Source organism: Pecten maximus, chromosome 4, assembly GCF_902652985.1.
Source record: "Pecten maximus chromosome 4, xPecMax1.1, whole genome shotgun sequence".
Lineage (NCBI taxonomy): Eukaryota > Metazoa > Mollusca > Bivalvia > Pectinida > Pectinidae > Pecten > Pecten maximus.
This window is the reverse complement of record NC_047018.1, coordinates 36786370-37074727: the sequence shown is the minus strand read 5'-3', so window position 1 is coordinate 37074727 and position 288358 is coordinate 36786370. Positions and strand designations below refer to the sequence as shown.

General features: G+C 38.2%; 3 protein-coding genes and 3 long non-coding RNA genes across 6 annotated transcripts; 4 read left to right on the top strand and 2 right to left on the bottom strand.

Annotated features, from left to right (window-relative positions):
• Positions 1–10480: 10480 nt before the first annotated feature.
• Positions 10481–19063, top strand: LOC117326525. Its single transcript, XM_033883282.1, has 4 exons — positions 10481–10565; positions 17473–17550; positions 18361–18537; positions 18873–19063. Exons 1-4 carry the CDS (start codon positions 10481–10483, stop codon positions 19061–19063), a joined length of 531 nt encoding a protein of 176 aa, XP_033739173.1.
• Positions 19064–24174: 5111 nt separating this feature from the next.
• On the top strand, positions 24175–25521 carry LOC117324812. The gene is made up of 2 exons (XR_004532067.1): positions 24175–24385; positions 24997–25521. It is a non-coding gene; the product is annotated as an uncharacterized LOC117324812 (long non-coding RNA).
• A 17272-nt stretch (positions 25522–42793) lies between these two features.
• Positions 42794–58655, top strand: LOC117326524 (mucin-2-like). Its single transcript, XM_033883281.1, has 3 exons — positions 42794–42936; positions 56604–57239; positions 57431–58655. Exons 1-3 carry the CDS (start codon positions 42794–42796, stop codon positions 58653–58655), a joined length of 2004 nt encoding a protein of 667 aa, XP_033739172.1.
• Positions 58656–72539: 13884 nt separating this feature from the next.
• On the bottom strand, positions 72540–182527 carry LOC117325990 (caspase activity and apoptosis inhibitor 1-like). Its single transcript, XM_033882541.1, has 7 exons — positions 182378–182527; positions 161974–162141; positions 141824–141908; positions 133656–133727; positions 105581–105662; positions 100559–100724; positions 72540–73756 (listed from the first exon to the last, which is right to left on the bottom strand). The coding sequence occupies exons 1-7, from the start codon at positions 182513–182515 to the stop codon at positions 73322–73324; spliced, it is 1146 nt and encodes a 381-aa protein (XP_033738432.1). The 5' UTR covers positions 182516–182527; the 3' UTR covers positions 72540–73321.
• A 40325-nt stretch (positions 182528–222852) lies between these two features.
• Positions 222853–224547, top strand: LOC117325993. The gene is made up of 4 exons (XR_004532406.1): positions 222853–223135; positions 223405–223524; positions 223674–223793; positions 224499–224547. It is a non-coding gene; the product is annotated as an uncharacterized LOC117325993 (long non-coding RNA).
• A 56620-nt stretch (positions 224548–281167) lies between these two features.
• Positions 281168–282497, bottom strand: LOC117325992. Its single transcript, XR_004532405.1, has 2 exons — positions 282428–282497; positions 281168–281861 (listed from the first exon to the last, which is right to left on the bottom strand). It is a non-coding gene; the product is annotated as an uncharacterized LOC117325992 (long non-coding RNA).
• Between the last annotated feature and the right edge of the window lie 5861 nt (positions 282498–288358).

The window sequence follows — 288358 nt, the reverse complement described above, 5'->3', positions numbered from 1 at the left end:
AGATCACAAACCAAATATAACATCTGGATTTTATATCATGATGCACCAAATCCGATACAGGTATACTACTGCACATGTCCTTCTGGTCAGAGGACGGTAGGCATGTGTGCACACACCGCAAGTGTCCTCTACTACCTCGGAGTTTATAAGCATTCTTCGACCAATCTAAGGAAATCCAGTTTTAAAGAATACATGCTATAGACAGAATTTGATGGGAAACCTTCAATAAACAAAGAACACACAAAACACATAACAGATCAATGAAAAATTCAAAAACAACAAACATTTGTTTCTGCGGATCCAGTACATATATTTGACCATATTGTCGTTATTACTTATGAATATAAATATATATGCACTATGTGTTGTTGATCCAAAGGTCTAGATTTGAATTATCTGTCGTAATTGTACTATGAGAACTGTTTATATATACACAAAGGTGTCTTTATATTCCAAATCATTCGGCTACTTGGCTTTGGAAGAGGAAAAGGGAATACATATCACTACTCAACTCGCCATCTTTGCTACAGTTCAAATCATATGTTTTTCCTTCAAAAATCATAATTCTGAGCACCACCAACATGAAATTTAACCTGTACTGACGTTATCCTTTTATCGTACTGCTTTTTAGTAAAATGGGTATGGTGTTCATGGTGTTTGTAAAGAGAAGAGAGGTATAATGTGGTGTGCAATGTGTACATTGTTTGCATTTGTACTTAAAAGTGAACGGAGATATATCATAGACACCTGATATCTGATGTTAAGAACGCGTACATAATAAAATAATTCATAATTCAACAAAACATCATTCAAGAGGCACTTTATATGCAATAAAAGTAGACATTTTCACTCGAAACTGTAGCATGAGAAAAATCCCGTATTGACTCTAAGTACTTCCAGTACTTTGATATACTCAAAAAAATAGGGGTAATGCATCTTTGAATTGAAAAATGGCTCAATGGCCAGGGGTTTAGCTTTACAAAATTTTGGAATTTGTTTATATGATTGGTAAAGATGTTTTGAAAAGTAAAACGTTGTCTGCACTCAAATACGAACATTGTTGAATAAATGGATTTTAGTATAGGTCTAATTTGCAAAAAGAGCTGTCTTTATATTTTGAATTGTTCCCACATAAAAATGAAATACACTTTTTATATAGTTGTTACGTGTTCGTAAGTGCACAAGATCAGGCTTCAAAAAGAGAGTATAGTTGTCAACATTTTGTCTGAATTTATACATTTTTTTAGCTGTTATTGACGGGTCATGCTGCCATATGGTATATGCTATTGACTGAAGCGCCACCTGTTGGCCAAATGAGAAAATGGTTTCCAAATGTCGAAAAGTTATGAGGAATTGATCATATTTGATGAATCAATCATTTTTAATGAAAAAGCTCTGTGGGCCAAAATCACTATATAGCTGCAACAGGTCCTTTTACAACATTATAAAGAGCATGTACCAGAAAAATAATTTATGTGTTAAAGTAAACAGTCGTATAACGGAACCATTCCACTCTAACACAGGGGTAAGACAAGGTGATGTACTTAGTGCAAACTTATTCACATTGTTTATTAATGACATACCTGATTTATTATCAAATACCCCTGACCATGTAAGTATCAATGACCGACGAATTGACTGTTTAATGTACGCAGATGACATAGTTATTCTATCCAATACCTGTGAAGGACTACAGAAAAGATTATTAAAACTGGAAGAATTTTGCGAACAATGGTGCTTGGATGTTAATGTTAAGACGGGTAAATTTTTCAGGATAATTTTTCATTTAATGGTTCAGTTATTGAATGTGTCAAAAATTATAAATACCTTGGCATCACATTCACACCCAGTGGTCTTTTTTCAGAGGCGCATAATGAGTTGTTCAAAAAAGCTTCGAAGGCCACATACTATTTACCAAAATGCATGTCATCCTCAAGCCCTATAGTATACATGCATTGTTACACCTTTATGACCATACAATCAAGCCGATTCTCTTGTATGGGTGTGAAATCTGGGGGATGTTCAAAACAAATTCTGCTGCGTGTAACAAAGTAAATAACTTTATTGGTGAAAATATATATGGAAAAACCAGAGATATCGCATATAAAATACCTGAAATATATATTGGGAGTGAACAAAACAACAAGTAATATTGCAGTTATGTCAGAAACTGGTCGCTTTCCCCTCTATTTCACTATAGTTTTATCCATGATTAATTATTATAAAAGGCTTGAGGAGCTCACAGAGGGTCTGCTGTATGATGCATTTACCTGTAATAAACAGTTACACTATAACCATATACAAACATGGTATTCCTCTGTTGATTATTTATTAAATCAGCTTAATGTACCAAAAACTACCTTATCGGTCATGAAGCTAAAATGCCATGTCCAAGACAATTTACGAAAAAGTTTTTTACTTGCATGAAATGTCATCCAAAAAAAATAGTATAGAGTCCATAAGTGGCAAACTTGATACCTACTTTAATATTAAAAACTGTTTCAAAATGGAACCTTACCTGAAAATAAAAGACTTCAGACATAGACAGGTATTATGTAAACTAAGGATTTCGGCACATTGCCTAAGGGTTGAAACAGGGCGGCACACAAAACCCTTATTGGAAAGATCAGAGCGAATTTGCATATACTGCTCTTCAAATCTAGTTGAAGATGAAAGTCATTTTCTTACCAACTGTATACTTTATGATGAACTTAGAAATGAACTCATGCAGCCATTGTTCAAAAGTTATCCAAACTTAGTTGCTTTACCAGATAATTCTAAATTTATATGGCTTGTCACAAATGAAGACGAAACTATTTTAACAAATGTTGCCAAGTATATAATCAATGCCTTTGAAAAAAGGAGTAAATTTAAAGAATAAACTTTTAGCCGACCCACCTGGGCACAAATATAAACTATAATTCATAACTTATTGTCCTTTAATGTATGCAAGTACTGTACATCCAGTTTTTACCCTTAGCAAGGCCTTACTCTAGGTTGTCACGTCAACTTGTTTGTATTGCATAATTTCTAATATGTTTGTATTGTATGAATATCCACGTTTCACATCATATTGTCCACTTGCCCCTTCGTGGGCCCACTTTATGGTTTAATAAAAAATTTGAATTTGAATTTGTGCACTGAGATGTTTTGTTGGGAGAATAAAAATGATGATGGAATAGAGAACACGTGTTTCGTCGTCCCTTGCCGTAACCGGTAACAGCTTGCAAAGTTAAAAATTTTAATACTTGTATTTTGCAGATTCTACAAAAAAGAAAAGTAACTGTAATTACAGGATGGACATACACTTAAAGCCACATACTCACGAAGAAACGTATATCAATGTTTACATTTTGAGCTTTTTACAGTTTTCGGACTTGATGAATACCTAACAGATTGATGTGAATCAGAAACTGAAAGAAAATATGTACTTATGAAAGTATATGGGGAATTCCCAAAAATAATAACTGTGGCTGCTGGACCAAGCATCTCTGAAAATTAGCCCCACAATGCAATGGCGGGTTTTACAGTCCATACAAAATGGTGGAACGCCGCAAGCGTGGAACTGCAAAAACGCAGACAGATGCCAAAAAAGACATAAAAGTGTGTGGAATCGGCAAAACCCAAGTATTTTCTTAGGAAAGAAAATGATTCGTTGGAACTTAACGAGAGAAGAAAAAGGAATAGATTCGAATTCCGATTTTTCCGGACGTCTATTTGATTGCTTGTTAACTTTTGAACATTGTCAACTTCACTGATCTAAGATTTTATCAATGTGTTGTATGCCTATTGCTACATTATAGAATAAAGGATTTAAATGTTAAAGTGTACCCTGAACGAAAAAATATATTTAAATATGTTATTGGTATTGATTAATAAACAAGAATGCAGAAAACCGCATCAAAATCGGCCGACCCATTACCGAGTAATTGCGATTTTTCTCGAAAACACACTGAAGACCAAAGCCGAATACCTCGTTTTGGTGACCTCTGACCTGTGACGTCACAGGTTGAACACGATCGGAGCCGCCATATAGGAAATATATAGAAACAAATGTGAACACGTGCCTGTAACTAATGCGAATAAGACAACAAAAATGAAAGTGCTGAATAAACTCTCTGAGTTATATTTATGAATTAGTTAATAACAAGCGCTACCGAAACCAGGGACATATAATTTTCTTTTTAAACGAGCCATATATAACATGTAGCATCTCACTAATTTTCTCTCATAACGAGCCATATACAACATGTAACATGTTACTAATTTTCTATTATAACGGGCCAAATACAACGTGTATCATCTTATTTATTTTCTATTACAACAGGTCGTATATAACATGTATGGCATTTGAATAACGGGCCGTTTATAACGACTTACATCATATAGCCTTTATTATGAGGGCATGACCGGTTTGTTATATACAAATGTACCAGTATTAATAAAGTTTTAAATGCAATTCATACAAGATGTGAAATAAATGCTAATCATTTTGAAATTTTTATTAGCCAAAACAGCAATGATACCGTTATTTGTGATTTTTGGGTAATTGTCCGCAATTGATAAAACGTGTCCATGAAAGATCAGTAACTCCCAGACAAGATTCATAGAGTAAGTTTTCAACATCATGGGTATATATATGGAGATAACTAGGGTTAATTATTCTATAGACAAACCTTTGAGATACGAATTTTTTCGTTTGTAGGGAAAACGAAACTCACTGAATTCCAAAAATAATGTGTTTGATTTCAGCAACTTGAAAATGTACATGTATTCCCTATAGTATAAACGCAATTCTTAATAAAATTCAAACTCAATTTATATACAACCTGTAAAAGCATGTCTTCGGAACTTTTTTGAAGTGCACAGAAACCAAACGCGTGAACTCCCAAGCAATTATCGGCGTGTGCCGATTAGAACACCAGAAATCAGACCTGTGGTGCAGTGACAGGTGTGACGAGCTTGTGAATGGTATGGTACTGATGATGTAAATTTGCACCTGTTACGTTCTTTATCGCCACTCAAGCATTGGACAAGAACTTCAGCGAACATATCTTTAGGCAATATGTGCATATTGACTGAGACGGTTTACAAATCTGTATTAAAATTTTAAGTAAGCACACATTGGGAAAAGGTTCTCAATACGTTGAGAGATTTCTTTTAAATCGAAGGAAAATATTCTTTATGATGATTGTTTTCATTTTGTTAATTTTGTACTATGTTGTGCATATTTATCAACTTAGAACAAATGATTTCATTACTGCTCTTGTAATTTGAATTAAAGCTAAATGCGAAATCAATGTGCGAGATGAAATCAAACATGAGGACATATTTGTCAGGATACTGAATCCAGGGCCTCAACCCTGGCAGCAGTCCAAATGGTTAAATGTTCTGTGACAATAATCTGAGAAGCTCCATTGAAGCCATGAACCTAGCTGGTTGTGGTTGTCTTCAGGTGGCGAAGACTTCATGAAGGAAAATGTTGTATAAAAGTGGAGAATATATTATAAGGACACCTTACTAGCTCAGGTCAAAAAAAAAAAAAAAGCTAAATGCAAATTACATTATACAGCGAATGTTAATTGTACAGACTAACTAGAGCGTCAGCAGTTTACAATACAAATGTAAATGTACCTATAGATTACTTTCCGCAAGAGGAGTTTTATTTGAAATTATTGGTCAAGCTGTTGGCTTTAAGGTCGCGGAGATTTGATTATGCGATATCCTTTTAAAGAAGTAAAGTTATGCGCTCCATATAGACTTTAAAATATTAATATACTGTTATAGTTACTTTGTATGTTTGAACAAGGTTGAGGGGATATAGCTCTAGAGCTACCGACATTCAACGATACCTGTGCATACCTATATCATAATGTAAGTATAAGCGAGACACGTTTCAGTTGAAATGTGTTAAAACGCTTTTGAAGGAAAGCTTTTCGTAGTTCTGACGAAACGGAAAGAAACGTAGACTTTTCATAGATACGCCGATAATTGGTGTGATAGTGTTGATTCATTAGGATTTTTCAATTAGGAATTGAGCGCTCAAGCAAGGTAAGTGAATACTGTAACAATCTTTGCTTTTTTGTTGTTGTTGATTTGGTTTGGTTTGGGTTATTTTGTTTAACGTCCTATCAACAGCCAGGGTAATTTAAGGACGTGCCAGGTTTTGAAGGTGGAGGAAAGCTGGAGTATCCGGAGAAAAACCACCAGCATATAATCAGTACCTCGGTCAGGACACGAGTCTTAAAGTTTTCTTTCGTCCTCGTTTGTATTTTTTCATCTACTGATCTAATTCACCGAAAAAAATGAGAAGCTTATCAGAAATGAAAACAGAAAGATTAATATTTTCGTCCTTTCGTGGAAACTCTCGTGGGGTAATTATTTTTATAATTCAATTTATTTTTTTGATTAAAAAAAAAAATTAAATGCAAAGTTCAAGAAAAGAAGGACACATCAGGGATTTTTGTAGCATTAGATATTGAAATAGAAACCTCACACATTACATTATAAATATATAAGGGACCCAAAGAGGTTTGTCCTGATTTTCCCCCCAACTATTTATAACACAATTGAAGACTTTGGCTATATCCATATGATTATCTGTAGATTTTAACCTTGTTTTAAACCCAAAAATTAATGATAACACACATAATAACATAAACATAAAGCCAGAGAAATAATTGATAGCTTTGGTTTTATATACAGTGGAACTTCGTTAACTCGAACTCGGATAACTCGAATACCCCGCTTAACTCGAAGTACCTCGTCGGTCCCGGCCGAATTCTCTCTTTATCTTAGTAAAGAAAACTCGGAAAACTCGAACTCGGAAAACTCGAAGAACTCGGATAATACGAAGTGAAAATTTGGTCCCAACAATAAAAATCCTATTTGAAATGATCGAATAACTCGAAGTATAATTTTCGTCGATCGGTGGTAAACGCCGACATTTTTTAAGAGCTAAATTCCGTTTGTAATACTGAACATATCGGCACTACTAACCTACATGCTATTATAAGTGTTTCATAAATTCATAAAAGAAATTGTCGGTTGAATCTTATAACAACATGTCTTGGTGGTAAAAAGTACTGCTTTACTTACATCAGGTAATTTCCTAAGGCGGTCGCCGATATTAGTACACAGGATAGTCAACAACTCATCTACCCGTTCTCTCAAGCGGAACTAATCTCTGACACACCGGTAGATCTACCCGGCTGATGTTTTTACAGGTGTAGAAATGAAACAGTCACCGGCGCCTATTAAATCTTTAAACTGCTGAAACTAGTTTTTTCGTGGTCCCGTCGACTTCGAGTTAACGAAGTTCCACTGTATGTCTTTCGAAAAGGTTAGGAGATATACTTGGAGAAAAAAGAACCCAGTCAAACAATACGCTAGATTTTTTTTTTTTTTTATTTCTTCGGACAATTCAGTATCTAGTATTGATCACTCCAGTTTAGGTCAGATCATTCACCTCCAAAGATAACAATAGCATTAGATTAATTCAAAATAGGTAAAGGAACGTGGAAACTGAATAATTCACAGCTACATGATCCAGACTGTTTAAATCTAGTTAATACGAAAGCCGTTGGGACCATTTTCGTGGAAGAAAATGATATTTTTTTCGCGTAATTAACGCGTTATATCGCGAAACTAACGCGTATGATAATATGACCGTGATTGGCCAATTCTTAACGTTTTCACTTTGCTCAAATATCGACCACGAATCTGCGCCACAGGGTGATAAAACCATCCAATAACTCGAGTTCGTACCCAAATATAGTTCTTCCCCGAACACCAACTCTGGTTAGGGCGGGGTGTTTACATAGTGGTTAAAGGGACAATTTAGTCAAGCATGCTTTTTACAATTCAGACAGGCACGATAAAACATATATCCAGACAGAAACATTTGCGGTCAATAACTATCTTTATGTAGCCTACATGTATATATAATTTTTGTCTGTATAAGAAATTTATTTTACTTTTTTTTAAAATTTTAATGGAATAGGAACATGGCAGCTGATCTGAAAGAGAAATTAGTGACAGGACTGACTTCAAGTCCCAAGTACATCCCTACCTGGTACAACTATGACGATGATGGGTCGCAACTCCGTCACAAGTTTACAACCAGAAAGACAGACAGTACCTATTTGACTAGGAGTCAGAAGTATGTTTTTGAAAACCACGTTCAGGTACGTACGTTATCTACTGATGTTCAAATTACAGAGAGATACACTGTATGCTTCTGTTACAGTACAAACTACGGACAGATATATACGCATACACAAAGAAATACATATGTTATTTAATAATTGATCACAACAAATAAACCAATTATGGGTAATGAGAATAGGCATCCCATCGCAACGAACTTTCAGTTACTTGTACATGCAGAATCTATTTTGTAAAATTGTAGTCTTGTCTGCAGACACTAGATGATAACGTATTATAAAAGACAGATTGTAGCACAAAGATATGCAACAATGCACCTCAAAATGTTAAACGAACGACCACAGTAAACGTTATTTTTATGACAATGTATTTTTCGATTAACCTTGAAAATATGGATTGAGAACATTTAGCTTGTACAACATTTTATCATTTCAACGAAAAACTCATTATACAGTGTATAACCGTAAAAAGAAGGGGGGGGGGGGGGGGGGGGGTGTTCCTTGGGAACATCTTGCAATGTACGCTACTAAACAGTTGTGTGTATGTTATAACATTTTTAATGTTTATTTAATTAAAAACACTGGCCATTTTGATATCGCTTTGTTTGATTTTTATATTGATTTCGTCCTATAATAAGGTTATTAACGAATGATGGTGGCAATAACGGGCATCTTTATAGTGTTGTCACACTGAAATGCCCTATTGGACACTGTATTCTCTCATCCCTACCGGTATCATACTAGTCTGTCCAGGTAAATACACCCATGCTTGCTGTGTGTGTATTACCTCGCTTCCGGTGTAGGATAGCCACGCGCGCGCGCAATGATACAAAAGTAGGTCGCCGAACCGAAAGTAGATCTACATGATTTAAACATTTCAACAATACATTGAATTAAGATATGTAATCAGATAATAATTTGTTTTATTTATGATATAAATTATGTAAAAAAAACACACGTTCTTTTATTGTTTTTTATTAATAAAACATGGAACTATATTTTCACGCGAAAGGACACACTAGCTTGGCCGACATCAAGTGATTTGGCTTCGCTTGCAATGGCAGGGCTGCTGAAACAACGTTAGACTGTGGAAATGAATGGTTTCCTTCGTTTTTATTATATGCAGTAGAAAAAAAGTTTGGACTGAGAAAAAATGGCGTCTATCTGAGAAAGCTATCGACAGATAGTGCCTATTTTTGCATATTTTAGGTTGGGGAATGAGAGAAAAATACTCAATCATATGTGGTTCATGTAGGATAGGGATATTTCACCCTCTGGGTCACAAAATGTGGTAAAACCCTCGGCAGAGACAGGTTTTACTACATTTTGTGACCCCTCGGGTGGAATATCCCTATCCTACATGACCACATATGATAGAGTCTTATAGTATCATACCCCACACGATCACATACCGTGAAACAAGTTCTTATCGCCAACATTAAAGATGAACATCAATCAGAGCAGAATCAAATATCAGTTTAATTGCGGCCAGTTGACAGAATCCAAAGCAAGAACTGGGGCCCAAATAAAGATGAAAAGCGAAGCTGTGATAAGGGAGACATTCGGAAAAAAAGATGTTAAGAAGGAATAAAAAAAAATAGCGGATCCCAAAATCAGTCGATTAGTATTTGATAAGAAAGTAAAGACTTTGGTATTTTTTATTTCAAAGGATATCACTCCAACGGTTCCTTACGATCTGACCCTGGTTGACCTCGGAAGCGGAGACTGTTCTACAGCAAGACCTTTTATTGATGAATTGCTGAAACGACAGAAAGCGCTCACGTTTTATCCACTGGATATTTCCGGAGGTATGCTGCTTAGAATAATGCAATTTTCTGCAAGGTAGTTTGACACATTGTTTTTGTTACACTCCTGATTTGTTGCTATTGCTTTTCAGATTTCCTGATGAAAGCTGTAAAACAGTTGTCAGAGGAATACGACAACTCTCTTGTACTGCGACCGATATTGTCAGACTATGAAAAAGGAATAGACCAACTGAGGTAGGTTAACGATAGTCTGGGCATTCCATTACACACAGAGACTAATCTGAAATTTAACCGTAAAACTCTGCTGTACATTTGTGACTGGACTATTGATACTATAACTTGACATTCCGTAATGTATTTGACTTTTTTTAACATACATGTATTTCATGTTGTCCTTTGTTCATATTGCAAATTATAAAAAAGAACTTTTATGAATTTTTTAATCACGATATTCATCGGAATATTTATGCAAAGAATCCTCATTATATTTTGTGGGGATTAAATCGAATGTATCTCCCGTATTTTCACAGAAAGGTTGAAGGACCTAAGATGATTCTGTGGATAAATGGTATCACAAATTTGTCTTATGATGATCAGGTGAACACTTTTAGACTTCTTTCCGCCATGATGTCAGGTAAATATCCACAATTGAGTGACATTCCAAATTAATTATATAGAATAGTGAACTTGGCCGACAGTTTTTTTAAAAACATTTTGGGACCCTGTTTGATTCCTAATCTTTCGTTTATTCACACTTTTGTCCCAAAAATTAATGTCGAGTCATAGAATGCCGAAAACTTTGTGCAAAATATAGTTTAGTATCTAGTTTTCTCTAAAGCTGTTAGTCAATTTTTATTTTTTTTTCTTAATAGTGCTCGAGGTGGTTTATGTTGTGTTGCTTCAAATGTTTAATTTCAAATATTAATAAGTAAATTACAGAACATGTTACTGGAACTCACGAACCAATTTGACCAAACGCCGGATTGTAGCAACCTTTGTGACAGCCCAGAAAGTATGATTAAATGCATCAAAATATCCCAGTGACCTGGGCACGTCAGTTCCTTTGTCTGTCTCTTCCTTTGCTATCATTACGCTATATTCACTTAAAGATTTGGGCGACAGTTCACAGACATTGGAAAATCTCTAGTTTCACTGTTATCTGTCAAAGGTCAAAGTCAATTTTACTGAAAATTCCACCATCACATTCTTTACCATATATCCGGATATCACTCCTTTGCTTGGATTTGGTCTATTCATTCTTTGAATGTGTTTGAATACCGCTATGGTCGGTCTAATGACAATGTCAAGGTATCTGCTAATGGTTCTATTAATTTTGTTACTAATGTTAATATAGAGGAACTATGACAAATAATGTCAAATGCATGCAAGTGTGCAACTTCGAATTGTTAAATAATATGATATCATGTAACATGCATGAAATGTCAATATTCTCCTTTGCTGGCTTACTTCTGTTTCACGTCCCATTTTGCTATAAAGATTTGTTCAAAAATTAAATCAGACCCACAGATAACAATACCCTCGATCATGATAACTTTACTGTTGTTGGAACTGATCATACTACCATTGGACTTGTATAAATCAATTTACCGGTTACCAATTTTGTCGATCTTTTCACTATAGGATATCAACATGATATACTATATAATATCACAAGAATGTTTCGTGATTGAGAAGCTCAAAACTAACATCGGACATACCTGGCTAACTGATGACTAAACGAACACGTTTTCAAATTGACTACGTCTTTGCATTTTTGTAATTATTATCATATTATTAAATTTAGTCATATGAGTCAATATTTTTCTAAAGAAAATTTACCTTACAAAAATTTCACCTTAAGCTAACAAAAACGATATCATTGCGAAACAATAATTCAAACTCAAAATCGATTAGACGAGGTCACATTAGAAACAAAAATTAGATTTCCATTGTAACTTCTGCAAAAATAAGTAAAATAAGACCAGATGCTCAAAAACAGTTAGCGTTCATATAGCATAAGGGAATGGAATATTTCTAAATGAGAACATGATGACTATAAAACATTTCCAACGCATTATTTGATCATTTCCCCGTCAGTTCTGTTTGTTTTCTCGACTGGGTTTTGATGTTCTGTGTCCAACGTCCTTATCGGGATTATTTTGTCGGTCCTCGTGTTTTCACTTTGCCACGTGACCGCTACAAAGGACTACATAAATACTTGGTCGGTACAAATGGCCAGAGCACCCGACTAACGTATTTTGTCGTGATAAACGTGATGCACTTGTCCATCGTACTTAGAAACCGAGGAAAATTGCTGTACATTTTTATCATTTATTCACGTACAGCTATATAAAGACGTTATTAATTTGTATTAATTGACGAAGTGCCGATTAACTTACTACTTTTTAAATAATTTTGACAATGTTTGTTATTTTCGTAAGAATGTCCAGCATTTTTCGTTGTTCTAGAACCAATACTTTCACGCTCTTATCTGTTTCATAAGTATTAATTATGGGTAGTCGGATGCTGTAGGACGATTTATAGAGCAAGTGTTAATGTTCATGCTTCAATATTGGAACTCTTCAGTGTTTTAAGTATCGAAATCAGCATGGAAACTAGCAAACGTTGAGCAATGGATCGTTATTAATTCAATTTATTGTTTACAGATTATCTCCAAAAAATAAGGTACGGTGTAAAAGATTTCGGTTGTATATACAAGTTTGTAGATTCAACACTGGTAAAACCACCGTCCTCGTTGTAGCCATGAAAGCCGATCCAAGCTGCCATTACGGCTGATCTGACAAAGTGAAAGTTGAAGTCTTATGCGCAACATGCCGTTTTTCTCGTAAAACTACATTCACACCTCATACAACACAGAATGAAGCCATCGTGTCAGGCAAAGTAGACACAACGCGGGATCTGTAAACAATGTGACGTCATCGGAATGTAAAAGTTGTAACAATGTACAACAAGAGGCCCAATGGGCCTGTATCGCTCACCTGGCTCTACAGCAACTTAGAAGTTGATTGAGGTCATTTCTACAGATACTATGCTGATTAACATAGTAAGCTAGGTTTATTCATATTAATAAATTTTCTAGTCCTTCATTCAAGCATTTTATTGGCCTAATATCTGGTCTAGGAGGCTCTTGGCTATCGCAAAATTATTGTTTACAGATTTAAGCCGATTTCACCCCTGTGACCTTAAATATAGGTCAAGGGTCATTCATTTGAACAAACGGTGTAGCCCTTCACCCCAGCATGCTACAGGCCCACTATCAAGTCCCTTGGCCTCTTGGTTATTGAGAAGAAGTTGTTTGAAGAGTATAGCCTATTTGACCCAATCGACCTTGAATGAAGGTCAAGGTCATTTATTTGAACACACTTTGTAGCCCTTCACCCCAGCATGCTACAGGTTCAATATCAAGTCCCTGGGCCCCTTGGTTATTGAGAAGAAGTTGTTTGAAGAATATAGCCTATTTGACCCATTTGACCTTCAATAAAGGTCAAGGTCATTTATTTGAACAAAATTTGTAGCCCCTTCACCCAAGCATGCTACAGGCCCAATATCAAGGCCCTGGGCCTCTTGGTTATTGAGAAGAAGTCGTTTGAAGATTATAGCCTATTTGACCAATGTGACCTTGAATGAAGGTCAAGGTAAGTTATTTGAACAAACTTTGTAGCCCTTCACCCCAGCATGCTACAGGCCTAATATCAAGTCCCTGGGCCTCTTGGTTATTGAGAAGAAGTTGTTTGAAGATTATAGCCTATTTGACAAATGTGACCTTGAATGAAGGTCAAGGTCATTTATTTAAACAAAATTTGTAGCCCCTCACCCAGCATGCTACAGGACCAATATCAAGTCGCTGGGCCTCTTGGTTATTGAGAAGAAGTCGTTTGAAAATTATAGCCTATTTCCCCAATGTGACCTTGAATGAAGGTCAAGGTCATTTATTTGAACAAACTTAGTAGCCCTTCACCCCAGCATGCTACAGGCCCAATATCAAGGCCCTGGGCCTCTTGGTTATTGAGAAGAAGTCGTTTGAAGATTATAGCCTATTTGACCAATGTGACCTTGAATGAAGGTCAAGGTAAGTTATTTGAACAAACTTTGTAGCCCTTCACCCCAGCATGCTACAGGCCTAATATCAAGTCCCTGGGCCTCTTGGTTATTGAGAAGAAGTTGTTTGAAGATTATAGCCTATTTGACAAATGTGACCTTGAATGAAGGTCAAGGTCATTTATTTAAACAAAATTTGTAGCCCCTCACCCAGCATGCTACAGGACCAATATCAAGTCGCTGGGCCTCTTGGTTATTGAGAAGAAGTCGTTTGAAAATTATAGCCTATTTCCCCAATGTGACCTTGAATGAAGGTCAAGGTCATTTATTTGAACAAACTTAGTAGCCCTTCACCCCAGCATGCTACAGGACCAATATCAAGTCCCTGGGCCTCTTGGTTATTGAGAAGAAGTCGTTTGAATATTATAGCCTATTTGACAAATGTGACCTTGAATGAAGGTCAAGGTCAATTATTTGAACAAACTTTGTAGCCCTTTACCCCAGCATGCTACAGGCCCAATATCAAGTCCCTGGGCCTCTTGGTTATTGAGAAGAAGTCGTTTGAAGATTATAGCCTATTTGTTTGAACAAACTTTGTAGCCCTTCACCCCAGCATGCTACAGGCCCAATATCAAGTCCCTGGGCCTCTTGGTTATTGAGAAGTTGTTTGAAGAATATAGCCTTTTTGACCCATTTGACCTTCAATAAAGGTCAAGGTCATTTATTTGAACAAACGGTGTAGCTCTTCGCCCAAGCATGCTACAGGCCCAATATCAAGTCCCTGGGTCTCTTGGTTATTGAGAAGAAGTCGTTTGAAGATTATAGCCTATTTGACCCATGTGACCTTGAATGAAGGTCAAGGTCAATTATTTGAACAAACTTGGTAGCCATTTACCCCAGTATGCTACAGGCCCAATATAAAGTTCCTGGGCCTCTTGGTTATTGAGAAGAAGTTGTTTAAATGAAAAAGTTGACGCCGGACGGCCGGACAGACGACGGACGCCGCACCATGGCATAAGCTCACTTGCCCTTCGGGCAGGTGAGCTAACAATGTATATTTTACATTAATACACTAATGAGCAACAGAATGGGACGCAACATTAACCCACATGCGAATGTCCATCAACTGGCATCTCCTAAAACCATGTGCTCTTTTCTCCATCCGTAAATAACACGGAAATAGTGATAATGCGGAGAGGTTATTGAATGGTAAAACTGGGACGTGTAATCGCCGTGGGTAGGGGATGCAGGGATGCTGCTATCTAGAAATAGAAAGTTATCAGTTTGGGAAATGAAGTCATCACTCTTATAATACATAAGTTGAGAACCAGGTAAGCGACTGTTGTCTAGTGCCCTTGATTTCAAGTGCTACAAGGTACAGTGATATAAGATCGACAACGTCAATGACGATTTTGGTTTTTTGATAACAATCATCAATATACAGTATTAGAGGTGAAAATTAAGAACTATGCAAGTTCTCAGTCACATAGTCCGATAAGTTCTCCAATATGATAAGCTTCATATGAAAACAAGTTGGCCAACAGAAGTACACGCTTTGTTCCAATGAGTATGTCAACAGTCTGTTTGAAGATCTGGCCACCAAACTCCACAAAGATCGGAAATTCAATTATTTTTATGTTTTCATCTTCGGTGTATTGTCTATGAGTCCTACTGATGTGTTTTACGAAATATACTTCTATAAAGTTCACAGTTATAAACTTATACCTATAAACTCGAATACAGACTTCGACGAATTTAGGGGTCCTCTCAAACATTTCTATACAAAACAACAACCAAGTCTTATGACATAGTAGCCTCAGAGGTCTAAAATTTATACATTATACATATCTAATATATACATTGTATCTCATTCCAATATGTATATAACAAAAGATTACCAATATGTATATAACAAATGATTTCCAATATGTATAAAAGAAATGATTACAACAGTACAAACACAAAGAACATGAATATTACGGTCACCTGAGATTTGAAATACATTTTGTATTTCAGTTAATTTAATTGACCCTTTTTGGTCCCGCCCATCAGCCTCTAGGGATCAGCCAAGGCCAACATGTGTATACCATTAAGCTGTCATCCAATGCTAATAATGTTAACAAAGTTAGAATGAATTCCAATAGAAATCAAACAAATCATAGTCAAAAATGTGATTTTCCTATATAAACTAAAGTAAAATCAACTCCCTCCCCAGGGGCAAACTTGTGACCCCAGGGTCATGAAATTCATCAATTTAGTAAAGCAACATAAGACCCTTCCACTTATGAAGAGTATTTGATTCTACCTTATTTGGGTCTTCAGAAGAAGATTTTTGAAATTTCAGTCAATTTGACCCTTTTTAGCCCCGCCCATCAGCCCCTGCGGGTCAGTCAAGGCCAACATGTATATACCAACAAATTACCATCCCAAGCTGATAATGTTAACCAAATTAGAATGAATTCCGATAGAAATAAAACAAATCATAGTAAAAAATGTGATTTCCCAATGCAAACTATAGTAAAAGTTACCCCCTCCCCAGGGGAAAAAACGTGAGACCCCTGGGCCATGAAATTTACAATTTTGGTAAAGCACCTTAAGACTCTTCCATCTATGAAGAGTGTTTGATTCCATCATATCTGAGAGTAGAGAAGAAGATTTTTGAAGTTTTAGTCAATTTGACCCTTTTTAGCCCCGCCCCTAAGGCCCCTGGGCGTTGGGGACCATATAATTAACAATTTTGGTTGACCTTTAGCCACAGAAGCTTCCTGCCAAATTTCAATGAATTTGATTTAGGGGTTTTGGAGAAGAAGTCGAAAATGTAAATTGTTTACGGACGCACGACGCACGACGACGGACAAAAGGCGATTAGAATAGGTCACTTGAGACTTTGTCTCAGGTGGCCTGAAAATCCTCAGTCATTTACAAATATTTTCGGTTTTGCATTTTTGAGACGACTCCTTATTTCAATTCATCGAAGTCGGTGTCGGAGTCAGTGTTAGAGATGATGTTAGAAAGGCGGTCCTACCGTTTGGAATGGGAAATGGTAGTGTAAAGAGTAGAAAAATCAAACTTAGCTTTAAATCCCATTTTTTCTGAAATGTTCACCATCACGCAACATTTGTGTCAAAATAGCAATATATCTTTTGCATACATTGGCCAGAAAAAGATTCATAAAGATTTTGGGAAAAAATATCAAAGTGCTTATGAAAAGTGTTTCATTATTATATAAGAATATAGTCCGGTATTTATTATATATTTTTCAAAAAACATATTTTCCTGCAATTTGACCTCTAGATACAAATTCGCCGTTCGCTAATTTTTCTGCAATGTCCACCATCATTACTCAAAATAATAAGCCAAACACAAGCCTCATGGGTTGCTTGTAAGGTTGCTTCAAATAACAACCAGGTTGGTCGTATTGGTTCGTGAGCAAAATATCATTGTTCCTGTAACAGATTCTTTTAATTGTTATCGTTTCCCAGACAAATGTCGACTGGTGTTCAGCGCTGATATCACACACGACAGAGATACTATCCTAAAAGCATACAATGACGATGAAGGTAATTTCACAGAAAGTCTTTCATTCAAGCTTCATCAGGATTCCAATTTCTGAATAATTAATGTGGCCATGACATACACTGAACGAAATTCAAAACGTATTTTTTTTTGCTGTGATAAAGCATCACCAGGTTTGTTCCCTGAAGTAAATAACATTTAGCAAATAATTGAATTACTGAATTACTTTTCTATCATGAAACTGGTTGCTTTCATAACATTATACATGTTAATAATATTTTACCATTATCTGCCCTGAAAAGCATTGCATAAACTACTTGTTGACATTTTGCATTGCTATGTCGATTTCTGTATATTTTCAAGATAACTATTTTGTTTGCGCCAATACATCATCCCACTAAAACCGTTTAACTTTGATAATCACAAACCGAACATTTGGTATCGCTGAAGTAATCACAGTTACAAACATGCTTTTACACACCGCTCATTTATTATCGACAGTGGGCACATCAAAGGTGTTTAGTCCCCTCATTGTAAACTTTCCAAATACATGTATATATTTAATAATAGCATTATCTGCCTTTAGGACAAAAATGACCCACTGTTCCCATGAATGGTTTATCTTTAATTCATTTTGCAAGCGCCCGTGACTTCAAAAAAAGTAGTTTTGTTTAGATTTGTCTTTGGTATTCTTGTGCAATCCTAACCACCATGCGTAAACATCGTTTTAAAAAATAACATACATTGGGCTTGGTTGCCAATGACTTAAACTTATTGTTAAATAGAGAAAACGCTTTGTCCACATGCTGTTAGTGAATTGTTTGATCAGTAATATATGTATCTGTGATTCACAGGCTGTAGCAGAACGTTTATCCAACATGCCATTGTAAGGTTAAACAAAGACGAAGGAAGTCAGATCGCATTGACCAGCTTTAAGTATGCTGTAGATTTTATATCTGACAACAACCCCGATAAGATGAGTTTCGTGAGGGCCTATATACAAGCTACGAGAAACATCAGGTACCCAATTCGTAAGTAGTGATTTGTGAGGTCTTAATTAACCAATTTTATGTATATTTTCAGACATTCATGCATAAGGAATAAATACAATAATGTGATACGGTTAACCAGAAACCACTTACATACCTAAATTATAACGATATAATCATGTTTGTTCATTCACAGCAAATCTTTATAAACAACAGAAGTGAAGAACAAACACTCTAATGTACATAGACGAAAGACAGAATTTCTGAAAAGTTAGTGTAAAGTTAGTTCTGGTTTCGTGTTCAAATATCCGGAAACGACTTCGCCACAAAGTTATAATTCGAATCGTGGCGTACACATATCACATCTTGTTTTGTAGCTGGGCTTGGTATAGACCTTCAAATGAAGAAAGGAGAACGACTATACTTCCACGAAGGCGCTGGATTTAGTTGTAAATATACATTAGAACAGCTACAGTATATGGTCGAGAAAGCTGGGCTCCGTCTGGAGAAAACCTGGACAGATGACAAAAAGCGTGTTGTTTTCTGTCAGTGTACAAAAACTTCATAATTCAATTATTTTAATACAATTTATTGTATGGAATTAAAGATATTTGTCTAAACAACATCTTATTACTGAAATTACATATACTATTTCTTCAATTACAATGTAGGTCTAATTACGGCAATTCTGTACAAAATTTGCTAAGGCTTTTAGCATAAATAGTCTTTTTGCTGCAATGTTATTTTCTAAATGTAAAAGAAAGCCAATTTATGTAATACGATATTTTTAGTGGCTAATATTCCCGCATAATATTTAAGATTGCTTTTGAACATGACTGTATAGATTGCTTTAGCTAAAATCAAATTTTCAATAAACATAACTATATTTTCATTTCTTTAAATATTAGGGTTATATCAAGTATCCATATATATGTACATTTGTAAAAACATCTGCTTGACTAGAAATTTTGGATGGTGGGACAATTTTTCGCTTTGCTCAGTTTCTCAATAGTACCAATGTTATTTCAACCACACCTGGAAAACAGTTGCATTGCAGTTCATGTATGTACATGACCTTCAGGTATGAATTCAAAAGGTTTTTTCCCTTGTATTTTTGTGTTAAAGATAAAGATTTCGATATATTGATTCAAAATCTTTGTTCGTTTCTGAAATTGATTTACAAATTAACATTTATCCAAAGTGCATGATTTCTCATTTTTCAGAAAAACATATTTTTGGAGTGAAAATGACATACACGTATTTAGGGGTATTTTGAGAATTACTGATTTTTGAAAATTTGATATTTGTTAAGCATTCAATATTTATTTATTTATTTATCTATTTATTTATACAGTTTTAAACTTTTAAATCACGTGGGTCAATACGTTTTGATTGGCTTACACTTGAAGGAAATGATAACGCAAACGAAGTAGTTTGCAGTTGTTTTGTCATATTAAAAATAAACATAAATACATGTATATATATACTTATTTATTTGTAATAAATTGTAAATTTTCCACACTTCTCCGAATTGTCAGTTTTGCGTATTAATTAGTTGCATTTCACTTTAAATCATAGCCTTAACTTATCCTCAAAATAGCTTTGGTATTGTGGTAGAAACAGGTCACACAAACTGATGGTTGTTGTATAAGTTATTTCTATCACACTTAGTTATTTTTCCAAAATCATTTTAAAAAATAACTAACTCGAGTGAAGAAAATACCATATACAACGTCTACTCGTCCAGACGGGGTTTGGATACTGTAGTGCAGGAAATTTTCTCTCGGTTATTATGAGATTTTTTTTTTTTTATTCAAATTTTTTCCACATAATCACACACATCTATACATCGCATATGTAATGGAACATATTATTATTCACATTACAACTCAATATCCAATGAAAATTTTAAATAGATTATTTCAGTTATCATTATATTCATAATATGAATATACAGTAAATGTGAGAAAGTTGTCTGTTGCATGTACTTGCCGCAGGTAGGTACTTTTCTCTTGGCCCTGGCTTCCCCCACCATTGAAACTTGCATGTCCTTAAATGACAATGCGTTTTTGTTTGACTACAATAAGAAATAACTATATCTATGACAGGTCATGGTCCGTAGGACAATGGTCAAAATCTTATTTGAAGTTTCCATGTGAGCAGTCTGGGTACTCAGGGGCAGACTGCTGGGAGACTGCCGTTGTCGAATTTACGACAAACATTGACGTTGAAGGAAGGAGGAATGTAACGAAATTTAATTGGGCTGAGCGCTGGCGGCTAGGTAGAGTTCGGCTACCTAAACAGTGCACAATTATGTTTACATACCTCAGAGAAAACAACACGGGAAAATACTGATGACGTCGAAAAACATTAACGACGTCGAGTTTACTTTTCTGGAAAGCTATGCGACATTCAAATGACCACTGTGTCATTACTAATCTAGATTTCAAGGATTTTTGCATCTTTTTATTCTCAACTACCTGTACATCTAGAAAATACAAAAAAAAATCTGGGTTTTTTTAACCGCAAAGGATCCTCACTCAAACTCTAGCATAAAAATATGCTTTTTGATTCTAATTATACACAGGGACTTATACCTACAGTAATAAGCAATTAAAGTGAAAGGTGGGATGTCAGCCATTTTAATTTCCCATAGGGGTCGGTTCAAAGTTTATCTTGTCTATACATTAAACCCAAGATAATCTTGTGCCTCTCTTGCCTACATTAACTAATTACGTAACTTATTTATTAAACTAAGAACGCAGATTGTCAAAACACAGATAAAAATAAATCTTAATTGTTATGAAATATGCTTTTTTGAATCATCAACTAAATACCAAAATACTCAAACACAAAGTATACTGCCGATAGTATTTATTTTTAGGCATTTTGTGAAAAATAAAACTGTTACTTTGAACAATTGACATTTTGTTTGTCCTCCATATTAAGTCTATTCAAAATTGTTCAAAAGCGTATAGAGAGCTTCATCACTTCCCCTAATTCTACCCAAAAAATCAAAACTTTACCATTTGTGCAAAGTGGTTTTTTGACGGCTTTGATATGTGTGTCCAATAACTTGTTGAACGATAGTGGATATAACATACCACCCTGCAACACTCCCAACCTACATGTAAATGCACATAACATACCACCATGTAGCAAGTCAAACCTTAATGTGCACATATACCTTTCATTACACCGTAGTACGCATACAAAATGCTAACACTTGGAGGCCATGTCCTTAAAAGACAATTGCTGTTAATTATAATTAGGACGTTAAATACGATAGATTAGATGACCGATATTAACTAAACAAATCTTGCAACAATATACTAGTATCTAAATCTCACTGTTCTATTGACAGTAAATAGCTTTTATTTCCACTATTTGAAATATTACATCAAAGCGCTTCTATCCTATTTACAAAATACCCAATACACTATCGAACTTCCAATGAGACAGGTGTGTAAGTGCAGTTATGAAGTTGTATTTATGAGAGATATTAAAACCAAGAAATCTGCTAGAAAAGATTTCCCCATCACAATTGGTGGATTGATGTTTTAAAAGCAGATGGCAATAACTTCACTGATGATAAAGAGATTTACGTGTGTGCGCAGTGTTTTAAGAATTATCAGAAACGAAAGCCGCAACCTGAATAACAAAACGTTTCTGTTGATAATGGTAATCCATAGAAGATCTATCTTATGGCCAGTCTTTCCACGCCAAATGGACCATATGAATAGTTTCAATCAAAATTATACCGTTTTGAGCAAAAGCGCGAAACATCAACTCATCTTTCATCACAAACTATGATGTCCTTGTTCCTAACGTATCTTTTCACATTTTCTCATACGGAACTCTGCCCTGCAGGTAGGGCGTAAGGATTGTACCTGCTGCCCCCATTGCATGATCGTAAGAGGCGACTAAATTTGGGATCTTATCTTTTCTCTTCTTTCTTAACAACTTTCTTCTTCCTAATGTCTCCCTTGACAATGCCTCACTTTTGGCCTTTAGCTGAGCGTTCGCCGCTGTGAGGACGGTTTTGGGTTCTGTCCCCTAGCCGAGACATACCAGAGCCTTTAAAAATGGTAGTTGCTACTCCTGCTTAGCGCTCAGCATATTTGGAGTGGGACAACTGGTTGGCCCGTTGTCAGTATAATGTGACCGGGTGGGGTGTGCTGCTGGGTGTCTTCGGCACTATGCCTCAGTGAGATAGCACTTTAAATCGGCAAAAGTTCCGGCCTATCACAAGGAGACTTAACACGAACATACCGCAGCCTCCCAAAACACACATACGCACTCACCACACTCATACATGTCGCACGCACGGGAGGCCGTCCTTAAATGACCTTAGATGTTAATAGGACGTTAAACAAAATAAACCAAACCAAACCAAACTTTTCAGATCGCTACCCTTAGGTTCAGTAATACCAGTACACTAGACTCTAGGTTCAGTAATACTAGTACGATATACCTGTTATTCAGTATTGCTATACTAGTACGATAGACCAAGGGTTCAGTTATACTACTTGTAGTACGCTAGACCTTTGGCCTTTGACATCTTGTATTCAGCTTTAGATACGATTGAAGAGGGGTGCTTCAAGGCTCGATTCTGGGTCCTATCAATATAAATGACATCGCGGACAGTCAAGAATAAGTTTCTCGCCTTTTGATTGATGATACTTATCTTCTAGCTTCCTCTTTTTCTTTCCAAGAAATAAAACATGTACTTAACGGAGATTCTGATAACTGAACAAATGGGCAGAAATTTGGTTAGTGGCATTTAATGCAAACAAGACACTAGAATGATGAAATCGACGAAAACCTTGATGTGCGACCGAGGGAATGCCCCTTCAAATAGGTCAAATAATTTGAGAAAAACATACTTTAGGAATTTCATCATTATATGTCATGAATCGTACATTTTGTTCCGATTAAAATATTATCCAGATACCATTTTCTTAACATTTTAAATTCATTTTAATGCTTCAATAACATTTTAAATAAAAAAGAGGATTTGAATTCGTTTTATGAATATTAATATTTAATATGCTGACTACATTATGTTGCACATGGAGTCATATACATGCAAAGTTTCATTCACTACATCAATTATTCGTGAAGCCTTTAATGTAACCCAGGGTAAATTATTGGACGTTACACATAGTGTGTCAGGTCCCTGTGCGGTATAGATTGATGGCCTGTACTTATTGTACCTGTGAATCGTAGTGTGGTGTTATATCCGTACTTGTTACCTGTCATGTATTGTGGTGTTAACTTTGACCTCGGACACGCACGCTTCATCTGACAGATGAGTGTGGACACGACACTCGACGAGCGGCACGACTTTCTCTCTTACTTTCACTGCGCCTGCGCACTGAGCTTTCCTGCTAAATCTCCTTTCCTTTACCGGTCACTGTATGTACAACTGCTATCCGTGAGGGTCAGTTGTGTCACCCTGAACATCCGTGCCGTATACGGTAATATACATATGTATATTAACCAGCTGAGGGGATCCAAAAGCCTGGTAAGCATAGTGTTGGTGCGAATGGGAGTGAGGGTGTGCTCGATTTGGTGTATACCTGTGTATGGGTACGAAGTCGGATAGTGTGTAAACGCAAGTCTATATTTGAGTAATGTGTTTGTTTTTGTATTATAGGTCTTTGTCTTGTATGTCAATTGTCACGCACGCATATATGTTTACGTTTTATTTATAGTCTTATGTGTGTCATTATGTCACGTGGTGTGTATGTGAGTAAGCAAGAGGGTGAAAGACAGAGCGTTCAGGTGAGAACGGACGTGGAGTTGGTATTGTCCACTTGTATGGTAGTTTTATACCCCTTTTCCACCAGGAATTTATGCATGTGGGAAGCCTAGACAGCAGACTGGGGTAAGTATTCTCTCTATCATCTATAATTTGTTTTGAAATGGTTATTTTAATGCCATACATTTATGTATTGTGTCCCTGTTACCGGTCAAGCCATCTATCTATCGATGCGGTCCAGTCATTCGTAACTATTTGTTGTTATCGAAGACAGATTTTTACATGTATATGCATGTAACGTTTAAATTATAAAGTATAACTAGGAATATATATAGTATATTTATTATCACGCTATGTATATGTACGTTCATTGTTAAAATTATGTCAATTTCACTTATTAACCGTAGTTTTGTTCAGGTAGAAGTTGTATGGAAGCCCTGAGTTGTGTGTATGGGATAGCGTGGATGCGTGCAGGTGGAAAAATCTACGGAAACCCGTAGATAGCGTACGGCGTATGATTGTGTTATAATGTAAATTGTGGTTAAATAGTTATTTATGCAGATTTTTGGACACGCATCTTAGATTATAATATGTTAGCAACATAATTTAGGATGAATTATTGTAAATATCGGTAACTATTTAGGAATAAATTGTTTATGTAGTAGTTAGGAAATCTTAGACATTAATGTTGTGTATGGAAGAATGAGTGTTAATTCAATATTTTTGTACGTTTATAGCTTCACATGATGGGCAGGCAACGAGAACTACTTCTGTAAGCCGGCAAGAAAAGACATGACACCTCATCTTTGTAAAGGCAGCACCAGGACCGACCAAACAGATTATCGAGTCTTCAGGGTCAAGGTCAGCTGTGTAAAGACGGCAGTCTACAGGCAGGCATGAAGAGTATGCCATTTATCATTGGTGAAAGATAGCCTCGGATTGGAGGAACTTTGTATGACGTACCAGACACAGACAGGTATCTGGGTACATACACTTTGCTTAGAAGCAAGGTTACTGTGAAGAGAATTGGAGTAAATTCTCAGGTTCTTGGAACCCTACCTATTTAGCGACAGGTACAGGGATACTGTACACGCTGCATGTTCGGCATTGGACAACACTGAGACGTGGTGTTCCCCAGTTGTGAAGAGACTTTAGTTATCTATAGAACATTATCGTATGAAAGGTAGTGAGAGTGATCGTGAGTGTGAATACAACTAGGTATATATTAAGTTTGTGTGTGTAAATAAATTTGTATATATGTATTTTCTCTTTATTCTGGTTTTTCCTGTGTCTATTTCCTGAATGCTTGACTGAGGCTCGTCCTGCGTTACATCAATAAATCTGTTGAAATGGAAGAACCCGAGTACCTTAAATATTTAAACCCCGTTCGACATAACATGTGATTATGAATATTTCAAATATACCATCACGCATTGAGATACACTTAACAGTTTACTAGAAGCCATGTCTGCTCATTCTACATGTAGACATTCACTTGACATGAAGACAGATTTGTTGTGATGTCCAGGAGTATGAGCTTAGCCAGGTGATCACTTTTCATCTAAATTCAATTCAGAGAGAGGGTTATACTAGAGGTATGAATGAATGGTGAGCAATGAGTATAACTATCACTTTATATACAGGTAAAATAGAATGATTGTAGAATAAATTTGAATGTTTTATAAATGATAAAACACAAAAGTAATATCTTATTATATGAGAAATAACTTAAAAGTATTTGGATTTCTATTACAAATACATAATTATTTTTATGTAATTAAATACAAATGAAGATTAATGTGTTTAGGATGCAACCCGATCGCCACAATATACATATGTACCTCTCTCTTAGTATATCCCGTATGTCTTCGGGAAAGGATAGTTCCCCCGGTCATAGAAAAACTACCTCCGACATCTTCAGTCCATAATCCTTCTGATAGACAGGTACGGTCTCCACAGGTCTCCACAGTCGCAGCTACCAGCTGGAGTATCACTTCCGCGCAGGTGGATCTCAAATCCGCCAAGGTAGTATACATTTGAGTCTTCGCAATTATTAATAAAGAAGGATCGCTGATGAGTTCATGAAGTCCAAGTCGAACATCATGGGTATCGGCCAACTCATTACCCTGCAGAGATGGTACATCTGTTGGCTATCCGTAGTCTGCCACCCGTCTGCTATCAGGTGGTACCGGCGAAAGTGGTCACACAGATTCGGGGAGTTTGCACGAGGTCTCAACATACATTTGGCCATTGTCACCAAGCATGAATACCGTGTGAGCGAGAGATCGTTAGACAATTTCTTTCTCTTACAAAATACCTTAGGAATGTGTTCCTCGATTAGATAGGGCCTTGAAAATGATGTAGTTTTTCTACAGTCCTTGATATAGCAGGACTGAATCCAACGGCCACTCGTCTTATCCAAACTAGGATATTGAGTTACCCGTGCCTCAGGCACCCCTCGTGATGCCCACGATCTCTTCCTGTTAACCTCTTAATGACCCCCTCGTCCTCGAGGGATATCGGGGTTGTGATCACACCTCGGTGGGCCGTAAAGCGAAAGACGACACGCTCATTTCCCTTTCGTTGACTCCGAGGGCTATTGACTCGAGCCTTCTTCCGCCTGCAGTGGGTGTATTTTACGGACCGTCTCCCTGTGTTCCACGATTTCTCCGGATATCTCACCTCTTCCGTGGATGACCCAATGGCTGGAGTAATAGTATATCTCTTGGTTCCAGGCAAACTTTGGGTTCTCCCTTTATTCTTGAAGGCCTCTCAATCTTAAGTTTGTCTAAAGCTCTGCGCAGCCATAGACGGTTGCGTCTCCGTTTAGCAATAGCCACCTGGTCCAAAGCGATACTCTCAAAGATGGCTAATGACAACTTGTCATTCTTGTAGAGGTCCAGGAACAACTGCTCAGCATCCAAAAGCAGCCCCTCAGTGATAGCGTTCCTAACTATCTCTAAAATATACCGATTGGAAGCTAACTGCGTGGGGTTCATGATCCTGTAAAGATATAAGATATAAAGGCGATGATATATCATACTACCATCTAACTACAGACTTGAAACTTAATGCGTCTGTTAACACATGCCCCATGGTACCATTCGTCACAGTAGTCGCACTTGATCATGAACTGCCCACCCCAGAAATATCTACAGGTACAGTACACCCTATCGTCGATGCTGTTGAATATGGGTTTAAAAAATTAGATCTGCTTGAATGTTCAAGTTCATGCCTAACACCATCATGTTTGATGTTTGACCGATACAGTGGTTCACTGTTAATCGAAGAGCCCATGCTAGTTGTGGACTGCATTCATCAAAGTTCGGTTATACATTTCAACCTGACCATTTTAGGACAGTCTATAGGGAGTGGTACGTGATTGTGGATCTTCAGGTTTCATGGAGAGCTGAGCATAGCTTTCAAAATTCCGTCCCTGATCCGAAAATATCTTGAAGGGAACTCCGAATCTCGAGAAAAAGTTGCCAACAACCCGTCGCCTCAGGTGTTTTGTGAAAGCAATTGGACAATTTCCACCCATTTGGTTAATAAGTCCACCATCAAGAGGATGTATTCGTTTCCTAACTTCGTCCTCAGAAGCGGCCCCAGGAAGTATGGACCTCCTCCGTGGAGTTTCCTGCGTGGTATGGTACCAGTGTTTGTCATGCATGTTAGGTTTCTTTTTTGTTTTTGTTTTTAGACGGAGTTCTCTGAAACACATCTGTATCCATGCGTGACGTAACAATATATATTACAAGAGCTGTTGGAGAACAGCATAGCTCGTCTTGCAAATGTTTGTCAACAAATACTTAAAATATATTAATTGGTATGGTTGCACAAATTGCATTAATAATATTTATATCATTTACTTCATCAGATTGTGTATTGTGTATTCATGCAATTTTCAAAACCATACCAATTTATATATATAAAATGTAAATCTTTTATTGACAAACATTGGGGAGACAAGCTATGCTGTTGTAGATTGAATAAATATAGGAAATAATTGCTTTTGGACCAATTTCTACAAAAAAGTTTTATAAAATATTATCCTAATGAGAGTTATCTCCATGGAAAAATTTGGACCGGTATAAATTGTCTAAAGTAAGCATTTTCACATTGTTTTTTTTTTAGTCTTACTCTAGAGATACTCTTTTGCCAATTATCCGCACCCTAGTACAATTATAGTGATGAATTAATAACTTTCAACACTTGCACCAAAAATTTAACGCAAATAATTTTTAAGTCCAAAAAATTTCAAAAATCTGTTTTTTCCCAAAAAATCTTTTAGTTTAAATCCGGCAGGGGATAGTTTAACCCCCACAGGAACCATATTACCATAAATTACTATGCCTTTCAACACTTGCACCAAAAACTTAACATTTGAAAAGCAAACGCCGACGCCGGAGTGACAACATAAGCTCTCACTCTTCTTCAAAGAGACGAGCTAAAAATGCTATAAACGAGTCATCTATGAACAGATTGGTATGCGAAGGAAATGATAATTTATATTGAAAAGAAATCCACTACTTAGGATTGATGAAACTGTTGTTCTGCCTATTTAAGAGTATGCGTGTGAACTTTGGGATCGATGTTCAATAACCGATTCTTTGAAATTATAAATAACATAACGCAGCAGGCAGTCCGCATTATCACAGGTTTACCCGCCATTTGTAAATACTCCAGCTTCATAGTCAGAATCAAGCCTTCTTCTTAATTGTTTACTAATTCCGTCAGAAATGACGATTATATTAGCATCGATATGTTGGAGAAATTTCAGGTGCATGAAAAGGGTTAATTTTAAGTGATTTCTGTAGCGTTCTATTCGGAAAATACGAGACGCTGTCTATATAAGTCGGGATGGTTTGGCTTTGTTTGTTTAATGTTCTATTAACAGCCAGTGTCTGGGATGGAAGCCAACCACGGCAGCGGCTGAACATTCAAAATCTGAATATTGTTTGTCGTATGTCGAGTCGCTGAACATTCAGAATCTGAATGTCGTATGTCGTATGTTGAGCGGCTGAACATTCAAAATCTGAATGTCGTATGTCGTATGTCGAGCCGCTGGACATTCAAAAAGTCCCTCGTTGGCAAGTGAAGATACAAGATATGAATTTTTTTAATGTTGAATGTCGTATGTCGAATGTTGAGCGGCTGAACATTCAAAATTTGAATGTTGAATGTCGTATGTCGAGTCGCTGAACATTCAAAATCAAATCTGAATGCCATATCTCGTATGTTGAGCGGCTGAACATTCAAAATTTGAATGCCGTATGTCCTATGTTGAGCGGCTGGACATTCAAAATCTGAATGTCGTATGTCGTAAGTTGAGCCGCTGAAAATTCTAAATTTGAATGTTGAATGTCGTATGTCGAGTCGCTGAACATTCAAAATCAAAATCTGAATGTCGTATGTCGTATGTTGAGCGGCTGAACATTCAAAATCTGAATGTTGTATGTCGTATGTTGAGCGGCTGAACATTCAAAATCTGAATGTCGTATGTCGAGCCGCTGAACATTCAAAATCTGAATGTCGTATGGCGAGCCACTGAACATTCAAAATCTGAATGTCGTATGTTGAGCCGCTGAACATTCAAAATCTGAATGTCGTATGTCGAGCCGATGAACATTCAAAATCTGAATGTCGTATGTCTAGCCGATGAACATTCAACATCTGAATGTAATATGTCGTATGCCGAGGTGCTGAACATTCAAAATCAAAATCTGAATGTCGTATGTCGTATTTTGAGCGGCTGAACGTTCAAAATCTGAATGTCGTATGTCGTATGTTGAGCGGCTGGACATTCAAAATCTGAATGTCGTATGTCGAGCCGCTGAACATTCAAAAGATCCCTCGTTGGCTAATGAAAACACAAGATATGATTTTTTTGAATGTTGAATGTCGCATGTCGTATGTTGAGCTAACTTCACACAGCCGGCTGAATTACGTTTTAATAAGCATAATATCACATCAAAAATGAAATTATGAATATGCTGCTTAATTTAATCTGAAATTAAACGACAATATGAATTAAACGTATCAAAATGAAAATGTTCAAATAACGATAGTTGTTTTCAAATGTTTTATTATATATCTACAATGTACTTCCATGTGATGAAAACAAAATAACTGGAATTAAACATGTGAAATATATAACTGATTAATCAATACAAAAAAATAAAGTACCAAAATATAAATGAAACTTGGCCTGAACAATTGAACTTAGTTAAAGGTTTGTAAGGTAAATTTGTCTTAACTTAGTAGTTACAGTGTAAATATAACATCAAACTTAACTTCCAAAACCTTTTTAATAACTCTTTTAATATAACTGCTAGATAGCCTTATATAAACAGTATAGGTAAAAATCACAGGTAGCCTTGGGTACTGTCCATTACCTGTATGGGGGTTTTGCTATTCATCACCTCTTAAGGTGTAGTGCACTACTAGTTTACCTGTAGTTTAAATGTAGTGCACTACTAGTTTACCTGTAGTTTAAATGTAGTGCACTACTAGTTTACCTGTAGTTTAAATGTAGTGCACTACTAGTTTAAACGTAGTGCACTATTCACAAGGTGAAAAGGTTAGCTTACACTCAACTGTGTTTCTAATGTTTAAGTGTACATCCGAAATCGGCACAAATAGATCCAATAGAAATCCAAGTTAAAAAGATGCATGGAGTAAATCCTAAAGTCAAAGTTAATGTCTCTCGCTCCCCTTATGTACCATTATCATACTGACCTACTGACAACTGGCTCCTTACTTACTCTGATTTGTCAATATCGGTTAAACGCGAATTATGCAGAAAAAGAACAACAATCAAATGACATTTGGAAATTAGAATATTCAAAATGCAACAAAGAAAGAAGCGTTAAATCATAAGCAAGTATGGACTAGGGCAAATGGAAAAACAAGTAGATACATATACAAAGAAGCAATATCGCGAACAACGAACATCACGTTAGAATAACTATAAATTAGAATGAAATATTAGCGTTATGAATTAGGAATAGCAAGTAAGAAAAAGAAAATAAGCAGTTCGAACTTTGACCCTGTCGGCGTTCCATACTAAACGGGGTGCAAGGGATTTTTGTAATATTTACCAAAATATGGTTAATTTTATTAACAAATACGAATGTGATAAATGTGGCAAAAAATGTAGACATCTATAGATAGAATTTTGATAATATATCAATTTAACAGCAATTTTGAAAATGTATTTCTTTTTCACTTGATGGAAAGCCTAAATTCTACCTTTTCTGACGTTAGATTGATTACTCAAATAACCGGTGTATTATGTACAAGATTAGCAAGTTCATTTTTTCCTGTACGTCTTTGTAAAGTTCAATACAATGAAAGAAATACACAACAATGTGAAGTTATACTTATTTGTTTTTTGTTTTTCTTTTTATATTTCTAGTGTAAGTAAGCACTTTTGATTTTGTCCTCTAAACGGTAAAAAATAACATTATGAGAAAAAAGGAAGCTCACGTCATTCCCGTTTTAATGGCTGTTTTATATTTAGAAGAAGCTTATTTTCTTTTGACCTGCTTATTATTTAATTAAGCATTGATGTCATTTTGTTTAGTTTCATCGGGGTATGAAAAAAACCTGTTTGTAAACTGTATAAATCCACGTACCCCTATGAAACTAAAACATAATTGACATCAACGCTTATTTTTAATTTTTGAAAATAATTTTCTAATTCAAAACTTGTTTTATGTACAATTTTACTGGTTTTATATCGGATTCTTTTTCTCAAATCAATACGCAACGTCAATTGTCGTATTGTGACGTCACATTTTTCGCGCCATTCTCGGATTTTTTTTTTCATAGTGGTATGAAAAAAAATCTCAACCAATCAGAAGGCCGTATTCCGCTACAAACAATGGAAAATTGATTATAAATATCTAATAGTAGGAATTGTTATATGAGGCGTTAAATCAGCACAAAATGGTGAAAACTAGGTATTTTTCATTAAAAAGTAAGTCGTATGGGCAACTTAAATTGTTACTCTGAGTTAAATGAACAAGTTAAAGTAATTATTTAACTTTTATCATATAACAGAAAATACTATGTTTGTCAGGTGTGCAAACGTACATAAATATCTAACAATACATATAGAGGATAGTGTATGACTTTCTTGGATAAAAGGTCAAAACAGCAAAATCCACTTAAAATTACATATTGTGTCTAATTGGTATCGACCGGTCATAGCACAAAAGCGAGCACACGGACATACAATATTTCTTGCATTTTCTGCTATACCTTTGAATTACCTTTCCAAAAATGTACATTGTATATGAGGAAAAAAGTTTAATACAGAATATTTTTGATTCTCGGAGGTGCACAATTTGATAAAGGTTTGTCTAGATCCTGTGTAACACGTGTGTGGGGTAAATCATCTACATTTTGGTACGTAAAGAGTGGTTATACTTAAGAGGACGAAAAAACTGTATGATAAGATTTTATCCATTACTTATTTTGTGTTCTACTAGACTGGATGTTTTGTACAATCTTTTCAAAAAGCAGGCGAACCAGTATTCATTCACTTACCCTTAGTCGCATACCATTGGGGGTGTATAAAGAAGACTTTTTAAATAAAAGTTACTCAAACGTTAATGTTAAGAATATAAACTGATTGAACATTTACACGACGAGGTGTTTCCGAATCGATAGTCAATACTTTAAACATCTTTATAACTGTTGTGAGCGAATACATGGTCACTAAACAACAACATTCTGGTCTCGACAGAATACGCTGTCTAAAGAAGAGATTTGATTCGACAAGTACCTAATTTGATGATTTCATTGATACAACTCGACGTAAATAAGTTCAACATGAGAGAGCATGTTGATCAAGAAAATTATGATTTTGTAATCTGCAATTACTATTTTCTCGATGTTTGTACACAGAAAGCTGTTTTCTGCTTCTACGAATAAGAAAATGTACGTCCCAGACTGGGTTTTCATGATAAAAATCAATTTTACATTTTTAAATATGATGAACTACAGTCTGAATCGGACTTACGTCATTATTTTCTGTCGTCGGTGTCTTTTGTTCATCACTGTGAAGATTCTTGATCGTAAGACGTTATTTAGGGAGTTCCAATATGGTGCTATTTTTACTAAACCCCTATTGTTATCATAGTCTAATAAATTATTCAATACAAAGTTAATACCACCACTAATTACTACCTTCTCATTCCTTAAAGTATCCACTACATCAGTTATTTGAAAAGTCTGGGTTGTCCTGGTATGTCCTGATTTTGGCTGTACAGTGAAATCAAAGTTATCCTTGACCCCATTAGTATCGATGTCTACAACAAGAAAATTATAAAAAAATATTATTTTTTCCTAATGTACTCTTCCTTCAGAAATATTGTTTAAAACATTGCATTACCCCGTATATTGGTTTAAAAAAAATGAAGCAAAAATTGTAACCCCACTCGTTTCTTATTTCATTTTCTGCACGGAAGTAAAATAGTAACCTAAAAGTTTCTCTTTACTTTATCGCTGAACCCTTGACAGTTCGCCGACAGCATAGTAATTTCACTTGTATGCAAGATCAACATTGTAATCAACCATATACGTACCTCTCAGGAAAGGATAGACAAAGTTAGTTGGAAATGAGAGACAAGGGACTGTAAGACCATGGCAGCTCGATAAAAACAAAACAAAATCTATACTTTCGGACACAACAAAAACGAAATTACCACTCAGTACTTGCACTACTCGGTGTTCCAATGGACTGAAACTAATTCTAATATATGAATCATTGTTATTTTCATGATAAGAATCCTATACTTTAACAAACAACTTTCCATCTTACTTGGCAAAGAAAAACATCTGAGGAGCAAACTATGTTTCAATGCAACATGTTGGACATTTTATGGAGTTAGACATCTGCGTGTGTCGCCAACGTCGATTCATTCGTTGGGCTGGACCCTTAAGTACTTCAATTCTGTCTCGGTCCAATATATAAGAGGATTCTAAACAGAAATCGCGATACGAAAAACAAATCCGGACTATCATTTCACCTTGTCCGAAAAGAAAAGGATAAAATGCATTCTAGGAATACCCAGCAAAGAGTTGCCTATATAACATACATTTTTTAGCAAACGTGTTAAGGACGTCAAATGACAAACGATAAAGAGAACTTTATAACATTAATAAAGCAAATTACGTTTTACTGCTAAAATAAACACTCGACTTATAAATACAGGAACATTATATCCACAGAATCACTGAACACATCACACGCATACAAAATGTAACTTGAAGTACTTGCACGAAATATCAACTTAGCCGAAATAGACTAACAATGAACAGTCAACAGCAGATCTGTGGCAGAAACACAGGCTTAATATCCTTGAGTCTCTATTGGAGGAGAAGCGTGAAATCCTCCAAGATAACGAGATGGTACATTGTATCTCTTCAATTTGCGACGAACTTAAATAATTTCCTGCTGCGATAATGCATGAACTTCACTATAACGTTCCTAGGCTGTGTACCATCATATCTTCCTAGCCTATGTGCAATGTCTGCCACTTAAAATCTACATTAAGCGTATCATGTACAAATTCTACTATAGTGTGGACGCATAGGTTTATGGATTCCTTCTCCCCGACCTCTATTGGATATGGAATTTATTACACACGAGTAAGTTATTTTTTTAAAAGTTACAAAAGACACTCGCTAAAGCTCGTGTCTTTTGTAACTTTAAAAAAAAATAACTTACTCATGTGAAATAAATTCCATATCCAATAACCACTCGTTGTGTAATCTCTATATATATCATTTTCCTGTATAAGCCATAGCAAAATCCGTTCCTCCCAAATGTAACACATGAAGGGTAACTGTTCCCAGCATATCTGGATTAGGGGTTTCTGATCATGAGGAGATGTAAAAAAAAATATAGAATGCGTTCGGACGGTCGACGCTTACATCTCGGCGGTCGACGGACAAAGAGTGATTAGAACAGATTGCTTCAATGGAGACTTGAGACTACGTCAGAAAAGCCCAGAATAGGTAATGCATCGTTTTTTTTAAGTATTTCAATCATTCTCAATTTACGGCCGCTTTATTTGAAAGTTTGTAAATAGACTTTAAAAACCTTGAAAAATAAATGCCCTTTATTGAATTGTCTATTGTTGTGCTGTAATGATTACGGCAGCCAGTGTGCATCAGTACGTTATGGAAGAAAACGAACGCAATACGTTCTACGGAGATAAATTGGATAAATAACTTGCTGTGAATTAATGGATTTATGAGCATTCAGGTAACAACGAATCATAAATAGTTTGTGCAAAGATAAAAAAAAAAACTAAACAAAAAGGATAGTACAATAACTGCTGAAAATAGCTATTGACCTAATTTCTACAGTCTTCAATATCCCAAATAAGCCTTTTCCTCATGTGTATTGAAATATATATACCAATTAAGGTTCATATAAGTATCAGTGACATTTTACAATCATATAAACCTTTATTCTGGTGCAAAGGAAGAGAAAATAACTAGACCAATTGTTAATGTGTATCATGGCTATCCATATGTCTTTGTTTTGACATTTAATCAGATAAGTTATCTGTAAATTTCGGCAAAACATGCGTAAAATGCAAATTTCAGAACAAAGTGGATCAGACATATTCCGCAAAATAACCATGTTGCTATGTTCACAAGTGTCTATAGCAGGTACAGTAGTGCGAGCGTTCGTTTGTTTTTGATGCCATACTTTCTCATATCTTGATAAATATTGCCATTCGAGAAACATCGGCGGAAATTATTCGGGGATTTCTTCGCGGACATCTTGTTTTGCCAGTAACAGAATCTTCCTTGAATTCTGCTTATAATCATCTGCCACGGTATTGAAATGGACATAACATTAAAAAGTAAATCATTTGTTCTGACTCTTTCTGTTCCTCAAAGCTTACAGTTACAAGATCCTCTGAACACACTCGTACAAAACCTTTTTTCCGAATATCCCGTATATGAAAAATGCAAAATGACTTTGCATTGGATTCTGAGCCATGTCGGAATTAAAGGCAACGAACTTGTTCATCGGGGAGCAAAACAAATGGTTTAAATCCCCAACAAACAAATATCAGAGTACTATTTACAGGTTTTAAACCTTTTATTTGTACTGTCATTCAAAGTAAATGGCAGTAACGCTGGTCTCCTGAGACGAGCAGCAAAGTTTATAAAGTACAAACGAAACTTAAAACATCCATTCTCCGTCGGGCAGATCGTAGAGAGGAGGTTGTCCTTTCCCGGCTCCGTACCGAGCAAATATATCCTACTCATTCGTACTTTTTTAAAACGAGAAAATCCACCAACATGCCATGTATGTGACACTTCATTTACAGTTGAGCATGTTGTATAAACGGATGTCCTTTTACCATACTCCGTTTAAGTTAAAAGTTATATATATGACATCGTTCACATCATCTGTTTGTTATCTATTTCATTATTTAACCCTTTTTCTTTTAATGATCTAAATATACAATGCGAATGCTTTTGAAAATGAACATTTTTATCTTATTTGTTTAATCTAATTTCGGCAATTCTATACTTAAGTCGGTACAGACTACTGTCGACTTTATCTCGGTAGTCACCAACAGTCTGTAGTGTATCCCATAGTGACGTTTCAGCACTCTTAAAATTTGGTTTGTCTTAACTGTCAGGGCCAGTTTGATTCAGTACGTTATTTTGAGAGTTCTCCAGAGTTGAAACGCAATATATTTATTATGTCCACTACCATTTCATGGACGACAATGCATCGTTCCTTTACGCTGTATCCATATACAATCATTTTGGCACGAAACCTATAGTTGCACGCCCGGGATTATGTTCAAATGCCTTGGCCGTTGGCCACATATATAGCGGCCAATCATAGACAATGGCTCTTGTCATGTCGCGCTAGCCACCGCCTTCGGCCCTCACCAGCCGAAGGGTTCTTTGTTGTTATTTACTACTATCACCAAAATATTACTCTTACTTTATGTTGTTGTATTTTCTAGTACTGTTTATATATCATGTGATTGTACTTGTATTCTCTGGGTCTTGATACAGGGGCAGATTGCCTCGAAAATTTGGCATTGTTCATGTCCACACTGTTAGAATTACTTCTTTGGCCCAAATTATAACTCGGATTCGTATCCATAACTCGGACCATGCCATAGCTTGTAACTCACTCTGTATTCATGATCACTAAAACGCTTTTCATGATACATATATTGGGTAGTAGTAATGTACTGATAATAATGGCATGATTGATGATATACATGTACATGACATCTACTTTTTTTTTTCTTTTTTCTTTTTTAGTTAATGATGAATAATTGCTAAAAGTTAAATTAATTGTCCATGCGAAATGAAGATTTACCCTTTACAGTTCTTTAAAGATGGTTAAAGTGCAAGTTTTTATGGCAGCTGTGTTCTTAGCACAATTGCTAGTCAAATTGATCAAAAAATAAAAAATAAAATTTGGCCGAAAAAAATCTGTCAATTTTGCCTAATTATCAATACAAGGACATAAGTACGTCTGGTGATTCTATCCACTTACAAAGCACAGGAAAGGCTCAATTTTGGATTTGGATCCTTAATAAGAAATCAGCTCATTAAATCAAATGATCAATTGACAAGTGTAATCATGAGATGTGTGGCTATATATGTTGTCCAAAATAAATAAAATGTCAAAAAAAAGATCACACATGTTATGAAAAATGGAGAAATTGTTTTCCCTGGATCCTACCCATACAAACACTGGTGTTTAAAATGTAAGACGTCCCACTCAGTGCTGTCCTGGCAGGGAGACAAGGCATATACTAGTTGCCAAATCCGCTTCCAGAAAAACCGGTAATGCATGGTTTATTCATGACCAGCGTGCGTGGACAGAAATGGAGGTAACATACTTTCCTTGGGCCAATTACATCATGAATATTGGGCCATGGCCAATACCGCATATCAGCACTACTATAACAGATGTCAGCCCTTTCAGGGTAGAGGGAAATGGGGGTTTCGCAGAGGTTCAAGCAGATTTCCATGACCAGGTTTAGAGTCAAGGCTTTTGCTACTCATTACATAAACATGGTAAATGTCCCTCTCACCTAACAAATCAAGTTAGTTAGTTAATTAAAGTGCTTAATGGCCCATCAACACTATAAAGGTAATAAGGGCCAAAAATGTGATTAAAAATACGAGCAAGACGAGACAAAATGACACAGAAAACATGTAAAAATGTAGATATATATTGGTACACTCATGATTGGTTTGAAATAAAAAAAGTTGTTATGGTTACTCAAATTTTGTGATAAAGACAAATTACTTTCAGGTAGTTCAAAATGTTGTATATACTAACAGACTCGAACAGAATCAACTCTCTCTCTTGTAAGTTGTAGATCAATGAAATCCAATAGAAAGTGTAAATGGTACATTGCACACGATACACTGAGGCTGGTCCTCACGCTTCAATAAGTAGGAAGGCGTTATATATGTATGGCCCATCCTTAGACGGGCAAGAACAACATCGTCTGGTCGTTGTCTCTGTAGCAGGGCCATTCGTCGATGTTTCCTTTGATTGAGTGTCGTTTATTGTCTAGATATTGGTTTTATTCATTTTACCACTGTGATAATAAGAATGTAGTAATAAACGGCTTAAAATCGGTAAAATGAAGTTTAAAATCTGTTGGTGGAAGTAATGATGCCGCTTTTGCTGCGCGATCTGCTTTTTATGGCAAAGTATTCCGGTATGACCAGGAACCCAGCAAAATATTATATTTAAGACGAGACTATGCAGTACAACCAGTATTTTTCGAATAAACATGTTATCTATATTTCTGTTATTAAGACTAAGACAGAGAGTCGAAACAATAATTGCTCTCTTTACATTGTAAGTTTTAATGTGTTGGAGAGTAAGGCAGATAGCATGGGCCTCTGCAGAGAATATCGAAGCGTCATTAGGAAGTCGACATCCCAAGGCTGAATTTGTAGTAACCATGGCTGCCGCTACCTTATGATCGTTCTTAGAACCATCAGTGTAGAATGATTTGAAGCAACGAATCAAACCAAAACAAGTAAAAAGTAATTACATCACCACCCCGGTTAAATGTACATGTACACTGTCAATGTTGGAAGGTTTTTTGAAAGGTTATGGCAAAGGTTTATCAGAATATCTGTTGCTTGGTTTTTGAACAGGTTTTCGGTTTAATTTTTAAAGTCCGCGGAAATTTAGAACATGTCAAATCTTAGTTTCAACTTATCAAAAGGGAATCGTGGTTTTTAGCAAATTAAACAAAGAAATTGCTTGAGGCTAAATAACAGGCCCATTTAAAACACCGCCTTTTGCAACATTACAATGTTATCCTATTTGGGTAGTACCAAAACAAGAGCCAGGCGAATTTAGAACGATCAGCCATCTTTCTTATCCGGAGGGCCAATCTAGCAATGATTTCATCCCAGATAGGTGTTGTTCAGTAACCTACAGTACAGTAGATGATGCAGTGGCTCTAATTCTTTTGGCTAAAACAGATATAGCATCAGCCTTTAGGATAGTTCCCATTCACCCTTCTGACCATGATATGTTGGGGATATATTCTCAATGTTTGTACTTACTATGACAGATGTTTGCCTATGGGCAGTTCTATTTCCTGTGCAATCTCCCGAACCATTTAGCACGGCATTACAGTGGAGGAAAAAGAGGAAAAGACAGAATGCCCTAGTTTAGTTTCGACATTTTTGGGTATGGAGCTATATACAATCAAGATGGAAGCTCGTTTGCCAGTCGAAAAGGTTACCAAAGTTAGAAAAATTCTGTTCTCCAATAAGAGTCGTAAAAAACAAACCTCACAAAGAGAAATAAATATAAGCCACATCATCACATACGGTTGAATAAAGCGACTCGGCTAGATATGCAAGCATGGGCAATTTCTATTGACAGTTCCAAAGGCAAATCTATATTTTTAGATAACAAATGGCAGGATTATGATAAGTTAAATCATTTCACTGATGCGTCAGGGTTATTAGGTTATGGTGCAGTTTTTGGGCAATTGTGGTTTTACCGTATGGTGAAGGATTGCGGAATGCAGAAATTTCACATCACTATAAAAGAGCTGTTTCCTATCGTACTAGCTGTAGAGATATGGGGAAAGCATTTGCAAATTCAGTCAATCTGGTTCCATTCAGACAATAGAGCAGTTGTGGATATCATTAACAAAACATTCCTATATCATGAGATGGTGCGTAGACTGGTGTTGATCTGTCTGCGTTACAATATTTTGTTTCAGGCCAAACATATTCCTGATAAAGAACATCATATTACTCAAATAAACGATTGTTTGCAAATTTAAGCTTGGTTCCAACTCATCAATATTTCTAAATCTTTCAGTTGAGCAAAGTGCAACAAACATATAAGAAGTCAGTAGAGTGAGCAACTTATATACAAATAACTGTAACCGAAATACTAATTCACTGATATTTGTTAGACCAGTCTACAATGTCCTGGTCCATATGTCCGTGTCTTTATGTGTATACAGAAATCCATGTTGTTTTTGTTGTTTGCTCATTTTGTCTTTGTTGTTGTTGTTCCCCCTCCCCCCTCCCTCCAAATCTCCACCCTTATTCCAGTCTATTACATTCTTTGCTATTCTATAACGTTTCAATCAAAGATAAAGTCAGTGTACTTTAATAATAAATCCAACTACCTCATTCAGTTAATTTAATACATTTTGTATATCGTAATATATTTTCTATACCACCAGGGAGAATGTTATGTTGATGTAAAGTATTGTATGTAATGCTTCCCCATATGTATATATGTATGTTATTGTATGTCTTGTAAAAAAAATTAAAATGAATAAAAAATAAATAAAAACAAAAACCGTTTAGGTTTTCCTCGATATCCCTGACAAGTCGGACCACATTCCTGACATATTGTCTTAAATTCGAGCTTTTGTAGCAACTATCAACGACCGTAATATCTCTATGTATGCAGTATTAATTCAAGCTCACTTTCCAGTATCGACGTGCACGTGGTTGTATGCAAATGGAGGCTCGACGCGCGGTATACAGTAGATTTATCCATGCGTAATATTTGTTCCGGGTTAAGGATAGATTAATATGTATTTCGTAATTTACTGTCGGAAAGGCTGAGATTTTTATCCATAACTTTAATATTTTAAGTATACATTCTGCTAAAAGCATAATAATGGTGAGCAGTTATTTCATTGTTTGAAAACTCAAAGTTGGCTGATTTTTTTGCATTGTTTACACACAAACACCCTATCATACACACACACACATAATGAAACATTCTGAATTTATGTACAGAGCTCCCTTAGAGCATTGTTTTAATTTATTTTGTGTTCCACCCAAAACCCCCCAGCGACTTAGATCCCTCAATATTATGTACAACATTACCATGTAAGTACGTTCACTAAGCTTATAGATGTAATTTAATGCATACAATGGAATGTACATGTTGTAGCTATTCACATTTTAATGACGGCTTGCTATTTTATTGATTATTATATTATCTGTTTGAAACTAGGCAGACTGAGCGTGTGACGAAGAAAAGCTAAGTAAGCTTTGTTGAATAATAAAATATCAATTTATAATCATCTTTTTTTTGAAAGAAACGTTTTTTTCTGTTTTTTTTTTTTTTTTTTATTTCAGAATATTCCTTGCTCAGATCATACCAAACCTATAAAAGTACGCACACCATGTTGTAAACAAACATATTGATTTAAACCTGAAACATTTCGCGCTTAAGGTATTACTTTGACAATTAGTTACAAAATAATATTCAAGAGACCCACAGGGCCTGTATCGTTCATATGGAAAAGATTTATATTTCTCGTAATATGGTTCGGATAAAAAATAGACCAGATCCTAATTAATTCCTCCAAAAGAAGAAGGATCTTAAGGAATTTCTATATTTTCCTATTTGGCCCAACTTCCAAGGCATTTCGGGCAGGTACACAGTTTGTACAAAAAATGGTTCCACTTCACCCAAAGATGCTTCAGACCAAATATCAAATATGGACCAAATCAATTATGAACTTACTTCTATCTCACCTATTGACTCAACATTTATGCAACATTTGTTCCATTTCCCACAATAATGCTTATAAATTGGGTCAAAATCTGTCAGCTACATGACTAGTTGCGATTTAAAGGATTTACCCCTATTTCCCCTATTGGAGCCCGCCCCTCCGGCCCCTGGGGTTCCGATCATCATTTATGCAAAATTGGTTCTCCCTTCCTCAAGGGATACTTAAAATTAATTGATTCTCTCATGGGAAGTAGCGATTTAAAGACTGACCCCCTATCCCCCCTCTTTGAGGCCCTGCCCCCAATTCATGGGCTAAATATGGTGTATAATCATTTAGTCCATTTATGGTTTAGTTTATAATATCCGGATGTGTTTTGGTTGTCGAAGGGTCCCGATTATATTCAATTACACGTTATTAATGTTGTAGATTCGGTGAAATTTGTGCTAAGATGTGAAAAAGGTCATAATTATATTTTGATATTTAGGTTATGGGAATCAATTCCGTGCTGTCATTACACAGTCACTTACCTCACGATAGTGGTATTCTTCACGACGGCGATGGGGAGAACATGGACTTGAACTTGACAACTAGTCTGGAGGGAACCTGTAACAATGATACTGACAAGGATAGGTAAGTATCTATAGTTAAATACATGTAAAACAAAATGCAAGAGTATAATGTATTGTCATATGTTTGTCAGAGTAGTATAATATAAACTTTATTTATTTTACAACAATTACAAAAACAAGCTATATCAACTGATATTAATTACTCTTGTTGGCCCGGATGGTAGTGCGCGAGGGGTTTTACTTTGGGAGGAGACCGGAATACCCAGGGGAAACCCTCATGGTCGAGTAGTTGACCCATACCTTTTCACGTACGATCGAGGACTCGAACTCTGGTTGCCAAGGTGAAAGGCAAATTCGTTTTGATGCAAATGATTTGTAGAACGACATATCCATTTGAAGAGTAAATAAAGACTCATTCGACCACCCAAAACTCGGGTCAGGTACCACACAACGGAACAAGAGGCCGAGAAGGGTCTCCTTTTTGCACTCAAAGGTATTTCAACAACTTTTGCAAATTATTCAATTCATCAAAATGTTATTACAAAGCCCCAATACATTTGCATGGCCTCATCCAAGGATTAATCAATGTATCATAATCGTATTCTTCTCTTCATGTCCAAAAATAGTTCGAATGGTTATAGAGCGTTGATCAGAATAATTTCCTTGTTCTGTTTCTAAGGGACGGGGACAGACTCTGCTGCTTATCATAGGAATACGTCCATATTGGCGTGACATGACATACTATATGTCAGCCCCTTTGCGTGTTCCAGCAGTTTCGATGTTATGACCCAGAGTGGTCTGGTGGCGGGGGTTTCTTAGTTTATATGTTATGACACAGAGTGGTCTGGTGACGAGGGTTTCTTAGTTTACATGTTATGACCGAGAGTGGTCTGGTTACGATGGTTTCTTAGTTTACATGTTATGACCCAGAGTGGCCTGGTGACGGGGGTTTCTTAGTTTCCATGTTATGACACAGAGTGGTCTGGTGACGAGGGTTTCTTAGTTTACATGTTATGACCGAGAGTGGTCTGGTTACGGGGGTTTCTTAGTTTACATGTTATGACCCAGAGTGGTCTGGTGGCGGGGGTTTCTTAGTTTCCATGTTACGACCCAGAGTGGTCTGGTGACGGGGGTTTCTTAGTGTCCATGTTATGACCCAGAGTGGTCTGGTGACGGGGGTTTCTTAGTTTACATGTTATGACCCAGAGTGGTCTGGTGACGGGGGTTTTTAGTTTCCATGTTATGACGCAGAGTGGTCTGGTGACGGGGGTTTCTTAGTTTACATGTTATTACACAGAGTGGTCTGGTGACGGGGGTTTCTTAGTTTCCATGTTATGGCCCAGAGTGGTCTGGTGGCGGGGGTTTCTTAGTTTCCATGTTATGGCCCAGAGTGGTCTGGTGGCGGGGGTTTCTTAGTTTCCATGTTATGACGCAGAGTGGTCTGGTGACGGGGGTTTGTTAGTTTCCATGTTATTACCCAGACTGGTCTGATGACGGGGGTTTGTTAGTTTCCATATTATTACCCAGACTGGTCTGATGACGGGGGTTTCTTAGTTTCCATGTTATGACCCAGAGTGGTCTGGTGACGGGTGTTTCTTAGTTTCCATGTTATGACCCAGAGTGGTCTGGTGACTGGGGTTTCTTAGTTTACATGTTATGACCCAGACTGGTCTGGTGACGGGGGTTTCTTAGTTTCCATGTTATGACCCAGAGTGGTCTGGTGACGGGGGTTTCTTAGTTTACATGTTATTACACAGAGTGGTCTGGTGACGGGGGTTTCTTAGTTTCCATGTTATGACACAGAGTGGTCTGGTGACGGGGGTTTCTTAGTTTACATGTTATGACCCAGAGTGGTCTGGTGACGGGTGTTTCTTAGTTTACATGTTATGACACAGAGTGGTCTGGTGGCGGGGGTTTCTTAGTTTACATGTTATGACCCAGAGTAGTCTGGTGACGGGGGTTTCTTAGTTTCCATACTATGACCCAGAGTGGTCTGGTGGCGGAGGGTTCTTAGTTTATATGCTATGAGCCAGAGTGGTCTGATGACGGGGGTTTCTTAGTTTCCATACTATGACACAGAGTTGTCTGGTGACGGGGGTTTCTTAGTTTCCATGTTATGACACAGGGTGGTCTAGTGGCGAGGGTTTCTTAGTTTACATGTTATGACACAGAGTGGTCTGGTGACGCGGGTTTTTTAGTTTACATATTATGACCCAGAGTTGTCTGGTGACGGGGGTTTCTTAGTTTACATGTTACGACCCAGGGTGGTCTGGTGGCGGGGGTTTCTTAGTTTACATGTTATTACACAGAGTGGTCTGGTGACGGGGGTTTCTTAGTTTCCATGTTATGGCCCAGAGTGGTCTGGTGGCGGGGGTTTCTTAGTTTCCATGTTATGGCCCAGAGTGGTCTGGTGGCGGGGGTTTCTTAGTTTCCATGTTATGACGCAGAGTGGTCTGGTGACGGGGGTTTGTTAGTTTCCATGTTTTTACCCAGACTGGTCTGATGACGGGGGTTTGTTAGTTTCCATATTATTACCCAGACTGGTCTGATGACGGGGGTTTCTTAGTTTCCATGTTATGACCCAGAGTGGTCTGGTGACGGGTGTTTCTTAGTTTCCATGTTATGACCCAGAGTGGTCTGGTGACTGGGGTTTCTTAGTTTACATGTTATGACCCAGACTGGTCTGGTGACGGGGGTTTCTTAGTTTCCATGTTATGACCCAGAGTGGTCTGGTGACGGGGGTTTCTTAGTTTACATGTTATTACACAGAGTGGTCTGGTGACGGGGGTTTCTTAGTTTCCATGTTATGACACAGAGTGGTCTGGTGACGGGGGTTTCTTAGTTTACATGTTATGACCCAGAGAGGTCTGTGGACGGGTGTTTCTTAGTTTACATGTTATGACACAGAGTGGTCTGGTGGCGGGGGTTTCTTAGTTTACATGTTATGACCCAGAGTGGTCTGGTGACGGGGGTTTCTTAGTTTCCATGTGATGACCCAGAGTGGTCTGGTGGCGGGGTTTCTTAGTTTCCATGTTATGACACAGAGTGGTCTGGAGACTGGGTTTCTTAGTTTACATGGTATGACACAGAGTGGTCTGGTGACGGGGGTTTCTTAGTTTACATGTTATGACACAGAGTGGTCTGGTGACGGGGTTTCTTAGTTTACATGTTACGACCCAGACTGGTCTGGTGGCGGGGGTTTCTTAGTTTACATGTTATGACCCAGAGTGGTCTGGTGGCGGGGGTTTCTTAGTTTCCATGTTATGACCCAGAGTGGTCTGGTGACGGGGGTTTCTTAGTTTCCATGTTATGACCCAGAGTGGTCTGGAGGCGGGGTTTTCTTAGTTTCCATGTTATGACACAGAGTGGTCTGGTAACGGGGGTTTCTTAGTTTCCATGTTATGACACAGAGTGGTCTGGTGACGGGGGTTTCTTAGTTTACATGTTATGACCCAGAGTGGTCTGGTGACGGGGGTTTCTTAGTTTACATGTTATGACCGAGAGTGGTCTGGTGGCGGGGGTTTCTTAGTTTACATGTTATGACCCAGAGTGGTCTGGTGGCGGGGGTTTCTTAGTTTACATGTTATGACCCAGAGTGGTCTGGTGGCGGGGGTTTCTTAGTTTACATGTTATTACACAGAGTGGTCTGGTGACGGGGGTTTCTTAGTTTACATGTTATGACACAGAGTGGTCTGGTGGCGGGGGTTTCTTAGTTTCCATGTTATGACCCAGAGTGGTCTGGTGACGGGGGTTTCTTAGTTTACATGTTATTACACAGAGTGGTCTGGTGGCGGGGGTTTCTTAGTTTACATGTTATGACACAGAGTGGTCTGGAGGCGGGGTTTCTTAGTTTCCATGTTATGACCCAGAGTGGTCTGGTGACGGGGGTTTCTTAGTTTCCATGTTATGACACAGAGTGGTCTGGTGACGGGGGTTTCTTAGTTTCCATGTTATGACGCAGAGTGGTCTGGTGACGGGGGTTTCTTAGTTTCCATGTTATATCCCAGAGTGGTCTGGTTACGGGGGTTTCTTAGTTTCCTTGTTATGACCCAGAGAGGTCTGGTGGCGGTGGTTTCTTAGTTTCCATGTGATGACCCAGAGTGGTCTGGTGACGGGGGTTTCTTAGTTTACATGTTATGACCCAGAGTTGTCTGGTGACGGGGGTTTCTTAGTTTCCATGTTATGACCCAGAGTGGTCTGGTGGCGGGGTTTCTTAGTTTACATGTTATGACCCAGAGTGGTCTGGTGACGGGGGTTTCTTAGTTTCCATGTTATGACCCAGAGTGGTCTGGTGGCGGGGGTTTCTTAGTTTACATGTTATTACACAGAGTGGTCTGGTGGCGGGGGTTTCTTAGTTTACATGTTATTACACAGAGTGGTCTGGTGGCGGGGGTTTCTTAGTTTACATGTTATTACACAGAGTGGTCTGGTGACGGGGGTTTCTTAGTTTCCATGTTATGACCCAGAGTGGTCTGGTGACGGGGGTTTCTTAGTTTACATGTTATTACACAGAGTGGTCTGGTGGCGGGGGTTTCTTAGTTTACATGTTATGACACAGAGTGGTCTGGAGGCGGGGTTTCTTAGTTTCCATGTTATGACCCAGAGTGGTCTGGTGACGGGGGTTTCTTAGTTTCCATGTTATGACACAGAGTGGTCTGGTGACGGGGGTTTCTTAGTTTCCATGTTATGACGCAGAGTGGTCTGGTGACGGGGGTTTCTTAGTTTCCATGTTATATCCCAGAGTGGTCTGGTTACGGGGGTTTCTTAGTTTCCATGTTATGACCCAGAGAGGTCTGGTGGCGGTGGTTTCTTAGTTTCCATGTGATGACCCAGAGTGGTCTGGTGACGGGGGTTTCTTAGTTTACATGTTATGACCCAGAGTTGTCTGGTGACGGGGGTTTCTTAGTTTCCATGTTATGACCCAGAGTGGTCTGGTGGCGGGGTTTCTTAGTTTACATGTTATGACCCAGAGTGGTCTGGTGACGGGGGTTTCTTAGTTTCCATGTTATGACCCAGAGTGGTCTGGTGGCGGGGGTTTCTTAGTTTACATGTTATTACACAGAGTGGTCTGGTGGCGGGGGTTTCTTAGTTTACATGTTATTACACAGAGTGGTCTGGTGGCGGGGGTTTCTTAGTTTACATGTTATTACACAGAGTGGTCTGGTGACGGGGGTTTCTTAGTTAACATGTTATGACCCAGAGTGGTCTGGTGATGGGGGTTTCTTAGTTTACATGTTATGACCCAGAGTGGTCTGGTGACGGGGGTTTCTTAGTTTCCATGTTATGACCCAGAGTGGTCTGGTGGCGGGGGTTTCTTAGTTTACATGTTATGACCCAGAGTGGTCTGGTGACGGGGGTTTCTTAGTTTCCATGTTATGACCCAGAGTGGTCTGGTGACGGGGGTTTCTTAGTTTCCATGTGATGACACAGAGTGGTCTGGTGACGGGGGTTTCTTAGTTTCCATGTTATTACACAGAGTGGTCTGGTGACGGGGGTTTCTTAGTTAACATGTTATGACCCAGAGTGGTCTGGTGATGGGGGTTTCTTAGTTTACATGTTATGACCCAGAGTGGTCTGGTGACGGGGGTTTCTTAGTTTACATGTTATGACCCAGAGTGGTCTGGTGATGGGGGTTTCTTAGTTTACATGTTATGACCGAGAGTGGTCTGGTGGCGGGGGTTTCTTAGTTTCCATGTTATGACCCAGAGTGGTCTGGTGGCGGGGGTTTCTTAGTTTACATGTTATGACCGAGAGTGGTCTGGTGGCGGGGGTTTCTTAGTTTACATGTTATGACCCAGAATGGTCTGGTGGCGGGGGTTTCTTAGTTTACATGTTATGACCGAGAGTGGTCTGGTGACGGGGGTTTCTTAGTTTACATGTTACGACCCAGAGTGGTCTGGTGACGGGGGTTTCTTAGTTTACATGTTATGACCCAGAGTGGTCTGGTGACGGGGGTTTCTTAGTTTACATGTTATGACCCAGAGTGGTCTGGTGACGGGGGTTTCTTAGTTTACATGTTATGACCCAGAGTGGTCTGGTGGCGGGGGTTTCTTAGTTTACATGTTATGACCGAGAGTGGTCTGGTGACGGGGGTTTCTTAGTTTACATGTTATTACACAGAGTGGTCTGGTGACGGGGGTTTCTTAGTTTACCTGTTACGTCCCAGAGTGGCCTGGTGACGGGGGTTTCCCACACGGGCCACCGTTTTAAGTCCTATCCGATGGACTCGGGGTTAGTGGTTAGTGGTTGGAAACATACCTGTGATTGATAGGGATTTAATTTTGTTGTCCTTTTCATGTTATTCCATCCCAACACAATCTGTCACTAGTGACGTCGATAGTGTGAAAATTAGAAGAGTAACTTTTTTTTTAAAAATAAAGGTTAAAATGGAAGTAGGCAGTTAGTAGATATCAATGGTGATATACTATTATGGTGTTTAGAGTAAGATTGTTTCCATTGGTTAAGAGAAGGAAGTAGTTATGATGTTATGACGGTGAAAGTTATGATGAATAATAAAACAGGGATGGTGAAGATGATTAGTTTATGTTATAAGGGTGGGGAGGGTACCTTTGTATATTTTCACGTAGCCGACAATAAATTGTGAACAGTTTTAGCGGACTAGATGGCACATTGGTTACTGGTTTGGTTTGGTTTGGTTTGATTTGTTTTGTTTAACATCCTATTAACAGCCAAAGTCATTTAAGGACGTGCCAGGTTTTGGAGGTGGAGGAAAACCGGAGTACCCGGAGAAAAAACCACCGGCCTGCGGTCAGTACCAGTCAACTGCCCCACGTAGGTTTCGAACTCGCAACCCAGAGGTGGAGGGCTAGTGATAATGTGTCGAGACCCCTTAACCACTTGGCCACCGCGGCCCCGCACATTGGTTACATCGAGTACCTAGGCGGCCAGGGTTCGATTCTCCGATCGGTTGTGAAAAAGTATGGGGGTCACCTTCCTTTGAGCTTCTCCTGGGTGCTCCAGTTTCCCTCCGAAGTAAGAATCCTCACGCACTTCCATCCGGGCCAACAATTGACAAGAATATCAATGGACACAACTTGTTTCTCAATCGTTTTACAGAAAATAAAGTTTACGTTTTACATTTTTATGAGCCAGGAAATAAGTCTCTTGTGGTAATGCATACCCCGGTGCAATCATTGTAGCATAATTGTATATGTTCATGTATCTGAATACAGTTTGTAGATCTGGACCATTCTCAAGTCATTTCACTTTTTATTTTTGTCTCCGTCCGTCTCCGTCACCATATTATTTCGTTTCCCGTTTCTTATATGAAGACTGTCATTAACAGCTGCAGATAAAAGTTGCCAAATTGACCCTTTTTATCGATATCCGTAAGCCAGTCCCCCCCCCCCTTCCCCTGTCCCCTGGGGGTCACCTACGTTTGTATTTTTGAGTACCCACTACACAAAGACATGTTGAAGCCACTGTGGCATAAATACAGACGGAATAGGTACTTACCCGACAATTACACAGGTAAAATAGCGTAGGTCTCTCTTCTGGTTCCAACGTGGTTTCAAGTAGGCATAAACATTTTGACCTCCAGACCGGATCTCAATGAGGTTCAGTCCCATGACTTGAGGATAATCTCCAGTCAGGTGACGAAACACCACTAATTATAAGCCTGTCCTAGTCAGTAGAGCTGAAGAAGCGTGTTGGATTAGCAGACGAAAGCTGAGTTAATCTGTTTAAAAACATTTTGTTTATATTGTCTCTCTTCTTGATTTTTTGTTTACTCAATAATCACCGACCACCTACAAACTGTATCCGAACAGTCACGTGCAAGGCCTAACAGACCGAGACGCCACGTGTAAAATAATACAAGAATAGCTGTTTTGCTTTCCGCTGTGATCGACAGGTTGGCGTTTTACCTGTAAAGAACATCTGATGCTATATGTTTCAAAAACAATATAATATATTACCAACAGATAATACTGCGAGGGAACACTATATTCTCTCCTAATACGGGAATACAACACGAGGACTCGTTAATTGCCATGGTAACATATCCGACCAATTTTATAGAGACCGACTGATTGGTCGGGTCCAAATATAATTCATTAAGACATGTTATTTATTATACTGAGTTAGTACCCTTCTAAAAAAATTAATTGTGAATAGACCATTTTAATGCGATTTTTGTTTCATTCGAGTGTTTTATCAGCTATAAAATTTACGGATTTTAAAAAATTCATATTTTAAAAAAAATTGATAAAATATACATTCACATTTAACATGTCTACTTTAATATAGTGTTTTGCATGGTACATTTCACTACAGAAAATAAGTCTATTTCTTTTTCTTTTCACGCATAATTTGTAACAAGAATGCAAAAGTTTCTGATAGTTTGGAGCTTAGTAGGGGCAGTAACTACTGCACTCCTAGCTGTGATATGTAACAGAGTTATCTCCCTGTACACACTAACGACACATTATGCACGAGGTTATCTACCAAATCAGACGCTGTGCGAAAAAATAAGATGCTACATAGGTTCAATATTTATTTTCTGGGTTCCGTGAAGTCTGTATTTTTCACATCAATGGCCGCTTAAGATGACTTATATGACAAACTTAACGACGACGCGGTAAGAAATGGCCGAATTCCACCCTAAACCCCTTACTCTTATCTGTTTTATCCTTTTGGAATCTGAGGTTTCTTGATATTAAAACCATTTAACATGATTTCTTATAAAAATTCAGGTAAACATTTATGATAATAGCACCATACACGTACATTCAACACGAGACATTATACAGTAACCTTCGGTGGTCCTGCTGCAATTTTAGAGATTGTCAAAACCATGCCAGTCTACACAGTAAGTAACAAACATGTCAATATATTTGATTATAGTTAAAACGAGATTTGCTGTTTTAGTTCAGGATCTCGAATGACGTCCGGTCAAGTGGGATATCTAATTTGAGGAGATTATTTTTTGTGATTAGATATAATAAGACTCTTTCATATGTGTATATGTAGGATAGGGATATTCCACCCGAGGGGTCACAAAATGTGGTGAAACCCGAGGCTTGCCGAGGGTTTTACCACATTTTGTGATCCCGAGGGTGGAATATCCCTATCCTACATACACACATAATGAAAGAGTCTTTTTCTCTCATATCATTACCGAATTTCTGGCGAAAGTGTCCCTCAGCCATCCATTTTCTTCAATTTTTTTAATTTCTTTATTTGACGTTTTTACTAAATATACTTGTGATATTCTGAAAGATCATACCCTATTTTGCCAAACTATGTTTGCGCACAAATTTCATTCATTTTGTGGTTAAGTGATTAACGAATGAACAATTCGCCGATAAAAATAACCGTAACTTGACCGACTTTTACGTGGCCGTGATCAAATTGTCAACATCCGAGAAAAAGAAGTTCTATCAACAATACTGAAAGCCAACGCTGAAATGAGTTTTCCAACTTCACATATAATTTGATTTGCACCTCGACATATTTAATCATTTCACAGAACACACTGTACTTTTAAATGTCAAGTCAATTTTTTTTTATAAAATACTACGTCACTGCATGACGTCACGACTGTCATTGGAATTCCATTTATAGTTCAAGGATATTGAGAGTTATCGCCATGACGCGGCGATGTTTCGTGGCTGGTAATTTTAAATTCACTGTGATTTTGGCAACTTCGTGTGTGAACCAGCGAACAGTGACTCTATACGAATATTCGATCTTTTCTGTGACATAGGATTATATGTGTTTAACCGGTTGTCTTGATGGAATGACGAAGGTAGGTCAGTCGATAGGCTAACGATGATCATATTGAAAGGCTAGGATGGCAGTTAGTTTTCATGGTTACTCTACACAAATATAGACTCTGAGTTACAATTAAAATAAATATTTTTATATGAACATCGAGGGGTGTCATTTTTACCGAATGTTCGTTCATTTAAGAGCCAATTCCCAACTTCCAAATACACAGGTTACTGAGTAGGCCTAACAGTTACTGACAGTACAGTAGAGTAAACAAATTCCAGGGCCCCCTGCTGACGCAAACGGAACCATTTCATAGGTTGTGACGTTTGACATTTTCTTTTTTATATTTTTTATGTATGGCTTTTATTTTACTTCCTGTCATTGCCAGGTGATTGTGTGTGTTTACATGTTTTTAATGACAAATGACAAATCTGTCGGGTAGGCAAGTCTGTATTGTACTGTAAGTGTTACTGTTTGTTACAGTAACGGAGTTATATGTTCGCTCAGATGAAATGTCTAATCGTTTAACCGTGTAGCCCTATTTATTTACTGCTGATATGATATATATTTATCTAAGAATGTATGTATTTTTATAGTTAAGTCCAACGTTTCAAAACCGACACCGACGATAAGGACTGTCGGATGTAAACACAAGCAGACGACGTTGTGAGAGTTGTCCCCCTTGCTAGCAGATTACTCCGCGCGCGTGAAATGCTATGTAAGATAGATTTATCTTACATAGCTATCTTACATGGGCAAACTCTATCCAACATGGCGAGATATGAGAGAAAAAGTTGTATTACGCTATATCACGTTCAGAACTCATCGCTTATTTAAAGTATAAATTAATCATTCATTTTTTCTTGTTGATCCTCTAGTTTAGTTTTTAAACATATTTATTTACTAAAACAGTTCCATGTTGATTGGACACGTGTCGTTATAGCAGAGACATATACATATATATGTATATATGTCACTGGTTATAGCAACATTATCAACGCCCTCTTCCCCAATGAAAATATCAAGTTCAGGGGTGTCCTAAAAGTTGATGATGATAGACCGGAAAATGTCGGGTTTGTTAACACACAGAAAAGGGGATACGTACCACTCTACACTCCAAACAAAGGTGAAATATCAATTTTTCAGGGTAAATATAAGTGGAAAAATATGGCAGCTTGGTGAGAGATAGTGCCTTGTCACCACGCAATTTGTAATAACGACGCAATTTGTAATAAAAAATTCAAAGTCTTTTTTACCGGATAAATTGTCATCACATGGAGAGATAATCTTCACTTCATACATGTTTCGACCTAATTATACTGGAAAAATACTTATATATTACTTATAATGATATTTGAAAAGTTATTACAAATTGCGTCGTGTTGCATGTGCACATCAACGCAATTTGTAATAAAAATTTCAAAGTCTTTTTTAACGGATAAATTGTCATCACATGGAAAGATAATCTTCACTTGATACAAGTTTCGACCTAATTAAACTGGAAAAATACTTAGATATTACTTATAATGACATTTGAAAAGTTATTACAAATTGCGTCGTGTTGCATGTGCACATCAACGCAATTTGTAATAAAAATTTCAAAGTCTTTTTTAACGGATAAATTGTCATCACATGGAAAGATAATCTTCACTTGATACAAGTTTCGACCTAATTAAACTGGAAAAATACTTACATATTACTTATAATGACATTTGAAAAGTTATTACAAATTGCGTCGTGTTGCATGTGCACATCAACGCAATTTGTAATAAAAATTTCAAAGTCTTTTTTAACGGATAAATTGTCATCACATGGAAAGATAATCTTCACTTGATACAAGTTTCGACCTAATTAAACTGGAAAAATACTTACATATTACTTATAATGACATTTGAAAAGTCCCAAGTGAAGATTATCTTTCCATCGGATGACAATTTATCCGGTAAAAAAGACTTTGAAATTTTTATTACAAATTGCGTTGATGTGCACATGCAACACGACGCAATTTGTAATAACTTTTCAAATGTCATTTGAAGTAATAAATAAGTATTTTTTCCAATACAATTAGGTCGAAACATGTCCCAAGTGAAGATTATCTTTCCATCTGATGACAATTTATCCGGTAAAAAAGACTTTGAATTTTTTTATTACAAATTGTGTCGTTATTACAAATTGCGTGGTGACAGTGCCTTGATGTAAAGAACTGCTTCATTTACTGGCGTAGTCGCAGATAATTGTTGAAAAATGTTCACCCTATCCTATGACTACAAAAACAAAAAGGATGTTTTTTGTCAAAAAATACTATAAGGCTCGACATATACCCACGAAAAAAAGATCTCCGGTTTACTTTTGGCATCAGGCTCCGCTTCACTGAACACGTTTACATACCACAATGTGGAGACTGGAGAAAGGCTACCCGACTTTAAAAAATGTCAAAAATGAACACGTTTTTTTGCAATTTACCAATCCCTTGCTAAACATAGTAGATTATGCGGGGTCGGTATCGAACCCTGCCAATAGAAAATGATATATTCAGACCTATGAAACGCTAAATTAACATATATTCAATTAATTGAACCTATCTTTAATTGAATTGTACCTATCTCTAATTGAATTGAACCTAACTCTAATTGAATTGAACCTAACTCTAATTGAAATTAAACCTATCTATAATTGAATTGAACCTTTCTTCAATTATTTGAAGATAGGTTCAATTAATTGAATATATGTTAATTGGGGGTTCCATACAGACCAACCATTGCTCCAATATTGGATTATGGTACGGTATGATCTTGGTCTACAGAATACAGATACCCCGGCCATGTAATAACGGACAGAAGTCTTAACAAAAAATAAAATACTCATTCGCTATTTCGAAAACAAAATCAACTTTTATAAAACCAGATGTGCTGAGAAGGTATTTGCCTGCAATACATGTGGTAGTCTCATTTTGTGGTATTGTTAAAATGCTATTTTTGTCAGAAAATATTTACCGCCAAAGCACAGCTGACGTCTTTCATCGTCTCATGGAATGTTGTGAAAAAATAACTGGTTTGTAAAAATTCAACAGGAGTTCGTCTTAGGAAGTCGCCGAAGCAGAAAGGCAAATAGACCTGACTTACTATTTTGTTATGAATTCTTCACAAGGAACTATGCATTTACATTATCTTCTGGTATGATATACTTTTTTCTGCTCTTTCTAAATATGTTCGTGTGCAATTCATGAGTTTTATAGAATCTGCTGTATTTTGACGCGTTCAGTATCACAAAAGACATACAAGAAAAAACCAATGGTGAAATCTTATATCAAATTGAGATTCATTTTTAGATATAAATGAATAAAACAATGAATGAAACTGCATCACACAGCTGATTTGACCTTCTAGGCCTCAGTTCTGACCCCTCGGTTGTAGAATTTGTGTTCAAATCCTCGGTTCTGACCCTTCGAATCGGTTGTCGAATTTGGGTTCAAATCCTCGGTTCCGACCCCTCGGTTGTATGATTCGGGTACAAATCCTCGGTTCTGACCCCTCGGGTAAAATGTCCGTGTCCTCCTAACTGGTAGACCCCATCAAACTTACAAATCGAACAGCCGGTATTTGATGGGTATGGGGACTTCTATTGTGTTCCTACTGTTAACACGTACAGTTTCACACTAGCACTAACTTCCACGTGTGTGTTTAAGTCTGCTATAGTGTTGCATAGGAAGATGCACTTTTAGGAATGTAATCGATACCAGTTCTGTACCCAATGCTCTAAACTAGAGTTGTCTTTCTTCTTCCATCAACAAGTCAACAAGATGTTTTCGCTCAGCATTTATCGTATCTGTTCTACCTCAATTTAAAATATTATCGCTGATAGTATAACTTGTCTTGAAATGTCATGTTAAAATCTCTATCAATAACGACACTAGTTCAGAATGAACCCTTCCATATTTTGACAGTAGTTTAGGCTACATGTTATTCCGATTTTACTAAACAATGGGACTCCTAGACCAGCCTCAGAAGGACAAACCTTCGTCCCACTCCAAGAAGGACAAACCCTATCCCCACTCCAAGAAGGAAAAACCTTAGCCCCACTCCCAGAAGGACAAACATTAGCCCCACTCCTAGAAGGACAAACCCTAGCCCCACTCCCAGAAGGACAAACCTTAGCCCCACTCCCAGAAGGACAAACCCTAGCCCCACTCCCAGAAGGACAAACCTTAGCCCCACTCCTAGAAGGACAAACCTTAGCCCCACTCCCAGAAGGACAAACCCTAGCCCCACTCCTAGAAGGGCAAACCCTAGCCCCACTCCTAGAAGGACAAACCTTAGCCCCACTCCCAGAAGGACAAACCCTAGCCCCACTCCTAGAAGGACAAACCTTAGCCCCACTCCCAGAAGGACAAACCCTAGCCCCACTCCTAGAAGGGCAAACCCTAGCCCCACTCCTAGAAGGACAAACCTTAGCCCCACTCCTAGAAGGACAAACCTTAGCCCCACTCCTAGAAGGGCAAACCCTAGCCCCACTCCCAGAAGGACAAACCCTAGCCCCACTCCTAGAAGGGCAAACCCTAGCCCCACTCCTAGAAGGACAAACCTTAGCCCCACTCCTAGAAGGACAAACCTTAGCCCCACTCCTAGAAGGGCAAACCCTAGCCCCACTCCCAGAAGGACAAACCCTAGCCCCACTCCCAGAAGGACAAACCCTAGCCCCACTCCTAGAAGGACAAACCCTAGCCCCACTCCTAGAAGGACAAACCTTAGCCCCACTCCCAGAAGGACAAACCCTAGCCCCACTCCCAGAAGGACAAACCCTATCCCTATCCCCACTCCCAGAAGGACAAACCCTAGCCCCACTCCAAGAAGGACAAACCCTAGCCCAACTCCAAGAAGGACAAACCCTAGCCCCACTCCCAGAAGGACAAACCCTAGCCCCACTCCAAGAAGGACAAACCCTAGCCCCACTCCAAGAAGGACAAACCCTAGCCCCACTCCCAGAAGGACAAACCCTAGCCCCACTCCCAGAAGGACAAACCCTAGCCCCACTCCCTTAAGGACAAACCCTAGCCCCACTCCCAGAAGAACAAACCCTAGCCCCACTCCCAGAAGGACAAACCCTAACCCCACTCCCAGAAGGACAAACCCTAGCCCCACTCTCAGAAGGACAAACCTTAGCCCCACTTCCAGAAGAACAAACCCTAGCCCCACTCTCAGAAGGACAAACCCTAGCCCCACTATCAGAAGGACAAACCCTAGCCCCACTCTAAGGACAAACCCTAGCCCCACTCCCAGAAGGACAAACCCTAGCCCCACTCCCAGAAGGACAAACCCTAGCCCCACTCCCTTAAGGACAAACCCTAGCCCCACTCCCAGAAGAACAAACCCTAGCCTCACTCCCAGAAGGACAAACCCCAGCCCCACTCCCAGAAGGACAAACCCTAGCCCCACTATCAGAAGGACAAACCCTAGCCCCACTCTAAGGACAAACCTTAGCCCCACTCCCAGAAGGACAAACCCTATCCCTAGCCCCACTCCCAGAAGGACAAACCCTAGCCCCACTCCTAGAAGGACAAACCCTAGCCCCACTCCCAGAAGAACAAACCCTAGCCCCACTCCCAGAAGGACAAACCCTAGCCCCACTCCCAGAAGGACAAATATTAGCCCCACTCCAAGAAGGACAAACCCTAGCCCCACTCTCAGAAGGACAAACCCTAGCCCCACTCCCAGAAGGACAAACCCTAGCCCCACTCCCAGAAGAACAAACCCTAGCCCCACTCCCAGAAGGACAAATATTAGCCCCACTCCAAGAAGGACAAACCCTAGCCCCACTCCCAGAAGGACAAATCCTAGCCCCACTCCCAGAAGGACAAACCCTAGCCCCACTCCCAGAAGAACAAACCCTAGCCCCACTCCCAGAAGGACAAACCTTAGCCCCAGTCCCAGAAGGACAAACCCTAGCCCCACTCCCAGAAGGACAAACCCTAGCCCCACTCCAAAAAGGAGAGCTATTGTTATATTAAGGTATTTCCACAAAAAACAAAACCAATTTATCAGTTACTGATATATAAATGTAAACCCTGTGTCTTTTGCACAGTCTTATGTATCAAATATATGATTTTATTGATCTTTATCTATACTCATAATCTAATGATATTAATTTTCTGCCACTGCCAATATTTTTATTTATAACAATACTATTGATCTTACGTAACACATGTGTGTCTGTCGTCCATCGCCAATATCTATAATAGTTATATTTACAAATAACACTGTCATTCTCTCCACCATACTCATTACTAGAGATGATTTTATTAATCTATCTAGAAGTACTGTAAGAGTAGAACTATACAGGTTAGTGACCCTGTATAATCGAGTAAAATTCGCTGCAACTTTGTTCATAAGGATGGGGAATTAAATGTACTTTAATAAAGGTGCCTAGAAACATAAATCTTCAGGAACTCAAAATATGTGTCTGTTTGTGGTATTTTTCTCTGCTATTTAATTTGATACGGCATGTTACCGGTTTAACCCTTCCGTGACTATCTAGGTACATCATATTAGGAAGTATATTTTGTTTGTGTTACATTGGTGTAAAATTGTTGTTTTGTCTAATTAAAATGCAAAACACATGTTTTTCGTATCCTGTTTGAAATATCCAATAATAATGAAGAAAATGTAACAAATTGATTAAATGCCCCCTCCTCTACAATTAAACAAACTTACTTATGACCATTTTGACATTTCTAACTTGCCTTCCGAATTCACTCACTTTTGGGTCCTAGATCAGTAGAACGTTGTCGCGGTGTGACACAATTTGTAATCACTATTAGGCACACACACACACACATATATATATATAGTCTGTATTTATTATTGAATTTCGTTTTTAAAGTAAATACCAACGTGTCACCTCTGTAAAACTCAATGAAGTCCATTATCTGTAGGGTATGCATGTCATGTACAAGGTTTGACCCGTTCCCTTAGTTAGTTCATTTTAACTTTTCTTAACTTTTTTTTAACTCTTACATGCCTCCGCCTATGTCTTTGTGTTATCTAGGTTCTAACAAGAACAAGAACGGAATAGGCTACTTGTCAAGATATTTAATCTTACATTAAATCATTTTATTAAGTTTTATCTTTGAGTAATAATATTAAGGAATATTTAAATATTATTTATCCTCCATGATATTAATGAATAGACGCTACTCGATCGTTCAGTTTCATCGGTACATATATATATATATATATAATTTTGTTTGGGCCCGGTTTTGATTTCCCCATGAAGTTTCCATCCTTGATTTCCACACTTTGGCACCTGGCATCATTGATGAACCCTACCACGACTCAGCTTTTTGACCCAGTTTGATCTATATTTCCTATAAATCTATGTGGTTGTTTTTTTATCTTTCTATATATATTCTCATTCTTTACTATTTCGCTAATGTTTTCCATTGTATTGACATTTATTACATAATCACTTTGTTATTCGATGAATTTGCCAACATGATATTTTTGCATATACATTTGTATGTCGCTTAAGTGTAAGTTACATTTAAGCATTGAACGGCTTTCAGTTTTCATTCATAGTCAATATGAATGCCAACTGGACAGAGGCAAATTCCATGAAGCTGCTTATATTTACCATCTGTGATTTTTTATTTGTCGTGCGATTTTTTTTTTGAAATTTTCAAATTCAAATTTCAGTTGGCAGTTCATAAGCTGGTGAACTCGCAACTGAATTGGTAGGGTTATATAGTGGCAGTGCCATACAATGGTAAATATTATCGGGTATTTTTCATTGGTTGTACTAGTCAAAAATCATTGTGACGTCATAATATCGACACTAGCGCGCTTCATGTTGAATTCGCCTTTGTCCAGCTGTCATTCATCAGCCTATAAATTCCAACTGAAACCAGTTCAAAGCTTATATTTACATTTGGCAACGATTTTTAAAGACTATATCCAGGAATTTTGCTCCGACAATGAATGAACAAATTAGTATCGTCAAAGTCGGAACAGCATTTTCAACAGCCATCTTTTGTTATTGCTGAGCTGACAATTTTCTGACATGTGATAAAAAGTGTCTTGTTTTCATTTCTTTTGAGATTTTATAAAACTTATCTTGAAATTACATTTCGTTTTTCTAACCAAGGTTCGCAAAAAAAAAAAAAAAAACTTCTAAGACTCGTTTAAAAAAATCTCATACGAAATGAAAACTCGTCTAATATACTATATATATATATGTATATAAAACTGATAATTGACAAAATTTACTTGCATGTCGTCAACTTAAACATTTTCTATATATACATGTATATATACATTTGTATACTATTTACATGCCCTCTGTCCATTGTTGTTTAGACTAACCTATATAGATGTACCATACTTAACATCATTGTATTTATCATCATCGTATATAGTCTGCGATAACGTTACACCCTATTGAATTTTATATAGAAATGTCTAAGACAATTATTGTATTAATTTATATATATTTAGACTATTGTTGATATAATTATATCCGTCTTAATAACAACCGATGTCTAGGGGCTCTTGTCTCCTATATATCATGGTATCTGCAAGTTATATTTATCTTTGTACAGTATTTGTATATAAATCATTGAATTCTCTTAATAGCCGACGGTAAACGGACTTATTCCTCTAAAAACGAATAAATTTGATTAACCTTCAACCATATTTTGTAGTCTTCATTATTGACATAATCTAAATATCAGCCGCTGATACAAAAACGAAAATTTATTTGCAGGTTTTTATCAATCAAATCTGTATGATTAGCTGGATATTTATCTTGGGTTTTATTAATGTCTACTGGCATAGCCGCTCGGAGGGCAACGACAACGAAGGGAAATATCTTTATTATACTCTAATGCATTAAAATAAAGTAATTATCGCTACGATAAATCATGTTTAAACCTTACACTGTGAATAATACCATAAGATACAGATTATTTTTATGACGTATGATGTATATACATTTTACTTTCATAAAGTGGTCCTCGGAGAAGTGGGGAAGCGTTGAAAAATAAATGAAAAGTAGCTAGTGATGGGCTTTTACATTGTACAAGGGAAATAAGTGTTGAAAAATGAGCTTATGTAAGCAACACATTTTATGTATCATTGTCACAAACTATGTTCTACTGTTTCTATGGCATGCGGGACTTGTCCATTGGAATGACGACCGGGCTGTCATACAGATGGTACCATATTGTATTTACTTGTACGATATGAACGTGTTTGATATTTGTTAAATATGCCAAGTGATCCTGTTGTCACCACACTTGTTTTCATTATGAGAATGTACAGGACCTATCCAGATTTGATACGGATTTGAATGATGGGTGTCGTCGATGAAGCAGAAGACGCTTATTCTCCCGGAACACCTGGTCTGATTGTACTTTTTCAATGGTCTCTATGTCTTTTGTACATATTTTGCCTTCGTATTATATCTTTTGAATTTGAATTACGTTTTCGTTATTATGTCCGTATTCTCTAATGTTTTCGCTACCTACCTTAACCCGCTGTAAGATTGTAAAAAGACACCATTTGTGATCATGGATTAATTTTGTTTTCTAGTATTTCTAGTTTATTAAAGCAATATGTTCTTTTTTGTAAAAGTTCAGAACACGTGGTTTTATTCCCTTGAATGTCATCTGTTTAAACATTTCAATACGAATTCGGAGCTAGGTACACTCCGGCCAAAATTAATCAAACTACACCACAAATCTTTTTCGTCCTTCCAGTCTTCTCGCCAGTGATGTTAAGGGCCTAAGGTGTCCAGGTAGACAACGAAATTAGGTAGAAATCAATGTCAACATTTAGATCGGGTTTCAACAGCCCCATAATTCAATTAATTTCATAATTTTCAATATTGTATTTCAAAAAATCACTAAGTACGTGTCTATTTTCTGAATCGTGTCACCGAGAACCCTGGGGATCAATTACGCCCCCTTTTTATGAATGCTATATTAGAATTATCGTTAACTCGCGATCGAGAGTATTCTCCTACCGTAACAAACTGTACACCTTATACATAGGTATACCATGACGGAATACCATCCTGTTATCTACCTCCCATCTAATTGACATAAACATGTATTTCACTGCTCAAGGAAACGACATTTGTACAAGGTTGATTGTTGTTACCTGATAACATATACACGCTCTATTCATTAAAAAGAGAGTTCTGATAGGTAAATCGGAAGGATAGGAACTACAGGGAACGCACCAAGACCATCAATATAACTCATTCGATCGTTCGTCATAATAAAATCAACTGAATGCACTTTCACTAATCATGCTTATCCAGCAAATTTCGTCGAAGTTTAGCACCATGAGATACATTGTCTCCAATATTCGATATTATCTATAGATTCTAATCGTTCTTTATACTGGTTTCCTTAGACTAAGAATTTATCCTCAACGCCATCCTTATTGTCAATCCTCAATGAAGTTGGTTTATTTTAGATCTATCGCGGTTCGCCTGACTAGTCTTAACCCCTACCAAAAGGTCAATGTAACCCTACGAGTTCATACAACAAATGGCATTATGGGTAATTTCATTTGGAAAAGAAAGGAAATGATAAAAGACAATCATGCTTACCAAACTTTGTTCAAAATATCTAACAGAGAGTAAACATGTTCTTTCATGGATTGTGATTTTATTGATTGTCATTAATATTATTATTGCTTATTTTTGCCCATACCATGCTATAATATACGTAATCTGATACCCACTGAAGCAAATATGTTGTAAAGTCAGTCTAGACGTCTCGACTAATTTTGAGACATAAAACTGTAACATGTGAACGCGGATTTTTTTTTAAGTCGTGGCATTTCAATTGCGTCTATGACATCGAAAACCAATTTAGCCACAACACATCACAATGATAAAATGAGAAACACCATAATTTCAATATAAACCAAACATTCTGGACACATTTATTAACAGAATAACAACATTTACTTTTTAAAATATACACAAACAAATAAAAACGTTAAATTTTCACACAATCTATGCCCATTATTTTAACTTTTAAGTACTGGAAAATGTATTCAAAACAAGAAAGCATTTAAATTCAAAATTAAGATTTCAATAAAATTTTGCTGACACTTGTTTGCTGTTACAAGCCTATTGACACAAATATCCTGCAGTGCTTGGTTTTGGGAAGGGTCAGAACGAGGCTGAGGTCTCCATAGTAACACATACTCCCGGAGTCGTGAGTTTTATTTTATCTTTTCTCTCCGATGAAAGATAGCTAATATTTATTGCATTTTACCAGTGAAATATCGAAAATTATTCATTCAATAAAAAAGTAATATTTTTCACTATCACTTTTTATTTTACTTGACCAATCAAAACACTGCTTACAAACGACAATTGAGAAAATTAAAGCTGCGCACTCGTGAAAAATATCAAAATATTAGCATATAAAATGTATTTGGTATTACTGAAGACACTGTTAGATATCCTCTATTTATTTGGTATTACTGAAGACACTGTTAGATATCCTCTATTTATTTGGTATTACTGAAGACACTGTTAGATATCCTCTATTTATTCAACAAACTTTCGTAATGTTATTCTATTGTTGTTGTTGGTGGTGGAGGTTATTACGTGGACATAATTCATATTTCACAACAGATGTGAAGAAAACTCCATAACAGTCATCGACATGTACTCTGCAATAGAAATTCAGATATCAAACTTTATTTGTATTACATGCTTATCAATGTTTAAATATGATTCAAACATCAAATACTTTTTAACATATCTCACATTTGGTATCATTATTTTTATTATTGTTTCCTTGACATTTCTCGGGTTGTACTGATATCACCAATTGTTCCATTCTTATTGTTCCAAGGGTATATTTCATGTTTATTTATATCACCCATTGTCTTATTGATATTGTTTAATGGATATTTCTCACGCCTATTGAAATCACTAATTATTCTCTTGTTATTGTTTATTGAACATTTCTCACGTGTGTTGATATCCCAAATTATTTTGTTGCTTATTGTTTAATGGGCATTTCTAATGTCTATTGAAATCAAACAAACCAATTATTTTAAAGCTATTGTTTATTGGACATCTCTCACGTGTATTCACATCGCTAAATATTTTATTATAATTGTTTAACGGGTATTTCTGACTTTCATTAAAATCGGTAATTAATTTATTGCTATTGTTTAATGGGCATTTCTCACGTTTTGATTTTCCTTTCCATAGATGACATTTACCGATACCTATTTTTGTTTCATTCATTCTTTTTTCTATACCACATATACCCCGAGGTATTCGTCGTGTTTTTAATGAGTGTAGCTTCATATAGCTACGTTTTATCGCTAATATCAGGTTTCAGTAAAGCCATTTAAATTAGTATATATGTATTCCTTTCGTTTAATAAATGTTTCTTAATCATCAATATTTATTTTCATCAATGTGTAGTTGTTTTTATTGATATTTCTTGTAAAATTGACATTGATATTTTTAATTTTTTTTGTTTTGTTTTTGTTTTTGTTTAATTTTTTTTTCAAACCTTTATCGAATATCTAGCATAAATATAAGAATTGAAAGAATTCTACATGTAGTATACTAGTTTCCTGTCCTGTTGTCTGCACATCGTCAGAGGTTCTTGTCCTGCTGTCTCCACATCGTGAGAGTTACTTGTTCTGTTGTCTGCATATCGCGAAAGTTACTTGTTCTGTTGTCTGCACATCGTGAGAGTTACTTATCCTGTTGTCTCCACATCGTGAGAGTTACCTGTTCTGTTGTCTGCATATCGTGAGTTACTTGTTCTGTTATCTGCACATCGTAAGAGTTACTTGTTCTGTTGTCTCCACATCGTGAGAGTTACTTATCCTGTTGTCTACACATCGTCAGAGTTACTTGTTCTGTTGTCTGCATATCGTGAGAGTTACTTGTTCTGTTGTCTCCACATCGTCAGAGTTACTTGTTCTGTTGTCTGCATATCGTGAGAGTTACTTGTTCTGTTGTCTCCACATCGTGAGAGTTACTTGTTCTGTTGTCTGCATATCGTGAGAGTTACTTGTTCTGTTGTCTGCATATCGTGAGAGTTACTTGTTCTGTTATCTGCACATCGTGAGAGTTACTTATCCTGTCGTCTGCACATCGTGAGAGTTTCTTGTCCTGTTGTCTCCACATCGTGAGAGTCACTTGTTCTGTTGTCTACATATCGTGAGAGTTACTTGTTCTGCTATCTGCACATCGTGAGAGTTACTTATCCTGTCGTCTCCACATCGTGAGAGTTACTTCTTCTGCTATCTGCACATCGTGAGAGTTACTTATGTTGTCTCCACATCGTGAGAGTTTCTTGTCCTGTTGTCTCCACATCGTGAGAGTTACTTGTTCTGTTATCTGCACATCGTGAGAGTTACTTATCCTGTTGTCTGGACATCGTGAGAGTTACTTGTCCTGTTGTCTCCACATCGTGAGAGTTACTTGTCCTGTTGTCTCCACATCGTCAGGTTTCCTGTTCCGTTGTCTCCACATCGTCAGAGTTTCCTGTCCCGTTGTCTCAACATCGTCAGAGTTTCCTGTCCCGTTGTCTCAACATCGTCAGAGTTTCCTGACCTGTTGTCTCAACATCGTCAGAGTTTCCTGTCCCGTTGTCTCCACATCGTCAGAGTTTCCTGTCCCGTTGTCTCAACATCGTCAGAGTTTCCTGACCTGTTGTCTCAACATCGTCAGAGTCTCTTGCCCTGTTGTCTCAACATCGTCAGAGTTTCTTATCCTGTTGTCTACACATCGTCAGAGTTACTTGTTCTGTTGTCTACACAACGTCAGAGTTTCTTGTTCAGTTGTCTCAACATTGCAGAGTTTCCTGTCTTGTTGTCTACACATCGTCAGAGGTTCTTGTCCCGTTGTCTCAACATCGTCAGAGTTTCCTGACCTGTTGTCTCAACATCGTGAGAGTTACTTGTTATGTTGTCAACACATCGTGATAGTTACTTGTTCTGTTGTCTACACATCGTCAGAGTTTCCTGTCCTGTTGTCTCAACATCGTGAGTTACTTGTTCTGTTATCTGTACATCGTGAGAGTTACTTGTTCTGTTATCTGCACATCGTGAGAGTTACTTGTTCTGTTGTCTGCACATCGTGAGAGTTTATTATCCTGTTGTCTACACACCGTCAGAGTTACTTGTTCTGTTGTCTACACACCGTCAGAGTTTCCTGTCCTGTTGTCTCAACATCGTCAGAGTTTATTATCCTGTTGTCTACACACCGTCAGAGTTTCTTGTTCAGTTGTGTGCACGTCGTCAGAGTTACTTGTTCTGTTGTCTACACACCGTCAGAGTTACTTGCCCTGTTGTCTCAACATCGTCAGAGTTTCTTGTCCTGTTGTCTACACACCGTCAGAGTTTCCTGTCCTGTTGTCTACACATCGTCAGAGTTACTTGCCCTGTTGTCTCAACATCGTCAGAGTTTCTTATCCTGTTGTCTACACATCGTCAGAGTTACTTGTTCTGTTGTCTACACAACGTCAGAGTTTCTTGTTCAGTTGTCTCAACATTGCAGAGTTTCCTGTCTTGTTGTCTACACATCGTCAGAGGTTCTTGTCCTGTTGTCTACACACCATCAGAGTTTCTTGTTCAGTTGTCTCAACATCGTCAGAGTTTCTTGTCCTGTTGTCTCAACATCGTCAGAGTTTCTTGTCCTGTTGTCTACACATCGTCAGTTTTTTCTCTTTTTCTTTCCAGAAATATATATATAAGAAATTGGTAGTTTTTCAATGTTTATACATGAAATAAAACTTTGATATGACAATATGCATGGAAGTACATTTAATGACAGTCATTTGGAGAAAAGAGATGTTGTCTACATGAACAATTTTAGGATGAAACATGACCTTGCAGATCTCCTGACAGGCGTTACTCATTGAATTCTCATCCAATATTTATGTATGTCATCAAACTGAATCAATCACCTCACCTTTATTCTAACTTCCAAATCCACCCAGCCATGCTTCCTGCCCTTTTACATTACAAAACTACATGTTTATAACACTAAATCTATTTTATAAAACAATCCTCTGACTTTTGTTGTCCTGGGTTTTAGATCTGGCTCCAGGAATATTGTAATGTTACAGAACCAATATCTACTGGTGAACACCATTCACAAACTTTACACACAGGATTAACAATTAATGAAGGATGTTTCTTCAATGAATGCGATTTGCATTTTAAAACCGATAACATCTATCATTTTATCATCAAGCTATACAGTGATCTTATCCTTCATATGAGGTTTTCATTCTTTTACTTGGACAAACCAATAATTGATAGATGTCAATAACTTAATTAACATTTGAGATAGACTCTGGATATTTATTTACAAAATGGTCTGAATATTATCTACCTGCCACAGTCCTTGGGGCACGTTTTAAATTAATACCCCGTATCAAACTTCACGTCTACATTAAATATACATAACCATAGCTAAACACTTCACAAATTGATTTACAGAAAAAAAAGAAAATAATTTTTTCAATTTTCCAAGAACATTTGTCAGAGTACATAAATTGTGATGGATAATTATTGCCCGGATATGATGTCTGGAATCTCATCAATAATGAACAGCAGTGGAAAACACAGGATAGCTGGTTACAGGTACTAGAGACCTAAGTCTGGAGAGTGAATTATAGTACCCACCTTTATCTAGTACTCTGACCTGGTTATCAGGAAATGTCCATGTGGGATTTCTTTTGTTATTTGGAATTTTCAAATTATTTTGTGGGTCAATCCTTTTTGTTAGTCCATGCAACAATAATATAATAATAATATATACAACAATATTTGTTGTATTTTATGGTTCCATAGCAACCAGGAAAACAATGAAAATTTTATACACAAGGAATATTCGATATGTTTCATAATTTAAAATTTATATGATTTTTTTTGTTATTTTGAGCTTTCAAATTATTCTTGGGTCAAACCTTTTTCTTAGCGCATGTAACAATAATATGATAATAATTCATACAACAATATTTGTCGTACTTATATTTGTGGATCCATAGCAACCAGGAAAACAACGAAAATGTTATACACAGGGAATGTTTCATGTTATACAGTAGTGAAATGTATTTCTCTAGAAGACAGACAGGTCTATCATCACAATAGTGTCATGTATTACAGTACTTATATATTGTGTATTAATATGACTTGAGTGAGTATTGTCATGACAGAACAAAGAGATTAAGAGTGTGGCATTGGGATGAAAATCCAACTATGTAGGGAGAGTGTCGATTGGTTCATATTACTGTGGTTGTGACCTTGGGCAAGACACTTTACCCTCATCGCCCTGGAGGGCATGTGATGGTTCTCCTGTATGTTGCTCAGTGTGGTAGCCACCAGCTACTGAACAGAGTTGAAAAAAAAAAAAAAATATTCCCAAAATAAAAATTTCACCAAAAAGAAAACGCACAACTTAGACTCTAGCCTGATTTGTGTACAAAATTTTGCAGAGATCAGTTGAATGCGGATTTCAAGGTGCAGTGACAAAAAGTTTGCAAACAGTATTTTGTTTTTATATTTATACTTGTTTCGACAGTAATAGTGGAATAAGGAAAATGAAATATCACCAATAACAAAAAGCACATCTAGGGCACAAACCTGATATGTGTGTAAAAAGTTTTGTAGAGGTCAAAACTATGTTTATAAACTGTAGTTCACTTCACCCCCTCCAAAGGTGAAAACTTAAAAGTCCACAATTATGATTAAGCACCTCCATACCCTTCAAAGAATGAAAAGTATTTGTTTCCAATAACCCGTGTTTGGAAAAGAAGATTGTTGAAATTAAAGCCAATTTGACTCCTTATGGCCCCGCATCTCAAATTTTAAACCGTCATCTTGTAATCCTTTCTAATTGAAAATGAACAAAATATACCCCTATGCCCTGGGGCAAACGCAATGCCTAGGGGTAATGAAAATCAAAATTTTGATAAAGCAATTTAAGATCCTTCCATTCATAAGAGTATTTGTTTCCAGCATATCTGAGTTTTACCAGTAAGCAGAAGATTTTTTAAATTTAAGCCAATTTGACCCATTTTTGCCTTATCCCTGAGAGCCCCTCAGAATCCAAATCTGTAGAAATGGTCAGTCATGGAATATGCATGTAAAATTTCACTGAAATTGGTTCAGCTAGCAGTTTCTGAGAAAAAGTTAAAAATGTAAATTGTTTACAAATGCATGGCGCACGACGACACACAAAAGGTGATATGACACCTGAAAATAGAATCTGAATGCGCTGGGATATCCTTTAATCCTGATCTTTAATATTCTTATTGAACATTAAAACAAATTAATTCTTTTCAAGACTTTTATTGAATAAGAACAAGGTTGGCTATGTGATTTACTTTCAAGGTATTGTTCAGCTACCCAAGAGTATGACTCAGCTATTTCAACAGAATACTTTTTGTCAATATTTCCTGAAAATCGTGATACGTGAATGGTATTTTAAGCTGCATTGTCAGGATATGATAAACATCAAACAGGCATGATTAAGTCCCTTTGTGTTTTTTTCCGACTGGAAATCCATTTCAATCATTGTTGTCTTTCTTAAAAATTATTAAATATTCATTTTTATTTCTCCATGCATGAAAAAATTCAGACACAAATGTCAAAGCAATCAAGATCTATATATTTTTTAATTAAACTGTGCTGAATGAACATTAGCGTAACAATACAGTATGGCTCAGAGCCAATTTGTCCAATCATAGAAATGAAATGAAATATTCTATGAACTGTCACCAGGGGATTTAGTTTATCTGTCATCTGTATAAATATTTACACATGTACAAACAAGGATGTCAAATTTTGAAACTCATGAAGCATATTTCCTTTCCAAAAACTGCAGTGTAATTGGAACTTTGTCATGGAAAAAGACAACAGATCTCCTCTCAATTCATGAACAACAAGAGCTGTTGGAGAACAGCATAGCTCGTCTCGCAAATGTTTGTCAATAAATAATTAAAATATATTAATTGGAATGGTTTCGCAAATTGCATTAATATTTATATTGTTTACTTGATCAGATTATGTTTTTTGAATTCAAGCAATTTTAAAAACCATACCAATTTATATACATATATATATAAATTATTTATTTACAAACATTCGGGAGACAAGCTATGCTGTTGTAGATTAAATGAATATATTAAATACATGCTTTTGGACATATTTCTTCATTTTTTTGACAAAATATTATCCTAATGAGACTTAATTGTCTCCCTTGAAAAATGTGGACCAGTATAAATTGTCTATTATGAGCATTTCGACATTGTTTTATTTTCAGTTTCACCCCAAGAAGGGATAGTGTAACTCCATAGGGACTCTTTTACCAAATATCAGCACCCTATTACAATCATAAAGTGACGTGTTAATAGCTTTCAACATTTGCACAAAAATTTTTAAAATGTGTTTTTTCCCCAGTTTAACTCCGGCAAGGGATAGTTTAACCCCCACAGGGAACCTAATACCATGTATTACTATCCCTTTCAACACTCACAATATAAACTAAACACAAAGTCCAAAGATTTAAAAACAAAAACAAAAAAACACAGATTTAAAAAGAAAAAATCAATTTTTTTTTTTAAAGTTTTACTCCAGGAAGGGATTGTCTTACTCCATAGGGACTCTATTGCGAAATATCAGCACCCTAGTACAATTATAAAGTGATGTATTAATACCTTTCAACACTTGCACCAAAAACTTAACGCAGTAATATTCTAAGTCCAAAAATTTGAAAATTCTAGTTTTTTCCCAAAATATCTTTTAGTTTAACTCTGGCAGGGGATAGTTTAACCCCAGAGGGACTCTATTGCCAATAATCAGCACCCTAATTCAATTATGAATTGATGTATTAATACCTTTCAACACTTGCACTAAAAACTTAACGCAGAAATATTGTAAGTCCAAAAATTTGAAAATTCTGGTTTTTTCCAAAAAACATCTTTCAGTTTTACTCTGGCAGGGGATAGTTTAACCACAGAGGGACTCTTTTGCCAATTATCAGCACCCTAGTACAATTATAAAAAGATGTATTAATACCTTTCAACACTTGCACCAAAAACTTAACGCAGAAATATTCTAAGTCCAAAAATTTTCAAAAATCTGTTTTTTTCCCAAAAAATCTTTTAGTTTAACTCCGGCAGGGGATAGTTTAACCCCAGAAGGGACCATATTACCATAAATTACTATGCCTTTCAACACTTGCACCAAAAATTTAACATTTAAAAAACCAATGCGAGTAACATTTGAAAAACCAATGCCGACGCCGACGCCAGAGTGATGACATAAGCTCTCACTCTTCTTCGAAGAGACGAGCTAAAAATGACAGACATCTACTACAATAAGAGGCCCAATAGACCTGGATTGCTCACCTTGCATTAATGATTGTCGTGTCCAGATATACTATAACATACATTGATGACATAATTACATATACAGTAGTACATATATACTGTTAACAAACATATTCTATTGAACACATCCTGGTCTTTTGGTTATTCAGAAGAAGTTGATAAAATTTTAAAACTTTTTTGACCTTGAAAATACATTAAGGTCATTCACTTGCACAACAATATAGGTTGGTGGCCACGTAGCAATTACATCACTTTAAGCCTTTTAAATTTTCTGAAGAAGTTGGTGGCCATGTAGCAATTACATCACTTTAAGCCTTTTAAGTTTTCTGAAGAACTAGTTTATTTGTTTTAAACAAATCTGACCCCTTTGACCCTGGATATAAATCAAGGTCATTCATTGGAAAAGATCAGGTAGCTCTTCATCTGTGCATGTAGTATATCCAACATGATGCCTCATGGATTTCTTGGTTATTGAGAAGAAGTTGGTTGAAGATTTTAGCACATTTGATCCCTGTGATTTTTAAAGTAGGTTAAGGTCATTCATTTGAACAATCTTGGTAGTCCCTTTATCCTAGTATGTTATGGGCCTAATGTCAGGTCTCTGGGTCTCTTTGTTATTGAGGAGTTGTTAAAATATTTTAGCATATTTGATCCCTGTGACCTTGAATGTAGGTCAAGGTCATTCATTTGAACCAACTTGGGGGCCCTTCACCTCAGCATACAACACACCCCATATCAGGTCCCTGGGCCTCTTGGTTACATGTAATGAGAAAGTTGTTTAAAAGAAAATTTGACAATGGACAATCGGATGCCGCACCATGGCATAAGTTCACTTGCCTTCCTTGCAGATGAGCTAAAATCATACAGCAGGTAGTAACATACCACCTTATCTTAACAGTATACAAAGGGTCATTACTGCCACTCAAAATTAATTGCCACTAGAGTGGTTCATCTTTTTGAGGGCCTAAGCTGCCACCTTAGTGGCACACCTTTTAGTATTTTTGTCGACCTTTCTGCCACTAAGAGTATTATAAATGCTGTTTTGGTCATAGCTGCCACCTGAGTGTAACCCAACCCCTATTTTCTTATTCGTTTGCCACTTGAGTGGCACACTTGATTTTTTGTTCCTAGATGCCACCAAAAAAAGGTACACCTATTTATGTGGTCCTTTAATTCTGCCACTTGAGTGGCACACTTGATTTTTCGGTTCTAGATGCCACCAAAAACGTACACCTATTTTTGTGGTCCTTTCTGCCACTTGAGTGGCACATTCCATATATTTGGCCCCATTTATTGTAGAGACATGTAATAGTGTCAGAGATCAGCCATCCTCTAAGCGTTTCTCACGTATCTCGTGAGCCTTGAGCATGGCCTTGATGGCCCGGGCTCTCATCTCCAGCTCAAGTAATTCCATCTGGTTACGTGAGAGGACTGGGGCAACACCTTCATGGTCCCCAGGCCCAACTACTTGATCCTCAGCTGGACCCGCTGGACCCTCCTGGATCACAGGTTCTGAGTCTTCTTTATCCTCATAGGGACTCCTCACCCCCTCCTCAGATTCCTCCAAAAAGTCTTCTTCTCCCTCGGGATCGGTCACACACTCTTGGTCCGAGGGGGCACTATCGTCCACTTCCTCCTGTGATGGTGATCCGCTGTAGATGGAGTTGTCTTCCTTGGGACAGTGCTGACCATCAGGCCCATCAGTGTCTGTGTTGCTATAGTGACCAGCCTCCACGTCACTTGCGGCATTATGTTCCTGTGGATTCAAATGAAAAGGATGAACACAGAAATGTCAATTACCTATTTCACTGTATTATGTTCAACACGAATAATAATCCTATTTTTTCCAAGCTTAATGCTACTATGTCACATCAGGGCCTGAGGGGATTTTTTTCCAAGTCTTTTGTAAGCTTATATTTTTTCTATCATTGCATAGATATTGATTAAGTTAATAATTAGATAAAGGTTATTTGACAGCACCAAAAGCCATATATACTGGCGTTTTAAACACCCTGGTAACAAGGGAGGCAGAGCCCGACGCACGACTTAGTGCGGCCCAAAACAAATTCACTGGCCATAATATAGCAGCCATAAATTTGTGTCTGACACGACGCACAAAGAATTTTTCATTTATCAGGGTCAGTAAAGTAGCAGAATTTCAAACACGCGATATTGATTTTTTGGTCTTTTACTAGATGGATGGCTACTCTCGGGCTATTGATTATATTGTAGTGCATTAAACCCGGAATATCCCCCGTCCTACTTGAACTTAAAGTGGCACAGATGAATTTCTGACATTTATCATCTCCTAAAATATTCAAAGAGATACTGGACTTGATTGATAGAGTGGACGATTCTATCTTCAGATTACGGATCACTTTACCACTACCAATAGTTTACATATACTAAAGTATTTTCCCTGTTGTTTGGCTATCAAAATAGTTGAGTCGAGTACAAGCTTCCAGAAGTCGAGTACCGACCTCACCCGTCCTCGACAGGCAGAGCTCAGAGCTACCTTCAGCTGCTGTAAAGCGATTTAAGGACAAGTTCAGCCTACATCAGAGGTTTAGATATAGAGTGTAAAGGTGGTGTTATTAGGGTGAAGTGAAATCTATGATCAGAAATAAAACACATATTAGACAGGATAAGTTCTCTTTTAACAACTTAATTTGGTATTGGGAGGGTGGGAGATTGTAACCCTGGCATCAGAGAGAGGCAAAATCTAAACACTGACATCAGGGGAATGGGGAAAACAAAATACAAATATATCAGGTGAGGAAAGTAATGTTATACTGATGTCAGGGAGGGGAGTAATGTAATACTGATGTCAGGGAGGGGAGTAATGTAATACTGATGTCAGGGAGGGGAGTGATGTAATACTGATGTCAGGGAGGGGAGTGATGTAATACTGATGTCAGGGAGGGGAGTGATGTAATACTGATGTCAGGGAGGGGAGTGATGTAATACTGATGTCAGGGAGGGGAGTGATGTAATACTGATGTCAGGGAGGGGAGTGATGTAATACTGATGTCAAAAAGGAGAGTGATGTAATATTGATGTCAGGGAGGGGAGTGGTGTAATACTGATGTCAGGGAGGGGAGTAATGTAATACTGATTAGGGAGGGGGAGTAATGTAATACTGATGTCAGGGAGGGGAGTAATGTAATACTGATGTCAGGGAGGGGAGTAATGTAATACTGATGTCAGGAGGGGGAATGATGTAATACTGATGTCAGGGAGGGGGAGTTAAGGAAGGGGATGTAATACTGATGTCAGGGAGGGGAGTGATGTAATACTGATTGTCAGGGGGGAGTATGTAATACTGAGTCAGGGAGGGAGAGTGATGTAATACTGATGTCAGGTGGGGATAAGTTATACTGATGTCAGGGAGGAGAGTATGTAATACTGATGTCAGGGGGGGAGAGTATGTAATACTGATGTCAGGGAGGGGAGTAATGTAATACTGATGTCAGGGAGGGGAGTAAAGTTATACTGATGTCAGGGAGGGGATGTAAAGTTATACTGATGTCAGGGAGGGGAGTAATGTAATACTGATGTCAGGGAGGGGAGTGAATGGGAATACTGATGTTCAGGGAGGGGAGTAATTGTAATACTGATGTCAGGGAGGGGGTAATGTATACCTGATGCAGGGAGGGAGTGATGTTATACTGATGTCAGGGGGGGAGTAATTGTAATACTGATGTCAGGGAGGGGAGTGATGTAATACTGATGTCAGGGAGGGGAAGTGGATGTAATACTGATTGTCAGGGAGGGATGTAATGTAATATTGATGGTCAGGGAGGGGAGGTAATGTAATATTGATGTCAGGGAGGGGAGTGATGTAATCATGATGTCACAGGGAGGGGAGGTGATTGTAATACTGATGTCAGGGAGGGGGGGATTAATGTAATACTGATGTCAGGGAGGGGGAGTAATGTAATACTGATGTCAGGGAGGGGAGTGATGTAATACTGATGTCAGGGAGGGGAGTAAAGTTATACTGATGTCAGGGAGGGGAGTGATGTAATACTGATGTCAGGGAGGGGAGTGATGTAATACTGATGTCAGGGAGGGGAGTGATGTAATACTGATGTCAGGGAGGGAGTAAGTGATGTCAATACTGATGTCAGGGAGGGGAGTATGTAATACTGATGTCAGGGAGGGGAGTAATGTAATACTGATGTCAGGGGGTGGTGAGTATGTAATACTGATGTCAGGGTAGGGGAGTGAATGGTAATACTGATGTCAGGGAGGGGGAGTAATGTAATACTGATGTCAGGGAGGGGGAGTGATGTAATACTGATGTCAGGGAGGGGAGTGATGTAATACTGATGTCAGGGAGGGGAGTGATGTAATACTGATGTCAGGGAGGGGAGTGATGTAATACTGATGTAAGGGAGGGGAGTAATGTAATACTGATGTCAGAGAGGGGAGTGATGTAATACTGATGTAAGGGAGAGGAGTAATGTAATACTGATGTCAGGGAGGGGAGTAATGTAATACTGATGTCAGGGAGGGGAGTAATGTAATACTGATGTCAGGGAGAGGAGTGATGTAATACTGATGTCAGGGAGGGGAGTAATGTAATACTGATGTCAGGGAGGGGAGTGAATGTATACTGATGTCAGGGAGGGGAGTGCTGTTCATAGAATGTAGACGGGAGGGGAGTGATGTAATACTGATGTCAGGGAGGGGAGTAATGTAATACTGATGTCAGGGAGGGGAGTAATGTGTAATATTGATGTCAGGGAGGGGAGCGATGTAATACTGATGTCAGGGAGGGAGTAATGTAATACTGATGTCAGGGAGGGGAGTGATGTAATACTGATGTCAGAGAGGGGAGTGATGTAATACTGATGTCAGGGAGGGGAGTAATGTAATACTGATGTCAGGGAGGGGAGTAATGTAATACTGATGTCAGGGAGGGGGAGTAATGTAATACTGATGTCAGGGAGGGGAGTAATGTAATACTGATGTCAGGAGGGGAGTAAAGTTATACTGATGTCAGGGAGGGGAGTGATGTAACACAGATGTCAGGGAGGGGAGTAATGTAATACTGATGTCAGGGAGGGGAGTAATGTAATACTGATGTCAGGGGGGAGTGATGTAATATTGATGTCAGGGAGGGGAGTAATGTAATACTGATGTCAGGGAGGGGAGTGATGTAATACTGATGTCAGGGAGGGGAGTGATGTAATACTGATGTCAGGGAGGGGAGTGATGTAATACTGATGTCAGGGAGGGGAGTGATGTAATACTGATGTCAGGGAGGGGAGTAATGTAATACTGATGTCAGGGAGGGGAGTAATGTAATACTGATGTCAGGGAGGGGAGTGATGTAATACTGATGTCAGGGAGGGGAGTGATGTAATACTGATGTCAGGGAGGGGAGTAATGTAATACTGATGTCAGGGAGGGGAGTAATGTAATACTGATGTCAGGGAGGGGAGTAATGTAATACTGATGTCAGGGAGGGGAGTAATGTAATACTGATGTCAGAGAGGGGAGTGATGTCATACTGATGTCAGAGAGGGGAGTGATGTAATACTGATGTCAGGGAGAGGAGTGATGTAATACAGATGTCAGGGAGGGGAGTAATGTAATACAGATGTCTGGGAGGGGAGTAATGTAATACTGATGTCAGGGTGGGGAGTGATGTAATACTGATGTCAGGGAGGGGAGTGATGTAATACTGATGTCAGGGAGGGGAGTGATGTAATACTGATGTCAGGGAGGGGAGTAATGTAATACTGATGTCAGGGAGGGGAGTATGTAATACTGATGTCAGGGGAGGGGAGTGATGTAATACAGATGTCAGGGAGGGGAGTAAGTTATACTGATGTCAGGGAGGGGAGTGATGTAATACTGATGTCAGGGAGGGGAGTGATGTAATACTGATGTCAGGGAGGGGAGTAATGTAATACCGATGTCAGGGAGGGGAGTAATGTAATACCGATGTCAGGGAGGGGAGTACTGTAATACTGATGTCAGAGAGGGGAGTGATGTAATACTGATGTCAGGGAGGGGAGTGATGTAATACTGATGTCAGGGAGGGGAGTAATGTAATACCGGTGTCAGGGAGGGGAGTGATGTAATACTGATGTCAGGGAGGGGAGTGATGTAATACTGATGTCAGGGAGGGGAGTGATGTAATACTGATGTCAGGGGAGTGATGTAATACTGATGTCAGGGAGGGGAGTAATGTAATACTGATGTCAGGGTGGTGAGTAATGTAATACTGATGTCAGGGAGGGGAGATGTAAATATGATGTCAGGGAGGGGAGTAGTAAATGATGTCAGGGAGTGATGTAATACTGATGTCAGGGAGGGGAGTACTGTAATACTGATGTCAGGGAGGGGAGTGAAAGTAATACTGAGTAGGGAGGGAGTAATGTAATACTGATGTCAGGGAGGGGAGTATGTAATACTGATGTCAGGGAGGGGAGTATGTAATACTGATGTCAGGAGGGGATGATGTTAATACTGATGTCAGGAGGGGAGTAATGTAATACTGATGTCAGGGAGGGGAGTAGTGTATATGTAATACTGATGTCAGGAGGGGAGTATGTAATACTGATGTCAGAGGGGGAATGATGTAATACTGATGTCAGGAGGGGAGTTTAATGTCATACTGATGTCAGGGAGGGGAGTAATGTAATACTGATGTCAGGGAGGGTTAGAAATGTATACTGATGTCGGGGGGGACGTAAGTATACTGATGTCAGGGAGGGGAGTGGTGTAATACAGATGTCAGGGAGGGGAGTAATGTTATACTGATGTCAGGTGAGGAAAGTAATGTTATACTGATGTCAGGAGGGGAGGAGTAGTTGTAATACTGATGTCAGGTGAGGGGGAGTTGATGTCAAATGTAATACTGATGTCAGGGAGGGTAGATGTATGATTCAGGTGGGTGATGTAATACTGATGTCAGGGAGGGGAGTAATGATATACTGATGTCAGGGTGGGGAGTGGGGGAGTGATGTAATATGATGTCAGGGAGGGGAGTAATATCTGATGTCAGGGGGGATGATGTAATACTGAGGCAGGAGGGGAGAATGTAATACTGATGTCAGGGAGGGAGTGATGTAATACTGATGTCAGGAGGGGATGATGTAATACTGATGTCAAGAGGGGAGTAATGTAATACTGATGTCAGGGTGGTGAGTAATGTAATACTGATGTCAGGGAGGGAGAGTAATGTATACTGATGTCAGGGAGGGGGAGTATGTAATACTGATGTCAGGTAGGGGGAGTGATGTAATACTGATGTCAGGGAGGGGGAGTAATGTAATACTGATGTCAGGGAGGGGAGTGAATGTAATACTGATGTCAGGGAGGGGGAGTGATGTAATACTGATGTCAGGAGGGGGAGTGATGTAATACTGATGTCAGGGAGGGGAGTGATGTAATACTGATGTCAGGGAGGGGGAGTGATGTAATACTGATGTCAGGGTGGGGAGTGATGTAATACTGATGTCAGGGAGGGGAGTAATGTAATACTGATGTCAGGGTGGGGAGTGATGTAATACTGATGTCAGGGACTGGGGAGTGATGTAATACTGATGTCAGGGAGGGGAGAGATGTAATACTGATTGTCAGGGATGGGAGTGATGTAATACCTGATGTCAGGGAGGGGAGTGATGTAATACTGGATGTCAGGGAGGGGAGTAATGTAATACTGATGTCAGGGAGGGGAGTGATGTAATACTGATGTCAGGGAGTGGGAGTGATGTAATACTGATGTCAGGGAGGGGAGTGATGTAATACTGATGTCAGGGAGGGGAGTGATGTAATACTGATGTCAGGGAGGGGGAGTGATGTAATACTGATGTCAGGGAGGGGAGTGATGTAATACTGATGTCAGGGAGGGGGAGTGATGTAATACTGATGTCAGGGAGGGGGAGTAATGTAATACTGATGTCAGGGAGGGGAGGTGATGTAATACTGATGTCAGGGAGGGGAGTGATGTAATACTGATGTCAGGGAGGGGAGTAAGGTAATACTGATGTCAGGGATGGGAGTGATGTAATACTGATGTCAGGGAGGGGAGTGATGTAATACTGATGTCAGGGAGGGGGAGTGATGTAATACTGATGTCAGGGAGGGGAGTGATGTAATACTGATGTCAGGGAGGGGGAGTGATGTAATACTGATGTCAGGGAGGGGAGTGATGTAATACTGATGTCAGGGAGGGGAGTGATGTAATACTGATGTCGGGGGGAGTGATGTAATACTGAGTCAGGGGGAGGGGATGTAATACTGATTCAGGGAGGGGAGTATGTAATACTGATGTCAGGGAGGGAGTATGTAAACTGATAGTCAGGGAGGGGGTATGTAATACTGATGTCAGGGAGGAGTGATGTAATACTGATGTCAGGGAGGGGAGTGATGTAATACTGATGTCAGGGAGGGGAGTGATGTAATACTGATGTCAGGGAGGGGAGTGATGTAATACTGATGTCAGGGAGGGGAGTGATGTAATACTGATGTCAGGGAGGGGGGTGATGTAATACTGATGTCAGGGAGGGGAGTGATGTAATACTGGGGGGAATTCGATTTAGGGGGGAGTGATGTAATACTGATTCAGGAGGGGAGTGATGTAAACTGATGTCAGGGAGGGGAGTGATAAACTGATGTCAGGGGGGGAGTGATGTAATACTGATGTCAAGAGGGGAGTGATGTAAGTACTGATGTCAGGGAGGGTGAGTGAATGTAATACTGATGTCAGGGATGGGGAGTGATGTAATACTGATGTCAGGGAGGGGAGTGATGTAATACTGATGTCAGGGCTGGGGAGTGATGTAATACTGATGTCAGGGAGGGGAGTGAATGTAATACTGATGTCAGGGCGTGGGAGTGAATGTAATACTGATGTCAGGGAGGGGAGTGATGTAATACTGATGTCAGGAGAGGGGGGATGATGTATACTGATGTCAGGGATGGGGAGTGATGTAATACTGATGTCAGGGAGGGGGAGTGATGTAATACTGATGTCAGGGAGGGAGTGAATGTAATACTGATGTCAGGGAGGGGAGTGATGTAGTACTGATGTCAGGGAGGGGAGTGATGTAATACTGATGTCAGGGAGGGGAGTAATGTAATACTGATGTCAGGGAGGGGAGTGGTGTAATACTGATGTCAGGGAGGGGGAGTAATGTAATACTGATGTACATGGAATAAGGGAGGGGAGGGTCTGATTGTCAGGGGAGTGAAGTGAGGTAATACTGATGTCAGGGAGGGGAGTGATGTAATCCTGATGGTCAGGGAGGGGGAGTGATGTAATACTGATGTCATGGACGGGGAGTGATGTAATACTGATGTCAGGGGAGGGGCAGTGATGTAATGACTGATGTCACGGAGGGGAGGATGTTAATACTGATAGTCAGGGAGGGGAGTGATGTAATACTGATGTCAGGGAGGGGGAGTGATGTAATACTGATGTCAGGGAGGGGAGTGATGTAATACTGATGTCAGGGGGGGGGGAGTGATGTAATCTGATGTCAGGGAGGGGAGTAATGTAATACTGATGTCAGGGAGGGGAGTGGAGGTAATACTGATGTCAGGGAGGGGGAGTGATGTAATGACTGATGTCAGGGAGGTGAGTGATGTAATACTGATGTCAGGGAGGGGAGTGATGTAATACTGATGTCAGGGGGGGGAGTGATGTAATACTGATGGTCAGGGAGGGGAGTGATGTAATACTGATGTCAGGGAGGGGAGCTGTAATACTGATGTCAGGGAGGGGATGATGTAATACTGATGTCAGGAGGAGTGAGTAGATAGTCATGAGGGGTAATTATACTGATGTCAGGGAGGGGAGTGATGTTATACTGATGTCAGGGAGGAGAGTGATGTAATACTGATGTCAGGGAGGGAGTAATGTAATACTGATGTCAGGGAGGGGAGTAATGTAATACTGATGTCAGGGAGGGGAGTGATGTAATACTGATGTCAGGGAGGGGAGTAATGTAATACTGATGTCAGGGAGGGGAGTGATGTAATACTGATGTCAGGGAGGGAGTAATGTAATACTGATGTCAGGGAGGGAGTGATGTAATACTGATGTCAGGGAGGGGAGTGATGTAATACAGATGTCAGGGAGGGGAGTTATGTAATACTGATGTCAGGGAGAAGAGTGATGTAATATTGATGTCAGGGAGGGGAGTGATGTAATACTGATGTCAGGGAGGGGAGTAATGTAATACTGATGTCAGGGAGGGGAGTGATGTTATACTGATGTCAGGGAGGGGAATAATGTAATACTGATGTCAGGGAGGGGATAATGTAATACTGATGTCAGGGAGGGGAGTAATGTAATACTGATGTCAGGGAGGGGAGTGATGTAATACTGATGTCAGGAGGGGAGTAATGTAATACTGATGTCAGGGAGGGGAGTGATGTAATACTGATGTCAGGGAGGGGACTAATTGTAATACTGATGTCAGGGAGGGGAGTGATGTAATACTGATGTCAGGGAGGGAGTGATTCTGTAATATTATGTCAGGGAGGGGGAGTAATGTAATATTGATGTCAGGGAGGGGAGTAATGTAATACTGATGTCAGGGAGGGGAGTGATGTAATACTGATGTCAGGGAGGGGAGTAATGTTATACTGATATCAGGCGAGGGGAGTAATGTTATACTGATGTCAGGGAGGGGGAGTAATGTAATACTGATGTCAGGGAGGGAGTGATAGTAAATCTGATGTCAGGGGAGGGAGTGGTATACAGTGTGCAGGGATGGGGAGTTATGTAATACTAGATTTCAGTGGAGGAAGAGTGAATGTTATACTGAATTGTCAGGGAGGGGAGTGATGTAATAACTGATGTCAGGGAGGGGATTAATGTAATACTGATGTCAGGAGGGGAGTGATGGTAATACTGATGTCAAGGAGGGGAGTGAATGTAATACTTATGTCAGGGAGGGGAGTAGTGTAATACTGATGTCATGGGATGGGGAGTGAATAGTAATACTGATGTCAGGGAGGGTAGTGAATGTAATTACCGGCATGTCAGGGAGCGGTGAGTGACTGTAATACTGGATGTCAAAAAGGGGGAGGGAGTGATGTAATACTTGATGTCAGGGAGGGAAGTAATGTTACTACAGATGTCAGGGGAGGGAGTAATGTAATACTGATGTCAGGGAGGGGAAGTGATGTATACTGATGTCAGGGAGGGGGAGTTATGTAATACTGATGTCAGGGAGAGGGAGTGATGTAATACTGATGTCAGGGAGGGGAGTGAATGTAATACTGATGTCAGGGAGGGGAGTAATGTAATACTGATGTCAGGGAGGGGAGTGATGTAATACTGATGTCAGGGAGGGGAGTAATGTCATACTGATGTCAGGGAGGGGAGTGATGTAATACTGATGTCAGGGAGGGGAGTGAATGTAATACTGATGTCAGGGAGGGGAGTAATGTAATACTGATGTCAGGGAGGGGAGTGAATGTAATACTGATGTCAGGGAGGGGAGTAATGTAATACTGATGTCAGGGAGGGGAGTGATGTAATACTGATGTCAGGGAGGGGAGTAATGTAATACTGATGTCAGGGAGGGGAGTAATGTAATACTGATGTCAGGGAGGGGAGTAATGTAATACTGATGTCAGGGAGGGGAGTGATGTAATACTGATGTCAGGGAGGGGAGTGATGTAATACTGATGTCAGGGAGGGGAGTGATGTAATACTGATGTCAGGGAGGGGGAGTAATGTAATACTGATGTCAGGGAGGGGAGTATGTAATACTGATGTCAGGGAGGGGAGTAATGTAATACTGATGTCAGGGAGGGGAGTGATGTAATACTGATGTCAGGAGGGGGAGTAATGTAATACTGATGTCAGGGAGGGGGAGTGAATGTAATACTGATGTCCAGGGAGGGGAGTATGTAATACTGATGTCAGGGAGGGGAGTAATGTAATACTGATGTCAGGGAGGGAGTAGGTGTAATACTGATGTCAGGGAGGGGGAGTAATGTAATACTGATGTCAGGGAGGGAGTGGATGTAATACTGATGGTCAGGGGAGGGAGAGTGAATGTAATACTGATGTCAGGGAGGGGGAGTAATGTAATACTGATGTCAGGGAGGGGTAATGTAATACTGATGTCAGGGAGGGGAGTAATGTAATACTGATGTCAGGGAGGGGAGTGATGTAATCTGATGTCAAGGGAGGGGAGGGGATGTAATACTGATGTCAGGGAGGGGGAGTAATGTAATACTGATGTCAGGGAGGGGAGTAATGTAATACTGATGTCAGGGAGGGGAGTGATGTTAATACGATGTCAGGGAGGGGAGTGATGTAATACTGATGTCAGGGAGGGGAGTAATGTAATACTGATGTCAGGGAGGGGAGTGATGTTATACTGATGTCAGGGAGGGGAGTGATGTAATACTGATGTCAGGGAGGGAGTAATGTATCTGATGTCAGGGGAGGGGAGTAATGTAATACTGATGTCAGGGAGGGGAGTGATGTAATACTGATGTCAGGGAGGGGAGTGATGTAATACTGATGTCAGGGAGGGGAGTAATGTAATACTGATGTCAGGAGGGGAGTGAATGTAATACTGATGTCAGGGAGGGGAGTACTGTAATACTGATGTCAGGGAGGGGAGTATGTAATACTGATGTCAGGGAGGGGAGTAATGTAATACTGATGTCAGGGAGGGGAGTGATGTAATACTGATGTCAGGGAGGGGAGTGATGTAATACTGATGTCAGGGAGGGGAGTAATGTAATACTGATGTCAGGGAGGGGTAATGTAATACTGGTGTCAGGGAGGGGAGTGATGTAATACTGATGTCAGGGAGGGGAGGTAATCGAGTAGGGAGGGGTGATGTAATACTGATGTCAGGGAGGGGAGTAATGTAATACCGATGTCAGGGAGGGGAGTGATGTAATACTGATGTCAGGGAGGGGAGTGATGTAATACATATGTCAGGGGGGAGGAGTATGTATACTGATGTCAGGAGAGGTGATGTAATAGATGTCAGTGGGAGTAATGTAATACCGATGTCAGGGAGGGGAGTGATGTAATACTGATGTCAGGGAGGGGAGTGATGTACTACTGATGTCAGGGAGGGGAGTGATGTAATACTGATGTCAGGGAGGGGTGAGTAATGTAATACTGATGTCAGGGAGGGGAGTGATGTAATACTGATGTCAGGGAGGGGAGTAATGTATACTGATGTCAGGGAGGGGAGTAATGTAATACTGATGTCAGGGAGGGGAGTGATGTAATACTGATGTCAGGGAGGGGGAGTAATGTAATATTGATGTCAGGGAGGGGGAGTAATGTAATATTGATGTCAGGGAGGGGAGTGATGTAATACTGATGTCAGGGAGGGGAGTAATGTAATACTGATGTCAGGGAGGGGAGTGATGTATACTGATGTCAGGGAGGGGAGTAATGTAATACTGATGTCAGGGAGGGGAGTGATGTAATACTGATGTCAGGGAGGGAGTAATGTAATACTGATGTCAGGGAGGGGAGTAATGTAATACTGATGTCAGGGAGGGGAGTAATGTAATACTGATGTCAGGGAGGGGAGTGATGTAATACAGATGTCAGGGAGGGGAGTAATGTAATACTGATGTCAGGGAGGGGGAGTATGTAATACTGATGTCAAGGGAGGGGATTAATGTTAATACTGATGTCAGGGAGGGGAGTGATGTAATACTGATGTCAGGGAGGGGAGTAATGTAATATTGATGTCAGGGAGGGAGTAATGTAATATGATGTCAGGGAGAGGAGTGATGTTAATACTGAGTCAGGGAGGGAGTTGCATATTGTCAGGAGGAGTATTAATACGGATGTCAGGAGAGGAGTGAGTAATACGATGTCAGGGATGTAATACTGATGTCAGGGGGGAGTAAGTAATACTGATGTCAGGGAGGGGAGTATGTTAATACGATGTCAGGGAGGGAGTACATGTAATACTGATGTCAGGAGGGGAGTGATGTAATACTGATGTCAGGGAGGGGAGTAATGTAATACTGATGTCAGGGAGGGGGGTGATGTAATACTGATGTCAGGGAGGGGAGTAATGTAATACAGATGTCAGGGAAGGGAGTGATATACTACTGATGTCAGGGAGGAGAGTGATGTAATATTGATGTCAGGGTGGTGAGTAATGTAATACTGATGTCAGGGAGGGGAGTAATGTAATACTGATGTCAGGGAGGGGAGTAATGTAATACTGATGTCAGGGAGGGGAGTAAAGTAATACTGATGTCAGGGAGTGGGGAGTAATGTACATACTGATGTCAGGGGAAGGGTAGTAGATTGTAATACTGATGGTCAGGGATGGGGAGTGATGTATACATGATGTCAGGGAGGGGAGTGATGTAATACTGATGTCAGGGAGGGGAGTAATGTATCTGATAAGTGGTCAGGGAGGGGAGTAATGTAATACTTATTGTCAGGGAGAGGGAGTAATGCTAATACTGATGTCCGGGAGGGGAGTGATGTAATACTGATGTCAGGGGAGGAGTAGTAATGTATATACTGATGTCCAGGGAGGGGAGGTGATGTAATAATTGATGTCAGGGAAGTGGAGTAATGTAATACTGGAATGTCAGATGAGGGAGTAATGTAAGACTGAGTCAGGGGAGGGGAGTGAATGTAATACTGATGTCAGGGAGGGGTAGTAATGTAAACTGATGTCAGGGAGGGGGAGTGGATGTAATACATGACTGGTCAGGGAGTGGGAGTAATGTAATACTGATGTCAAAGGGAGTATTAAAGGCCTGATTACAAAGGAGATCCTAGAGTAGATCACTACAAGGGACTCCTCAAGGTGAGTAACTTACAAAATATCATCAAAAGAGAGTATTCAAATAGATCACTCATGGAGAGGGCACGTAATGTATATCTGAGTCAGGGAGAGGATGACTAAAATGATGTCAGCAGGATGTATGTTATCTAGACAGTCAAAAGGGAGATTTGTAAAAGATTCACAGGGAGTAGTAATATTCAAAGGGATGTACATAGATTGTCGGAGAGGAGTAATTGTACATATTGATGTCATACAGGGATATAATATGATTTAGGGAGATCAATGTGTATACTGAGTCAAGGTGTGTGTATCTGTTCAAATTGGGAGAAGTAAACAGATTGGGGGGGAGTATGTTATAATGTCAGGGAGGGGAGTGTAATAGATTCAGGGAGGGGAGTAAGTAATAATGATGTCAGGGAGGGAGTATGTAATAGTGATGTATAGGGGTGATGTCAGGGAGTAATGTATAAAAAGGGAGGGAGGGAGTAATTAATAGGAGGTCAGAAGGGAGGATTAATCTGATCATGGAGGGAGTGATGTAAAGGAGTCAGGGAAGGGGAGTGATTAAACTGATTCAGGGAGGGAGTATGTAATATTGAGCAGGGGGGAGTATGAAACAGATGTCAAGAGGGGAGTGTGTACATAGGAGTATCTCAATACAATGTTATGAAGGCTGATAAAAGCATTACAAAGGAAGATCACTAAGATGGGAGACCACTACAAAGGGAGATCACTACAAAGGGAGATCACTACAAAGGGAGACCACTACAAAGAGAGATCACTTCAAAGGGAGATCACTACAAAGGGAGGTCACTTCAAAGGGAGATCACTATAAAGGGAGATCACTACAAAGGGAGACCACTTCAAAGGGAGACCACTAAAAAGGGAGATCACTACAAAGGAAGATCACTATAAAGGAGACCACTACAAAGGGAGATCACTACAAAGGGAGATCACTACAAAGGGAGATCACTTCAAAGGGAGATCTCTACAAAGAGAGACCACTACAAAGGGAGATCTCTACAAAGGGAGATCACTACAAAGGGAGATCCCTACAAAGGGAGATCACTACAAAGGGAGACCACTACAAAAGAAGATCACTATAAAGGCGACCACTACAAAGGGAGACCACTACAAAGGGAGACCACTACAAAGGGAGATCTCTACAAAGGGAGATCACTACAAAGGGAGACCACTACAAAGGGAGACCACTACAAACCATTATCAATAAAAAGAAAGGTCATTACAAATATAGATCACTATTGTTTGACGGTAGGACGACGGTGGTGTTTCTAGGTCACACAGTAAAATTTTTTGACTAAACAATTGTGTTGCAGATGCATTTACTTTAAAAGTTTAATCAAATTATACATATTGGTATAAAATTCAACTATGACCGTATTAATAATTCTTTAACAGTACATCTTGTCTTGCAATAATTTGTACCTTTATTTATTCATACAAGATATAAATATGATTTAACAATTTATTAACCTCTAATTTGTTTCTGTTTTCAATTTACATTGAAGAAGAAATAAAAAAACAGATTTGATTTATTGTATCAACCTTCATGTATAAGTAAGTACAAAATATTATATTCCAAAAAAAATGTCTACCCCTATCACATCAAATTACAACCTACTACAAAACAAACTTAAAGCCGACAGTGTTTTTGGATATTAAACACATAAATACTACATTAAACATTAGTCATCCAAGATGAAGCAGACTGAGTTTTTTTTAAGATCTTCACTTACAAAAAGATGGAAGCAATTTCTCTCCTAACAATATGATGTGGCCTGAAGTTAATTCAGAGTCAGTAATGATTTAGCAGGGATGAGTGTTTACTCACGCCCATAACTCATGAAAAATGTTTTTTATGAAAAAAATGTAAAAGTTGGAACGAACAGATTCCTCCATAAATTCTAGAATTATCTTATCTTATTTAATATGTTTTTTATTAAAAAAAAGGCAATTTTCTTGACCTGAATCAATGTAGTATGTAAATGTGTGCTTAATTTGATAGGTTTTATCTTAAATAGATTTGAGATATTAAATCGGTCAGTCCATCCTTTGAAGTTCTCATCCCTCATCATGGTAGGGGGTGAGGTGGGTTGCTTCTGATTTTAAATTTAATGAGAAAAGGGCATGACCCCTATGACCCCTAGCCTAGATACAGCTCTGCCATAATGGGCGCCATATGGCCAGGTATACAGGGCTCATAACCTCCTTCAAACAGCATTGTTTGAAGTACCAATCTAAACTTCTCAAACACTTAAGTTTGCAAAACCATGAAATTTTTTTGGTGTTTAGAAATTGTAGAATAGAGCTAGTATGTTTGTGTTCTTTATGGGACCGAAGGAGGGCGGAGGATCGAGGATGTTTGTCTTAGCCAGGCTCAATTCCAATATAAACCAGCAGACATTTTACGATAAAATATACAATAATTCTCCATAAACTACGGGCCCTAGTGAGATTTCAAATCCTATTGCTTTCTCTCAGCACATATTTAAGTGCTTGTCTGCAAATCTTATAATGGGGGAACTGATAGACAAGAAATAGAAAATAATCACATCACCATTTGTGTTGGTCAGTTTTTTGACCACACTATAATTGGATTCTATTTTTAGTAATATTTCCCAGACTATACTCAGGTATTCATGGTCATGAAATTCAGTCTGGCTTCTACGTAGCCCTCCATAAAATGGGAAAGTCAAAATTTGAAACATTCCGTTTCTGTTTAGTCCAACAGAAAATCCTGAAACACATTTGTGGTAGCAATAGACCATTTTTTCATTAACAGTGTATTATTGTGTAAACTTTACCGATACTCTGACAAAGAGTAATTACGATCATTTAAATACTAGATTAGACTGCTGCATATTTTATACATGATACCAAAGTTATATACTTATTACAGTATTACCACCTATGACCTTCTCTTTTATCAATCAAATTTAAATTAAATAGATAATTAATTATATATCCGGAAACAATTCCATCTGAATTGCTTTGTCTCTATATTGTATATGTAATTTTAACTTAAGGATGCTGTTTTTTTATTTTTTTTAATTGTTGGCGTTAATTAGACATCCTCTATACTATGGGTGCCAATTAAGCAATTTTTGTAATGAGCAGTGTATAACTATCTCCTGTGAATGTAAGCATCCTTAAATCCCTAAATGACAACTCCTTAAAGGACATATCAACTACAGAATACATACCCAGTTAAATTGATATGGAACATATATATATTAATCAAATTCCAAGTACATACATGTATAATTACCTATTTACGAGAAAGGACAAAATAATCACTGTTCATAATGAAGGAAAAAATCCAAAGACAATTAAAGGGCCAAAGTAACTGAAGGGATCGAGTCATTTATCGCGTGGCCGCGGCCTCATATATGTTCCTTAACTTAAGGGAGCGCCTTAACTAAACATTTCCCATAATGAAGAATTATTAGTTAAACGAAAATATCTCAGTTAAAGAACCTTCCTTTAATTCTTTAATGCTTTTCCAGGAAAAATTTGAAGGTAAGGAAGTTTAGGAATGTTGATAAACCACAATAAAGAGGACATATTTGTCAGTAATACAAAATTCAATTAAACCCTTCACACTAAATTTGAGGTCAAAACTGTATTTAAGAAGTCTTACATTTCCCACAATGTTCTGACAGGGTCTGCCCCAGTATTCCCAGGCGTATCATTCACGTAAAATTCAATACAGTTGACCGAAGGATGCTTTGTTCTAAATTTAGTTTAAATCCCTTCAGCTGTTCTTGATTAAAAGTCTTTTAAAGTAAAAGTTGACAGATGACAGACGAATGAGGAATCTTCGTTCCCCGGATTAGCTCTCTTGACCTTTAAGCCAGATAGACTTATAAAAGTACAAAGGGAAGCACAGACATAATAACCTAAACAGACATTCTAATGCAGTTTTTTTTTCTAATGGATTTGAAAATAAGACAATTCTATGGATTTATCCATGCACTATACTGTCAACTAGTATTTATAGATAAAGCCTAATTCTTGTTCTACCTGATGGAAAAAGTCTTCTAGATCATATCTCAATAGGTACAATAAATGTTAAGACTTAATTAACATTAGCAGTTAAGTATTTCTTATGACAAGTTGAAGATTTTTTTTAAGGTACTTTTTTTTGTTTTGAATTTTTTTAAACACAAAATATGAGCTATATGTGTTAAAACTGTTATATATAAACTATAACTGTTATTGAAATCTTTCCAGTTTCAGCATCGGCTAGTGAAAAATATATCCTTTACTCACAACAGCATTGTGATTAACTTGAGAACATTTAACATCCATTCAAATGTTTCATCCCTTGAAAATCTCTGCGCTAGTTTCCCACAAATCTGAATCTCCCTATAAGAGCCAAGTGATAACACTCACTCACTGTAGAAATTAATATTATAAATTGAGAAATTCAAAAGTGAAACTCTCTCATCTGACAATGACAGATATCAAAACCGTGAGAGATAAATCATTATATCGAAACTGGGAGGGATAAATTAGCTATAGAAATTGAATTCAATCATCTAAAAGAACATATCAGAGGGAGTATATGCTAATTGAAAATCTCAACGGTAGAGTGAAACTTCAGGAGACTCACTGCCTAACTCATATACCAATAGAGCTATTAAATACAGTATAATCCTAAAGGACCTTTGTCACAGAGAGTATTGTGACACAGCCCTGAAGGAGCGACGAGGAGGGACAGGGACGGACATTTTCCCAGAGTAGGTGACAGATGGAAAGTAGGTAAGTGTTAGTTGGCAGAGATCAGAAGAGACAATCATGTCATTCATCCTTCTGAATACCCTCATACAGAAAGTCAACACATAACACATATCCCGATGATTTATGTAGAATTGGAATCGACAAAGAAATCCGGTCTGAAAGCCATCCTCTCCCTGTAGGAACCGTAATCGGCTCCGTACAGAGAAGAGTTAGTGCACCTGCAGCCCGACATCAACGGATTTCGGTAAGAAGTTGTGTCCCTGGAGACAGAAATAGGGGGGTTGTAGGGGAGGTAATCAGGGAGAATCTCGGGTTAAAAAAGGTAGACGGAAGTCTGTAAGTCAATTTACAAATCGGCTGAAGCATTTTCAATTTGTGTCAAAAAGTGTGATCCGGGTTAGTGGCATATCACTGACTACATTAGTTTGTCCATACAGCATTGGTTGGTTTGAGGCATGCTGGTATTGGCCGACAAGGAGTAGACGGAGAAAACAAGGCCATTTACAATGCATGCCCAGATAAATCAAGGAAAAATGAAATAAATCGAAAATAACAATGAGCCGGCCAAACTGAAATAAAACTCCTGCCAAATAGCAACTGACCACAGTCACTAATGTAAACAAAGTGTATTATAGAAACAGACTGGCCTCCAGACAGATCAACAATTGTTCCTGCTATTTTTTACACTAATTCAATTTTGAAATATATCTATATACATAAGTCTTTTTTTTCTATTTTGGAATATTTCCTTGGAGGGGATCATGGGCAATCATGATGTGTCTAAGTTGGATTATCAGTTGAAATTGAAACAAATATCGAAAGGTCAGTGCTGAATTACCTGGTCGATCAATAAGTGCCTCTACTGAAATGCGATATTTTGGAGTTTCTCTGTCCGGTTGGTTCAAATACTGGCCAAAATCAATAAAATGCCCCAGCGACTTAATGAAACAGTGAAATCCCCAATGATCGCCCTAGCTTGGTTTCAGCTTCAGTGCTACAATGAGGTCCATATTTAGATTCCATATGACACATGATTTATACACAGGCATCCTGCAAAAAATCAATCTTACTCCCCAAAGAAGAAAAAAGGGAAATTACCAAAATTTCCAAAAGTTCACAGGCCACACAAGTACAAATGTTAGACAATGACATTTGAGTGGGTCACAAAGATATAAACATCTCATAGTATACTAAAACGCCTAGGCCAATACACATCTATCGTCGAGGATATGAATATCTATACCAAAAGGTTAAAGACGCCATCACGGGCCATTCTGTTTTTGGCAACACACTGAAATTAAATATGGCTGCGGGAATTATTTTTTTCTTCATTTGTTCCTTGTAAAACAATGCAGCATTATCTATCAATTTGACCATTACAGAATAAATTTAAATCATTTCTTGAAGATCACGGCAGTCCAGACTGTTCTGACAAAATTGATCTATTATCAAAGTTAATCCTGGCTAGCATCGCTGAGAGCAGTTCAACCCAGCAACTACAGGGTGATGTATCTTACACTGGTGTGTTGTTTATCACGAAATATTCAACATCTTGATAATAGGTATTTATTGATATAGTCTGGCTGGGAAATAGTCTCCATTCTCCAGTAGATACACAGCTCCTCGGCCCTCCCAGCTATTACCTCTCATATAGACATGCATTGTTTTATTCCTTTGTTAATTGATACGACTTAACTCTCTCCAATTTTACCCTCATATTTCATCCTCAGACCTAATCAAACTTGAGACACAGACTCCCATAATTGCCAATTAAATAAAGTAAATTTCAACAATAGAAGAGATATGGGTATTGTATTTTATCTTGGGGCATTATAGACACAGAGGTTTGACATTGACCGGATGTTCCGCTGTTAATTACAGATGATACGAAAAATCAATAATGAAAACGATCGAGACACAGTAAATGGAGTACTTTAGAAAAATTGGATAATGTTTAGATCAATAAGGATATTGTACGGAGGATTTCAAAGTAATTCTACCGGTATACCCATCCAATAATTACATTTACATACATGTATAAACCATGACCTTTCTCTAATGATATACAATAATATTTTTAAATGTTATTGGTTTTTTTAATTGTTTTAATTATCAGATATGGAAAAATCAATTTCAAAACTTTTTTAAGTGTTCCTGTGACCTTGGCGGCTGACAGGAAGCCACAGATAAACATACAGTGAAATCTATTTTCCAAAACAGTAATAAATAAATTGTCATGACGGAAATCAATATTATTTTAAACTTTAATGATTTTAAGCCAATTAAACTTGATGAAGTGATGATTTTGTGGGTTTTTTTTTCTATTCAATAATCAATAACTTGTCCTGGTATAAATTATTTCTATATAATTAGAAAATCAATCAAGCGTACTGATATTATCTAGAGTACATGAATGAAATTTAACAATCTACATAATTAAAAAAGAATAAAAAAAACAAACATATTGTCCTCGAACCTAGCTTCTCCATGGTATTTTCAGACAGGCTTTATGTCACAATTTATCAACAGGAGAACCCCAAATCTCTGCTGGCTCTATAAATATAAATAAGTAGCCTGTATTATGTTGACAGAAATAACACAGCTACTTTTTGAGAGCTAAACACAAAACTTTAATGTCCAGACTCCAAGCATCCCTGATTTCCAGAGTCACTGGACCATGAATTCTGGATAATATTCCATAAATGGATACCCACTGTACGATCTAACTATATCAACCAAGTTTGGTTGAAATTGGACTTTTTGAGAAACTGAACTATAAACACAAAACTTTAAAAGTCAAGTGTCCCTTATTTCCATAGCCACTGGACCATATATTTTGAAGGACATTCTGTAAATGAAGGCTGTGTTGAGATGTCCACTATATAATCTAACTATATACCAAGTTTGGTTTAAGTTTGACTTTTTGAGAAAAACGTCCAGATCTAAACACAAAACTTTAAAGTGAAATATGTTGACAACAATGCTGCCAAAGTAACACCATAGTCTCGCATTTGTGACAACTCGTCGCGACAATTCGTCATGGACGAGACATATATTAGGGATTACATTGTTCTCCCTGTATATTGTAAAAATAAGTTTGTTTTTTTCTTACTTAGATTTTTCATCCTGAACATTTTAAAGAAACAGAATTTTTTTTATCATATTTACCATGTTCAAACATTTTATTTCTAAAAAAGCAATGTTCCTATCGAGCTTAAATTGATAAAAGTACATTCGAATAATGGTTTTCTATTGTTTATGAGAAACATCATAAATCGACGTGGACCATGTGGATCAAAATAAAATGAGAACAGTAAATTAACAATTTAGACAGAATGAAACTGAACACAAACTTGGTATTCTGCAACATTAACCATTGATAATTACACCCTTTATTGTCAAATCTCATTAGCGTAATTCTTACTTGTCGCCAACCATTCAAACACAGCAACATTTTTTCTTTGTTACGGAAACAAAAGGAACAGTAATTTTAATATCTCCTGTCTTACACTGTTTCGCCGAGTAGAAAAGCAGATTTTTTTTAAAGTGCTTCTTGTTTTTTTTATTTTGCAGAGGTTTCTTTTGAATTTGAGACAAAGAGTTGACCTAGATTCTGGGTTCCACACACAGTGCGGTAATGACGGGACATGACGAGAAGTACCCTGTGCGCCTGTCTTAGAGTACCGAGAGATAAAGTACATCTGGGTAGCACTATTGCAGCATTAATGGCGCTTAGTCACAGAAATTCACATTAAAAATCAAATGATTTGTAATTATCAGACTTATTTTAATGGTTGAATGAAACTCACATGGCCGACAAAATGTCAGATATAATAGATATTGGTAGCTGACTAGTAGAAGGAAAAGTTCCTATGTATATTGAATACTTAATTTTGATTTATTGAGTGTAACATAACTAGCTGATTATAACACCAAAATTCAATAAATGCCATAGAAAATTGTCGGGGAATTATCGCTGGCACTGATGTATAGAACAATATGAATCAGAAAAATCTAAATAAATATCAAACCCGCCTCCCCCCTCCCTCCCCTACCTCTGTCATCACAGGTTTCAGGAATTTATACAGGAAAAATATAAATATTTCAACACAAAGGATCAATAAGAATGTTCTGTTTGAAAATAAATAATAAATTGTTTAGAAAATTTCTGTGATATGGTCTGTTTGTCAGCAAGGATGCTTACTTACCAGAATGATATGTAATTTAATCATCAATAATGATAACCAGGGTCACTAGTTTTCATATTTACTCGGTTGTCTTTTTAGAAATATAAAAATTAATTTACTCACCATGGATTCATGTTATCAAATACTCAGCAAACTTGTTTAGGTATTAATTGATAAAGATCAAGTTACTATAAGAATGACATAAATAGGTTTATTTTGTTAGTGCCCCTATTAACAGCCAGGGTCAATTAAGGACTACCAGGTACATTTACCTATATTATTGTAGGTAAATTCCACACAGTCTACATATACTATCAATACTTTTGACCAATAATCTGATTCTAAATGTACTGGTGTAGCTTTACGTTAATTTCCAACATTTAAAAAATAAATGAATAAATAAATGATTTTAAAAAAATCTGTCTTATTAAGAAAGCCAAATTTTTAAATTTATATGTCTAGATAGGTACACAGAAAAAAAATCAACTTAAACTCTGAAACAAAACCTGAATGGAACAGCTTGAATATTTAGCTACAAAGGAAGAATTTAAAATATAGAAAGGACTATAACACCAATGAAAATTTTCATAGAAATAACATCAAGAGTTATAATGGAAGAATTTGAAATATAGAAAGGACTATAACACCAATGAAAATTTTCACAGAAATAACATTAACAGTTATAACAGAAGAATTCAAAATATAGAAAGGACTACAACACCAATGAAAATTTTCACAGAAATAACATTAACAGTTATAAGGGAAGAATTCAAAATATAGAAAGGACTATATAACACCAAAAATTTTCATAGAAATAACATTAACAGTTATAATGGAAGAATTCAAAATATAGAAAGGACTATATAACACCAAAAATTTTCATAGAAATAACATTAACAGTTATAATGGAAGAATTTGAAATATAGAAAGGACTATAACACCAAACATTTTCATAGAAATAACATTATCACTGTAATACATATGCAGCTAACATGGAGACATCCCACATTCATAGAACTTGATAATTGTCAAGAAACATTAACTCATACAGTTTAGCTCATGCACAAACAATTCTGGTTTAATAGAGTTAATATGAAGTCCATACTCCCTAAAATGAATGCTAAATAGCCTGAAAATATCATCAAAACAGTATTGCAAAAATTTGGAAATCAATATGTTTCATAATGAAAAAAAAAAAAAAAATCTAATCATTTTTATTATCTCAATCTCACAAGATCAGTTTTCTATTTTCAAGGGATTATGCAATTTTAAACATTATTCCTGGTCGTTCGAGATTTAAAAAAGAAAATGATTTCTGCTTTTCTTCAGTAAAAGACAACAATCCTCATCATAATTAAGTTCAGAATGTAGAATTTCACTAATTGTTTTTATCCAAACGATTTGATCAAATCGGCTGCTGTGAATTGCCCAACCTTTTCACCAGATACAAACTAAAACTGTTAATATGGGAATTGCAAAAAAAAAAAAAAAAAGCAAAATGTAGCTAATTTTCAATTAAATCAAATCTATGGCAGATGAGTGGGCAATCTACAACTGCGTACTGACTCTATTACAGGGTTTCCTCGGGGAATTCGGCACCGAACACTCGATCCTTTTAACGGCATTTTCTACACTACGATGCCCCATTACACACTTCAATGCACCTTCAATACAAAACTTAATTAATTTCCATTTTTTTCCCCAGTCAGATTCTTGGACGATAAAATAAAACAGCAAATTCCTATTCTTGTGGCCTTTGGACATATGATATTAAATTTAATTAATTCTGATATCTTTCCTCAAGTCAAATTCTCTTAAGATGAAATAAACAGGTTGCTATTGATGTTGGTCTAATTAGAAACATATCTATAGCAGAACCTTGACAAGCCCATGTCTCACCATGGCCAGGAACCCTCATTGTCCTATCCTCAAAGTCACTGGTTCTATCGGCATTATGACACATGTTGACAACCATTTTCCTCCCTAGAATAATTCTAAGCATTCATGTCCATCAATTTGGAATTCTCAAACTAAACCAGACCACATCAGGATTCCTCTATATATAGATTTGATAGTATTTTTGTATGTTTTGTGATAAAAACATTTGAGAATCAGCAGAAACCCATGTGGTCATCAACATGATAATGCTTCAATACAGGGGCAACAACAGTGTTAAGGTGAGTAATGATGTAGGTATGATGGGTAACAACCCTAGTGATGTAGGTATGATGGGTAACGACCCTAGTGATGTAGGTATGATGGGTAACGACCCTAGTGATGTTGGAATGATTGGTAACAACCCTAGTGATGTAGGTATGATGGGTAACGACCCTAGTGATGTAGGTATGATGGGTAACGACCCTAGTGATGTTGGAATGATTGGTAACAACCCTAGTGATGTAGGTATGATGGGTAACGACCCTAGTGATGTAGGTATGATGGGTAACGACCCTAGTGATGTAGGTATGATGGGTAACAACCCTAGTGATGTAGGTATGATGTAACAACCCTAGTGATGTAGGTATGATGGGTAACAACCCTAGTGATGTAGGTATGATGTAACAACCCTAGTGATGTAGGTATGATGGGTAACAACCCTAGTGATGTAGGTATGATGGGTAATGACCCTAGTGATGTAGGTATGATGGGTAACAACCCCAGTGATATAGGTATGATGGGTAATGACCCTAGTGATGTAGGTATGATGGGTAACAACCCCAGTGATGTAGGTATGATGGGTAACAACCCCAGTGATGTAGGTATGATGGGTAACGACCCTAGTGATGTAGGTATGATGGGTAACAACCCCAGTGATGTAGGTATGATGGGTAATGACCCTAGTGATGTAGGTATGATGGGTAACGACCCTAGTGATGTAGGTATGATGTAACAACCCTAGTGATGTAGGTATGATGTAACAACCCTAGTGATGTAGGTATGATGGGTAACAACCCTAGTGATGTAGGTATGATGGGTAACAACCCCAGTGATGTAGGTATGATGGGTAACAACCCTAGTGATGTAGGTATGATGTAACAACCCTAGTGATGTAGGTATGATGGGTAACGACCCTAGTGATGTAGGTATGATGTAACAACCCTAGTGATGTAGGTATGATGTAACAACCCTAGTGATGTAGGTATGATGGGTAACAACCCTAGTGATGTAGGTATGATGTAACAACCCTAGTGATGTAGGTATGATGGGTAACAACCCTAGTGATGTAGGTATGATGGGTAACAACCCTAGTGATGTAGGTATGATGGGTTACATTCCTAGTGATGTAGGTATGATGGGTAACAACCCTAGTGATGTAGGTATGATGTAACAACCCTAGTGATGTAGGTATGGTGAGTAACAACCCTAGTGATGTAGGTATGATGGGTTACATTCCTAGTGATGTAGGTATGATGGGTAACAACCCTAGTGATGTAGGTATGATGGGTAACGACCCTAGTGATGTAGGTATGATGGGTAACGACCCTAGTGATGTAGGTATGATGGGTAACAACCCTAGTGATGTAGGTATGATGGGTAACGACCCTAGTGATGTAGGTATGATTGGTAACGACCCTAGTGATGTAGGTATGATGGGTAACAACCCTAGTGATGTAGATATGATGGGTAACAACCCTAGTGATGTAGGTATGATGGGTAACAACCCTAGTGATGTAGGTATGATGGGTAACAACCCTAGTGATGTAGGTATGATGGGTAACAACCCTAGTGATGTAGGTATGATGGGTAATGACCCTAGTGATGTAGGTATGATGGGTAATGACCCTAGTGATGTAGGTATGATGGGTAACAACCCTAGTAATGTAGGTATGATGTAACAACCCTAGTGATGTAGGTATGATGGATAATGACCCTAGTGATGTAGGTATGATGGGTAACAACCCTAGTAATGTAGGTATGATGTAACAACCCTAGTGATGTAGGTATGATGGGTAATGACCCTAGTGATGTAGGTATGATGGGTTACATTCCTAGTGATGTAGGTATGATGGGTAACGACCCTAGTGATGTAGGTATGATGGGTAACAACCCCAGTTATGTAGGTATGATGGGTAACGACCCTAGTGATGTAGGTATGACGGGTAACAACCCTAGTGATGTAGGTATGATGGGTAACAACCCTAGTGATGTAGGTATGATGGATAACGACCCTAGTGATGTAGGTATGATGGGTTACATTCCTAGTGATGTAGGTATGATGGGTAACGACCCTAGTGATGTAGGTATGATGGGTAACAACCCTAGTGATGTAGGTATGATGGGTAACAACCCTAGTGATGTAGGTATGATGGGTTACATTCCTAGTGATGTAGGTATGATGGATAACGACCCTAGGGATGTAGGTATGATGGGTAACAACCCCAGTGATGTAGGTATGATGGGTAACAACCCTAGTGATGTAGGTATGATTGGTTACATTCCTAGTGATGTAGGTATGATGGGTAACGACCCTAGTGATGTACACTGTAGGTATGATGTAACAACCCTAGTGATGTAGGTATGATGGGTAACAACCCTAGTGATGTAGGTATGATAGGTAACGATCCTAGTGATGTAGGTATGATGGGTAACGACCCTAGTGATGTAGGTATGATGGGTAACGACCCTAGTGATGTAGGTATGATGGGTAACGACCCTAGTGATGTAGGTATGATGTAACAACCCTAGTGATGTAGGTATGATGGGTAATGACCCTAGTGATGTAGGCATGATGGGTAACAACCCTAGTGATGTAGGTATGATGGGTGACGACCCTAGTGATGTAGGTATGATGGGTCACAACCCTAGTGATGTAGGTACACTATATTTGTTTACCTTTGATGTGTCGCCAGAATCATCAGTCATTTCCCCTTCTTCAACATCCTCCTCCTCATTCTCCTCATCCTCCTCCTCTAATGTATCTTCTCCCGCCTGTATATTATCTTTATCTCCCTCCTCTGCATCAGCCTCTCCATCTTCCTCTTCCTCATCGTCCCCCGTGCTGTTAAGAAGACAGGCTCTGATGACATCATTGTCATTATACATTTTGTGTCAGTTTCACATACATATTTTGTAGGTACATAACGTGTCCTTGACTACCTCTTCCCTAATTATAACGGTATTCATTTTCTGGCAAATATGATATAATATTTACATGTAAATTATTCCCAATCAATATGTTGTACAATTTACAAGATAAATGTTTGATAATTTTGTTGATCTTTAAAAAATTTGAAACAACAAACAGGTTATTTAAAGATACTTTATGGGATTCAGCAAATACAATCATAAAATATATCATTATTTTCTGTGATGTAGAATTTTGGAGTGAAATAAAATACTCAATTACCGTGTGACATCTAGCATGCCAAATGCTTTTATATGTGGAAATTACATTATTTTTGGAAGACAGAGATATGCTACCCATTAACGTATCAAATTATACATGTATTGTCCGCTGCTGTTACGTAGTTTACTGTAATCTCACATGCAAGGACAGCTGCACAGGTAGACGTCTATCTATCGGCTTTATATTCACATGAGGAACTTGTTTATTGATATAATGGAAAACAAAATTTAAGCATTGTGACTTACAAACAAAAGTATTTAACAGGATTTTGCTATGAATCAACATAAGTTAATGAAATAAACATTTTTTTGAAATAAATTTTGTAATGAATTTTTTATTTTGTATGAAAATTTAAAATATTTTCATTAACTTGAAAATGAAAATGTCATAAAAATCTTGTTTTTTATTTCAGCTATGCATTAATATTCCTCTTACTTCCACTGCTTATGTTTTTTTTTATTTTAGCTGTGTATTCATGTCCCCCTACCTCCACTGCTTATGTTTTTTATTCAGAAAATAATCAGAGACAAAGTGGTTGGTAAGAGGTGGCCAGGTTGTCACGGAAACACAGACTGGACAGTATTCAATCTGACTTGTAATTCCGTGCTGCCCAGACAATTGTATGTGTTATTCTGACTGCTGACACAGTTAACACCAGGGATTCCTTCACACTCATCTACATGGCTAACATTTACATTTTTATGAATCATTTTATGTCTTCCTCAAAAATAATCTTCAGATGTTCAAACCACAATTTCTCATAAATTTCTTTGATGACTTTAGTGTTGTATTTTTCTGAGAGACTAATTAGGAATACAGAGCTCTCTTTCTGAAACAGGAATAATTATAAACAGAAACGTTGATATAAAGAGAAAGATCATAATTATTAACAGGAACATCTTATTAACAGGAACATCATATTAACATGAACACCATATTAACAGGAACATCATATTAACAGAAATGTGATATTAACCGGAACATCATATTAACATAAACATGATATAAACAGAAACATCATATTACTAGGAACATGATATTAACAGGAACATGATATTAACAGGAACATCATATTAACAGAAACATATATAAACAGAAATATCACAGAAACATTGCACATGCATAATATTTTCTCAAAATAAAAAGTTCATATCTTTTTTTAAAATCAATATGTAATGATAACAAAATATCAATATCCTTTAGTAACACTTATAACTCTATCAAAAATGATTTATAAGATTTCCAATCAGTTTTTTGGAGATAAAGGAAAATATAGAATTCATAATATCTCATTTTTTGTTATGATTTTTGTGGGTGTTTTTTTGTATAAAGGTATGCGTGGTGAACACATGTCCATGTTTGCATGTAGAAAATTCCATTAATAGTTAGCTGTAAAAATAGCGTCATCCCTCCAGATAACCCATGGCTCTTCCTCACGCAGTCTACAGTTGTGTGTAGACTGGGCAATATTGATTTAAACTTGTAGATTCTTAGTCCTCTTGGCACAACTTCCCATTTATAATTAAAAAACAATGCCAAAAACATTGCAGGATTCTGACAATCAGCTGTGTCCTGACACCTATATCTGTTATTGAAATATCAGCGTAGATAGGAATAAGATTTCTCTTCACCTCTCCGATCATCCATACAAATTATAAAAATTTCAATGCATTCAGACAAATTATTGATAGCGCTATCTCTTTCATGACCATTTCATACTTAATAAACCAACGTTAAATAGCCTAGACTGATGCGGTTTGATGTCCGTGTTTACTCTACATAAACAATAGGAAGACTACTGATGAGATGGTTCTTAAAGTCACACGCATGTTCAACAATCACCATTATAACGAAAAAAAGAAGAAAAAAAAAAAAGAATAAATAAAATAAATAAAAATAAATAAATCATAATACCAAATTTTACTTTGTATCCTTGACATAAAATCATTTTAAGAGTCAGGCAGGGTAAACATTTTCATCAGCTCAAAAAACCATTGCAACCAGGTGAGAATTACACATAAAAATGGACGCTGAACTTGATTTAATTCTAGCCACATGGTTTGTAATCCCGATGATGGTCCTTGGTGTTTTGATGGCCTACAGCTTGTAACATATTTTATATAAGATACAGGTATTAGAGACGGTTCACCCCTAGACCAACACCCGCTGATTCCGATACCATACTGATAATGAAGAAATAATTACAGGTTTTTAGTTCCCTTTACTATAGCATTATGGTTACAAAATTGATAAACCTTGGGAAGATGTAAGTGTTTATCTGAAGAAAACTATTTTTTTTATCTCCGGGGATTCAGAGGAAGGTATGTTCTTGAATTTATGACATTTTAAAGCTTGATTATAATGTAGTGTTATGAGTATCAATTTTAGACTTCCATATGAAATTTAAATTGGTAATTTTTATGTGGAAGCTAGAAGAGATTTTTTTTCTCTCATAAAAACAACACACTAATTGGCCTTTCAGCTGAAAAAGCTGTAAAAAGACACAAAAAAATCATATAAATATTTGATCATCTCTAAAAATGACCTTAAAAGCCATTATAAAGATTTGAAGAAGCCAAATTTTGATGAGATACAAGATATTCGTAAAAAGTTTCCAAAGCATAAAATTGTAAGGTTAAACCTACGCAGTCCCTGAACCCTAATCTCAGTACCATTGACCCTCTTTACGAGTCAGCCTCAGAACCACATATACAGCCTAATATGGGCGCTGGACTTTGGTCCATCAATATTTTTGTATTCCCCAAATGTATTCATATTGTATAATCATGTTCCACTGCATTTGAGACAAATGGATATTGAACTTAATCTGCATGAGGAAACATTAGCATGTGTTGTTTCTTGTGTAACAATTAAGAGATTCTTGTAACTGATATTATGTATAAATGATGTTTCTATGAATCATACATACGCATTATTTAACTATATTTATATTCAGTTCACAAGAGGGGAGGGGAGGGGAGGTTAGGGGAGGGGAGGGGAAGGGAGGGGAGGAGAGGGTAGGGGAGGGGAGGAGAGTGATACAGTTGTGAGAATTATATATACATTTATTGTATTTTTGCCAGTGAAATATAGAAACTTATCAAACTGATAAAACTGATATTTTCACTGTAGCAGTGTGTATTGGGAGAGGGAAGCCAGTGTCTTGTGGGAGAGGACAGCAAGTATGTATTGGGAGAGGGAAGCCAGTGTCTATTGGGAGAGGACAGCAAGTATGTATTGGGAGAGGGAAGCAAGTGTGTATAGGAATGGAAGCCAGTGTGTATTGGGAGAGGGAAGCCAGTGTGTATTGGGATATGGAAGCCAGTGTGTATTGGGAGAGGGAAGCCAGTGGGTGTGGGGAGAGGGAAACCAGTGTGTATTGGGAGAGGGAAGCCAGTGTGTATTGGGAGTGGGATACCAGTGTGTATTGGGAGAGGGAAGCCAGTGTCTATTGGGAGAGGACAGCAAGTTTGTATTGGGAGAGGGAAGCAAGTGCGTATAGGAAGGTGGAAGCCAGTGTGTATTGGGAGAGGACAGCAAGTGTGTATAGGAAGGTGGAAGCCAGTGTGTATTGGGAGAGGGAAGCAAGTGTGTATTGGGAGAGGGAAGCCAGTGGGTGTGGGGAGAGGAAAACCAGTGTGTATTGGGAGAGGAAAGCAAGTGTGTGTGGGGAGACAGAAGCCAGTGTGTATTGGGAGAGGGAAGCCAGTGTGTATTGGGAGAGGACAGCCAGTGTGTATTGGGAGAGGGACGCCAGTGTGTGTTGGGAGAGGGAAGCCAGTGTGTATTGGGAGAAGGAAGCCAGTGTGTATTGGGATATGGAAGCCAGTGTGTATTGGGAGAGGGAAGCCAGTATGTATTGGGAGAGGGAAGCCAGTGTCTATTGGGAGAGGGAAGCCAGTATGTATTGGGAGAGGGAAGCCAGTATGTATTGGGAGAGGGAAGCCAGTGTGTATTGGGAGAGGGAAGCCAGTGTCTATTGGGAGAGGACAGCCAGTGTGTATTGGGAGAGGGAAGCCAGTGTCTATTGGGAGAGGACAGCCAGTGTGTATTGGGAGAGGAAGCCAGTATGTATTGGGAGAGGGAAGCCAGTATGTATTGGGAGACAGAAGCCAGTGTGTATTGGGAGAGGGACGCCAGTGGGTGTGGGGAGAGGGAAGCCAGTATGTATTGGGAGAGGGAAGCCAGTGTCTATTGGGAGAGGACAGCCAGTGTGTATTGGGAGAGGGAAGCCAGTATGTATTGGGAGAGGGAAGCCAGTATGTATTGGGAGACAGAAGCCAGTGTGTATTGGGAGAGGGACGCCAGTGTGTGTTGGGAGAGGGAAGCCAGTGTGTATTGGGATATGGAAGCCAGTGTGTATTGGGAGAGGGAAGCCAGTATGTATTGGGAGAGGGAAGCCAGTGCGTATTGGAAGAGGATAGCCAAATGTGTATAGGGAGAGGGAAGCCAGTGTGTATGGGGTAGCCAGTCTTGTAAGGTTGGGTGTGAGATGTAGGTTGTATTACCTGCCCTGGTCCTCCTCCTGTTCTTCCCCTGGTTGAGAGGTTGAGTCTGCCATTTGTTCATGATCCTCTCTAGCCTCTTCACCTGTAAGTACAAGGAAAACCTGTCTATACAAGTATACTCAAAACAATGCTTCGCTTTTCTTTGAGTGTTCCAATATGTTTTTGTAACAAAAGATCAAAGTTCACAGTTCAAGGTATCCTTAGAGGTAAGCCCAATACAAAGGTCAAAGTTCAAGGGGTCAAGGTCATAAATTGCAAATGTTCATTAATCAGCAGGTTTCTAAATAAATCCATAGGACATGGGCCTTGGCACAGGTCAGTATACATAGCCAGATGGTTTTGTTATATTCACTTTTTCATCATGAAGGTCAAGAAGGACATTGATGTGCCCTCTATACAGCTATATTTATTAATATCCCATGGGTATGTCGGGATCCTCCACATAAACATGCATTACATGTGCTGTGTTAGGGCCAAAATTGTGGGGCTGCAGTATGCGAGACAATGAGACATTAAAACTATTGTATTCATTTGTTTGTCTGTCTCGTATATAGCCCCCACACAAGTTTAACGATTTTCCCTGCCATATCTCAAATTAATGAATTGGCAAAAAAATTTAATCAAAGTGACAAATGTGTTGAAAATTGGAAAATTATCGCAGTCTAGCAGTCTTTAACTAAGTGCATGGCACTATAATGTAAAGTTTTATCAGCCATTTTAATCGATCGTAAATTTCAATGAAAAAATCCAAACCAATTTGCAGCGGTGTTCCAACGCTTGTCTATTGCTTAAGTCAACTGGCTGTGTTATCAGGCAGGATATGCAGCAGGCCTGATGTGATTACTGATAATCATCCACCTAAATTACAGTACAGGTGCTGTACACATCAACACTTCATAACACTGTCTTTAATGTGTCAGTCTCTACCACTATATGATGTCCCTGACAACACCTTCCACTGATGAACCTGACCCTGACAACACCTTCCACTGATGTACCTGACCCTGACAACACCTTCCACTGATGAACCTGTCCATGACAACAACTCTTACGGATGTACCTGACCCTGACAACACCTCCCACTGATGAACCTGTCCATGACAACAACTCTTACGGATGTACCTGACCCTGACAACACCTCCCACTGATGTACCTGTCCATGACAACAACTCTTACGGATGTACCTGACCCTGACAACACCTCCCACTGATGTACCTGTCCATGACAACAACTCTTACGGATGTACCTGTCCCTGAAAACACCTCCCCCTGATGTACCTGTCCCTGACAAACCCTCCCACTGATGTACCTGTCCCTGACAACAACTCCCCCTGATGTACCTGTCCCTGACAACCCCTCCTCCTGATGTAACTGTCCCTGACAACCCCTCCCCCTGATGTACCTGTCCCTGACAACCCCTTCCCCTGATGTACCTGATCCTGACAACCCCTCCCACTGATGTACCTGACCCTGACAACCCCTCCCACTGATGTACCTGTCCCTGACAACCCCTCCCCCTGATGTACCTGATCCTGACAACCCCTCCCCCTGATGTACCTGTCCCTGACAACCCCTCCCCTGATGTACCTGTCCCTGACAACCCCTCCCCTGATGTACCTGTCCCTGACAACCCCTCCCCCTGATGTACCTGTCCCTGACAACCCCTCCCCCTGATGTACCTGTCCCTGACAACCCCTCCCACTGATGTACCTGATCCTGACAACAACTCCCCCTGATGTACCTGTCCCTGACAACCCCTCCCACTGATGTACCTGTCCCTGACAACCCCTCCCCCTGATGTACCTGTCCCTGACAACCCCTCCCCTGATGTACCTGTCCCTGACAACAACTCCCCCTGATGTACCTGTCCCTGACAACCCCTCCCCTGATGTACCTGTCCCTGACAACCCCTCCCACTGATGTACCTGATCCTGACAACCCCTCCCCTGATGTACCTGTCCCTGACAACCCCTCCCACTGATGTACCTGATCCTGACAACCCCTCCCCTGATGTGCCTGACCCTGACAACCCCTCCCCTGATGTACCTGTCCCTGACAACCCCTCCCCCTGATGTACCTGACCCTGACAACCCCTCCCCCTGATGTACCTGACCCTGACAACCCCTCCCCCTGATGTACCTGTCCCTGACAACCCCTCCCCCTGATGTACCTGACCCTGACAACCCCTCCCACTGATGTACCTGTCCCCGACAACCCCTCCCCTGATGTACCTGTCCCTGACAACCCCTCCCACTGATGTACCTGTCCCTGACAACCCCTCCCACTGATGTACCTGTCCCTGACAACCCCTCCCACTGATGTACCTGTCCCTGACAACCCCTCCCACTGATGTACCTGACCCTGACAACCCCTCCCACTGATGTACCTGTCCCTGACAACCCCTCCCCCTGATGTACCTGTCCCTGATAACACCTCCCCCTGATGTACCTGACCCTGACAATACCTCTACCTTATGAATACTTTAATATCTCTTAATTGCAGATTTTATCTTTCTCTCCAGTTCAGCATTATATTTTAAATGAGTTTGAGTACTGTTTTCCATTAAGTCCTCTGAATCAATGGAATCATTAAAACTTAATGTTGATATTAGAGAAAAAAAAATTTCAATTTTCATTTCAGAAGATATAGATCAGAGTTGTGATAGTTTGGAATTCCAACTCGTTAGTGGATTGCATGACAGCGTCAGTATAATGGAAATTATCACTTATTTTCTACTTAGTCAGGCAACAAACAGAATAATGGTAATACAATTCTCGATCGTTAATGATGTACTGAGGGTTGACCTAACTAAGGCCTGTGGTACTTAATCTAGAAATATGTTTTAATGAATGTTAATAGAAGAATTAAAGAGAAACTTTTATGTTTGTGTTCCACACGAGTAGATAGAGTTAATTGTTGATGATTATTATAATCCTGGCGACCGATTAGAGTCAGCGTGACCAAACCCCCCAAATTAAACCTATTTTACTACTGTTCTGAGCTCTGCGGCCATACAACAAAGCAACTTCTACCATATACAGAAGTTTGTCTGGAATTTTATTTTTCCAAGTTATGGTCCCGTGGGTCCTGGTTTCAATGGCAATAAAAGGCAAGGACGCGTGAATTGAATCCGATCACTAGATCCACTAGGCGTAACAAATTCATAGAAAGCTTTTTGAAATCAATTTCAATATCCAAATAGTATGCCTCACTTGTCTTGATGGTATAGAGGGATAATACTCGGGCCGATCGCCAGTCAAACAGTGGGCATCTCAAATCTTTGCCACTCTAGCGGAATCAATAGCCATGCACTTGTTTTTAGCATGCAACATTTAATTCTCTCCCTTCAATATTAAAATTTTTACACAAGATTTTTTTATTCTATACTGAAGATCAAAGTCGTCGAGCATTTCTCTTTAATGATAGCATTAAAGGTTCCATGGTTAATAATCCAATTTCAAAAACTATAGTTCGCTGAAACACGGCTCTATTTTAATTCCCAGTGCTTAATTTGCACGCCACTATTTCCTACATCTGACTGAACTCCCAGCCACGTCGACTTCCCCATTTGGAGTTTTAATGCTTGAAATTTGTTTTATCTATAGCAAATAAAGGAAAAAAGGAAATAATTTTGTTTTATTTACATTTACCAATTAACCACCAGAAATATTGCGGCAGACATACAAAAAGTTATTTGACAGAAAATCCTGAGAGACTGTTTCAGAGGAGGAAAATATTGATTGGAGTATTAGAATTGTTTAGCTTTGGCCAGTACCTACTGCCCATCGGACGACGGCTATCTCATTACAATATACATGGCCATATACACCAATTTTAATACATTTTAATTAGATTTTAATCCCTAATACACATTCCGGTCCATGCATTTATGGGCATACACATTGGATGGGACACTAGTGATAAAAAGCTGAGAGTTTGTAATAATGGAGTACAGTGCTAGGGTATGATGTAAATCTGTTTCGGCTGTATGAATTATCTCCCCTGAGCCTGTAACGGTCTGCTAGGCCAGCCGACCAATGCCACACTGTACTTTAGTGGTGGTAAGTGATAAAGTATTGGTGTACTAAGGATCAGGTCTGGACCCCTCACTCTATCATTCTCCCACCGACATGTAAATGATGTTTTACCAAACACATATATATCTATTACTTTTGAAAATGATCACATATCTATATATTCACTTTATTCAGAATGATTTGAGGTGAAATTTAAATTAAATTCAAATTTGTGAAGGATAATGGCAGAAAATGATTATTTCTTTAAAAGTAATGGAGTTAAGATAAGCTGTTTTAAAGTAGCAAACATTTACGAGTATAATAATCTGTAAACTACATAGAAACAACCATTACATGGATAGTTATAGGTACTTCACTCAACACGAATTCGCTGTGAGCACGAATTGCCAGCTGATACTGTTTTGAAATAAAAAAGTAAGGAAGGAAAAGTTAACATTGTGAAGTTTTTAAAGTTTACTTCAAAGGATTGTAAAATGACATACAAGATATTAACACCTTTCAGAACAAATTGTAAGTTAGATGCAAGAGCTAAAAATGAATTAAACTGCATCATATATATACGTACAGCTGTTTCATCCTTCTACGACTCGTCAATGATATGCTAATTCAGGGCCTGCAGTGTTGATACAGAGGAAGCAACAAAAATCGGTCAAAAGAAATATTAAAATCTAGATGGGGATCAAGGCGCAATATCGTCATTATTCAATAAATTTCAATATTGGATTTCAAAACGTCAAGTTTATGTGAATAATTAGAACTGTGTCACAATGCCAATGAGTTGACCCCGCTTTTTCAAGATCATATTCATTTGCACAGTGATTTTAAATTTTGTGTGTTAGTTATGATATACAGAACTGACCTCTCAAATTATTTCTTTCACAGAACATAAATACCAGGTAGTCATGAGCTTGATAAATGGCTTTTTAAAAATCGTAAGAAGTGATGATTTTTGTTAGTTGTATGATAGAACTGTAATCGTTCCTGAAAGTACAATAAATGAAGAGTTTAAAAAAAATAATTAAGGTCAGAAAAAGTAACGTGGAGATGAAAAATATACAGAAATTACCGCATTTATCCGCAAATATACTCCTGCCCAAAATAAACCCTCTTCTTCAATTTTGCAGAATTATCAAATTGAAAATTGCAAGCTAATAAAAGTTATTCACATATAAGCCCTCCCAAAACTTATATGAATTTTTTTTTTACACTTGGGAAGGGGGCTTATTTGGGATAAATAAGGTAAGGTCCATGATTTATCTTTAATGTCTACATAAATGACACTTTGAAATTAAAATTAAAAAAAAAATTGAAATCAATACCTTACCTTATTCCTTTTCAATAATGTTGGATGAAAACTAACACATATTAAACATTTTTATAAAAATACTGTTCAGAGTAGGCGTCATTCTAATATTAAAAACAACTAGTCTCAGGTGAGCTAACACCTAGTCGTGAGCTAAAAATAGGGCTAGTGTCCTAAATATCAATGTAAATGAAGTATTCCGGTGTAATGCTCAAATCCTGTAAAGTAACTGGGCAATGGAATCATGGGTATCATACACAGGTGTAACAATGGGTATATCATACACAGGTGTAACAATGGGTATCATACACAGGTGTAACAATGGGTATATCATACACAGGTGTAACAATGGGTATCATACACAGGTGTAACAATGGGTATATCATACACAGGTGTAACAATGGGTATATCATACACAGGTGTAACAATGGGTATCATACACAGGTGTAACAATGGATATCATATACAGGTGTATTCTAAATGGGAATATTGTTAAAAAAAATGTGAATACCAGGATTTGAAACAAACGTATAACAAGCAAGGGTCTGTCAACGGTAACTATCGTAATCAAAATGCCAAACTCGGTGCATCTATTTGCTATGTGTGTATGATAAATTGACAGAACAATCTAACTCTCAAATCTGATGTAGTTTTACTGCTGAAAATATGAATTGAAAATTATACAGCTGAGACAGCCCATAAAAAAACAATAAATCACGGGGTTTATCATCTCAGTCTCACTTAATTGAGTCATAATAAGGCTAAGGAAATACCGAGTAGACAGTGACAAACACAATATGCAAATTACACGCCTGGCCCATCATTGTAATCATTATTTATAAGCTTGAAGGTTTAGAAATAAACTTAAAAAAAAAGAAATTACAACAATTTTTGTTTTCTACGAAATGTATTGTAATTCTAATTGCAGTAATATAAAAAAACATCTCTGTTAAGGAAAAATTTCACATCAAGGTAAAATTTTAAAAAGAATATAATTTGGTTAGGTGTCCCATGCAGCCTGTCGGATGTTAGACTGGCCCTAGGCATGGGTACCTCGGGGGCCTACATCCTTATTTCTCGTTGCACAGGGATACGACTATAACACTATATAAGTCAAATCCTCTCCAACAAACAAAATGCTAAAGGTGACATCTCTTCAATAATGTCCAAAAGTCAGGTTTAAGTGGCAAAGATTTAACGGACTATAGGGAACAACAGGTCTCCGAAACCTCTATTGAGGCTTACAAGTCAGGGTCATTTGTACCCAAGGCCCCTCATTACCTCCGTGACAAATTGCCATCATAGCAGGTGTGCTTTTTTATTTTATGAACTTTATCTCAAAAAATATGTGTAAGTTGATTTCCAGCATTTATGATTTGTTATTAGTATTAGAGTTTTCTTGGAGGATAAGAATATCATCACCCTGGTTACATAGCCTATTCTCTTGTCCTTGATCATTACTCAAGCTTTACTATAAAACTGAAACTCATCTCCACAACACAAAAGCAAATCTGGTTAAAAACTGTTTTATGTTTCTATAGAGAATGTTAAGTACCTCATGGGTAAAGACATTGACAAAGTTATATTTAAAATAGTTTTTACAATCTAATACTGGTAAGATTTCATGTAGTACAGGGTTCTGTTGCTTTGGAAAGGCACCGACATATCAGTAGTACTTAACCTTTGAGGAAAATCCAGCTTTGACACACTAAATGTGCTATAGAAAAATGAGGAAAAAAGACTTTCCTTTAAAACTACATGTGGTGTCCATTATCAAATGCGATTACAGCGTTAGCATTTACAAGTTATTGGCAACATCCGCCGTCCCTCGGGTAATGGTCATCTTGATGTGTCGGCCAACATTTGTCCATCTCGCAGACAACTCTGATAAAACTCATGATGTTCTGCCCAGACTAATGCCTTCTGCCATATAGCAAAAATACAGACATTTTTCAAATTTGCTTCTGGAAATATCAGATTTACTTATACATATCACGACAAAAATTTATGCATTGTTCCTGTAGATTCTATATAAAATCTTCAATTTTCACTGAAATGATAAAACCATCCGGTTTTAGTATGTTTGAAGCCTGTCTAAGCCTATTGTAATGTAAATTTCTCTGTAATTACTATTTACTAGACAACCATTCTCCCTGTTCAGATATCAAACCATTGTCTTCAGTTTATTCGATAGACAGAATACATTGTCTCTTTAATACAGGTATCAGATTGTTGTCCCCCGCTACTTCAACAATGTAGAAATTACTTGTTTCGGATTGCGAGACAACGCTTCACCACTTTGGTCTTTTTTTTATTTGTATCTAATTCTGACAGGCTTTCTTACTTCTGGTTCAGTGGCAATAAGACAAAAAAAATACAGACTGCCTTTTCAGGATATTCAAGTCCAAGTAAGCAAAAATAACTTCTATCTAAACAATCATATCTTTCAAGTGTATATTTAGATATTGACCAGGATATTATGAATAAAATCGAAGGAAGGGTCTTTAGATACCCGAAAGCACACTTTGGGGAATAATCTGACTTAATAGTTCCGTTCTATCATATATTCCATGAGATTACAGATATAGTACATGTATGTGTCAATGATTAAAATCTAAACATCTCTAGTAAAAAAAATCTTGAAATTTAAACATCTATAGTAAGAAAATTTTGAAATTTAAACATTTATACTAAATTAAGAAAATATGGAATTTTTAATGTTTAAAGTACTGAAACATGGAAATATAATTATTTAGTAAGAAAATATAGAAATTTTAAACATCTTTACTATGGAAATATTGAAATAAAAACTTCAATGGTAAGAAAATTTTGACAAAGAAAATTTCCCATGGAAATTGAAAACAAGAGGCCCAGTGGGCCTCAATCACTCACTCGCCCACTTACAGTAGAACTAATGGTAAAATGTCCAATGTTTACGTTAATGGTTATATGTTTGTGATGTTTTAGGAAATAGTATACAATATTTCTTACTGAAGTGATATGATTCTGTGATGAATTGGTGAATCATAATGTGGGTTTTATATAGGTGTATTGTCAAAGTCAGTTAATGGTAATGAAATACCAAAACTGTCTTCATTGGTATTGTTGAATCAAATATACGTAACCATTATTAAACCCATTACAATGTACTTTTAAGCTGAACCTTCATATCACTCAATCATTGTGACCTGCTTACAAAATATTAGGCATCTATGGGTCTTCAAGTTTTTTACATAATTGACTGCTGTGACCTTAGAAATAGGTCAAGGTCATTTATAAGAGAAAATAAATTTTATTGCACTCCATAGCTTAACCTACCAACCAAAGATGAGAACCTTGGTTTTTTAGAATGTAAAAGGAAAGGGCTGGTGTGGCTTGTACAAAATATAGTCAAATATAGTCTCTGTCACTTGGCTGACAGAGCCTTGGCTCATCAAACCATTCAGAGACCCTTTCAATTTCCCTGTTTTTTCACAAGATCTTGAGAATAAGTCATGCAAATAATTTTTTTGCTATTTGGCCCCAGCGACCTTGAAAATAGGTCAGGGTCATTTATATGAGGAAAATATACCACTATGTCCAAGGTACCTGCTGAAAACAAATTATATAGGCCTTAAATGGGTCTTCTGGAACTGAGACAGAACTTCAGAAGATTTTTCAACATACCTGGTATTTGACCCATATATGTGAATTTTTAAAACAGGTCAAGATCATTGTTGTGAGTTCAAGGCACTTCATAGCAGACAGCTATTGGCCAAATACGAGTGTCCTGTGTCTTTTAGATCTTGAGAAAGAGTTTTTAACTATTTGGCCCCTGTGACCTTCAAAATAGGTCAAGGTCATTTATTTGAAGAAACTAATGCATACTCTGCCTCATGTACCTCCCTGCCAAATATCAATTCTCAGATGCTTATAGTTTTCTGGAAGAAGTTAAAATTAACAGAAGGACAATAAACACTCACTCCTGCACCATACCATAATCTCACCGGCACTTTGTGCCATGGGAGATAAAATCATATTTACAGATACCTATAGACATATTTTAACTTTATAACAGGACCTTCAATGTTTATTTGTGAGTAGGATGGGTAACTGTATAATAACCTTTTCCCCATCGACCCTTAAACTCTTGAAATAACTTGTTAATTATGTATGGAAGCAGAGAGTATGGAGATAGCATTTATCAAACATAAGTTGTTTAAACAAATAAACTCTACATAAAATCTGACAAAATTCAGAATCATGTGAGGGAGCAGAATTATACCTGGTAATTGTATTGTACACAAAGAAACAAACCGAGAAATAGCCGAATGCAAAGCTGGATCAGGAGAAACAGCTTTCAATAAGGGGGCATAACTCCTAAACAACTCTAGATAAAAATAAAGATACTGAAGCAAAGAAAGTGAAACAACTTTTAAAATAAGAGATCCCAGAGGGATTTTGGCCCCTAGCCACCATTGAATGATCTTTATTGATCCTATGTCAGACTGATCTTTGCTCTATTTTTCCATTTTTTCTTATTTTCTCATAATAATCTGATGGCCAACTCTTGGACATTTTGTTTTCCTGATGGGGAACCTACACATGAAGTTTTGGGAAAATTCCTCCAATCCTTTTCAAGAAATGTCGATAACAAGGATTGTTTACTGACGGACGGACGACAGATGGACCACTGACGGACCGACGACTGATGGACCACTGACATACGGACAACAGATGGACCACTGACATAGGCAATTTGAATAGCCCACCATCTGATTATTCAGGTGGGCTAAAAAAGTCGAATCAAAGTGCCTCTCAAGAAAAGACATCTTTGAAACATGATTCTAAAGCATACCAAGTGTAAAAGAGATCAGTAAAAGAACTTATAAATCTCTTTACAATGATAAATTACCAAAATAAACAAAGGGGATTAACTCAATTTTCAAAAATTGTCACATCAAGATGCTCACAAAAACATAATTACATATCATGATAGAAACTTAGTCAGAAACTTGGTCAGAAACTTGGTCAGAAACTCGGTCAGAAACTTGGTCAGAGCCAGAAACTTGGTCAGAAACTCGGTCAGAAACTAAGAGAAGATAAGAAATCTCCAGACAAGATTAAGATACTAAAATAAGTGAAGGGCAATAACTCTTTCAAAAATAATTCAATCAAAATGCTGCTTAGAAAAACACAACCATATACTATGGTTTTAAAGCCTATAGGGAGGAGATCTCTGGACAAACAAAAGTTGATACAGGTGGTAGTGCATCAGAAAGACACTTTACCCTTCTTGCTCTTGATGGTGTGCGACAAGAATCTTGTATGTTTTTCAGTGAAGTAGCCACCAGCTACTACAAAGTGAGTCTACCTTAAAATGACCTTAGCTGTTCACAAGTACATGTATCCAGGTGTATCACTTTAGCCCCACAAAGTCCTGCATAATTAGTCGATACAAGTTTGTGTGTCAGAAAAAAAAACCATGATTTATGAGATGTTTGAGGTAAAATCGCACAGTACTTATCCTATAATTAGCATTTAAGTTTGGAGAGGTCTTCTTTGTAAACCAATTCCCAGCTTACCATTTTAAAATTGATGATTCTGTAAAAATGAAGAAGGGGATATTTGTGGGCTTTGGCCTATTTGTGGATAGACACAGTAGTATATTAAACATGTCTTTATTATATATCTGATGTTAAGATTTTTGAATTCCAAAGATGTTTACTTATTTTCAAATCTGTTTCATTTTCAAACCAAGTTTGAATCAGAAATTACAAGTTTTTTATACATCAAACATAAAATCTAAAATAAATCTTTATCAAATTTTAAAAGTCGTTTTTTTAAGGAATATCTCAGAGAGGTTGTATTTTTTTCATAAAACATAAAAGAGTGGTTCGCTCTTCAGTAGTGTGTTCCAAAGTAAAAAGACAAGACCAACTGTATCTAATGTATTTTCCCGTAGGATTGCTTTTAATCATATCAAATATTATTTTTGATCAAGTCAATGTTTAATTCAATTTGTACAGGATTCAGTGAAAGTGCCAGGAATTGATATCAAGTGAGGAAGGAATTTATTTCATGTTAGCGTCAGGATTTCAATTCATATTGGTGGGCTGTGTGGAAGTGTAACCATTTTATTTCCAATGTAATTGTTGATAACTTGATGTGATAGATGCTCCACAAATTGAAGTTTCGAGTGTAATTAAAACGATCAGAAGTGAACGTGTTGGACATCGATGTGTCAAGGTGGCCACATGGAGACTGGATGACTGTAAAAATGACAGGATTCTCACCAATATCTGCAGCCAATTAAAGAGATAAGGGTTTATTTGTCTCTAGACAGGTATCATTACCCTCCCCAATGTAAGCCTTGCCTTCACAGTCAATTCTGAGGCCTGGAATCAGCCCCCTATCATTGGCATACAGACAAAACCCTCACTTCTGATTACATGGCAAAGTGACAGTATAGATCTAACAAAAAGGGCAACTTGTTAAAAATGAATTAGTTGGTGGAAAGGGCAGCTTGTTAAAAATGAATTAGTTGGTGGAGACGGCAGCTTGTTAAAAATGAGTTAGTTGGTGGGGAGGGCAGCTTGTTAAAAATGAGTAAGTTGGTGAGGAGGACAGCTTGTTAAAAATGAGTTAGTTGGTGAGGAGGGCAGCTTGTTAAAAATGAATTAGTTGGTGGGGAGGGAAGCTTGTTAAAAATGAGTTAGTTGGTGAGGAGGGCAGCTTGTTAAAAATGAATTAGTTAGTGGGGAGGGCAGCTTGTTAAAAATGAATTAGTTAGTGGGGAGGGCAGCTGGTTAAAAATGAGTTAGTTGGTGAGGAGGGCAACTTGTTAAAATGAGTTAGTTGGTGAGGAGGGCAGCTTGTTAAAAATGAATTAGTTAGTGGGGAGGGCAGCTTGTTATAAATGAATTAGTTAGTGGGGAGGGCAGCTTGTTATAAATGAATTAGTTGGTGGAAAGGGCAGCTTGTTATTAATGAGTTAGTTGGTGAGGAGGGCAGCTTGTTAAAAATGAATTAGTTAGTGAGGAGGGCAGCTTGTTAAAAATGAGTTAGTTGGTGGGGAGGGCAGCTTGTTAAAAATGAGTTAGTTGGTGAGGAGGGCAGCTTGTTAAAAATGAATTAGTTGGTGGGGAGGGCAGTTTGTTTAAGAGGAGTTAGTTGGTGGGGAAGAGAGCTTGTTTAAGAGGTTTTTAGTTGGTGGTTAAGAAATCTTGTTTACGAGCAGCTAGTTTGTGGGTAAGAGAGCTTGTTTAAGAGGAGTTAGTTGGTGTAAAGAGGAGCTTGTTACAGAGGAGTTAGTTGGTGCTTAAGAGAGCTTGTTTAAGAGGTTTTTAGTTGGTGGAGAGGGGAGCTGGTTTAAGAGGAGTTAGTTGGTGGGTAAGAGAGCTTGTTTAAGAGGAGTTAGTTGGTGGAAAGGGGAGCCTGTTTAAGAGGAGTTAGTTGGTGGTTAAAAGAGCTTGTCTAAGAGGAGTAAGTTGGTGGTTAAGACAGCTTGTTTAAGAGGAGTTAATTGGTTGGTAAGATAGCGTGTTTAAGAGGTTTTTAGTTGGTGCGTAAGAGAGCTTGTTTAAGAGGAGTTAGTTGGTGGGTAAGAGAGCTTGTTTAAGAGGAGTTAGTTGGTGGGAAAGAGAGCTTGTTTAAGAAGAGTTAGTTGGCGGGTAAGAGAGCTTGTTTAAGAGGAGTTAGTTTGCGGGTAGGAGAGCTTGTTTAAGAGGAGTTCGTTTTTGGGTAAGAGAGCTTGTTTAAGAGGATTTAGTTGGTGGGTAAGAAATTTTGTTTAAGAGCAGCTAGTTGGTGGGTAAGGGAGCTTGTTTAAGAGGAGTTAGTTGGTGTAAAGGGGAGCTTGTTACAGAGGAGTTAGTTGGTGGTTAAGAGAGCTTGTTTAAGAGGTTTTTAGTTGGTGGATAGGGGAGCTTGTTTAAGAGGAGTTAGTTGGTGGGTAAGAGAGCTTGTTTAAGAAATTTTTAGTTTGTGGGTAAGACAGCTTGTTTAAGAAGAATTAGTTGGTGGGTAAGAGGGCTTGTTTAAGAGGAGTTAGTTGGTGGGTAAGAGAGCTTGTTTAAGAGGTTTTTAGTTGGTGGAGAGGGGAGCTGGTTTAAGAGGAGTTAGTTGGTGGGTAAGAGAGCTAGTTTAAGAGGAGTTAGTTGGTGAGTAAGAGAGCTTGTTTAAGAGGAGTTAGTTGGTGGTTAAAAGAGCTTGTTTAAAAGGAGTAAGTTGGTGGTTAAGAGAGCTTGTTTAAGAGGAGTTAATTGGTTGGTAAGATAGGGTGTTTAAGAGGAGTTAGATGGTTGGTAAGAGAGCTTGTTTAAGAGGAGTTAATTGGTGGAAAGGGAGCCTGTTTAAGAGGTGTTAAATGGTTGGTAAGAGAGCTTGTTTAGAGGAGTTAGTTGGTTGGTAAGAGAGCTTGTTTAAGAGGAGTTAGTTGGTGGGTAAGAGAGCTTGTTTAAGAGGAGTTAGTTGGTGGAAAGGGGAGCTTATTTAAGAGGAGTTAAATGGTTGGTAAGATAGCTTGTTTAAGAGGAGTTAGTTGGTGGAAGGGGGACCTTGTTTAAGAGGAGTAAGTTGGTGGAAAGGGGAGCTTGTTTAAGAGGAGTTAGTTGGTGGGTAAGAGAGCTTGTTTAAGAGGAGTTAGTTGGTGAGTAAGAGAGCTTGTTTAAGAGGAGTTAGTTGGTGGTAAAAAGAGCTTGTTTAAGAGGAGTAAGTTGGTGGTTAAGAGAGCTTGTTTAAGAGGAGTTAATTGGTTGGTAAGATAGGGTGTCTAAGAGGTTTTTAGTTGGTGGGTAAGAGAGCTTGTTTAAGAGGAGTTAGTTGGTGGGTAAGAGAGCTTGTTGAAGAGGAGTTAGATGGTTGGTAAGAGAGCTTGTTTAAGAGGAGTTAGTTGGTGTAAAGGGGAGCTTGTTACAGAGGAGTTAGTTGGTGGTTAAGAGAGCTTGTTTAAGAGGTTTTTAGTTGGTGGAGAGGGGAGCTGGTTTAAGAGGAGTTAGTTGGTGGGTAAGAGAGCTAGTTTAAGAGGAGTTAGTTGGTGAGTAAGAGAGCTTGTTTAAGAGGAGTTAGTTGGTGGTTAAAAGAGCTTGTTTAAGAGGAGTAAGTTGGTGGTTAAGAGAGCTTGTTTAAGAGGAGTTAATTGGTGGTAAGATAGGGTGTTTAAGAGGAGTTAGATGGTTGGAAAGAGAGCTTGTTTAAGAGGAGTTAATTTGGTGGAAAGGGAGCCTGTTTAAGAGGTGTTAAATGGTTGGTAAGAGAGCTTGTTTAGAGGAGTTAGTTGGTGGGTAAGAGAGCTTGTTTAAGAGGAGTTAGTTGGTGGAAAGGGGAGCTTATTTAAGAGGAGTTAAATGGTTGGTAAGATAGCTTGTTAAGAGGAGTTAGTTGGTGGGTAAGAGAGCTTGTTTAAGAGGAGTTAGTTGGTGGGTAAGAGAGCTTGTTGAAGAGGAGTTAGATGGTTGGTAAGAGAGCTTGTTTAAGAGGAGTTAGTTGGTGTAAAGGGGAGCTTGTTACAGAGGAGTTAGTTGGTGGTTAAGAGAGCTTGTTTAAGAGGTATTAAATGGTTGGTAAGAGAGCTTGTTTAAGAGGAGTTAGTTGGTGGGTAAGAGAGCTTGTTTAAGAGGAGTTAGTTGGTGGATAAGAGAGCTTGTATCAGACGAGTTCGTTGGTGGAAAGGGAGCTTTTTTAAGAGGTGTTAAATGGTGGGTAAGAGAGCGTGTTTAAGAGGAGTTAGTTGGTGGAAAGGGGAGCTTGTTTAAGAGGTGTTAAATGGTTGGTAAGAGAGCTTGTTTAAGAGGAGTTAGTTCGTGGAAAGGGGAGCCTGTTTAGAGGTGTTAAATGGTTGGTAAGAGAGCTTGTTTAAGAGGAGTAAGTTGGTGGAAAGTGGAGCTTGTTTAAGAGGAGTTAGTTGGTGGGTAAGAGAGCTTGTTTAAGAGGTGTTAAATGGTTGGTAAGGGAGCCTGTTAAAGAGGTGTTAGATGGTTGGTAAGAGAGCTTGTTTACGAGGAGTTAGTTGGTGGGTAAGAGAGCGTGTTTAAGAGGTATTAAATAGTTGGTAAGAGAGCTTGTTAAAGTGGTGTTAAATGGTTGGTAAGAGAGCTTGTTTAAGAGGAGTTAGTTGGTGGGTAAGAGAGCTTGTTTAAGAGGAGTTAGTTTGTGGGTAAGAGAGCTTGTTTAAGAGGTGTTAGATGGTTGGTAAGAGAGCTTGTTTAAAAGGAGTTAGTTGGTGGGGAGGGGAGTTTGTTTTTAAAGAGAGGTTAGTGTATATGGAAGGGAGCTCAATTACAGAGGAATTAATTGGTGGGGAGAGAACTTTGGTTTGAAAAGGAGTAAGTTGGTTGAGAGGGGTTCTTGTTTGAAGTAGAGTTAGTTGGAATGGAGGGAGCTTGTTGGAAGAAAAGTCAGTTGGTTGGGATGGGAGCATGTTTGAAGAGGAGTTAGTTAGTTGGTTGGGAATGGAGCTTATTTAATAGAAGATAGTCGATGAGTAAGGGACCTTTCTTAAAGAAAATTTAGTTGATGATTAAGGGACCTTTCTTAAAGAGAATTTAGTTGATGATTAAGGGACCTTTCTTAAAGAGAATTTAGTTGATGATTAAGGGACCTTTCTTAAAGAGAATTTAGTTGATGAGTAAGGGAGCTTGTTTAAAGAGGAGTTAGTTGGTAGGGAGTGGAAATTGTTTGTAAAGATGGAAGTCATTGCTGACCAGCATGTCTATGTTTAGAGGGCATGCTTAAAATGAGGTTCTTTGGATAGTGTCTGGTGATTTGACAAACTGTGCTTAGAGGAAAAAGGCACCGGGAGATTGATGTTGAAGTGCAGTGCTGTTGTGGCTGATTTATTTCTAGTTCCCAACACTGTTGATATCATAGTCAAACAATTACCACAGATATGTATGTATCTGTCATTATTTTGACAATTGATTTTACTCGTGATCAGATTTTCACTTATACAGCTCTGACGGAACAGTAGACTTAATTCGGAAACTTTACAACGATAACATCACAGACATATTTCTTTTGTGTTTTCAATTTTTTCTGTAATTGATAATAAAAGTCCCACAAATCTTCCAACTGACATGATTGAATTGGGTCCCAATTTTTTCTAGATTGCATGTGCTGCATATAAAAAATGTCTAGTTGGGTCAATGTCATATAAAAATGAAAGAAAAGCATAACAAAGGATAATATAATCGTGAATTTGTTGGTACAATAATGAGAGAGAATGGTTTTTCTGCCCGTGTATCATATGCTTAGCAACGAATCATTTCACCATCAACATCAAGTCTATAACAAAGAATTACACCTGATCAGTACCATCTCACACCTTTGATGAACACAAAAGATGTGTGTCATCTCAATCTCTGTGATAAAGTTGCATTCTTTAGGGTACCTCATTTAACCAAATGATCAATTGATGATGGTATATATAACATTTATACAATTTCATATAATTAACAGAAATGCTACAGATATCTTCATACATCACCATAGTAACGCACTGTTTTTTTCAGTTAGTGAGAAAAGTCTGTGAATATAGACCTTTGTAAACATTCCTGTACCATTTGAAAGCTATATTGGTCTGGCCCTCATCCAGTCAGTAATACACCAAACACTAGACCCAGGGTAATCTTTACAATGATTTAACATCACCATTCCATTATAAAGCTTCTTAAAAAACATCATCTTTATGTTTCTGAAATTAATTAAATGAAATATTTTCATCCTGATGCTTCACTATTACCGTTACATCTTCAGCTTACAATTGTATTTAAGCCCGACATTCTAGAATAAGAAAATTTCTTTGTAAAAAAAAATAATAAAAAACGAAGTAATTTCTACATATGTTGCTATTAAACTGTAGATGTTGTTATGGTAACTAGCACTTCTCAGAGGTCAAATGGCAACACCATATCTATAAAACATTCGAAAGTTGATCTTCAATTTCAGTTTCTATCCAAAAATATTTACCGATGTGCCTTCATTATTTTTGTGTTAGAACTAACATTTTGAAAGTTAATGAACAGACGGCCAGCTCATTTGAGGAGTGCGTTATACATATATAGTGGATATGTATGCAATTAGCAGATGTTCCTCCTCCGAGTGGAATCATCCCGAAATCACCATCTAATCTCTCCCTCACACAGATCCTTACCGTCAGAACTGTTTAAGTTTCTGAAGTTCACCGTCGTTTTGTTTGATGTACTTTACTAAGCGGTGTTTCTAGTTTAAATTTTGACATTTGAGATGGATACACTCATTGCTGAAGTGATGAGGAAGAAACCAACGTAATTAAAATTACATCATCAAAATGGCTGTTGGTGTTGGCTTATGGGATTGCTGATGATCTGTACATTAGAGGGACTGTCCAAGGTGTCCAAATACATTTCACTGCCACCCTTGTAATTAAGTTTTAAAATGAAAATAATTTTTTTCCTAACCAAAACAGTCACTAACTCAGGTAACTTGTCTAAAACTGGAAATAATTGCACATTTGTAAATTTCTAGCATGGTAAGTATAATTGTAATTAAGGTTTGGTGGAGATGAGGAGCAGAGACTGACAGTCTGCCTTACAGAATTCCTGGTTCCGTCATCACCTGTCTAAACCCATTATCTGTCATTTTATACCCTAATTAGGAATAAATCCTAACCCAGAATTTCTCAAAAGTACAAATACCGTCTAGGCACCACAAGTCAATGTTCTATCATAAGTCAACATAACAATGATAAAGTGTAAATTTCTAAAATTAAAAATATACAGATTGTATGATATCTATCATTTCAACTATGGACAATTGATGTTTCCTCCTATTAAAATAAACTTTTGTTTTACATTACGACTACAATAAATTACAGATGAGGAAATGATAGATTACGGGCCTGTTAGGTGTATGGTATGATAACCAATATCCAGGTAACTGGTCTGTCTTAATGACCAATCAGGCCCTATCTAGAAATCTCACCGCTGTAAGCTCTGGTGACATCACCATAACAATCCAACTAAAATACGACAATTTTTTTTCTACAGTCCGATCTTTATTATCATAAGCCATTAAATGGCAATATCTGAGTTTAAATTCCAATATTTCTGTGTAGAATAAAAAGCAGACTGAATTGAAATAATGGTTACAATGGTAAAACAAAGCTATTACATCTGTTTACAGCCATGCAATTTTGAATTTATGACCCAACGAAATACAATACAGACAGAATACAGAACTATGCCTGGAAGCAGCAGCAGCCGCAGCAACAGCAGCAGAGTGCCTGTTGTCCTTAGACATCCATCACATGACCAATCGTCGTGGTTACGACAGATTTTAAACTCTTCAATTTAATGTTTTGTATCAAAAACCTTGTCTGTCGATGCTAAATGAACTAGACTTTTTTGCCATTTAACATATGGTGATACGGTTTCCAATGAATATATCAAATATTTGTTCGAAGTATTGAGAGCTTCCTAATTTCTAGATTTTTTTTTTGTTGAGATTAATGTTGTTTCTGAATTTCATCATCATAAAGTTAGAGGAACATTTATGCTAACATTAAAAGTCCTGTGAAATACCATCCGGCACACATCATTTCATTAAAACTTGACAATAAAATCTCCCAATAGATAATATTACCGCTTTACAGATCCAGGTTTTTTTCCAACATCTTTCATCCGTAAATGCAGGAATATGAAATCTATTTCGATGCTTAGCATTTGAGCAATAAAGTGAATCTTTCATTATTTTGAGCTACTTGAATCTGTCCATTTCTCATTTGGAGTGGAAACCTTTGGGAATGTATGCCTGAACAATTACAGACTCTCCGATCCATCAGTTCTCCAGCGAGGCAAGGGTGCTAAATCAAAAACTTCATTTAAAAATTATAACAAAAATCTATCTGGCCATCAAAGGTGTGCGATCGCTTTACAAACATATGATACCAATACTATTAAATCTTAGAAAATCATTTTTTCAAAGATGATATTTCTATTTTAAATCTGATCATAAATATCTCTCTAAGTACTGGTACTTCACATAAGTCGTAAATTCATCTCAAACGAGATGCAAATGGCAATAATAAAATTTTCATGTGGTTCCTCCAAGACTTCACTGCACTTGTATTTTTTTTCCACAAAAACAAGCGATAAAATGAGATTTTCTGAAGTTTAATATTTACAGTTTTACTATGAAATAAAAGTAACTGTGGCCTATAAAACAAGATACATGTACATGTAATAAAATTTTAGGTTTAATGGCGGTTGAAATTTATAGAAATTTAAACCAACATCTACGTTTATTACTGGAAACCAACACCGAGGATGTGAAATGGTTCCTATGCATTATTAACTTACAGCGGAGAGCTGGAGACGATTATTATGCATGATATAAAAAATGAATATCTGGAACCAGTCCAATTCAGTCCGGTGCTCAAAAATAGATTAGGCAGTAAACATTTCTACAAATAAAAGACTTTTTTACCATTTCCTGAAAGGTACACAGTAAATCATAAGGTCCAATGACAAGACATAATTTTGCGATCTTTTAGGATGGTTAAGACAATGATTCGTCAACATTAAATGGAAGGTCGTGTGAAGGTCAAACTTATGTGATGTCCTTGATCAGCCAAAACTTTATGGATCTACAGTAGTCTTAACTGTCACACAGTAAAACAAACATGTTCCTCGAATGGCCTGCTAAACAGGCATAAAAATGTCAAACAACACTGCAACAAACCCTCGAGTTTTTAATGAGCATAATCCATTTCCTTACTTATACGTGTATACGACTATAATGTTGGTCGACACAGGCGTCATTGGTCAGTTGCTGATAGATGTCCAGTATGACAGTTATGACAAAAAATTCAAATGACCAGTCGTAGAAGAAACAGGAGAAAACAATCTCAATGATCGGCCCGTTATTACTTTATTAGCCTTACACGAAAACACTCCAATCTGTCATAGGTATTGCTGTGTATAGAACCAGGCCAAAGTGCACCCCTGTCACCTTTACATACTGGTTCTTGTTCTGTCAAAAGCCAGCACCATAACTTCTAACATGATATTCCCATATTGTGACAATACACATCAAGGACATACAGTAAATTGTTATTATAGGTCTCTAAAATCCTTATGAAGCAAAATGGTATAGAGCTTAAATTGATTTCAAAAACCACAGAAATATGATTTCTTATAAAAAATTTCAATAAACCCCTCTTTCTATATTTTTAACATTCATATAGACTAATTTTCATTTTTTAAATTTCCACTTACATTCTTGCCCACTTTCCTGATTTAGCCAGGAGTTTCCCGATTTCAGACCCCATGCCCTGTCTTCCAATCAAATTGATCAATTGTAGCCTCCCAATTTGGGGAGCCCTGTCCTGATAACTCTGCATGGAGCCCCTGTTCAAGTGACTTGGACTTTTACACTTTTGGCCTAAAACATCGCAGATGACACCAAGAAGTACAATATAGCTTTAAGATAAGTTTAATTCACATCTTGGTATGTACTAAGTCACATTTAATGTTGCTATTCGTTTTTGTTTTGTTTTGTACAATCTTATATATATAAACTGCCCATACAGTCAATAGCACTAATGATAGAGTTGAAAATCATCCAAATAATTAGCAAGTCAACTGTAAATCACAATAATGTTAGGGAGATATACAGTGTAGTCAAATGTATAGCCCAGCAATTAGAAATATTGAATTAGATCAACCACAGACTCAGTAAAGTAAGTCACCTATAAAATGTATGATGTATAAGTAGGTCACTCATTGATTAAGTAGGTCACCTATGGAAAGTAGGTCACCTATATACTAAGTAAAGTATGTCAGCTATAGGTCACTTACACACAAAGTTAAGTAGCACATTTAGGTCAGCTATATACTATGTAAAGTAGGTCAGCTATAGACTAAGTAAAATAAGTCACCAAATGACATAGTAAAATAGGTCACCTACAGACTAAATAAAGTAGGTAACTTTTAGATAAATATCATGTAGAATCAATGTTGATTTATTCTATATTTATCAACATCATTGTCAATGGAGTAATGAGTAAGTTACCCATTACTATGTCATCAATACTCCATTAACAACTCACAAGAACCACAAACAGCAATTAAGTCAATAAAGTCATTAATTTCAAAGCAGGCAATTAGAAAAGTCCATTTAACAGGTCACGTGTAGAATCTTTGTATTCTACAGAATATTTAAATAGAAGCCAACCTTATCAATATCTGAATTTTTTTTTTTTTTTTTTTTTTATTTTATTTAATTTTTTTCTCATAAAACTTCATTTAAGAATGATATGTAACTACATATATGATTTAATCAGAAAAACCAAATAGTAAATTAAGACTGAAGGAAATGTAAACGAAGTAAACAGAATGACAGACAAATGTATAAATCTAAATAATCCCCTTTGATCAGGATGTTTCAAATAAAACAATGCTTCTTAAAACATTTTATTGAACTCTGTAAAATCATCAAAAGGGCATTTAAAGTAAGAAGTAAAGTTAAAGGAGTGTACAACAGTGGAGATTGTCTCATACTTAGGCCTGTCAGTCAGGAGACACAATTGACAGTTATATAGACACTAATCATCCATTCTCCTACAAGTCATTTGTCATATTGTAAATCTGTGCTAATTAACCAAGCACCTGTTCTGTCAGGGGAAGTAACTTAGTTAGTTTTCACCTGGCTAGAGGACCACTGTAAATTATACACAGTTTTCTCTGGATATATCTGGTTTTCTTCATTCAATACCAACAAGTGTGTGTTTATATGAATATTAGCTATCAGAACTTGTTGCCAAATTCATGTAATATAAATAAAATCAACGTAAATACAAAAATGTAATTATAATGAATATTACCACAATAAAATAGATATTAAGAGTATACCATAGTAACACTGTACATCAGTCATATGACAATGGGACATCGGAGAAGACCACGCATAAAATATGTACAGTAACAGTGACCTTTCTATGCAGACTTTGGTACGGCAGAGTAAAAATGAATTAAAAGAATATTTTCTAGAGTTTACTTTCCTGCAATGTGAAGAAACATCTTGTTTGATACTATGATCAGCTACTGTCATAATGTTAGTCAGGGGAAGTAATTCATCTAAAAGTTATTCAGTGGGGGTTACTAAGTCAGGGGAGGTAATTTATCTAACAGTCCGTCAGGAGAGGTAACTTCTGTAACAGTTAGTAAGGGGAGATAACTTAGTCAGGGGAGGTAATTTATTTATCAGTTAGTCAGGGGAGGTAATTTATTTAACAGTTAGTCAGGGAAGGTCATTTATTTAACAGTTAGTCAGGAGAGGTAATTTATTTAACAGTTAGTCAGGGAAGGTAACTTATGTAACAGTCCGTCAGGAGAGGTAACTTCTGTAACAGTTAGTAAGGGGAGTTAACTTATTCAGGGAGGTAATTTATTTAACAGTTAGTCAGGGGAGGTCATTTATTTAACAGTCAGTCAGGAGAGGTAACTTCTGTAACAGTTAGTAAGGGGAGATAACTTATTCAGGGGAAGTAATCTATTTAACAGTCAGTCAGGGTAGGTAACTTCTGTAACAGTAAGTAAGGGGAGATAACTTATTCAGGGGAAGTAATCTATTTAACAGTCAGTCAGGGTAGGTAACTTCTGTAACAGTTAGTAAGGGGAGATAACTTAGTCAGGGGAGGTAATTTATTTATCAGTTAGTCAGGGGAGGCAATTTATTTATCAGTTAGTCAGGGGAGGTAATTTATCTAACAGGTAGTCAGGGGATATAACTTGTGTAACATTTAGTAAGGGGAGATAACTTCTGAAACAGTTAGAGGGGATATTGGCATTAAGGCATATCACAAGTAAGTGACTGCAACACAGCTCGGGGAAATAATCTGTCAAAGTCACAGTGAAATTAAACTTACAAATTAGTTTTTGAACACAAGGGAGATAACCGTAAGTCACAGTAAATTGGAACCAACTGCCCTCTAGTGTTGACTAACAGGGGAGATAAGCAGTGACAGAATATTATATCTGAAATCTATTGATACAAGACAATGCCACCTTACACAGCCGAAGTGTTTTGTGACCAGACAGAGTGACCTATGGGCATGTCTAACATGTTTGTGGTCGGCTCACAGCAAGAGTTCCAATTAATCATTAGGATATTCTGCCATATACATACATATATACTTATATATATATATCGATATGTCTGGTATGACTAATTTCTAAATTTAATGGTTCCATGGCAAAAACATAATACATCTCCACAGTTTTATCACACTGTTCTTATTCTGGAAGATGAAAAAGTGCCCTCAAACGATGTAATAGTGGGTATTGCTAAAGCCAACAACAAGCCTCCCCCCCCCCCCCCCCCCCCCCCCCATCCCTCTTGATCACAATAAAAGTGACCTTGATCTTGAATCAAAATCCCCGAAACTTGTAACTATCTGAGATATTATGTTCCTTTATCAATGTGAGAAGCTTGATCATAATCACTCAAGGAATGAAGTCACTAGATCACTGACAATATTTGGCTATGTACATACAAGACAGACATAGAGGTAGCCATTACAGCCCCTCGGGGTCACTGCTAGGGGACTAATAATACAGCTGATAAGCTAAACAATTGAATTTCAAACAGTGTTTCACTTATGAAGCTCAAAGGTCAAAATATAGGTCACAGTGACAATTCTGGTACAAGACCAACTATCTTCCGAAGATGTAAGTACCAACACACAGAAGATTTTATGTGTAATAGTATAACCAAGGAAACTGTTTTGTCTTATAGAGGTCAAATGTCCAAAGATAGTTCAGAGTGACCTGCATCAATACAGAGAGTCCAAACATCAGTTGAACATTGGTCTCTGGTGCAGCCCTGCCAACTTAGTCAGCTGAGAGACTCGTAACTGTCTGAGTACACATGTACTCGTAGTAATACTGACTAGTAGGACAGATCGAGTCATTACATGGACAACTTTAATCACCTTTTATAATACCATTTAACAGCAGACAGAAGCTGACACTGACTTAACAGCCATATATATATATAAAGTTTAACCTAGCTCCATAAAGATTATATCAAAATAACTGAAAAGAAGTGAATTATTTCTATAGCAGTGTCTACCAATTCTGTCTGTATCAATTTCCATTAGATGGCATCTTCTTCATGGAATTGCAAAACAAGAAGAAAATATGTGGAGTGGGGATGGATTTAAGAGGAGACTGATCTGTAACAACTAAGGGTTTTAAAAATGGAATCCAGGGTGGGGTTAATGAAAAGGGATATGGAGAGGAATTTATGGAGGGGTCAATGATAGGGATATCATAGAAAAGTTTATTAGGGAAAGGGATTTTGAGAGGGAATATCGATCAGGATAAAGGGAGAAAATGATGAGAAAGCCTATTGAAGGCCAATGGAGAGGGATCTCCAGGGGGAGGCCTCAGTGAGAAGGCCAATAGGAAAGGTATTTAGGGGAGGGGTCAATGAGAAGGTCAATAGGACAGGTATTTAGGGGAGGCCTCAGTGAGAAGGCCAATAGGAGAGGTATTTAGGGGAGGCCTCAGTGAGAAGGCCAATAGGAGAGGTATTTAGGGGAGGCCTCAGTGAGAAGGTCAATAGGAGAGGTATTTAGGGGAGGGGGTCAATGAGAAGGTCAATAGGACAGGTGTTTAGGGGAGGGGGTCAATGAGAAGGTCAATAGGACAGGTGTTTAGGGGAGGGTCAATGAGAAGGCCAATAGGAGAGGGATTTGGGGGAGGGGTCAATGAGAAGGTCAATAGGACAGGTGTTTAGGGGAGGGGTCAATGAGAAGGCCAATAGGAGAGGTATTTAGGGGAGGGGGTCAATGAGAAGGTCAATAGGACAGGTGTTTAGGGGAGGGGTCAATGAGAAGGCCAATAGGAGAGGTATTTAGGGGAGGGGGTCAATGAGAAGGTCAATAGGAGAGGGATTTAGGGGAGGGGGTCAATGAGAAGGCCAATAGGACAGGTGTTTAGGGGAGGGGTCAATGAGAAGGCCTATAGGAGAGGGATTTAGGGGAGTGGTCAATGAGAAGGCCTAATAGGGAGGGAGGGATTTAGGGGGAGGGGGTCAATGAGAAGACCAATAGGAGAGGGATTTAGGGGAGGGGTCAATGAGAAGGCCTATAGGAGAGGGATTTAGGGGAGGGGTCAATGAGAAGGCCTATAGGAGAGGGATTTAGGGGAGTGGTCAATGAGAAGGCCTATAGGGGAGGGATTTAGGGGAGGGGTCAATAAGAAGGCCACTAGGAGAGGGATTTAGGGGAGGGGTCAATGAGAAGGCTTATAGGAGAGGGATTTAGGAGAGGGGGGTCAATGAGAAGGCCTATAGGGGAGGGATTTAGGGGAGGGGTTAATGAGAAGACCAATAGGAGAGGGATTCAGGGGAAGGGGTCAATGAGAAGGCTTATAGGAGAGGAATTTAGGGGAGGGGGGTCAATGAGAAGGCCAATAGGAGAGGGATTTAGGGGAGGGGTCAATGAGAAGGCTTATAGGAGAGGGATTTAGGGGAGGGGTCAACGAGAAGGCCAATAGGACAGGGATTTAGGGGAGGGGACAATGAGAAGGCTTATAGGAGAGGGATTTAGGGGAGGGGTCAACGAGAAGGCCAATTGGAAAGGTATTTAGGGGAGGGGTCAATGACAAGGCCACTAGGAGAGGGATTTAGGGGAGGGGTCAATGAGAAGGCTTATAGGAGAGGGATTTAGGGGAGGGGGGTCAATGAGAAGGCCTATAGGGGAGGGATTTAGGGGAGGGGTTAATGAGAAGACCAATAGGAGAGGGATTCAGGGGAAGGGGTCAATGAGAAGGCTTATAGGAGAGGAATTTAGGGGAGGGGGTCAATGAGAAGGTCAATAGGAGAGGGATTTAGGGGAGGGGTCAATGAGAAGGCTTATAGGAGAGGGATTTAGGGGAGGGGGGTCAATAAGAAGGACAATAGGAGAGGGATTTAGGGGAGGGGGTCAATGAGAAGGCCAATAGGACAGGGATTTAGGGGAGGGGACAATGAGAAGGCTTATAGGAGAGGGATTTAGGGGAGGGGTCAACGAGAAGGCCAATTGGAAAGGTATTTAGGGGAGGGGTCAATGAGAAGGCCAATAGGACAGGGATTTAGGGGAGGGGTCAATGAGAAGGCCTATAGGGGAGGGATTTAGGGGAGGGATCAATGAGAAGGCCAATAGGAGAGGGATTTAGGGGAGGGGTCAATGATAAGGCCTATAGGGGAGGGATTTAGGGGAGGGATCAATGAGAAGGCCAATAGGAGAGGGATTTAGGGGAGGGGTCATTGAGTAGGCCTATGGAGAGAGATTTAGGGGAGGGGTCAATGAGAAGGCCTATAGGGGAGGGATTTAGGGGAGGGGTCAATGAGAAGGCCTATAAGGGAGGGATTTAGGGGAGGGGTCAATGAGAAGGCCTATAGGGGAGGGATTTAGGGACTGAGGACTCTCTTTAAGTGCAATGTGCTCTCCATTATAAACCCCTAGCTACCCTGATAAAAGTGACAGTATTTAAAAAAGCATTCTCATTTTATCCCGGTATCATTACTCAAACTACAAAATGTCTTGTCAAACACAATAACATTATAGTGAATTTAATCTAATTCTAATTTAAAAGCAAATTTCCACAATTGGTTTTTATTTTTTCAAATTTTATTTTGTTCTAATGATAAATTTACATGTTTTTAAATTCGAATTGAAATATCAAATTGACTTTTGTTAAATTAAATTCTGTTCGATCCATGACATGGAGATCTGATGTAATTAAATCCAAACATCTAAAGAAACGCCACACTACATCTCTTTGTGTCGCTTTATTATGTCCAAATTTCAAAAGCCATTTTTTTTATGTTATCATATATCCTACTTAATGTCGTGACATGAAAAGAAAAGAGAAAATTTTGAATGTAATAAAGGAATGAGAATTTGATGACAAGAGCATGCTTGTGCTGGCTATGTTGGTGACAGGTTTGACAACACCAATGAAGGGATTCCTCTTTAATGTAGGGTGAGTCACTATAGCACTACGGACATTTAACAGATCACCTGACATGTTTTACCTGTGAATTTAAGGTTAATGTGCTAGCTAAAACAACAGGTTTAAAACTAGCCATGGGAACATTCTGTCCCCGTGGTCAGCAATGTTGTTAGCCTGGACACCAGTCTCCAGCCATGTGTCTGTCACTTTAGACTTGGGCTCTTCTAGTCAAACTCAAACCATCTATATGTATTTCTAAATCTTTGTAAAGGTTAAAAGTTATCAAACATGATAAAAAAATTTGGAAGCTTTCAGGTTAATATTGCAAAAGTTGTTAATATTCAATAAATTACATGATTCATAAACTGGAGGGAGCCTCAAAAGCGACAGTCAACATTTTTTTTTAAACTTGTTCATTGAACAAGTCATACTGTCCCCCTGCAAGTTGTTACTCTGTAATCATGCCCTTTGGGAATCAGATAGAATTTAAAGTTCAAAGGGCTACAACTCCCTCAAAAGGTGTGATAATGAACTAAGACTTGTGTTTGATATTCAATTTTTATTACCACGCCACTTTGATACAGAATGCATTATCTGTAAGGAGAAAATCTATCAGGTCCAGGGACAGACAGATGGAGGGCTGGCATCCTTAACTCCAACCAAGGTCAAACATATGTACAACACAGATTATACACATGATGGTGTGAGTTTATTACACCAAGATCAAACTTGCAAATGACACAGATTTTTTTTCCAAATCTTGTGAGAGTTACTTACCTTTGTGGACCTCTTCATCCTCTGAGCTCTCATCGTCTGTTCCAGAGGAGGAAATATTGGCTGGATCATCACCTGACAGAAAACATGTAATTAAATGTCAATCCAAATCGAAAAAAAGGTAAAAAAAACAACACCATTCTTCATGTTCAATAACATCAATGAAATGATTCAATGGGATTTTCTGTTTTTCTTTTTTTTTTTAATTATTTTTTTTTTTAACCATTTTTCTGTGAATAGGAATACACTAGAATTGTTTATTAGTTATATGTATTAGAAGGCAGTTTACCCCTATATAAATGTCTATATCACACGATGACTTAGACTGGCCCCTAAGTTTTTTGTTAGAACTGCTCCACTAAATTTTAATACTAGATTATCTCCCCCTAGTTTGAAACTTAGTGTCTTTAATCAGAACCAGACATATCCTAGAGACCAAAATCATAAAAGTCAATTTTATTTATAATTTTAATATTCTAGAGACAGGGAGCCAGTCTAACGATGACTATGTAAATTACTGCAATTTGTTTGAGCAAACATGCAGAATTGTAAATACCTGCAGATTTACATTTCTATGAGACTTGACCATGCACTAAAACACATTACTTTAACGATGTTTGACCAAGGACAAAGTGTTTCTTTTAAGGTGTTTGTCCAAATAGAAAGAGTTTCTTTAATGACATTTCACCAATGAGAAAGATTTCACTTTATGACATTTGACCAATTATAAAGAGTCACATTTAGGACATTTGACCAATCAGAAAGAGTTAACTTTATGACCTTTGACCAATTATAAAGAGTCATATTTAGGACATTTGACCAATCAGAAAGAGTTAACTTTATTACCTTTGACCAATTATAAAGAGTCATATTTAGGACATTTGACCAATCAGAAAGAGTTAACTTGATTACATTTCACAAATGAGAAAGAGTCCCTGTAACATATTTGACCAATGATTAGCTAGGTTTATTTATGTTTGCACCAGAGAAATGGGCTACTTTAACGCTCTTGACCAATGCTAATGAATTATCTTTGACATTCAATCAGTGAATAGTGGTCATTTTATGGCATTTGACAAATGTAATTTAATGTATATACAGTGTAATAATGATCCCTTAATTAACCCACATCAGAATATACTACCTATTTAATTTCGCTAAGACCATTCAATCCCAACTTTATAAAACCTTGACCTTGTACAGGTCTGACCTTTGATATTGCAGAGTGCTATACTTCATAAATGAGCATCAATTTAATCATCAGAAAACAAAAGTGAAGAAATCCTTCTGAGCAAGTGATGGATTTTGTAGTGTTTGAGGTAAATGTACTATGGTGTATTGCGGTTTACTGATTTAAAATTTAATGTACTCTCTCAGATCACCGCAGGGTGTGTAGAACCGTATCTATAATTCCATCATTTGAATCAAGCTTGTAGTCATTATAGATTTTTTTTACAAAATTTTTTCTTCTTGAATGAACATTACTAATCACCACCTGTTTCATCACTAATGTATAAAGTCCCTGATCTACAACGCTGAAAAAACACGAGTTCTTCAACTCTACCGGGACGGAGTTGCCGGGGTTCTCAGAACTGTACACCTGACAAAGTCTACAGAGAAATACATTGGAATTCTGTCCTATACTGGTGAGCTTTTAAAACAGAAACGAGGAATCCAGTTTTTATGATATATCTTGTTCAGCTTAACCAATATGGCTGATGGCTGCCATGTTTTTTTAGTCTGTTTTATGGATAGACAGTGTTGCAGCATTATAAGAAAAAGAAATGACCTTTGAAGTTGTAGATAAGACACACATGTTTAATTGTCTCGTAGCTGGAATCAACATGTTTAAACCTGCTACGATAAAATGCTAACTTTGTCATTTAGTTCTCGAGGTACACATACTCACGACATTTCTAATACACCGATCCTGTTTAAAACAGCAGCATCTTACATAATATCAGCCACTTAAAACTTGGTGAATATCTGTGAGAAATTACTGGGATGTATTACCTCCCTTCACTTGACAGCTTGAGTGTTATGTAACAACTAAAAGAACACTAAAGTAGTCAGCCTGAAACATCTGCATTCTCATACCATTTATTATTTAAATTTCAGCTACAGCAAACAGTTAATCTTGATTTAATATGAAATTCAAATAAAAGTTAAAAATTATTTTTCAAGCATTTCAAATTCTAATTGAATTAATTTAAAACTTAAAAGTAAGAAATTGTTATTTAGAAATTTGAAACAAATTCAAATATTGACCTTTCTTTCTTAATGAAGCATTATATTTAAATTGAGTTGGTGTAACACTTCTTCTTTCTTAAACTATAGGCCCAATGGCCCTGTATCACTCATCTGTTACTAATGGAACCTTAAGGTCATTTATACTGATGACCACCATATTCAAATTCAGAGTTGGCAAAGTTTGTTCATTGATTTTTCCATTGGTTAGGTCCTATTGACAGTCAAAATCAAGACTCTAAGCCTTTAAATTTGGTTATTGAGAAGAAGTTGCTTAGATGTTTTAGCGCATTTTTCCACAGTGACCTTGAAGGTAGGTCAAGGACATTCATTTGAATAAACTTTGTAGCCCTTCATACCAATATGCTACTGGGCCAATATCAGGTCTTTGGGCCTTTGTAATTGGATTATTGAGAAAAAGTCCCTCAAAGATTTTAGCACATATGACCCCAAAGTAGGTCAAGGTCATTCATTTTAACAAGCTTGGTAGTCATGCATCTCAGTATCCAATGTCCTATCTTACTTTTAGAGTTGGGTTGTGTTTTGTATTGTTTAACGTCCTATCTTACTTTCGAGTTTGGTTTTGTTTTGTATTGTTTAACATCCTATTAACAGCTATGGTAATGAAAGCTGATCTCAACTGTGTTTTACATGCATGCTTGTCTTTTTGAGAAACAGAGCCATACATCACAAATTTGACAAGAACACTGACAACCTCACCTACCTGTAAAAACATGCCTAACAATTAGTGTATGGGGTTGACCATTGCCATGTCACGAAACAAGGATTTAGCTCCCAAGAGATCTGGGGCTATATACAGTTATAGTGCAGGGATTTCAATGTTATGAACCAAAGACCTCTTTGACCTTAAGCAGGTGAAGGTCACCTGTAAGAGTTAGAAATAAAGACCTCTGCCCAGAGAGCCTTTTGGACAAGTATCATGACACTTGACCTTATGGAACTAAAAAGAAAATTCTTAAAACGTGTTTTACAAGTTATAGCCAAATCTAGTCTTTGATCCTGACCAGCTCTCAGAATTGACCTTCATGACCTTACCGCCAATACACTGATGGTCTACATGAAAGTGTGTGTATATATATACGATAGAAGCACAGTAATAGCATGTTTCTTGACCTAGCTGGTACTTCAAACAGATAATTTTTGAGGATGAAATTGATAAGATTTCATTAAAACATTTATAAAGGGTACACATTCATTTGTAAAATGTCAATCTGTGTACAATAATTTGACAATGTACAGCTAATAGAAAGAGAGACGAAACCATCCATGAGTATACCAATAGCTCTTGTTTGAAGATGTTTACTAGATTTCAAACATACTACAAATCATTTACCAAAAGATAAAACATTTTTTTCTTGTAGGTCAGCAGATATGACATGGCCGTCACTGGTGTCCTCAGTAAATAAATGACTTCTCCCTAGCAAGGTCTGCATGACCTTGACCCAATGCAGGAGCCAGCATCATCCCCAAGTGCTTTATAAGATTAACGACTTAAACATGGTCAAAGATAGACTTAGACACAACAAATTCTATTGAATAACTAATGAACTATTACAACATATATAAATTTTCCTTTGGTTTTCATGTCTGAAGACAAAAACAATTTTGGCCCTCTGATATGTGTCATCCTCGCTGGTTCTACCCGGAATGTTATTAAGACGGATGGTAGGCGGGGATGTAAGTGGATTTTCTTCCTGTTTTGTGGTCGCCATTTTATTTGTTCACCGGTGGAGTCTGGTTTTGCACACAAAATCTGCTATTACAGATTCCGGTGTCCAACCATTTATCAAATTTTGGCTGCAGATGGCAGGGCCTAGTCACAGCAAACACTGGGAAATCTCGCATCTAATGACAAGGCGAGCTGATAATGCAGTTTCTAAATTGAATATACAACCATTCCACAATATCAATTATACCCTAGTTGCAAGCCTCTTGGTCACAGGCTCAGACAGACCAAAGACAAAACAGACTCAGACTAGCCAATTTGAAGTGAAATTGAAATTAAGACAACGGTTGTATAAAGTCAATACAGATATATGCCGAATGGACAATATATACATTATGGAAATGACACATTTCAAAATGAAAAGGAAAAAAAATATGAATAGCAATTAAGATAAGAGACAAACTGCCACTTGGGTATATGCAATGTGGAGGTCGGAAAGTCATTAATTCTCATTCTTAGACCATTGATCTCTACTGAAAGGAAAAGCATTAAAATAAAACGCTATGAGGACAGTTGATAAAATTCATCTCTATGTGACAATGGGGCTGTACTTATACCAGAGTCACAGCTTGGAATTATATAACATTATGAGGATCAAACAGAAAGCTATTGATTTCCGGTCCAACAGTTCTAGAGGAGGGGTTTTTCATTTCAGTAACATTCTTGCCAAATTTCACATATAGGTATTTTGGAAAGAAAATCTTGTAAATAAAGATTAGACATAAGCTATAATTAAATCCTTTTATTTATTTACGATTCAAAAATGAAATTGATTTAAGAGAGAAGAGCAGATTGATATGTAGGTTTAAGGTATTAACTCTGTCAGAAGGAGGTCTATAAATGTATTATTGTAGGAGGTTTAAAATAGATCTCATGGAAATAACGGGCAGATGGCAGCTTAGTGTGCAGTTACAATGAGTATAAAGGGGCAGAAAACCCTTACTAACCTCAGATGATTGACAGCTAACTGCATGTATCTCAAATATTTAGGATTGGCAGAACATATTTTTCATTTTACATAAAAAAATGTTTTGTCTGGACATGAAAAAAATTCGACTTTGATTAAAAAATTGTATTTGTCAACACAAAATTTTTGTTGGCTCTAACATGCTTAATCTTTAATGCATACAAACGAAATTGATCATTAAAATTGAACTGATAAATACAGGTCTGCTAAAATTAATACTGTAAGATACGTTAGATAGGTACCAACCTACTAAGATATGTTAGATAGGTACAGACCTACTAAGATATGTTAGATAGGTACCGACCTACTAAGATACATAAGATAGGTACTGACCTACTAGGATACGTTAGATAGGTACTGACCTACTAAGATACGTTAGATAGGTACTGACCTACTAAGATACGTTAGATAGGTACTGACCTACTAAGATACGTTTGATAGGTACCGACCTACTAAGATACGTTAGATAGGTACCGACCTACTAATTTAAGATACGTTTGATAGGTACCGACCTACTAAGATATGTTTGATAGGTACTGACCTACTAAGAAATGTTTGATTGGTACCGACCTACTAAGATACGTTCGATATGTACCGACCTACTAAGATATGTTAGATAGGTACCGACCTACTAAGATACGTTAGATAGGTACCGACCTACAAAGATATGTTAGATAGGTATCGACCTACTAAGATATCTTACATAGGTACCGACCTACTAAGATACGTTTGATATGTACCGACCTACTAAGATACATTTGATAGGTACCGACCTACTAAGATATGTTAGATAGGTACCGACCTACTAAGATACGTTAGATAGGTACTGACCTACTAAGATACCTTAGATAGGTACCGACCTACTAAGATACATTTGATAGGTACCGACCTACTAAGATACGTTAGATAGGTACTGACCTACTAAGATACGTTTGATGGGTACCGACCTACTAAGATATGTTAGATGGGTACCGACCTACTAAGATACGTTTGATAGGTACCGACCTACTAAGATACATTTGATGGGTACCGACCTACTAAGATACATTTGATAGGTACAGACCTACTAAGATACGTTAGATAGGTACCGACCTACTAAGATATGTTAGATAGGTACAGACCTACTAAGATACGCTAGATAGGTACTGATCTACTAAGATACGTTTGATAGGTACTGACCTACTAAGATACATTAGATAGGTACTGACCTACTAAGATATGTTAGATAGGTACCGACCTACTAAGATATGTTAGATAGGTACTGACCTACTAAGATATGTTAGATAGGTACCGACCTACTAAGATACGTTAGATAGGTACTGACCTACTAAGATATGTTAGATAGGTATACCGACCTACTAAGATATGTTAGATAGGTACTGACCTACTAAGATACGTTAGAAAGGTACTGACCTACTAAGATACGTTAGATAGGTACTGACCTACTAAGATACGTTAGATAGGTACTGACCTACTAAGATATGTTTGATAGGTACCGACCTACTAAGATACGTTAGATAGGTACCGACCTACTAAGATACATTAGATACGTACTGACCTACTAAGATACGTTAGATAGGTACTGACCTACTAAGATACGTTAGATAGGTACTGACCTACTAAGATATGTTTGATAGGTACCGACCTACTAAGATACGTTAGATAGGTACCGACCTACTAAGATACATTTGATGGGTACCGACCTACTAAGATACATTTGATAGGTACCGACCTACTAAGATATGTTAGATAGGTACAGACCTACTAAGATACGTTAGATAGGTACTGATCTACTAAGATACGTTTGATAGGTACTGACCTACTAAGATACATTAGATAGGTACTAACCTACTAAGATACGTTAGATAGGTACTGACCTACTAAGATATGTTAGATAGGTACTGACCTACTAAGATACGTTAGATAGGTTCCGACCTACTAAGATATGTTAGATAGGTACCGACCTACTAAGATACGTTTGATAGGTACTGACATACTAAGATATGTTAGATAGGTACCGACCTACTAAGATACATTAGATACGTACTGACCTACTAAGATACGTTAGATAGGTACCGACCTACTAAGATACATTAGATACGTACTGACCTACTAAGATACGTTAGATAGGTACTGATCTACTAAGATACATTAGATAGGTACTGATCTACTAAGATACGTTTGATGGGTACCGACCTACTAAGATACGTTAGATAGGTACTGACCTACTAAGATACGTTAGATAGGTACTGACCTACTAAGATACCTTAGATAGGTACCGACCTACTAAGATACATTTGATAGGTACCGACCTACTAAGATACATTAGATAGGTACTGATCTACTAAGATACGTTAGATAGGTACTGACCTACTAAGATACGTTTGATGGGTACCGACCTACTAAGATACGTTAGATAGGTACTGACCTACTAAGATACGTTAGATAGGTACCGACCTACTAAGATACGTTAGATAGGTACTGACCTACTAAGATACGTTAGATAGGTACCGACCTACTAAGATACGTTAGATAGGTACTGACCTACTAAGATACGTTAGATAGGTACTGACCTACTAAGATACGTTAGATAGGTACTGACCTACTAAGATACATTAGATAGGTACTGACCTACTAAGATACGTTTGATGGGTACCGACCTACTAAGATACGTTAGATAGGTACTGACCTACTAAGATACGTTAGATAGGTACCGACCTACTAAGATACGTTAGATAGGTACCGACCTACTAAGATACGTTAGATAGGTACTGACCTACTAAGATACGTTATATAGGTACCGACCTACTAAGATACGCTAGATAGGTACCGACCTACTAAGGTACGTTAGATAGGTACCGACCTACTAAGATATGTTTGATAGGTACCGACCTACTAAGATACGTTAGATAGGTACTGACCTACTAAGATACGTTAGATAGGTACTGACCTACTAAGATATGTTAGATAGGTACCGACCTACTAAGATATGTTTGATAGGTACCGACCTACTAAGATACTTTTGATAGGTACCGACCTAAGATAAGTTAGATAGGTACCAACCTACTAAGATACGTTAGATATGTACCGACCTACTAAGATACATTAGATAGGTACCGACCTACTAAGATATGCTTGATAGGTACTGACCTACTAAGATATACGCTAGATTGGTACCGACCTACTAAGATACGTTAAATAGGTACTGACCTGCTAAGATACGTTTGATACGTTTTTTAGACATGATCTCCAGCTGGTTTTGACATCGCTGCTTCAGGTCCTCCAATGGTAGTTCCTGGTTATATAGAAACACATGAAATGGTCAACATAATGTTCCTATAAAGGTCATAGAACTGTTAACATAATATTCCATACAAAGTCATACAAACGTCAATATACTATCCATTCCAAGGTCATACAAATGTCCACATTATATTCGTTAAAAGGTCATACAAATGTCCACATTATATTCGTTACAAGATCATACAAATGTCCACATAATATCCCATACAAAGTCATACAAATGTCCACATAATATCCCATACAAGGTCATACAAATGTCCACATTATTTTTGTTACAAGGTCATACAAATGTCCACATAATATCCCATACAAGGTCATACAAATGTCCACATAATATCCCATACAAACATCAATGTAATATTCTATACAAGGTCATACAAATGTCCACATTATATCCCATACAAGGTCATACAAATGTCCACATTATATCCCATACAAGGTCATACAAACTTCAATGTAATATTCTATACAAGGTCATACAAATGTCCACATTATATCCCATACAAGGTCATACAAATGTCCACATAATATCCGTTACAAGGTCATACAAATGTCTACATAATATTCCATACAAAGTCATACTAATGTCAACATTATATTCCATACAAGGTCATGCAAAGGTCAAGAGCTGGTTTTCTGTGATCAGACCAAACAAATCAACTCCTTTTGTGCCATACAGTTATAATTACTTAAACTGGATGTTTAGCCACCAGAGGAAGCCAAAGCGTACTGATGGATGCTCTTCGGAGCCCGTCAACAAACTAAGTTGTGGGCTCCATCATGATAACAGGCCCACCACGTGATGGTCTTATAGTTTGTTGATGGTCTCCAAAGGGCATCACTCGGGCAAAAATATGTGTGACACGATACAACATAGAAACGAAAAATTGCCAGGAAACCCTACGGCCTCTCAAATCCAAGGCAAAGTCCCTGGTGGAAAAAAAGGTTGTACAGTATCTGGTGGGTATGTGACATAAGCTTACACAGTGTAGCACTATACCCAACAGTAGTACAGTATCCACTCGTCACAATACACTTCGCTGCGTGACTTGGCCCTACAGTGGGTATAGAACGGAACACAAATATGCAAAAGACACTGCTATGATACATTGGCTTTGCATCGTTACTATGGATATTAAAATCGGATGGGGCTTTGTTTATTTCATATCACAAAGAGATAAAATTGTCATACTAATATAGCCATTTCTCTAAGGACTGTTAAAAGGCTTCCAATTAGGATTAAACATACAGCAGTTCATTTGAAATTCTATAGAACTACACAATCGCGTAAAGTAAAGAGAATTTTACGGCACTAGAATTACACTGTAACACTGGAAATTAAATTTACCTCTGCCATTGAAAACACATCTAGTGAAAACCAACACATAATTGTGTCACAGGTTCCATCTGTTGAAATATTATCAAAACATTGGCATTCAAATAAAGAGGAATTCTAACCTTTTCCAATATATTTCTGTATCCAAATTTCAAAAACATTGGCATTAAATGCCAAGCTCGAGTGTTCAGGAAATGGTAAAAATATGAATGTGTTTAAGTATGTTTTAATGTCATACTATGGATCAATCTATCATTTTATTACCAACTTGAAAAAGGTAATTTCCTGTAATTTGTGCTTAACTGGTATAAATTAATCCCGGGGAATACAAAACAAGCAGGTAGATGGCGCCACGGGAGATTCCTTCTCTGGTGTCTCCATATAGATGCCACCTACATTAACAGCTTCAAAGCCTAAACTTATCAATTTTAAATTTCTTACCAGCCAAGCCCTACCTTTATCTTCGTTAATTTAAATAGGTAAACTATCTACCTGTGTTACCTGTTAGGAGAACTGATTAACCTGTGGCCAGGTGCAATCCTTGTAACCTGCGGGCACATAGCCTATGCACTCTAACACAAAATCAACCAATCACTCAACACTACACTCTCTAATTCAAAGAAAAAACGGCACCATTAAATGGAATTCTTTATTTCTTGTACAAATATTTTCAAGAGATAAAAATCTGTGGCGTACTTGTAGAAGAAAGACGATCACTGTGACCAGTCCTGGACCAATGTCAGACAGAGAACACGTTTTATCATATAAATTGATGTTGTTGGGGGTTTCCTTTGTTTTTTTCAACCAAATGGGTTTAAATAAGGTCATAATTTTCAGAAAATGAACATTCTTAATACCACTTTATTTTCTTTTTATTACAAGTTTTTTTAACGTCAGTTGGTATTTAAACCCAGACCATAAATTGCATGGATTTTACGACCCATATCTTCATCAAAGATTGCAAGAACTATGGACAATAAAACTTGAATGATGGGTTCGGGGAGGTCACCAAGCCGCAAGGAAATGCATACCAATTAAAACCCCAACCTATACATAGTAATACTAATTCTGATCAAACGCCATTGATATGATTTCGTTGCTTGATAATCGGCTATGTAATACAAGAGGTGGCAAGGCATGTGTAATTCTCCTTTGTAGAATGGTACCAATACGGAGGGGTACACATTTTTAAGGAGAAATGGGTCTCGATTAAAAGGGTTAATCAGTATTTTAACAATAACAATATATTCTCTCATTAAATCCTTACATATACCCTCTATGACCTTTACATGACCTATACTGTCAAATTATACAAAGACATTTAAAGAATTATGAACATCAAATAAAACAGTAGATAATATAGGATACAGAATATAAGTATAGGATACAGTAGATAAGTATAGGATACAGTAGATAAGTATAGGATACAGTAGATAAGTAATAGGATATAGTAGATAAGTATAGGATACAGTATATTAGTATAGGATACAGTAGATAAGTATAGGATACAGTAGATAAGTATAGGATACAGTAGATAAGTATAGGATACAGTAGATAAGTATAGGATACAGTATATAAGTATGGAATACAGTAGATAAGTATTAGATACTGTAGATAAGTATAGGATACAGTATATAAGTATAGGATACAGTATATAAGTATAGGATACAGTAGATAAGTATAGGATACAGTAGATAAGTATAGGATACAGTAGATAAGTATAGGATACAGTAGATAAGTATAGGATACAGTAGATAAGTATAGGATACAGTATATAAGTATAGGATACAGTATATAAGTATAGGATACAGTAGATAAGTATAGGATACAGTAGATAAGTAAGGATACAGTAGATAAGTATAGGATACAGTAGATAAGTATAGGATACAGTATATAAGTATAGGATACAGTATATAAGTATAAGATACAGTAGATAAGTATGGGATACAGTAGATTAGTATAGGATACAGTATATAAGTATAGGATACAGTAGATAGGTATAGGATACAGTATATAAGTATGGGATACAGTAGATAAGTATAGGATACAATAGATAAGTATAGGATACAGTATATAAGTATAGGATACAGTAGATAAGTATAGGATACAGTAGATAAGTATAGGATACAGTAGATAGGTATAGGATACAGTATATAAGTATGGGATACAGTAGATAAGTATAGGATACAGTAGATAAGTATAGGATACAGTATATAAGTATAGGATACAGTATATAAGTATAGGATACAGTATATAAGTATAGGATACAGTAGATAAGTATAGGATACAGTAGATAAGTATGGGATACAGTATATAAGTATAGGATACAGTAGATAGTATAGGATACAGTAGATAAGTATAGGATACAGTAGATAAGTATGGATACAGTAGATAAGTATGGGATACAGTATATAGTATAGGATACAGTAGATAAGTATAGGATACAGTATATAGTATAGGATACAGTAGATAAGTATAGGATACAGTAGATAAGTATGGGATACAGTAGATAAGTATAGGATACAGTATATAGTAGGATACAGTAGATAAGTATAGGATACAGTAGATAAGTATAGGATACAGTAGATAAGTATGGGATACAGTAGATAAGTATAGGATACAGTAGATAAGTATAGGATACAGTAGATAAGTATAGGATACAGTAGATAAGTATAGGATACAGTAGATAAGTATACGACAAAGTAGATAAGTATAGGATACAGTAAATAAGAACAGGATACAGCAGATAAGTATAGGATACAGTAGATAAGTATAGGATACAGTATATAAGTATGGGATACAGTATATAAGTATAGGATACAGTATATAAGTATAGGATACAGAAGATAAGTATAGGATACAGTAGATAAGTATAGGATACAGTATATAAGTATAGGATACAGAAGATAAGTATAGGATACAGTATATAAGTATAGGATACAGTATATAGTATAGGATACAGTAGATAAGTATAGGATACAGTATATAAGTATAGGATACAGTAGATAAGTATAGGATACAGTAGATAAGTATAGGATACAGTATATAAGTATAGGATACAGTAGATAAGTATAGGATACAGTATATAAGTATAGGATACAGTAGATAAGTATAGGATACAGTAGATAAGTATAGGATACAGTATATAAGTATAGGATACAGTAGATAAGTATAGGAATACAGTAGATAAGTACAGGATACAGTAGATAAGTATAGTATACAGTAGATAAGTATAGGATACAGTATATAAGTATAGGATACAGAAGATAAGTATACGATACAGTATATAAGTATAGGATACAGTAGATAAGTATAGAATACAGTATATAAGTATAGGATACAGTAGATAAGTATAGGATACAGTAGATAAGTATAGGATACAGTATATAAGTATAGGATACAGTAGATAAGTATAGGATACAGTAGATAAGTATAGGATACAGTAGATAAGTATGGGATACAGTAGATAAGTATAGGATACAGTAGATAAGTATGGGATACAGTATATAAGTATAGGATACAGTATATAAGTATAGGATACAGTAGATAAGTATAGGATACAGTAGATAAGTATAGGATACAGTATATAAGTATAGGATACAGTAGATAAGTATAGGATACAGTAGATAAGTATAGGATACAGTATATAAGTATAGGATACAGTATATAAGTATAGGATACAGTATATAAGTATAGGATACAGTAGATAAGTATAGGATACAGTATATAAGTATAGGATACAGTAGATAAGTATAGGATACAGTAGATAAGTATAGGATACAGTAGATAAGTATGGGATACAGTAGATAAGTATAGGATACAGTAGATAAGTATGGGATACAGTATATAAGTATAGGATACAGTATATAAGTATAGGATACAGTAGATAAGTATAGGATACAGTAGATAAGTATAGGATACAGTATATAAGTATAGGATACAGTAGATAAGTATAGGATACAGTATATAAGTATAGGATACAGTAGATAAGTATAGGATACAGTATATAAGTATAGGATACAGTAGATAAGTATAGGATACAGTAGATAAGTATAGAATACAGTAGATAAGTATAGGATACAGTAGATAAGTATAGGATACAGTAGATAAGTATAGGATACAGTAGATAAGTATAGGATACAGTATATTATACAATTATAGCCTTTTGATGAGGTCGATGCATGGTTTTATTGACCGAAGAAAAATTATCGACCGAGGACGAAGTCCGAGGTTGATAATTTTTCTTCGGTCAATAAAACCATGCATCGACCGAAATCTAAAGGCTATAACTGTTTTATTATTTTTCTTGGTTTTGTGTTCATCAAATAAACAATAAAACATTTCTTCAAATTTGAACATTTATTTCTGTCACAACAAAAGAATTTTCATTTCTGAAAAATGTTATAATTGATGGTTATGTTTTGACAACTGATGTTAACCTCACGTGTCAATTCCAAGTGTCTTTGTATTCTGTGTCTGTATGATAAGAGAGTAGATTTTTTGTACAGTTCTCCGTTTTTGTTCCTCATTTCAAGATAAAAGTTAGCCAGGGCCTCATCTAGCTCGGAGATTTCATACGTTTCAAACTCCGCAGAAAGACTTTTACTTGTAAGGTATTCTCTAAATACTCGCACTGCCGTCGTGGTAACTCTTTTCGTGTTTGCCGCATCTGCATTGTTAAAGATTCTGTCTTTTTCATCCACTGACAGAGAAGCAAACCTGTCAGCCATTTCGACTCGTCTCGTCTGCGATTGTTTACAATCAAGATCACGCTAGACGCTTGACTGTTTATTTCAGTGCCCTTCTGAATCAAACGCTCAAATGACTAACATGCTCTGATGCTCTGCCGCGGTTTTTTCCCGATCTATTTATAGATGGATCGGTCAATCAACTTTTTCAATCAACTTTTATCGGTCGATCACTGTTTTAAGGATGGTCACGTGGGGTCTCAACGTCCAATGATATTGGCGCAAAAACTAACTAAAATAATAAAAGTATAGGATACAGTAGATAAGTATAGGATACAGTATATAAGTATAGGATACAGTAGATAAGTATAGGATACAGTAGATAAGTATACGATACAGTAGATAAGTATAGGATACAGTAGATAAGTATAGAATACAGTATATAAGTATAGGATACAGTAGATAAGTATAGGAATACAGTATATAAGTATAGGATACAGTAGATAAGTATAGGATACAGTAGATAAGTATAGGATACAGTATATAAGTATAGGATACAGTAGATAAGTATAGGATACAGTATATAAGTATAGGATACAGTAGATAAGTATAGGATACAGTAGATAAGTATAGGATACAGTAGATAAGTATATGATACAGTAGATAAGTATAGGATACAGTAGATAAGTATAGGATACAGTATATAAGTATAGGATACAGTATATAAGTATAGGATACAGTATATAAGTATAGGATACAGTAGATAAGTATAGGATACAGTAGATAAGTATAGGATACAGTATATAAGTATAGGATACAGTAGATAAGTATAGGATACAGTAGATAAGTATAGGATACAGTATATAAGTATAGGATACAGTAGATAAATATAGGATACAGTAGATAAGTATAGATAAGTATAGGATACAGTAGATTAGTATAGGATACAGTATATAAGTATAGGATACAGTAGATAAGTATAGGATACAGTAGATAAGTATAGGATACAGTATATAAGTATAGGATACAGTATATAAGTATAGGATACAGTAGATAAGTATAGGATACACTAGATAAGTATAGGATACAGTAGATAAGTATAGGATACAGTAGATAAGTATAGGATACAGTATATAAGTATAGGATACAGTAGATAAGTATAGGATACAGTATATAAGTATAGGATACAGTATATAAGTATAGGATACAGTAGATAAGTATAGGATACAGTAGATAAGTATAGGATACAGTATATAAGTATAGGATACAGTAGATAAGTATAGGATACAGTATATAAGTATAGGATACAGTAGATAAGTATAGGATACAGTAGATAAGTATAGGATACAGTAGATAAGTATAGATAAGTACAGGATACAGTAGATAAGTATAGGATACAGTAGATAGGTATAGGATACAGTAGATAAGTATAGATACAGTAGATGAGTATAGGATACAGTATATAAGTATAGGATACAGTAGATAAGTATAAGATACAAGTATATAAGTATAGGATACAGTAGATAAGTATAGGATACAGTAGATAAGTATGGGATACAGTAGATAAGTATAGGATACAGTAGATAAGTATAGGATACAGTATATAAGTATGGGATACAGTAGATAAGTATAGGATACAGTATATAAGTATAGGATACAGTATATAAGTATAGGATACAGTAGATAAGTATGGGATACAGTAGATAAGTATAGGATACAGTAGATTAGTATAGGATACAGTAGATAAGTATAGGATACAGTAGATAAGTATAGGATACAGTAGATAAGTATGGGATACAGTAGATAAGTATAAGATACAGTAGATAAGTATAGGATACAGTAGATAAGTACAGGATACAGTAGATAAGTATAGGTTACAGTAGATAAGTATAGGATACAGTAGATAAGTACAGGATACAGTAGATAAGTATAGGTTACAGTAGATAAGTATAGGTTACAGTAGATAAGTATGGGATACAGTAGATAAGTATAAGATACAGTAGATAAGTATAGGATACAGTAGATAAGTATAGGATACAGTTGATAAGTATAGGATACAGTTGATAAGTATAGGATACAGTAGGTAAGTATGGGATACAGTATATAGTATAGGATACAGTAGATAAGTATAGGATACAGTAAATAAGTACAGGATACAGTAGATAAGTATAGGATACAGTATATAAGTATAGGATACAGTAGATAAGTATAGGATACAGTAGATAAGTATAGGATACAGTAGATAAGTATAGGATACAGTAGATAAGTATAGGATACAGTAGATAAGTATAGGATACAGTAGATAAGTATAGGATACAGTAGATAAGTATAGGATACAGTATATAAGTATAGGATACAGTAGATAAGTATAGGATACAGTAGATAAGTATGGGATACAGTAGATAAGTATAGGATACAGTAGATAAGTATAGGATACAGTAGATAAGTATAAGATACAATATATTAGTTTAAACATCACAGAGATACTTGATGTCAGAACAATATATACTCTAAGAATTACAGACGGAAAATATCTTAAAGTAAACTGCTTATAACTTTTTTGTTTTAACTAAATGAATTTTTTTCTCTTTGCTATTTTTACATTACCTAAGAAATGTGTTTGGAATAACCCGAATAAAACAACAGATGCGAGGACTGAGATAGGGCACTTCTACCCTCGTGGAGGTCAACGTCCCAGAGACTCAAACAAATTCCAATAATCCTACAACTTATCACAGGATTCAGATGTTAAGTTATCGTCAGCAAATGTGTTTAACAAATCTACATCCCTCTTTAAAATATTTAAGATCTCTGGACTTTTGGACTCCAGAGTATTTTGGCATCTCTCTGTTGGGGGGATAGAAGGTGAATGGAGGGCGAGGGAGGGAGCGATAAGTCTGTTTTGAAACAACATCAAACAGGTTATTTATTGACAGAAAATAAAATGTAATTCGAAAATTTCTCATCTGTCAATCAATTCCATTTTCAGTTTTCTAGTTTAGTTTGGTGGGATATATCAATGGTGTTTTATTTGAACAGCTGTACAGCTTTACAAGAATCTTTTGCTTGGACAAGATGAAAAAACGGAGGAACATGCATCATTGGATTTGCTTCACATCAAAGCAGCTAAGATCTTTCAACCTCACACTCCCGGTTAGTTTATCTATAGACAAAGTTTATTACTTCAATCTCCTTTATCAAAACAGAAGCTTCTAAAATGGAGTAAACTACATACCAGGCTGCCTCCCCCCTCCCCTCCCTCTCCACGGCCACCCTTCAGGTCAGCGAGGTTTACCTCGCCAGAAACCTCCACTTCAACCCCATGTTGATCATATTTTTAACAAAAATTTCGTCTAAAGCTGAAGTATATCATATTGACTATTTTGTATTAATATTTACACCATTACTATTCCAAATCAGAATTTCATACATAAACAAGCTGCCCAGAAATTCCCAACTTCCGCTGTAAATTTCAAAATAAATCGGTTTGTATATACACATATTTTTGACCCTTTAATGTTTTATAACATATGGTCTCGGGGTAAACCTCCATCAATCTCATGCTGGGCTTCAATTCACTCCAAGCTTTTCCAAATATTTACATAATTTCTTTTTTCATGAAACGATTTAAACTTCTCATTAGAGTCTATTGCGTTTACATATAATATTTCTATCATAAAATCTATCCAAGACTCTAATTACAAAATCTTGGGAAGTTTTTACACAAAAATGCTTTTGAATAACAAATGATTTTTACATTAAAATTTAATTTGGGAGAACATCTGGTTTCCTAGCAATGGTTCCAGTCTCAGGTTGTATTAGCGCTGACGGTTCTAACTGAATTATCAGGACAGCCCTGCAACAAATTTTGGCAGTATCTAAAAATAAACTTAAATACCCATAAAATTTAGGAATGTCTAAAATGACTGGAAAGAAAATTCAATTTGTATAGGAAATTGTCTTTTAAATTAAATTCAAAATTTGCTTGAAAAGATGTGGCTCAGAAAAACAGAAGATGACAAAAACATGTGTGCCACTTTCAGATTTAATGATCATAAAAAAAAAATCATGAAAACCTTAATTTTCAAGACAAGAGCTCTGGGGAAAATGGAGGTGAGTTGAGGAATAGATGGGAAAAGTTGAGTGTCAGTAGTCAGAGTCTAAGTGGGTAAATTTACTGTGTCTGACCATGTTGCGTACATTGTGACAAATCAAATTGCGGTGTTCTGAAGGGACAGGTTCCAGTCGGCGTCTAGCTACGACGTCATAAAGCCAGGCCTCCGTGGAATTACCGCCGATAAATGACAATTTTATTTTTTCTTCATACAGGGAATTGTCAAGTTCTCAGCTGTAGAGTGTCTCTTACAAATAAATAATCCCACGACCTAAACACCAGGGACCCCAACCAAATCACTAAACACCACATCGAATCAAAATCTTTTATACTCACAATCTGATTTTTCCTACAAAAATTCTCCTAATATCTTACTTTATGTGTCGCTAAGGGACACATAGTAGCCTTAAGCTCCAAAGACAGCACAAATGTTGATATTTTGAATTAGGAAAGAATAGTCAAAGTATAACACCTACTTAGCATATCTATTTGTTTTTCATTAATATAAAATATTTATTTTCATAAAGACATGCTTTTGATGATTTTAGGATTGTTTTTACTTACCTGGGATAGCTAAAAGCTGTTATTATCTACAATAATTGGTGTCATTGCCAGATTCAAAGACAATTTATCCATGGTTAATTTGCCAATTTTGAAAGTTTACCTTTAGAAATTGTACTTTATGTAGAATATTTACACATAAGTTTTTTTAAAGTTTTAAAATAAATCAGTTTGTTAAAATTATTGTACATGTATAGGGCATATATGATTATACGTGTCATATCATATCAATACTGTAAGATTAATTATCTCCCTTTCTCTAGTTCCATTGTTCATGTGTCCAGACAAAGATTTAGCCAAAAGGTCAGGTTAAAGGTGTCCCAATATTCTTGGTTGCGTTTAATATGTCCAGACAAAGATAAGTAGTAAAAGGTCAGGATCAAGTTGTCTCCCTTATCCTAGTCCTATTTCAAAGGTGCCCAGACAAAATTAAAGGACAAAATATTTGTCGAATTTACAAGTTAATCAACAGAAGAATGTAGCACATACCATACCTTTTTATAACAATTCAAACTGGAAAATCAAATTCAAGAAATATTTCATGAAATTTGAACATTCACTAAAAAATATTTAAATTGTTTCTGTTTAATCAACAAAATATGCATGAGTAAGCTAGCTGTGTGTATGTGTAAACTAGCTGTGTGTAAGTGGTATCATCGTGTGTAAGTGAGATCACTGTGTGTAAGTGAGATCACTGTGTGTAAGTGAGATCACTGTGTGTAAGCGAGACCACTGTGTGTAAGTGAGACCACTGTGTGTAAGTGAGATCACTGTGTGTAAGTGAGACCACTGTGTGTAAGTGAGACCACTGTGTGTAAGTGAGATCACTGTGTGTAAGTGAAATCACCGTGTGTAAGTGAGATCACCGTGTGTAAGTGAGATCACTGTGTGTAAGTGAGACCACTGTGTGCAAGTGAGACCACTGTGTGTAAGCGAGACCACTGTGTGTAAGTGAGACCATCGTGTGTAAGTGAGATCACCGTGTGTAAGTGAGATCACTGTGTGTAAGTGAGACCACTGTGTGTAAGTGAGATCACTGTGTGTGAGTGAGATCACCGTGTGTAAGTGAGACCACTGTGTGTAAGTGGGATTACTGTGTGTAAGTGAGATCACTGTGTGTAAGTGGGATTACTGTGTGTAAGTGAGATCACCGTGTCTAAGTGAGATCACTGTGTGAGTGAGATCACTGTGTGTAAGTGAGATCACTGTGTGTAAGTGAGACCACCGTGTGTAAGTGTAAGTGAGATGACTGTGTGTAAGTGAGATAACTGTGTGTGAGTGAGATCACTATGTGTAAGTGAGATTACTGTGTGTAAGTGAGATGACTGTGTGTAAGTGAGATCACCTTGTGTAAGTGAGATGACTGTGTGTAAGTGAGATCACCGTGTGTAAGTGAGATCACTATGTGTAAGTGAGATTACTGTGTGTAAGTGAGACCATCGTGTGTAAGTGAGACCACTGTGTCTAAGTGAGATCACCGTGTGTAAGTGAGATCACCGTGTGTAATAGAGATCACTGTGTGTAAGTGAGACCACTGTGTGTAAGTGAGATCACTGTGTGTAAGTGAGATCACTGTGTGTAAGTGAGATCACTGTGTGTAAGTGAGATCACTGTGTGTAAGTAAGACCACTGTGTGTAAATGAGATCACTGTATGTAAGTGAGATATATGTGTGTAAGTGAGATCACTGTGTGTAAGTAAGACCACTGTGTGTAAGTGAGATCACTGTATGTAAGTGAGATCACTGTGTGTAAGTGAGACCACCATGTGTAAGTGAGATCACTGTGTGTAAGTGAGACCACTGTGTGTAAGTGAGATCACTGTGTGTAAGTGAGACCACTGTGTGTAAGTGTGAGATTACTGTGTGTGAGTGAGACCACTGTGTGAGTGAGATGACTGTGTGTAAGTGAGACCACTGTGTGTAAGTAAGATCACTGTGTGTAAGTGAAATCACTGTGTGTAAGTGAGATCATTGTGTGTAAGTGAGACCACCATGTGTAAGTGAGACCACTGTGTGTAAGTGAGATCACTGTGTAAGTGAGATCACTGTGTGTAAGTGAGATCACTATGTGTAAGTGAGATTACTGTGTGTTAGTGAGATCACTGTGTGTAAGTGAGACCACTGTGTGTAAGTGAGACCACCTGTGTAAGTGAAACCACCGTGTGTAAGTGAGACCACTGTGTGTAAGTGAGATCACTGTGTGTAAGTGAGATCACTGTGTGTAAGTGAGATCAGTGTGTAAGTGAGATCACTGTGTGTAAGTGAGACAACTGTGTGTAAGTGAAATCACTGTGTAAGTGAGACCACTGTGTGTAAGTGAGATCAGTGTGTAAGTGGGATCACAGTGTGTAAGTGGGATCACTGTGTGTAAGTGAGATCACTGTGTGTAAGTGAGACCACTGTGTGTAAGTGAGACCACTGTGTGTAAGTGAGACCACTGTGTGTAAGTGAGATCACTGTGTGTGAGTGGGATCAGTGTGTAAGTGAGACCACTGTGTGTAAGTGAGACCACTGTGTGTAAGTGAGATCACTGTGTGTGAGTGAGATCACTGTGTGTAAGTGAGACCACTGTGTGTAAGTGAGATCACTGTGTGTAAGTGAGACCACTGTGTGTAAGTGAGATCACTGTGTGTAAGTGAGACCACTGTGTGTAAGTGTGAGATTACTGTGTGTGAGTGAGACCACTGTGTGTGAGTGAGATGACTGTGTGTAAGTGAGACCACTGTGTGTAAGTAAGATCACTGTGTGTAAGTGAAATCACTGTGTGTAAGTGAGATCATTGTGTGTAAGTGAGACCACCATGTGTAAGTGAGACCACTGTGTGTAAGTGAGACCACTTTGTGTAAGTGAGATCACCATGTGTGAGATCACTGTGTGTGAGTGAGACCACTGTGTGTAAGTGAGATCACTGTGTGTAAGTGAGATCACTGTGTGTAGTGGGATCACTATGTGTAAATGAGATCACCATGGGTGAGATCACCGTGTGTAAGTGAGATCACTGTGTGTGAGTGAGATCACTGTGTGTGAGTGAGATCACCGTGTGTAAGTGAGATCGCTGTGTGTAAGTGAGATCACTATGTGTAAATAAGATATCACTTTGAGTCTGCGTAATTGTTTACTTATGCCATTCATTCCTTGTTGATTAGCAGTAATGTAACGTTTATCTTCGACTGATAATTCTATTTGACCTCCCTAATCTCCCTCGTCCCTAATTAGTGACCCTAGGTGCCATAACACAGGATTAGACAACTTGTAAGCATGTGAGGGAGGCTGAACTTGTCCAGTTAACAACATAATCAAGGCCTTGCCACTATCACATGTGCATCATTTATAAGGTTCCACTGTTTTGATGCCCTGGGCTACACTGGAAATATTTGCCTATAGTTAAAGATATTTGATGGACAGATACGTATTGAGACAGTTTAAGGCTGGTGACACATTGGCATAAATGTGACAGGTAACAATGCTGACCATTGGTCAGATCATTATAACGACTATAAAAACATCATAAAGACTCCCATTGTTTTTTGTGTATTACTTCATCCAGTGCACCTTCACAAAACCTATCAAGGATTGTAAACCCTGATCTGACCCCAATATGTCTGATGGTAAATCTGTACTATCATTAGTCATTCTTATACTATTCAGCTGGTAGTTTGAACACATTAAGGCCATTTTGTGCTTTTTGTCATTTTTTCTTCTATTTTTTTTAAGAAAATGCCATCCTTTTGATATAAATAGCAGAAATATGAAAACTCATCTCCACCAAAATTTGTAATTATTCGCTGGACAATAGCCAATGCTGACGGAACGAGGCATTGATCTATGATACCCTTGGGTCACCTCAAATTGCTTTTGTAGCATTAAAACAAAAGGTTATAAAATTCCTTGACAAGCCGCAAAGCCGCTGGACTGTCCAATCCTACTCCTCACATCCATCGGTTTCTATTGATAATGTAATCCGGCCAGCTTGAAATGATTATAAAATTCTTATGAGGCTGTCAGATAGCCTTCTTAAATCAATGTAGACAAAGACATGACCAATCTACATACAAATGAAAATTTGGGACCGCTAGCCTTGGAAATGATTTCAATTGTCTGCTAATGCTACCCTTTATAGGTTGAACTTTTCAAACCTGTAATTTTACCGGGGAATTCATTTGGAGAGCAAATATATAAATAACATGATTACCGCATGGCGGGCATCACGGTAGCCCATAGGTGTCTGATCGACTGGACCTGGCTTTTCACAAGTAATAAACAATAGACTGGAGAGGATAATTGTTCCCGAACTTCTCCACCATCACCACCAGATCTAGGCATCGGTTCTTCTCTCACTATAGTGGCCAGGCGGCCATGCTAGCCACCTCTCCATCAATATTTCACACAGCCAAGAAATATGACTTCAAAAAATATTGGCACATAAAAAATTTTGGCAGAAAATATGACAACTGCCTAGAACTAAATTGAACGTGGTAAGGAGTACAGGTGATACAGGCTGTAGAACTGTCTACAGTAATTTAACAAGGGTGGAACCCCCCCCCCAAGGAAGTAGCAAGCCATTCAAATATTTGTTTTCACAGCATTTATGCTGAGAAGGAGTTAATATAAGAATGTTTAGTCTATAAATGGCCTTACATAATGTACAGGCTGCCCCCTGGGTCTCAGTGCAATTCCACAGAGGCAGAAGTCAGTTACTCCTTGTAGACAAGGCCTCACCTCAAAATCCACCTCAAATATAATCAGTAATCACTACAGTTATGATGATTATGGTCCTGATGGAGTAATGGCAGCTTAGTGGATATTGTGCAGTGTGATGGAGGCTAAAGTGCTTGGGGACATGCACTTCCCAGACTTACATTAGCATGAGGCACAAACTATTGACTAGACAGACTTTATTTCATTTCATAATATAATTTTTTTCTCAAACAGCTGTCGTATCTTTATCTATGAATGTGCACTAATGGATTTTTGAATATGCACACAAATGTCTTGGAGACATGAGACTGTGACAAAATCTTAGGCTCTGTGGTAGAATCAAAACAGGAAAGAATCTCACTTCTTATATTTCCAACTTGTGTGAATGTAAAATTGAAGTTACAGATCATCAAGCTACAGTAAAATATTGCAGACTTCCATATGTAAATACTTCCCAGCAGATGCAGCTACTGTTTTATACAGCTAGGTATATTGCATCACTGTTTCCTTAGAGACAAAAGCTAAATGTGTGGAATATGTGTAACACTTTTTCAATTTCTCTTTTACAACATGGCCATACTTGCCATACTTCCCTATTCCTTTTTCTAATTACATATAAGAATAAAATCATTAGTAAAACTTTGGTATTCATGATTTCTAAAATACAATTATTCCATCATGAAAGCGAAGCTTAATATTAGTTGTTGAACAGAGGTGCATATACATATTTTTTTTTATATATATTTTTAATTGTTGAAAAACTCTCTCAAATGAAAATTCCAGGAAAAGTTGATAAGAAAAAAAATACAATAATAGAACAAAGGGCATTGATTACCTATATACATGTAAGTATTAACAGTTAAGAACATCAGGATAATCCATTATAATTATTTTTTGTTGTTTAGAGGATTGGATGAGGAACAGAAATGAGAAGCGTTAAACAGATTCAATGTGTGTTCAGGTTGTCCCCCTTGACAATTCAATCATCTTCATCCGCTCATAGATGCAGAGTTGCTCTTTTTGATATTTAAAAAAAAAATGTCAATAAAAGCAGTAAAGTTACCATAGCAACGGTAGATACACAAGATTCAGAGAAACCTGACACTATTAGAGATTTCTTTGTAGAAGATCTAATATGTATTTCTGTAGCATATGTACATGATAATCAGAAGCCATTGTACCGACTGAACAGTGAAAATGTCACCGTTATCAATATTTACAATATTTTTGTACGTACAAATATGGCTGGGAACGGATACAGACAGAGATCATGTTTGATTTTATTAACCGTACATCAATAATTCAGGGCCATCCGTCTTCTCAAGATGATGTAATTGTCCCAACAACACAGGGTAGAAGCCGACAGTCCAGTGGGTACAATGCCATACATAACACTTAATGGACACAAGTTCACAAGAAATAACACTAATTTAATTTCAACATGCCTGCCCAGGGTATTATGCTTTCTTTTCACCTGATGGAGTTTGGGTTCAGGAAGGGCACTAGACCTCATAAAAGCTTTATCTTTAAAAGAATGATTAAATCCAGGAAAATCAATTGCACATACATAGCCAATGAATTTTTAATGACTAAAATCCACAGTTAAAAGTCCACAAAAAGCAATAATTTAACCTGTACGGAACACTGCCACATTGGGGCCTGGGACTGCACCAGGTGACCTCTCCTTCTCTTTAACAATAAGATTTTAATTTGCTATTTCTTAATAATTAATTACCTGAATCATTATATCAACATTTGAACATTGTAATACCCTGATCCCATATCTAATGAGACATTCCGAGATAATATATGTCCCTGGGTCAGGCACGGCTGTGGTATGGTGGGGGGAGGGGTAGATTCCCCACCGGCAAGGGGATCAGGCAGGAACAAGGTTGAGATCTCAGCCCCTGGAGAGAGGACCAAAGGAGGTTGGACACCATCTCTGGGAATCAAAGAAGTTATGGCTAGGCATAGCATGCAACAGTTATGGATTACATGTAGATAGTCCTTACAGGCGCTGAATAGGGCCTATATGTAAAGCACGAAGATTGATATTCCCTATGGGTTATATATGCTGAATTGAAATTTATTTTATATTGATATTTAAAACAGTCACTGAGACAGCCATTAGCTAAAAGTCATGGAGGAAAATGGGAAAAAAACCAATAGATTTTCCACAGATATCATATGTCGTTACATTTTAGCAGATTAGATCCAATATCTGGAATATCTCCATTATATTGTATCTATTGAAAATAGAAATTTAACAATTTAAATTCAATTAAGCTCAAACTACAAACAAGATATCAGAAATATGTGCAATTTTGTATTATTTCTAAAAATCAATTACGACCAATCAATTGCTGTAACATGTAACCCTTGCATTTAGTAAAAATAAAATTGTAGTCATGGATACCCCTAGCTCTTAACCAATAAAATTGTAGTCATGGATACCCCTAGCTCTTAGCCAATAAAATTGTAGTCATGGATACCCCTAGCTCTTAGCCAATAAAATGGTAGTCATGGATACCCCTAGCTCTTAACCAATAAAATTGTAGTCATGGATACCCCTAGCTCTTAGCCAATAAAATTGTAGTCATGGATACCCCTAGCTCTTAGCCAATAAAATGGTAGTCATGGATACCCCTAGCTCTTAACCAATAAAATTGTAGTCATGGATACCCCTAGCTCTTAGCCAATAAAATGGTAGTCATGGATACCCCTAGCTCTTAGCCAATAAAATGGTAGTCATGGATACCCCTAGCTCTTAGCCAATAAAATTGTAGTCTAGCTTTTAGTCAACAAGAGGCCCATGGGGCTTAACAGTCTTCTTAGTTCTGATGTGTACACTGATAGATGATGTTTGACTTTTAAACCAATAATTAACACATCTCAGCCCTTTGACCTTGAAAGATGGCCAGGATCATTCATTATGAACAAAATTAGAAGCCCTGCATTACAGCATGCTACTGGCCCAATATCATGATCCCGGTCCTCTTGGTTATTGAGAAAAAATTCTTTGAAAGATTTTAAGACATTTGACCCCTGTGGCCTTCAAAGACGACCAGGGTCATTTATTTGAACAAAATTAGTGGCCATGCAATCCAGCATGCTTCTGGCTCAATATCTTAATCCTGGGCCTCCTGGTTGAGAAGAAGTTGTTCAGATTTTAAAACATTTGACTGCTGTGACCTTGAAAGAAGGTGAAGTTCGTTTATGTGAACAAATCTGGCTGCTATTTATCCCAACATGCTACTGTCCAAACATCTTGAATCCAGGTACTTTGGCTATTGAGAAGAAGTTGTTAAAGATTTGAACACATTTGACCCTTAAATTAAGTCGAGGTCATTCATTTGAACAAATTGGGTAGCCCTTCATCCTGGCATGCTACTAGCCCAATATGATTATACCTCTTGATTATAAAGAAGTTGTTTCAATGGAAATGTTGCCGCTGGACGGAGAGACAAGGATGTCCAGATAGGATACCCCTATCACTTACCCAATGAATTTGTAGCCATGGATATCTCCATCATCTAGCAAACAAAATTGTTATCATGGATACCCCTATCACTTAGCCAATGAATTTGTAGCCATGGATACCCCTATCACTTAGCCAATGAATTTGTAGTCCTGGATACCCCTATCACAGCCAATGGATTTGTAGCCATAGATTCCCTTTATCACTGAGGAAATAGAATGGTTTCCTCTGAAGGATGTATATATTGTAATGTTTATCTGGGTCTAAGGTTCAAAGTTCACAAGTCATTATTAAGAGGATTGGTCAAGGGAGATAATTCATGTAATTTGTTCAAAGGAACAAAGTAAAAACCACGGAAGCAATAAAAAAGATCAAAGCTGTTTAACTATCACCTTTTATAATGCTGATAATTAATCAATCTTACTAGTAACATCCCTAACAATATTTATCCTTTTAACAAATTTAAGAATGTATCTGATAGATAAACATTTTTGTATATACGTGTACATTAAGTAATGCTTTAAAATTATTTTAGAAGTAAGATTTTGTTGATAGATTTTGTAAAATATACCTTTAGCATCTACCAAGTAAGTAATACACCATGTACCATATAATCATGTGACAGTATTTATCCAGCAGCATTGTTTTATTATATTTATCCAGCAGCATTGCTTTATTGTATTTATCCAGCAGCATTGCTTTATTGTATTTATCCAGCAGCATTGCTTTATTGTATTTATCCAGCAGCATTGCTTTATTGTATTTATCCAGCAGCATTGCTTTATTGTATTTATCCAGCAGCATTGCTTTATTATTGAAGTTTTGCTGTTGTAAAGGTGGCTTTATCATTTTCCAGGGGTTTTATATTTTGCTATTTTCAAGGAAAATAAAAAAGAATGAAATTAATGTCAGTTTCCATAATTTCCATGAAAAGGAAATCCCCTTTTGCTGCAAACATTTTGTAAAACTTTGAAAAATTTGAGCTATCCAAAAAAATCAACGTTAACTGTATATTGGTTGTTGCTCAATTAAGTTTTAACGTCTGACAGTTATTTGCTGCTTTAGACACGCCAAATTTAAACTGATAGCATTCAAATGTTGTTTATTGGCCTGTAACACCATCTTTAGCAGGTTTTCTATTCTTTCTTTTGATTTTTGTTCTTTGTTTTCAGTTTTCTTCACCTTGAGAATATCAGGAAGGTTCCTCTGTAAGCTGCCTCCCTTCAGACATCGGAACATTTGCTCTAACATCTTTCGTCTATCTTTTATATAGTCACCAATTGGTTTCAGCTCCTTTTCCAGGTCAAGGTCACTGTCAAGGTCATTCTCTGAGCTACTCCTCTTTGTAGACTGAAGAAGAAAATGGAAAAAATAATAAATAATAATCTAAAATTTCATATTTTCTGTGAAAATAATTACGATGAGCTGACCAGATCAGGAGATGGATTACAACCATTTAATTTATATGAGATAGTATTATATAATTGTGGCAGGCAGTCAGAAACACCAGATACCACAGTTAATATCCCTCTCAAGCATGTCTGAGACTAAGATCCAGCAATTAATCCAAGTCTTATAGCTCTGCTGTGTCAAAAACAATTCATTCACTTTCAAAAAAAAAGTCTGGAGACCATGCGAACGGTGATACACGTGTTGAGGTAGGCTGGAGGAGAAGGGGCACCCCTGATTGGATGTGACATGTCTGAATTGATTCTATGATTTATACAGGCGAAAAAACAACTTATAAAACACATTCCGTGGCTATAGATTGGTTGATGCACTACCACGATAAATAATGGGACAGTTGTAACACTACTTATGAAATGCTTTATCAAATGGACAATTTGGTATATTTCTTGTCTATATACAGTCCTACTAAAAACTTATGATCTTATAGATACTGGACATTGTTTTGTGGAGATTTCTAATCACTGTCGCATCCATGCTTGAACCCACTAATGTATAGAAGTACATCACATTTAGCTGTCTGGTAACACGGACAATTAGCCTGGGTTTTAACACAGATTTACACTTATCACATTTATATAGACTTTTAATGCATCATTCTCCGTCAATTTCCGTTTTTACCGAGTCTAATATAATTTTAACAAAAAGCGGGTGTCATGTTAGTTCAAATTTTATAATCTAAAGATTTGACGAATAGATATGGGCTGTGAGATTTACATCCCCAAGGTACCATCAGGAAGTCCAAGGCAATTTGGTGTCCTTAACCAAACCATTATAGTGTGGTATGTCAGTATAACCTCATTATAGAAATTGTACTTATAGACAGAGACTTTAATCCTTTGCTACAGCAGTGCACAGTTAGACATACAAGCCTTGTGTTCGGGGTTTCGTTTTTATAAATTAGAAGTTAAGTTTTTAACAGCCTGCAGAGATATCACACATCTATAAATGAGACAATATTTTTTATTTTTTTTTACATATTGGACATATCCGGTATATCTTTAGGAAATCTCAACATATGGATGATTCATGCAAACACTGTTTACTGAAACCCTCTCAGCTTTATCCCATTATCTACTGTGGTAATATTATTAAATTATTTCACATAAAAAAAAATTCAATTTTAGATGATCATATAATCCACTATCCCTTTTTGCCCTTACTACACCTAACAATATTTTGTTAACAGGTTTTTATCTGAATTCCTCATTTTTTGCAAAGGTCAAGTATATATTGTGTTAAATATGACTAACCACACATACATATTTATTTCTGTTCTGTTCACAAAACCTTACAAATATCAGAATGTATCCAATCACCCTCTTGTAAAAAAAAAAAAAAAAACATTTCTCAAAGATAACTGCAGCTAACATGTGTTGTTCCGTAAAAGACAGAATTAATTGGACCTGATTTCACTAATTGCTGGCAATGATTAAAAAGAATCGAAGGAATCATTTGATGTCAGAGGGCCTCATGTCATCATCCTATTTCATTTTGGAACCAAATCAGCGACTCCATATAATTATGTTTTTGTTCAATAAGTAAGAAGAAATCTGTGCATGCCCCTCCTATAACTTGTAAACTTCAATCACGGCTGAGCATATCTTCGCTGCTGTCTTTTTACCGTTAAAGGGTCGATACCCTATGAAATCTTAAGCATCACAGTGTTAAATAGCAAGTACTGCTCTACAGCACATGGTACGCAGATGTTACGCAATAGAAATGTGCGACTTCAGTGCATTTTTTGAGTGTGCCTTACACCATGCTGTGCTGGTAATACACCGCATCGTTTGTTACGACTAACCCTGACATCGTCACTTTATTGGTGAAGTTTGCCGTCATGGCGACAGTGTCATGGTGCCCTTATGACAGCTCCTTAATGCATACTAATAATCACCGACAACTATAATCACTAATATTCCGTAAACTCACTCTTGATGCTCAGCAAAAGAATGAGAATTACTCTCCTCCACCCTTCAACATCAAAAGGATCAGGCTAAAGCAAAGTTATAAGAAATCTAAATTCTTCCAATATCTTCATATTGAGCAAATAATTTCCCCCTAAGCCATGCAAGTTTATATACTGCATATGCTATGGAATCAAACTACTCATCAAAAAACATCATTTCAAAAGATTTCTACCATCCTTTATGAATCAACTTATTTTCAGAATTACATATAACAATTTATAGAAGCGTTGATGAGAAAAACACAACTACCAAATAAAAATCCTGTGAAGCTCGTGAGTATCTAGACTTTGTGTTGATGAGTTGGTAGTGTGTGTGTACGCAGTGCAATCTCGAACTAATTAATCTCCCAAATTGACTTTATTTTTGACTTTTCTTATTTTCACTGATTTCAACTAGTTTTTTCTTTCTTTGTTACCAAAATCTTGGCACTGACAGAGCTGGGAAATAATTACAATATCTTCTGCCTACAGTGATGTGTTATACAGTTTTCATCTCCAGGCAAAACAAACATACATTTGAGTGTAGGATGAAATGGTCTGGAATAAACGAGAAATGAATATTTCAGATATTTTCAAAGACATGGAATAGATTTAACTGTAAATACAAGCATATGAATACGCAAAACACCTTAGCCGGTACTCACTGTGATTTATTTACCATACTGTATTGTAGATTATATAATTAGTCAATTTTCTATATCTTTACCTAGCTTTGAAACAACTTCACATGGGATATAGTTTTTAAATCATTAAGATCCCGTGGAAGAACACTTTGATAATGTAATTGTAGAAAAAACATGCAATGCTTCAAAAGAATCAGTCAGCATCCAACACCCAATTAGATATCTGACAATAAATGAATCCAAAAAGAAAAAGTGTCTTTGTTACAGGCTGAGCACTTCAAAAAGGAAAACCAAACAGAGAGTACGGAGAACTTACATAGATTTAGATAATCTTGTGGTACCTAGTCTAAAGATGTTAAAATTGATATTTGATTGAGGTAAAATTACCTGAGGATTTGTGTGGTGACAAGTTTACCTGAGGACTCGAGTGATGACAAGTTTACCTGAGGACTTGAGTGGTGACAATTTACCAGAGGATTTGTGTGGTGACAAGTTACCTGAGGACTTGTGTGGTGACAAGTTACGTGAGGACTTGTGTGGTGACAAGTTACCTGAGGATTTGAATGATGAACACATTATTATCTAGTACCATTTACCTGAGTTCTTGAGTGGTGAGAAGTTACATGAGGACTTGTGTGGTGACAAGTTACCTGAGGGTTTGAGTGGTGACAAGTTACCTGAGGACTTGAATGGTGACAAGTTACCTGAGGACTTGAATGGTGACAAGTTTACCTGGGGACTTGAATGGTGACAAGTTTACCTGAGGACTTGAATGGTGACAAGTTTACCTGCGGACTTGAATGGTGACAAGTTTACCTGGGGACTTGAGTGGTGACAGGTTTACCTGAGGACTTGAAAGATGAACACATTATTATCTAGTCCCATTTACCTGAGTTCTTGAGTGGTGAGAAGTTACATGGGGACTTGAATGGTGAGAAGTTACCTGAGGACTTGAATGGTGAGAAGTTACCTGAGGACTTGAATGGTGAGAAGTTACCTGTGGACTTGAATGGTGAGAAGTTACCTGAGGACTTGAATGGTGAGAAGTTACCCGAGGACTTGTGTGGTGAGAAGTTACCTGAGGACTTGAGTGTTGACAAGTTTCCTGATGACTTGAGTGGTGAGAAATTACCTGAGGACTTGGTGAGAAGTTACCTGATGACTTGAGTGGTGAGAAGTTACCTGAGGACTTGAGTGGTGAGAAGTTACCTGATGACTTGAGTGGTGAGAAGTTACCTGAGGACTTGGTGAGAAGTTACCTGAGGATTTGATTGGTGAGAAGTTACCTGATGACTTGGTGAGAATTTACCTGATGACTTGAGTGGTGAGAAGTTACATGGGGACTTGAATGGTGAGAATTTACCTGAGGACTTGAGTGTTGACAAGTTTACCTGAGGACTTGAGTGGTGAGAAGTTATGTTAGGACTTGAGTGGTGAGAAGTTACCTGAGGATTTGGTGAGAAGTTACCTGAGGATTTGAGTGGTGAGAAGTTACCTGAGAACTTGAGTGGTGAGAAGTTACCTGAGGACTTGAGTGGTGAGAAGTTACCTGAGGACTTGAGTGGTGAGAAGTTACCTGAGGACTTGAGTGGTGACAAGTTTACCAGAGGACTTGAGTGGTGACAAGTTACCTGAGGATTCGAGTGGTGAGAAGTTACCTGATGACTTGGTGAGAATTTACCTGAGGACTTGAGTGGTGATAAGTTACCTGAGGATTTGAGTGGTGAGAAGTTACCTGATGACTTGAGTGGTGACAAGTTTACCTGAGGACTTGAGTGGTGACAAGTTTACCAGAGGACTTGAGTGGTGACAAGTTACCTGAGGATTTGAGTGGTGACAAGTTACCTGAGGACTTGAGTGGTGACAAGTTTACCAGAGGACTTGAGAGGTGAGAAGTTTACCTGAGGACTTGAGTGGTGACAAGTTTATCTGAGGACTTGAGTGGTGACAAGTTACCTGAGGACTTGAGTGGTGACAAGTTACCTGAGGATTTGAGGTGACAAGTTTACCAGAGGACTTGAGTGGTGACAAGTTACTCGAGGATTTGAGTGGTGACAAGTTTATCTGAGGACTTGAGTGGTGACAAGTTACCTGAGGACTTGAGTGGTGACAAGTTACCTGAGGACTTGAGTGGTGACAAGTTACCTGAGGACAATGGTGACTAAAACCTTATCTGAGACATGAGCAGTAACAAATTTTCCAAACTCACATATACATGTTGTAGAGGCACAGCTACCCGACATATACAGTAACACAATCAGATTATACAGTACAGTTTGAGGGTTCCAGCACACCTGCTGACGATATCTCATTGCCTCTATTGAATGCTGAAGATGCACAACCACAAATTGTATAGTGCCCTGGCAACTACCCTTCAATGTATCATGTATTAATGTATTTCAAATAGCACTTTCATAAAGATTAAACAGACGAAGATTGAATCTTCTCCTTTCCTAACCGATTTATTTAAATTTCCCCATGTGCACTTTGCAAGGCTGTAGCTGCCGATTTAACCATGATAAAATGTTATAGTGTGAAAAACGGTTCAAGGGAATTGTCCTAGTAATTTGCTGCACACTTCTGCATTTAGAATCTGCAAAGACTTAGCACCCTGCATGGAAAATTACCTCTCCTGTCTGTTAATAACAACAGCAAATTAACCAGCTGACAATTTTTCGCAACCGTTATTGAATATATCGTAAGTTCTAGAAAAAATTGAGCACTTACACCTTGTAATATTTAGACAGGGTATCACGTTGAAATGACGAACGACCCTGAGAATTTACATAAACTGGACAAAGGATGACCAGCAATGTGTCATATCAGACTGACGTATTGGCGGCCTGTGGTCAGGAGATGATTTATCCTCCAACATGTGATCTCTGTCGCGAACTGTCAGTTTCTGATCACTTACACAAATCACCTTGCTTTAACATGAAAAAATAATCTTTGCACTTTTGCTTTTTTTTCAATAAGGCTTATAGGATTGGCTGTGTACAAAAATCACGGAGTAAAAATATTATCTTTATGATTGTACATCAATGGATATAGAATATTTGGTCAAATCTGATTTCTTAACATATAAAAAATTGCAGACAAATTACCTTTTCTCTTTCTATTCCTGTCTAGGGTAATTACAGTCTTGTTGTTGGCCTTCAGTTGGAGGACTTAGTCGCTAACATAGCTCCAGTCTTTAGTTCAGTCGCTAACATAGTTCCAGTCTTTTGTTCAAGAAATATCAGATCTAGCAAAAAAGACATTAAATCAGCCACATTCCTCACTGCCAATAATCTATCAATTTTAACATTATGTGTTAATAAACTCCTGATCACTTTAATCTGATATTTGTGTGGTGACCACTTTCTATATACTGCACACACACTTGAGAACAGAGAAATTAGTCACAGCTTTTTATGCATTAAAATGCTGATCGGAAGTGGTGAGTGACATGAGTATTATAAGGATAGCAAAGACAAAACTGTGTATAAAGACCACTCAAACCTGTCTAGAAAGACCACACAAACCTGTCTATAAAGGTCACTCAAATCTGTGTATAAAGCCCATTCAAACCTGTGTATAAAGACCACTCAAACCTGTGTATAAAGCCGAATCAAACCTGTGTATAAAGCCCAATCAAACCTGTGTATAAAGACCACTCAAACCTGTGTATAAATACCACTCAAACCTGTGTATCAAGCCCACTCAAACATGTGTATAAAGGTCACTCAAACCTGTCTAGAAAGACCACTTAAACCTGTATATAAAGTCCCTAAAACCTGTCTATGAAGGCCATTCAAACCTGTCTATAAAGTCCACTCAAACATGTGTATCAATGCCACTCAAACTGTGTCTATAAAGGTCACTCAAACCTGTATATAAAGGCCACTCAAACCTGTCTAGAAAGATAACATAAACCTGTCTATAAAGGCCACTCAAACCTGTCTAGAAAGATAACTTAAACCTGTCTATAAATGCCACTCAAACCTGAATATGAAGGCCAATCAAACCTGTCTATAAAGTTCACTCAAACCTGTCTATAAAAGTTACTCAAACCTGTCTATAAAGGTCACTTAAACCTGTGTATCAAGGCTGCTCAAATATGTGTATAAAGGTCACTTAAACTATCTTACAAAGGCCACTCAAACCTGTCTATGAAGGCCACTTAAACCTGTCTATAAAGTCCATCCAAGCCAGCAGAGAAAAGTGGACTTTATAGGCAGGTAACCTTTATGTAGAAGTTTTGATCAGAAAAACAATTTGACCAATTACAGCCCCCCTTCGAATATGATAACATGCCAAGAATGCACAGATGATGAATTCGTGGATCGAAGATAGAAAAATAGGTCAGTGACCGACTTTTTATATATGACACACCATCTTACCAAGGTGAATCCATGTCCCAATTATTAAGTTCCAGTGACAGGTAGTTTATTCAATAATAAACATCAAGTTTGGGAGATAAGAGCCTGGACAAACTTTCTCTTTGGAAAGGTCAAAAGTAGGTCAGGGTGACCTATTTTTGATATATTATACACTGGTTTACCAAAGTTAACCAATACCTCAAATATGAATTGTCAGTGTCAAATAGTGAAGGAGATAAAGCGCGGACAAAATAACATAAGGGCGGACGGACAAAGACAGGTGAGCTTATAAAAAATAATTTGTAGTTTCAAATCAATCCCCAGATATTGACAAAACAATATAATTAAAAGCTATCAACTATAAGCATTTGCTGTTTAGATGATTGCACTACAGGTTCTTGAGGACTGTGGTCTGATGAGGAATGACAAGTTTTAAAAAGAATGCTTTGATGACAGTAAGAAAAGCATTTTGCATTTAAGTGCTTTTTTCCAATGACATTCCTTCAGCCATCGTTAACACATTTAAAAGTCTGTTGCAGGCGTTATGGCATCGAAAAGCTGAAATCCATTAACTATACATATAAAGTTTGAGTGGTAGGGAGGATGTGTGTGAGGTACCACTGTACTACTGTGGAAATTAGGTAGACATGCCATAACACAGCGGTGAATCTCTACGAGGTGGACAGACCACAGTGCAAATCACTGCACAATTACATCCCCCACAGAAAGTGTCCCTACACTTCAACACCACCCATTACACATTCTCCCACCTGTACAGGGTCATATCAAACTAAAAATAAAAAGTTAAAGTGTTAAAAGTCAAAACTTTAAAATACAGGCCCTTTCCAGGCCCCTTACATGTATATATAGACATTGGACAGGGATGTTCTAGGCTCCTTACATGTATATATAGACATTGGACTGGGATGTTGTAGGCTCCTTACATGTATATATAGACATTGGACAGGGATGTTACATTGGACTGGGATGTTCTAGGCTCCTTACATGTATATATAGACATTGGACTGGGATGTTCTAGGCTCCTAACATGTATATATAGACATTGGACTGGGATGTTGTAGGCTCCTTACATGTATATATAGACATTGGACTGGGATGTTGTAGGCTCCTTACATGTATATATAGACATTGGACTGGGATGTTGTAGGCTCCTTACATGTATATATAGACATTGGACTGGGATGTTCTAGGCTCCTTACATGTATATATAGACATTAGACTGGGATGTTCTAGGCTCCTTACATGTATATATAGACATTGGACTGGGATGTTCTAGGCTCCTTACATGTATATATAGACATTGGACTGGGATGTTCTAGTCTCCTTACATGTATATATAGACATTGGACTGGGATGTTGTAGGCTCCTTACATGTATATATAGACATTGGCTGGGATGTTCTAGGCTCCTTACATGTACATATAGACATTAGAAAGGGATGTTCTAGGCTCCTTACATGTATATATAGACATTGGACTGGGATGTTGTAGGCTCCTTACATGTATATATAGACATTGGACTGGGATGTTCTAGGCTCCTTACATGTATATATAGACATTGGACTGGGATGTTGTAGGCTCCTTACATGTATACATAGACATTGGACTGGGATGTTTTGGCTCCTTACATGTATATATAGACATTGGACTGGGATGTTCTAGACTCCTTACATGTATATATAGACATTGGACTGGGATGTTCTAGGCTCCTTACATGTATATATAGACATTGGACTGGGATGTTCTAGGCTCCTTACATGTATATATAGACATTGGACTGGGATGTTCTAGACTCCTTACATGTATATATAGACATTGGACTGGGATGTTGTAGGCTCCTTACATGTATATATAGACACTGGACTGGGATGTTGTAGGCTCCTTACATGTATATATAGACATTGGACTGGGATGTTGTAGGCTCCTTACATGTATATATAGACATTGGACTGGGATGTTGTAGGCTCCTTACATGCATATATAGACATTGGACTGGGATGTTCTAGACTCCTTACATGTATATATAGACATTGGACTGGGATGTTCTAGACTCCTTACATGTATATATAGACATTGGACTGGGATGTTCTAGGCTCCTTACATGTATATATAGACATTGGACTGGGATGTTCTAGGCTCCTTACATGTATATATAGACATTGGACTGGGATGTTCTAGACTCCTTACATGTATATAGACATTGGACTGGGATGTTCTAGGCTCCTTACATGTATATATAGACATTGGACTGGGATGTTCTAGGCTCCTTACATGTATATATAGACATTGGACAGGGATGTTCTAGGCTCCTTACATGTATATATAGACATTGGACTGGGATGTTCTAGGCTCGTTACATGTATATATAGACATTGGACTGGGATGTTCTAGGCTCCTTACATGTATATATAGACATTGGACTGGGATGTTCTAGGCTCCTTACATGTATATATAGACATTGGACTGGGATGTTGTAGGCTCCTTACATGTATATATAGACATTGGACTGGGATGTTCTAGGCTCCTTACATGTATATATAGACATTGGACTGGGATGTTCTAGACTCCTTACATGTATATATAGACATTGGACTGGGATGTTCTAGGCTCCTTACATGTATATATAGACATTGGACTGGGATGTTGTAGGCTCCTTACATGTATATATAGACATTGGACTGGGATGTTCTAGGCTCCTTACATGTATATATAGACATTGGACAGGGATGTTCTAGGCTCCTTACATGTATATATAGACATTGGACTGGGATGATGTAGGCTCCTTACATGTATATATAGACATTGGACTGGGATGTTCTAGGCTCCTTACATGTATATATAGACATTGGACTGGGATGTTGTAGGCTCCCTATGTGTATATATAGACATTGGACTGGGTTGTTACCAGATCCTTTCATGTATATAAATAATAATTGTTTTTAAAAAACATACTCTTAAAACAATTCCCTGAATTGATTTACCACCGTAAAAGATGTTTTAGATAATAAACTTTATTTTTTTCTTAAAACAGAAAGCAGACACTTCAAAGGAATTAATTTCCTTTACTTTTTTTAAGTATTAAAAACTCAATCAGAAACAATTTAGAATGATTTGCTGCTATGTCAATTTTTTCTTCATATTTCCAGAATGTCTGTGAACACGGAACACCATCTCAAAGATGACAATAGATTTTTTTTTAAATATTTGACATTCTTCTGTAGTTTTCATTCCACTGGTAATAAATCAAAATTAGTCTGCAGTGTGGCATAAACATGTCCAAGACTGCCATCTTCAGACAAGATGAGGGTTGACAACAGGAGGGGGGACAATTCTATCCTAGAACTTTTTCTTCTCACATCAATGTGACAAGGTGTTTGATACATCACCAAGCGACAGACCCAATTAAAACATTCAGATGATATCCACCATTTTTTTTAAAGAAATTATTGTTCCATCTCATAAAACTAAAGAAAGAAATGTAAAAGACTATGTGTCATTGTACAGCCTAAGTCAATACACCTTTAAAGTTGTTTAAAAAAGAAGTTAGTTTGGAGGCGGTCCAAGCGTGTAGTTTGTAGAAGCTTGGCGGTGTGTTTATCACCAAGCTGGTTAAATAGAGGGGCGTGGCCACCACTTATAGGCTGGCAGACTCGCATGTAATAGGAAACATAGTCAAAAACATCTTCGCCAAACTTAACACACAAATTCATTTGTTAAGTCTCCAGTGTTCTGTGGCCACCATTATACAAGTTGTGTGTGTAATAAAACGAAAACCCAATTCTTGTGTAGGTTTTCTGGTGCTATCAGGGTCCGTTAGTGCACTCCCAATAATTATTAATATAATAATGTTCTAAATAAAAACTCTGACAGAGTAAACGCTACCACAAACATCGGCACCAATGGTATAACTCCCCTCCTCAACAGTTAAAGGACAACAGTCTGTACTTAAACATGTAATAGATAGCTACAATATCAGTTATGGTGTAATTCTAATATTGACAATTACATTCCTGCAGGTCACTTATACACAAATTAGAAAAGCCAATATTTCTAAGCAGGCTCAAATTACACAAAGACATTCCTGGGGGCAGACGATGATCAATTTAAAAAAAAAAAAAAAAATTGATAAAAATACTAAGAACAATCCCCCACAATGATGCATGTACAGTCCCATGGATGAATTAAAGCGTCCCATTCCTGAAACACTGAAACAGCTGTTTTTTCCAGAATTTAACATGTATATGGGGGTAAATATTTCCAAAACAATTAATTAATTTTATTACTGAAAATGGTCACCCATGTCCTCCGAGGTAAGGGGATGGGAGATATAATGAATCTAATCACTACAATCCTTCTTATATAATTGCCACCAAGTACTGTAAGTAACATATTCACATTTAAAGGTTAAAAATCAAACCAATTAATTCAAGGAACTTGATTATCTGCTGATTTTAACCTTTTAAGGAGACTGGTTTGATATTTTTGAATGTCTCATATAATTAAGACACTCATTAAGATAGGATGAGAGAATAGACAGGATTACCTGCCTTAGTACCCTTTCTCTCCACTAGGCTGCGCTCATGAAATTTAAGAGTGGTCAATTCACTGCCCTGATGTTGAAAATAATGAAAACCTCATGTGTCTCCTTGAAACATTCAATTCACAACCCACGGCATATGTAGAATTGTTTTTAATATAGATATACATACAAGCAACCATTTTGACAACTGACCATTTTATTCTAGACTAGATTGTAAGAAAGAGATTAATGTATTTTTTTAGCGAAAAATACCAGAAGCAATTTTGAACAGGAATATCCCCTGGCCTATATAAATATTAGCCAATCAAAATAGCAGAATCAATAAACCTGACCTGTCGTTGTATTTTGAAGTCACAACAATTAAGCTATATCAACTTATATCAATCTCTCTAATTGCCTCGGATTAAAGAGTAAGGGGTCGTAGTATCGGAGGAAACCAAAGTGTCCAGAGAAAACCCATGTGGCCAGGTAGGTCCAGAGAAAACCCATGTGGCCAGGTAGGTCCAGAGAAAACCCATGTGGCTAGGTAGGTCCAGAGAAAACCCATGTGGCCAGGTAGGTCCAGAGAAAACCCATGTGGCCAGGTAGGTCCAGAGAAAACCCATGTGGCCAGGCAGGTCCAAAGAAAACCCATGTGGCCAGGCAGGTCCAGAGAAAACCCATGTGGCCAGGCAGGTCCAGAGAAAACCCATGTGGCCAGGCAGGTCCAGAGAAAACCTATGTGGCCAGGCAGGTCCAGAGAAAACCTATGTGGCCAGGCAGGTCAAGAGAAAACCCATGTGGCCAGGCAGGTCCAGAGAAAACCCATGTGGCCAGGTAGGTCACCCATCCCTCTTCACGTCTGATCAGGGAATCAAACCCAAGCCACTCAGGCGAAAGGCTAGAGTGTTACCTATACTGGCACCCAGAGTCAATAGATACCTCAAGTGATAGTATCAGGAATGCTACACTTAGAACTAGGATAGGCATTGGTCAGTGTCTAGGTTATCTGGACAGTAATAGGATATATAGGCATTGGTCAGTTTTGAAGTTATCTGGACAGAAATAGGATAAGCATTGGTCATTTTCAAGGTTATCTGGACAGAAATTAGGATAGGCACAGGTCAGTTTTGAGGTTATCTGGACAGAAATAGGATAGGCATTGGTCATTTTCGAGGTTATCTGGACAGAAATAGGATAGGCATTGGTCATTTTCGAGGTTATCTGGACAGAAATTAGGATAAGCATTGGTCAGTTTTAAGGTTATATGGACAAATAGAATGATAGGCATTGGTCAGTTTTAAGGTTATCTGGACAGTAATAGGATAGGCACAGGTCAGTTTCGAGGTTATCTGGACAGAAATAGGATAGGCATTGGTCAGTTTTGAGGTTATCTGGACAGTTATAGGATAGGCATCGGTCAGTTTTGAGGTTATCAAGACAGAAATAGGATAAGCATTGGTCAGTTTTGAGGTTTTGGTCAGTTTTGAGGTTATCTGGACAGATATAGGATAGCATTGGTCAGTTTTCAGGTAATCTGGACAGAAATAGGATAGGCATTGGTCAGTTTTGAGGTTATCTGGACAGAGATAGGATAAGCATTGGTCAGTTTTGAGGTTTTGGTCAGTTTTGAGGTTATATGGACAAAAAAGAATAATAGGCATTGGTCAGTTTTGAGGTTATCTGGACAGTAATAGGATAGACACAGGTCAGTTTTGAGGTTATCTGGACAGATATGGGATAGGCATTGGTCAGTTTTGAGGTTATCTGGACAGATATGGGATAGGCATTGGTCAGTTTTGAGGTTATCTGGACAGATATGGGATATGCATTGGTCAGTTTTGAGGTTATCTTGACAGAAATATGACCGACATTTGTCAATTATTGGGTCGTATGGCAGAACAAGTAGATACAGTGGTCAACATCAGGCAGTATAGACAGACCTTGTTACTATGATGTTCAGGCCAACAGTTTACAGGACAGAACAAAAACAATGTCCACCTTATCAAGTCATCAAGCAAGAACTTGGTAAACATTTTGCATTGTATAGTTGAAGTGCCTGGAGCAGTGGCTATAACAGATGTCCTATTTTGGTAAGGTGTCACAGATATCTGCCTCTATATGTCCATCATTGCAACCTTGAACCTAACACAACTGCTCTTATTTCCCCAGGTAGACCTTTGATTATTCCGTTACGGAAGTTCCATGGTATGATAACTGGCACTCGTGGCAAAGATCGGCTCAGAAGCCGTCAAATTAATTCAATTTTACACATAAAATATTAGTCATATATCAATGAACATGCAATCAGCTGTTAAAGTTTAATCTGATTTAATTTTAGGTCTTATCAATTTTGTCTGGAGATATCATTTATTCTCTGTGAAGTGGAAGCCAGTACCATTAGTGTGGAACTACCGTGAAATTAACATAGGTTTTTATTTTTCTAATCAAGTATGTATAACCATGCTTTTTTCAACTTACAACATGCATTCCTAAAAATAATGAATTATCAAACATACTATCAGCAAAGATGGACGTCGCCTATAAATATCAACTTCAGTACACAATGTATAATACACTACAGTATCAGTATAATATACTACAGTATCAGTATAATATACTACAGTATCAGTATAATACACTACAGTATCAGTATAATACGCTACAGTATCAGTATAATACACTACAGTATCAGTACAATATACTACAGTATCAGTATAATACACTACAGTATCAGTATAATACACTACAGTATTATACACTACAGTATCAGTATAATACACTACATTATCAGTATAATACACTACAGTATCAGTATAATACACTACAGTATCAGTACAATATACTACAGTATCAGTATAATACACTACAGTATCAGTATAATACACTACAGTATTATACACTACAGTATCAGTATAATACACTACATTTTCAGTATAATACACTACAGTATCAGTATAATACACTACAGTATCAGTATAATACACTACAGTATCAGTATAATACACTACAGTATAATACACTACAGTATAATACACTACAGTTTAATACACTACAGTATCAGTATAATACACTACAGTATCAGTATAATACACTACAGTATAATACACTACACTATCAGTATAATACACTACAGTATCAGTATAATACACTACAGTAACAGTATAATACACTACAGTATCAGTATAATACACTACAGTATAATACACTACAGTATCAGTATAATACACTACAGTATAATACACTACAGTATCAGTATAATACACTACAGTATAATATACTACAGTATCAGTATAATACACTACAGTATAATACACTACAGTATAATACACTACAGTATAATACACTCCAGTATAATACACTACAGTATAATACACTACAGTATAATACACTACAGTATCAGTATAATACACTACAGTATCAGTATAATACACTACAGTATCAGTATAATACACTACAGTATCAGTATAATACACTCCAGTATAATACACTACAGTTTAATACACTACAGTATCAGTATAATACACTACAGTATCAGTATAATACACTACAGTATAATACACTACACTATCAGTATAATACACTACAGTATCAGTATAATACACTACAGTATCAGTATAATACACTCCAGTATAATACACTACAGTATAATACACTACAGTATAATACACTACAGTATATTACACTACAGTATAATACACTACAGTATAATACACTACAGTATAATACACTACAGTATCAGTATAATACACTACAGTATAATACACTACAGTATAATACACTACAGTATAATACACTACAGTATAATACACTACAGTATAATACACTACAGTATCAGTATAATACACTACAGTATAATACACTACAGTATAATACACTCCAGTATAATACACTACAGTATAATACACTACAGTATAATACACTACAGTATTATACACTACAGTATAATTCACTACAGTATAATACACTACAGTATCAGTATAATACAATACAGTATAATACACTACAGTATCAGTATAATACACTACAGTATCAGTATAATACAATACAGTATAATACACTACAGTATCAGTATAATACACTACAGTATTATACACCACATTATCAGTATCAGTATAATACAATACAGTATAATACACTACAGTATCAGTATAATACAATACAGTATAATACACTACAGTATCAGTATAATACACTACAGTATCAGTATAATACACTACAGTATTATACACCACATTATCAGTATCAGTAGATAATTAGTGTGATAGTAACTAGATGATGACATTATGTTATCAATGTTCGTATTTGTAGTTTTGTGTGTTATATAACAATCCATCCAATCAGATTGTGGTAATAGAATATATTGCCTTGGAGACGACTCCTTGTATTGTGGTCCCCACCCTGCCATCCACAAAGGACTATAATTAGGGTGCTAGTAGGGTTACCAAGTTACTAATTATAGCCTACCACACAGGGGTGGCCAATTTGAATATTTTAATTAAACAAAATGACTGCTTACCTGGTCAAACAGGTAGGGTAATTTGAAATATTTGCAATATTTATCACCAGTAGATATTATAGAGCATCTGTCCACTGCCAGCAGCATAATTCAGACCAATATAATCTTCCTCCACCGTAATTATAGAGGGCTGTTCTGTTACATGTACTGCCACCATCGTCCATTGTTACTAGTTATTGAATTAGATTTTGTAGAAAAAATATCCCTCCATTGAAGCTCGTTTCTTTGCTTTGAGAAAATTATCCCCAATTTTTTAATCGTCAATATAAATCCAACTCATTAAAAACAAATTGAGAATTCTATTAAAATGTTGAATGTTTGAAACCTAATACTGATTTTATTGCCTAGCTTGGCTACCTTGCAGGTGGTCCTTCGTCCACAACATAACAGTAATTGACACATTAAAATCTTAAAGCCATTCTTTCAATTTTTTTTTGCAACTAAAATTGATTCCTGAAATTGCCATCAATAATGCATACCAATTTCAACCCAAGTTGCCATTATCAAAAATTGATGTCTTTGTGTTTGGCAATGAAGCACATTAAAAAAAAGCATTGATTTTTGTGGTTGTTGGGCTCTCTCACTGGACACAAAGACCATTTTACATTTGCTGCAAATTATCTCAGGAGGCATTTTAAAAATTAAATTGCTGTAACCGGCCAGAGGTTTAGATGATTAGGAAGCCTTGTAACTCGACAGCTGGCAAAATAAATGGCGGCCGCTGAGAAACAAAGATGACTCGAAAGCACCAACTTAAATTAGATCAAACCGATGGCTTTATTTAAATTTCACAATCAATTCAAAGGAAGTGAAGATGTCAAATTCTTTACAGAAACAATGAGTCATTCCAGCTATGACACACGTATCAAAATTACAAAAAAGGGAAATGAAATTTCAAATAAAACCACTAATTCGCCATAATTAGAATCTAAATTGAAGTTTTGCATTCTCTCAAAATTCTAATGCTGGCACTCAGGATGTCTTGAAATATGGCAATTACAACTAGAATTAATCTAATCTCTGTGAAGAATTTGTGTGTGTGTAATCTGTCATATTTCGTGATTCACAGGGAATCTTGTTACAAGAAACACAATCGTGATTTAAGTGCCGACTTGTAAGTCATTTTTCCTCGTTGTTCCTCTTTTGGTGCATTATATAACCAGAGCACATGTCCTCGCTCTTTCATGGCTGATATGCTGCTCGCAGGAGTCAAAAGTCATGTTCAAACCCCACAGGACTGAAAAACCAGCAGTTCAGAAATGCTTAAATGATGGTGGTCCTTCTAGGTGTCATGAAACGAAGTCAAATCAATTTCAAATTTAAGTGCCAGGTGTCAATTAGACGTGGCAGACAAAACCTTGTTTGGCATAAAATTTCATACACAATTTCCCCACACTTCACTCAATTTTAAACATAATCCATTTTGACAGTAGCTGCCAAAGTGTGAGATGTGAGTACGGTGAGCCTCATGCAACTAGTACTGCAATCCAGCATCCGCAGCCCTGCACCCCACGAAAGAGCCAATTCAACCTGGTGCTGATAGCTTGTGTCGAGTTGTCTGTCAATTCCTAAAGAGTTAAAACTTTAAGGGAAGAGAATTTATTGAGTTTTATAGCCTAGTCCCATACTGGATGATGGCGCTCCGGCTCAGCTTGTCACCGAGCTATGTAAGTGGGTCTGACACCCGCCTCGAGGCTCAGCTCCAACATTCCATTTACTTTATTCTATTTCCAATTTCATGTAAGAAACTTAATCTAACAAATTTTCGATTATTTTTTTATTCCATTGAAAAAATTGAGGATGAAAAAAACTACAAAATGGTGAGTGATTGAGATTTATCGTTGCTGGTTAAGGTGGGGATAGAAAACAATGGTTAGATGTTCAGTGACAACGCATGTAAGGGGCGAGTGACAGAGCCACCATCAGCCTGTCTAGCCAGGCGCGCGGCAATGCACCGGCAGCCTGCTGGAGTGCACTTTAAATTGTTAGCAAGCTAAATTCACGTAATCAAAGAGAGCGCTTCAACATTGGTTTTAAGGCATCGTTCAAAGGTATTGGAAGAGAGCAGGTTTTAAAGTGACTGAAATTTCAGTTGTAATCTTCACAGAACTGAAGTGCATGATAGCTCTCCAGGTCGGAGTTCCAATGCGATATTTGGTGATCTAAGTTAGAATTATTTTGTAATAACGTCCTCACAGAACTATACAATTGCATGCATTCAGAGAGAGTATCAAAGAATGGAGACACTGTACATGGTACATGTCAAGCCTTCCATGACTCACAGAAGCAAATGACAATCACCGGTATAAACTTGTAGATTCCAGACTAAAAACAGGATTTGAGCACTTTAATGTGAGGGAGCATTAAGACCAGGCTATAATTTTCAAACCCCATCTCTCTGTGGCAGGCAAGAAAGGTCTTTCCTTCATTTTGTACCTTATTACATAAGTAGCAAGGAATTGAAATGGAGAATAGCGACCAGTTAGATGGGCTGGCCAAATCGGACTACTCGACCGATGCCGTACTCCAGACATGCTCAAACACTTGGTGTGTTAATATCCCTGAAAAAAGGGAAATGGACAAAATTAATGAAATTTGTGGATTTTTCTGGAATAAAGCCCCATTACCCCAGGAGTAATTGAGGCGGTGTTTGAATTGTTGAAATCCCTGCTTCTTGGTATAATTTCATTTGTCTGACTTAAGGAAAAAATGTCTACCACCAAATACTCAATAACACATTGGAACAATGTCAAAAGTTACATGTTTGCCAAATACATCTTGCCAAATCTTAAACCGAAAACTATTTTTCATTATAAAAGAATACAAATTTGAAAGTAAATTCCAACGGAAAAAAAATGGAAGATAAACAAATGTATGACAAAGACAAATTTCCAAAAATTCTTGGATGTACATTTTAGACAATTTTTATGAATTTGATTTGTTCTAACAGTATTCTCCAACATTTCGGTGATATCACTATTACAATCTATGGCAATACCTTGTGAGTGTATCATTCTCACAAAGGATGGTACAATCAAGGAAACTCCTCGCCGCTGGCTGACTTTGGAGTAATATTTTTCCAGACAGAATATGCATTGAGATGTTTTTTCTATACCTGTTTATTACAGGTCCATGGCAGTGTAAAACAATAAGACAACAGTTAAAGCTATGACAATTTATTTGTTTTTTATTTTCCTTATTGTGATGGAAAGAACATCAGCAAAAATCTTCTAACTGTCTGTTGGGCAAGAGTTTCTTGTTTGGAAACTTTTTTTTTTTTTACCACGCAAAATTCCTATTGTCCATTTTTTCCTATTGTCTGTGTATTTGTCCCATTTTCAAGCTTTTTCCAACTCATGATATAATAAGAAAATATGTCTTTCCTTCTTGACAAAAAACACCCAGTTAATATCTTTTTTAAATCTTTTAATACTTGTTATGGGTATGTAATCTTGAGAGTAAGTTAAAATATTGCATTATGTTGATTTTTTTTTTTGCAGGTTTTAGGGTGTGATTGTACACTTATTTCAAGAGAAATCTTGTTAAACATGCAATGTTTCATCAGCTGTCTACAATGAATTCTGTAAATTGGAGATGTATCTCATTAATACATACATATCAGATAGAAAATGCTTGCTCAATTCAGAGGTGGACATAACCCTTCTACAGTAGATTTATTTACGTAGGATTGACGTGAAGGGGTAGTGAGTGAGGTTGAATCATGTGTTCGGGTTCACACACACAACAGTACATACATTTACTCTATAAACGTAATACATCACACGTTAACAAGCCTTTATCAGTAGTCAGCTCAACCAATCCTCCGTTTTATTTTCTAATTGGAGTGATCTCCCCTGAAAATTGTAATATCTCAACTGTGATTTCATTTATTTTCTGACACAATTATTTTTAGCATCAAACAAACATCTGACAGCAGATCTGTTTGTTTTAAGTACACTGTGTTTGGCATGTTTTGAAAACATTGCTACAAGAACTCTTTTGTTTATTCATGCACCGAACACGAGAATATCAAATCAAAGCTGATAACAACCTTATTGATGTCTAAAATTTACTTTGATTTGAAATTCTAAGTTTTTGTCCGTCCTACCTTTTTCTTTGTTTCTTTCTTCTGTTTCTTTGCTTTCCTTTTTTCATGAGACTTTCTCCTCTTGGTCTCCACCCCCGGGGCAGTGTCTGTCAGGGGATCTCCCTGGGTGGAGTCGGCCAACATCTTAGCGGCACTCATCTTTGGATATCTTTGAAAATAAAATAATTCATGTCTGGTTATATTGTGGAAATAAACCTTTATATAAAATATAAAAACGTGCCTGAATACATTGTAGTTTGTATTTATAATAGTGATAGTCAGTGTTTGTTTATTTAGTTAGAAGCACTCTACGAAGAAGTCGAGTATCATCATTATAACTTGTATTCTTTACACATATGTGACATTTGATATATATTATAAAATATCAACAAAGGGTTGCACCTGCCTGACTGAAGAGTGGAGAAAGGGGAAGTAACTGCATGAACAAACACGTGCAATCAATGATTGCTAAGCTGAGTAAGATCACCAGTGACAATTATCACAAATTTCTTACACTAAAATTTTAGAAACTTATTAAGATATGAAATGCCTAATTAATGAACCCAGTAACCATTTATGCAAAATCTGCTCCTCTTTCCCCAAGGGTGTTTCTGGCCAAATTTGGTCAAATTTCATTCAGTCGTTCATGACTAGAAGCGATTTAAACGAAATGTTGATGGATGACAGACGGACAGACAGACGAGAGATGCTGCGCCATGGCATGAGCTAATAAAATTGTACACATGCCCACTGTAATAGACATATTAGCAGAGCACCCACACAAAACAGCACCCAACAGTAAACTGAACTTAATAAAAAAAAACTTCAACAAAATTAGACACCGACGGGGACAGGGGGAAAATTTCATCTCCACTCTTACATTGAAATTCAAATGTTAAGCTGGACCCACTCAATCCCACCAAAGTGTTTCCACAGCAACCTGAAACGTTTTTATCAAGTCTTTGAAACGAAAATATGGCTATAAAATGTCAAGGTAGAGATATGGTAATGTACCGGTTATTTATGGGTATGTATAGAAATAAAGCTCTCATAACATCTCAAACTTAAATACACTGATGTTAAACAAAAGTTTTAAATTTCTTTCAGCACAAGAAATAGTATTAGATTTCTTTTTTATTCTAACATTTTAGTTTTTATCATATGACAGAAAATACAACACAATGGTAATGATGTAGACAATGGTAAAATGTCGAGTTACAGACTGCCTGGGATAGACTCATTTAGTGGTCATCCATCAGGTGTCAAGGCCAACAGTCTAGCCCTGTAAATTTGATATGCTTTTATTTATACTTATTTCTTGGTCTGCATGCATCTGAAACATGGTTTATATCCAAATGTCTTTTGCTATCACATGTTTCCCTAAATTACCAGCTCATATATCTAATATAGACCTTCAAAGGCCTTACCAGACTGTTTTATCTAATATAGACCCCCCAAAGGCCTAACCAGGCTGTTTTATCTAATATAGACCCTGCAAAGGCCTTACCAGACTGTTATATCTAATATAGACCCCCAAAGGCCTTACTAGGCTGTTTTATCTAATATAGACCCCCAAAGGCCTAACCAGGCTGTTGTATCTAATAAAGACCCCCAAAGGCCTTACCAGGCTGTTTTATCTAATATAGACCCTGCAAAGGCCTTACCAGACTGTTATATCTAATATAGACCCCCAAAGGCCTTACTAGGCTGTTTTATCTAATATAGACCCCCAAAGGCCTAACCAGGCTGTTGTATCTAATAAAGACACCCAAAAGGCCTTACCACAATGTTTTATTTAATATAGACCCTCCAAAGGCCTTACCAGACGGTTATATCTAATATAGACCTTCAAAGGCCTTACCAGGCTGTTTTATCTAATATAGACCCCCCAAAGGCCTTACCAGGCTGTTTTATCTAATATAGACCCTGCAAAGGCCTTACCAGACTGTTATATCTAATATAGACCCCCAAAGGCCTTACCAGGCTGTTTTATCTAATATAGACCCTGCAAAGGTCTTACCAGGCTGTTATATCTAATAAAGACCCTCCAAAGGTCTTACCAGGCTGTTATATTTAATATAGACCCTCCAAAGGCCTTACCAGACAGTTATATCTAATATAGACCTCCAAAGGCCTAACCAGACTGTTATATCTAATATAGACCTCCAAAGGCCTTACCAGACTGTTATATCTAATATAGACTCTCCAAAGACCTAACCAGGCTGTTATATCTAATATAGACCCCCAAAGGTCTTACCAGGCTGTTTTATCTAATATAGACCCTCCAAAGGCCTTACCAGACTGTTATATCTAATATAGACCCCCAAAGGTCTCACCAGACTGTTATATCTAATATAGACCCTCCAAAGGCCTTACCAGACTATTATATCTAATTTAGACCTCCAAAGGCCTTACCAGACTGTTATATCTAATATAGACCCGCAAAGGCCTTACCAGACTGTTGTATCTAATATAGACCCTCCAAAGGCCAAACCAGGCTGTTATATCTAATATAGACCCTCCAAAGGTCTTACCAGGATGTGATATCTAATATAGACCCCCAAAGGTCTTACCAGGATGTGATATCTAATATAGACCCTCCAAAGGTCTTACCAGGATGTGATATCTAATATAGACCCCCAAAGGTCTTACCAGGATGTGATATCTAATATAGACCCTCCAAAGGTCTTACCAGGATGTGATATCTAATATAGACCCTCCAAAGGTCTTACCAGGCTGTTATATCTAATATAGACCCTCCAAAGGTCTTACCAGGCTGTTATATCTAATATAGACCCCCAAAGGCCTTACCAGGCTGTTTTATCTAATATAGACCCTCCAAAGGTCTTACCAGGCTGTTGTACCTAATAAAGACCCCCAAAAGGCTTTACCAGACTGTTTTATCTAATATAGACCCCCAAAGGCCTTACCAGACTGTTTTATCTAATAAAGACCCCCCAATGGCCTAACCAGACTGTTATATCTAATATAGACCCCTAAAGGCCTAACCAGACTGTAATATATAATAAAGACCGCAAAAAGCCTTACCAGACTGTGATATCTAATATAGACCCCCCAATGGCCTAACCAGACTGTTATATCTAATATAGACCTCCAAAGGCCTTACCACACGGTTATATCTAATACAGACCCCCAAAGGCCTTACCAGACTGTTATATCTAATATAGACCTCAAAAGGCCTTACCAGACTGTTATATCTAATTTAGACCCTCAAAAGGCCTTACCAGACTGTTATATCTAATACAGACCCTCAAAGGCCTTACCAGGCTGTTATATCTAATATAGACCCTCCAAAGACCTTACCAGGCTGTTTTATCTAATATAGACCCTCCAAAGGCCTTACCAGGCTGTTATATCTAATATAGACCTCCAAAGGCCTAACCAGGCTGTTATATCTAATATAGACCCTCAATAGATCTTACAAGACTGTTATATCTAATATAGACCCTCCAAAGGTCTAACCAGGCTGTTATATCTAATATAGACCCTCCAAAGGCCTAACTAGGCTGTTATATCTAATATAGACCATCAAAAGGCCTTACCAGGCTGTTTTATCTAATACAGACCCTCAATAGATCTTACAAGACTGTAATATCTAATATAGACCCTCCAAAGGTCTAACCAGGCTGTTATATCTAATATAGATCCTCCAAAGGCCTAACCAGACTGTTATATCTAATATAGACCTCCAAAGGCCTTACCAGGCAGTGTTTTATCTAATATAGACCCTCCAAAGGCCTTACCAGGATGTTATTTCTAATATAGACCCTCCAAAGGCTTAACTAGGCTGTTATATCTAATATAGACCCCCAAAAACCTAACCAGGCTGTTATATCTAATATAGACCCTCCAAAGGTCTTACCAGACTATTATATCTCATATAGACCTCCAAAGGTCTTACCAGACTGTTATATCTAATATAGACCCCCAAAGGCCTTACCAATCTGTTATATCTAATATAGACCCTTTAAAGGCCTAACCAGACTGTTATATCTAATATAGACCCTCCAAAGGCCTTACCAGACTGTTATATCTAATATAGACCCTCCTAAGGCCTAACCAGGCTGTTATATCTAATATAGACCTCCAAAGGCCTTACCAGGCTGTTATATCTAATATAGACCCTCCAAAGACCTTACAAATCTGTTATATCTAATATAGACCCTTTAAAGGCCTAACCAGACTGTTATATCTAATATAGACCCTCCAAAGTTCTGACCAGACTGTTATATTTAATATAGACCCTCCAAAGGCCTTACCAGACTGTTATATCTAATATAGACCCCCAAAGGCCTAACCAGACTGTTATATCTAATATAGACCGAAAAAAGCCTTACCAGACTGTTATATCTAATTTAGACCCCCAAAGGCCTAACCAGGCTGTTATATCTAATATAGACCTCCAAAGGCCTAACCAGGCTGTTATATCTAATATAGACCCTCCAAAGGCCTTACCAGACGGTTATATCTAATACAGACCCCCAAAGGCCTTACCAGGCTGTTATATCTAATATAGACCCTCCAAAGGTCTGACCAGAATGTTATATCTAATATAGACACCCCAAAGGCCTTACCAGACTGTTATATCTAATACAGACCCCCAAAGGCCTTACCAGGCTTTTATATCTAATAAAGACCCTTCAAAGGCCTAACCAGGCTGTTATATCTAATAAAGACCCTCCAAAGGTCTAACCAGGTTGTTATATCTAATATAGACCCTCCTAATGCCTAACCAGGCTGTTATATCTAATATAGACCCTCCAAAGGTCTGACCAGGCTGTTATATCTAATATAGACCCCCAAAGGTCTTACCAGACTGTTATATCTTATATAGACCGTCCATAGATCTTATCAGACTCTTATATCTAATTTAGACCCTCCAAAGGTCTAACCAGGCTGTTATTTCTCTAATATAGACCCTCCAAAGGCCTAACCAGGCTGTCATATAAACATATATATGAAAAGCCCCTTATGTATATAGTACAGCCTTACCTGTACTGCCCCTTGTACTATAAGTAATTTTTTGTTTGCTGAATTATCTCCCCCTTAAATCTAAGAAACCTAATCCCTAGTCTTTCAAGCTCCTATACTTCTTTACTAGCCCCTACTTTATCTCATTACTAGCCCCTACTTTATCTCAAGCTCCTATACCATGTACTTCCTTACTAGTCCCAACTTTATCTAATTACTAGCCCCTACTTTATCTCATTACTAGCCCCTACTTTATCTAATTACTAGCCCCTACTTTATCTCATTACTACCCCCTACTTTATCTCAAGCTCCTATACCATGTACTTCCTTACTAGCCCCAACTTTATCTCATTACTTGCCCCTACTTTATCTCATTACTAGCCCCTATTTTGTCTCATTACTAGCCCCTACTTTATCTCATTACTAGCCCCTACTTTATCTAATTACTAGCCCCTACTTTATCTAATTACTAGCCCCTACTTTATCTCAAGCTCCTATACAATGTACTTCCTTACTAGCCCCAACTTTATCTCATTACTTGCCCCTACTTTATCTCATTACTAGCCCCTATTTTGTCTCATTACTAGCCCCTACTTTATCTCATTACTAGCCCCTACTTTATCTAATTACTAGCCCCTACTTTATCTAATTACTAGCCCCTACTTTATCTCATTACTAGCCCCTACTTTATCTCATTACTAGCCCCTACTTTATCTCATTACTAGCCCCTACTTTATCTCATGACTAGCCCCTACTTTATCTCATTACTAGCCCCTAATTTGTCTCATTACTAGCCCCAACTTCATCTCATTACTAGTCCCTACTTTGTCTCATTACTAGCCCCTACTTTATCTCATTACTAGCCCCTACTTTATCTAATTACTAGCCCCTACTTTATCTCATTACTAGCCCCTACTTTATCTCATTACTAGCCCCTACTTTATCTCATTACTAGTCCCTACTTTATCTCATTACTAGCCCCTACTTTATCTTATTACTAGCCCCTACTTTATCTCATTACTGACCCCTTCTAGACATGTCAAGCTCCCTCTTCTCCCTCCTACGATCTCCTTTTAATTATAACCGCACAAAATAACTAAGGCACACCTCCGTAGCCTACCAGCTCCAGGCACCTCAACATGTAGTGTACGATTTAATTTAATGACGTTTGTAAAGGTGTATTCACAAAAGTAACGACTTTCTAAATGTGTCCTTTTCACATTCAGCTTGTGTTGATTACGTTTTTACATCTACTAAGGTTAAGTCTTGTTATTCCATTTAAGTGTTCCTAATTAAGACCCCTATTATTGATATGCATTCTGGCATCTGAATGGGCAAGTTATTTCTGCCAGCTTTGATCATTGGGGCTTGACCTTCACAACTCATTTCAATAAACTGAAGTACCATATAATGACCTTGAAGAACTCCATGTCCATACACACAGCAATCAAATACTTGTGTAATGTGTTCATTCAAAATTCAAGTTATAAATGAAAAGGCCCATGGGACATGTATTATGTTTAATTATGATAACATCAATATTAACGACAATGTAGCTACAGAGCATTCTTTCATTTTTCTGTATAGCTTTAATGAGAAATGTAACGATGCCACACAAGTGTTAACATGACAATATTATCCTCTTTGGGCCATAATAAAAGTTGGATACATTATCATGGAGAAAAAGATTTACTAAACATCGTTTTAATGCTTGTAAAATTGGACAATAGCCTACCAAATAAAGTTTCATGATGATTGTGGGTGATCATTTCAATATCATAAGTTCTCAACTCCAAATGACATAGTGACCTACATTTGAAATAGTAGTATAATATTCCTCAAGATGATTATGATGCAAACCTGGGACTCAATCTCCAGGATGTGAGGGTATACCCTGGGGCCAATATCAGTAGCATGATTTTGCTAAAACTTTTAATTCTCAGAAATTGTATATTTGGTTATGAGGAGGCAGACTGGCCCCCTGTCTCTAGAATATTAAAATCAAAAATAGAATTGAGCTGTATGATTTTGATCTCTGGGATATGTCAGATTCTAGAGACCGTAAGTTTCAAACCAGGGGGAGATAATCCAGTATTAGATATTAGCTGATGAGCAATTCTTGGGCAAAAAAACCGTGAGGTGGAAATGCTTACCATTTCTTTATGGTTAGTCCCAGGGACTATTTACCCAGGAAAAGTCTGAAGTGGCACACCCATGTGAACTAGTTTTTTGTTCATTTATTTATTTCACAAAAAACATACACCAATATGTGAACATGTATTAATCACTTTTGTTGACCAGGATAGCTTAATGATAATGAATAGTGTAAAACAATTAAAACACCCCTAACAAGGTTATATATAGAACAGGAAAGGTCAAAGGTCACCTTTTCAACAAAATAACAAATGCATGGACAGAAATCCATCCTTAATTAACTTTCATCTCTGACAAAAGTTTGAAGGTCATACCCAGGTATTTCACCTGTAGACAGATTATCAGGACAGGTGTAAAACTTGAGTTACACCTACGGAGGCAGTGTGACAATTAAAATGCCAAATTAGCTGATTACAGATATACCCCTCAAGCTCTGTTTGTTGTTAATGAAGTGTGATTGATCAATTCTTTATCTCCCAAACATCGCTCATTATCGCATGTTACCTCACAAACAGTTCCTAACTCATAATACAAAGTTAGAGTTTTAAAAATATGGTTAACTTAACGTGATGGTTTGTATTCTCTTTCAGTTAGAGAATAGAAAAACATACATGTAGGAGTCTGTAGTATCAATCAGCGACTCCCAGAAATAGCTGGATCGGAAAACTTTCTACCTACCACTAAATACTTCTACTTGAATCGGCTTTGTTTTGCCAACATTGTGAAATCTTCTGTAAAGTCTGTTTGTCAGAAGTTGGTTTGGAATTTCTCAGTGAAAAGGGATTCCCCAACATACATCATCTAATTATTTTCTGTGACAAAGACATCATATCAGTTCTCCAATCTCTGCCAAAACATTTCTGTTTTGATGAAAGGAAAAAAAATAACATACCAATGTAAGTCAGGATAAACAGTCCATGACACATCTTATAAAATCACTTTTTAAAACCACCCAAAACTATCTATCTGTTGCCTGCTGTCCGATATCTATTCTGGTCAAATAACTTTCCTTGTATCCAATACCCTACATAAACTACAGTATCCAATACCCCAACCTCAACTACAGTATCCAATACCCTACCCCAACTACAGTATCCAATACCCTACCCCAACTACAGTATCCAATACCCTACCCCAACTACAGTATCCAATACCCTACCACAACTACAGTATCCAATACCCTACCCTAACTGCAGTATCCAATACCCTACCCCAACTACAGTATCCAATACCCTACCCCAACTACAGTATCTAATACCCTACCCCAACTACAGTATCTAATACCCTACCCCAACTACAGTATCCAATACCCTACCCCAACTACAGTATCCAATACCCTACCCCAACTACAGTATCCAATACCCTACCCCAACTACAGTATCCAATACCCTACCCCAACTATAGTATCCAATACCCTACCCCAACTATAGTATCTAATACCCTACCCCAACTACAGTATCCAATACCCTACCCCAACTACAGTATCCAATACCCTACCCCAACTACAGTATCCAATACCCTACCCCAACTACAGTATCCAATACCCTACCCCAACTACAGTATCCAATACCCTACCCCAACTACAGTATCCAATACCCTACCCCTACTACAGTATCCAATACCCTACCCCTACTACAGTATCCAATACCCTACCCCAACTATAGTATCCAATACCCAACCCCAACTACAGTATCTAATACCCTACCCCAACTACAGTATCCAATACCCAACCCCAACTACAGTATCTAATACCCTACCCCAACTACAGTATCCAATACCCAACCCCAACTACAGTATCTAATACCCTACCCCAACTATAGTATCCAATACCCAACCCCAACTACAGTATCTAATACCCTACCCCAACTACAGTATCCAATACCCAACCCCAACTACAGTATCTAATACCCTACCCCAACTACAGTATCCAATACCCAACCCCAACTACAGTATCTAATACCCTACCCCAACTACAGTATCCAATACCCTACCCCAACTACAGTATCCAAGACCCTACCACAACTACAGTATACAATACCCTATCCCAACTACAGTATCCAATACCCCACCCCAACTACAGTATCCAATACCCTACCCCAACTACAGTATCCAATACCCTACCCCAACTACAGTATCCAATACCCCACCCTAACTACAGTATCCAATACTCCACCCCAACTACAGTATGCAATACCCCACCCCTACTACAGTATCCAATACCCTACTTCAACTACAGTATCTAATACCCTACCCCAACTACAGTATCCAATACCCTACCCCAACTACAGTATCCAATACCCTACCCCAACTACAGTATCCAATACCCCACCCCAACTACAGTATCCAATACCCTACCCCAAACTACAGTATCCAATACCCCACCCTAACTACAGTATCCAAAACCCCACCCCAACTACAGTATCAAATACCCCACCCAACTTACAGTATCCAATACCCTACCCCAACTACAGTATCCAATACCCTACCCCAACTACAGTATCCAATACCCTACCCCAACTACAGTATCTAATACCCTACCCTAACTACAGTATCCAATACCCCACCCCAACTACAGTATCCAATACCCTACCCCAACTACAGTATCCAATATCCTACCCCAACTACAGTATCCAATACCCCAACCCAACTACAGTATCCAATACCCTATCCCAACTACAGTATCCAATACCCTACCCCAACTACAGTATCCAATACCCTACCCCAACTACAGTATCCAATATCCTACCCCAACTACAGTATCCAATACCCCAACCCAACTACAGTATCCAATACCCCAACCCAACTACAGTATCCAATACCCTACCCCAACTACAGTATCCAATACCCAACCCCAACTACAGTATCCAATACCCAACCCCAACTACAGTATCCAATACCCTACCCCAACTACAGTATCCAATACCCTACCACAACTACAGTATTCAATACCCTACCCCAACTACAGTATCCAATACCCCACCCCAACTACAGTATCTAATACCCTACCCCAACTACAGTATCCAATACCCTACCCCAACTACAGTATCCAATACCCCACCCCAACTACAGTATCTAATACCCTACCCCAACTACAGTATCCAATACCCTACCCAAACTACAGTATCCAATAACCTACCCCAACTACAGTATCCAATACCCTACCCAAACTACAGTATCCAATACCCCACCCTAACTACAGTATCCAATACCTACCCCAACTACAGTATCCAATACCCTACCCCAACTACAGTATCAAATACCCTACCCCGACTACAGTATCCAATACCCTACCACAACTACAGTATCCATAAACCTACCCCAACTACAGTATCCAATACCCCACCCTGACTACAGTATCCAATACCCTACCCCAACTACAGTATCCAATACCCCACCCTGACTACAGTATCCAATACCCTACCACAACTACAGTATCCATAAACCTACCCCAACTACAGTATCCAATACCCTACCCCAACTACAGTATCCAATACCCTACCCCAACTACAGTATCCAATACCCTACCCCAACTACAGTATCCAATACCCCACCCCAACTACAGTATCCAATACCTCACCCCAACTACAGTATCCAATACCCTACCCCAACTACAGTATCCAATACCCTACCCCAACTACAGTATCCAATACCCTACCCCAACTACAGTATCCAATACCCTACCCCAACTACAGTATCCAATACCCTACCCCAACTACAGTATCCAATACCCCACCCCAACTACAGTATCCAATAACCTACCCCAACTACAGTATCCAATACCCTACCCTAACTACAGTATCCAATACTCCACCCCAACTACAGTATCAAATACCCTACCCCAACTACAGTATCCAATACCTTACCACAACTACAGTATCCAATACCCCACCCCAACTACAGTATCCAATACCCTACCCCAACTACAGTATCCAATACACTACCCCAACTACAGTATCCAATACCCCAACCCAACTACAGTATCCAATACCCCACCCCAACTACAGTATCCAATACCCTACCCTAACTACAGTATCCAATACCCCACCCCAACTACAGTATCAAATACCTTACCCCAACTACAGTATCCAATACCCTACCACAACTACAGTATCCAATACCCCACCCTAACTACAGTATCCAATACCCCACCCCAACTACAGTATCAAATACCCTACCCCAACTACAGTATCCAATACCCTACCCTAACTACAGTATCCAATACCCCACCCCAACTACAGTATCAAATACCCTACCCCAACTACAGTATCCAATACCCTACCACAACTACAGTATCTAATACCCCACCCTAACTACAGTATCCAATACCCCACCCCAACTACAGTATCTAATACCCTACCCCAACTACAGTATCCAATACCCTATATAAACTACAGTATCAAATACCCTACCCCAACTACAGTATCAAATACCCCACCCTAACTACAGTATCCAATACCCCACCCAAACTACAGTATTTAATACCCTACCCCAACTACAGTATCCAATACCCTATATAAACTACAGTATCCAATACCCCACCCCAACTACAGTATCAAATACCCCACCCTAACTACAGTATCCAATACCCTACCACAACTACAGTATCCAATACCCCACCCCAACTACAGTATCCAATACCCTACCACAACTACAGTATCCAATACCCCTACCACAACTACAGGTATCAAATACCCACCCTAACTACAGTATCCAATACCCTACCACCACACCTACAGTATCCAATACCCTACCCCCAACTACAGTATCCAATACCCCACCCAACTACAGTATCCAATACCCTACCACAACTACAGTATCTAATACCTACCCCAACTACAGTACCCAATACCCTACCCCAACTACAGTATCCAATACCCTACCCCAACTACAGTATCCAATACCCTACCACAACTACAGTATCCAATACCCTACCACAACTACAGTATCCAATACCCCTACCCTAACTACAGTATCCAATACCCCACCCCAACTACAGTATCCAATACCCTACCCAACTACAGTATCTAATCCCCACCCACTACAGTACAATACCCACCCCCAAATACCCTACCCCACCCATACAGTATCCAATACCCCAACCCCAACTACAGTATCCAATACCTACCCCAACTACAGTATTCAATACCCTACCCCAACTACAGTATCCAATACCCTACCCCAACTACAGTATCCAATATCCTACCCCAACTATAGTATCTAATACCCTACCCAACTACAGTATTCAATACCCTACCCCAACTACAGTATCCAATATCCTACCCCAACTACAGTATCCAATACCCTACCCCAACTACAGTATCCAATCCCCACCCCAACCACAGTATCCAATACCCTACCCCAACTACAGTATCCAATACCTACCCCAACTACAGTATCCAATACCCTACCCCAACTACAGTATCCAATACCCTACCCCAACTACAGTATCCAATACCCTACCCCAACTACAGTATCCAATACCCTACCCCAACTACAGTATTCAATACCTACCCCCTACAGTATCCATCCCACCAAATATATCCAATACCTACCCCAACTACAGTATCCAATACCCCACCCCAACTACAGTATCCAATACCCTACCCCAACTACAGTATCCAAAACCTACCCCAATACTATATACCACCCCAACTACTATCCATACCCCCCCAACTACAGTATCCTATACCCACCCAAATACATATCCAATACCCACCCAACTACAGTATCCAAAACCACCCCACTCAGTCCATACCCAAACCCAACTAAATATCCAAAACCCTACCCCACTACAGTATCCAAAACCCACCCAACACATATCCCCAAAGACCACCCAAACGTACATACCCAACCCCCCAACTCAGTATCCATACCCTACCCCAACTACAGTACCAATAAACCCCCCCCAACTACAGTATCCAATACCCCACCCCAACTACAGTATCCAATACCCTACCCAACTAAGTTTATCCAATACCTACCCCAACTACAGTATCCAATACCCCACCCCAACTACAGTATCCAACCCACCCCCAACTACAGTATCCAATACCCACCCCAACTACCGTATCCAATAAACCCTACCCAAATACAGTATCCAAAACCCTACCCCAACTACAGTATCCAATACCCTACCCCAAATACAGTATCCAATACCCACCCAACTACATAACTAATATCCCCACCCCAACTACAGTAACCAATACCCCACCCCCAACTACAGTACCATACCCCCACCCAACTACAGTACCCATACCCAACTACAGTATCCAATACCTACCCCAACTACAGTATCCAATACCCTACCCCAACCACAGTATCCAATACCCACCCCAACTACAGTATCCAATACCCCACCCCAACTACAGTATCCAATACCCCACCCCAACTACAGTATCCAATACCCCACCCCAACTACAGTATCCAATACCCTACCCCAACTACAGTATCCAATACCCTACCCCAACTACAGTATCCAATACCCCACCCCAACTACAGTATCCAATACCCCCCCAACTACAGTATCCAATACCCTACCCCAACTAAAAGTATCCCAAAACCCAAACCCCAACTACAGTATCTAATACCCTACCCAAACTACAGTATCTAATACCCTACCCAACTACAGTATCCAATACCCCACCCCAACTACAGTATCAAATACCCTACCCCAACTACAGTATCTAATACCCACCCCAACTACAGTATCCAATACCCCACCCCAACTACAGTATCCAAAACCCACCCAACTACTATCCAACCCCCCCAACACAGTATCCAATACCCTACCCCAACTACAGTATCTAATACCCTACCCCAACTACAGTATCCAATACCCTACCCCAACTACAGTATCCAATACCCCTACCCCAACTACATACCAAAACCACCCAACCCTTCCAACCCACCCCAACTACAGTATCCAATACCCTACCCCAACTCCGTATCCAACCCTACCTCAACTACAGTATCCAATCCCCACCCAACACGTATCCAATACCTACCCCAACTACGATCCATACCCTACCCAAACTACAGTATCCAATACCCTACCCCACTACAGTATCCAATACCCTACCCCCAACTACAGTATCCAATACCCTCCCAACTACAGTATCCAATACCCTACCCCAACTACAGTATCCAATACCCTACCCCAACTACAGTATCCAATACCCTACCCAACTACAGTATCCAATACCCTACCCCAACTACAGTATCCAATACCCTACCCCAACTACAGTATCCAATACCCTACCCCAACTACAGTATCCAATACCCTACCCCAACTACAGTATCCAATACCCTACCCCAACTACAGTATCCAATACCCCACCCCAACTACAGTATCCAATACCTACCCCAACTACAGTATCCAATACCCTACCCAACTACAGTATCCAATACCCTACCCCAACTACAGTATCCAATACCCTACCCCAACTACAGTATCCAATACCCTACCCCAACTACAGTATCCAATACCCCTACCCCAACTACAGTATCCAATACCCCACCCCCAACTACAGTATCAAATACCCACCCCAACTACAGTATCCAATACCCTACCCCTAACTACAGTATCCAATACCCTACCCAACTACAGTATCCAATACCCTACCCCAACTACAGTATCCAATACCCTACCCAACTACAGTATCCAATACCCTACCCCAACTACAGTATCCAATACCCCACCCCAACTACAGTATCCAATACCCTACCCCAACTACAGTATCCAATACCCCACCCCAACTACAGTATCCAATACCCTACCCCCAACTACAGTATCCAATACCCTACCCCAACTACAGTATCCAATACCCCTACCCCAACTACAGTATCCAATACCCTACCCCAACTACAGTATCCAATACCCTACCCCAACTACAGTATCCAATACCCCACCCCAACTACAGTATCCAATACCCTACCCCAACTACAGTATCCAATACCCTACCCTACTACAGTATCCAATACTCCACCCCAACTACAGTATCCAATACCCTACCCCAACTACAGTATCCAATACCCTACCCCAACTACAGTATCCAATACCCACCCCCAACTACAGTATCCAATCCCTACCCCCAACTCCTATCCCCTACCAACTACATAATCCAATACCCAACCAACACATACCCTACCCCACCCCCAACTACTATCCCAATACCCTACCCAACTACAGTATCCAATCCCCCACCCCAACTACAGTATCAAATACCTACCCCAACTACAGTATCCAATACCCTACCCCAACTACAGTATCCAATACCCCACCCAACTACAGTATCCAATACCCCACCCCAACTACAGTATCCAATACCCTACCCAACTACAGTATCCAATACCCTACCCTAACTACAGTATCCAATACCCACCCCAACTACAGTATCAAATACCCTACCCCAACTACAGTATCCAATACCACCAAACAGTATTAATACCCACCCTAAATACAGTATCCAAAATACCCCACCCAAACTACAGTATCAATACCCACACCCCAATACGTACACAAACCCTTAAACTACGTATCAATACCCTACCCCAACTACAGTATCAAATACCCCACCCTAACTACAGTATCCAATACCCCACCCAACTACAGTATTTAATACCCTACCCCAACTACAGTATCCAATACCCTATATAAACTACAGTATCCAATACCCCACCCCAACTACAGTATCAAATACCCCACCCTAACTACAGTATCCAATACCCTACCACAACTACAGTATCAAATACCCCACCCTAACTACAGTATCCAATACCCTACCACAACTACAGTATCCAATACCCCACCCCAACTACAGTATCCAATACCCTACCACAACTACAGTATCCAATACCCTACCACAACTACAGTATCAAATACCCCACCCTAACTACAGTATCCAATACCCTACCACAACTACAGTATCCAATACCCTACCCCAACTACAGTATCCAATACCCCACCCCAACTACAGTATCCAATACCCTACCACAACTACAGTATCTAATACCTACCCCAACTACAGTATCCAATACCCTACCCCAACTACAGTATCCAATACCCCACCCCAACTACAGTATCCAATACCCTACCCAAACTACAGTATCAAATACCCTACCCCAATACAGTACCATACCCACCCCAACTACAGTATCCAATACCCACCCCCAACTACAGTATCCAATACCCCACCCCAACTACAGTATCCAATACCCTACCCAATACGTATCCAATACCACCCAAATCATTCCAAACCTACCCAACTACAGTACCATCCCTTTCCCCAACTACAGTATTCCCAAAACCCTACCCCAACTACAGTATCCCAATACCCTACCCCAACTACAGTATCCAATACTACCCAATAGTATCTAATACCTACCCAAACTACAGTACAATACCCTACCCCAAATTTCAGTATCCAATACCTACCCAACTAAAATATCCATACCCCACCCAACACAGTACCAATCCCTACCCAACCAACCCGTTCCAATACCCTACCCCAACCCACAGTATCCAATACCCTACCCCAACTACAGTATTCAATACCCTACCCCAACTACAGTATCCAATACCTTACCCAACTACAGTATTCAATACCCTACCCCAACTACAGTATCCAATACCCTACCCCAACTACAGTATCCAATATCCTACCCCAACTACAGTATCCAATACCCTACCCAACTAAGTTTATCCAATACCTACCCCAACTACAGTATCCAATACCCCACCCCAACTACAGTATCAAATACCCTACCCCAACTACAGTATCCAATACCTACCCCAACTACAGTATCCAATACCCTACCCCAACTACAGTATCCAATACCCCTCCCCAACTACAGTATCCTATACCCTACCCCAACTACAGTATCCAATACCCTACCTCAACTACAGTATCCAATACCCTACCCCAACTACAGTATCCAATACCCTACTCCAACTACAGTATCCAATACCCTACCCCAACTACAGTATCCAATACCCTACTCCAACTACAGTATCCAATATGCTACCCCAACTACGGTATCTAATACCCCACCCCAACTGCAGTATCCAATACCCTACCCCAACTACAGTATCCAATACCCCACCCCAACTACAGTATCCAATACCCCACCCCAACTACAGTATCCAATACCCTACCCCAACTTCAGTATCCAATACCCAACCCCAACTACAGTATCCAATACCCTACCCCAACTACAGTATACAATACCCCACCCCAACAACAGTATCCAATACCCCACCCCAACTACAGTATCCAATACCCTACCCTAACTACAGTATCCAATACCCTACCCCAACTACAGTATCCAATACCCCACCCCAACTACAGTATCCAATACCCTACCCCAACTACAGTATCTAATACCCTACCCCAACTACAGTATCCAATACCCCACCCCAACTACAGTATCCAATACCCCACCACAACTACAGTATCCAATACCCTACCCCAACTACAGTATCCAATACGCTACCCCAACTACAGTATCTAATACCCTACCCCAACTACAGTATCCAATACCCTACCCCAACTACAGTATCCAATACCCTACCCCAACTACAGTATCCAATACCCCACCCCAACTACAGTATCTAATACCCCACCCCAACTACAGTATCGAATACCCTACCCAACTACAGTATTCAATACCCTACCGCAACTACAGTATCCAATGCCCTACCAAACTACAGTATCCAATACCCTACCCCAACTACAGTATCCAATACCCTCCCCAACTACAGTATCCAATACCCTACTCCAACTACAGTATCCAATACCCAACCCCAACTACAGTATCTAATACCCTACCCCAACTACAGTATCTAATACCCTACTCCAACTACAGTATCCAATACCCCACCCCAACTACAGTATCCAATACCCTACCCCAACTACAGTATCTAATACCCCACCCCAACTACAGTATCCAATACCCAACCCCAACTACAGTATCCAATACCCCACCCCAACTACAGTATCCAATACCCAACCCCAACTACAGTATCCAATACCCAACCCCAACTACAGTATCTAATACCCTACCCCAACTACAGTATCTAATACCTACCCCAACTACAGTATCCAATACCCTACCCCAACTACAGTATCCAATACCCCACCCCAACTACAGTATCCAATACCCTACCCCAACTACAGTATCCAATACCCTACCTCAACTACAGTATCCAATACCCCACCCCAACTACAGTATCCAATACCCTACCCCAACTACAGTATCCAATACCCTACCACAACTACAGTATCCAATACCCTACCACAACTACAGTATCCAATACCCTACCCCAACTACAGTACCCAATACCCTACCACAACTACAGTATCCAATACCCTACCCCAACTACAGTATCCAATACCCTACCCCAACTACAGTATCCAATACCCTATCCCAACTACAGTATCCAATACCCTACCCCTACTACAGTATCCAATACCCCACCCCAACTACAGTATCCAATACCCCACCCCAACTACAGTATCCAATACCCCACCCCAACTACAGTATCCAATACCCAACCCCAAGTACAGTATCCAATACCCAACCCCAACTACAGTATCCAATACCCCACCCCAACTACAGTATCTAATACCCCACCCCAACTACAGTATCCAATACCCCACCCCAACTACAGTATCCAATACCCCACCCCAACTACAGTATCCAATACCCAACCCCAACTACAGTATCCAATACCCAACCCCAACTACAGTATCCAATACCCTACCCCAACTACAGTATCCAATACCCCACCCCAACTACAGTATCTAATACCCTACCCCAACTACAGTATCCAATACCCCACCCCAACTACAGTATCCAATACCCAACCCCAACTACAGTATCCAATACCCAACCCCAACTACAGTATCCAATACCCCACCCCAACTACAGTATCTAATACCCCACCCCAACTACAGTATCTAATACCCCACCCCAACTACAGTATCGAATACCCTACCCAACTACAGTATTCAATACCCCACCCCTACTACAGTATCCAATACCCTCCCCAACTACAGTATCTAATACCCTACCCCAACTACAGTATCCAATACCCTACTCCAACTACAGTATCCAATACCCTCCCCAACTACAGTATCTAATACCCTACCCCAACTACAGTATCCAATACCCTACTCCAACTACAGTATCCAATACCCTCCCCAACTACAGTATCAAATACCCTACCCCAACTACAGTATCTAATACCCCACCCCAACTACAGTATCCAATACCCCACCCCAACTACAGTATCCAAAACCCTACCCCAACTACAGTATCCAATACCCCACCCCAACTACAGTATCTAATACCCCACCCCAACTACAGTATCCAATACCCTACCCCTACTACAGTATCTAATACCCTACCCCAACTACAGTATCCAATACCCCACCCCAACTACAGTATCTAATACCCTACTCCATACCTATACCATTCCTCAATTCTGTTATTGTCAACATCTCTCCTCTAAAGACCAATCCTCCATTCTGTAATTGTCTACATCTCTCCTCTAAAGACCAGTCCTCCATTCTATAATTGTCAACATCTCTCCTCTAAAGACCAGTCCTCCATTCTATAATTGTCAACATCTCTCCTCTAAAGACCAATCCTCCATTCTATAATTGTCAACATCTCTCCTCTAAAGACCAATCCTCCATTCTATAATTGTCAACATCTCTCCTCTAAAGACCATTCCTTCATTCTATAATTGTCAACATCTCTCCTCTAAAGACCAATCCTCCATTCTATAATTGTCAACATCTCTCCTCTAAAGACCAGTCCTCCATTCTATAATTGTCAACATCTCTCCTCTAAAGACCAATCCTCCATTCTATAATTGTCAACATCTCTCCTCTAAAGACCAATCCTCCATTCTATAATTGTCAACATCTCTCCTCTAAAGACCAGTCCTCCATTCTATAATTGTCAACATCTCTCCTCTAAAGACCAATCCTCTATTCTATAATTATCAACATCTGTCCTCTAAAGACCAATCCTCCATTCTATAATTGTCAACATCTCTCCTCTAAAGACCAATCCTCCATTCTATAATTGTCAACATCTCTCCTCTAAAGACCAGTCCTACATTCTATAATTGTCAACATCTCTCCTCTAAAGACCAATCCTTCATTCTATAATTATCAACATCTCTCCTCTAAAGACCAGTCCTCCATTCTATAATTGTCAACATCTCTCCTCTAAAGACCAATCCTCCATTCTATAATTGTCAACATCTCTCCTCTAAAGACCAGTCCTCCATTCTATAATTGTCAACATCTCTTCTGTAAAGACCAGTCATCCATTCTATAATTGGCAACATCTCTCCTCTAAAGACCAGTCCTCCATTCTATAATTGTCAACATCTCTCCTCTAAAGACTAGTCCTCCATTCTATAATTGTCTACATCGCTCCTCTAAAGACCTGTCCTCCATTCTATAATTGTCAACATCTCTCCTCTAAAGACCAATCCTTCATTCTATAATTATCAACATCTCTCCTCTAAAGACCAGTCCTCCATTCTATAATTGTCAACATCTCTCCTCTAAAGACCAATCCTCCATTCTATAATTGTCAACATCTCTCCTCTAAAGACCAGTCCTCCATTCTATAATTGTCAACATCTCTTCTGTAAAGACCAGTCATCCATTCTATAATTGGCAACATCTGTCCTCTAAAGACCATTCCTCCATTCTATAATTGTCTACATCTCTCCTCTAAAGACAAGTCACCCAGTCTTTCATTGTCTACATCTCTCCTCTAAAGACCAATCCTCCATTCTATAATTGTCAACATCTCTCCTCTAAAGACCAGTCCTCCATTCTATAATTGTCAACATCTCTCCTCTAAAGACCAGTCCTCCATTCTATAATTGTCAACATCTCTCCTCTAAAGACCAATCCTCCATTCTATAATTGTCAGCATCCCTCCTCTAAAGACCAATCCTCCATTCTATAATTGTCAACATCTCTCCTCTAAAGACCAGTCCTCCATTCTATAATTGTCAACATCTCTCCTCTAAAGACCAGTCCTCCATTCTATAATTGTCTACATCTCTCCTCTAAAGACCAGTCCTCCATTCTATAATTGTCAACATCTCTCCTCTAAAGACCAATCCTCCATTCTATAATTGTCAGCATCCCTCCTCTAAAGACCAATCCTCCATTCTATAATTGTCAGCATCCCTCCTCTAAAGACCAATCCTCCATTCTATAATTGTCTACATCTCTCCTCTAAAGACCAGTCCTACATTCTATAATTGTCTACATCTCTCCTCTAAAGACCAATCCTCCATTCTATAATTGTCTACATCTCTCCTCTAAAGACCAATCCTCCATTCTATAATTGTCAACATCTCTCCTCTAAAGACCAATCCTCCATTCTATAATTGTCAACATCTCTCCTCTAAAGACCAATCCTCCATTCTATAATTGTCAACATCTCTCCTCTAAAGACCAGTCCTCCATTCTATAATTGTCTACATCTCTCCTCTAAAGACCAATCCTTCATTCTATAATTGTCAACATCTCTCCTCTAAAGACCAATCCTCCATTCTATAATTGTCAACATCTCTCCTCTAAAGACCAGTCCTCCATTCTATAATTGTCTACATCTCTCCTCTAAAAACCAACCCTCCATTCTATAATTGTCTACTTCTCTCCTCTAAAGACCAGTCCTCCATTCTATAATTGTCAACATCTCTCCTCTTAAGACCAATCCTCCATTCTATAATTGTCAACATCTCTCCTCTAAAGACCAATCCTCCATTCTATAATTGTCTACATCTCTCCTCTAAAGACCAATCCTCCATTCTATAATTGTCAACATCTCTCCTCTAAAGACCAATCCTCCATTCTATAATTGTCAACATCTCTCCTCTAAAGACCAATTCTCCATTCTATAATTGTCAACATCTCTCCTGTAAAGACAAGTCACCCAGTCTTTCATTGTCAACATCTCTCCTCTAAAGACCAATTCTCCATTCTATAATTGTCAACATCTCTCCTCCAAAGACCAATCCTCCATTCTATAATTGTCTACATCTCTCCTCTAAAGACCAGTCCTCCATTCTATAATTGTCAACATCTCTCCTCTAAAGACTTGTTATTCTATCAGTTCCATTCCTCACCACTATCTCAAACATTGCCTTAGTCCCATTGCCTGCTCCATGTATTGCCATGTATTGATGTGTAAAATACTTTAAAACACTCAGTTAAAATCCATTCATTTGATGCGCTTGTTGTCTGTAGAGCAGGAGACAGCAGGGGCCTGATTCCCTTGTCACCTTGTTTATGTAATCAAATCTCTAACTTGTTAACACCAATAGCTAATGTTTCCCTTACAGGAGCAACTAGTGACAGACAACAGCCATACAAGCAGCAGCTATTAATTACCATTTCCTCCTCCATTTACAGAGAAGCAATGGCAGACAATCTACCCCTTCACTTCAGATTAACAGTACCCCACCCCGAACCTTCAAATCAATAGTACTCCCGCTCTCAATCATTGAGTCATTCATTTATACCCCTGCCCCCTTTTCCCATAGATCACCAGATATATGTCTTTACACATACCCCCACTATCCCCTTCCCCAGAGCTCATCAGATGTATGTCTTTACCCATGACCCCTACTCCCATAGATCACCAGATATACGTCTTTACACATACCCCCACTGCCCCCTAAAGGAAGGGTAGCTTCAGCCCCCTGCCCCAGAGATCACTAGATATACATGTATACCCTGCCCTACTGCCCCCATCCTAGATATCACTAGATATACATCTTAACCCCCATCCTTCAGCCCCCTGCCCCAGAGATCACTAGATATACATGTATACCCTGCCCTACTGCCCCCATCCTAGATATCACTAGATATACATCTTAACCCCTACCCTTCAGCCCCCTGCCCCAGAGATCACTAGATATACATGTATACCCTGCCCTACTGCCCCCATCCTAGATATCACTAGATATACATCTTAACCCCCATCCTTCAGCCCCCTGCCCCAGAGATCATCAGAAATATATTTATACCCCTACCCTTCAGCCCCCTGCCCCAGAGATCATCAGAAATATATCTATAGCCCTACCCTTCAGCTCCCTGCCCCAGAGATCATCAGAAATATATTTATACCCCTACCCTTCAGCCCCCTGCCCCAGAGATCATCAGAAATATATCTATAGCCCTACCCTTCAGCTCCCTGCCCCAGAGATCATCAGAAATATATTTATACCCCTACCCTTCAGCCCCCTGCCCCAGAGATCATCAGAAATATATCTATACCCCTACCCTTCAGCCCCCTGCCCCAGAGATCATCAGAAATATATTTATACCCCTACCCTTCAGCTCCCTGCCCCAGAGATCATCAGAAATATATCTATACCCCTACCCTTCAGCCCCCTGCCCCAGAGATCATCAGAAATATATCTATACCCCTACCCTTCAGCCCCCTGCCCCAGAGATCATCAGAAATATATTTATAGCCCTACCCTTCAGCCCCCTGCCCCAGAGATCATCAGAAATATATTTATACCCCTACCCTTCAGCCCCCTGCCCCAGAGATCATCAGAAATATATCTATAGCCCTACCCTTCAGCCCCCTGCCCCAGAGATCATCAGAAATATATTTATACCCCTGCCCTACTACCCCCTTCCCCAGAGATTACAAGATATACATTGATGCCCTCATCCCTGCCCCCTACGTCAGAGAATAACGTCCATACCCCAGAGATCACCAACGCCATCACCCTGTTCCTATGTATCAACACTCACTTCTCTTTTACTTTCAATTGACACAAATATAACATTACAAGCCTGATTACATGAGTGTTGCAGACTCTGACCCCAGGGAGGCTGCTAGCTAAACTTCATCTCTTGCTGGGATTAAAGAGAATTAACATCAGTATTCCATTGTAAAACTTGGAAATTGTGAAGTTTAATAGGCAAAAATAACAGCATCAGGCAGTTTAAAAGCTTTTACAAATGGCGTTTATTGACGAGTGTATTGCGGTGAAGAAATCCTCGGAGGAGAAGCTAACGTTTCTGATCGGCTGATGACATTCTCAGTAACAATGCCCCGGCACTGTCAGTGTGTTTACTCTTGGGTTGATAATGAGAAATCTCAAATTAGTAGAGAATAAAAAATCATCCATCGGTACAGTGCCACAGGGACCCCGAGACGGTGTCCAAACATACTACACCAACCCAAATGGGGATTTAAAATGGACACAACATTGTTTGAATGGCTTTTCTTTGTGTTTACAACATCACCAAAATGTAAATAAATTTGAAGCAATAAAATAATTGTATGGATTTGCAAGTCAAATTTTCATCGTTTGGAAATCAATGAATTGATTGAAGTTTAAAGGGAAATCCTACACTATGCAAACTTTCAACCAATTCATCAAAGCTAACATCAAAATTAATGTCAATATTATCTTCTTGGTTCTGAAAATTATATCAACAATCTAAATATGTCACAAGACAATAGGATATTCCCAGACCTGCAGTCAAACCACGCGCCAATAAATCACTTTGAATTTCAACACTACAAAAAAAAGTAATGATATATTTTTCAACGTAACCGTTACTAAGTGTTTTCACAATGTCATTACTGAAATCTCTACAGAAAGGTTAATAAAATTCTGTTAAGTCCTTGAAAAATACGCTTTTCTTTCATGTACTTGCTCATATTGAATGATGGTAGATATCAAAGATATGAGGGCTTTGTTATATTTAACACATTATGTTTTCAAACAAAGAAAGTCTACTGTTTCCCTAAGTCATTAGTCGTTTATATTACTGGAGTCTGCCAAACCTAATTAGATTACACTCTTTTGATTCCAAGTTCACCAGAAGTCACAAGTCCCTATAATATCTACTACAGAATATGTGGAACATCAAAGTCTTTAAATATGGAGTTGGAACCTTTTTTATTTCAAATTATTTACTGAAAGTCTTTTGTCCTCTGGTACCAGTATGAGATACGAGTGGAGCCCTAAGTATTATCGGTATACCAGTATATCAAGATTCGATTTGAAAAAGATACATACAGCGCTATACTCGGGGTCACTCGGCAATCTTTGTATTTTTCCTTAAATTTTTTTTAGTTTATAGTAGAAATTTTAAAATTATTCGATCAACTGCTTTCGATTTTTGTTTTCTAAGTGTAAATATTGAAAAATATAACAATTCAGCTGCATATTCATTATTTTTGAGACGATAAATACATAAAACATTTATGCATTCCCCACCAAGAGCATATCAAGCGTCTGGTTCACCCAGATTGCTCGAGTGCATATTTATGTTTTCAAAATTACGACATCATATAGGCACAGGTGGAGTGGATGGGGAACATATAATTCACAATTTTTTGTTCAACGTTTGGCCACAAAAGCTTCACTGAATTTGGTTCAGCAGTTTTTGAGAAGTCAAAAATGTAAATTGTTACGATCAAGACGATGCACACCAAACAACGCACACAGCATGATTGACAACGGACGACGATGGACAAAAGGCGATTAGAATAGGTCACTTAGTCTCATGTGACCTAAAAATGTTAATAATAAATATGCTCACAAAAATATCCACTGATATTGGTAAACATACGGATATAGAATACATTCTTTAACCACTCATTGTCTATACTGGGGACTATGACCACTCCTGTCTATACTGGGGACTATGACCACTCCTGTCTATACTGGGGACTATGACCACTCCTGTCTATACTAGGGACTATGACCACTCCTGGTCTATACTGGGGACTATGACCACTCCTGGCCTATACTAGGGACTATGACCACTCCTGTCTATACTAGGGACTATGACCACTCCTGTCTATACTGGGGACTATGACCACTCCTGTCTATACTGGGGACTATGGCCACTCCTGGCCTATACTGGGGACTATGACCACTCCTGGCCTATACTGGGGACTATGACCCTCCTGGCCTATACTGGGGACTATGACCCTCCTGGCCTATACTTGGGACTATGTCCCTCCGGGCCTATACTGGGGACTATGACCACTCCTGTCTATACCGGGGACTATGACCACTCCTGTCTATACTGGGGACTATGACCACTCCTGTCTATACTGGGGACTATGACCACTCCTGTCTATACTGGGGACTATGACCACTCCTGTCTATACTGGGGACTATAACCACTCCTGTCTATACTGGGGACTATGACCACTCCTGTCTATACTGGGGACTATGACCACTCCTGTCTATACTGGGGACTATGACCACTCCTGGTCTATACTGGGGACTATGACCACTCCTGGTCTATACTGGGGACTATGACCACTCCTGTCTATACTAGGGACTATGACCACTCCTGTCTATACTGGGGACTATGACCACTCCTGTCTATACTGGGGACTATGACCACTCCTGTCTATACTGGGGACTATGACCACTCCTGTCTATACTGGGGACTATGACCACCCCTGTCTATACTGGGGACTATGACCACTCCTGTCTATACTGGGGACTATGACCACTCCTGGCCTATACTAGGGACTATGACCACTCCTGTCTATACTAGGGACTATGACCACTCCTGTCTATACTGGGGACTATGACCACTCCTGTCTATACTGGGGACTATGACCACTCCTGTCTATACTGGGGACTATGACCACTCCTGTCTATACTGGGGACTATGACCACTCCTGTCTATACTGGGGACTATGACCACTCCTGTCTATACTGGGGACTATGACCACTCCTGTCTATACTGGGGCTACTGCACCTCTCTGTCTATACTGGGGACCTATGACCACTTCCTGTCTATACTGGGGACTATGACCACTCCTGTCTATACTGGGGACTAGGACCACTCCTGGCTATACTGGGACTATGACCACTCCTGTCTATACTGGGGACTATGACCACTCCTGTCTATACTGGGGACTATGACCACTCCTGTCCTATACTGGGGACTATGACCACTCCTGTCTATACTGGGGACTATGACCACTCCTGCTATACTGGGACTATGGACCACTCCTGTCTATACTGGGGACTATGACCTACTCCTGTCTATACTGGGGACTATGACCACTCCTGTCTATACTGGGGACTATGACCACTCCTGTCTATACTGGGGACTATGACCACTCCTGTCTATACTGGGGACTATGACCACTCCTGTCTATACTGGGGACTATGACCACTCCTGGTCTATACTGGGGACTATGACCACTCCTGGTCTATACTGGGGACTATGACCACTCCTGTCTATACTGGGGACTATGACCACTCCTGGTCTATACTGGGGACTATGGCCACTCCTGGTCTATACTGGGGACTATGACCACTCCTGTCTATACTGGGGACTATGACCACTCCTGTCTATACTGGGGGACTATGACCACTCCTGTCTATACTTGGGACTATGACCACCCTGGTCCTATAATGGGGACTATGACCACTCCTGGTCTATACTGGGGACTATGACCACTCCTGTCTATACTGGGGACTGACCACTCCTGTCTATACTGGGACTATGACCACTCCTGGTCTATACTGGGGACTATGACCACTCCTGTCTATACTGGGGACTATGACCACTCCTGTCTATACTGGGGACTATGACCACTCATTGTCTATACTGGGGACTATGACCACTCCTGTCTATACTGGGGACTATGACCACTCCTGGTCTATACTGGGGACTATGACCACTCCTGTCTATACTGGGGACTATGACCACTCCTGTCTATACTGGGGACTATGACCACTCCTGTCTATACTGGGGACTATGACCACTCCTGTCTATACTGGGGACTATGACCACTCCTGGTCTATACTGGGGGACTATGACCACTCCTGTCTATACTGGGGACTATGACCACTCCTGTCTATACTGGGGACTATGACCACTCCTGTCTATACTGGGGACTATGACCACTCCTGTCTATACTGGGGACTATGACCCTCCTGACCTATACTGGGGACTATGACCACTCCTGTCTATACTGGGGACTATGACCACTCCTGTCTATACTGGGGACTATGACCACTCCTGTCTATACTGGGGACTATGACCACTCCTGTCTATACTGGGGACTATGACCACTCCTGTCTATACTGGGGACTATGACCACTCCTGTCTATACTGGGGACTATGACCACTCCTGGTCTATACTGGGGACTATGACCACTCCTGTCTATACTGGGGACTATGACCACTCCTGTCTATACTGGGGACTATGACCACTCCTGGTCTATACTGGGGACTATGGCCACTCCTGTCTATACTGGGGACTATGACCACTCCTGTCTATACTGGGGACTATGACCACTCCTGTCTATACTGGGGACTATGACCACTCCTGTCTATACTGGGGACTATGACCACTCCTGGCCTATACTGGGGACTATGACCACTCCTGTCTATACTGGGGACTATGACCACTCCTGGCCTATACTGGGGACTATGGCCACTCCTGTCTATACTGGGGACTATGACCACTCCTGTCTATACTGGGGACTATGACCACTCCTGTCTATACTGGGGACTATGACCACTCCTGTCTATACTGGGGACTATGACCACTCCTGTCTATACTGGGGACTATGACCACTCCTGTCTATACTGGGGACTATGACCACTCCTGTCTATACTGGGGACTATGACCACTCCTGTCTATACTGGGGACTATGACCACTCCTGTCTATACTGGGGACTATGGCCACTCCTGGCCTATACTGGGGACTATGACCACTCCTGTCTATACTGGGGACTATGACCACTCCTGTCTATACTGGGGACTATGACCACTCCTGTCTATACTGGGGACTATGACCACTCCTGTCTATACTGGGGACTATGACCACTCCTGTCTATACTAGGGGACTATGACCACTCCTGGTCTATACTGGGGACTATGACCACTCCTGTCTATACTGGGGACTATGACCACTCCTGTCTATACTGGGGACTATGACCACTCCTGTCTATACTGGGGACTATGACCACTCCTGGCCTATACTGGGGACTATGACCACTCCTGTCTATACTGGGGACTATGACCACTCCTGTCTATACTGGGGACTATGACCACTCCTGGTCTATACTGGGGACTATGACCACTCCTGTCTATACTGGGGACTATGACCACTCCTGTCTATACTGGGGACTATGACCACTCCTGTCTATACTGGGGACTATGACCACTCCTGGTCTATACTGGGGACTATGACCACTCCTGTCTATACTGGGACTATGACCACTCCTGTCTATACTGGGGACTATGACCACTCCTGTCTATACTGGGGACTATGACCACTCCTGGTCTATACTGGGACTATGACCACTCCTGTCTATACTGGGGACTATGACCACTCCTGTCTATACTGGGGACTATGACCACTCCTGTCTATACTGGGGACTATGACCACTCCTGGTCTATACTGGGGACTATGACCACTCCTGTCTATACTGGGGACTATGACCACTCCTGTCTATACTGGGGACTATGACCACTCCTGTCTATACTGGGGACTATGACCACTCCTGTCTATACTGGGGACTATGACCACTCCTGTCTATACTGGGGACTATGACCACTCCTGTCTATACTGGGGACTATGACCACTCCTGTCTATACTGGGGACTATGACCACTCCTGTCTATACTGGGGACTATGACCACTCCTGGCCTATACTGGGGACTATGACCACTCCTGTCTATACTGGGGACTATGACCACTCCTGTCTATACTGGGACTATGACCACTCCTGTCTATACTGGGGACTATGACCACTCCTGTCTATACTGGGGACTATGACCACTCCTGTCTATACTGGGGACTATGACCACTCCTGTCTATACTGGGGACTATGACCCTCCTGGCCTATACTGGGGACTATGACCACTCCTGGCCTATACTGGGGACTATGACCACTCCTGTCTATACTGGGGACTATGACCACTCCTGTCTATACTGGGGACTATGACCACTCCTGTCTATACTAGGGGACTATGACCATTCTTGCCTTTAATTAGAGTAGTAGCTATTTCCAGATTTCTATAAGGTTCCTAGTTGATATCCACATAACAGTTGCATTACAATTTATTTGACCTGCTTTTTAGATGTCAATGTAAAATCTTCAAAACCAGTATATCATAATAGGATCTTCGTTTTACATGAACAGTTAATTATACCTACTAAAGGGAAGCGGTGATGTCGGTGATTCCAGGCAGATACATGATCATACATTCACAAATTTGAATACCAGAGCCGATATTTCCATCCAGAACCATTTATCTGGACTAATACAAAATAATGGCTGGCATTGTCATTGCAGTTTTCACTGATCCCCTGTCAGTTTCACAAAACATTCCAAAGACGTAATTTTATTTCCTGCCATGGAGTCCACTGGTCCAGCAGATTTAGGTCTCTGGGCGGAATATTGTTCCGATGACCTTTGTGACCTTAACTGAACATTATGTTATCTCCATGGTTAAGTGGGCATCATGACTCTTACAGGGAGAGCCACTAATTTACATGACCTATTTCAAGAATGAAGAACTACTATCTAAAGAATTCTGTGTATGTATATGTCCTACATTATAGAACCAATATGTTTTATTTCATGAAAGATTTCAAACAAGAAATTCAAAGTCACAATATCATCAAATTGTGCACTTCCCTATCAAAGTAAAGTAGATCACCCTTATATATATACCTCCCTACAGAGGTCATAATGACTTATATACCTTCCTACAGAGGTCACCCTTACTTATATACCTCCCTACAGAGGTCACAATGACTTATATACCTCCCTACAGAGGTCACAATGACTTGTATACCTCCCTACAGAGGTTACCCTGACTTATATACCTCCCTACAGAGGTCACCCTTACTTATATACCTCCTTACAGAGGTCACCCTTACTTATATACCTCCCTACAGAGGTTACCCTTACTTATATACCTCCCTACAGAGGTCACCCTTACTTATATACCTCCTTACAGAGGTCACCCTTACTTATATACCTCCCTACAGAGGTTACCCTGACTTATATACCTCCCTACAGAGGTCACCATGATTAATATACCTCCCAACAGAGGTCACCCTGACTTACATCACTCTCTACAGAGGTCACTCTGACTTATATAACGTCGTACAGGGGTCACCCTGACTTATATACCTCCCTACAGGTCACTCTGACTCATATACCTCCCTACAGAGGTCACCCTTACTTATATACCTCTCTACAGAGGTCACCCTTACTTATATACCTCCTTACAAAGGTCACCCTGACTTATTTACCTCCCTACAGAGGTCACCCTGACATATATCACTCTCTACACATGTCACCCTGACTTATATAACTGAGGTCATCCTGACTTATATAACTCCCTTCATAGGTCACCATGATTAATATACCTCCCATCAGAGGTCACCCTGACTTACATCACTCTCTACAGAGGTCACTCTGACTTATATAACTTCGTACAGGGGTCACCCTGACTTATATTACTCTCTACAGAGGTCACCCTGACTTATATCATTTCCTACAGAGGTAACATGACTTATAAACCTCCCTACAGAGGTCACTGTGAACTATATACCTCCCTACAGAGGTTACCCTGACTTATATACCTCCCTACAGAGGTCACCCTGACTTATTTACCTCCCTACAGAGGTCACTGTGAACTGTATACCTCCCTACACATGTCACCCTGACTTATATACCTCCCTACAGAGGTCACCCTGACTTATTTACCTCCCTACAGAGGTCACCCTGACATATATCACTCTCTACACATGTCACCCTGACTTATATAACTGAGGTCATCCTGACTTATATAACTCCCTTCAGAGGTCACCATGATTAATATACCTCCCATCAGAGGTCACCCTGACTTACATCACTCTCTACAGAGGTCACTCGGACTTAAATAACTTCGTACAGGGGTCACCCTGACTTATATAACTCTCTACAGAGGTCACCCTGACTTATATCATTTCCTACAGAGGTAACGTTACTTATAAACCTCCCTACAGAGGTCACTGTGACCTATATACCTCCCTACAGAGGTCACCCTGACTTATATACCTCCCTACAGAGGTCATCCTGACTTATATACCTCCCTAGAGGTCATCCTGACTTATATACCTCCCTAAAAAGGCCAATCAATCACCACTCAAACATTATTTGTATTAATGATTAGATCTATGAACAAAACACTCGACATAAACAATACATATGTCTAAGCCTATTTCAATCAAAGCATTTGTCTGTAAAAGAGGAGAGTTGTATTTCAAAGAGAAGCAAACCTCCATTTGTATGGAAGGGTCTTGTTCTCTATAGATGAAGTTTGATAGATTAAATTGAATTAAATTTAACCTGAGTAGGATCTGATGTCTAGTCGGTATGATTGAGTGTGGTGTAGTGTTGTTCAACTATGTGTGGACAGACAGTAAAGACAACTCTATTTTAAGCCTTCAGGAATGCAGCAAGTTCTATGATTGATATCTGGCCTTGAAATAGAGTCTTCCCAAAAACATCTGTCATAAAACAAAGAATAAAACCGGACCAATTTATGCCCTACCATCCACGTCTTAGAACCATACTGCCAGCTGATGGCAGTGGATGGTGCAGACACTCTCCAAACTGATACATTCAAGACAAGTTTGACCCAAAACTGCATAATCTAGTATCTTTCTGGACAAAGATCAGCTCCAACCAACAAACAATAAGAAAATAAACCCTGTTTTGGAAAAAAAAACATAATAAATATACTAGGCCTTTATATTATACTTGGTGCTAAGAGGGGGTTTTGTTCAATGTAAATATTTTTTTTTTTTTACGAAAAAAAATAAATTTAAAAGTAATGCAAACTTCGCTACCAATATAGCTGGACCAAAATTGTCTCTATAACAATACCAACCAGACCACAATTGTCTCTATAACAATACCAACCAGACCACAATTGTCTCTATAACAATACCAACCAGACCACAATTGTCTGTATAACAATTCAAACCAGACCACAATTGTCTATAACAGTACCAACCAGACCACAATTGTCTCTATAACAATACCAACCAGACCACAATTGTCTCTATAACAATACCAACCAGACCACAATTGTCTCTATAACAATACAAACCAGATCACAATTGTCTCTATAACAATACCAACCAGACCACAATTGTCTCTATAACAATACCAACCAGACCACAATTGTCTGTATAACAATTCAAACCAGACCACAATTGTCTATAACAGTACCAACCAGACCACAATTGTCTCTATAACAATACCAACCAGACCACAATTGTCTCTATAACAATACCAACCAGACCACAATTGTCTTTTTAACAATACCAACCAGACCACAATTGTCTCTATAACAATACCAACCAGACCACAATTGTCTATAACAGTACCAACCAGACCACAATTGTCTCTATAACAATACCAACCAGACCACAATTGTCTCTATAACAATACAAACCAGATCACAATTGTCTCTATAACAATACCAACCAGACCACAATTGTCTCTATAACAATACCAACCAGACCACAATTGCCTATAACAATACCAACCAGACCACAATTGCCTATAGCAATACCAACCAGACCACAATTGTCTCTATAACAATACCAACCAGACCACAATTGTCTTTTTAACAATACCAACCAGACCACAATTGTCTCTATAACAATACCAACCAGACCACAATTGTCTATAACAATACCAACCAGACCACAATTGTCTCTATAACAATACCAACCAGACCACAATTGTCTCTATAACAATACCAACCAGACCACAATTGTCTATAACAGTACCAACCAGACCACAATTGTCTCTATAACAATACCAACCAGACCACAATTGTCTCTATAACAATACCAACCAGACCACAATTGCCTATAACAATACCAACCAGACCACAATTGCCTATAGCAATACCAACCAGACCACAATTGTCTCTATAACAATACCAACCAGACCACAATTGTCTTTTTAACAATACCAACCAGACCACAATTGTCTCTATAACAATACCAACCAGACCACAATTGTCTCTATAACAATACAAACCAGATCACAATTGTCTCTATAACAATACAAACCAGATCACAATTGTCTCTATAACAATACCAACCAGACCACAATTGTCTCTATAACAATACCAACCAGACCACAATTGTCTCTATAATAATACAAACCAGATCACAATTGTCTCTATAACAATACCAACCAGACCACAATTGTCTCTATAACAATACCAACCAGACCACAACTGTCTCTATAACAATACCAACCAGATCACAATTGCCTCTATAACAATACAAACCAGATCACAATTGTCTCTATAACAATACCAACCAGACCACAATTGTCTCTATAACAATACCAACCAGACCACAATTGTCTCTATAACAATACCAACCAGACCACAACTGTCTCTATAACAATACCAACCAGACCACAATTGTCTCTATAACAATACCAACCAGACCACAATTGTCTCTATAACAATACCAACCAGACCACAATTGTCTCTATAACAATACCAACCAGACCACAATTGTCTCTATAACAATACCAACCAGATCACAATTGTCTCTATAACAATACCAACCAGACCACAATTGTCTCTATAACAATACCAACCAGATCACAATTGTCTCTATAACAATACCAACCAGACCACAATTGTCTCTATAACAATACCAACCAGACCACAATTGTCTCTATAACAATACCAACCAGACCACAATTGCCTATAACAATACCAACCAGACCACAATTGCCTATAGCAATACCAACCAGACCACAAGTGTCTCTATAACAATACCAACCAGACCACAATTGCCTATAGCAATACCAACCAGACCACAATTGTCTCTATAACAATACCAACCAGACCACAATTGTCTCTATAACAATACAAACCAGATCACAATTGTCTCTATAACAATACAAACCAGATCACAATTGTCTCTATAACAATACCAACCAGACCACAATTGTCTCTATAACAATACAAACCAGATCACAATTGTCTCTATAACAATACCAACCAGACCACAACTGTCTCTATAACAATACCAACCAGACCACAATTGTCTCTATAACAATACCAACCAGACCACAATTGTCTCTATAACAATACCAACCAGACCACAATTGTCTCTATAACAATACCAACCAGACCACAATTGTCTCTATAACAATACAAACCAGATCACAATTGTCTCTATAACAATACAAACCAGATCACAATTGTCTCTATAACAATACAAACCAGATCACAATTGTCTCTATAACAATACCAACCAGACCACAATTGTCTCTATAACAATACCAACCAGACTACAATTGTCTCTATAACAATACCAACCAGACCACAATTGTCTCTATAACAATACAAACCAGATCACAATTGTCTCTATAACAATACCAACCAGACCACAATTGTCTCTATAACAATACCAACCAGACCACAATTGTCTCTATAACAATACCAACCAGACCACAATTGCCTATAACAATACCAACCAGACCACAATTGTCTCTATAACAATACCAACCAGACCACAATTGTCTATAACAATACCAACCAGACCACAATTGCCTCTATAACAATACCAACCAGACCACAATTGTCTATAACAATATGAACTAATTGTCTCTATTAGATTATTTTCAGTATATCTCTTGTTCCTCATATTATTCCCCATACTGAAAAACAGAAATTCTTGACCAGAAATTCTTTTACATAGTGTAGTTCAATCTCCAAATGAGTCACAGAATCCTGAAATGGCTTGAATTGATTTTTGTATTTGAGGAGTGTTAACTTAAGGAGACTGACCTTTCCATTTGACCTTTGGACTTAAAAACTAAGAAGACTATAAATTTTGAGTACCATTGAGAACTATAGCTACAGGTATTGTATTGAGGTCAATCTTATTTTTATGGTACGTGTGACCTTTACAAGAATCTGACCTTCGAACTTGAAAACATTAATTCAAAGATGTAATCTTTAATAAAGAAATGCCAGTTTAAGTTTAATTGATCAACAGAATTTAAAAAGAGTTATTGGTATGGAAACCAATTTTCTATTTATAGCAATATATGTGTCCTTGAACTTCAATCTGACATATTCATAAGCAGTTGAAACCATCACTTAAAGTAGCATTGTCTAAGTAGTGGTCATAGTCTTAATTAGATTGGTTGGTGTTTAATAAAGTTGTTATTAAGAAACCAATTTAACATTTACAGGTACAATGACCTTGACCTTTGACCTTTAAACTTGAGAAGTAATCTCAATAAAGTAGGGGTGTAACAATACCACTGCATTATTGCACATAAGTGTAAATGGAGCTACATGTAATGACACCGGTATTGAATTGTGATTAAATGTATCAGTTTTAGACAAAATATCAGTCATTAACTGCTATCAAAAGCCATCTACAAAATCGACAAATCATTGGAACGAAGCAATGAATCTTTTCTTAAAATCTGTAATGTGGTTTTGCAGAAAATCCTAGGGTATGGATAGCTAAGTTAAACCCTGGAAATCGTTATTGGCAAAAGACAATACGTTCTAGTTTGGAGAAAGGTCAATACTGATGGCAGATGATAAAGATTTTCAAAAAAACAAAACAAATCTAAAAGTTATCTACAGAAGTAGTCAAAGAGATTAAAAAATCAATGCTGGAAGGTGATCAGAAATAGTGGAGCCCAGGTTACATTAAAGTACACACATTTTGTGATGTAGACTGGGGGCTGACAGCGATTAGATTTGTTCTATATTTTATTACAATTGGTCTCCTTTCCATTAAATTTGGTGCCGTGTAACAACATTGGGGTGTTGGTAGATGGCCGTCCTATCTCTCCGAATCTCCCCACTGTCCGTGAGGAGGATGACACACCCATTAACAGGTCCGGCATGAAATATGAGAGTCATGCCCCGACTTCTAATCCAATCTGTTTGTACTCTACCTCTTATACTGTCTTAATGTGCAGTGTGAAACGTCTTCTTAATAAGTGAAATTGAACATTTTGACAAGATCAGTTCAAGAAATGGCTACATAATACCTGTTAATGTTTTTTTTTTTCTGTTAGGGGTGTCTGCAAGCTGGTGTGCTATGTTTTATTTCCTCTGGGAAATCACATTTCAGTCAACATCAAGTGCAACCCAACCTCAACCTTTTGAAAAGGGTTTTAAAAATGATTGATTATAAATCATAATTATTTACATCAGTTGTTGTAATTTCCTTTGTTTTTGACAAGATTTTTTTTACCACATTTATATTTCAAACTACATGTTTATTGTTGAAGGTTCCGGTAGCTTCCTGTTCGGGGTCCGTAGACACATATACTATAATGTTCTCTAGGATTGTAAATGGTTTTCAGTTTCCTTTACATCCTGTCCTTTAGGCGGAATTGATCTGTCTCAAACAAAAAAGTATAGAAAAAATACATAAATCGTAAAGTTCAATTTTGAGTAGCATATGAATCAATGCTAGATTGTAGAAACAGCCAAGTTAGTTGTTTCTGTGATAAGAGATCTGAATTCAAATTGGTGTTATGATGTGGTTTGTGTTACAATACAACTGCCACTACCCCAGTAATTTCCTCTGTTAAAACTACCTCTGGCAAATTTCAACTGCGATTTCCACTTTAAATAAATTTTCTTGAAAGCTTCAAACACCAGCTGTAATTTAGCAATACACAGTAATAACAGCCTTTATGCATTTTATGGCTGAAATCGTAACATCCTTTACAACATTGCAATTTCAAATTTTATATGAAAAGAAATCAAAGCCGATTGGTAGTGATTTGTATTCATTTGATGTTATCATTGTGGCTTATTTCACTTTTATACACTGTGCCTTCTAGGCTGCGATGGACTTCTCCCAGTCATACCAATGCATACTTAACAGTCCTGAATCCATAAAGGCAGATTGAGATCAAATATCCAATTTTCTTAGAAATTAAAGATCCTGCAATTTTAGCAATTTAGACGCAAGTTTATGAGAAAGTTGCTGAGAAGAGAATGGTCACAATTTATCTGTAGAAATCAATGCAAGGGGATATGGAATAGATGAGGAGGGGGGAGAGAGCCCCAGACAGTCAGCCAGAACTTCAACCCACATTGACTCCCTTCCTGTCAAATCTTCAGAAATTGAAATTCACTATCTGGAATATCAAATTGAAATGACACAGGTTTGAGTGAATGCACTGTTAGAGACCATGGCTGTTCTTGTAGCGGCCAGAGTCTTGTCAATAGATACATAGCTATCATTATAATTGGTCTGAATCCCATCTGTGATGCAAGTGATACCAATACTATTCCAATCCTTATCAAATGCATGTCTCCTATTTGGCCAAGAAAATATTTCCTTAATTTACAAACTGAGAGAGTGGATTTACTTGGAAGTCAGAATCAATTAAAATGCTCTCCATATCTCTGCTGTTATTTCGTCCCTTTAAGGGTACGATTACAGCTCGACCTTTACTGTGAAATTGAAAAAGTAAATTGACTTCGAAAATACCAGAGAGAAGATAAAGAATTTTAAATAAATAAGATCTGCACAAAAAAAAGCTTTGTCAAACTGATACTGACTAAACACCAAGGAGACCAAGATTATTCTCATATGTACATATAGGTCAATATGTCTCACAAAGAAATAAGAATAAAAACACGAGCAAATAACTGTTGCACAAAGTAACAGATCACTTCAATTACGCCCGACTGGCATTTCTGCTCAGTTAAATGAAATTTTTTGTCTTAAAAAAATACCTTTGAACTCTTGTTTGAAAACAAAAATGACTAATCAGGGACGCCCTCTGTAGAACAATTTTCACAGAACTTTGAAAGGTCAAGAAAATATGCCAATGTAGTAGAACGTAAGCAGCTTTGAATTTTAACACTCCCTTGTATTCACTTTTGAAGATAAGCAGCAAATCAGCTGTTAACCTCTTGTTGAAACATTTGATTAAATATTTGTTGACAGGAAAGTTTGTGGCGGTGGGCACCAGATGTGAATGTCACTGACACAGACTTATAAAACTGCATGACAGCATTTGTGATTTCACAACTCAGCATTTCCGTCAGCAGTACAGTTTGAAAAGTTATGATAAATGTATTTTTTCATCCATAAAAATTTTAATAAATCAATAATATCCCTAACAATGTCAAATTTTTACCCTTTAAAAAAATCCATTCCTTTATAGCATAATGATACAGTTCCAGCAATAATCATGACCAGCTTTGACAAATGGCCTTGAAAATATTACATTTTTGAAAAAGTACTGTGAAAGTACCAAAAAAATAACACAATTAATCATTAACAATTCTAGAAACTCTTTGATATAGATTAAACCATCTGGGCATCTAAGAGACTCGTCCCCATATCACACGGAGGGAAGTACCCCATACTGTGGATACAAAAGTCCCCATAACGTAAGAGTATGACAGTTTTTATTCTATATGCATGTTGTATAACCCTCAAAACTCATATCATAAGACAATATTGTGTAGCTCATCATCCTAAAGAGTTGATGAGGCCTGCATAATACCCGCACCACTCAAAGATTTGACATCATTTGAAGTACAGAAATAATTCAGGACACAATAAAAATACAGTTCCAACATCTAAGCTCCATGTTATTAACCAGCATGTAGAAACAGGACTTTGGAAATCAAAACCAATTTGGCCGAGTCAATTTGAATGTTTCTAAACATTTCCTAATCAGAGTGAGGACTTAACTAAATAGACAGCAGTCAACTGATGGCGACATGTGTCTGGCTCCCAACAGGCACACTCAGGGGACACAACTCTAGTACAAAGTTTCCTTGTCAGGAAAAAGGTTAATAAAGAAATTATTTCAAACAATTCCTCCACCCCCCCCCCCTCAAAAAAAAAAAAAAAAAAACCAGAAAGGAATGTCTCACAGTAAAAATTAAACGTAACATTGAATAAAACCACTTGAGGTAAGATTGTGTTAATGTCGATACGTTAGATTTTTTGAGAACTAAAGTGAGGAGGAAGGTCCTGTGAGGGTGTGTGATGGATGTGGTCCTTTGAGTCAGGGGTGTGGTCAGGTGTGATGGATGAGTCAGGGGTGTGGTCAGGTGTGATGGATGTGGTCCTGTGAGTCAGGGGTGTGGTCAGGTGTGATGGATGTGGTCCTTTGAGTCAGGGGTGTGGTCAGGTGTGATGGATGAGTCAGGGGTGTGGTCAGTGTGATGGATATGGTCCTTTGAGTCAGGGGTGTGGTCAGTGTGATGGATGTGGTCCTGTGAGTCAGGGGTGTGGTCAGGTGTGATGGATGTGGTCCTGTGAGTCAGGGGTGTGGTCAGTGTGATGGATGTGGTCCTTTGAGTCAGGGGTGTGGTCAGGTGTGATGGATGTGGTCCTTTGAGTCAGGGGTGTGGTCAGGTGTGATGGATATGGTCCAGTGAGTCAGGGGTGTGGTCAGTGTGATGGATGTGGTCCTTTGAGTCAGGGGTGTGGTCAGGTGTGATGGATGTGGTCCTTTGAGTCAGGGGTGTGGTCAGGTGTGATGGATGTTGTCCTTTGAGTCAGGGGTGTGGTCAGGTGTGATGGATGAATCAGGGGTGTGGTCAGGTGTGATGGATGTGGTCCTGTGAGTCAGGGGTGTGGTCAGGTGTGATGGATGTGGTCCTTTGAGTCAGGGGTGTGGTCAGGTGTGATGGATATGGTCCGTTGAGTCAGGGGTGTGGTCAGGTGTGATGAATGTTGTCCTGTGAGTCAGGGGTGTGGTCAGTGTGATGGATGTTGTCCTGTGAGTCAGGGGTGTGGTCAGGTGTGATGGATGTGGTCCTTTGAGTCAGGGGTGTGGTCAGGTGTGATGGATGTTGTCCTGTGAGTCAGGGGTGTGGTCAGGTGTGATGGATGTGGTCCTTTGAGTCAGGGGTGTGGTCAGGTGTGATGGATGTGGTCCTTTAAGTCAGGGGTGTGGTCAGGTGTGATGGATGAGTCAGGGGTGTGGTCAGTGTGATGGATGTTGTCCTTTGAGTCAGGAGTGTGGTCAGGTGTAATGTATGTTGTCCTGTGAGTCAGGGGTGTGGTCAGGTGTGATGGATGTGGTCCTTTGAGTCAGGGGTGTGGTCAGGTGTGATGGATGTTGTCCTGTGAGTCAGGGGTGTGGTCAGGTGTGATGGATGTGGTCCTTTGAGTCAGGGGTGTGGTCAGGTGTGATGGATGTGGTCCTTTAAGTCAGGGGTGTGGTCAGGTGTGATGGATGAGTCAGGGGTGTGGTCAGTGTGATGGATGTGGTCCTTTGAGTCAGGAGTGTGGTCAGGTGTAATGTATGTTGTCCTGTGAGTCAGGGGTGTGGTCAGGTGTAATGTATGTTGTCCTTTGAGTCAGGGGTGTGGTCAGTGTGACGTATGTTGTCCTTTAAGTCAGGGCTGTGGTCAGGTGTGATGGATGTTGTCCTTTGAGTCAGGGGTGTGGTCAGTGTGATGGATGTTGTCCTTTGAGTCAGGGGTGTGGTCAGTGTGATGGATGTGGTCCTTTGAGTCAGGGCTGTGGTCAGGTGTGATGGATGTTGTCCTTTGAGTCAGGGGTGTGGTCAGGTGTGATGGATGTGGTCCTTTGAGTCAGGGGTGTGGTCAGGTGTGATGGATGTGGTCCTTTGAGTCAGGGGTGTGGTCAGGTGTGATGGATGTGGTCCTTTAAGTCAGGGGTGTGGTCAGTGTGATGGATGTTGTCCTATGAGTCAGGGGTGTGGTCAGGTGTGATGGATGTGGTCCTGTGAGTCAGGGGTGTGGTCAGGTGTGATGGATGTGGTCCTGTGAGTCAGGGGTGTGGTCAGGTGTGATGGATGTGGTCTTGTGAGTCAGGGGTGTGGTCAGGTGTGATGGATGTGGTCCTATGAGTCAGGGGTGTGGTCAGGTGTGATGGATGTGGTCCTATGAGTCAGGGGTGTGGTCAGGTGTGATGGATGTTGTCCTGTGAGTCAGGGGTGTGGTCAGGTGTGATGGATGTTGTCCTGTGAGTCAGGGGTGTGGTCAGTGTGATGGATGTTGTCCTGTGAGTCAGGGGTGTGGTCAGGTGTGATGGATACGGTCCTATGAGTCAGGGGTGTGGTCAGGTGTGATGGATGTGGTCCTGTGAGTCAGGGGTGTGGTCAGGTGTGATGGATGAGTCAGGGGTGTGGTCAGGTGTGACGGATGTGGTCCTATGAGTCAGGGATGTGTTTTTATTATGATTATGCTTTTGGTGTCCTCCTGGTATGAAGGCTGCATTTATTTAAGAAATTTATTGGGTGCTTTTTGTATGAAGGGTCTTTCTTGTTCTGTGTAAAATGGTATTGTTTCTTATATGACAGATGTTGATTCTTGAGAAAAAAGTGTGGCTAATTAGTTAATTATCTGTTGTTGTTTTTGTCGATGTTTAAGGATCATGTCTACCAGTCCAAGTGTGTATAATCTTACTCAGCCAATATCTAGAAATAGAGCAAAGAAAAGTAGGTGAGGAGGATTCTCACTCACCAAACTTTTGTCTGTCTCCATTCCAGCCTGTCATAATACACAACACATGCGGTATGTGCCAACTTTGAACACTAAAACTCCACAGACCTCTACCCTAAAATTATCCAAGCAGACAATGTTGACACCAAGCATTTCCCATCTACTTGGTTTCTTTATAGCCTGTGAGCACAGCACCACAATTCAAGCTGACAAAGGATGTATCACAGGAATGCTCACCACAATCTCCAGACACTCAGCAATATTTTATTTAAAACAAATGTGAAGAGAGACAATTTGGACCAGCAGAGGTCACTATAGGTCAGCAAGCATTTACTTTCAAAACCAGTCCACAATTCTTTATACTGCAGGACCTGGTGTATTGGCCTTCTGGTAGAAATGCTTGTGTTGGGCTAGTGAGTGGGGCTTACTGCCAAGTCCTCCCAACACAGGGGCTTACATCTCATGCACACCAATGTTTGGATTGTCTCCCTTGACCAAGAAAATTACAATCTATTACCACCAGAGGGCAGCTCTGACACAGATCTCAATTAATCATCTGATGTCAGACTTAACTACATCACATAAATACCGTCTACTTTACCACTTTGTCAATTTCATAGCTTTTTAAAATGTTTTAGCTTAAGAATTTGTCTCTTTTTCATTTAGAAGACTTCAGTTTCAAAAGTGTCAAAAATGATTAATTATTCAACATTGCAAAAGAGACTTGAAATTAAATAATATATATGCTATGTTAAACATTAACGAAGGAATTTTAGTATTATTACGCACATAAATGTCCAGAGCCACAGTTTTTTTCTGCTGATGGTTATAAAATTGGTCAATCTTCCAAGACCACTACACCAGTATCGCCATACATGGATATTTGGTCTTAAAGTGAGCAACCAATTAAATCTAAATATAATATCATATAAAAACAAACCACCAATTAATTATTTTTTTAAAATGTTCCATGAAGACTAAGATACACACAATATCGCTAAAATTTCAACTGTCAGCGTGTCAAGACAATTCGTCTATTTTATTAGTCATCCCTACATAAAAATAAATTTAAATTTAGAATTTTTGTTAGCTGTCATCCAAGCACTAGCAAACCTATTTTCTGTATATACTTGTAACAGCCATCTTGCCAGCTATACAATTTTTTCTATCAATCTTGTACCTCTGTCATTGCCTACACAATGTGGCAATAAATTTTCATATAAATTATGAGCCTGTTAGTGGCGATTTATTGGTACGACAATCCTTGCACATAATGTGCTTCATAAAAACTCTCAGCGGCTCCCTACAGCTTCATTGGTTTGTGTCAGCAAAAATTAATTTTTAAGTAAACTGGCAAACTTAATTGATGCCTTTCCTCCTCCGTCAGGCACACACCAGCCCGACTGATGTTTTCTCTGTCCTTTGGGTGCCTGCTGGAAAGTGTAAGTCAAAATATGAAATCTCAAACTAATATTACTGGGATTTTATTTAGATCCCTCCATTCATCAATAAAATATTGATATCCGTGTTGGTTTAGCTGTTTTGTTTTTGATTTTTATTCGGCCTGTCACTTTCCTCCTAATCCCTGTCATACCCTTGTAGAAGAAGGCGGAGATTGAGAGGGTTAGTAGGGGGAGGTTTGGAGAGGGGGGTAGGGGGGAGGGGGTTGCTGACTAGGCCAAGAGAGGTTGAACCAAGGAGATGACCACTGGCTATTCCAAACCCTAACCAGCCATCAATCACAGGGTCTTATAGGCACTAATCACTAAGCCCAGGCTGCTAATGCCTTTTGATTTATCGTCCTACCAAAAGCATGAGGAATCATTTTTTCTTTTTTATTTCATTCAAAGTCACATGTGTAAGAAGAATTCAATACTCCATTATAAGTGGATGATATATTAAACTGACTTCATCTCCAGAACAAAACCAAGGTAGCAGATATCCCATTGATCCGAGAACTTTATTGATTAAAGCAGGAAAATTCCTCAGCCAATTAAAGCAATTAGGTCCAACAATCGCCACACCTAATGTACAAAATTCAACAGCTATGTAAAACCCTGGCAGGGGTTAAGAACCAAGATATCAACTCTTGCCTGGCAATTTACTGTGGTAGTGGAAATGTTAGGGAACACTATTCCACAGACTCTCCATAGATATATATTTTTTATTTTGTTAATAGTCGTGCTTTAAATTGATGTGTTTTTGCTATGTGTCTACCCAGGGAGATAGACAGTACGCAAACCTAATTACTTGTCCTCGGCTACAATATGGCTAGCCATTAGGTCAAAAACAAATTTAATTTTATGTCTTTTTTTTCTGTTATATTTTCCCCTAGTTGTAACAGCCTGCTCAAAAAAATAAATATTTCATGCTTTTTATGAATACTAAAAATTATTAGTGATATCTTGTAACACAGTGAAATGGCTATCACCACCAAACATGACTGCCCCCATGGACGTAGCCAAAGGGTTCAAGCTTTCTTGACCAGAAGGTAAAAAAATGGATGATTCACAAGTTTGTTCGTGCCAATAATTTACCTCTCCAGCTTGTGTCGGAGTAATATGCCACCGGCAAATTATAAATTTAACAGTCGGTTGCTAGGTAACAGTGATACCATATATTTTCGTTTGATGTGCGGTTTGAACTGGCTGGGATCAATTTGAATATTGACCAACATAAATTTAATAACTATCTCTCCAGCCAGCGCTTCAGTAGAAGGCAGCAGCTAGCTAGGAGGCAACACAAGAGACCCTGGTCACACAAGTCCAGCTCCAGATATGGCCACACCGATGTAGCAGCAGTTCAAACTACAATCAATACCATTCAGACCACAGAGAAAAAAAATCATGTTAAATTTTGGACACAATCCATTGTGCGTTCCCATATGTTCAATATCTTTCAAAACATGTAGATATCAATTTGTGTTGGGGGTCCACACAGGCTATTTACAAGGCACTGATAACGCGCATTTCTGTGTTAGGGGCTGTGTAGAATACAGATAAGCCAGTTTAATACAACAGCCTATACTTAATTGCAGATTTATCAGGCATTTGTTATTCTATCCATGTATATTTCATTAAATATAAAAAAATGAAATCATCTAATTCCCTTATCAGGTAGATATTGTGTATATCCTTCAAACAACGGAGCAGGATTCATTACTGAATGGTTTTCAAACATAATTTGATATCCTGCGTACAGACAATCATATTTTAATTAAATTGCTAACATTTTAAAAGATTAGACATTACAGTGTACCAGGCACTTTCTCAAATTCATTACTGGCTGGTTTAATGGGTCCCAGCTCTTAAAATCCTGTTTTGAGTTGGAACCTGTATATTATGAATAACTGTCCAATCTGAACATTTTCTTCCTATTTTGGAGAGGTTTTTGTAAGCCATACATTATCAAACTTTTGATCAACACAATCACTTTTCGGAAGACATATTTTACATCTTGTTTACTCTAATTGCATTAAAATCCTGTGGTAATGAACTTTTAGCAAAATTGGTGAAAAGAAATCAACAGATATGGTCTATCCTATACAAAGACCCCTATGTGTTTACATTCTACACGGTGGACATAACAGGCCACATATTAACAACTCTTGATAGGGACCAGTTGATGTGATGTTAGAAAGGAGAGGTCATAGACAACCCGTCTATAGGGACCAGTTGATGTGATGTTACATAGATCAGGCCACAGACAACCTGTCTATAGGGACCAGTTGATGTGATGTTACAGAGATCAGGTCACAGAAAACCTGTCTATAGGGACCAGTTGATGTGATGTTACAGAGATCAGGCCACATACAACCTGTCTATAGGGACCAGTTGATGTGATGTTACAGAGATCAGGTCACAGAAAACCTGTCTATAGGGACCAGTTGATGTGATGTTACAGAGATCAGGTCACAGAAAACCTGTCTATAGGGACCAGTTGATGTGATGTTACAGAGATCAGGCCACATACAACCTGTCTATAGGGACCAGTTGATGTGATGTTACAGAGATCAGGTCACAGAAAACCTGTCTATAGGGACCAGTTGATGTGATATTACAGAGATCAGGTCACAGAAAACCTGTCTATAGGGACTAGTTGATGTGATGTTACAGAGATCAGGTCACAGAAAACCTGTCTATAGGGACCAGTTGATGTGATGTTACAGAGATCAGGCCACAGACACCCTGTCTATAGGGACCAGTTGATGTGATGTTACAGAGATCAGGTCACAGAAAACCTGTCTATAGGGACCAGTTGATGTGATGTTACATAGATCAGGCCAGACACCCTGTCTATAGGGACCAGTTGACATGATGTTACAGAGATCAGGTCACAGACACCCTGTCTATAGGGACCAGTTGATGTGATGTTACAGAGATCAAGTTACAAACAACCTGTCTATAGGGACCAGTTGATGTGATGTTACAGAGATCAGACCACAGACAACCTGTCTATAGGGACCAGTTGATGTAATGTTACATAGATCAGGCCACAGACAACCTGTCTATAGGGACCAGTTGATGTGATGTTACATAGATCCGGCCACAGAAAACCTGCCTATAGGGACCAGTTGATGTGATGTTACAGAGATCAAGCCACAGACACCCTGTCTATAGGGACCAGTTGATGTGATGTTACAGAGATCAGGCCAGACACCCTGTCTATAGGGACCAGTTGATGTGATGTCAGAGAGATCAGGCCACAGACACCCTGTCTATAGGGACCAGTTGATGTGATGTCAGAGAGATCAGGCCACAGACAGCCTGTCTATAGGGACCAGTTGATATTACAGAGATCAGAGAAAATCTAGTTGTGTTTCCCTGAGCAGCATTTTGATCGGACTATTTTTGCAAAAGTGATTGCCCTTTGTTTTCTCTTCAGTATTCAACTTCTTTCAAAGTATGTGGACTTTACTATGAAATGAAATTAATACATCCATAGTGCCATTCTGATTAGACAATTAATCTTACATATCCATATGTATTAATTCTGATACAAAACTGCATTTTATTTTGTTATGGGACGGGCTTATATTTTTTAGCCCCATGGTACTCTTGTTTTTAAAAGATGTGTTTAAATACTGGAGATGATATCTCCGTATTAAACCTTCCTGTGCCCTTGCTCTGTTTATAATGCATGTAGGGACATCTGTTGTAGGGTTTATAGCTTAGCTCAAAGCTCAACACAAATACTATTGATTTGTTTTAAATTGAAACTCCAACAAATCTATTTGTACATGGATGTTAAGTTATTATTTTTCTATAAATTTAAGTACATGTACGTCAGTTCTACGTAAAACATACACCACCTGTTGTTGAATCCGTTTTACCTTTAAATAATTGTACAGTGATATATGATAGCACTACATCATGTAGATTTTCATTTGCAAAACATTGGGCTCTTTTTTTCTCTTATGAGTTTATTTTAGATTAACTATTCAAAAGCTTTATAATCAAATCAACAGAGATTCCTTTTAATTTTTAAATCTTAAAAAAAATCAGGCAAAAATTAGTTTTAATGAACAGCAAACATTTTCTTTAAAATAAGACACTTAGTTTATTTTTGTATGTTTCCAATTTATCAAAATGATGAAACAATTTAACAAATCAAAGGTAAGCCTTTGTAGATAATTTGTGTTTAATCTCATTATAGAATTACTGGGTAGATATAATTACCATGGGATTACTGAGTACATGTAGTGGAGGTTACATTTGAAACACATGACTGACAGGTAGTCTATACCAGAAGAAACTACACAAACAAAACTCCTTTCATTTTTCCTTTTGAAAGTAATTTGATAAACTCCATCTATTGAAACATTCTTCTTCCATAAACTATTTTATTTCAAAATCATGTTCCATTCTTTCATGTAGAAAACTTAACGGTGAAATCAAACTCATAGATGCCTAACTGTACCGCAATCAAACTGACGCAAAATTACCGGATACTTAAGACCATTTTTAATAATCCACAGAGATTCAAATAAAGGTAAGCTTTAATGTGATCTAAGAACAGTTTTTTTAAACAGAAATGTCTGTAATGAATTTACACACGGAGGTAACTCTGTTTGAACTTAAAAATCAAAGCAAACGATGCTTATGGATGTAATTATTTAAAATCTAATTTTTGAACGAAATCTTGTTTGAATAGAAAATCAAAGTAATTCTTATGCTATGCTAGTGTTTTATTTAAAATCTAATTTTAAAGCCTAAGTTATCTTTCTGTTACATCTTGAATAAGGAGCTTCATCGTTTATCAGGCAAACATCAACAGCCTATGGAGGAAGGGCGAGAGGAGGGCGAGAGGAGGGCCAGGACGGGCCCAGTCTCCGTTTTATCTCCGACATCCTCAGTACACTCACTCAAAACTATACTCACGTATACAAATTCTTCAATTTAATTCCTATAAAAACCTTTATTTCTAATAGTACATAATTCTCAGAGGTAAATGTAGAGAAACCATGAACATCTGAAGAGCATTCTTAGAGAGGTACAAGAGGAACCATCCAGAGAGCTGAGTTTGTTCCCCTGTTTCTATTAGTGACCGAGTTATACAGATTTAATATTGTCAATGTTTTGATGTAAGGTATAACCTTATAGATACAAAATAACTGGTCCCATTTTCACCAACATTCCTTAACTTCAGGAAATCCCTGAGCATCAACTTTCCACTGGAAAGCACTACAGAATTCAAGGGAAGAAACTTAGTTCCTTAAATTCTGTAACACTTTCCAAAAGAAATATTTAAGTTCAGGATTATTGATGAAAATGGTCCATGGTTTTCTGCCAAAATGAAGTTTGATTCCAAAATTTACCAAAGTAGTGAATGCCACAAAATAAAGAGTCCCATCAAATAAAATCATCATATCACACAAAACAGTCGCATCAACCAAAATATTAAGTGGAAATCTTATATGGGTTTGTCATATGGACAGGGATACTGTAGGTACACAGACAGATAGAGAGGAAAACTATAGTCCCCCCTCCCACACATATAAACAGTATACTGGGTAGGTACACAGACAGATAGAGAGGAAAACTATAGTCCCCCCTCCCACACATATAAACAGTATACTGGGTAGGTACACAGACAGATAGAGAGGAAAACTATAGTCCCCCCTCCCACACATATAAACAGTATACTGGGTAGGTACACAGACAGATAGAGAGGAAAACTATAGTCCCCCCTCCCACACATATAAACAGTATACTGGGTAGGTACACAGACAGATAGAGAGGAAAACTATAGTCCCCCCTCCCACACATATAAACAGTATACTGGGTAGGTACACAGACAGATAGAGAGGAAAACTATAGTCCCCCCTCCCACACATATAAACAGTATACTGGGTAGGTACACAGACAGATAGAGAGGAAAACTATAGTCCCCCCTCCCACACATATAAACAGTATACTGGGTAGGTACACAGACAGATAGAGAGGAAAACTATAGTCCCCCCTCCCACACATATAAACAGTATACTGGGTAGGTACACAGACAGACGGAGAGGAAAACTATAGTCCCCCCTCCCACACATATAAACAGTATACCGGGTAGGTACACAGACAGATAGAGAGGAAAACTATAGTCCCCCCTCCCACACATATAAACAGTATACTGGGTAGGTACACAGACAGATAGAGAGGAAAACTATAGTCCCCCCTCCCACACATATAAACAGTATACTGGGTAGGTACACAGACAGATAGAGAGGAAAACTATAGTCCCCCCTCCCACACATATAAACAGTATACTGGGTAGGTACACAGACAGATAGAGAGGAAAACTATAGTCCCCCCTCCCACACATATAAACAGTATACTGGGTAGGTACACAGACAGATAGAGAGGAAAACTATAGTCCCCCCTCCCACACATATAAACAGTATACTGGGTAGGTACACAGACAGATAGAGAGGAAAACTATAGTCCCCCCTCCCACACATATAAACAGTATACTGGGTAGGTACACAGACAGATAGAGAGGAAAACTATAGTCCCCCCTCCCACACATATAAACAGTATACTGGGTAGGTACACAGACAGACGGAGAGGAAAACTATAGTCCCCCCTCCCACACATATAAACAGTATACTGGGTAGGTACACAGACAGATAGGAGAGGAAAACTATAGTCCCCCCTCCCACACATATAAACAGTATACTGGGTAGGTACACAGACAGACAGAGAGGAAAACTATAGTCCCCCCTCCCACACATATAAACAGTATACTGGGTAGGTACACAGACAGACAGAGAGGAAAACTATAGTCCCCCCTCCCACACATATAAACAGTATACCAGGTAGGTACACAGACAGACAGAGAGGAAAACTATAGTCCCCCCTCCCACACATATAAACAGTATACTGGGTAGGTACACAGACAGACGGAGAGGAAAACTATAGTCCCCCCTCCCACACATATAAACAGTATACTGGGTAGGTACACAGACAGATAGAGAGGAAAACTATAGTCCCCCCTCCCACACATATAAACAGTATACTGGGTAGGTACACAGACAGACGGAGAGGAAAACTATAGTCCCCCCTCCCACACATATAAACAGTATACAGGGTAGGTACACAGACAGACAGAGAGGAAAACTATAGTCCCCCCTCCCACACATATAAACAGTATACTGGGTAGGTACACAGACAGATAGAGAGGTAAACTATAGTCCCCCCTCCCACACATATAAACAGTATACTGGGTAGGTACACAGACAGATAGAGAGGAAAACTATAGTCCCCCCTCCCACACATATAAACAGTATACTGGGTAGGTACACAGACAGACGGAGAGGAAAACTATAGTCCCCCCTCCCACACATATAAACAGTATACTGGGTAGGTACACAGACAGATAGAGAGGAAAACTATAGTCCCCCCTCCCACACATATAAACAGTATATACTGGGTAGGTACACAGACAGATAGAGAGGAAAACTATAGTCCCCCCTCCCACACATATAAACAGTATACTGGGTAGGTACACAGACAGATAGAGAGGAAAACTATAGTCCCCCCTCCCACACATATAAACAGTATACTGGGTAGGTACACAGACAGATAGAGAGGAAAACTATAGTCCCCCTCCCACACATATAAACAGTATACTGGGTAGGTACACAGACAGATGGAGGAAAACTATAGTCCCCCTCCCACACATATAAACAGTATACTGGGTAGGTACACAGACAGATGGAGGAAAACTATAGTCCCCCCTCCCACACATATAAACAGTATACTGGGTAGGTACACAGACAGAGAGGAAAACTATAGTCCCCCCTCCCACACATATAAACAGTATACTGGGTAGGTACACAGACAGACAGAGAGGAAAACTATAGTCCCCCCTCCCACACATATAAACAGTATACTGGGTAGGTACACAGACAGACGGAGAGGAAAACTATAGTCCCCCCTCCCACACATATAAACAGTATACTGGGTAGGTACACAGACAGATAGAGAGGAAAACTATAGTCCCCCCTCCCACACATATAAACAGTATACTGGGTAGGTACACAGACAGACGGAGAGGAAAACTATAGTCCCCCCTCCCACACATATAAACAGTATACTGGGTAGGTACACAGACAGATAGAGAGGAAAACTATAGTCCCCCCTCCCACACATATAAACAGTATACTGGGTAGGTACACAGACAGACGGAGAGGAAAACTATAGTCCCCCCTCCCACACATATAAACAGTATACTGGGTAGGTACACAGACAGACAGAGAGGAAAACTATAGTCCCCCCTCCCACACATATAAACAGTATACTGGGTAGGTACACAGACAGATAGAGAGGAAAACTATAGTCCCCCCTCCCACACATATAAACAGTATACTGGGTAGGTACACAGACAGATAGAGAGGAAAACTATAGTCCCCCCTCCCACACATATAAACAGTACACTGGTATACCTTTTATAACAAATTTGACCTGTGTGGCCTTGAATATCTCTCAAGGTCATTCTTTTCACCATCTTTGTTGGTTTTCAATCATGAATTTTTTTACCAGCCAAATACTTTGATTCTAGGCCTGTCAGTAAATCAGAAGAAGTCATTGGATTTTTTTAAAACATATTTTACCTCTGTGACCTTGAAAATAGGTCAAGGTCATTTTTTTATGCTTGCAAAGTATGGGTGCAATCAACCCAGGAATCTACCAGCCAAATGTCATGATTCTATATCTTCTGGTTGTTGAAAATTAGGTTTATTTAGTTTAAAGTCCTATTAACAGCCAGGGTCATTTAAGGATGTGCAGGTTTTGGAGGTGGAGGAAAGCCGGAGTATCTGGAGAAAAACCACTGGCCTACAGTCAGTACCAGGCAACTGCCCCAAATGGGTTTCGAACTTGTAGCCAGCAGTGGAGTGTCAGGACACCTTAACCAATCGGCCTCCATGGCCCCGGTTGTTGAGAAGAAGTTGTTTAAAGGTAAAAGTTGATGACAGATGACAATTAGAGACGGACACCGCATCAGGACAAAACCTTATGAGGCCCTTTGGACAGGTAAAATAAAAACTTTTAAAAAAAGATAAAAAACATTTGAATAGAAGCTCCAAACAAACCAATATTCTTATCTGTACAACAAATAGTTTGTTCCTCGAAATAAAGATTTTCTCCTGACAATAGATCAATCCTGGTGAAAACTAGTTGGTTTAATGTTTAACTATAGAACTCTCCATTGGAGGTTATTTTATAGGGAGCAGACGGCTGATCAGGTATTGGTTATTCCCTCGAGAATTGTAATTGTTAAATCCTATCAAGACAATATCAAATGGAAGGAATCTACTTAAAACTTGTAAGCTAAATCTGAACTACGTAAAACATTTTTATATAATTTCAAAGGTGTCTTAGAGAGAGATTAAAATGGTTAAGTATTCTTAGCTGACAGCAATTCACAAAGATAAAATTTTGTAAGTATTCTTAGCTGAGAGAATTTCATAAAGAGAATAGACTGACAGTTTTTTCTGATTAGTTTCAAATCGCATCAGAAGCTATAACCTTGTCTGAGTTAACACAGGAATGGTGAAACTCCAGCTCCTTATGGTTCTGTGGTGACAGACAGGGATCACATATAGATCCATAACCATACTGATCCCTATCTAAAAGGGGCCAGCTCACCATGTGAATATATAAAAGGATCATTTTCAAGTCTCTAAAAATATAGGGTATCTATGTGTAAATAAAGGGGCATGTACAACTCCCTATCAGTATAGGGTCCAGCTCCCTGGGTACAGATCTCTGTCAGTATAGGGTCCAGTTCCCTGTGTACAGCTCCCTATCAGTATAGGGTCCAGCTCCCTGTGTACAGGTCCCTATCAGTATAGGGTCCAGTTCCCTGGTACAGCTCCCTATCAGTATATGGTCCAGTTTCCTGGGCACAGGTCCCTATCAGTATAGGGTCAAGTTACCTGGGTACAGCTCCCTATCAGTATAAGGTCCAGTTCCCTGTATACAGGTCCCTATCAGTAGAGGGTCCAGTTCCCTTGGTACAGCTCCCTATCAGTATAGAGTCCAGTTCCCTGTGTACAGCTCCCTATCAGTATAGGGTCCAGTTCCCTGTGTTAAGCTGCCTATCAGTATAGGGTCCAGTTCCCTGTGTACAGGTCCCTATCAGTATAGGTTACAGTTCCCTGTGTACAGCTCCCTATCAGTATAGGGTCCAGTTCCCTGTGTTAAGCTGCCTATCAGTATAGGGTCCAGTTCCCTGGGTACAGGTCCCTATCAGTATAGGGTCCAGTTCCCTGTGTACAGCTCCCTATCAGTATAAGGTCCAGTTCCCTGTATACAGGTCCCTATCAGTATAGGGTCCAGTTCCCTTGGTACAGCTCCCTATCAGTATAGAGTCCAGTTCCCTGTGTACAGCTCCCTATCAGTATAAGGTCCAGTTCCCTGTGTACAGCTCCCTATCAGTATAGGGTCCAGTTCCCTGTGTACAGTTCCCTATCAGTATAGGGTCCAGTTCCCTGGGTACAGCTCCCTATCAGTATAGGGTCCAGTTCCCTGTGTACAGCTCCCTATCAGTGTAGGGTCCAGGTCCCTGGGTACAGCTCCCTATCAGTATAGGGTCCAGTTCCCTGTGTACAGCTCCCTATCAGTATAGGGTCCAGTTCCCTGTGTACAGCTCCCTATCAGTATAAGGTCCAGTTCCCTTGGTACAGCTCCCTATCAGTATAGAGTCCAGTTCCCTGTGTACAGCTCCCTATCAGTATAAGGTCCAGTTCCCTTGGTACAGCTCCCTATCAGTATAGAGTCCAGTTCCCTGTGTTAAGCTGCCTATCAGTATAGGGTCCAGTTCCCTGTGTTAAGCTGCCTATCAGTATAGAGTCCAGTTCCCTGTGTACAGCCCCCTCTCTTTGTAGGGTCTAGTTCCCTCTGTACAGCTCCCTATCAGTATAGGGTCCAGTTCCCTGGGTACAGCTCCCTATCAGTATAGGGTCCAGTTCCCTGGGCACAGGTCCCTATCAGTATAGGGTCCAGTTCCTTGTGTACAGCCCCCTCTCTTTGTAGGGTCTAGTTCCCTCTGTACAGCTCCCTATCAGTATAGGGTCCAGTTCCCTGGGTACAGCTCCCTATCAGTATAGGGTCCAGTTCCCTGGGCACAGGTCCCTATCAGTATAGGGTCAAGTTACCTGGGTACAGCTCCCTATCAGTATAGGGTCCAGTTCCCTGTGTACAGCTCCCTATCAGTATAAGGTCCAGTTCCCTGTATACAGGTCCCTATCAGTATAAGGTCCAGTTCCCTGTATACAGGTCCCTATCAGTAGAGGGTCCAGTTCCCTGTGTACAGGTCTCTGTCAGTATAGGGTCCAGTTCCCTGTGTACAGGTCTCTTTCAATATAGGGGCCAGTTCCCTGTGTACGGGTCTCTGTCAGTATAGGGTCCAGTTCCCTGTGTACAGGTCCCTATCAGTATAGGGTACAGCTCCCTGGGTATAGCTCCCTATCAGTATAGGGTCTAGTTCCCTGTGTACATGTCCCTATCAGTATAGGGTCCAGTTCCCTGTGTAAAGCTCCATATCAGTATAGAGTCTAGTTCCCTGGGTACAGCCCCCTCTCTTTGTAGGGTACAGTTCCCTGTGTGTAGCTCCCTATCAGTATAGGCTCCCTGGGCACAGCACCCTCCCTTTATAGGGTCCAGTTCTCTGCGTGTAGCTCCCTACCAGTATAGGGTATAGCTCCTATCAGTATAGGGTCCAGCTCCCTTGATACAGATCTCTGTCAGTATAGGGTACAGCTCCCTGGGTACAGCTCCCTATCAGTATAGGGTCCAGTTCCCTGGGTACATCTCCCTTACTGTATAGAGTCCAGTTCCCTGTATACAGTTCCCTATGATTACAGTTGTACAGACACATAGGTACTGCTCCCTAGAAATGGAAGGACCAGATACAGCCCTTCATTGATAAAAGCTCCAAGCTATGAGAGGAGGCCAGGTAGCAGTATGCCAGTAGCATGTGTCAATCAAAGAGGGAGCCACTTGAGTGAGGTTTATGGCCTGTGGAGCATGCCCTGATTACATAATGACCTTGATGGGCTTATCCTATCACTGGGTCATGCACTGCTGTTATCACGTTAAATTTGTTCAACTTACACAATAATTCAGTTAAATTACCTACATTTGTCAAGAATAGACAGGATAGCATCGCCTGCTCACCCTCTACTGTATGGTGTGCTGTAAAGATGGCAGAGATATGTGTGCAGGGAGCAGAGGCAACACCCCCTGTCAACAGGGACACAACGGGTTATGCACTTAATTTGTTTTTCTTTCTCCAGTAACACCCTGCAGCAGGAGACATCAGTGGGAGAGCAATAATTACATGGCTTCTCTCACTCCTGTATAGTAGTCAATCAACCCACCGTCACACATCTACCCAAATGATCAATGTTTTTTTGTCTAAGCACTGTAAGTATGGGCTTTAAATTTCATGTCGAGATAAAAGCGAGCAACCTTCATAAGCACGGATCACAGGTACTGGTGCTATGAGAGAGGCTGCATCGTGGCCTAACATGAAGTCATTTTAAAACAGATGGTAAGTGACACAAAATGATGGCTGAGCAACTAAATCTGCAGCCAAGAGCGGGATCTGTTGGTTGATCTTTCCCACTTGAGGGGTGAAGAGTGGTAGGAGAGAAGGTGTGAATATGCATGGTTTTTCACACACTCCAGGGGGCCTTACATCACCTAGCATCCTAACACTACTCCCCTGCCTTCCTAATCGCTGCACAATTCAATCACAAGTCACCATTTAACTCAAATCTATTACTGTTTACACTTGAAACTTTCTCGACACTTCTCAAATGAAATGATACTGATTTACAACCATCAAGGCAGCACAAGCTTCAAAGGACATGAGGTTTCTGTGAACATTTGTACCACTCTTATACACTCAAAGACAAAACTCAAAACACAATTACAAGTATAGGCTTTTGATTCAAAGTTATCCCAACTGAATGCAGCTGTGTGCCAGCTTTGATACCCCTCCCAACATTCTCGATGTCTCTGTACTCAAAACTGAAGACAATTACATTCCTTCTTTGGGACAATTACTCAACTAAATGTAAGGGACATATTGCCAGGATCACAGTGGCAGCCCACTCTACCACTATGCAGAGTCCTTCCATGTCAAGAGGAGGGGTGCCTGGTGGCTCTCACAGGGTCACAGTTCAGAGGTTAACAACTGTCAGGGGTCATAATCCTAAAGGTTCATTACCAGGGGTCATAGTCATATGGGTCAGTGTCTGGGGTCACAGTCCCAAGGTCCGTTGTCAGGGTCATAGTCCTAAGGTCAACTGCCTGTTGACACAGTCCTATGGTCCTCTGTCTGGGGCAACAGTCCCAAGGTCCACTGTCTGGGGCCACAGTCCCAAGGTCTTCTATCTGGGGCCACAGTCCCAAGGTCCACTGTCAGGTGTCACAGTCCTAAGGTCTTCTGTCTGGGGCCACAGTCCCAAGGTCCACTGTCAGGTGTCACAGTCCTAAGGTCTTCTGTCTGGGGCCACAGTCCCAAGGTCCACTGTCAGGTGTCACAGTCCTAAGGTCTTCTGTCTGGGGCCACAGTCCCAAGGTCTTCTGTCTTGGGCCACAGTCCCAACATCAACTACCAGGGGTCACAGAGTCACTGTCAGGGGTCATAATCACAAAGGTCACTGTCAGGGGTCACTGTCACAAAGGTCACTGTTAGGGTTCACAGTCAGGAAGGCCTTGTCAGTGGTCATATTGACAAGGGTCAGCGTTGAGGGTCCCATTCACAGGGGACACTGGCAAGGGTCACTGTCTACATCCTCTCAAGTATTCTGTTAATTGGTCAAGGTCACAAGGGAAACTATCTTTTGGTCAATGTCACATGGTCAGTTTTACAGAGTCAGTTCCATAGTCCAACATTACGAAAGCATACTAACCGGAATCTTCACACATAGGTTAAGGGTCAGTTGAAGTGATAAGGCTCCATACAGACAAAGAATTACACTTAAGACCAAGGTCTCTCCACAGACACAATGGTCTATAAAAGTTATGATAGTGTTACAATTATACTGTATGATATTGTAACAAACTTGAGGTGTTCTATCTACATGATATACTGATCAGCAAGGGGAGATAACTGGAGATAGAAAGGCAGGCAGACAAGCCGCAGGATATTGACTGATATTAAAGCATGAATGACAAATATAACATTTTATCTGAAACATTATAATCCAATGATCTGATCTAAAATTATACATTAACTGTGTATCAATTATTTTGAGATCATAAAAAGTAAGGATTATTTCTACCACAACAATAAGATGTTCATTTACACCAATAAAACAGTAGTTTAGTGATGGAAGTGAAATCAACACTAGATTTTATATCATTTTATCATAAAAATGTTACACCATTGATAATATAACAAGAGTAAACTAAGAGATTTCTTCAATGTAATTGTACCCATGTAACATAAAATCTGACAATTGTACTTCAGTCCCCTGGCAACATAAAATATGACAATTGTACTTCAGTCCCCTAGCAACACAAAATATGACAATTGTACATCTGTCCCCTAGCAACACAAAATATGACAATTGTACATCTGTCCCCTAGCAACACAAAATATGACAATTGTACATCTGTCCCCTAGCAACACAAAATATGACAATTGTACTTAGTCCCCTAGCAACACAAAATATGACAATTGTACTTCAGTCCCCAGCAACACAAAATTTGACAATTGTACTCAAGTCCCCTAGCAACATAAATGTGACAACAGTATTTCAATGCCAAAGCAACAAAAATCTGTAAATTGTACTTCAGTCCGGTAGCAACATTAATTTGATAACCATAACTTAATTACATAAAATGTGTTAATTGGACATTATATAAGCAGCCACAGCAGCAGCAACATCAGACAAAGTTTACTTACAACACTAATACTCTAGGGTTGTAATCTATTTACATCTGCAAATCTGACAGTCAGCCTAATGGCTATTCTATAACATGTCCTGACAACCGTTACTCTCGAGGCAATCAAAAACACTTTATTTCACAAACTTTTTTTTCTGTTTCGAGTTATTTGATTTGATTTCAGAAGAAAAACCCATTATTAAACTTTAAAGGACTGAGATGCAATAATAATTTGTCAACAGGAATCAATGAATTTCTCCTTTAACAGTAAAGAGATTCTAAAGCCATTCTGAATTCAATAGCCATCAATACCATCAAACTCTAATAGTATTCAAATCTCCGTTTCCCAGTATACTCTGGTTGCTATGGTATAGGGTCCAATGCTATCGATGCTCCAGTCACAGAACACGTGTTTGTTCAATGGATTTCTCCCCCTGGTAGCCCCTCCACAAAATTTGGCATTTCTACAATTTCTACAGAACAATAACACTGAAATAGTGAAATCCATGCATTACTTTCCCTCAGCCATGCTTTGCTCGCACACGCACCGCGCACACGTACATACATACATGTTATGCATGTACATACCTATGTATCAAATGTGTGTGTATGTGGCTTGTATGAAACACTAATTAAACTCCCCATCCCCAATGTCAAATAAATAGTATAGACTCTGAAGGGGTGTGTTCTCTGATGTGCCTGTACACTTACTAAAATTTCATTAGTTTATGTATACATGCTGCTACAAAGTCTCTGGTCAGTCGACCTAAATTTGGTCACTCTATAATTCCATTCCAGCCCTTGAGGTACCAGACCCCCACTTATCACTAAAAGATGAAACATAATTCAGGGTATTTATAATCCATCAGTAAATTTGAGTGGCCCTGGAGGAGTCTTTGCATGAAGATCCACAAATTGTTTGTTTGTAGTGTTGAGGCCCTGAAGCCCACTGTTGCCACTCGGAGTAAGCCCGATATGCTGAAGCATGAATAATGAAACACAAATAATGAATGAATTACTGAACATGTTGCCTTTGAAAACTTCAAAACCTATAGCTTATGTGAATATTACCAAAGAACTTGGTTTTTCTTTAATGATTTCCCTTGGGCCGTCAGTGGAAAGTACAACTATCCCAACATCAAAGACCGGCCACAGATGGCACACACATTAAAAGTCAAAACATTTAAGTTCAATTTCCTACGTACCAAATCACCTTGACAACCAAGAATGGCTATTTATATTTTTGAAGCTTCAAAATAATCTAAACCAGTTCCATGCCTGCCCTTGCCCGGAGGGGTCTTTGACTGTCCTGCAGGGCTTCGCCTCATACTTGTCAGCCTCTGGACCATATCTCTCTGCTATGATAAACCCTGTCTCCTAACCTACATCTCCTTCTCTACTCCTCCTCACCACCACGCATGACCTCGGTGAAAACCGAAACCCAGCAGTCAACTTCAATCAAGTCCAAACTAATCTCATCAGATTGAAATTTCATTTAGATTAAATAAAAGTTGATTGAATTCATTTCAATATGTCAAATTTTCATTTTACTTAAAATGACAGTGATTACTTTTTCATTGATTTTCATAAAATTGCTTGGATGAAATTTAATTTCGGACCAAATTTATTGGATTCATCATGTTAAACTGCGATCGTGTCCGTCTGCATGCCCGAGTTAATGACCAAATTTTCCGCCTTTGATAAAATATTTAAATGTTTTTGATAACCAAAATACCAGCCTTTGATGGGAATTAAAAACAGCGTATCAAACAATACTACACTGCTACATATTACAATGTGCCAACTTCACCCAATGTGGCTTAAATTATGAAACTGAAATTGCCGACAGATTTCTGAGAGTTTGACCCAGAAGGCCAGGTGCGGTATTCTCTTAATACTATAATTTTAAGTGAAAACATGGAAAAGTTAACAACAATTTGCCCACTGACCTTTTGAGGGCAACTGTTGTCATGGAAACCATTATATTCCCTTGATGGTGCAATTTCCATCTGAGGTTTAATTCCATTTTTTTATATGGACTGGTCCATCGTGGCCATCCATTGATGTCCTCGTTTGGACATCACAGAAACATTTATCATTTATGGAAAAAATTGCATTGGTACAACCGCTGATATAAACTATGTGTGTGTCGTCAATATACTGACAACTAACTTGATATAAAAGTAATATTGGTGTAATATATTACATTATGTGTCAATAAATTAGTAATATTGGTGTAAAATGTTACATTGTGTGTAAATATGTTTGTAGTACTGGTGTAATATATTACATTGTATGTTAATATTTTTGTAATATTGGTGTAATATATTACATTGTATGTCAATATGTTTGTAATTTTGGTGTAATATATTACATTGTGTGTCAATATGTTTGTAATTTTGGTGTAATATACTACATTGTGTGTCAATATGTTTGTAATTTTGGTGTAATATATTACATTGTGTGTCAATATGTTTGTAATATTGGTGTAATATATTATACTGTGTGTCAATATGTTTGTAATATAGGTGTAATATATTACACTGTATGTCAATATTTTTGTAATATTGGTGTAATATATTATACTGTGTGTCAATATGTTTTTAATATTAGTGTAATATATTATACTGTGTGTCAATATGTTTGTAATACTGGTGTAATATATTACATTGAGAGTCAATATGTTTGCAGTACTGGTGTAATATATTACATTGAGTGTCAATATGTTTGTAATTTTGGTGTAATATATTACACTGTATGTCAATATGTTTGTAATACTGGTGTAATATATTACATTGAGAGTCAATATGTTTGCAGTACTGGTGTAATAGATTACATTAAGGGTCAATAAGTTTGTAATACTGGTGTAATATATTACATTGAGTGTCAATATGTTTGCAGTACTGGTGTAATAGATTACATTAAGGGTCAATAAGTTTGTAATACTGGTGTAATATATTACATTGAGTGTCAATATGTTTGTAATTTTGGTGTAATATATTACACTGTATGTCAATATGTTTGTAATACGGGTGTAATATATTACATTGAGTGTCAATATGTTTGTAATACTGGTGTAATAGATTACATTGAGTGTCAATATGTTTGTAATACTGGTGTAATATATTACATTGAATGTCAATATTTTCCTAATGATATTGCTATACTTTAGATACAGTATCAATATACTGACAATGGTGAGGAGAGACTTGGTTCACCCCTGTCACTCCAGTCTCAGAATTATTACTGATACATATCCCAAGGAGTGGTGCCAAGGATCAAACACATTTGTCACTCTTGTAAATAGAACTGTCACTGTTACATGTCCTATTGAGTGTCATGGTACATCAGTAAATGATTAGGAAGTATTGAAAAAGTGACAGTGAAACTTTTACACTGTCTGAAGTATATTGCAGTGGAAATCTCCAAGTATGGCCCTGGGGAGGGATTACATAATCCTCGGGGGGAGGGGGGGGGGGGGATTAGGTAATAACCAGGGCCATATGCACCCTTGTAGCTGTGCATGTTAAAGATACAGAGACAGATACTTATTACTGGTATGTATAACAAATCTCAACCCCTGCTTTCCACTAATTCTACTTAGTGTTCTATAATTAGAGTAGCTCACAGTACAGGGTTGTCAAATCTACCAAATATTAGTACACTATCACTTATACAAGTCACCAAACTGCTACATTATCCAGTATTTCATACACCTCCTGAGCAGTACAAAATAATTTGGCAGGCATGTTCTGATTCTCATCAAAGATTGTAACCTATGTATACACAATGCTTAAGTCCAACTGTGTATAGATAATTCTCAATCGTAATTAGAGTAACCAGGATCTCTACAAAGTTTGTAACCAATACATAGACAATTCTAAAGTCCAGCAATATCATAAACTGTATAGAGATTTCTCATTTGTAATTACAGAAACCTGGATCTCTACAAAGTTTGTAACCAATGCATAGACAATTCTAAAGTCCAGCAATATCATAAACTGTGGAGAATTCTCAATCCTAATTAGAGGAACCAGTGGTTTGGAAGCAATAACTTGGAATGAGAATCAGAGTATCGGCCCTGGCATTCCTTTCCAGCTAGGGCTGACACTGGACTTTGAAGCATAGTCTTTACTGGGCCTAATTAGCATTAATTCTGGGGTTTGACTCTTGTTAATCTCGTAATTTCCAATGAAATTTGATACACTGTGATGTAATCAGTATAAAACCCAGCTTTATCATTTCATTCCCATGTGGCAAGTCAAGTGTAGCTTTATTGAATCAAATTAAGAAAAATAAAATCGAACTTAATGGAACTTGTCATAAACAAACATGGACTTGTGTTTAAAACACAATAAAAGTTTCCACTGTCATCACCATGGTAACCAACCTATCTCTGGAACACAGGTCTAATGAAGAGACAAATATTTTATTCAGCCGACATGTAAGAACATGAAATCAAATTAGATAAGTACTAATTATGACATCACAGGATGTCCCAGCCAACGTACAGCTAATAATGGCAGGAGCCCCCTTAATACCAAACAATGAAAATTGCTTTGAATCTCCTCTGTGAAATTATTGCTGATGTGAAGCTGCTTTGTTAGAAGGCCGTGCTATGTTACATTGGCCACTGGGGGGTAGTTGACTTTTAAATAGGGCTATCTAAATTTCTATCTTTTTTTTTTTGTCCGGTAAAAGTTTTATCTTTTGTAGTATGTTATAAAGTGTACATATATACACATTATAGAAATAATCTACATCCAGGAACCGGTTTAAATTTTCATGAAGCGACATCAATTACTTTAATGAAATTTAGCGCCATTTGGTAAGAATACTTAATACACATGGGAATTTTAGTAATTTGAGTCAGGAACCAACACAAAAGAATATACTGTTTTGAATGTGTTTTCAAAAATATCATATCATAACCTTTTTTGTTCATACATACAATTGTATCTCTTGAAAAATATCAGAGACAAATGAGAAAATGAATTTTTGATGTGAAAGTATGTTAACAGGAGCGTGTAGAGCACAGTATTGTGATATAGCAGCATCAACTGTAGATTGGGTTTCTATAGAAATTCATTGTTGATAAATAACACATGTAATAGAATCACGATAATGGCCATCTCGGCAGACTTACCAGGATATATATATTCTAACTATGCTTGTAATTTTAAATGATTTTCTGTGATTAAGTAGTATAAATCGTTCCCAGATATTAACTCAGAATGACATACAAAATCCATTTAAAAAACACGCCACTTTTCTGTTCCATATTCTCCAAGACTATGTGAATAATTTTAATCAAGTTTTTACACTGCAATCACACAAGATGCCATGTGCAAAGTGTAACAGATGCATTGCAGTGTCTCGGGTTTGATCCGTGACAACCAACATTTGATGTAAACGACTTCGCTCTTAGGTAAATGTGCCTTAAATAAATAAATATATATATACACCAGGAGAGAAATTTTCTCTGAGGTCCACATGTGTGACTCATATTAGCCACAAAATTTCCCAACAAATGACAAATGTTGAAGAAAATATTGAGTTAATTTTGAAGTATTTTGTCAAACATCACACAAGTAAATTGGTGTCGTAAAGCCAAGTGGCAGACAGATGCAGCCTTGAGTTGTCAGCAAGCAAAGGGGACCAAACTGTACTTAATTACAAATATATTTGTGTATATCAGATTGCCAAATTCCAGTGCCCTCATCTTCAGTGCTGGTGGTACTATGAAACAGTCTTTCCCCACTTACTATACACTAGGTACTTCAAATTCACTCCAGTTGCTATGGTGACCGAGCCAGCTGTCCATCAGCATGAATTACAATGCATATTTAGCTATTGTTTTGTGTGTTACATCTGAAACTTAGTATGTTGATCTTCAAGTCAGCTAGAGTCAGCATCAACTGTTGAGGGACAGTGGGGGTCTGATGAACAATTACTCTGGTCAAATTCTACACCCTTATCATCTTCTATATCTTTCCTAGCCTGGAGTCTGTCTGATCAGGTCTGATAGATAAGTACTTACCACAAATGTTATTTTACACAAAATATGATTAACATTGTGTCAGGACATAGGGGAGTATTTGCCCCCCACCCCTACCCCTACCCCCTGTGTGTGGGGGAAAGTGCCCCCTTATTGGACCCCTCAGGGGGCTGTCATATAGTTCATGCACCACACATACTATCTAATCTTCGCCATTAGACACACATCTCTCTGAAATGTGTTTTGAATTTTAACCCTGGCTCTTGTACACCATTGTTAGGCCCCAGAATTCCCTGCCCGGATTTCATTAAAATTCATGGTCAGTTTCTGAGCTTGCTGAGCTTGTAGCCACAGTAGCTAACCCTGGCCTGGGTTTTGTCTGAACTTATTAAATGCCAATTTATAGACAAATTAGATTGCGGCCAGTTTCACCATGCTCAAAGCCATTTATGGACAGAGCTTTACCCCGGTCCAGCCTCCATCCACTGGCCTGCTGGAACCAATACTAGTCATGTTTGCATGATCTGCTGTTGATAGTTTGGTTTCCAAGTCTACCAATATTTTAATGCCATCACTAGCCAGGGGTCAGTGGGGAGGGATATTACTTATTCCAGATGGTCTCAATACTGGGTGCTCTATGCCAGTGGAGAAGTAGTGCTAAATTTTACAACAAATTATCTAAGACTACAATTAAGAAATTTATAGTATCAATTTACACTAATGGGCTATGTACTCCACAGTTCTACAAAAAACTTTAACAGCAGGGCCGATCTGTAATTTAAACCAGCTGTAAACAAACATATGTTCAACAATATACATAACATCATAAATATTAAAAGTAAAAAATCCTTTCAAAATTAAAACAGAAAAACAACGAGAACTTTAGACAACTTTATAACGGAAACTAGTAATTAGTTGCCCCATTTACATAAGTGAAAAAAGTATTCACAAATCTAGCCATTAAAATGTTTCACTTCCCTAAGGTTAGGCCATCTTGTATAAATCACGGCTTTCACGGGAGAAAACATTACATTTTAATTCTATAGGAACACTGGCATCATCTAACCTCATCCTATACCTTGTATAATTTACATTATTTAGTATTCAAATACCGGGTGTCAGGGATGAAGTTTAGTCATTTGTTTTAAGGCTATATGTTGACTTGTGACACTGGAATGTGACGCTGGTGTCAGCAGGGCTCCGAGGCTACAAAACTGCCCATGCTCTCTCCCCCTCTACTTACACTAATTAGCAAACCTCTTAATTAATAGAAAGTTCACAGCAGTCAGAATGTAGATTTGGCCACATATACTTCATAGTGATGTCCAGTTGCCATCCAAAAAAAGTCTAGTCTGCTTGACCACATGTGGATAAATGTCTACTATGACCCAGGTAACATCCATCTGTCCTTAATTTATAATCAGTAAATAAATGTTTACTTATCTCTGCCTGCCATGTGTTTAATAGAGAAAGTCTAGGGTTTAAAATACCAGGACTTTGTCAGTTTTAATCTGTGTGAAAGGGAATCTAATCTAGCCTGTTGTATTTAGTGGTCAGTTTACACCCCCTCCCTACTCCCTCCACTGGGGAGGAGGGTCTTCCCTGTTGTGATGCATATAGATATAGATACACATACAATGTAACCCCCCTCCCCCTCCCCCTCCCCCATAGTACACTGATGGACAAAATTAACTCAATTCATCTGAGAGAAGACCTTCAGAAGTTTGAAATAGGACACCCAGCAGCTCGCTCCACCCCTACTGAGGTACTGACATAATTAAAACAGCAAGGTAGGGTGATTAAAATGGCCGTGCTGGACAGCGGCCATCAGTGGTCAGGGATAGAGGCTGACAGGCCAGACCTGAGGATGAGTTGAAACAAGCCTTCCTAGTACCAGGACCCATTGAACTGTCATCATGTGTTCAATACTCTGTCTTACCTACCAGGGGCCTGTGTAATTAAACACAGACACATCACCTACCCATCCTAGTCAACCCCCAAAATGCCAACTTCAGTATTTCGGGGTGCAGATGATGGGAGCCTGCCTTGGTTGAACCTGACAGAATCTCCTCCATGAAAAATAATTCACATCAAATCTACTAATATCATACAGTACCTCCTCTTCACAACATTCCTCAACTGAAAATAAGACACACAGAAAAATCTGGACACAATGGCTGGCCTATACCTCCCTTACTGTCCGATATTCCTGAGTTCCTATTTCTAACAATTCCTTGGTGTCTCCTTGAAATGTTTATAATGCCAACATTTTTTTTGATAATTAATCCCAGTATAAACTTGTTTGTGAGGATTTCCCCCAATTGTTTTTGCCCTCATGACACACTTTTTTTCTTTCATCTATGTTTTGCCTTTACAATTTTTGCCCTAACACATATTTTGCCCTAATACAAATTTTGCCTTGACACATATTTTGCCCTGACACAAATTTTGCCCTAATACAAATTTTGCCTTGACACAAATTTTGCCCTGACACATATTTTGCCCTAACACATATTTTGCCCTGACACTTATTTTGCCCTTACACATATTTTGCCCAAACACATTATCTTACCCTGATACATATTTTGCCTGACACCATTTTGCCCTGACACATATTTAGCCCTGACACATATTTTGCCATATATATATAAGTCATATTTTGCCCCGACACATATTTTGCACAGACACATAGTTTGCCCTATCACATATTTTGCTCTGCCTGATACAGCTTTTTCTTTACACATTTTAACCCTTACACATCTTTTTCCATTTGTGCCAGTACCCACAGGGGGCCACTTTATGCCCTTTATCCTACTCCTTTAGTTACCTCACACATTAATATATGTTCATCTTGGTCTGAATTTTACTTCCAGGTACAGAATCTTCATGTTATTATCAATTCACATTTCATTTATAAAAAGGTTATTTTGAATTTACCGGGAATATTGGAATGGAGACTGGCGTCAAATCGTCCATATTTAGTGTTAAAGCAAAGACTCTCTATCATTCAACAAATTCATAGGACCATGTGCACGGATCTATCCATGGGTCACGACTAGGGACAGAAAACAAAGCCATTTTAAAATTTCGTTCTTTATCTGACCAACCTCAAACCCTCATTTTCTCCATCACCAACTTTTTCCGGTTGTACACATTAAAAAATCATGGCTGGGTTTTCCCATCTGATGCAAACATTACTACCAGATCTGTCATGTGAAGGTTTCTAGTCCTTCCTCATCGTTTATCCATTTTTCACATCATGGAAGATTACTACAGTCAAGTAATTGTAAGTGAGATCTTTATTCCCAGGTCAGTGACATTAATTTCATCCAGGATAAAAATTATCTTGATAAAAAAATGCATTCAAGTGAAGAAAGTTGGCATGAAGATTAAAAAAAAATGTAAAAAAAAAAAAAAAAAAGAGAGTGTCTGTTTTGTATTTCTAAATGAGTTAGATGTGAAACTGATCAATATTACATCCTATGTAAATCTCTTGAATAGGAAATTATCATGGCTGTTTATTTCCAATGACAATACAGTATTTCCATATACGGCCTAGTGGTTAGCTAGTATCAAACGACCCAATAGCACTTCAAAACTCAGTCACTCATGGAGTCAACCCATATAGCTGACAAATTCTTCATTTCCCTGCCGAACACATCCTGCTTAACCAGGAAGGCTGTTAAAATAAATGTTTACTCTACCCGACTTGTTAACTAGTTTTTGGACCCAGAAAAGGAAAGTCGTATCTTCATCTTTGTCACATATTTAATTCAAAATCCAAAAGCTGTCTTTAAATGACTTTTATGCAGAGCCATTTAAAGTTAATGGATTGTATGAAATAGTTTAAAGATTTATACTCTGTTTCTGATGAAAGAGCTCAGCACTAAATCTTCTTTAAACAAATTCAGTAAATATACAACGAATCGACAAAAGAAATGGAGTGATAATGAAGGACCGATTCAGCAATGTATATCATAACGGACTAGATACCGATGACATTATTGGGAAAGAGATCACACGAAAATGACTGGAGATTGATAGAGACTGTAGCCATTTCAATACCTAGTACAAATCACACCCAACCCTTCAGGACCAATATCTGACCATATGCTGATACATGTTAATTCTCTGGTACTGTGACACTGACAAGGGAGGGAGTAAAATCAACGCATATTTCCTCAAAATTAACACAAGGAAACAATGTACACTGTTACTAGTGATGGTCAAATCTTTTCTCTCTTTTTTTTTTTTTTTTCCGCAAAGATGAGGCCTGTTGAGGGAGGCGAAACTTTCCATGAATTAGGAGTGGGGATGATCAGGATTAGGGATACAGTTGCCATGGAAATTGAAGCTCCCGTTGTTGTTGCTTATTACTACATTTATTACCATTCTCAAAACTAATCACAAAATTCTAACAAATTTGTGTGGTATGAATATGAAATGAAAAATGTCCAGAACTGATTCTAATTTCGCCTCTGGACATTCCAGCAGGCACTGACCCCAACGGTCAATCTGGGCCCAGGGTAAGTGAATTGAGACTGGACAACGGAGCCACAATGGCCGGCAGTGGAAGCTCACTACCAAATTAATGCACAGTTTGTAGCGAAAAAAATTGGCAATAAAGATGGAGATTTTTTGTGCTGGATGTTATATGTGGAGTCCTATATCTGAAGTGACCATGCTTAAACAGATTTGTATGTCCAGTCGCTGGTGATCGGAGTTCCATGGCCGCAGGCACACGCAGCATACGCAGCATTGTACTTTATCATCAATTCTTGCAGCATTTTGAGAAAGAGATTTAAATTCAATGAAAATGTATACTACAAAGTACTTACTGTACTCCCCTCTTATTGTTCTTCTTTCGAAATTCGGGAAATTTATGAAATATGGGAAAGTTGAAACTCTCCCATATTTCATAAAAGACTAAAAGCAATAAAAACAATCTAAATATTAAAACATCAACAGTTTCAGCAAACACAAAATACATGAGTGTTTTTGTCATTACTTCAACAATCTAAAATTTTGTCTACAAAAATTCCACAAGAAACACGATGTTAAACTTATATCCAAATCTCTCTGTCAAACTAGTTTACATTCTTACATAATTTTCCTCAACAAAAATCTTAAAACTGCTGATTTTTTATTGTTTAAAGTATGGGAGTCCCCTGAAAACAACAAGCATGTCTGTGGTATGATGCAGTGTTAGTCATCCGTAGTGTGTACAGTTTTAACAGGTGACAGTTAGTACTACCAAGCACTGGCATTTTGTTAACTTGCTACCAATCAGAAACTTTATCTTAACATTCCTCTTTTAATCCTCCTAGTCTGGAACCAATCATGAAAAAGTTAATTATTTAACCAATTAATATTCTATGGACATTGTGGGTCTATATTTACTGGTCTTTCATTCTTATAAAATTTAAATCCTGTTGTGAATTCACTTTAATATATGATTTTACAGTTGTTTCATGCCTCATCAGTCAACAGTCAAAACTGTTTCCACTCAGTGTTGGTACTGACCAGGTGAACTGTTTGCCTCGGCCGTCTGGGAAACAGTTCACCTGGTCAGTACCAACACCTCGTGGAAACTGTTTTGACTGTTGACTGATGAGGCATGAAACAACTGTTTTGTTATCTGACCATTGAGGTGAATAAATTACAACAAAAAAACAGTCTGAAATTCAAAATTTAATAACTCACAGAACCCTTGATGATATTCCTGGTATTAGCTGAGTCTCTGTTCTCTATGAGATTTAAAAGCTCGTCATCGTTCATGTCTTCTAACCTAGAAGTCATGTTTACAGTCGACCGATATTTACAAACCTGTCCACGACAAATAGTGTAGTCACTGTCATCTGTACGCTTATAATTAGGTGCGTTCGATTGGGCAGCGCGTGATCGGGCAACAGTTCATGGGTAGTATTCACGGTAAATCATGTGACAGGGAAAACAGTTCATGGGTAGCATTCACGGTAAATCATGTGACCGGGCAACAGTTCATGGGTAGCATTCACGGTAAATCATGTGACCGGGTAACAGTTCATGGGTAGCATTCACGGTAAATCATGTGACCGGGCAACAGTTCATGGGTAGCATTCACGGTAAATCATGTGACCGGGTAACAGTTCATGGGTAGCATTCACGGTAAATCATGTGACCGGGTAACAGTTCATGGGTAGCATTCACGGTAAATCATGTGACCGGGTAACAGTTCATGGGTAGCATTCACGGTAAATCATATGACCGGGCAACAGGTCATGGGTAGCATTATAGGAAAACAGTCAAATTTGGTTAATATCCATTTATAAAGTGAGTCAGATAACAAAACTGACTGTCATATACTGTTTAATAACCAATTAAAAGATACATATTGGCCATCTATGGACTAACCACACCTATTGGTGGTCTATGGACTATCCAACTACTGGGAAGGTAACTATTGGTGGTCTATGGTCTAACCCACTACTGGGAAGGTAACTATTGGTGGTCTATGGACTAACTCACTACTGGGAAGGTAACTATTGGTGGTCTATGGACTAACTCACTACTGGTAAGGTAACTATTGGTGGTCTATGGTCTAACCCACTACTGGGAAGGTAACTATTGGTGGTCTATGGACTAACTCACTTCTGGGAAGGTAACTATTGGTGGTCTATGGACTAACTCACTACTGGTAAGGTAACTATTGGTGGTCTATGGACTAACTCACTACTGGGAAGGTAACCATTGGTGGTCTATGGACTAACTCACTACTGGGAAGGTAACTATTGGTGGTCTATGGATTAACTCACTACTGGGAAGGTAACTATTGGTGGTCTATGGATTAACTCACTACTGGGAAGGTAACTATTGGTGGTCTATGGACTAACTCACTACTGGGAAGGTAACTGTTGGTGGTCTATGGACTAACTCACTACTGGGAAGGTAACTATTGGTGGTCTATGGACTAACTCACTACTGGGAAGGTAACTGTTGGTGGTCTATGGACTAACTCACTACTGGGAAGGTAACTGTTGGTGGTCTATGGACTAACTCACTACTGGGAAGGTAACTATTGGTGGTCTATGGACTAACTCACTACTGGGAAGGTAACTATTGGTGGTCTATGGACTAACTCACTACTGGGAAGGTAACTGTTGGTGGTCTATGGACTAACTCACTACTGGGAAGGTAACTATTGGTGGTCTATGGATTAACTCACTACTGGGAAGGTAACTATTGGTGGTCTATGGACTAACTCACTACTGGGAAGGTAACTGTTGGTGGTCTATGGACTAACTCACTACTGGGAAGGTAACTATTGGTGGTCTATGGATTAACTCACTACTGGGAAGGTAACTATTGATGGTCTTTGGACTAACTCACTACTGGGAAGGTAACTATTGGTGGTCTATGGTCTAATCCACTACTGGGAAGGTAACTATTGGTGGTCTATGGATTAACTCACTACTGGGAAGGTAACTATTGGTGGTCTATGGACTAACTCACTACTGGGAAGGTAACTATTGGTGGTCTATGGACTAACTCACTACTGGGAAGGTAACTATTGGTGGTCTATTGACTAACTCACTACTGGGAAGGTAACTATTGGTGGTCTATGGACTAACTCACTACTGGGAAGGGTAACTATTGGTGGTCTATGGACTAACTCACTACTGGGAAGGTAACTATTGGTGGTCTATGGACTAACTCACTACTGGGAAGGTAACTATTGGTGGTCTATTGACTAACTCACTACTGGGAAGGTAACTATTGGTGGTCTATGGACTAACTCACTACTGGGAAGGGTAACTATTGGTGGTCTATGGACTAACTCACTACTGGGAAGGTAACTATTGGTGGTCTATGGACTAACTCACTACTGGGAAGGTAACTATTGGTGGTCTATGGACTAACTCACTACTGGGAAGGTAACTATTGGTGGTCTATGGACTAACTCACTACTGGGAAGGTAACTATTGGTGGTCTATGGACTAACTCACTACTGGGAAGGTAACTATTGGTGGTCTATGGACTAACTCACTACTGGGAAGGTAACTATTGGTGGTCTATGGACTAACTCACTACTGGGAAGGTAACTATTGGTGGTCTATGACTAACTCACTACTGGGAAGGTAACTATTGGTGGTCTATGGACTAACTCACTACTGGGAAGGTAACTATTGGTGGTCTATGGACTAACCCACTACTGGGAAGGTAACTATTGGTGGTCTATGGACTAACTCACTACTGGGAAGGTAACTATTGGTGGTCTATGACTAACTCACTACTGGGAAGGTAACTATTGGTGGTCTATGGACTAACTCACTACTGGGAAGGTAACTATTGGTGGTCTATGGACTAACTCACTACTGGGAAGGTAACTATTGGTGGTCTATGGACTAACTCACTACTGGGAAGGTAACTATTGGTGGTCTATGGACTAACTCACTACTGGGAAGGTAACTATTGGTGGTCTATGGACTAACTCACTACTGGGAAGGTAACTATTGGTGGTCTATGGACTAACTCACTACTGGGACGGTAACTATTGGTGGTCTATGGACTAACTCACTACTGGGAAGGTAACTATTGGTGGTCTATGGACTAACTCACTACTGGGAAGGTAACTATTGGTGGTCTATGGACTAACTCACTACTGGGAAGGTAACTATTGGTGGTCTATGGACTAACTCACTACTGGGAAGGTAACTATTGGTGGTCTATGGACTAACTCACTACTGGGAAGGTAACTATTGGTGGTCTATGGACTAACTCACTACTGGGAAGGTAACTATTGGTGGTCTATGGACTAACTCACTACTGGGAAGGTAACTATTGGTGGTCTATGGACTAACTCACTACTGGGAAGGTAACTATTGGTGGTCTATGGACTAACTCACTACTGGGAAGGTAACTATTGGTGGTCTATGGACTAACTCACTACTGGGAAGGTAACTATTGGTGGTCTATGGACTAACTCACTACTGGGAAGGTAACTATTGGTGGTCTATGGACTAACTCACTACTGGGAAGGTAACTATTGGTGGTCTATGGACTAACTCACTACTGGGAAGGTAACTATTGGTGGTCTATGGACTAACTCACTACTGGGAAGGTAACTATTGGTGGTCTATGGACTAACTCACTACTGGGAAGGTAACTATTGGTGGTCTATGGACTAACTCACTACTGGGAAGGTAACTATTGGTGGTCTATGGACTAACTCACTACTGGGAAGGTAACTATTGGTGGTCTATGGACTAACTCACTACTGGGAAGGTAACTATTGGTGGTCTATGGACTAACTCACTACTGGGAAGGTAACTATTGGTGGTCTATGGACTAACTCACTACTGGGAAGGTAACTATTGGTGGTCTATGGACTAACTCACTACTGGGAAGGTAACTATTGGTGGTCTATGGACTAACTCACTACTGGGAAGGTAACTATTGGTGGTCTATGGACTAACTCACTACTGGGAAGGTAACTATTGGTGGTCTATGGACTAACTCACTACTGGGAAGGTAACTATTGGTGGTCTATGGACTAACCCACTACTGGGAAGGTAACTATTGGTGGTCTATGGACTAACTCACTACTGGGAAGGTAACTATTGGTGGTCTATGGACTAACTCACTACTGGGAAGGTAACTATTGGTGGTCTATGGACTAACTCACTACTGGGAAGGTAACTATTGGTGGTCTATGGACTAACTCACTACTGGGAAGGTAACTATTGGTGGTCTATGGACTAACTCACTACTGGGAAGGTAACTATTGGTGGTCTATGGACTAACTCACTACTGGGAAGGTAACTATTGGTGGTCTATGGACTAACTCACTACTGGGAAGGTAACTATTGGTGGTCTATGGACTAACTCACTACTGGGAAGGTAACTATTGGTGGTCTATGGACTAACTCACTACTGGGAAGGTAACTATTGGTGGTCTATGGACTAACTCACTACTGGGAAGGTAACTATTGGTGGTCTATGGACTAACTCACTACTGGGAAGGTAACTATTGGTGGTCTATGGACTAACTCACTACTGGGAAGGTAACTATTGGTGGTCTATGGACTAACTCACTACTGGGAAGGTAACTATTGGTGGTCTATGGACTAACTCACTACTGGGAAGGTAACTATTGGTGGTCTATGGACTAACTCACTACTGGGAAGGTAACTATTGGTGGTCTATGGACTAACTCACTACTGGGAAGGTAACTATTGGTGGTCTATGGACCAACCCACTACTGGGAAGGTAACTATTGGTGGTCTATGGACTAACTCACTACTGGGAAGGTAACTATTGGTGGTCTATGGACTAACTCACTACTGGGAAGGTAACTATTGGTGGTCTATGGACTAACTCACTACTGGGAAGGTAACTATTGGTGGTCTATGGACTAACTCACTACTGGGAAGGTAACTATTGGTGGTCTATGGACTAACTCACTACTGGGAAGGTAACTATTGGTGGTCTATGGACTAACTCACTACTGGGAAGGTAACTATTGGTGGTCTATGGACTAACTCACTACTGGGAAGGTAACTATTGGTGGTCTATGGACTAACTCACTACTGGGAAGGTAACTATTGGTGGTCTATGGACTAACTCACTACTGGGAAGGTAACTATTGGTGGTCTATGGACTAACTCACTACTGGGAAGGTAACTATTGGTGGTCTATGGACTAACTCACTACTGGGAAGGTAACTATTGTGTCTATGATACACTACTGAAGGTAATATGGTGTCTATGACTAACTCACTACTGGGAAGGTAATCATTGGTGTCATGACTAACTCACTACTGGAAGGTAACTGATGGTGGTCTATGGATAACTCACTACTGGAAGGTAACTATTGTGGTCTATGACTAACTCACTACTGGAAGGGAACTATTGTGGTCTATGACTACTCACTACTGGAAGTAACATTTGGTGGTCTATGACTAAATCACTACTGGGAAGTACACTTTGGTCTATGACTAACTCACTAATGGGAAGTAACTTTGTGTCTATGACTAACTCACTACTGGAAGTAATATGTGGTCTATGACTAATCACTATGGAAGTAATATGAGTGGTCATATGACTAACTCACTACTGGGAAGTAACATAGTGCTATGATAACTCACTATGGAAGGTACTTTGTGTCATGACATAACTCACTACTGGAAGTAACTTGGTCTATGACTATCCTACTGGAATAACTATTGGTCTATGACTAACTAACTATGGGGTAACTATTGTGGTCTATGGATTACTGCATAAATGAAGGTACATTTGTGGTCTATGACTAACTCACTACTGGAAGTAACTATTGATGTCTATGACTAACCAACTATGGAAGTAACTATTGTGGTCTATGACTACACTCTGGAATAACTATGGTGTTATGCATAACTACTACTGGAAGTAACTATTGTGGTCTTATGACTAATACTTTAATCTGAATAACTATTTGCTATGACTACTACTACTAACTTTAAATCTGAATAACTAGGACACTTTCTGTCATACAAATACTCCTGAAGTAACTATGAATTTCTGCCATACTTACTGTCCGAACTAACTAGATATTATTACTTGTCACTAACATAACTATATGACACTTTCTGTCATAAATAACTTTAAATCTGAATAAATATGACACTTTCTGTCATAAATAACTTTAAATCTGAATAACTATGACATTTGCTGTCATAAATAACTTTAAATCTGAATAAATATGACACTTTCTGTCATAAATAACTTTAAATCTGAATTACTATGACATTTGCTGTCATAAATAACTTTAAATCTGAATAAATATGACACATTCTGTCATAAATAACTTTAAATCTGAATAAATATGACACATTCTGTCATACATAACTCCTGAATAAGTATGACATTTTCTGTCATGCATAACTCCTGAATAACTATGATATTTTCTGTCATACATAACTTTAAATCTGAATAACTTTGACATTTGCTGTTATACATAACTTTAAATCTGAATAACTATGACATTTGCTGTCATACATAACTTTAAATCTGAATAACTATGACATTTGCTGTTATACATAACTTTAAATCTGAATAACTATGACATTTGCTGTTATACATAACTTTAAATCTGAATAACTATTACATTTTCTGTCATAAATAACCTCTGAGTAACTATGACATTCTTTGGCACATAAAATTTTAAATCTGAATAACAATGACATTTTCTGTCATAAATAACTCCTGAAAAAATATGACTTTTTCTGTCATACATAGCTTTAAATCTAAGAAACTGACATTTTTTGTCACATATAACTTTAAATCTCTAGAATATCTCAGACATTTTTTGTCAAATATAACTTTAAACAAAGAAAACTATGACATTTTCGCCATACATCACGCCTGAACAGCTATGACATTTTCTGTGATAAATAACTTTATCACCAGAGAGACAACTTAGTAATGCTGCTTTAAACTCAATAATGCAGTTTGTCTGTAGATGGCTAAGATAGGCATACGATTCTAAAAACACATTAACATCACAATCAAACCGTTGCTATAGATACCATACCGATGACATTTACGATTTTACGAACAATTATATAAATTTTACACCTGCGATTTCTCCCCTGGAAATAAATCTGTTTCAAGAACCTTGGACAACATTAATTAAAGTATGTGACGTTTCATTTGCACATGAATGACATACATTATTAATAAGTAATGTTAAAACAAATTAATATTATGTTTTTGGATGTTAATAACAATTTAACATGAAACCATGACAGGACCAGTTCCATGAGAAAGTTGTAGCTGAGTATTTCACAAGTCTGAAACATCGGCGATGAGAGTCTGTGTTGGGTGAAACCTTGTATCCCCTCTGGGACGGCGTGCCAGGTAAATTGGAGAAAGTAAGAAATGAAAACATTATGGTAATTAGCTTTGAGATATTGGAAAAGAAAAAGGGAATCAATCAATGGCTGTGATGTGTGGGACTTGTTTAGGGACCAATTGAGATTACAATGGCTGACACCGCTGGCTTTACACAAACATGCAATGATAATTCCCTCACCGTCTTTACACAGGATCAGGTTCTCGTATTTATGACTCAATTGATTTTAAATCCTCAAGTCTGTTAAAAATTTATTTAGACCCATAAAATCAATTTGTGAGATGGCTATATATGTATGTGATAATTGCGTTGCACATGTATTGTTGTAGTGCTGGTTGTTTGTCTGTCAGGCTCCCGTCCATTATGGCCAGTGGTCAGTACCCTAGGGTTTTCTTCCCTCTATTCTAACACCTAGGTAACATTTAACAATGTACTCCCATGGTGACACTACCACTTCTAACCGTTTTGTACAAAATATCAAATGACCATACATATAATTTAATAGTTCCATCATGGTGAACAATAAACATGGTCGGTTGTGAACATGTGCTTTCAACACAATACAGTACAATTATGAAGTATAGCATCGCCAACAAAATCTTGAATGTTGTTGTTGGTGACAGCTATTCTTCATAATTGTACTGTTTTTAGCCTTTCTCCAACCCAACCTCCCTGAAAAAACATCTACAATGGATCTACCAAGTGAACAAAATTCCCTAAAGCAATTAGGAAGACAAATAAATTGCAGTCCAACCCCATTATCTAGGAGTCAATAGGGTCATAAAAACTTTGAGATATCCCAAGCATTCAAGGCAATCATGTATATTTTATAAAAAATTGTGTTATTGTCCTACCTGAATTTTTAATTCAAGTAAAGTATTCAAGTTATCAGAGTTTGAAATAATGAAGTTTGACAGAACATCCAAATCTATTCAATAAAACAATATAAATGTATTCCAAAATAACTAAACTGCGTAAAAAACAATATTTATCACTTGTTTTAAATGACAAAATAAATGATGGCCTACCTGTATCGGAGGTGAAGAAATCACCTGTTGATTCAGTCATAATTGACAAAAATCATTGAAATAAACCGAAACAAAATTATGGCAATCAATGAACAATTAAATCACATGTAATAACAATGGGGCAACTGAATTATTACGAACCTTAAATTAACCATAAGGAAAATCAACTTAACATCATTAAACATCCAATTAGACAATTACCGCCATAATTACTCTAACAAAACATTTAAAAATTCTCCATTTAACTAAGTTATCATACCTTATAAATGGTTATCTCAGAAACACCTGGGTAAATGGGCATTTAATAAACACACAAATCAGGAAATTAAAAACAAAAAATCCAAGTCTGAAGTCTAGTATTCTGGGTCAATGGCCTAGGCCCTCAGAAGAAATAGTCTTATTTAGCTGTCAAAATCAATCGGACAAGTTGTCTGCCAAGGAGAAGAATTGTATGAGGCAAATTCTATCTCAGTTTAATCTGACTGTTTGTTTTGGTCTTATAACTTTATTCTTAGAAATATGTGAGGACCAGAACAAACACAAAGTCTGTGTCTTAATGACGGCTTACCACCAAGTAGGTTTTATCAGGTTTGATTCGCTTTCATCTATCATTCTAGGTCCGTCTTAGAGCTACAGGACGAGGTCCAGTCTCCGGCCATTACTACCGATGAGTCTGCGGCCAGGTAAACGTGTCAGAACTGATGACACCTTTGTAACTTTAATTTCTCTATTTTATAAGTTTCTACAGGTAGGTGATGTCACTCTGACAAATGAGGTGGGGCCAAATATCTTAACAAGGTCAAACATCTTCCTCCCTGGAAGGTTAGCCCATTTTACCTTGGACTCTTAGGATCAACAATCGTACCTGTAGACCACCACTAACAACAGATTATATTTCTGACAAACTAAGATTAAAATTTAAAACATTTCATTCATTAACACGGACAACAAAACCAAAATATATAGTTGTTCTACTACTGAAAATTGCTGCATAGACATCTTAAGATATATACCATCTGTTAAAATTTAATTATAGAAATTTAAACAGTACTGATCTGGAACCTTCTTATTTAAACTGATATTGAAACTGGTGAAGTATGGGAGGGGGGGGGGGGGGGGATTGTTTTCCGTTCTTCTAGCTAGCCTCCCCCTCCTGTTACAGATTCATTGACCCTGTGTTAAACATCTGAAAATATCTAAAAATAAAGGGTTTTTTTCTTCTTTAGGAAGATACCGGTAATTTGATGACAGTTTTCCACCCACAGAAACAGGAAGTAAATTTCTCACGACAGTCATCACCAAACCTTGGGAAGGTTAACACTTTATTTTAAATGAGTTTCGTTGTGTACATGCACTTAATACAATTAACAATTCAGCATTTCTGGAATTGAACAATTTACTTATTCAGTCTATCAGCAACATCAAAGGAATTGCAGATCAAATATTTATGTTTTTTTGAAAAATAAAATACATAAAAAGCCTTGCAAGAATAACATGATATTTTTGTAGCATCATGTGCCCAGAAACCAAGTCTGGCATACATTGCGTCCTTGGAGTGGGAACATTTTCAAGGGACAGCAGAATCGCTATATATAATAGCATTTCTAAAAGCAATTCATTTCTCCACTTGGAGAGTTTTACTGTCGCACTAATGAAATCAAGTAGATGGCTAAATTTTCCAGTTCTGGGGGGAAAATTCTCGGCAAATTCAATACTAGAGAAAGCAAATATGTCTATATAAGTAAAACACTTCATTTAGGGATGATGTAGCTTAGGAGTGCCACAGATGTGACAGGCAAATAGCCCTTAGTTTGAAATAACTTGAAAAATATTAACTATAGTGCTGGCCATTCATGCCAAATATTCCTTTATACGAAAGTTTAGAATTAATACAGATTTAATCAACAAGCTAGCTGTTCTACTGAAGATTTAATAAAAAGAAAGAATTCATCTGGGTTTAATTTTCTGTGTTGTACATTTTCGTCCAAATAGAGAGAAACTCAATTTCAGGGTGTCTAGCCGGCTTCATTTTTCTGTGTAATCAAGTGCCTAGCCATTAAAGTAGACCAGCTACTTTGTAATTAGGTTTATATCTCATTATAAGATATTTCACTGGGACTGTTTCCCTCTCTCACCAATGTGGCCGGTCTCAAGCCAAACGTTTTTTTCATGTCAGTCCATTTTATCCCTCTGTCGAGTTAGTATAATGGATGATAAGTGCATTTCCTTGCGGATACTATACTTATATACCATACTTGTCACAGCCGCCTAGACTACCAATAAACGTCCGGCCTCTCATCAAATTTAATTTTATTTCATTCGGTTATTAAATGTTACAAAACTATAGCATCCACTTACGGGCATGTATATTTAAGGGGAGCATTCTTGTCACACTTAGTCAATTGCCTAACCAAACACACGCAATGAATAGCTACACACTATATGGCCGCTCTCCTTAAAAGCCTTCTGATTACATATACATGTCTGTAATAGACCACCCTACTAATTGGGGAATTAGTTAGTACAGACTCCATAGGAGCTGACAGTAATCCAACACTACCTACAACCCATGCATTAATTGTTAACCAAACCTAAACTCATTACCACAAGATACAGTATACCTTAAGCAGGCTCATTCTCAGACATGCTTGCTTTTATTAAAAGGGAATGGATAAATGCATTTTCTTATAAATTACATATTTCTGACTTACAAAAGTAAAGTTAGACAAGGCTTTTATGTGATTCGTACACTTAATTACAAATGTATGTATGTTTGGTTAACAGGTTTCCAACTTGTAACTTACACAAACGTCACAAATGACTGTCCGTTTTTTTGGCTCAATTTGAAAACACTCTTATGCTTTTATAATTTTAACACTCAAGATCTCTTATTACGTTTTCATATTACAAATTCCATTTAGCAAGGGACACCTCATGCCAAATTTGGTTAAAAATCCACTCAGTAATTCTTAGGGAGTAGCTATAGGCTCTAGACTGATGTAGGAAGAATGAGGACTTAAAGAGCATCAAACTTGTTTAATCTTCAGTCAAGTGAGTTAATGATATTCATTTGTAAGATCCGAGACGGTAATTTATTGAAATGTTTTGATGGAAATAGTCTTGGACGAGATGACAAAACCTGTATTCTCTTGTAAACCATGTCTGCAGTAAATATGTTGCTGTAACAGACTTGTGTGAATACTGGCTGTAAATAATCTGCTGTAAAATTTGTTTTTGCTGTAAATCTGTGTTCACTGTTGAGATATGTTATGACTGTAAACACCATGTTTTTGCTTTAAAATTCAGATTTTTCCTTTAAAATCTGTGTTTTTACTGAAAATCTGTAAAATCCATGCTTTGGCAGTAAAATCTTGTTTTCCACTGTAAAATCTTGTTTTCCACTGTAAATCATTGTTTTCCACAATAAAATTGCTGTTTTCCACTGTAAAATCTTGTTTTTCCACTGTAAAATTGTTGTTTTCCACTGTAAAATCGCTGGTTTCCACTGTAAAATCTTGTTTTCCCCCGTAAAATTGTTGTTTGCCACTGTAAAATTCTTGTTTTCCACTGTAAAATCTTGTTTTCCACTTTAAAATTGTTGTTTTCCACTGTAAAATTGTTGTTTTCCACTGTAAAATTGTTGTTTTCCACTGTAAAATCGCTGGTTTCCACTGTAAAATTGTTGTTTTCCACTGTAAAATCGCTGTTTGCCACTGTAAAATTGTTGTTTTCCACTGTAAAATTGTTGTTTTCCACTGTAAAATCTTGTTTGCCACTGTTAATCGTTGTTTTCCTCTGTAAAATTCTTATTTTTGGTGATTCCCATCTCTGTTACCCAGTCCAATTGGAGATGGTTTGTATGTACTTGTTGGAGCAGTGACAGTTGGTCCCTGGGAGACACTTGGAGCTAACACGATTCCGAGAATGGTCACAGAGGACCTCTTGTCTCTTTACATGTACAATGTATATACTGAGAGACGCTTTAATGCAGGATTTCATTACAAACCTCACAAAAGTCTCGTACATCTGGGGCAATGACAGCAACAAAGGTCTTGAAAAACATCATTTATACGGTTTCAGCACATCTTACACTAAACGCATTAAAACTGTACTCTACAATTTGTATGCAAAGAGATTTGATCACCTCACCAATCAAATTAGCAATAATGTTTGAATTTTGAAATGACACTTCAGGATGAGAATAGGGTTATCAACTATATTGGTAGTGTAATTTGATAGAGGAAAGTTAGGTGTGGGGGATATGTTATGGTACAGTACCGGAGATCCATCAAATATCACATCCCCATACACGTAGCTCTGTCATTTCACCCCATTGAAGTTCTGAGGTTGGAGATTTGATTAGCCTAATCGTGTAATGAGTGAAACGTTGGATTTTAACTGCCCAGAAAATCACTTGAGTCAGGATAATAGAATCATATTTCATTTTTGACATGGAACAATCAGGCTATATCTACAGATGGTAAGACCAAGCGATATGACCAGATGCTGTGTTTGATCAATTTAGGTTAAATTTCAACACTGGACTGTCAGTCTTATCCTGTCCCAGTCTTCTCTCCCCATTATGGCCGTCTGATAAAACTGAAAGATGCATCGGGGCAAGCCTTCTGTGTTAGAGAAACACCATCCCCTGTTTCAATATTATTACCATCCAACAAACATTTAGATATCAAGAATCTACGGGTTTAGGTCAACTTTTCTGACCTACAAAAGAGCAGAATCGTGTGTGATAGAAAACAGGATACAATATTTTACATTCCAGACCTTAATGAGTGAAAAACTCTGTAATCAACATCTGAGAGCTGGCTCGAATGCTAATTATACTCATCTCACTAAATTGGATTACATTCTAATTGAAATTTCACAAGTGAACCTACTTGCATGGTATACCTAAATCACACCATACCACCTACTTAGCTCCCTTACCAATGTATAGGATTGTTATTTTTGTCCTTATCATTCAGCTATCCTTGTGTTGCTAAGACAACTGCATTGCAGTGGTTGTGTCGTTGCCCTGGTAACTAGCCCCACCTTGTTCTTCTGACCATACTCTAATAAAGCCATTTGGACAAAGTCCACTTTTAACACATTCGCAGTATATTTTTTTTTACTTCACTTAGCTAAGAATCACTTATCCCTGGTAAAAATTAGGCTAATGCAAACATTTGCTGTTCGTGGCGTCCAAAACATTTCATGTCCACGGCAGACTTTTTTTCCAACAACGAGTAAGGGATATAAAAACCCTCAGCGCCCTGCATGTACGACTGATGGGAAATGATTGGACGAATCACGTCACTGGGACTAGCCAGACTTTTACCAAATACTCACAAATATTGATAAACCACCAATGAATAAATCATTTTTCAACAAAACTTGTGAACATACATGAAAGGCAACTGCATGTATTCATAAGCATGAAATGTGCCCTGCACGGGGATAAACTCCACTTAAACATTCAACTTGGTGAGATAAAATCTACTGATATAAAAATAGTTGTGTTCTTATAGTGTAAACCAATAAATAGTTACAGTATGTAGGTCTAATCTGATTCAGCAATTGGATGACCAAAGGCTTTGGCTCCCATAGACATGTTTGTGAATTGGTCCAGTGCTATTGATATATACAAGACAAACACTTTGTCAGCTAGAGAAAGTCTTGTCTGCCCAAACTTGACCATTTAAATTTGGTGTGGTAACCAAGGTTACCCTGGTCTGGGCTTGGACAGCCAGACACATTTCCAAGACAATTGGCATGTGTTATAATCTTACCGAGCCTCATCCATCCTTCCGAACATAGTCCACAACCAACAACCAACCTACATTCACACTTCTTAATGAAATAAACAAAATCTCAGAAAATCCCCTGGTGATCTCCCCTTTTTTGACACATTTCGAGAAGCCAGAAACCTACCATGCTATAATAGGTTATAGGGAGATTTTTGATTGCGGCGGCTGCCCATGTCCAATACTGGCCTGTAAACCATCGTCCAAGGCGACAGATAGGTCTGACCTTTCACCTCCAATGTCTAGACACCAGTAATGCTTTACCTCATCGAAGAGCTCGAAAAGCTCGCACAAGGCCAAGCAATCAAAGGTAAATATTACATTTTACTCTGCTGAAGTCATATTTTTGAAATTCAAAAAATAAAAATCAATAAAATAACACTGCTTTATAAAAATAAAGCTTTGTCAATGTCTGTATACAAAGCAGAAATCTGAACCATCAAAGTAGTACAAAATTCTGAAACACGATGAAAACAGAAAGATCTGAATCATATCATTTTAGTGATACGTAGGAAAACTCGTATAAATAACGTCATATTGAGGATAGGGTGGGAGTTTGTATAAACACTCACCGATATTGCTGATAAAACTATAAAAGTGAAGCTGACCAAATGTTGAAACACCGAGACATAAGTAGGGAAGGGCTGGACAACACATGTCACTCCATGATGGAGGGTCAGTTCCACCACCAGATGGAGCTGCTACACCTCTGTTGATCATAGAAGACATCTCCAAGCTCATGGCTTCCTTCCTTCCCCAATAAATCAGGCGGTAGCAGGGAAAGTTCAATTCAAAAATTAATCTTTGGACGAAATTATAAGACTTCACTCGACTGTTGATCAGTTATAAATATTGATTTTTCTGTGAAAAAAATATAGAATCGAGGAAAGATTGGGGGATGAAGGAAGCAGCTGGCATGAAAATGAAAAGTCTGACCTAAATGTCATAAAATAATCTTTTTCTAGAATGTAACCATAGGACTTAAACTATTGAGAGAAACGGAGATCCAGGAACAGGAGAGCTCGAAACTTGTTTAACTTCTTCTTAGGCCATAAAACTGCTCTTAACCAGAGCCTCTCATTCTATATGCTGATGATACGAAATATAATTATTGATTTCCATGAGGAACAGAGATATGGGGCAATGTTTCACACCAAAGCAGCCTTATTAACCCTAGCTCATCCTCTCATGTAGAAAAAGCATGACGTCCCGGTCCCAACGAGAGGAGGTTTGGGCCGGCCAAATTTAACAGGGACGCCCGACAGGTCAATAAAAAGGAAAATATAGCAGGCAGTTCGCTGCTATCATCATTAATAAATTTGCCCTTTTCAAACTTTTTGTGGAACTCCAGGGATTAATTACCCATGGATTACTTGACATGAAAATACTTCAAAACCTATCTTTTCATGATATAAACCCATAAATATTTCATGTTTCAGATGAGAATGGATTTTGAGCGATATACCTACAGAGCGATGGTACTTCCTGTCTAAGTTAAAACAAAAATTCCCGTTTCACTATGACTGCCGACTGGGCATTAAATATTTATGAAATAGAGAAAACATTATGGTTTTATTATTTTTGCAAGATTTGGGGTTATTGCCTGGTTGTAAGATGTTTCAAACCCTAGAAAAAATCAATACTTGTCAGGATTGTGAGTGGCGAACCATTGGTCATTGGAGTTTTATAGCTTTCTTCATGCTAAGTACTGGTCTGGGCTGGGGATAGCTGGCTAATACCGAGGTCAACATACTTCATAGCAGAGAGGTGTCCATTATCTACAGGTCAACATATAACAAAGGGGTGTCCATTATCTACAGGTCAAAATATAACACAGGTGTCCATTAACTACAGGTCAACATATAACACAGGGGTGTCCATTATCTACAGGTCAAAATATAACACAGGTGTCCATTATCTACAGGTCAAAATATAACAAAGGGGTGTTCATTATCTACATGTCATAATATAACAAAGGGGTGTTCATTATCTACAGGTCAACATATAACACAGGTGTCCATTATCTACAGGTCAAAATATAACAAAGGGGTGTTCATTATCTACAGGTCAAAATATAACAAAGGGGTGTCCATTATCTACAGTTCAACATATAACACAGGTGTCCATTATCTACAGGTCAAAATATAACACAGGTGTCCATTATCTACAGGTCAACATATAACACAGGTGTCCATTATCTACAGGTCAAAATATAATGCAGGTGTCCATTATCTACAGGTCAACATATAACAAAGGGGTGTCCATTATCTACAGTTCAACATATAACACAGGTGTCCATTATCTACAGGTCAACATATAACACAGGTGTCCATTATCTACAGGTCAAAATATAACACAGGTGTCCATTATCTACAGTTCAACATATAACACAGGTGTCCATTATCTACAGGTCAACATATAACACAGGTGTCCATTATCTACAGGTCAACATATAACACAGGTGTCCATTATCTACAGGTCAAAATATAACACAGATGTCCATTATCTACAGGTCAACATATAACACAGGTGTCCATTATGTACAGGTCAAAATATAACACAGATGTCCATTATCTTCAGGTCAACATATAACACAGGTGTCCATTATCTACAGGTCAAAATATAACACAGGTGTCCATTATCTACAGGTCAACATATAACACACGTTTCCATTATCTACAAGTCAACATATAACACAGGTGCCCACCATTATCTAACAAGAGGCCCATGGGGCCTGTATCGCTCACCTGGTTGGATTTGACCAAATGTCAAAATAATGTTCATGTTCAATTCCTTTTGTTTGTTAACCTCAATCAATGCTATATATGGTTATAGCGTGGGGATCCCAACTGCTTTAAAGAAATAATGAAGTCCAGACTCTCTGAGTTTACAACATGCATTTATAACTTCATGACTAGTAGTGATTTAAAGGAATTACTTTTATTTCCCATATGGGGCCCCACTCCTTTTGCCCTTCGGGGGTCAGAGTCACCATTTATGCAAAATCTGTTCCCCTTCCCCCAAGAATGTTTCTTACCAAATTGGGTTCAAATCCATTCATAACTTTATGACTAGTAGCAATTTTAAGGAATTACCTCTATTTCCCCATTAGGCCCCGCCCCTTTGGCCACTTGGGGGTCAGAGTCATCATTTATGCAAAATCTGTTCCCCTTCCCCAAAGGATGTTTCTTATTAAATTGGGTTCAAATCCATTCATAACTTTATGACTAGTAGCGATTTAAAGGAATTACCTCTATTTCCCATATGGGGCCCCGCCCCTTTGGCCCCTCGGGGATCAGAGTCACCATTTTGCGCAAAATCTGTTCCCCTTCACATAAGAATGTTTCTGACCAATTTGGGTTTAAATCCATTCATAACTTTATGACTAGTAGTGATTTGAAGGAATTACCTCAATTTCCCCATTAGGCCCCGCCCCTTTGGCCCCTTGGGGGTCAGAGTCACCATTTATGCAAAATCTGTTCCCCTTCCCCAAAGGATGTTTCTAATTAAATTGGGTTCAAATCCATTCATAACTTTATGACTAGTAGCGATTTAAAGGAATTACCTCCATTTCCCCATTAGGCCCCGCCCCATTGGCCCCTTTGGGGTCAGAGTCACCATTTATGCAAAATCTGTTCCCCTTCACATAAGAATGTTTCTGACCAAATTGGGTTCAAATCCATTCATAACTTTATGACTAGTAGCGATTTGAAGGAATTACCTCTATTTCCCCATTAGGCCACGCCCTTTTGGCCCCTTGGGGGTCAGAGTCACCATTGATGCAAAATCTGTTCCCCTTCCCCAAAGGATGTTTCTGACCAAATTGGGTTCAAATCCATTCATAACTTTATGACTAGTAGTGATTTAAAGGAATTGCCTCAATTTCCCCTATTGGGCCCCGCCCCTCAGGCCCCTTGGGGGTCAGAGTCACCATTTATGCAAAATCTTATCCCCTTCTGCCAAGGATGTTTCTGACCAAATTTGGTCAAAATCCAATAAGAACTTTTTGACTAGTAGCGATTTGAAGCAAATGTTGACGGACGGACGACGGACGACGGACGACGGACGGACGACGGACGCCGCACCATGGCATAAGCTCACCGGACCTTCGGTCCAGGTGAGCTAAAAATCAAAAAATAAAGAGTGTCCATTATATATACGTCAACACATAATACAGAGGTGTCCATTATCTACAGGTCAACTACCTCATTTATGGTCAGTACTAACACAATTATGGTATGGTCAGTATGATCCAGGTTAGGGTATGGTCAGTACTAATTAGGTAATGGTATGGTCAGTACTATCTAGGTAATGGTATGGTCAGTACTAACCAGGTAATGGTATGGTCAGTACAAACAAGGTAATGGTATGGTCAGTATGATCCAGGTCAGGGTATGGTCAGTACTAACTAGGTAATGGTATGGTCAGTTCTAACCAGGTTATGGTATGGTCAGTACTAAATAGGTAATGGTATGGTCAGTACTAACAAGGTAATGGTATGGTCAGTACTAACTAGGTAATGGTATGGTCAGTGCTAACTAGGTAATGGTATGGTCAGTACTAACTAGGTAATGGTATGGTCAGTACTAACTAGACAATGGTATGGTCAGTACAAACTAGGTAATGGTATGGTCAGTACTAACCAGTTAATGTGTAAGAATGGATGGTCAGTGAACACCATGAGAATGTATGGTCAGTCAACACAATGAGAATGTATGGTCAGTAAACACCATGAGAATGTATGGTCAGTCAACACCATGAGAATGTATGGTCAGTTAACACCATGAGAATGTATGGTCAGTAAACACCATGAGAATGCATGGTCAGTAAACACCATGAGAATGTATGGTCAGTAAACACCATGAGAATGTATGGTCAGTAAACACCATGAGAATGCATGGTCAGTCAACACCATGAGAATGTATGGTCAGTCAACACCATGAGAATGCATGGTCAGTCAACACCATAAGAATGTATGGTCAGTTAACACCATGAGAATGTATGGTCAGTCAACACCACGAGAATGTATGGTCAGTAAACACCATGAGAATGTATGGTCAGTCAACACCATGAGAATGTATGGTCAGTCAACACCATAAGAATGTATGGTCAGTCATCAACAGGATAGATGGTCAGTCAACACCATGAGAATATATGGTCAGTCAACACCATAAGTATGTATGGTCAGTCAACACCATGAGAATGTATGGTCAGTCAACAAAAGGATGGATGGTCAGTCAACACCATAAGAATGTATGGTCAGTTAACACCATGAGAATGTATGGTCAGTCAACACAATGAGAATGTATGGTCAGTCAACACCATGAGAATGTATGGTCAGTCAACACCATTAGAATGTATGGTCAGTCAACACCATAAGAATGTATGGTCAGTCAACACCATAAAAATGTATGGTCAGTCAACACCATTAGAATGTATGGTCAGTCAACAACAGGATGGATGTATTCCTTCGGAAAGGTCACCTGTACCTATCGATAAAATCTTCCTACGTGTAAGATGTACTTTACCAAGAATCCCTTAAGTACTGGAAGGAGTCCGGTTAAATCTAACGTTACTTCAAATATCAATTATCTTTTTAACAAAATCAAACTTCAAAAGCAGTTTAATTCTAGTGTACATGAAACAGTATTCACCCGACATGAATATTAAATAGCATTGTACTCAGGTAACTCCTGCAAGCTCCCTAATCTACGATCAATTTCTGCTTTTGTTTATAGACATTTACTTTTAGAACAAAAAAAAAAGGTTGATTGATGAGGAGCAAGGCTGTTCTACTGTATGATTATCTAATATAGAATTCATAAATTTCATTGAACAGTAACACGTATGTGCCTCTCCGTAGAGAACAAGATCAGGGCTCTAAAAATTACATTATAGATGGAAAAAAATTTAATATCATTTTTATCACACACCTATGAATTAAAACAACCATGGAAGAGAACAATATACCTGTTTTATGTAAATGATGTAATTTTCAGCTGACCTTGAAGATCGGGGACCTTGTTTGAATTGTGAGGCTGTACCACGGTATTCCTAGATAATATATCCCAGTTTTGTATCAAAATAAGCAAAAAGCTACATGCATGTGGGATCTCATTATTTTCTGGGTTTTGTTCATCTTTCTTTGTGTGTAGACATTTATCACAAGCTTGGGAACCATGTTTTGAAAATGGCTACTGCTATCTCTGGTACAATTCCAAACATCTAACAGGTAAGTCAGCGAGGGTCAGGATAAAGTACAGATAGACGTCACCAGATAAAACACATTTCTAGGTTTTCTCTTGAACACATTTTAATTGTACAAGTATTTATGAATGGAAATGGTCTTCTGATAATGAAGTTTACTGAGAATGAAGAAACACATGTATGTCAGGCCAACATACTGGGAGGCAGACTTCATATGTCATTTGGTTTATGGACCTGGCCCAGCTATATATAATATCTCATTGAAGAGAAATTCATATAGACCACATTTAAATGGTGACCAAATGGTAGCCCAGTTGATACTGGTACTCAGACTTAGAGGTCCCAGGTTCCTCAGGTCTGTAGAGGAACTGGACTGGGCTGAATGCTGGTGCCAGGTAGCTCAAATTGTCAGATTGTCCGTCGAGAGTTCAGAGGTCACGGGTTGGAGTCCTGGTCTGGTCAATGAATTTGTCCTTTTCTGTAACTTATGGGTCCCAACTTAACACCCACAGAAGGTGGTATAGGGTCTCGTGTGTGTCTTCAGGGTTCAAAGACTTTGTTGAAGGGTGAAATGTAGTGAAACTGGACTGGACTAACCCCCGATGGCCAGGTAGCTAAAACGGTTAGAGTGTCTGTCTAGAGTTCAGGGGTTCTGTGTTCGAGTCCCGGTCTGGTTACAGGCAATGTTATACCCAAAACCTGGATAGTGGGGTCTTACTAGGTGGACATTATAAAAAAGAAGACTGGCTACAGCAGACCAAGTGAAAACCATCACCAACCTCAATTAATTATCAAGAGTATCCATCTGAGTAATTAAGGAGAGGAGGACATAAAATAATATAAATGATGAAAGAATTAAAATGGTCAAAAGACAGAAAAGTATAGGCTGATGCCAGGGAGACCAGGGAGACATATTTCTGAGCCTAAATTTAAGTTGATTTTTTTTCTAGTTTCATTTGTCCCTTCACCCGTTTACAGTGGAACTTGAGTATTGTGTTCGTGCTTGTCAATGGAAGATCAAATCATGGCTTCATCAGCAAATTCGAAACACAAACCAGGTGTCCTGTTGGACTGGACAGCTTGACTTACAATGACCTGGGGTTAGCTTGAGTGTCTCAGGCTATATATTGCAGGTCCTTGGTTTGAATTCCCTTAACGTATCCTGTACCATTATTTATATTTTTGACACTCATATTGGATTCAACTGTTATATATATATATATATGTTAAATTGACAGAGTAGAAGTCTGTACAGAAGTTAATTTTGCTCACATAATATGTGTTTGTTGTTTATTGTAAACTGTTTATTTTTGGTAGATGTTGTCCAGAGGGTAGGTACATTACATGGAGAGAATCAAATCAAGAAACTCTGGATATCTCTTCTTTCACGGAGGTCTAATTTCAAGTTGTCTATTAAAATCAGTTTAAACATGAAAACAATGCTGCAATCTACCAAAAGTTTTCCTCTTCAAAGGTACGGAGATCTGTACAGACGAACACAGACCTAAAACTTTGTGTTAAAGATATGTATCTGGTAAAACATGAAAACAATGCCAAACGCAATACAACTTTTAAGTCCTCAAACATGTGAACTTTAGTACAAGCAATGTGAATATGTACAAATGCTATTTGAAATGATGTTTGGTAGAAAATTAAACGATCAATCTGCTAATTGAAATGGACAGGAACAATTCCGACCCTCTGATAACATCTGCTGGAGAAGAATCGCCTCGTGGATTAAATTTCCTGGCAAAGCTGTGTCGTTGGTATATACCTACTCTTTATACTGTCGGGCTAGAAAATGTGAAACACTCATTAAAATACATAGGGACATGCTGAATCAACTCTTGGGAATTCGAGTGCAGTGCACATGGGCAAAATCTGTCAAAAAATACTGCAGATTCATCTCTTACAGAGATATCCAATATCTTACAGTAGAAGCTGACAAAATTTCTCGATCCTAACTAGAAACAGACATGGATGCAGGTCTTTTTTTTTTCTTTTTTTTTCCAGCGTTGTGAACAATAGCAAAGACTGTTGAAACAGATTTTGAACATAAAAATATTTTGCAAATAAAACTGTAAAGACAAGTTTAGAATGTTGATTTATTTTACAATGAAGTGACAAAAACATATGACACGACAATGATTGAGTGCAGTTTTGACAATACATTACACTTGACGAATAAAAGTTTGAAGTTTTTTGTTTCTGGGGAATTCTAAAAGTATGTTAGCTGACATGTGTTGTCCTTGGCCCTCGTCCACATGGTACGACTATATTTCAGTTTTCTGCCAACTTCTCCACAAATTCATCAAAACTCTTGAGTTATACTTCACTCACCCGAAGCGATGGCACTAAAGACTTCACAGCTTGATTAACACACAACAATTGTCACCCTTAGAAACAAATTTCTATTAGGACAGGAAAATCAGCTTATGTGAATTACATTGTTTACAGATAGATTACAAAATGTTTGTAATACTACGGGGAAATTTCTTTGCCGTGCCTGTTTTCTGAGATACAGATATATATATATATATATATATAGTATTTCCCCATCCCTCCAATCACCTAGCCCTTCAAACCTCCGTCCTTTCCAGTGCCATTTGTTTTATCCAATACTGACTATATATCTCCTATACTGACCATATATCTCCTATACTGACTATATATCTCCTATACTGACTATATATCTCTATACTGACTATATATCTCCTATAGTGACTATATATCTCCTATACTGACATTATATCTCCTATACTGACTATATATCTCCTATACTGACTATATATCTCCTATACTGACTATATATCTCCTTTACTGACTATATATCTCCTATACTGACTATATATCTCCTATACTGACTATATATCCCCCATACTGACTATATATCTCCCATACTGACTATATATCTCCTATACTTACTATATTTGTCCTATGCTGACTATATATCTCCTATACTGACTATATATCTCTATACTGACTACATATCTCCTATACTGACTATATATCTCCTATACTGACTATATATCTCTATACTGACTATATATCTCCTATACTGACTATATATCTCCTATACTGACTATATATCCCCCATACTGAATATATATCTCCCATACTGACTATGTATCTCCTATACTTACTATATTTGTCCTATACTGACTATATATCTCCTATACTGACTATATATCTCCTATACTGACTATATATCTCCTATACTGACTATATATCTCCTATACTGACTATATATCTCTATACTGACTATATATCTCCTTTACTGACTATATATCTCCTATACTGACTATATATCTCCTATACTGACTATATATCTCCTTTACTGACTATATATCTCCTATACTGACAATATATCTCCTATACTGACTATATATCTCCTATACTGACTATATATCTCCTTTACTGACTATATATCTCCTATACTGACTATATATCTCCTATACTGACTATATATCTCCTACACTGACTATATATCTCTATACTGACTATATATCTCCTTTACTGACTATATATCTCCTTTACTGACTATATATCTCCTATACTGACTATATATCTCCTTTACTGACTATATATCTCCTATACTGACTATATATATCATATACTGACTATATATCTCTATACTGACTATATATCTCCTATACTGACTATATATCTCCTATACTGACTATATATCTCTATACTGACTATATATATCCTTTACTGACTAAATATATCTCTATACTGACTATATATCTCTATACTGACTATATATCTCCCATACTGACTACATATCTCCTATATTGACTATATATCTCCTATACTGACTATATATCTCCTATACTGACTATATATCTACTATACTGACTATATATCTCATATACTGACTATATATCTCTATACTGACTATATATCTCCTATACTGACTATATATCTACTATACTGACTATATATCTCCTTTACTGACTAAATATCTCCTATACTGACTATATATCTCCTATACTGACTATATATCTCCTATACTGACTATATATCTCCTATACTGACTATATATCTCCTATACTGACTATATATCTCCTATACTGACTATGTATCTACTATACTGACTATATATCTCCTATACTGACTATATATCTCTTATACTGACTATATATCTCCTTTACTGACTATATATATCTCTATACTGACTATATATCTCCTATACTGACTATATATCTCCTATACTGACTATATATCTCTATACTGACTATATATCTCCTTTACTGACTATATATCTCCTATACTGACTATATATCTCATATACTGACTATATATCTCCTATACTGACTATATATCTCTATACTGACTATATATCTCCTATACTGACTATATATCTCGTTTACTGACTATATATCTCCTATACTGACTATATATCTCCTATACTGACTATATATCTACTATACTGACTATATATCTCCTATGCTGACTATATATCTACTATACTGACTATATATCTCTATACTGACTATATATCTCCTTTACTGACTATATATCTCTATACTGACTATATATCTCCTGTACTGACTATATATCTCCTGTACTGACTATATATCTCCTCGATGACTATATATCTCCTATACTGACTATATATCCCCCATACTGACTATATATCTCCCATACTGACTATATATCTCCTATACTTACTATATTTGTCCTATGCTGACTATATATCTCCTATACTGACTATATATCTCCTATACTGACTATATATCTACTATACTGACTATATATCTCTATACTGACTATATATCTCCTATACTGACTATATATCTCTATACTGACTATATATCTCCTATACTGACTATATATCTCCTATACTGACTATATATCTCCTATACTGACTATATATCTCCTATACTGACTATATATCTCTATACTGACTATATATCTCCTATACTGACTATATATCTCCTATACTGACTATATATCTCCTATACTGACTATATATCTCCTATACTGACTATATATCTCTATACTGACTATATATCTCCTATACTGACTATATATCTCCTATACTGACTATATATCTCCTATACTGACTATATATCTCTATACTGACTATATATCTCCTATACTGACTATATATCTCCTATACTGACTATATATCTCTATACTGACTATATATCTCCTATACTGACTATATATCTACTATACTGACTATATATCTCTATACTGACTATATATCTCCTATACTGACTATATATCTCTATACTGACTATATATCTCTATACTGACTATATATCTCCTATACTGACTATATATCTACTATACTGACTATATATCTCTATACTGACTATATATCTCCTATACTGACTATATATCTCCTATACTGACTATATATCTCCTATACTGACTATATATCTACTATACTGACTATATATCTCTATACTGACTATATATCTCCTATACTGACTATATATCTCTATACTGACTATATATCTCCTATACTGACTATATATCTACTATACTGACTATATATCTCTATACTGACTATATATCTCCTATACTGACTATATATCTCTATACTGACTATATATCTCCTATACTGACTATATATCTCCTATACTGACTATATATCTCCTATACTGACTATATATCTCTATACTGACTATATATCTCCTATACTGACTATATATCTCTATACTGACTATATATCTCCTATACTGACTATATATCTCCTATACTGACTATATATCTACTATACTGACTATATATCTCTATACTGACTATATATCTCCTATACTGACTATATATCTCTATACTGACTATATATCTCCTTTACTGACTATATATCTCCTATACTGACTATATATCTCTATACTGACTATATATCTCCTATACTGACTATATATCTACTATACTGACTATATATCTCTATACTGACTATATATCTCCTATACTGACTATATATCTCTATACTGACTATATATCTCCTGTACTGACTATATATCTCTATACTGACTATATATCTCCTATACTGACTATATATCTCTATACTGACAATATATCTCCTTTACTGACTATATATCTCTATACTGACTATATATCTCCTATACTGACTATATATCTCCTGTACTGACTATATATCTCTATACTGACTATATATCTCCTGTACTGACTATATATCTCTATACTGACAATATATCTCCTTTACTGACTAAATATATCACATACTGACTATATATATCCTATACTGATCCTTTGCCTTCTGGAACTTTCAAAGAAGTACATGTATGTGCTTTTTGATATTATAGTGTTGACCTTTGACCCCACTCAGAACTTTAAGATTGGTTCATTGGATACACTTCATTACAAATCTACATAACAAACTTTCATAATGTTGTTTAAAATGTCCAATTAATTGTAACATTTGTAACCTTGAAAGTATATTGATAAAGGTCATTGATGAAACATCACTATCTGAATGACCAACTGACCACACACACTTATAAGGACCTAGGTTATTTTCAGTTTTAAAGAAGTTCTTCAAGGAAAAAAGTTACTGAACAATGGATTCTGCACCATACCATGCACTTAATCTGGCTAATAATTATTGTCTCACAAGGCAGTTCAGGATCAAGATGAATACTTTTTTATCAATTATACATATCCAGCCCTAGTTAAAAATGACATAGGATCATTCACAACTGGCTACCAACAACAGATGAAAAACATTCAGACAGCGAGAATGATAAGATACTAAAAACAGGATGTGAAACTTCCATATTATTTCCATTTTTTTCATAAATTAATTCCCCAGGGAATGTTTTATTTCATTTGGCTTACACAGAGGTCATGAATCTCAGACAATATTGAAGGTCAACTCAAGGTCCATTACTCCCAAAATCCCCAAACATAAATTGGTTCCAAAGTCTTCAAACTAAGAAAAATCAACCATCTGCTTCTGAAATAATAAATCACTTGGCTGAGAGTATTAATTCGATCAGAAAATCCAATAATGTTGCTCCTATCCACACAGGTTAGGAACTTATCATCCCTTATGAATTTGCAGCATGATCACAGCATAGATGCAGTATGAATGCAGCATGGAATTGCAGCATGAATGAAGCATGACTGCAGCATGGTGCCTAATTTACCTCACTATATATTCTTACTAGTTAAAGCATGATTGCAGCATGTTTCAATTATGCAAATTATGCTGGGATCATGCTGCATTTATGCTTTAAGGAAGCATGGCCGCAGCATGATCCCAGCATGGTCTGTGAAGCATGATCCCAGCATGGTCTGCAGCATGATCCCAGCATGGTTTGCAGCATGATCCCAGCATGGTCTGCAGCATGATCCCAGCATGGTCTGCAGCATGATCCCAGCATGGTCTGCAGCATGATCCCAGCATGTTTCAATTATGCAAATTATGCTGGGATCATGCTTCAATCATGCTTCATGGCAGCATGGTTTACAAAATCAATGAAAATCATGCAATAAAAACTTGAAGAATACTTTTGTATTACATTTTATTTGGTAATTAACATGGTATAAAACTTTTCATACAGGCTTTTTTTTTCTAGTTCAAACATTTAAAACTTATCAATGAAATGAGAATGTGACAAAACAAATTTTAATTCTAATTTACCCATGGTACTTATTTTATTTGCCTCTTATATTCTTTTTCTCAAAACTTCCATCACATACACAACACAGCTATCTTTTTCTAGTACAATTTTCAAATACAACTAATATCAATTCATCCTAGCTAGAAGTGGTATGTTTCAACAAAAATAGTCAGCAAGATATACAAGTTCAATGTCAGTACATACTACAGTATGTATTTATAATTCTGTTTTTTTTTTCTAAAATAGTAGGAAAATAGTACAAAATAATATTTTCCAGCAGAGTTATAGTAGGATATGTATACATTTTGTCACCGACGCACAAGACTGATTTCAGACAGTATATGTAGTTTCCTCGAAGTAGCCCAGATGTACTGGAAACTGTTTTCATGTGTGTCCGTGAACTTAAAATAAACAAAAACAAGCAACAGTCGAAGACTTCTTCTATCAAATTTAACATTATTTCTAATAAACTGTGAAAAGATTATCATAATTTTGGAATCAATTCTAAATACTGACTAAATGAAATGTTGATTGACAATTTGAACAATGGTGTGTTGTTTGATGTAGCACGTACTGTAGTGATATATCTCTGTCACTGTCCCCGGGGATTTCAATACAACCAAGCTTGAGACGACTATATTATATTTTTTGCTAGTACAACAAATAACTAACAAGGATTTTCAGATTATATACATGATTTTTTTTTGTATATATATATATTAATGTTTACACTTTTATTATGAAAGGAAATGTTGTATACCTCGACAGATAACATATCTCGAATAATCTTAATTAATGTGAAACATAAACTTCTTAATTTCTCTTCATTCCTTTCTTCTTTGTGTTAAGTCAATGCCATCAATTTGGACCACAATGCATGCGGTGTTCCTCATTCCAGAATGTACTGCATGAAGACTCAGTCTCTGTTGGAAGAAAGAAAGACTTTTAGAATATTCTTTTATTTCAAAATTAGAATAATTGTCAAGTTTTTGAAGATAATGTATGTATTTAACTTATGTACTTTCATGATCACTTTGCTATCATTTTCATTATGTTTGCTTTGGAAGCCTTTTTATCAAGAAAATTTAAGCCAGCCACACAAAGCTACAAAATAAAACTTGCCAGGATGACTTAATTATTAATTAAATCAAGCTACTCCCGAATTCTCCATCAGTTCATATCAATGTGAAACTGCAATATACTATACATAAAACAATGTTACTTACTTATAATTCATCTTAATTCACCTATTTCATTTAATCGTTTCAATTTGATGCAATAATCTGCAAACATCGATCCTCAAAAGAATGTGGAGGTAAAGATCTTTCACGAAAGGTTTCATTATCCAAAACACAAATTTTCCTCACCATTGTTTGTGAATACGTATGTACGTCATAATCATAACAAGGGTTGTGTGAGTGGGGGGGAAAATGCAATTTACGTCGGGCCGAAGATCGTTAATAATAAATAAATAAAATTGAAAACTTACGATTGTAACACATGGATCGGTACTGCGTTTCCTTCGGCCGTGTAATCTGTGATAAATTAATCATCAAAAGCCTGAAAAATAAATAATTAGGTATTATTGATATGAAAAGATCTATATCAAATTCATCGTCGTATAATGTGAAACGATGTCAGAACGTGAAGAAGATTATATAATTAAAACTTACCCTGTCTCGTAACGATGTTTGTCGGTAAAAATATGCATCGGTCGTCAAAAACAACGAGAAAGCTGATATTCATTCGTCGGTAACTTGAAGTAAGTCGATCTTCTTCAGTAAGACGGGGAACAAACTTCGTTTTTAGGCTATCGTCGTGTTTGTTTATACTTTTCTTCTGGAAATAAACATCCGGTGAATTCAAACATGGCTATCAGACTTCCCGCTAAACTCGTGTGTGTTGCATCATGGGATAAATATTTTACTGCCAGAGATTAACACGATTCATTTTTACTTGTGCGTGTTTTTTATTCTAAATCATAAACTTCTATTGTGTCATACTTTTAAGATAAATATTACAGTATTTAATACTTGCATCGTGCACATTTAGATCGCACGAGCTCGAGGAGCACTCTCGTCACATCTCGGGAGCAAGGTAAACAAACGAGGTCATAGGTGAACCGAACGATAAACATGTAATCTGACCAGAGGTTTTGGCCTCGTCTGTCATACGCCTATTGTTTGATATGGATGTATTTTCAGACGAGGAACCGACCAATGCACGTTTTCTTTTTATGATCACGATTTCAAATAATTCAGATTAAAGTACGGGAATATCGTCTGTTGTTAGTAAACTCATGTCGAGGTCGAGATCATCACAGCGCTTAACTTCAATATACGTTTTACAAGGAAGCGTCCGAGTGACAACATAAGTTCGACACATGTTTATTGGAGTTTATTGTGTCAAACACGACGTGATTTCGTATGCTATTATCAGATGTAATCTTAACACCGCATATATCCAGAAAGTATGCGATACAAAGACAAAGAGCAGGTGATTTTAATCTTATTTGATTGAATTAAAAGCGATATTCCAAGCACATGTGTAACTGTTGTTAGAGTGACCCCGATTTTGTTTTGGCGAACATGTTACATGTATGGCTACCTGGTAGTAAGCTGGTGCATGGTAAATGGCAACGTCTTGGTTTATGTCAGTGTTTGGATAAAGTGACTGATTCTATCTCCGATAAAAAGTGTATAATCGAAGCAAAAGTCAATATACTGGTTCTTCAAAAAACGATCTAAACTCTGAAAATTTGAATGAAATTTTTATAGGGATGAGTTTTAAGTCGTCACACGAATGTACTAACTTGCAACATTCATCAATGTTTAAGTTAATTCCTTCTGAGATAGAACTACAAGTGAAAGCTGACAAAATACCACATTTAAAAGCTGTGAACCGTTATACTAACAAAGAACATACTTATAAACGAAATACTTAATTAAAATAATTGTTATTGAATTTTAAATAAATATGTGTGGTACTGATCAAGTATAAAAAGGAAATTCTGCAACACAAACATGTTTTTGAAAATTATTTTGTTATCACCATTGATACCTGAAAATTTCTATATTTTATTTAAAATTAAAAAAAAAGATACTAAAATATCTAATACCAACTTTTGTTAATTTTCTGTATCTTATTTTATTAATTAACAATTGTTTAGGTTAATCTTGGTACCTGGGAAATTTGGTCCTAGATTTTGGATCCTCGCTTGGACCTACATTTCACCCACAGAAATTTTGTGATGTCCGAACAAAGGAATGCCCTTTTAAGCTAATACAGAATGGCCAAGCATATACACATTTCAACTTAAACAATTCATGTTAATACATGAAAGAATGGTGCAGTTCATTAAATTAACTAAGTTAATACAGCATAATTGCAGCATGGTACAGTTTGTATCTAAAATGGCAAAGTTAATACAGCATGGTTGCAGCATGGTACAGATCCTATCTAAAATGCCAAAGTTATTGCAGCATGGTTGCAGCATGATGCATTTCATATGATAAATTTACTAAGTCCACAAAGCATGATTGCAGCATGATATAATTCGATATCCAAACTGGCAAAGTTATTGCAGCATGGTTGCAGCATGGTACATATCCTGTCTAAAATGACAAAGTTATTGCAGCATGGTTGCAGCATGATATGATTTGATATCCAAACTGGCAAAGTTATTGCAGCATGGTTGCAGCATGATACAGTGCATATGATAAATTAACTAAGTCGACAAAGCATGATTGCAGCATGATAGAGTTCAGATATTCAATTACCTCAATTTTTAAAGCATGGTTGCAGTACATGCTGTACAGAAGCATGGTACCATGCTGCTATGCAGCACATGCTGCAATCATGCTGTGAAACTAGCAGCATGATGCCAGCATAAAAGCAGCATGATTGCAGCATATGCTGCATTGCAGTCCATGCTGCAAATTGATAAGGGATGCCACAAAGCAAATGTTGGAAACAAGATAAAAATTCCCAGAGGCCATGTCCATCAAAGAGTTTTTGCCCCCATATCGTACCACCTTCGGTAGCAGATCACTTTTTTTTCAAGTTTTTGTGGTTTTTAATGTTTTCCCACAAGGTTTTATTTTCATTTTCTCTCACCTTTATGCAAGTGGCACAATACCTCATTAAGAATTAATTAAAACACAAGTTAATTACACCTGACAAAGATGGAACGGGAAATCAATTTACCATGAGTTATGAAGCAAAGATCACCAGAGCATCACGTGAAATCACAGTGGAATTGGTGTGTTACTGGTAGTCCAAGCAAGCAAATGTTGGTTGAATTTTTCATTTTTATGACTACATGTACTGTACTATAAAATGCCAATTAGTGACAAAGTTTAGAATTCCTCAGGGAAATTCTGGCATCTAGGTGTGAAGACTAACACTAGATTTAGTTAGAGATACCTCCAGAGGAATCACTCCATAATTTATACGTAAAATCTATACGATCTGACAATACAGAGGATCTTAAATACAGCTAATCTATAAATATCAAATACTACAAGCAAGTACAGATGAAAACAAAGAAAATGACAGCTCATTGTGACAGAAAATATGAGAAAGTCAAAAAATAAAAGGAAAGATTTGTTACCAGAAAGTGATACTGTTCTCAGGAGAAAACAGAATAACAAATCCGTACAAAAATTAGTCCTGAGATGCGGCAATCAATTTTTTCATCATGTACATGTATATACGTATATCCAAATCACACATCTATATTTTATCATAAATAACTTTCCTTGAAATTAATCATGAATCTCATGCAAGATAAATTTGATTTTTGCCAATTTGCCAAACACATGGCAGTCGGTGTAGGCTGCATGGTGTGCAGACACCCTTGTGTACAGGCAGACGAGGAGGAGGCAGGACAAAGCTCAGTAATGGAACAAGTTGGTTTCAAAGGACCATATAAAACAATCAAATTAACACGTAATTATAAAGAACACTTTCATCCTTGTTTTTATATGTTTGGCTGTCTCGAGATCTTTTTGTGTAAGCAATATATCCGTCCAATAAAAAATTAAAAAGTTTAACTCCATGGCTTTTCAAATAATTTCAAAAGACATTTTCTAAAATCATCGTTCAAGAAAAGTGGCGGAAAAAAATGCTCTACTGATGTTTTTTTTTCTGACACTGTTTTTGCTATTTCATTAAAGGAGAATTAATTGCTTTTAATTGAAGAAAATAACCTTCAAAACAGTCGATATTGTGAAAGTTGAGAGAGAAAAAAACACTATTTTTGTGTAGCAGACAGAGTGTAGCTTACCAGATTTCTCCTGGTAAACATTACGTCCATCTGGTCCCTGATAGAAGCTTACAACAGGGAGTCGATATGACAAGTAGGATCATAAAACATAGCAGACCTCATAGAGGACAACCTTTGACTCAATTATGCTCTAACAGAGGAGCTAGAACTGACAACTCTTGTAACAGTCATCATCCATCTAAGGAGCCCGACATCAGGTACTGCAGTAGATCTCTACCACAGGAGCCCGACATCAGGTACTGCAGTAGATCTCTACCACAGGAGGCAGACATCAGGTGCTGCAGTAGATCTCTACTACAGGACCCTGACATCAGGTAGTGCAGTAGATCTCTACCACAGGAGGCAGACATCAGGTACTGCAGTAGATCTCTACCACAGGAGCCAGACATCAGGTACTGCAGTAGATCTCTACCACAGGAGCCTGACATCAGGTACTGCAGTAGATCTCTACCACAGGAGCCTGACATCAGGTACTGCAGTAGATCTCTACCACAGGAGCCTGACATCAGGTACTGCAGTAGATCTCTACCACAGGAGCCTGACATCAGGTACTGCAGTAGATCTCTACCACAGGAGCCTGACATCAGGTACTGCAGTAGATCTCTACCACAGGAGCCTGACATCAGGTACTGCAGTAGATCTCTACCACAGGAGCCCGACAACAGGTACTGCAGTAGATCCCTACCACAGGAGCCAGACATCAGGTACTGCAGTAGATCTCTACCACAGGAGCCAGACATCAGGTACTGCAGTAGATCTCTACCACAGGAGCCTGACATCAGGTACTGCAGTAGATCTCTACCACAGGAGCCTGATATCAGGTACTGCAGTAGATCTCTACCACAGGAGCCTGTCATCAGGTACTGCAGTAGATCTCTACCACAGGAGCCAGACATCAGGTACTGCAGTAGATCTCTACCACAGGAGCCAGACATCAGGTACTGCAGTAGATCTCTACCACAGGAGCCAGACATCAGGTACTGCAGTAGATCTCTACCACATGAGCCAGACATCAGTTGATGCAGTAGATCTCTACCACAGGAGCCAGACATCAGGTACTGCAGTAGATCTCAACCACAGGAGCCTGACATCAGGTACTGCAGTAGATCTCTACCACAGGAGCCCAACTTCAGGTACTGCAGTAGATCTCTACCACAGGAGCCCGACATCAGGTACTGCAGTAGATCTCTACCACAGGAGCCTGACATCAGGTACTGCAGTAGATCTCTACCACAGGAGCCAGACATCAGGTACTGCAGTAGATCTCTACCACAGGAGCCAGACATCAGGTACTGCAGTAGATCTCTACTACAGGAGCCTGACATCAGGTACTGCAGTAGATCTCTACCACAGGAGCCTGACATCAGGTACTGCAGTAGATCTCTATCACAGGAGCCTGACATCAGGTACTGCAGTAGATCTCTACCACCGGAGCCTGACATCAGTTGATGCAGTAGATCTCTACCACAGGAGCCCGACATCAGGTACTGCAGTAGATCTCTACCACAGGAGCCTGACATCAGGTACTGCAGTAGATCTCTACCACAGGAGCCCGACATCAGGTACTGCAGTAGATCTATACCACTGGAGCCTGACATCAGGTACTGCAGTTGATCTCTACCACAGGAGCCTGACATCAGATGTCCCAGAAGTGCTTTGCCAGATGAGCTTGTCATCAGATGTGTCAGTACGTCTGGAGCATGACATCAGATGTCTCAGTACCTTTGGAGTATGACATCAGATGTCTCAGTTCCTTTGGAGCATGGCATCAGATGTCTCAGTACCTTTGGAGTATGACATCAGATGTCTCAGTACCTTTGGAGTATGACATCACATGTCTCAGTACCTTTGGAGCATGACATCAGATGTCTCAGTACCTTTGGAGTATGACATCAGATGTCTCAGTACCTTTGGAGTATGACATCAGATGTCTCAGTACCTTTGGAGTATGACATCAGCTGTTTCAGTACCTTTGGAGTATGACATCAGATGTCTCAGTACCTTTGGAGTATGACATCAGATGTTTCAGTACCTTTGGAGTATGACATCAGATGTCTCAGTACCTTTGGAGTATGATATCAGATGTCTCAGTACCTTTGGAGCATGACATCAGATGTCTCAGTACCTTTGGAG

Coding starts and splice junctions, on each gene's coding strand:
- LOC117326525 (XM_033883282.1), top strand. CDS start 10,481: ATGATTCTGTGGATAAATGGTATCACAAATTTGTCTTATGATGATCAG. Junction 10,566..17,472: donor TCTTTCCGCCATGATGTCAG/GTAAATATCCAC, acceptor ATCGTTTCCCAG/ACAAATGTCGACTGGTGTTC. Junction 18,538..18,872: donor AAACATCAGGTACCCAATTC/GTAAGTAGTGAT, acceptor CTTGTTTTGTAG/CTGGGCTTGGTATAGACCTT.
- LOC117326524 (XM_033883281.1), top strand. CDS start 42,794: ATGGGAATCAATTCCGTGCTGTCATTACACAGTCACTTACCTCACGAT. Junction 42,937..56,603: donor AATGATACTGACAAGGATAG/GTAAGTATCTAT, acceptor TGGGACTCCTAG/ACCAGCCTCAGAAGGACAAA. Junction 57,240..57,430: donor TTAGCCCCACTCCTAGAAGG/GCAAACCCTAGC, acceptor CCCCACTCCCAG/AAGGACAAACCCTAGCCCCA.
- LOC117325990 (XM_033882541.1), bottom strand. CDS start 182,515: ATGAGTGCCGCTAAGATGTTGGCCGACTCCACCCAGGGAGATCCCCTG. Junction 162,142..182,377: donor AGAAAGAAACAAAGAAAAAG/GTAGGACGGACA, acceptor TTTCTTCTTCAG/TCTACAAAGAGGAGTAGCTC. Junction 73,757..100,558: donor ATTCTGGCGACACATCAAAG/GTAAACAAATAT, acceptor TTGAATCCACAG/GAACATAATGCCGCAAGTGA.